The sequence below is a fragment of the Phycodurus eques genome, chromosome 6, assembly GCF_024500275.1.
Source record: "Phycodurus eques isolate BA_2022a chromosome 6, UOR_Pequ_1.1, whole genome shotgun sequence".
NCBI classification, from domain to species: domain Eukaryota; kingdom Metazoa; phylum Chordata; class Actinopteri; order Syngnathiformes; family Syngnathidae; genus Phycodurus; species Phycodurus eques.
In genome coordinates this window covers 28861988-29145828 of record NC_084530.1, presented here as the reverse complement: position 1 = coordinate 29145828, position 283841 = coordinate 28861988, and the positions used below count along the sequence as shown (strand labels likewise).

The 283841-nt window shown below is 43.7% G+C and overlaps 15 protein-coding genes and 1 long non-coding RNA gene across 31 annotated transcripts; 9 read left to right on the top strand and 7 right to left on the bottom strand.

The window, feature by feature from the left end:
- Positions 1 to 892: 892 nt before the first annotated feature.
- On the bottom strand, positions 893 to 40319 carry atf7ip (activating transcription factor 7 interacting protein). 4 transcript variants are annotated; one of them, XM_061679105.1, is made up of 13 exons: positions 39701 to 40319; positions 17793 to 18311; positions 17342 to 17714; positions 14295 to 14473; positions 12293 to 12430; positions 11286 to 11357; positions 11102 to 11187; positions 9515 to 9582; positions 5249 to 5890; positions 4375 to 4476; positions 4218 to 4292; positions 2724 to 2803; positions 893 to 1784 (listed from the first exon to the last, which is right to left on the bottom strand). In XM_061679105.1, exons 2-13 carry the CDS (start codon positions 18303 to 18305, stop codon positions 1326 to 1328), a joined length of 2787 nt encoding a protein of 928 aa, XP_061535089.1. In that variant the 5' UTR covers positions 18306 to 18311; positions 39701 to 40319; the 3' UTR covers positions 893 to 1325. The 4 variants fall into 4 exon arrangements, with proteins under 4 accessions (XP_061535089.1, XP_061535087.1, XP_061535090.1 ...); XM_061679103.1 differs by lacking the exon at positions 39701 to 40319 and adding an exon at positions 20790 to 21871; XM_061679106.1 differs by lacking the exon at positions 39701 to 40319 and adding an exon at positions 18772 to 20732.
- A 10152-nt stretch (positions 40320 to 50471) lies between these two features.
- On the bottom strand, positions 50472 to 62167 carry septin3 (septin 3). Of its 4 annotated transcripts, none has more exons than XM_061680337.1 (10): positions 62072 to 62167; positions 56203 to 56559; positions 55267 to 55395; positions 54253 to 54334; positions 53916 to 54053; positions 53558 to 53675; positions 53060 to 53155; positions 52874 to 52970; positions 52725 to 52776; positions 50472 to 51980 (listed from the first exon to the last, which is right to left on the bottom strand). In XM_061680337.1, exons 2-10 carry the CDS (start codon positions 56555 to 56557, stop codon positions 51860 to 51862), a joined length of 1188 nt encoding a protein of 395 aa, XP_061536321.1. In that variant the 5' UTR covers positions 56558 to 56559; positions 62072 to 62167; the 3' UTR covers positions 50472 to 51859. The 4 variants fall into 4 exon arrangements, with proteins under 4 accessions (XP_061536321.1, XP_061536323.1, XP_061536322.1 ...); XM_061680339.1 differs by lacking the exon at positions 62072 to 62167 and adding an exon at positions 61837 to 61983; XM_061680338.1 differs by lacking the exon at positions 62072 to 62167 and adding an exon at positions 57594 to 57696.
- An 11821-nt stretch (positions 62168 to 73988) lies between these two features.
- On the bottom strand, positions 73989 to 78796 carry serhl (serine hydrolase like). The gene is made up of 12 exons (XM_061679565.1): positions 78629 to 78796; positions 78147 to 78284; positions 77528 to 77641; positions 77244 to 77285; positions 77141 to 77160; positions 76963 to 77037; positions 76071 to 76177; positions 75897 to 75976; positions 75770 to 75804; positions 75621 to 75697; positions 75463 to 75550; positions 73989 to 74998 (listed from the first exon to the last, which is right to left on the bottom strand). The coding sequence occupies exons 1-12, from the start codon at positions 78684 to 78686 to the stop codon at positions 74858 to 74860; spliced, it is 975 nt and encodes a 324-aa protein (XP_061535549.1). The 5' UTR covers positions 78687 to 78796; the 3' UTR covers positions 73989 to 74857.
- A 3032-nt stretch (positions 78797 to 81828) lies between these two features.
- On the top strand, positions 81829 to 82705 carry mb (myoglobin). Its single transcript, XM_061679504.1, has 3 exons — positions 81829 to 81911; positions 81996 to 82215; positions 82565 to 82705. Exons 1-3 carry the CDS (start codon positions 81829 to 81831, stop codon positions 82703 to 82705), a joined length of 444 nt encoding a protein of 147 aa, XP_061535488.1.
- Positions 82706 to 84029: 1324 nt separating this feature from the next.
- pane1 (proliferation associated nuclear element) lies at positions 84030 to 95238 on the bottom strand. The gene is made up of 6 exons (XM_061679854.1): positions 95033 to 95238; positions 89819 to 89895; positions 89196 to 89294; positions 88699 to 88778; positions 87676 to 87767; positions 84030 to 85725 (listed from the first exon to the last, which is right to left on the bottom strand). The coding sequence occupies exons 1-6, from the start codon at positions 95087 to 95089 to the stop codon at positions 85576 to 85578; spliced, it is 555 nt and encodes a 184-aa protein (XP_061535838.1). The 5' UTR covers positions 95090 to 95238; the 3' UTR covers positions 84030 to 85575.
- Positions 95239 to 96289: 1051 nt separating this feature from the next.
- On the bottom strand, positions 96290 to 103878 carry zgc:158803 (LUC7 domain-containing protein). The gene is made up of 10 exons (XM_061680548.1): positions 102873 to 103878; positions 102031 to 102125; positions 101563 to 101661; positions 100160 to 100270; positions 99759 to 99902; positions 99483 to 99659; positions 98978 to 99138; positions 98869 to 98898; positions 98588 to 98746; positions 96290 to 97140 (listed from the first exon to the last, which is right to left on the bottom strand). Exons 1-10 carry the CDS (start codon positions 102931 to 102933, stop codon positions 96915 to 96917), a joined length of 1263 nt encoding a protein of 420 aa, XP_061536532.1. The 5' UTR covers positions 102934 to 103878; the 3' UTR covers positions 96290 to 96914.
- Positions 103772 to 105329, top strand: smdt1b (single-pass membrane protein with aspartate-rich tail 1b). Its single transcript, XM_061680549.1, has 3 exons — positions 103772 to 103978; positions 104868 to 105025; positions 105109 to 105329. Exons 1-2 carry the CDS (start codon positions 103817 to 103819, stop codon positions 105003 to 105005), a joined length of 300 nt encoding a protein of 99 aa, XP_061536533.1. The 5' UTR covers positions 103772 to 103816; the 3' UTR covers positions 105006 to 105025; positions 105109 to 105329.
- Positions 105330 to 105430: 101 nt separating this feature from the next.
- LOC133404256 (TRIO and F-actin-binding protein-like) lies at positions 105431 to 115177 on the bottom strand. The gene is made up of 14 exons (XM_061679985.1): positions 115023 to 115177; positions 114015 to 114154; positions 113368 to 113491; positions 113239 to 113295; positions 111958 to 112007; positions 111789 to 111857; positions 111236 to 111325; positions 110957 to 111051; positions 109347 to 109926; positions 108509 to 108743; positions 106609 to 106708; positions 106356 to 106515; positions 106109 to 106213; positions 105431 to 105606 (listed from the first exon to the last, which is right to left on the bottom strand). Exons 5-14 carry the CDS (start codon positions 111982 to 111984, stop codon positions 105451 to 105453), a joined length of 1617 nt encoding a protein of 538 aa, XP_061535969.1. The 5' UTR covers positions 111985 to 112007; positions 113239 to 113295; positions 113368 to 113491; positions 114015 to 114154; positions 115023 to 115177; the 3' UTR covers positions 105431 to 105450.
- A 620-nt stretch (positions 115178 to 115797) lies between these two features.
- Positions 115798 to 117331, bottom strand: LOC133403558 (uncharacterized). Its single transcript, XR_009768708.1, has 3 exons — positions 117262 to 117331; positions 116438 to 116583; positions 115798 to 116075 (listed from the first exon to the last, which is right to left on the bottom strand). It is a non-coding gene; the product is annotated as an uncharacterized LOC133403558 (long non-coding RNA).
- Positions 117332 to 125791: 8460 nt separating this feature from the next.
- Positions 125792 to 134615, top strand: LOC133404440 (inward rectifier potassium channel 4-like). Of its 2 annotated transcripts, none has more exons than XM_061680334.1 (3): positions 125792 to 126002; positions 129423 to 129599; positions 131708 to 134615. In XM_061680334.1, the coding sequence occupies exons 2-3, from the start codon at positions 129508 to 129510 to the stop codon at positions 133320 to 133322; spliced, it is 1707 nt and encodes a 568-aa protein (XP_061536318.1). In that variant the 5' UTR covers positions 125792 to 126002; positions 129423 to 129507; the 3' UTR covers positions 133323 to 134615. The 2 variants fall into 2 exon arrangements, with proteins under 2 accessions (XP_061536318.1, XP_061536319.1); XM_061680335.1 differs by lacking the exon at positions 125792 to 126002 and adding an exon at positions 127258 to 127298.
- A 21232-nt stretch (positions 134616 to 155847) lies between these two features.
- Positions 155848 to 159445, top strand: LOC133404258 (transcription factor Sox-10-like). The gene is made up of 4 exons (XM_061679987.1): positions 155848 to 155927; positions 156231 to 156932; positions 157090 to 157361; positions 158507 to 159445. Exons 2-4 carry the CDS (start codon positions 156496 to 156498, stop codon positions 159298 to 159300), a joined length of 1503 nt encoding a protein of 500 aa, XP_061535971.1. The 5' UTR covers positions 155848 to 155927; positions 156231 to 156495; the 3' UTR covers positions 159301 to 159445.
- Positions 159446 to 163848: 4403 nt separating this feature from the next.
- rnaseh2a (ribonuclease H2, subunit A) lies at positions 163849 to 171064 on the top strand. Of its 3 annotated transcripts, none has more exons than XM_061680253.1 (9): positions 163849 to 163931; positions 164111 to 164242; positions 165157 to 165228; positions 165965 to 166091; positions 166174 to 166261; positions 167086 to 167223; positions 168115 to 168202; positions 168793 to 168916; positions 170078 to 171064. In XM_061680253.1, exons 2-9 carry the CDS (start codon positions 164116 to 164118, stop codon positions 170232 to 170234), a joined length of 921 nt encoding a protein of 306 aa, XP_061536237.1. In that variant the 5' UTR covers positions 163849 to 163931; positions 164111 to 164115; the 3' UTR covers positions 170235 to 171064. The 3 variants fall into 3 exon arrangements, with proteins under 3 accessions (XP_061536237.1, XP_061536236.1, XP_061536235.1); XM_061680252.1 differs by having other exon boundaries at positions 163852 to 163931; positions 164044 to 164242; XM_061680251.1 differs by having other exon boundaries at positions 163858 to 164242.
- A 7439-nt stretch (positions 171065 to 178503) lies between these two features.
- mast1a (microtubule associated serine/threonine kinase 1a) lies at positions 178504 to 231662 on the top strand. Of its 4 annotated transcripts, XM_061679019.1 has the most exons (28): positions 178971 to 179006; positions 188310 to 188341; positions 192743 to 192851; positions 204397 to 204485; positions 205226 to 205301; positions 205551 to 205623; positions 208762 to 208922; positions 211154 to 211229; positions 213007 to 213216; positions 213298 to 213399; positions 215188 to 215320; positions 217124 to 217191; positions 217491 to 217567; positions 217969 to 218177; positions 218604 to 218742; positions 219649 to 219781; positions 220005 to 220170; positions 220807 to 220908; positions 221003 to 221125; positions 221217 to 221326; positions 222721 to 222884; positions 223951 to 224195; positions 224275 to 224523; positions 225624 to 225856; positions 226138 to 226260; positions 226426 to 226562; positions 227366 to 227553; positions 228389 to 231662. In XM_061679019.1, exons 3-28 carry the CDS (start codon positions 192832 to 192834, stop codon positions 230056 to 230058), a joined length of 5076 nt encoding a protein of 1691 aa, XP_061535003.1. In that variant the 5' UTR covers positions 178971 to 179006; positions 188310 to 188341; positions 192743 to 192831; the 3' UTR covers positions 230059 to 231662. The 4 variants fall into 4 exon arrangements, with proteins under 4 accessions (XP_061535002.1, XP_061535001.1, XP_061535003.1 ...); XM_061679018.1 differs by lacking the exon at positions 192743 to 192851 and having other exon boundaries at positions 178504 to 179006; positions 188313 to 188341; XM_061679017.1 differs by lacking the exon at positions 192743 to 192851 and having other exon boundaries at positions 178504 to 179006.
- A 2603-nt stretch (positions 231663 to 234265) lies between these two features.
- On the top strand, positions 234266 to 242004 carry atg4da (autophagy related 4D, cysteine peptidase a). Of its 2 annotated transcripts, none has more exons than XM_061680449.1 (11): positions 234266 to 234542; positions 235595 to 235865; positions 235983 to 236066; positions 236558 to 236731; positions 236987 to 237338; positions 237416 to 237480; positions 237584 to 237735; positions 237813 to 237891; positions 239100 to 239176; positions 239388 to 239507; positions 240745 to 242004. In XM_061680449.1, exons 2-11 carry the CDS (start codon positions 235649 to 235651, stop codon positions 240922 to 240924), a joined length of 1500 nt encoding a protein of 499 aa, XP_061536433.1. In that variant the 5' UTR covers positions 234266 to 234542; positions 235595 to 235648; the 3' UTR covers positions 240925 to 242004. The 2 variants fall into 2 exon arrangements, with proteins under 2 accessions (XP_061536433.1, XP_061536432.1); XM_061680448.1 differs by having other exon boundaries at positions 234266 to 234591.
- A 687-nt stretch (positions 242005 to 242691) lies between these two features.
- LOC133403817 (transcription activator BRG1) lies at positions 242692 to 260783 on the top strand. Of its 2 annotated transcripts, none has more exons than XM_061679117.1 (34): positions 242692 to 242844; positions 244145 to 244385; positions 244794 to 244926; positions 244984 to 245496; positions 245629 to 245727; positions 246373 to 246631; positions 246702 to 246828; positions 246923 to 247096; positions 247453 to 247626; positions 247708 to 247893; positions 248004 to 248051; positions 248170 to 248300; positions 248908 to 248965; positions 249042 to 249151; positions 249285 to 249432; positions 249772 to 249935; positions 250033 to 250099; positions 250614 to 250724; positions 250859 to 251101; positions 251601 to 251714; positions 251874 to 251981; positions 252088 to 252174; positions 252824 to 252870; positions 252983 to 253149; positions 253869 to 254032; positions 254374 to 254634; positions 254723 to 254800; positions 255928 to 256146; positions 256224 to 256489; positions 257363 to 257471; positions 257558 to 257659; positions 257730 to 257862; positions 257958 to 258097; positions 258780 to 260783. In XM_061679117.1, the coding sequence occupies exons 2-34, from the start codon at positions 244170 to 244172 to the stop codon at positions 258813 to 258815; spliced, it is 4992 nt and encodes a 1663-aa protein (XP_061535101.1). In that variant the 5' UTR covers positions 242692 to 242844; positions 244145 to 244169; the 3' UTR covers positions 258816 to 260783. The 2 variants fall into 2 exon arrangements, with proteins under 2 accessions (XP_061535101.1, XP_061535100.1); XM_061679116.1 differs by having other exon boundaries at positions 256221 to 256489.
- A 2364-nt stretch (positions 260784 to 263147) lies between these two features.
- Positions 263148 to 282189, top strand: ldlrb (low density lipoprotein receptor b). 2 transcript variants are annotated; one of them, XM_061678844.1, is made up of 18 exons: positions 263148 to 263319; positions 268226 to 268345; positions 269052 to 269174; positions 269805 to 270176; positions 270907 to 271029; positions 271555 to 271677; positions 271901 to 272023; positions 272140 to 272268; positions 272340 to 272511; positions 273354 to 273581; positions 273656 to 273774; positions 273853 to 273992; positions 276574 to 276715; positions 276799 to 276951; positions 277029 to 277163; positions 277709 to 277783; positions 277879 to 278036; positions 278671 to 282189. In XM_061678844.1, the coding sequence occupies exons 1-18, from the start codon at positions 263163 to 263165 to the stop codon at positions 278710 to 278712; spliced, it is 2634 nt and encodes an 877-aa protein (XP_061534828.1). In that variant the 5' UTR covers positions 263148 to 263162; the 3' UTR covers positions 278713 to 282189. The 2 variants fall into 2 exon arrangements, with proteins under 2 accessions (XP_061534828.1, XP_061534829.1); XM_061678845.1 differs by lacking the exon at positions 263148 to 263319 and adding an exon at positions 264363 to 264537.
- Positions 282190 to 283841: the final 1652 nt, after the last annotated feature.

Genomic DNA, 283841 nt, shown 5'->3' with positions numbered 1-283841 from the left:
TTTTGCGATGTGGAATTTGGATCTAAAAGGCAGGTAGATGGGTTTAAATCCTGACCAAGTATACTTGCATCAACCAAATCAAAACTCGGCAGCGTATCCTCAGACAAAAGCGATAGGTGTGTTAAAAATTACATTCTGAGATAAAAGACTGGATCTGATACCATCAATCTTGCTTCTGAGGTGGTTTGGAAATTCCTCGCAGATGGCCTCTGATGATGTCATCTGTCCATCCATCCATTTTCCGTACCGCTTATCCTCACGCGGGTCGCCAACTGAACTGGTCCCCAGCCAATCGCAGTGCACATAGAAACAAAACAACCATTCGCACTCACATTCACACCTACGGGCAATTTAGAATCTACAATCTTCATGTTTTTGGGGATGTGGGAGAAAACCGGAGTGCCCGGCAAAAACCCACACAAGCACGGGGAGAACATGCAAACTCCACACAGGCGAGGCTGGATTTGAACCCGCAACCACAGAACTGTGAGGCAGATGTGCTAACCAGTCGCCCACCGTGATGAGGTCATGGGACCTTTTATAAAGTTGTTGTTGGTTAAAAGGTCGATGAGTATTTTGGTTGTCTGTGATGAGTTTTGAAAAATGGGAAATTAAAACAATCAAATTTAAATAACATGCACAACAAACATAACTGTACATTTATCAGTAAAAGCATTCAATATACTTAATGACATCTGTCGACAACCACTATTATGTTACACAAATAAAAAAAATACCACAATCGGTGTGCACTGGCATTTGAAGAGGGATGTATAGGCTTTATAGCTATTGCATGGTCAAACGTGAATTAAAGTCATTATAAATTCAGTGTTAAACGGCAAACAAAACAATACCCATTTATAACATCCACAAATGAAGAAAGAAGCATCTTTAATAAAACGTTTTATTGTGTCTGTCACAAGTCTGGTTACCAGACAAAACTTACAAAAGTTATCATTCAATTTCTACCACATGTATACATTTTTGTGCAATTCTGTTGACATGATAGTCCTGGCATCGTGTCTCCAGTAAAGCAAACAACATCTGGGCGACTTACATGAGCCAATAACATTAATCATCCGACATGAATCATGAGGAGGTGAAGAAGTAGCTCACTTATATACAACCGTATCAATGATGAAAAATGAATAACGTACATAAACCACTGAACTACACCGTCTGCTGCTTCAACTTTGCAAGTCAGTCAGAAGTCGGCCGTATTTACAGATACTCTATGTCAACAATGCACAATATTGGAGCTCCTAAGACATACATTGCCTAAAAGAAGTAATAAACAGTCAAATGAAAATGATTTTTGTAAATGTTCAGTTTGAGCTGGGATTGATCACGTTTGTGCATTGGGGTTCGCAGAAGGAGCCAAAGCGCCCGTAAATGTCTTTGGCTCGAACTGCAAAATGATATGTGGAGCCAGACTGGAACTGGGTCAGGGTGCAGGCCATGGGCAGAGGAAGAGCTTTCACTTCCCCGATCTTCTTCCAGTGCTGCTGACCCGAGTTGCTGTTCGAGTTGTCTTGGTGGTAGGCATACAGGTGATAGCTTTCGACGGCCGCACACGACTGATCTGTTTCGGACACGCACCAGGACAGCACTATGCCACTTGCGCTTGGCACCAGCTTGAGCTGAGGTTGCTGGGGAGGCGAGGTCCGCTGAGCCTCCGGTGGTAGGCCCGTGGGCACGGGTGTGACGGGAAGCGGGGGCAAGGTCGTGCTGGAGCCCCGGGCTGGCGTAGTAGTTGAAGTAGTACGGGGTTTCACTGTAGAATCCTACAAGACACACCATTCTTACATAAGAACTTCTGACAAAAGACCATCTAGTTGGTCTTGAAGTAAAGTAGCGTTTCAGATGCCAATTAGAAATGGGGTGCCAGAGATCTGGCATGTATTGCCATAACATCAACCGACACCAGGGTTGCAAAATTACGGGAATTTCAAAGTTGGAAACATTTTATGGGAATAACGGGAATTTATAGGAATTAACAGCGATTTATTGGGGCGGGGGACACAGGATTTTTACAAAATGTCATAATAGGGAACCTAAATACAGTTGGGGAAAATATATTTTTTAATAATCCTGACTAAAAGTACCAGATTTACTGCAAGTACAGTTGAATGCATATGCTATTCACTGCTTACGCCCCCCAACACGTACAGTGCATGTAAGGCGCTCTTTCCATTTTTGAATGGGACTTTTTAGGCTTTTTTTTTTTTTTTTTTTTTTTAACGTGGGGCTGCATTTTTTACCATTTCTGAATAGGGGGTATTAGAATATATATATATATTCAACAACATTCATGTTTTTGTTCAAGGAAATAATTGATTCTACTTACAGAAATACCTGTTGAAATGTGCCGCAAAAGTCGATAGAGCACATTATACATAGGTATAAGGAAAATGGTGAACAAAAATTCATAATGTATAAGCAGTTGAGAAAAAGGTGTACTTCATTACAACATCACGTGTCTAATGTGATAAATTTATATTTAATATGGCACATTTTCGCTGCTCACCAAGAATGCTTTCAAAAATTCAATCTGACGCCTAAACTACTTTGCGAGTCGCACATTTCAGTCTTTTTTCAGATCGGTCGTTGAATAGCCGGGATAGGCTCCAGCACGCCCGCGACCCTAGTGAGGAGAAGCGGCTCGGAAATGGATGGATGGATGGATATACAAAACACGAAAGAATACAGTTCTGAATTCTCACCAGTTGGGGGCGGTTTTGCACCGACGGATTACTGTTGGATGTGTTCGTGCTGCTTTGTGGGGACGACCTGGCTCCTGAGCCTATGGAGAGAGAACACGTGAGCACAGTTATTTTTATTCAAAATAAAATAAATATCCTCATCCACACCAATGGTGTTAGCACATAGGAAAGCAGATCTGTAGGCTGTCAAGGGCATGTCAAAGCAGCAGGTGGCGCTACAACCACTTTAGCTTTGGAAAAGTGTTGACATCTCGAAGAAAGCTATTTCCGGAAGATAAATAACAATGACAAACTGAGGAAAAAAAGAGAGAATCTTTTATGAACTATAACTCAATTTAAGCACATACAGCGGGTTTCCAGGTTACGAATTGCTCACAATGAAATAGTATGAGCAGCGGCATAAAAATAATGTCATCACTCGGCACAAGAAGGCACGTGTCGCTCAGGTACCGCCGCACCTACTTGATTGTTTGATCTTTCTGTCCTACAAGTGTTTTTCATACAAATACTTACTTTAATTATGACTTTTTTACAATTATATGTGGCGCTGCTTCAGCTATGGTTGTTTTTTTAAAGTGCTCTGATACTAAAGTTGAGCTACTACTGTGTTAGCATTAGCATAGCGTTCCAACCACAAATATGGGTAACATCGCCGCTGTGGGAATAAAATTCTGTTGTACACCGGACACCCAGTTCGAACAAGTTAATAAAACAATAAAGGAAAATATGACAACAAATACGGCACGGTGAACCACTGGTTAGCACCTCCGCCTCACAGTTCTGGGGACCGGGGTTCAAATCCCGGCACCGCCTGTGTGTAGTTTGCATGTTCTCCCCGTGCCTGCGTGGCTTTTCTCTGGGCACTAGTTTCCTCCCACATCCCAAAAATATGCGTGGTAGGTTGATTGGAGACTCGAAATTGCCCGTAGGTGTGAATGTGAGTGCGAATGGCTGTTTGCTTCGTGTGCCCTGCAATTGGCTGGCGACCAGTTCAGGGTGTACCCCACCTCTCGCCCAAAGATATGGATGGATGACAACAAATGCACGCACAAACGCGTCAAACTGAGTTTAGAAAACCTTTTACTTAAACTGGGCGTTTCCAAAAACAAATTCTTCAGTGACGTTAATATGGAGTTTGTGAGTGAATAAAATTGATTGATTTGATTTTTTATTTGTTTTTAATAGGAATGGCACACAGCATTACATAGTCTTTAAAAGTGAATAAATGTGTGTAGATGGCACTTTTTTGTGCAGTCCTCTGTGGATCAGTTTTTTTGCAGAGATAAATGTGGATCCGGATCTACTAACTAGATCTACACCACAATGTATTGGTTTCTACCTTGACTGATGCCACACCTTTCCACGTTTTGCAAAAATCAAATAAGAGAAATATATCCTATTGTGTGCCTTGGGCGTCGTTGTTATGATTATCAAAATATCAGGTACAGGGAATACTAAAGAAAACTGGTGAAGATTATAAAGAGGCGCTCTTACTGTTTGGAACGCTGGCTGGATTTGGACGCTGGGTTACCGAGGGACTTGGAACTGTCGCCTCCTTCACTCCCGTTACTGATAAGCAGAAAATACATCTTTAGATACAAGGTCCCTGCATAGAAAATAACTTAATGACTGTAAAACATAAGACTCTTACCCTGCACATCATCATCATCCTCAGTAAGATCAATGACAGCGCCTTTGGGACGTGCTACTGGAGCAGCTCCTTTGGACGGAGTGATTCCTGTGGCTTGGTTGTCTACACAGACAGAACAAAAAATCTTAAGAAATTCATCCATTATCCATTCGAGACCCACCAAAAACACAATACTTTCTTTTGTTACATTTTTTAATAAGAGAAAAATAGTACTGCATTGTATTAAACCACAATAAAAGAGAATGTAAAGAAATATGGTTTTATTAAGTGTTATTACTGTACATTCTAAAGTATTCATATATTGGAGTGCGTGCCTTCAAGGGGGCGTGGCCTAGTGAGTGACATCAGGAGCTGGAGTCGGGTTGGCTTAGTTAGTTGGGTTAGTCTGCATGTGAGCATCTAGGTGTAAGATGTGGCCGTATAACAACAGCTCTGAGTCTTCTCATTTTCTATTTGTGCATTTTTGCCGTTCAATCCATCCATCCATTCTGAATACCACTTATCCTGTTCAGGGTCGCGGGGTGCTGGAGCCTATCCCGACTGACTTCGGGCGTAAGGTGGACGACACCCTGAATTGGCTGCCAGTCAGTCGCAGGGCACATGTAGACATGGACAACCATTGGCACTCAGATTCACACGGTCACTGAGTGGGAACTCAACCGAAACCACGCTCCCCTCCCACTACACCATCAGTGACTATTTTGTGGGGTTTAATCAACGTCGGAAAGTGCATCAGTGACCGTGGTTCTCCTTGCCCAGATGGTAGGGCATTACAATACTTTACGGTTTTACTCAAGAAAGCAAGGTACCACTGTATAAGCAAATAAGAACACTGCTAGTTGAGAAAAAATATTAACGGTCCCGAGTACTGCACCTGTTTTAGATGTCAAAGACGTCCCTTGTGGGGGTCCTGGAGCCGCTGAACCTGTTGCTGCTGGACCAGATGTCGCCGATGAGGAGGCGGTAGACATGGCTCCAGCGACAGATACAGACGGAACCAGGGTCCTGGCCGTGGTCACAGAAACTCCGGCATTGGGTGTAGTTATCCCCCCAGCGCCGCCTTGGTATACGGCTCGGGCAAGTGAGATCTGGCCTGAGGAAATCTGGCTAGGAGGAGCCTGAAGCGCTGGGACAGTGATAGGGGTTGGAATAGAACCTGCAGCAGTGGTCGTGACAGGTGCGGGTTTGATTATGAAGGTGGTAGTGGAAGCGGTGGTTTTGGGCTTATTGAGCGAGCCGGGCGCAGGCAGAGAGGACACGGGGAAGTTGACCAGTGTTCCCGCCTGGCCATTCGTCATCGATACAGGCAGCTGTATGATGAGTGGCTGTCCAGTCATCATACTACCCGCAGGTGCAGTCTTCAGCAACAAGGTGCCTGTCGAACTCTGAGTGGTGATGCCAGTAGCCAAGGTGGAGACGGCATTGGAGGAAGAGGTGATCAGTTTAATGATGGGAGCCTGTGAAACCATGGCTGTAGTGGTGGAGACAGGGGTTGGAATAAGTGGGCTGGACTTTGCTGAGAAAGAGAAGAAGACAACCCAACCATTACAGCGACTGCCAATAATGCGAATCCCCCCCCCCAGAAATTGTAAAATGTCAATAGTGCGCATTATACATAGGTAAATGGGGGGGGGAAACTGTCACATTTTATAAATGTATGCCGCCATCTAGAGGTTATGAAAAAGCTGTACACTTGAATTCCAGTATGCCACGGCCACCTAGAGGTTATGAGAAAGGTGTACACTTTCATTCTAACATACCAACGCCACCTAGAGGTTATGAGAAAGCTGTACACTTCTATTCAAATTTGCAAACCGCCACCTAGAGGTTATGAAAAAGTTGTACACTTTCATTCTAATATGCCACTACCCCCTAGAGTTTATGAAAAAGATGTAGCCTACACTTTCATTCCAATATGACACAGGTACGCATGACTGCATATATGTACAGTTGTGCTCATAAGTTTACATACCCTGGCAGAATTAGTGAAATGTTTTTTTTATTTTTTTTTTATAAATACGACTGTTGACTTAACACCCATCATTAATTTCTTTATGCTTATGTTTAGTTTAATGATAATGCTTTTCTGAAATGCTTGACAGTTTAATTTGAATCCTATTAAAACAAAATTAAATCTGTTTCGTCTTGCCCTTTTTTTCTCTTTAAAGAATTGTACCCTTCTTACAAATCGTGCCTGGGTAATCAAACATATGAGCACAACTGTGTTTTCTCATTTACTAAATAAAAGTAGGGCTGTGAATTTCAAAATAAGAGCAAGTAAATAAAAAGAAAGTAATATGTGTTCAAATAAATTGCTAAACTTCTAAACAATTCTTTGAAGAAAAACTAACAAAATACAGATAATACTTCATGTTTTGAGCATATGGGTAGAAGCAAAATCATGCATTGTAAAAATGCATTGTACATAATAGGTAGAAGGGTTTTCCAGAATTTTGAAGTCAACAATGAGGGGTGCGTATTATACACGAGAAATTACGGTATCACCCTTGACTTCGTGATACATTTGCTTTTGAAAACAAAGCTTCATCCCCTCATTTTATAAAAATACCTTCATATTGGGAACATTAAATGTATTTTACTTAATAAGGTCACCATTGGACATGACAGGACTTTGCAGCGGAAGTTAAATTGTCTGTTGTGTCATGGAAAACTCATTTCATTCATTCATTTATTTCAGTTGTTGAATTGAATTGCAATTGATGAATTGATGAATGAAAAATATATACAGTCAAGCCCGTATATTGGGACACAATTCTCATCTTTTTGGCTCTAACCACCACCACAACGGATTTGAAATGAAACGATCGAGATGTGCTTTAACTTCAGCTTTAATTTGAGGGTATTTACATCCAAATCAGGTGAATGGTGCAGGAATTACAATAGTTTGTGTATGTGCCGCCTACCTTGTAAGGGACCAAAAGAAATGTGACAGATTAAAAACTTTCATTTTTAATACTTGGCTGCAAATCCTTTGAAGTCAATTGCAGCCTGAAGTCTGGAATGCAAAGAGCTCAGCAGACACTCGATTTCATCCCTGGTAATGCTCTGTCAGGCCCCAACCGCAACCGTCTTCAGTTCCTGCTTGTTCTTGGGGTATTTTCCCTTCAGTTTTGTCTTCAGCAAGTGAAATGCATGCTCAATCGAATTCAGGTCAGGTGATTGACTTGGCCTTTCTGTTACATTCCATTTCTTTGCCTTAAAAAAAACTCTTTGGTTGCTTTCGCAGTATGCTTCTGGTCCATGTGCACTTTGAAGCACCATACCAAAGTATTATTTCCCTGGTGAAGAAAAAAACCCTTCACAACAGTTGGCCAGATCAAGATCAGTCTCCAGGAGGTAGGTGTATGTGTGTCAAAGACAACAGTCAAGGGAAGACTTCACCAGAGTGAATACAAAGGGTAGGACACAAGATTTAAATAAACTGATTGAGCATGAATTTCACTTGCTGGAGACAAGACGGAAGGGAAAGTACCCCAAGAACCAGCAGGAACTGAAGACAGTTGCAGTAGAGGCAAGGCAGTGCATCAGCAGAAATTAAATCCAGCGTCTGGTGATGTTTATGCGTTCCAGACTGTTAATGACTGTTAATTGACCGCAAAAGATTTGCAACCAAGTATTAAAAAGTGAAAGCTTGATTTATGGATGCTAATTTTGCCCATTAATTTGCTCCATTACGTTTGGTCCCTTAAAAAGTAGGAGGCATATACACAAACTGTTCTAATTCCTACACCGTCCAACTGATTTGGACGTAAATACCCTCAAATTAAAACTGAAAGTCTGCAGTCCACATCTTGATTTCAAATCCATTGTGGTGGTGGTTAGAGTCAAAAAGAAGAGAATTGTGTCAATGTCCCAATAATAATGAACCTGACTGTAGATTCACTACAAAAGAGTGTACCAGTGAATTGTTCGTCAAATCTTGATCGTACCTTACAACTAACGAAAACCCACAATTCACCATTTTAGGAAATTTGAAAATTACATTACAAAAAAATTCTTAATCTCAATATAGAAATTAGGTAGGCAGTCACTTTCTGAAATGTAATTAATCTGTATGAGTTGCACTTTTTGAATTGAACGACTAAATAAATGTAGTTAATCCTAAAATATTTTTTAAAATGTATGCGGAACCTGTTTGTATATCCATCCATCCGTTTTCTGAGCCACTTCTCCTCAGTAGGGTCGCGGGCGTGCTGGAGCCTATCCCACCTATCATCGGGCAGGAGGCGGGGTACAACCTGAACTGGTTGCCAGCCAATCGCAGGGCACATACAAACAAACAACCAGTCACACTCACATTCACACCTACGGGCAATTTAGAGTTGTCAATCAACCTACCACGCATGTTTTTGGGATGTGGGAGGAAACCGGAGTGCCCGGAGAAAACCCACGCAGGCACAGGGAGAACATGCAAACTCCACACAGGCGGGGCCGGGGATTGAACCCCGGGTCCTCAGAACTGTGAGGCAGACGCTCTAACCAGTCGTCCACCGTGCCGCCCTGTTTGTACATTGTTTTTCCATCCATCCATCCATCCATCCATTTTCTACCGCTTATCCGGGTCGGGTCGCGGGGGCAGTAGCTTTAGCAGGGACGCCCAGACTTCCCTCTCCCCATCCACTTCATCCAGCTCTTCCGGGGGCTCCCGAGGCGTTCCCAGGCCAGCCAAAGGACGTAGTCTCTCCAGCGTGTCCTGGGTCGTCCCCGGGCTCTCCTCCCGGTGGAACGTGCCCGGAACACCTCACCGGGGAGGCGTCCGGGAGGGATCCGAATCAGATGCCCCAGCCACCTCATCTGGCTCCTCTCAATGCGGAGGAGCAGCGGCTCTACTCTGAGATCCTCCCGGATGACCGAGCTTCTCACCCGATCTCTAAGGGAGAGCCCGGACACCCTAGGGAGGAAACTCATTTCGGCCGCTTGTATCCGCTTGTTTTTCAAAAATGTACAATTGTAAAACACGAAAGCTATGCTGTTAATTCCTGAACAACTTTGCAAAACCAAATTGCAAACAGAGCCACTGGACGGGTGTACTTGTTCTTTGTCTAACTTTGTCCTCTCTTTATTTTTCTGCGATACATTACTCAACCCTCAGTGAAAGAAGGGTGACGACGTGACTCACCAGCAGTGTGGGGTAAAGTAACAGCTGTTGCTGGGATCTGCTTCACCTCCACTGGTGTCCGGACTGGCCTGTTTAGAAAGATTCAAGGCTTAGAGTCGATAGGCCTCAAGCAGACCAAGCTGCCCTCATTGGGAACAACTGACCACGTTATGGTTCATTTTATTGGTCTTTATTGAGCCATCTTTGAACAACTTTATTCAGCAGCTTCATTCTCAAAACTAAAGCAGATACCTTAGTTCTCACTATTAGTCAGCATGTCACTTTGGCCTTTTCATGTGTGCTGACAATACCACAAACAATATATATGAATCATCAAGGATTGAAAATCCTTTTAATATGAAATGGTTTTAACGTACATTGATGAGAATCTAGTCCTATGACAACTATATACACCACAATGACAATTGTCCCAGTATGCTTCTGTTCCTTTACCACGGGGCTGTTAAAATAAAAAGCCATTTCTGTCGTCAATTTTTTGAAAGAATTCGGGTCTCCTCTTCACTCGCAGTATTTCATTGATAAGGTCACGAATCTCTCTCCAGCAGCCACTGGGCAGGTCCGGGAATCTACGCTCGATATATGTCCTCATAGTCCTCCTCAAGTTCTTGGGCAGTGCCTCCTTGCCCAATAAGCCCACATAGTTGACCGTTTTCACCCAGTTGCAATAGATTTCATAGGGGACTAAGTATCGAAATATGTAAGAGGCGTAACGGTCAGGCCGGTGACCGTCCATATTTCTCTTGGAGTTGTGGTACAAAACTTTCTCCAAGTGGGCAGGCAAAGGGCGGAGTTTAATGTCCGCTTTGCATTTTCCTTCATTGTATTCGGCCAGATCGTTTGCCAAGGTAGTGTTGCGTGCCTTTTTTTTCTCCTTTGCCTCCACCTTTTCTTCTTTTCCCTTCTCTTTCTTGCCATAGTGTGCAGAAGTCTTCCCGTCACTGAGCGCCAGTTGCTGTCCGGGCGACTTGGGCGGCGGCCCTACCGCCTGCCGACGGAGCACGCTGTTGGAAGGAGAGGTGCAGTTGTAACTACACTCTGCACGGCCCGCAGAAAGGCTCAGCTGTGATATTGTAGAACGTCACAAGACTCAGGACCAGGACCCAAGCAGGTGTGCAATACAGACCTGGGCATGTGTGTCCAAACCAGTCTGAAGAAATCAAGTTTTACGTTTAAGCTGATCCTGATAAACCGAAGATGTCGAACATGGAATGGTATGGATATGGTGGATGAAAGGATTCTTTAGTTTGTCCATTTGTGTACAATTCAGTAATTTACAGATAGCAACCCGGGACAATGTCAACTATTCACACTGTGAACAGCTCAGTCCAGTATTGTCACGTTCATACAAGGGACAATGTTTTCTTTTTTCTTTTTTTTTTTCCACACAAGCAAACACTGCAGTCTGCTGTACGATTTAAAGAGTGATTAAATATAGCTATGATTTCTTTTGTCATTTGATGTGAAGTTGATGGGAAAACAGCTTTCAAAACCTTATTGTTAAACCAATGACCAAAACCTTAAAAGGAAAATTTGAATCTCTAAATGGCTGGCAGGGATAAGCATTTATTCTCTGTATGGACACTTTACCGTTGAACTTGGGGGGTATTTCCAACAGATGATGTCTTGGCAGCAGCAGCAGCAGCAGAGGCAGCAGCCATAGCAGTGGAAGCAGCCTACAAACATTGAGACATCATACCCTGTGAATACTTCCACACCTCATCACTCGCTTAACCAATGCAAACATTTCAGCAAGATCAACCCTATTTCTCACCTCCTGTTTCCTTTTGTTCTCTGATGCCTGATTGGCCTCCCCAAACTTTTTTGATAGTCGGGCTATTTTGGCCTGAGAAGTAAGAAGAGAATCTTAAAATTTGCAAAAATTACATGTGTTCATGTTTCGAATTTCTGTTACGGTACAGAGGCGTACAGAGTTTGCAGAGGAAACATATAAGCTACTCCGTAAGCAAACACAGTGCAGCTCAGTCTCTGGCTTACAAACGTCAGTTGTGCCCTGGGGAATTATTCCGCTTTATCGGTCACCGTCGGGGACCTGGGTTCAAGACCCCGACCGGACCATGCGCCCACATCCCCCGGACTCACGGCTGTGGTGTCATTGAGCAAGACACCGATACACCGAACTGCTCCCCGGGCGCTTCAGCTGCCCCCTGCTCCAGGGTGTTCCACTAATAAGTGTGTGTGTTCACTGTGATGGGTAAAATGCAGAGAACAAATTTCGTGTGTATGCATGCATGTTCATGACAATAAAGGTGATTCTTCCTCCTCTTCTGTGCCAGTGACATATAGTGACAGGGAGAACAAATAAAGACTCTAGAAGATGGCAAAATGTACATGATTAACCTGCTATCCATCTGCTTTTTGAGACATTTTTGTTTGGTGGCGTGCCATTTTTTCATATTTAAAATACGTGCCTTGGCACAATAGAGGTTGTAAACACTGGCTTAATCATTCAGATTGATCAAACAGTCACTGTTGCGCGTCTACATTTTTCATTTCCTAAAAAGTAGGCAAAATATTGAGACAGTGGTGAGACATTCTGATATCATTTTATGTTGTTAATTGTATACACAGATTTTCTTAATATGCTCTGACTTGCCCTCTGAACATATAAAATATAACATGTTTTCAAAGGCTTTTTTTTTTTAATTATACATTTTCCCTCCTGTTCCCTCTATAAATGTGGGTTGCTACTTTGCAAAATTAGGGAAATGCAGCACCCCAGGTGACAACAGTTAAGAACCGCTTGTTTCTTGAACTTACTTGGAGAGTATTAATGGCCACTTGGTGTTTTGTGGCACAGTCAATCTTGTCAACTCTGCCCTTCAACTCTTGGAAATGTTTCTCAAAAATTGTCATCTCAAGGTCCCTCAGCCTTTCGCCCACTAACTGCTGCACGATCTAAGAACGTGTAAAACAGATACAATGGTTAGTTATTAGACGTAGCTTACATCTGAAGGTAAATACTGTAAGTTGTGATACTATGGAAAAAGCATGAAACTGGCACAACAGTTCAAATTTTTGATGCACTGAAATTAAAAACCTTGTCCGAAACCAAAAAACGAGGAACTCAGGGCCGTATGCTGAAATCCAAAAATCCAAAAGAAATTACTATGCCAACTTGCGTAAAATTGCATTTATGGCTATGACTGCAAAAGCTGCCAACAGAGAGGAATTTACGTCCGGAACAGTGTCTTAAATTTCCATATTGTTAAAATTATGTCACTGTAATAGGATGAAAATAATGCTGCATACTGCTCAACAATCATTACAATTGTAAGTGATAATAAATTATGGCTTCCCTATTTGTTATTTTAATGCATTTATTTCAGCAACCTTGTAATGGCAGACACATCTGCAGCCAAATGTCTTTTCTTGCATGCTCTTTTTGTATTTCCTGTATCCACTATTGCTGCTGAAATGATGCGAATTCCCCCACTGTGGGAATAATAAAGCTCATCCTATCATTATACATCATCAGGTTATCATAAACAGTTATTGGATTAATGTACCTTCAAATTTATAGGCCCCTTTTATTAAGTGACGTCGCGGACTAGTGATGACGTACTAATTCATTTCTGATTTCCGGTTCAGTCTTGTGCGGCTGTCGAGCGTTATTGTGGATTGCAGTATTTATTCTCTCTAGACACTTATTAATAGGCTTTACACGATCAGGATTTTTGGGGCCGATCACCGATCAGCAAGTTCAAAAAAACGATAACTGATCACCGATCCGATCACAAGATGGAGCAGTGTGTCCATTTACATGACTTGTTAATTTATTGTACATACTTGTGTACTGTATACTGAGTACTGTATCCATCCATCCATTTTCTGTACTGCTTATCCTCACAAGGGTTGCCGGGCGTGCTGGAGCCCATCCCAGCTCAAAATTATTCTCTAGCATTTTAGACAAAAGTGAAAACATCAATGACCTCTAGGGGGCATTCAAGGATTGGCCACTGACATAAGTTTAGGTCAGCGCAACATTACAACATGACAGAAATAATGTTTGTCTGAGACACCACAAAATAATCACACACCGATGACATATTTTTAAACGACAAAATTGAAAAAAACTTTATTGGTCGTCAGATAGTTACAGTACTGCGCCACAAGTCAAGGCTAAAAATAAACTAGCTTTTGGATTCATACGCAACGGCGACGCAGAGTTAAATGTTTTGTGTGTCGCCGATCGGTGACGTCATTGTACGGATCGGCGAATTATGACATGAAATCCGATCAGCATTAAATGCTAATTATCGGCCGATACTGATCACACTGACCAGATCGTAAAGTCTACTTATTAATCTGCCTGCTAGTTTGCTCTTCAAATTTGGTTACGCTACGCTATAACGCTATTCCAGCCAGACCTATTTGACATATTTACTATGTCACCCAATCGCTTATCTTGGTGTTTTGCAACTTCATGTCACGATAGCTTAGCAATTAGCATAGCTTCTCAGTCTTCTCCATTTAATTACTCCTTGTCCTCCCTTCGTGATAATGGTACTCCACAGAAGTGTAGCTTATTCGCTCCCATGGAGGACATGATTCGTGATTTATGCTGCATTGACACCGGACGTGAAGCGAACATTCATTCCTGCAGCTCTCCATCGTTTATTTGGCTAGCTGGAGCTCGTAGGCAGCAGGGGCGGTGCAAAATAGTGTGGAACAAGCACTGTCCAATACGAACAGCGGAAAGCAGGGAGGTTGGGCAACTGTTCAATGTGGACGCGCTGTTTTTTGTTTGTTCTACACTTACCTTCTCAAGTTTGTGATCACTCCCAGCTTTTGCAGTGATTTTGAGTTCCAGTTGAGCCTCCAATTCTCCTTGTTCCATCTTCTGTCTCTTCCCTTCCCGTTTTATAGAATGCCCTTCTTTGTCAAAGCCCTCTGATAAAGTGCGCTTGATTCCAGAGGTACAATTTCGCTCCTCTGACACTGTTTGAGGAACAAAGACATGGTGAAGATATGCTGTCACCTTGTATATGACATTTATTGTACTCAAATTTAATCACTCACATATTATTTTTCACACAAAGTCTACTAAAAGCAACCAGACAAAAACACCTGTTTTTATATGTGACGCTGCCTAATTTTCTAAGACATGATGATCTGAATTAAGGTCCAAGCAAAGAGGAAGAGAACATGGGCAACCCATTTATACAGTACAAAATAAATTCTACAGATTTAAAAAAAAAAACTTAACATACTGAACAAAATATAAATTGATCATAAAAACATTCCATTTCCATTTGATCAGTTACACGAAAAACCAAATCAGTCGAATACAAAAGTTGGTTATTGACAATAACTTTTTCATGAGATTTGCGCTGTTCATTTTTCATAAAATAATCTTGTAAAGTATTTGTTCATTCTAGTGATGCATGTGGAGGATGTCATTATTTGGTGTTGGAGATTAAGATTTAGGAAAAACATCACAGCATAAATCCAACGAGCCAAGTAAAAGCTATTTTATAGATATTTCTAACTTCCTACCAGTCTGGATGCAGCATTTATTTTGAAAGTGACATTTGAGACCTTGCAAATTGCAAATCTCATTTCTCTTAACTGCAACGTTTCTCACTCCTCGATGTTTCGACCGTGACCCGCAAGTTGTTCTCACGCCGCCATATTAAGACGCAGCTCAATTCTCTTAAATGCGCATCCTTGGAGCATGCATTGGGGTGGTTCGAGGAGCTGTAATCGAGGAACCATCAATGTTTCCTTCGCAGAACTCTTTTAGCTCCTTAACAGTTACGCATAAAATAGCCGCACACCAGCTGGATCGTACACGGAGCAGGACTTCAAGTTAAAAAGTGAATCTTTTGGTTTCGTCATTCCTTGCTGAGTCTGCTTTATTGTGGCCAGTATTTAATACTGAAATGACACTTAATTACAACTAGCAAGTAATTTTGTGAAAATAATTTATCATATCAAAAAACCTTTGATGGGTCTGCACTGTTTTTGAATTCTACGTAACACATAAGTAGCATACCAAATAATCAACATTGTATACATATTTACAAGTCACTATAAATATGCAGAGTTGCGAAAAGTAAAAGTGTTGTTCATATTTGAGTTTAATTTAATACCCTTTGAACAAAGCATCACGTGGACACGTGATGTCATAGTCATAATTCAGCCATTGAGACTATTGATTTGTGACACGTCAAACGTTTAATTAACTTTTCCATGAAATGACAACATTGAGGAGCGAATGTCTCACTTCTCCAAACGTTTGTCTCCGTTTGTTGCGCATAAAGAAATTAGATTTAGTCAGTGACAACTCAGCAGACCTGGCGAACTATGTAAAATTTTGTTTGTTTTTGGTCACCGTTTCCCCTTGCTGTCAGACATGAGTATTGCACATGCACAATTTGGATGACAGGCCTCACAAGCTTTGTCGCTCAGTCTAGAGTGACAAATCGTAGCAGCGTAGTTTCAGGGAAAAAATGCATACTTGCGATACTAAATGCATACATGTTGGCAGGTCTGGGTTTATATTTTTCACGGAAGCAAGAGCCTGCCTATCCCCAGCAGACCTTAGGCGAGAGGCAGATTACATCCTGGACTGATCAGAAGTCAATCAATAATTTGATCCTCATTACATTCGGTCACAATGATAAGTATAAAATAATAATGTTTAATATGCTTTGTACCTGTGAGTGCAAAACATGTCTTCAAAACCAACCTCTGCCATTCGCATATGACCTTAACTATTACAAGAGACAACCATTGGAACGCAATGCCGGCTCCCCTTATCCTTCAAGCAGATTTCAATAATTAGATCATAATGGGCCAAAGAAATTGCCACATTTTCCCACTGCAGATTAAATGCAAACATTCAAAGTAATTAAATCCTGTTGCAGCGTTCCTTGTCATCGGCCTTATATCAACCTCTGTGTAAGAATGAACTTGACACAAATGAATTAAGTGTAGTTTAAGGTAGATTTTGTTACTTTTTATTAGCTATGCAGTGGTGCCTTGAGATACAAGTTGAATTTGGGTTCTGACTCAAAACAAATCATCTTTCCACAATCGAAATGAACGGAAATGCCATTAGTCTGTTTTAGCCTGCCCCCCAAAAAGCAAATGTTGTGTTTGAGGTTTTTAGAAGGAAAAATACATCTCTGTAAAGTTGTACTTTAAAACGTGTATGTGTGTGTGTGTGTGTGTGTGTGTGTCTCCTGTTTTGCCGAACACGGAGGTTGGTTGCACATAAACTCTATTCATTGTGCTTCTCTTTCCGGTGTGCCGGCCTTGGCCACCAGGAGGCAGTACAATACCATACAGTCATGGAGATGCAAACGAAAAAGAATAGTACTACTACTACTACTGTGACTCAGTAAAACGCTTTAATATTGGTATTTTTTGTAGAGGATAAAGAATATGTGCCTGTGACTGAGTATTATTAAATTATCTGTCTAAATGCGTTTCTCTTCAAATATTCGTTACTTCTAAAATGACAACTACTGATGCTAACCGTGAGCATGTCAATGCCATTTTCATGGGGAAAAGCTGTTTAGTTTGAAGGAAACTTCAACTGGAATTAAACATCTTGAAGCCTCTTTTTTGATGAATTATTCGATATTTGCCAACCTACTGCTTATTGTGAACCGAGTTGAATTGAGTTCACTGCCACCATGCAACGCTCATATCTCAAGTTTGTGCTCACAAGTCAAACCTAAAAAGGACGAATGAGGGCTCGTATCTCGAAAAACTTATGTGTGGTCACTCCAGGCACCACTGCATACCTGTTATGAGATATTATACTAACAATATTAAGCAATTGCCAGCGCCTCTTACCTGTATTACATGGTGGAGTGGATGATGGGCGCGATGGCTTCGAAGTCTGACCAACGTCCATTTTCTCCTTTTTGGCCTCCATTTTAACAATGGTAACCTCTATCTTGTCTTGCTTTAGCAAGCCTTTCTTAGCTTGATCTTTGCCAGTCCCATCCTCTATGTCCTTCCCCCGTTTTACATCCACAGAGGAAGAGAGCGAAGGAACGGAATTATTGGAAGTAGAAGACTTTATTTGGGCTGTGTCCTTGGCCTGTGTAGTGTCTGTTTCCATTGGGACAGTGCCATCAGATACTGGATGCAAAGAAGAAACGGATTCTTTAGCAGAGTCCTGATCGGAATCGCTAGCTTTGTCTTCTGGTGTGGTTTGGTCCTCCTAAAAGAAGAGAAATTCAGTTATTCCTTTATAAACTTAAACCACTTTAACAAGCTCAACAGTGACTCAGGTCGTTACCTCGGTCTTTTCCAACTCCTTGGTGTACTCCTGCGGCTCTTTGGATTCCTTTGCTGCTGTTTCAGAGGTTTCCTTCACCGATGATGACGGCAAGCAAGTCTTTTCCTCCTCCTTTTTCTGTTCAAAGTTTATAGATTGGAATGGTGACGAAGGGCCTGAAAGGGATTCGTCCTTTTCTTTTGGACTTTGCGATGGTACGGGTGAGGGGGACAGATTGAGCGACAGAAACGGAGCGGGAGAGCTCAGAGAGGTCACAGAGGCAGGTGATGTAGCGATGGGGGAGTTTGAGTCCTGGTGGCTGTTTTGCTCCAGGTCCTTTTGTCCATCCTCTCTGTGCGAGCCGTTCATTAGAGGCGGCGGCGGAGACGGTTCAGGCGGAGACGGCTCAGATGAACTCGACGCTGCTGTCAACAGAGTGGTGTGAAGAGCTTCGAGTTGCTGCCGATCACTGATCTTCATGGTTTTCCTGGCACGGAATATCTTCTTCTTCTCCTCTGTCACAACAACTTCCATTGCTGCCTGTGGAATGACAAGGAGATATTAGAGGCCATGATGAGCCTTTAAGGGTTTAAAAAGCCCAACCGGTTAATTGGAGGGTCGCTGCATAATCTTTACACCTTCGGTCGGGGTCTGTGGGGATGACTACACTCTGCATAGGAAACTAAAGATTGTAGCTTTTGAGAAGAAACACTAGAGGGCACTCTAGAACCCTATGGATGTCATGGTTGTCCTTTTCCAGAAAGTTCTTTCCCAGATCTGCATACCAACCTGTGACCCGATGGATTTTTGTTTTAACAATTCTCTCAAAGATTCTTCGGTAAAGATCTCTCTCATAACACACACAACTCAATTTGTTTTGCGGTGGAACATGGCCACAGCTACGGTGGAGCTCAGTGAGCCAAAAACAGGATTTTAGTCAGGACAGCTTTACCTGCTCCACATCTAAATTTTAGTTCAATCTATAAAGTCTACGTTTTACCTTTGGCCTGCCATCTGACGAACACAAATGACACTGAAGCTAACAACAAGCTGCAGCAACCTAACCTTCCTCCCATCCCCCCACGCTCCTATTGGTTCAATCCTCAGCCAATCAGAGTGTATGAATTTAGGCCGTCTCGGCACCAGTACAGAGGTTATGCAAAACATGGAAGCTTTTCCGTAGTTTAGAGTGTTGTGCGCATTTTATCTTTGAAGCACCTTTTGAATTTTTAACATGATTCAACTATATGTGCCTTTAATTTGCACACAATGGCTCCATCAGAGATTTTGAAGTGATTTGTATGTATATAAGGGAATGCATAAACTGCAAATGCACAGATTTCTAAAATATTATACACATTTTAAGGCCATATAAATACAAAACATCACAAAAACAACAAAAATAATTTGTAATACAGTGACGATGGCAAGATGATTTCCAACCACATAATAATATGCCTGTGTCTATTTATGTAGGTTAGCCTCGCTGCATTGCTGACCTGCATGACTCGAGATGAAAAGGCTTTGTTTGTATTTTGGTGTGAGAAAAACAAAATTCTCGTTAAATATTACTGATTAGTTACTTCGTCAGATGAGATGCTTGTGCAGATACACAATAATGTCCATTCATGTCAAAAAGTCCTCTTCCTGTAGTGACTCAAAACCATAACATCAAGGTAAATCCCAGAAATTTATTCAATTTAGCATAAACAAGTAAGGAGGGTGTGATCTACAAGCATGATTACCGCAACATTCCAACATCAGCGCACACTGCGCAGAGCTCAATCTCCCCCTCCCCCACCCAGCGACTTCATTTTCTGCGCCAGGATTCAGTGCAGTAACTCAAAATGGCCGTTGGCTCTGCTGTTTGCTGCCAGGCACAACTCTCACTAGCTAGCTGAAAGAGGTTCTCTGTCGGAGGGATCCGGTTGCACTGCTCAGTAACAATGTAAGGCATTTAAGTAAACGTATTTGCTAGCATTAATTAAGCATAAACTGCAAGTATATTTTATTGCAAGTCTACTGGAAGCTTCAACAGGAAGATTGAACATTTACCAAACATTGAGACTTATACAAGTATACTCAGAATCGCTATTATGGATTCATCAGTTGACAATAGCTACCAAACAAGCAAACAAATCCATCCATCCATTTTCTGAGCCGCTTCTCCTCACTAGGGTCGCAGGCGTGCTGGAGCCAATCCCACCTATCATCGGGCAGGAGGCGGGGTACAACCTGAACTGGTTGCCAGCCAATAATCGCAGGGCACATACAAACAAACAACCATTCGCACTCACATTCACACCGACGGGCAATTTAGAGTCTTCAATTAACCTACCATGCATGTTTTTGGGATGTGGGAAGAAACCGGAGTGCCCGGAGAAAACCCACGCAGGCACGGGGAGAACACGCAAACACCACACAGGCGGGGTCGGGGATTGAACTCCGCTCGTCAGAACTGCGAGGCAGACGCTCTAACCAGTCGGTCACCGTGCCACCACAACCAAACAAAGATACACAGCTACCGTAAACCAGATATCTAGTGCATTAAGTCTAGGATATATAGCAGCCACCCACGCTGAAGTCAAAATTAGAAACCTTATCACACCACAAATGACTCAAACATGAGCATTTAAAACTTCTGCCACAAATCAAAATTGCTTCCTATGATATTTGGCAGAACCTGCTAACATCCGGGCAAATGTCAAAATTGTATCTAATGTTATCTAATTATACTACACTTTGGTCTTTAAAGTGTTGTGTTTTCGGGGAAGAATATTTTTCAAACAAAATGCGTATTTATTATAGTTGTGTTTCTACAATCAATTTTACTAGCTAAAATGCTACACAAACGCTATACTATATAGCTACAATGCTAATTCTTGGACTAGCTTAGCATCAAAGAATGACCTTGACAAAATATAAAGCTTCACTGAGAACAGTGTACAGATTGACTGACATATATGTATAAAAATATCTATGATCAGCTGCATGCTTTAAAATCAAAGAATTGTCAACCTTGAGCAGGAAGTTTAAGATTGCGGCTTTTGTTGCTTTGTAATTGTGGGGGAAGGGAAAGCCTAAGCAGGCCAGCAGGGGAACATATGAGGAAGGAGGAGGAGGAGCTCTTTTCGGACTAGTCCATTTCATTCTTACTGGTAGGGGTGAATCATGTGATAGGGTGTGTGTGCTATTTTGCTTTTGTTATTTACCCTAACCCATGACATCCAACAAATAGTCTCCTCACATTTATAGAGTGAATACTATAGGGCTCACACAACTGCATACTAATCTGATGTCTATATAATTTTACAGTGCGGTGCAGAGGTTCTAAAGAACAACTCGAACCAACAGTGCACGGATAGATGACACCTACACTTCTCACAAGAATGTGTCACGTGTAGTTGGTCACATGGTACTGGTAATGTTTCCATGAATATTTAAAAAGGCCATATTGAAGCCATACCGTTATGCTTTTAATACATTACTACTACAACACTAACTTCTTTGGTTAGCATAGCATAGCAAAATGACATCCGAGCAAATGACTTTGAACATAACCTATAGGGCAAGTGAAGCTACAATGAACTTCAATTCATATCAAAGGTGATATGTATATAAAATGTTAAATGTGCTTTAAAAACAAACAATGGTCTATCTGTATCAGGATACATGATCTCGACCCCTGATGATTGTGGGGGAAGGGAAAAGCTGTGCAGGCCTGCAGGAAAACAGACTGAAGAAGGAGGAGCTCTTCAAGACTAGTCCATCTTGTTCCAAGTCGGGGTGCATCCTGCGATAGGATGTGTGATCTGATCTACCTTGTAATATGTGCTAAAACTGAAAGAACTGTCAAGCTTTTCAAGATGTAGATATCTGATTTCTAAATTAAATAAACCCCAAGAAAATCATTATTACTTATTAAACAAATAGTTAATCCTTTGTGTGTATAATTCTGTAAAAATCTCATGTTGACACCATGCTAGGGTACAGCATAGTGATCGTCAATAATAAAAACTGTAGCTAGGAGCACAGACAGACAGAACGAGAGTAACTTGCACAAGCAGTTGCCAAGCAACACCCCTCCCCCAACTCTAGCACGGGCTAGTACACCGTATGGAAAACTACAGCCAGTATGGACTAAACCATTCAGAAAAAGGGCAGGGGAGAAAGGGAAATGTCCTTTGTCGAGGGCAAAATTAAATCAAGGTCAAAGACTATCCCAGATTACACATCAGGTTTATAAATGGATTAAGTTGCTATACCCAAAAAACTGACTAACGCTTGAGAAACTGTCCGAGATTCTGCTTTAGTGGTTTCAATTTGTACTGAGGAAAACAAGTTGTGGATGCTTACAGTGGAGTTTCTCGTGTTTTGGGAGGAGTGGGCTTTGATTGCTATTATATTTTTATACCCCCCCCCCCCCCCCCCCCCAGGTGCTCATAAAAACGACTCGACCAAAGGAAAGATAAAAGCATAAGGGGAGGAGCCTACTTCAGACCATACCATTAAGTTAAAGAAAAAATATTTTTCAAAGCCATTAATACCATGCCACAAAAACAAGAAAATTGGTGGAAAATGATTTTTTTTTTTCAATAAACCTAAAGAATTACATACAGAGGCACAGCACAGACAGCTCCAAATTCCACTCAACCCATTTGCGGCAGCAACCCTGCTCTGCGCCACACACAACTGCGTCCCCTTTCCCCCACCCCAGCCCCCCTTCCTTTTCTCACATGGACTGAACCACTGTGAAATGGTTGTGGTGAAATGGTAGCTTATTCAAAAAGGCAAAAGGGTCAAATATTCATGTAATTAAAAAAATCTCATTACCATTAAAGGCACCCAAATAGGGTAATAGGAAATTAAATGTTAGGGGCTTTACATTTTTTGCTTACGATACATGTATGAAAAGAAGCCGAACAAGCACTTCATGGAAAAACATGAACGGAGATGGAAAACGGAGCAAGACAATTACCACAAAGGTTAATTAACAAAAAAAAGGCATTTTGTCAACTATTAACACAAAGTCAAAAGATGAAAAATGTAGTCAAGCATGGTAGCCTTGCAGCGTATGAAAGCAGAGCACAGTCGGAAACACTGCAAAGCCTCCATCTGCCCTCTCGCTACCAGAGCAGACAAAGCGGTTGTTGAATGGACTGAACCATTCAGAAACGGCTGAGGGTATGAAAACAACGGGGGGTGGGGTAAAGAGAGAACTAATGCTTAAAATTGACTTGAAATATACTAATTACCTATTTTTTAAAGTTTGCTGTGTTGTTCACAGAATGGGTTTAATTTGTGATTTGATCTTTTCTTAGCTATAAAAATGAGGCATATTTTTTGTATATGAAGTATCAGATGAAGAAATGTTAAACGTGACATAAATGAACTTTAATTAGCAACTCCAATCAATCTTCTTTAAAAGCCCTGTTATAAGAAATAAACAAACAGCATGTAGGTTCTTTGCCCATCCCCCACCTCGTGATAGTGCAGAAACACAAAATGGCCACCAGTTCTCCTGCGAGCAGCATGCTCTGCTGAGACATGAGCAGATCCTTGAACAGACTCCGCCTACCACCCAGGAAGAAAAAACAAGGGAAATCTATGAGCAGAAAACTGCATTTTCATGTACGGAACTGGAAGGAAAAACAGCATGAACGCTTATAAACATAAAATGAAATTGGATTTCTCTTGTTTATGTTGTTGCTAAGAGACCACGTTATATGATGACTATTTAAGTATGAGTAAAGCGTTGAGACAAACATCAAGTGTAGATCTATTTTTTAAAATACTGTATTTACCTGTATTTATAGGAGCAGTCAAATTCAAGGCAAGTCAGTGAGAACTCAAGAGTCTGCATTCCAATAATACTGCGCAGGGTGCATATGGTTCCCCTCCCCCACCTTCACTGTGCTCATCTGGATTCACTGAAACTCAAAATGGCCACCAGGTCTGCTGGTGCTCTGATCCTACTGCCTTGGATACATCTTGTGTGACAGCACTTATTATTGTTATTATTATTATTATGATATTTTTTTCTTTGCATAGTTCTCAACAAGTTACTTAATGAATATCCAAACAGACAACGATGTTGAGTAGTGATGAACCAGATGCAAATTTCGCACAATACTGATAGTAGCGTTCGTAATTATAACCATGTTCTCTTTCTCCACTGGGTCAGCATGGTTTTTAAATGTTATCCGATAAATATCAAACTAGAGACTACCCTGCACCAGCTGATAAATTCAATAAGTTGAACAACTGTCATCTATTTCAACGATTTACTTCTTTCTTCACCTGATAACGCGAATACTGCAGGCACTGAACTGTAAATACAAATTCCGATGTTATTTCGAACTCAGTTGCTAAATTGTACAGCCAAAATTAAGACACAGTGAAGTGATCTCAAGTGGACAATAAAACTGATAAATAATTTGGGGGGAAAAAAATGAACAACAACAGCACAAATAATGTGAAAATTTGCAAATCAAAAAGCACCGCCTCCTGGCCTGCCAAACGGGAGTACGCATAATTTGCTCTTCTTTTTTCACAGGCTAACAACACAGGCTGAGTAGAAGGAAAAAAGGGAAGAAAAGGTGGGGGAGGGTAGAAGCGCCAGTTTTCACTCGGCGCATGTTGAGTATTCTTTAGCGTTATGCTACCGCGTAAGGTCTTTATGGGTGCATATAAAACAATAACAAAAAGGCATCTTGGTTCATAATGCAACAGAATTAACAAAACCAAAAATGTGCCAAATTACTGCAACCAAGCTCCCCAAAGAGGCTAAAATTATGATTTCCATTTAATACATGTTGCAGTGTTGTAAAACTTGCAATGATGTAATGAGCAGCTTTAAATTAACCATATTTGAAAGTTTTACAGTTGGACTACAGCTAGCACCAAACAGTCAGGTCTGAAATCAAGAGGCAGACACAGAGCGGCAACAACCCCTCCCCCACACCAGCAGTCTGCCTGCTCCAGTTGGAAGTTTTTAGAGCCCAACCCGGACTAGACCATTGCAGTAGAAAGGGGGTTTCAACAGACAGCCCTAAAGCAAGGACACGTTCAGCTTAAGCAAGTCTCAGCTTCACGTCTTTTATGTCATTTTATATCAATATTGTTTCTATTTCACTTAGCTTGACTGAGAGAGGGAGAGCGCTGTCTTTAGATAGCTGCTAGCGCTCATGTCTATTGAGCTATAAATGTGGCCGAGCTCCCCAAGTATTTTTTTGTATCAAAGGCAAACAGTTATTTTGTAGGGTAGAATCCACCATGTTCAGAGCTTATTCCTTTCCAAACATGGTCATGAGTAGAGAGCATGATCACTTTTACAAAAGGAGCACAACAAAATGCAAACAGTCCACGATCTTTAGGACTTACAACAGTACACCCGCTGGTACTCATGTGAGCAACGCGACACTTCCCCTCCCCCACTCCCTGCTTCCACTTTAAATCGATTGCAGTCAACGTTCCAAAATGGCTCCTATCGCTCTATGTAGTTACTGCAGAAAGCTCCTACACCGAGCTCCGCAGTTATTGTGTAGCAATGGCTCACGGTGTGTTTTCTTGAGAAACATGTAATAACATGTTCTTTTTAAAAATCAACGTTTGTAAGGTCGGTGTGAAATCTGAAATTCCATATTTTATTGATTGATTTGCTATAATTACCAATTTCAATTTGGTCCTAACTACTGTAATAGGATGGCACTTTTATTTCTGACTCTTCTAGAAATGTGGCAAGTACAGTGGGTATGGAAAGTAGTCAGAATATTTCACACTTTGTTATATAGCAGCCATTTGCTAAAATCATTTAAGTTCTTTTTTTTCCCTCATTAATGTACACACAACACCCCATATTGACAAAAAAATAGAATTGTTGAAATTTTTGCAGATTTATTAAAAAAGAAAAACGGAAATGTCACACAGCCATAAGTATTCACACCCTTTGCTCAGTATTTAGTAGAAGCACCCTTTTGAGCTAATACAGCCATGAGTCTTTTTGGGAATGATTCAACAAGTTTTTCACACCAGGATTTGGGGATCCTCTGCCATTCCCCCTTGCAGATCCTCTCCAGTTCTGTCAGGTTGGATGTTGAACGTTGGTGCACAGCCATTTTCAGGTCTCTCCAGCGATGCTCAATTGGGTTTAAGTCAGGGCTCTGGCTGGGCCAGTCAAGAACAGTCACGGAGTTGTTCTGAAGCCACTCCTCCGTTATTTTAGCTGTATGCTTCGGGTCATTGTCTTATTGCAAGGTGAACCTTCAGCCCACTCTGAGGTACTGAGCTCTCTGGAGAAGTTTTTCGTCCAGGATATCGTTGTACTTGGCCACATTCATCTTTCCTTCGATTGCAACCAGTCATCCTGTCCTTGCAGCTGAAAAACACCCCCACAGCATGATGCTGCCACCACCATGCTTCACTGTTGGGACTGTATTAGACAGGTGATGACCAGTGCCTGGTTTTCTCCACACATACCGCTTAGAATTAAGGCCAAAAAGTTCAATCTTGGTCTCATCAGACCAGAGAATCTTATCATCATCAGGTGTTTTTTTAGCAAACTCCATGCGGGCTTTCATGTGTCTTGCACTGAGGAGAGGCTTCCGTCTAGCCAATCTGCCATAAAGCCCCGACTGGTGGGAGGCCTGCAGTGATGGTTGCCTTTTTGGAACTTTCTCCCATCTCCCGACTGCATCTCTGGAGCTCAGCCACAGTGATCTTTGGGTTCTTCTTCACCTCTATGGTTACTATGTGATGTGCATTTCAGTATGAAAATTCAGTAAGTTCCACAAGAATGTACAGAATTTAAGATTCTAATCCCACAATCTTTAAATTTAGGCTACATATAGTATCGTACACACACACTGACGAAAAACAGCAGCCTATAACATTGCCAAACCACCACCACTTATGTTTAAACAATTAAATTAGCAGCTCAACCCTATTAACAGATTGCCAGTTCACCGTAATCTTCCCAGTTTACCACAATCTTGAAGAGAGAGGAAACTAATTTTGGCCACTTAAGTCCGGGATCTTATTCTTTCTGTCACGACCCACAGTTCGTGATCATAGGTGAGGGTATGAACGTAGATCGACCGGTAAATTGAGAGCTTCGCCTTTCGGCTTAGCTCCTTCTTCACCACAACAGACCGACAAAGTCCGCATCACTGCAGACGCTGCACTGATCCACCTGTCGATCTCCCATTCCATTCTTCTGTTCCAAGATACTTGAACTACTCCACTTGTGGCAGGATCTCATCTACGACCTGGCGAGGGCACGCCACCCTTTTCCGACTGAGGACCATGGTCTCAGATTTGGAGGTGCTGATTTTCATCCCACCCGCTTCACACTCTGCTGCGAACCGCTCCAGTGAGAGTTGGAGATCACGGCTTGATGAAGCCAACAAAACCACATCATCTGCCAAAAGCAGAGATCCAATACTGAAGTCACCAAACTGGACCCCCTCGACGCCTGACCAATTCAGTTCATGTTTTATACATGAGCCACTTTTTAAATAGCTATCAGCTATTTAAGATGACGAGTAATCCTTCAAGAAAACTGTATCAATTAAAGGATAGAGCAACAAAACACTGTAAATCTGCATTGCTACCAAAGAGTCAATCCATAACATTATACTTGGATCAGACTACAAGACAAATTTGGTCTTTCACGATTGCACTATGTCAGACTGCTGCCCTAAAATCTCACCGTATCTCGGACAGAAAGTGGAAAGACTACATGACATGTATTCCGATACCACGGTATCCAGTCTTTTATGATCACTGGGCTTTACCTTGTCAAATCAAAACAGTAGGGGAGGCGTGATCAGAAAATGTGTCATCTTTCACCGCCACCGAATAGAACAGTTAGCCTGGCAACAAGAAGTTGTTGTCAAACAATGGATTTCTGCAGGAATGTTGAAGAAAAAAAGGCCAAAAAGAGGAGAAAAACATGCAATGTCACCGGGTGCTCAGGAGATGACGTTTTGGGTTAGTCATTCAAGGAGGGTTTGAGGAATGTTCATGTACTTTTGATATGGCTCGCAAGCAGGCAATAAAACGTTATGTAGCATAGCAAGCTTGTGCTAGCAATAACTTTGTACAGAAATATGCCGGCATTCTGTCGAATCATGGACTAAACCTTCGGTAAACATTGCTTTGTGCGCGTGAATAAATGTTGACAACAGCGACCAAGTATGTTGACAACGGCAAGCACGGGAGGCGATACGCCGGTCACAAAACTCAATCCTATTGGTTGACATCTGTCGGAGAGTTGTCGTTGATATGTCACACTACACAGAAGATATCTCCCCCAAAAATAAGAAGAATCAAAAGAATTTTCACTTTGGCATCGTAGGGCTAAATCATTGGTCGTGGATTGTCACACTCCAAGACGTTTTGTCATTCTTGACAAAATATGTCAAATCCAATCTGGGAAATCGCATGCGATAGACTGGCTCGATTAGAGCCAATATTGGGGCTAAAATCCTGTAGTTTGTAGTCTAGTCTAGGCTGTAGACTGGCAGCCCTTGTCTCTTACTAAATTCGTTAAAAAAGAGAAGACAAATGTCTTCCAATTTAAGTTTTTAGCCATATCTTTTATTAATTTGTACACTCTGCCAAAAGTATTGGAACTGTGAGGCCAATTCCTATATTTTGGCTGTAGACCGAAAATATTTGAGTACATTGGCGTGAAAAAGTATTGGCCCCCTTCTCAAATTCTTATTATTTTTGCAATTCCCCGACTTTAATGTTTAAGATCATCAAACAAATGTAAATAACAGACAAATATAACCCACGTGAACTTAAAGTGCATATTTTAAATGGTGATACAATTTATTAAGGAAAAAAAACTATTCAACGTTACTTGACCCTGTGTGAAAAAGTAATGGCCTAAACGGCCATTCTCAGCAGCAACAACTGAAATCAAGCGTTTTCTATAACTGGCAATGAGTCTTTCACATCTCTGTGGAGATATTTTAGGCCACTCTTCTTTGCAGAATTGTTTGAATTCAGGTTTTTGAGCATGAACGGCCTTTATAAGGTCACGTCATTGCATTTCACTCTGATTTAAGTCTGGACTTTGAGAAGAGCCATAAACATTTGAGGTTTATGGCTCTTCCCTATGGTTGGCTGGAATCCGAAAGCTTTAGAAATGGCTTTCCAGACTGTTGTCCATTACGTTATTTCTCGACTGTTCTGGAATTTCTTTCCATCGTGTCATTTTGTTAGAGCTTTTTTAGATATTTTTTCCAATTAGATTTTGTCAGGACAGATTCTGTTTAAGTGTTTTCTTGATTTTGTTATATATATATTTTTTGACTTTGTTATATACCCTTTGTTGGCAATGACAGAGGTCAGACGTTTTCTCTAAGTCTTCACAAGCTTTTCACACACTGTTGCTGGTATTTTGGCCCATTCCTCCATGCAGATCTCCTCTAGAGCAGTGATGTTTTGGGGCTGTCGCTGGGCAACACAGACTTTCAACTCCCTCCAAAGGTTTTCTATGGGGTTGAGATATGAAGACTGGCTAGGCCACTCCAGGACCTTGAAATGCTTCTTATGAAGCCACTTCATCGTTACCTTCGCTGTTGAAAGACCCAGCCATGTTTCATCTTCAATGCCCTTGCTGATGGAAGGAGGTTTTCACTCAAAATCTCACGACAGTCGTCCTGGTTCCTTTGCAGAAAAACAGCCCCGAAGCATGATGTTTCCACCCCCATGCTTCACAGTAGGTATGGTGTTCTTTGGATGCAATTCAGCGTTCTTTCTCCTCCAAACATGAAAAATTGGGTTTTTACCAAAACGTTCTATTTTGGTTTCATCTGACCATATGACATTCTCCCAATCCTCTTATGGATCATCCAAATGCTCTCCAGCAAACTTCAGACGGGCCTGGACATGTACTGGCTTAAGCAGGGGGACACATCTGACACTGCAGAATTTGTGTCCCTGGCTGTGTAGTATGGTACTGATGGTAGCCTTTGTTACTTTGGTCCCAGCTCTCTGCAGGTCATTCAGTAGGTCCCCCTGTATGGTTCTGGAATTTTTGCTCACCGTTCTTGTTATTTTGACCTCACGGGGTGAGATTTTGCGTTGAGCCCCAGATTGAGTAAGATTATCAGTGGTCTTGTATGTCTTCAATTTTCTAATAATTGCTCCCACATTTGATTTCTTCACGCCAAGCTGCTTACCTATTGCAGACTTAGTATTCCCAGCATGGTGCAGGTCTAGAATTTTGTTTCTGGTGTCCTTTGACAGCTCTTTGGTCTTGGCCATAGTGGAGTTTGGAGCGTGACTGTTTGAGTTTGTGGACAGGTGTCTTTTATACTGATGAGTTCAAACAGGTGCCATTAATACAGGTAATGAGTGGAGGAGAGAGGAGCCTCTTAAAGAAGAAGTTACAGGTCTGTGTGAGCCAGACATCTTGCTTGTTTGTAGGTGACCAAATACTTATTTTCCACCATAATTGGCTAATAAATTGTTTAAAAGTCAGACAATGTGATTTTCTGGATTTGTTTCCCTCATATTGTCTCTCATCTATGAGATATACCTGTGATGAAAATTACAGAACTCTTTCATCTTTTAAGTGGGAGAACTTGCATAGTTGGTGGCTGACTAAATACTTTTTTACCCCACTGTATATTCAATTGAATCCACTACAAAGACAATATTTAATGTTCAAACTGATTAACTGGGTTTTCTTAGCAAATATTCCCTCATTTTGAATTTACATCACCTTTCCTTTTTAACAACACTCAATACGCATTTGGGAACTGAGGACAGTAATTGTTGAAGCTTTGTAGATGGAATTCCTTCCCATCCTTGCTTAATGTACAACTTCAGTTTCTCAACAGTCTGGGGTCTCTGCTGTCGTATTTTGCGCTACATAATGCGCCACGCATTTTCAGTGGGAGAACGGTCTGGACTGGTGACAGGCCAGTCTAGTAGTCGCACTCTTACTACAAAGCCACGCTGTTGTAACACGCACAAAATGTGACTTGGCAGTGTCTTGCTGAAATAAACACAGACATCCCTGAAAAAGACGTTGCTTGGATGGCAGCATGTTGCTCCAAAACCTGTATGTACCTTTTAGCATTAATGGCGCCTTCACAGATGTGCAAGTTGCCACAGGCACTAATACATAGCCATGCCATCACAGATTTGAGACACAACTTAAAAAGGCTGCCGCACACCAAGTGATGCGACCTTGCGGAGGACAGCGTCGCAATGTCGCAGACGACAGCCAATGCACATAAGCAGGACAAAAAAAAACATTCAAAGCTACTTGCCAAAAATAAAAAGTAACTGCCCCCTAAACCTAATAACTGGTTGACTCTTGAGTCTTTAAGATCCCTGTGGAGATATTTTGGCCCACTCTTCCTCGCAGAATTGTTGAAATACAGCAACACTGGAGGGTTTTCGAGCATGAACAACCTTTTTGATGTCATGCCACAGCATTTCAATTGGATTCAAGTCCGGATTTTGATTAGGTCCACTCAAGAAAATTTTTTAAGCCATTCAGACGTTGATTTGTTGGTCTGTTTTGGATCGTTGTCCTGCTGCAGAACCCAAGTGCGCTTCAGCTTGAGTTCACGAACTGATGGTATAACATTCTCCTTCAGGATTTTTTGGTAAAGAGCAGAATTGATGGTTTCAATTTCAGTCCATCGCAATACCACCACCATGTTTGACTGTTGGTCTGATGTTCCTTTTCTGAAATGCTGTGTTATATTTACACCAGATGTAATGAGACACATACTGTCCAAAATGCTAAACTTCTGTCTCGTCAATCCATAGAATATTCTCCAAAAGGTCTTGAGAATCTAGGGAAAGACCCCGAAATACTTGAACTCTTCCACCTGGGGCAAGATCTCCTCCCTAATACCAAGAGGGCACTCCACCCTTTTCCAACTGAGGACCATGGCCTCAGATTTGGAGGTGCTGATTTTCATCACAGTCGCTTCACACTTGGCTGCGAACTAGTCTAGTGAGAGATGGAGATCGCGGCTTGAGGAAGCCATCAGCGACGTGATACTGACATAATCAAACTGAACCCCCTTAACACACCAACTGCACCCAGTCATTCTGTCCATTAAGGTAATGAACAGAATTGGTGACAAAGGACAGTCTTGGCGGAGTCCAACTCTCACTGGAAACGAATCTGACTTACTGCCGGAAATGCGGACTAAACTCTGACACTGGTCGTACAGGGACCGAACAGCCCGTATCAGGGAGTCCGGCACCCCATACTCCCGGACCCACCCCCTAGGGGACTCCCCGACGGTCGAACGCCTTCTCCAAGTCCAGAAAACACATGTAGACTGGTTGGACAAACTCCCATGCACCCTTGAGAACCCTGCTGCGGGTGTAGAGCTGGTCCACTGTTCCAAGGTCAGGAGGAAAACCACACTACTCCTCCTGATATTCGACTTGTTGATGAACCTTCCTCTCCAGAACCCCTGAATAGACATTACCAGGGTGACTGGTAATGTCTATTCAACACCCATTTTGCATATCACACATCAGTTTCCAATATTGTGCAGCCCTATGGGAATCATTCTGGTTTGTTTTTTGCAAAGGTAAGATATGTCTATGTTATTTTTGGTCAGCAGTGGTTTTAGCCTAAGAACCCTGCCATGGATGCCATTTTTGTCCAGTCTCTTCCTTATTGTTGAGTCATGAACACTGACCCTAACTGTGGAATGGTCCTCCCATGCCTCAGTTCTTTAGATATTGTCCTGGGTTCCTTTGTGACCTCCTGGATGAGTCATCGACGTGTTCTTGAAGGTAATTTTCATAGGCTAGCCACTCCTGGGAAGGTTCCCCAACTGTTCAATTTTTCTCCATTTGTGGATAATGGCTCTCACCGTGGTTTGGTCAAGTACTAAAGCTTGAGAAATGGTAACCCTTTCCAGGCTGATAGCTGTCAATTTCTCTTCTGTTCTTCCATTTCTTTGGATCGTGGCATTTTGTTGGAGCTTTTTGAGATCTTTTGGCCGGCTTTATTTTGACAAGACAGGTTCTATTTAAGTGATTTCTTGATTGACCAGGTGGGGAGATAATCAGGCTCGGTGTGGTCAGTGAAAATGAACTCAAGTTTTCCAAAAACTGTCCTCTCCCATAGTTAATTCATTATTTAACAAGGGGGGTTACTTTTTCACACAGGGCCAGGTAACTTTGAATAGTGTTTTTCCTTTATAAATACAAACGCAAATTCCAGTGAAGTCTCTTTTGTATCTCTTTCAATGTCAAACCCAAATATTTTCAGTCTCCGGGAAAAATAAAGAAAATTGACTCACTGTGCCAATACTTTTGGAGGGAATTGTAGATGGTTGGATCCAAGGCAATCACTTCATTTGTTGGTAAGCTTCTCACTTTCAGCCCTTCTATACCATGCCGTGTCAAAGGACCATCAAGAAGGGTTCAATACCTATATTCTCCCTGACTGCCTCCCAAGATTTCCCTTTACACTGCTGAAGATTGTCTGTCAGTTCTTCCAAATTTCAATGCAGAAAAGAAAAATCAGCAACAAAATCAAATGAGGTCAGGACTTTGACTGAGCCACTCCAGAACACGCATTTTCTTCCAAAATCATTCTGTTGTTGGTTTGCTTCTGTGTTTTGGATCATTGTGTCCTGTTGCAACACCCATCTTCTATTGCGCTTCAACTGTTGGACAGACGGGCCTCCAGTTTTTCTTTTTCTTTCCCTTCTTTATTCACGTGGGATAAACCCCTTGAGATGCAATCTCGGTTGTGAGGGGGTCCCACACAAAAGATGGGGGGATCCAAAACACCACACTAAACAGAAAAGAAAGTTATTCTGCAAAACATTTCGATGAACTTGTGAATTACTATTTCCATTGCTGATAGCAAATTGTCCAGGCCCTGAAGAAGAAAAGCACGCTCATACCATGGTGCTCCCTCCACTATGCTTCGCAGTGTGGTTAAGGTTTTGATGTTGATGTGCTGTTCTGTTCTGTTTTTCCTCCCCACATGACGTTGTGTGTTCCGCCCAAACATTTCAACTTTGTTTCATCTGTCCATCTGGCCACAGAATATTTTGCCAGTAGTGCTGTGGAACATCCAATTGCTCTATAGCAAACATGCAGCAGTTTTTTTAGATGGCAACAGCTTCCTCCTTGGTGTTCTCCTATGAACCCAATTCTTGTTTAATGTTTTACATATGATAGATTTGTCAACAGAGATGTTAGCATGTGCCATTGATTTCTATAAGCCTTCATCTGTCACTCTCGGGTACTTTTTTTACTCCATTGAGTATTCTGCATTGTGCTGTTGCAGTCATCTTTCCAGGACGGCACGAGCAGCAACAGTGCTGAACTTTTTCCATTTATAGACAATTTGTCTAACTGTGGACTGATGAACATCAAGAGTTTTAGATATACTTTTGTTACCTTTTCCAGCTTTATACAAGTCAACAAACAGTTCGTAGGCCTTCTGAGAGCTCTTTTGAACGAGGCGTGGTAGCTATCAGGAAATAATCCTTCTTGACAAAAGGCAATCCTAAACCGGTGTGTTTTCTAGTGGCCAGAGCAGCTTTACACCACACCACCAATCTTGGGTCATTGATTGGACTCCATGTTGACTCACACCTTACTCTAATTAGCTCTTGAAGAATCCGTAGTCTAGAGGTTCACTTACATTATCCTCCCTGTCCTGTGAATGTTTACGTTACTTTCAATAAAAATACAAAAAACAGAATTGTTTGTGTGGTATTAGTTTAAGTAGACAGTTTATTCTTGTGATTTAAATGAAGATAAGAACACATTTTATCATCAATTTCTGATTAATTTAGGATTTAGGATTATTGCTGTGATGTGCTGTGACATACTAAACATGCCGTTTATGTTATCCATCCAGTCTTTCTATCGCTTATCCTCACTCGGGTCGTGGGTGTGCTGGAGCCTAACCTAAGTGACTTTGGGCGAGGGGCGGTTACACCCTGGACTGGTCATAAACAACCAGTCACACTCACATTCTCACCTATGGACAATTTAGAGTCTCCAGGTAAACTACCATCCATCTCTTTGGAATGTGGGAGGAGACCGAGGTACCCGGAGAAAACCCACACATGCCCAGATTTTAACCCACAATCTCCCGGTACCGCCCATGTACTCCAGAGTCCAAGTTTATTCATTTTTGGGGTATCTGACATACCAAAATACATTGGTGTTTCCTAACATTCATGTTGATTCCTAGCGTCCCCCACTAAGGACAAAGTTACGTTTTCATACGGTTTTGTTTATTTGCTACAAATGAGTTAACAAAACTGAACAACATTTTTAATACAAAAAAAGCTTTTTGAAGTGGGCCGAGGAAAAGGACTCAGATATAGATGTGATTCAAGGAAATAACATTTTAGTCCTCTTCCTGTGAGCCACCACATTCAGCAGATTATAGTGTTGAAAAAAGCATATTGTGTTTGGGTATTTTATTCGGAATTACCACCAGTACTGGATTGGAGTTGATTACTCAACATTGACAGTGGTCTGCAAGGAGTGCAATTGAAGTTATTATATTGTAATTCTGTTTTTAGCACGGTTAATTGCGGTGTCGTATTTAAATGGTTTGAAACGTCATCCAAAAGTGTTGCTCCTCAATACTCAAGAGTATCACTTTCAAAATTGTGACCTTTTTTTTTGCAAGGAGTTTGGGACGGAATGGAATATCATGGACACAAAGGCAATTGTACTCTCGTGATGCCATGGCATGCCATACTGAGCATCTAAAGTTATTGCTGTGTAGTATTCTTTGATGTCGTGGAACCTTGGTTTACGAACAACCCGGTTGACAAACAATTATATCGAACAAAGTTTTTGAAAAAGAAACATTTCTTCAGCTTACACAATTTCAGTTCACAAACAGTCTTTTTATAGCCGTGGAAGGCTCAGTCGTGCTTTTTCCCCAACGCTGTTTCCCAACGTTTGGTCTGGTCTGTCAGCTATACTATTGAATTCGTAATAAATCCAATTTGTATAGAGATTTTCTCAACATCCAAAAATGCTAACATGTGTGCACCCAAAGAGAAAAGGAAAAGAAAAACCTGAAGATTTGGTGGATGCAGCAGGGGCAACGAGGAAATCTTCCCTCCGCGGAAGAAGGAGACGCTAGCTAGTGACGGCTAGCTAGCAAGCTCAAGAAGGAGGCACTGGTCCCAGCCAGAGGGTGTTAACCGGACTGAGAGAGGTGAAAGTCTGCCCGGCTTCCACCTTTGGCCACAGTGCGAGAGCTCACTGGTGATAGTGTTAGAGATGCTTCTTAGTCTACTGTTTCTGAGTAAATCCTGTCCCCTTGCATTTGAATGTGCCGTCTTAAACTGAGCGACGACACAGCCTGGTTTATGGTAACCATGGATACCGCTAGCCTAAAATGGCCACCAGAGCCCACAGTGCAGCGAGGTTCCCAAAGCATACAATATTGTATGCGAAAAGGCTAACACGTGAAAGGCTAACACGTTGCACACCGATTTCCGAGTAAACTCACTGTTGTTATTGAACACACACTGATATTTCTTCACATTAGCTCTATCTTGTACTGTATTTCTAACTACACACTGATGAAAACAAGATAAGCATAATTTTGTTCTGGGCCATAAGTGGATTACTTGACTTACTATTAATTTCAATGGGAAACAAACATTGGCGAACCTCGTGACGGAACGAATACAATTCGTAAACTGAGATTCCACTGTATATTGTAAGATTTTTCCACGATGAGATGAAAAACTTGTGGTGATGTAAAAAATAATAATAATAATAATAAAATAAAAAAGTGTTCTTACCTGGGTTGAGTTGTGCTGCTTGTGAATTTGAAACCAGTGATAGAAATTCCACCAACAGAGTGATAATGGTTCAGCGATAATAGGGGATGGACATTAGTACAACGATTTGTTGATGGGCTGCAGAATAACTCAAACAGGATGGGTTCAGCCAAATTTTAATGATCTTGGTTATATGCAATATGCTGAATTATGAAAAAGCAGTTTGATGTGCAAAATAAGCATGTCAATGAATTCGGTTTCCTTTTGTATGTTACTTTAAAGTAAGTATTTGTATGTGCCCATTGTGTCTCCAAGAACTGCTTATTGGTAGAAAATGCACAATAAAATCATTTTCATTGCTTACTGACAGACTACAAGAGTTACGTTGTACTTAGTTTTCATTGTAGTTATTCTTTGCATTTCCTGACCTGAAAACCAAAGAATGTGACAACCCATGATTATTGAACACCATTACACCTTTTCAAGTATAGGGTATAAAGTATGGGATCTATTCTAAAATCAGCTTAGTTCTATGCTGTTCGTGTGGCAGACATCTTGCCTCACTCAATCTGATGTGTGTAACGTGAAATCGCTAGAGCGGCCATGATCTGCAGCCACGGGAGCTAGTCTTCGTCTGCCCCAATATAAACAGGCCAAATACATTCTCCCCAGATCGGATAACACATAACTAACATGTACACAAAAAAGGTCAATTCATTATGTGTTTTTGAGCGTATGAGATTAAATGGATTTAAAATCTTTGTGCTTTTGGTACCTTGCACATCGTTTCCTTGATGAATCTGATGGCAATATGAACATGCCATTTTAAAGGTCTCAAAAACTACACTTGTGAAGCCATAACATCTGCAACTATTTAAATGTTAGCTTTTTAGTTGCTAAGTTATGCAATTAAGGTGCCTCCCTGAAATGGGCTGATAAATGATAAATAGAACAGTATTTCACAAAGGCTTCGTTTCTGAAATTCTTCTCCTAGGAAATAGTGTACACTTAACACCACAAATGAATGTTATTATGAATGCGGGTAAACCCGACAGACTGATCAGTGCCAAATTAATCAGCTTTCTAAAACATAGTTGACTTTTGCACTGTGGGTTAAACAGAAAACACAGTCCTGGTCACTTATCTATAAATCACTACATCTACATCAAGTAGATTGGATACATTTGTAAAGAGCTGTTCAAAACTGCTCATGTCTACCCAGCCGCTGAAATTAAGCCACACCCACATTCAAGGCCAGTGTGGCGCATGGAAAATTACTGGCCTGTACCATTTCAAACCAACAGGGGGGTTGAATGTAGTATGACTACAAGGAATGCAGCGGCTAGACACTCACCTGTAACAAAATTCTGCTGCCAGAGGCCATAGGATGGTGTTTAACCTAAAACTAATGTAATCTAAGAAGTATTAACATGCCTTAGATCTTTTATTGACCAAGCTGTGGTATTTACAGAGTCCCAGTGAGTTTATTCTTTTTGCATTGACGTTCTTTCTTACACTCACAACCTCGACAACTTCTCAACAAACCCGTTCCCCTAAAACTCTCACCTCTGCAGTCCGCTGGGCATGGTGCTCGCTTTAGCTCTGACACATTCAGTTCAATCGAATGGTTGAAGCATCCATACGTGAGACACCCAGTACACACGGATCAACATTGAAAGCAGTGTGTTAAGTAGCAAGAAAATCGGTTTAAATCATAGCAAACTGCGGGAGTCCCAGTAGTGGGCAAGATCACGGACCAAAAAGCAATGGTGAGCATAGAAATTACAAAACACCCTGTCAGACAACACAAACTGCTGTATCGTAATCCCTTATTCTACTCTCAGCCTCCAGGGGGACGTACTGATGATGGTAACAAACCGCGTTCTTTTTCTCTTAGGCGTCAAGGCAGTTGGATGGCATTTCTTTATATTCACACAAATTATGGGCACTATCACAAACATTCCATCCTTAGTAAATGTAAGCAAAATCAGTAATATAAAAAGCATTTTTGTTTAGGCGTTGTTAGACAGTTATAAACTAAAAATATATATATAATTTCTGTAGAAAGTTTGTGTGAATGCTGAGGAGCTGAACGAGAATGCTGTAAAATGTATTGAAATGTAGGAAATGGCAAATCTAAGTTTTAAAAAAATCCTGTATTTTTTCCTAATGACAAGTGATTAAATGCTAACAGTATCCCAACATACATCGCGATAGCAACGCGAGTTGCTATCGCGATGTATGTTGGCACTAAGCACTAAGGCGGGTTGATAAGGCGTTTACATCCCTCTTTGTATTCTGCTGCTATTTCTAATGTCAACTGATAAATTGCCGACATGCTAGCAGTTGATATACTAACAATCATAAGATCGACAGACGAAGAAAAAGGCCTGACGCCAATTGAGAAGAGTTTTGCACCTCTCCGTGTATTTTGGTACTATCTCGAATGAGAATTTACGAAATGCTAACATGCTAACAGTTGGTATGGTAACATGGCAAAATAGCCTCCAAAATACATGAAGTGCTAACGTCCTCATGAATGAGCTTTACAGTTTGACGCTGGAATAATTGGGTCGAGAAATGTGGAAGGAAATAACGTATGAAAAATCCCAAGCCACCCTGAATGAACTGGACATTTCGACTTTTGAACGGTTTTAAACGGTTGAGAAACATGGAAGGATTTGAAAAATTTATCAAATTTCTCCAGCAGTTTGAGAATTTTGTTCAGGAAAATTTGTTATTTTTCTGCAAAAAGTGGGAATATTTGGAACGTGAAATAAGATTTTGTGAGTGAGTTGGAAATTTCAACGTCATTATGGTTTGGATTAATCGAGAAATGTGAACGTTTAAGGAAACAAAAAAGTAAGCCAAAACAAAAAACTAAATATCATGATTAGTGGTAAAAATAAATAAATAACTGCAGCAGTCATACAATTCCGAAAAGCAAAGGCTAACGAATCGCGTCAGCTTAAAAGTGCAAAATGTAAGAATCTCCAATTGAAATAAAACTGTACACATAGTGTAACAGGTAAAAAGGTGTCTTGATGAAGAGCCCACTGTGAAAAAAATGTTTATGTGTTGTAGAAATACGCAAAAAAAGAGCTTTTTCTCTTGTATGCTAGCTGTACCCGCAGTACCATCACTCACCGAGAGTGGCGTCGTCAAGCGATGTTCCCACGATTTTTCCCGATTCGCGTGAAATAAGTCCGTCCGCTCCTCTTCCACGCTTCGGGATGTACTTAACAACCCTACTTTCTATAGTATAGTCCGCTGGCCCGGAAAGCTGTGGAGGGGCGGGGGGAGCCGGCTAAATGTGCCACAACGGCGACCGACGGCTACGGTGCGGTGCTCGGTTCGCTTTGGCGCTCGCGAGCCGACTCCAGCAGTCCTCACTCAGTCGTCCAGTCGCCTGCAGTAGCTCCTCCTCTTTTCCAACACACGCGCGCACGCACACACGCACACAAATTTAAAAATAAAGAAAAAAAAAAAAAAGTCTGTGGCGCGGAGGCGGGAAGAGCGAAGAGCCAGTGGAGGAGGAAGAAGCCGAGTGGGAGGGGAGATGGTGGACTCTACCAGCCCTCGCGTCCCGGTCGTCGGTTGGCTCGTGTCTTTGACGGTGTGCGTGTGAGAGCTCTCTGCCACAGCCACAACCGGAAGGTAGGTAGGTAGCTAGGTAGGGCCTACGAAAGTCCACACTAGACTCACTCCTGTTGGGACTGGTGCCGAAGCTGCGCTGAAACAGTGGACGTCCAGACCGCACTGACACAAAACGTTAACATGGCGGATGGAAAACGGTAGGGGCCGGGCTTGGTTGACCTGAGGGGGAGGGGTTAAATGGCGGTGGGGGGGAGGAGTCAGATCGAACGACAACCCCCAAACAAGCAAGCACTGTTCACTTGAAACTGCTTTACGCTGGATCAGCAAGGTGCACTACATTTGTCTCACGGTTCTGTAGATTAAGGGTTCGGATCTCACACTGGCTGGCCGTGGATTTGGGAAGCGGGTCTTCAACGGGCACTCGCCCGACTTGATCCACCGCTTAATGCGTCATCGCAATTATAGAAACCGTCAATAAAAGTGCAATATGTCAGCATGCAACTGTTCCACGCACATCATCTGAAGCAGGTCAGAATCAATAATGATCTAAAATGACCACGAAAAAAAAAATCAGTAAAGAGAACTCACCGGAGATTAATAAATGTATTAACGTGCAAATTGTGACCGAAGGGTTTTTGCAAGTCAGAACTTGCTTCCTCTGACCAACCAATCAGAGTACAGAAGAAAAAGCTTCAGTTATTGTGGGCCAGCTGATGCAAATTTGAAACCTGATTGGTTAAAGAAACAGTCCCTATTGCCAATATGGTGAAAAGTACATCGGGCGGCGCAACACATTCTAAAGGTCATGGGCGGATAAGATTGACATAACAGCAGATAGAGGTTGAAATCTGGACCCCCCCCCCAAAAAAAAACTCTAACATTTCATGAGGACGCTAGTCTGTATGTCGCCACTTAGGAAAGACTTAAAAATACCAATTCCCACTTTCCTGTCAGGGATTTAAGTTTTTGTGATACATAGGCTAATTTTTTAAATACACACATATATGTATATTATATATATATATATATATGTATGTGTGTGTGTATATATATATGTATATTATATAGAAAGAGAGGTGTAACAATTCATCAATTACTCGACAGCTAAACGATTATCAAATGAACAACTATTTTGATAATTGATTAATGGTTTATGAATGGATCCATTTTTGTTTATTTTCTGACGTTATGGACCAAATCAGTAACTGCCTCAATCCATTTATGTCTGTCCATTTTCTGCACTTTCAATTGGAAATAATGTCCTGTTTTTGAATAAAGGGACGGAAATTAAAAAAGCACTGAATGTACGTTACGTTGAGCGGCCAGTCGTTACCAGATGATCAGCTGTTAACTTCCACCAATGGCATTACCTTTCTCTGCATCATCTTGAGAAGTTCACCACCCTGCTTTCTCTCCTGCCTGTCGAACCTCTGCTGGACACCGCTGTACGCTGTCAAGCCAGCCCGGCTATCAGCTGTTTACCAGCGCTCGGCCAAATGGCACCGTAGACGGAGCAAGGTATTTGGGCAGAAACTGAAGGTGTTACAGAAATCACAAATGGGTGAATTCAATTTGCGCGTAAGCGAGATCGTGGAAGGTGATTTGCGAATCGGAGGGGTTTACTGTAACAAAGAGAACAAAAGAACAGGGCTACACTACTTTTTTTCTTCCTAGAATTCAACTTCAACACGGGTCCAATTGACTTACAATGTAACACAAGTGTTATTCACTTAACCAGTTGTAGGAAGAGGCGGCTAACTGCATGCATGCAACCATTGTAAATGTTTTTACAGCTGTCTCGATATTGTACATGCTCGGCAGGCCGGATTAAAGAACAGAGGCCCGCGGGCCACACGTTGCCCACCACGCTGTTTGGTTCGAAGATGGATTGACACTGCAGTTCCCATTCCCATTTAGTTGCCAAATGGCTTTTTTCACCTCTATTTACGTGGACGTTCCAAACGATGCATTTCCGCTACCGCTGTGTTTACACTCACTGAAGACCCGACGCGAACCACAAGCGGTTCAAATGCTTAAAAGCAAAAACATTGTAATCGTATCACTTGTTGCCACTTGGTTTACTTTGAATTATCATACATCACATTGTAGGTGGCACCCAATTCACAATTGATATGGCAACAATAAAATAGTATTGTATCAACAACAACAACAAAACACTTCCATGCGTCAAACGTGTCAAGATCCTAACGTGGAGTGCCATGTTGCTGAGTTCCTCATTCTGCTGACATCATGCATGCAGTCAGCCATTTTGTTGACTTGCCCGAAACGTGCAGTTCCTCAGGCGGCCACAAGGAGGTAAGTCATGCTAATGTAGCAAAAGCAGCAAGACTTTTTTTTTTATTATGTTCCTGCTCCTGTGGTATACTGGCTAAATCCCTTTGTGGTGAGCCTGTTCCAGGTCCAAAATCCAAATGATGAGCAATAATTGCTAGCTGAATTGATAGATGTTCTCTCTGTTTCTCACACAATTGCACACCACACCTGACAGGCCTTTTAAAAGTTACGAGTTTACAGTCCTTATTCTACCCCTTGTTTACGATGTTATTCTACAATAACAATATAATTGTTTCAGAATGAATGATCTTACATTTCTAGTAACGTAAAAATTGGCAAAAAAAGTTTTTTCAGGAACACTGTTATACGATATAGAGGTCCTTTACCCACTCAGTGTTGCAAATTGGCGCAACGTCGTTGAAGAAAAACGTACAATAAAAAAGTAAAACTAGTATCGCAATGGTTATTACATTTACATTAAGTGGATATCTGCATTTTGTCTCTTGAGTTTTACTTACTACTTTTACTTTTCCGATTATCACACCAGTCGTAGACACACGTTGAACTTTTAATTTTCTGTTATTCTTTTTTGGGCGATTCTGATACTAATCAAACACCCATAATAAGCTACCAGTACATAGAGTTTTCAAGTGATTTTTTTCAAGTCACTTTATGTCTGAAATCCCCTCAGAACCGGACCCCCTTGGTTTCAAAGACTGTGTGTGTTTGTTCACATGAACGTTGCGTTATCAGAATTGTAGCTAACTGTCAAATTCTTGTGTTTCATTCCGTTCAAGACCCGAGTCTGTTGGACAACAACAAGGAAGCAGATGGCCTAGGTTTAGTGACATCTACTGGCATTTGGAAGGAAAATCCCTTTTGGTTTGTTTTTTGTGGGACTTTTCTGCAAGGATGATGATAATAGTCACATTAAAGTCTGCAACGCTAAATCTTGCTGTCTGCAAAGAAGAAGAAACCTCTGCATTTGGTGAGGATTTGGACGAAGGAGCTGGTACAGGAATTAGTGTCATGGTTGGAAGCCCCCCCCCCCCCCCCCCCCCCCACACACACCCACGCAGAATGCTAAGCGTCTGCTCACGATGATCTTCTGTGAACCAGGAAATAGCCTGCTAACGAACAAACCCGCACACAGCACTCCCATTTTGTTTTGGTTTTCATTTTCGTTAACTGCCCTCTATTGAGTATCATTGCAGTTATAGGCTCATTATGGCCTTGCTAAAATAACAATTGAGTAGTTGTGAGTAGTTGTGCTTAAAACCAAAATGAGTTTGCATTGAATTTGACCTCAGTGATCTCGACAATGCGACTGCTAGGTAGGGTTAAACCTTGTGCTTCCCCCCACCGAAGGACTTTGTTTGCTGCTTCGTCACATTCGTATTTGTATGAAAGTAGCAATTCATGTTACTATTTAGTTCATCAGTGAACAAGCTGAGGTGCGATGGAAGAGTTGCTGCCCATCAGTCGAGTCATTGCCGGCTTAGCCTCAGCCTTTCGTCAATGATTCCGAACCTTTAGTTCCTCTTTTTGGTCCATCCTGTAGGTGGCAGCCATATTGTACCGGCTAAGTTTGTACTTGCTCTGTCCCACATACGTGGTCCAGTTATTAAAGTCTCCACAGGTGACATTTTGGGGATTTAAGGGGAAGGACGGGAACGGCTCAAGCAGGAGGATTTTCTATTAATTTCTTTAGCGCTCTGCCAAACGAGATGAAAGGCTTTTATTTCAGCTTGAGGATGGCCGAGGACATCTTGAAACATGAAAGTGTAAAATCCACTGGGAGGCTTGAAGGTAACAAAAGCTCCTCATCTGATAATTCAGTCTCTTCTCATTTCTGTACCGTTATGAAAATGACTGGCATCGAGACACGACACATCTTTCATGTACGTTGCTAAGATCTGACGATCCTGCTCATCTTGCTTCAGCCTCGCCAAGACCAATGTTGTCGAGATGATAGAAGTACGACGGGTATGCCCTAACCCAGTTTCTGCTGGAACCATAGAAGACAACTGAACATTTGAAAAGCTCAGGAAATTGAACAATTGTCCTGTCCGCTATTTGATATGACGTGCTTGGTGTTGTAGTGGTCAGTCGGCATGGCTGCCTCAACAGTACTGGGCTTCTGCGTTTGAATCCTTCATGTTCTCCCAGCGCATTGTATGTTAGGGTTCATTGAAGACTGTAAACTGATGTGAATGCGAGTGTGAATGCTTGCTTATCCATGTGCCCTGGAATTGGCTGGCGTCCGGTCCAGGATCTACGCCACGTCGCACCTAAAGTCCGCTGGGATGAGTTCTATCAAGTTCACCCAATGTGGTCAAGGGCAAAAGAAAATGGATGGATGACATAACTGGAAGAAAAATCATCTGTCTGCATCAACCGCTCTTGACTTTCTCCGGTAGACGTATATCGCGAAATAGCGACAAAATGAACAGCATGTCTCGCGGCCTCATTAAACAAACAGGAGTTCACACATTCAGTTTTGGGCCTAATGGGGACGATCCACCAGAGTCACTCCCAAGGTGTTGAAACAGAAATTTGGGACTGATTGCTTTGGGTTGTCTTTCTCCCCAGTGCAAGCCTGACCTCTAGCGGTCACATATATATATATATATATATAGCACATTTTATATTTGAACGAAATTAGCGTTAAAGCCTAATTTGTGTGCAAAATTACATCCATCACTGGACAGTGCTAGAAAAAGTATGTCTGCATTTATAAAATGTCATGTATGGTAATTACAACCTTCTATAATATGTTTAGTGGGAGGACTCTCACTCTGATATTGTATGAACATTTTTCTGTCTGAGCCAAGCTTGGCAAGTTATCTTGGGGGAGGGACAGTTGCATGAGGCAGATGATAACTGCCTCGTCACGTGTGTATTTGTGACCTCACCTAAGGAATGGTGGACAGACACTTCTGAGAAAGCCGCCATCAGGTTCCTCTTAATATTGAATTGTATCTCTCGTTCTCAAAGCGATTGTCCTGTCGGCTGCCTGCTCAAGGGTTAACATTTTCCCCTTGACAGGCAGCAAAGCAAAGCAAATTGATTTACATAGCACATTTCATACACACGGTGGCTCGGCAAACATAGCAGCTCACCATTTCACCCAAAAATAGGTAACGACATTTCAACCGAAAGATAAGGGAAAAAAAAGAATAAAGCTACAGTACTGTAGTTGGTTATTGCGCCATCCTCGGAATAGTGATAAAATAGCAGATGGTGCTCAGACCATAAAACTTGGGACCTTATAATATAGTAGTTCGTTTAAGAATGTAAGTACTTGAGTGTCAAAAACAACATCAAATAATCCTACATAGCAAACGTGGGAAAGCACTAATATATTGCAAACAAAATTAACAAACTATATTTTATATATTCTGTTAAAAAAACATGGACCTCCACTGCCCCTCTCTCTCTCTCTCTATATATATATATATATATATATACACACAGGGTGATTGAAAAGTAACTCCCTATTTTTAAGTATTTTTAATCTATTTCTGAACTATAATTCTGACAAGAAATGAACATGAGAAGAAAGGGTATTGCATGGAGTTACATTTCAAATTCGATATGGGCGCCAGCATTAGCCACTGGTTTCTCAAGCCGCCTGGGAACCGCATTAACTGATTTCACAAGGGGGTCTTATGGGATGGAAGACATAACTTCTCGTATTCGCCCTTCAAGTTCTTTCAAAGTTGTTGGTTTGGTAGGATAGACTTGCTCCTTTAATCATGGAACAAAATAATTGAGAAAAATATTACAACATATGAATAAATTGTATTTTAAAATAAGGAGTTACTTTTCAATCCCCCTGTGTATATATATATATATATATATATATATATATATACAGCCCCAATTCAAATGAAGTTGGGACGTTGTGTTAAATACAATGATTTGCAAATCATGTTCAACCTATAGTTAATTGAATACACTACAAAGACAAGATATTTAATGTTCAAACTGATAATGATTTTTTGCTAAAAACAAAGTTTAACTTAGAATTTGATGGCTGCAACATGTTCCAAAAAAGCTGGAACAGGGTCATGTTTACCACTGTGTTACATCACCTTTTCTTTGAACAACATTCAATAAATGTTTGGGAACTGAGGACGCTAATTGTTGAAGGTTTGTAGGTGGAATTCTTTTCCATTCTTGCTCGATGTACAGCTTCAGCTGTTCAACAGTCCGGGGTCTCCGTTGTCGTGTTTTACGCTTCATAATGCACCACACATTTTCAATGGGAGACAGGTCTGGACTGCAGGCAGTCCAGTCTAGTACGCGCAACTCTTTTAATACGAAGCCACGCTGTTGTAACACGTGCAGAATGCGGTTTGGCATTGTCTTGCTGAAATAAGCAGGGCCATGAAAAAGACGTTGCTTGGATGGCAGCATAACCTGTATGTACCTTTCAGCATGAATGGTGCCTTCACAGATGTGCAAGTTACCCATGCCATTGGCACTAACACAGCCCCATACCATCACAGAGGCTGGCTTTTGAACTTTGCGTCCATAGCAGTCCGGATGGTTCTTTTCCTCTTTGGCCCGGAGGACGCGACATCCACAATTTCCAAGAACAATTTGGAATGTGGACTCGTCAGACCACAGAACATTTTTCCACTTTGCGTCAGTCCATCTTAGATGAGCTCGGGCCCAGAGAAGCCGGCGGAGTTTCTGGGTGTTGTTGATATATGGCTTCTGCTTTGCATAGTAGAGTTTCAAGTTACACTTACGGACGTAGCGCCGAACTGTATTTACAGACATTGGTTTTCTGAAGTGTTCCTGAGCCCACGTGGTGATATCCTTTACACATTGATGTCGGTTTTTGACGCAGTGCCGCCTGAGGGATCGAAGGTCACGGGCATTCAATGTTGGTTTTGGGCCTTGCCGCTTACATGCAGTGATTTCTCCAGATTCTCTGAACCTTTTGATGATATGATGATGAAATCCCTAAATTCCTTGCAATTGTACGTTGAGGAACATTGTCCTCAAACTGTTCGACACTTGTTCACAGTGAGCTGAACCTCGCCCCATCTTTGCTTGTGAATGACTGAGCAATTCAGGGAAGCTCCTTTTCTACCCAATCATGGCAGCCACCTGTTCCCAACGAGCCCGTTCACCTGTGGGATGTCCCGAACAGGTTTTTGATGAGCATTCCTCAACTTTCTCAGTCTTTTTTTGCCACCCGTCTCAGCTTTTTTGAAACGTGTTGCAGCCATAAAATTCCAAGTTAATGATTTGCTAAAAACAACAAAGTTGATCAGCTCGAACATTAAATATCTTGTCTTTGTAGTGTATTCAATTAAATATAGGTTGAACATGATTTGCAAATCATTGCATTCTGCCTTTATTTATGTTTAACACAACGTCCCAGCTATATATATATATATATATATACACACATATACACATACACACACACACGAAACATACCCAAAAAATATTTTGAACATAGCTTTTTATTCATCCTAAAATGTGGAGATATTGTAGATGTCACGTACGTGGTTAGGGCGAAGGTGAGGAACGCAAGGCAAGAACATGGTGGACCCAATTGCAGGGAGGCAAGGCAGGAGTCTCAAAATAATATTTAATCTTCAAGAAAGGAAAACAAGGATATTGGATAAAGCAAAACTGAACAAAGTCCCACAACAGATAACAACCAAACCAAAGTAACAAAGAAACACTTGAACATCTAAAACTGGAAACAAACTTTGACCTGTGAGTAAGACGTGGCACCTGACAATGACATACCACAATGATATAGACAACTTTATCATTGCCATATGACATGGCAAAGACATGTGGCAACGACAACGAACCGACAAGAACTGAACGAAACCAGGGAACTAAATGCAAACAAATTGACGAGACAACGAGGAACACCTGGACAAGACACGAGCGGCTGGAGAGAGCCGATAGGTCGACACAAAGTAGACACGACAACGGGTGGACACGACAACCTAATGAGCACACGACAAACGTGGAACACAGGAAAACATGGAACAAAACTAAACACAACCCAAACCAAAACACAGACCATGACAGTACAAGCTTTTTGTCGGCCGGCAACAAAGGAATGGAGTCTAGCTGGATTTCAGGTTTCCTGTGGAATATATTGGTGGGAACGTGCCATCGTCAACTGGAGCGGTGTTGCCCAATCGAATCATTAACTGTAAAATAATCTGCATTGCTACTGAATAACTGAAGATGAATTCAGAGTTTCTTCCCTCCACATGCTTGGCCATGCCTTCAATTGCTGCTTGCTTTTGGATCTTACCGTCTTCACAGATCACACTCGGCCAGAATATAAGAATATTCCAATGGCAAAATCATAAATCTTTCTTATTGGACGAAAACGTGTACCAGTCTACAGCATAATAAAACCTTCCATGAGTTACTAAATGATCAACTCGGTTTGAGCGACTATAATGCAATTGATTCAACGGTGATTTTATTGCGCCTTCTTCTGGGACAGGCTCGTTTGTCTTCACGTAACACATCAACATAGAAGTCTGCAGAAACATTTTGGCTCTCAATTTAAAGAAAAAAAGATCGCAACCAATGTAATTGTGAGGTACTTCGTCACGCTGCAAGATAGTGACACAAAAACACACTGCCCAAACCACAAACGAGTTCATTAGAAGAACGAAGTGGAAGGGTTTAGACTGGCCGAGTCGATCTCCAGGATTAAACGATTATCGAGGTAGAGCGTGCATTCTGCCCGCTAAAGAGGAGACTGGAGGGATAAACTGAGAGAAGCCGAAGTTCAAGACTGAACCGTTTCTTTGTATCACATCCAGATGTAAATGATAAATGTTCTTGTCTCATTCATTTGGCCTCACAGTTCCACAATTTCTGGTGGACAGCGTGCACAGCTGTCGTCGCCATTCTTCAAAGTAAAGCTGCTCCGAAAACGGCTGGCTGGTCGTGAGCTCATGAAATCAGTTGATCAAAGCGATGAGAGCACTTAACATGCGCACTTAACACTCGGCCTACACGCAGAGCAGAAACGGTTGGTTCACTGTACGGTGCCCAGTAATGAGTAAATGTAGCAGTTGTAGGATTAAGAGCTGGAAAAGCGCCATTAACTCCAAAATGATTTTCATGCGCCTTTTCAGATAAAAAGGGAAAACACAAAGTTTGGAGAGACGTGCTTTTGCATTGGACTTCAACGGTGGAAGTTCTGATGTAGCCTACTCGGAGTTAACCTTCAATTTGATATACAGCATCTGAAATAGGGCTGCAATTGAACAATTATTTGTAATCATGATTATTTTATCTATTAATCTGTCGATTCTTTTTTTTTTCAATTAATTGATGAAACTGAGTAACGAAAAACTATTTCCATTGTGGAGGTGCAGCAAATAACAAGACGAGGAGAGAAGAACCAGTCATGTCACTTTACTCGCCACAGGCCAAGTGAGTGTTTCCACATCAAACAGCCAACCACTCCCTTTGAAGCCAACAGCTCCCTTTGATTCTTTCATCTCCCGTCCCTCCCTTCACGATACACTCCCGTGGTGAATGTCTCCCTCTTGTGGGTCGCCACACCATCCCTTAACTTGAAAGTACAGAAAATGCAGAAACAAACCGATTACGATTCGGTTACTGGTTTGGTCTGTGACATCCGACTGAAAATGGGCTGTCGACTAATTTGATAATCGATTAGTTGTCAATGAATCGATGAATTGTTTTACCTCTAATCGGATCCCTTTTATCAGTGACGCACGCAAATGGTCATCCAAGAAATAATCTAATCAGTTTCCTTGAAGGAAATACAGTAGCTCATCCTCGAAACTTCAAGCTTGCAAATGTTTTGCGTTGCAATCCACTGGCACGTAACCAGCACGGAAATCCCGTCATGCTCTTTGTGCGCTTGTCCTCATGAGGGTCACGGTTGAGCTGGGGCACCCACGATGGCAAGATTGCATAAAGACAAACGATTCCGCGATTCAGCCAGGCTGTAAAGTTTCAATGAAAACACATTCGAATGAAAAGATTTCCATGGGAACGTACATTTATTCAATAAATTCCAATAAATGAGACAAATAAAAAATGAGATGCAATAGTGTTGTCAATTATATCTCAATGTTTCACAGAAAACCTTAAGAAGTTCTGCATAATTTCAAATCGAAAGGATGAGCAATCTGTCTATCGCGGGCTGCCAGGTTAATTGCAGAAAGCAGTGCTTCATTCCAGTTAGTGTATTTACCAAACTATAACATGCTCAGAAATGGTTGATGGAACAGTGCAGCGATTGGCTTTAGGCGCGCAGACATTTAGGATTCAAGCATGCACAAGTAAACAGACAAGAAAAAGAATTCATTTCACACCCTTTCTTTACATTTCTCCCGACTCCACTAAAATCCACAAACAACTACGTCTCAAATCAAAACAACACAAATGCTCACGTTTGTATCAAACAATGATTCATCTCTCTCAAAAAAGAACCTGATTGGTTTAACTGCCTGTAGTTTTGGCATGTTTGTGCACTACAGCAAAAAAAAAAAAAAAAAAAAATGATAATCACAAAAATAAACAAAGTCCAGTGCAGAACACTTTCGTCCCGACTGAGTAAACACTGAACATGTACATTGTTGGAATCTTGTAAACTCAGGATAGCTCAATCAGGATGAATTGTGACCTGATCGACATATTTTGAAACAATGACCATCGGCAAAAACAACAAATCTTATGGGAAACTTCAGAGCTATGGAAGAGTGCTGCCACCAAGTGGTCGAGAGGAATATGGCAATTGGATGACATCACTATCGGTCTTTTCTCAGGTTTGAAACTGAATGACGAGCCTGACACATCAGTTGGACACCAGTTAAATGTTATCTTATGTCATCTCATGTTAAGCATGCTGTTTGAAATGCATTCATCGGATTAATGATGTAATCCCGGCAAACGTTGGAGCTCTTCCTGTTGACTTGTTTGTATATTTTAAATATATTAAACTGCACAGTCGTGCAAATTGTGTTCGAGTAAAATAATCCTTACGATAAATGTGATGGAATGGCTATGCGAGGCAGAAATGATGAAAGTAATTCAGAGATCCTATACGTCCATCAGTCGCAAAACCTACAGTACGTACTAAACCAAGTATGATGGCAGACATTTTCTCTGAGACACCTGCAACCGACCAGCACTGTCAAGGCATTGGCAGTCTTTTGTATTATGGCACCAAACTCTGGGTGGCACACCCAAATATTGACTTACTTTGACAAGCAAGGTTTTTTAAATTTATTTTTTATAAATAACATGAAATGACACCGATTTGTACACATTTAAGCGTGTTTCAATCATGCCGCGATGCCAGTCATGATCATATAATGTCGGGCACATCTGTCAGCCTCACTGAACTTGCAGGACAAGACGGACTGCTTACAGGTTGCTTTCCTGGGCGTCAACGGGGTGCAGGCCTCCGTTCTCGTGGAGTCTCTTGGCACGGTACGTTTCATAGTGAATGCTATGAGTCACCTCCTTCAGATCCTGTAAGTGAGATCTGGGAAAACACAGGTGAGTTTGAGTTCAAACAAAGTGCACTAAAGTCAGCTCAACCTTACAAACGTAGCGTATCAAATCATATCGTGGCCGGAGTGCGCTTTATTGACTCAACTGCAGAGGGAGGAGGCATAGAGCGGTTTTAGAGCACAGCGCTGTCATGTCATTTAAAAGCTCCAAATGCCATTGTCAAATTAAGCGGTAGTGTTGCAGTAGAGCCATTTTGACAACGGACGAGTGCGGTCACGCCCATATCTCGGTTTGTGACGTCAGCAAAGATGACGGAGCGAAGGAACATTTAAGATGAGAGTTCGTAAGAACATTTCAGCTCGAACGTTGGATGGAGTTAGCAAGCGTGCGCGGAGTGACCGGGCGTGAACTCCAGCCGAAAGCACCTCTCTCGGGTGACTGCGCGCTTGAATGAACTCACGCGCACGTTCGCTATTCAGGTGCCCCCTACCGGCCTTGCTACAACTGAACGGAATAGTTAACGAGGGCGATGGCACCCAAACGACTGCCGTTGGCAGGCGAGAGGCCTCTTCGGTGCGTCGTTTTTGCCTCCCAGAAGCGTGAGAACATTCGCGGTTGGGGCCTGCCTCCAACTTTGGGGAGAAATAGTTCCCACAACAACACTCGTGCTACAGCTGTCCCAACTACTGTAGTCGTGTCCAAGAACCGATGAGGGCCAAAATGCAAAAGTCGCGATGAATTCAATGCATTGAGAATACAAATCAAGATATTTTACCTGATGATGAAGTCTCTCAGCTGGGCAAACTCGCAGTGATTCATATTTTCAACTGCGAGAAGAGCAAACAAAAAGAGAATCCAATGCCCTCAGCCGTCAAAACGTCCTCTGTGGCCGAGGCTGTAAAAGTGACAAGAAATAGCGCTCACCTTCGACAACGCCCCATGCGGTTTTCCTCCCCAAAACCCGCTTGCCGTTCACTTGATATTCTTTGTCGCTGCCCACCACAGCGAAGGGCATCGCCTCCTGTGGGCGCCAGACAATTCCACGAGATTGACTGGAGCGCCGCCAAGAGATGTTTGGCCGCTGTTGTGCGGAAACGCCAAATCACTTACTCTGATCTTGTCGTTGTCGCTCTTGTCCTCCATGTCCTCGTCAAACTCTTTCTGCGGGTAAAACTCAATGCCGTTCATCTCCAGCTCCTTCTTCAGCTGCATCACAAACGCAACGTTAAGGAGCCCCGCATTTGGCTTTAACTGTCAGCGCAACCGCTAAGCAAGTACTAGCGTGAATGGAGCGGGAATGCCGCCAACGTTGGCGTGCCCGCATCCCCTGCGGCTCTGCTGCCTTATTTTCAAGACCCGTTTACGCAAGCAAATATTGTACGCCTCCTGCGTCATGTAGCGCACGGACCCTTCCGAGCGACGTTTCTTCTTTATTTGTCTCCCAAAGCGTTAGGACCTTTGTTTCCCTTTTGATATTCTGCAGCAAGGTGTACGCTTGAAACTTGCATAGAATTTCACGCATTTATGACAATAAGCATCGTGAACGTAAAAGGTCACAACACGCGCACCATACGGAAAGGTTTTTGCTTTCAACGGCGCGCCGCTCACCCGCTGTTTGAACTCCTGTCTCTCTTCGGGGGTCACGGTGTCGGCCTTGGCGATCACAGGAATGATGTTGACGGAGTGACTCAAGCGCTTCATGAACTCCACGTCGAGCTGCCGCAGTCTGTCGCGTGACAGTCGAGAAAGGAAGGATGAGAACGCAGGCCGGGAGGGGAGCCGTCACTCTCCGTGAATGCACGAGCGCGAATCGTCCGAACGGCAGACGGAGGCGGGGGGAAATGAAGTCGCCCTGTCTCATCTGTGTCATTGACCTTCGCCGCTCTGAGAATTGGAGGTTCTCTCGGTCGCACTTTCGCGGGACGCGCAACAGCCGACCGTAATGTGGACCATTTCAGCCACTCACGTGTGTCCGGTCGGGGAGATGAAATAGAGACAGCAGTGCACTCTGGTGTCTGGGATGCGCTTCTTTCTGGTAATATTCACCTCCTCCTTGAGGAACTTCTCGTACTGCTCATTGATGTACTTGGAAATGGGCTCCCAGCTGTGGACACAAATGAAACAAGATGAGCAGATTAAAAACGACGACGACAATTTGTCGCCGTAGGTAAGAGAATTATTTCATGTGCGGTACTGAACAGTTGCCCCCGCCTTGGCTGAGCTACAATTCAGCGTTGTGACTTTAAAGTTTCAAAAAGTCAAAAGTGAGGCTGCACAGGAAGTGAGGAAGTACTTTCACCCACCAGTTGTCGTTGTTGATTAAATCCCCGAATCCCGGCGTGTCGACAACAGTCAGCTTCATTTTCACGCCGCCTTCCTCGATAACTGCGCATACAAAGAATCGACAAAAATCGTTTAAAAAAACAACAACAATTAAATCAAATAGGAAGCAGTGCACTGTAATTATTTGGGAGAGAGAAAAAAACAATTGCTATTTTATGGATAAATGTGGGCAGCATGGCCTCACAATCGTACGGAGGTTCTGGGTTTGTGTGTTGGTTGTCCAAATGTGCCCTGCGATTGGCTGGCAACCAATACAGAGTCTACCCCGCCTCCGGCCCAAAGTCCGCTGGGATAAAGTCCTAATTAGGGCAAGCGGTACAGAAAATGGATGGCTCATTGAGTGAACGTTGCCATTTAGCGCAAAAAATACGTGGCCATAAAAATGGACCGCCCAAGCGGCTTATCGCCGATTTATCACCTCTAACTCCCTGGTGCTCTAAATCACGAAGGATGCCGCACAGTGTCGCCTCACGCCGATCCAGCGGCTTGAGAGGAATGGCGAAAAGCATTGGGGTGGTGTATAGCTTCTGTAGGCCTGCAAGCAAATGTCATGAGTGTCCGCCTCCGCGTCACCGTCTGCTCGGGGGGGGGGGGGGGGGGGTCAAGGAAAGGGATCCAGTCGAGGACAATCCAAGATGGCTGATGACTATGAACCATTTGTTACATTGAAGCTTTAGTCATAAATAGGTCAAGCTTTTCATCACCGAATGGCAATGGAGATGCTTGACGCTAAACACCTGCATGGCGGGATGGTGGTTTCACGTTAATAGTCATCGTATTTGTTTGCTTGAAGGTCCGCGGCTATGAATTCAAATGTTCGAACAAATGTTTAAATATGGATCCTCCCAGTTCCCCAGATGGGATACATTGACGAAAGGCTGCCATATTAAGAACCTGCGTGAGCACGAGTTGGCAAACATATTCTTGCCTCGCTTATATAAGAAAAAAAGTGTGTGTCGCTCGCATGCACTCACCGTGAGACACTGATTTAATTTCCACAGTTTTGGGGATCTTGTCGTCACGGGACCAGCCGGCACTCCTCCTGCTCACCTGGGACTTAAACAAGGTGTTGACCAGAGTCGACTTCCCCAGACCGCTGTGACCTGAGCGCACACCAAATGGGGGAAAGGAAGCCTGACACAGACGACGTTGGTCCTACCTCGCAGTGCGCGAGTGCAGTGCAGCGAAACCTTTACACCCGTTCGGATATAGGATTGCGATTTCCCGGAGGAAACCGTGGACATTTAGTGACTACGACAAAACCGTTATCACAGTGGGGGTGGGGAAAGTTTGGAATTTTTTGAATATATTGGTCAGCAAATCTAGTCTGATCTTCTAAATAATAGAATAAACAAACAGAGTCTGCTTAATCTGCTCAAGGGTCACACGTATACATTTTGACGGACGGGGTGACAGAAAAAACATTTTTTTTTTTTTTTTTTTTTTTTTTTAAAACCTCATTTTAATAATAAAATAATGAAAATCCATGTTTTTATTTGTAACTAAATAAAAACCAACCAATTATTTGTATTATTTAAATGAATAATTATTCCTAAATCTTTTTTTTTTTTTTACTTTGAATTTTGTTATCTACAAATACTAAATGAGACTTATTTGGTTAAATAGTGTAAATGGATTCAAAATACACGAAAATGAAGAAATCCATTTTAAGGAACCAATTTTAAGAAGAATACGGCTAAACGAAGTCACGAAATATTCCACGACTCTCGATTAATAAATCCTCAGTGAGGCAGAATAAAGGGCAGAGTGGTCCGTACGTGGCCCGCGGGCCCCAGCTTGCCCACCCTTTGCGCGGGCTCCTCACTCGGCCGAAGTCTCGCAACCTTTGATGAGATTTCACGAGAGTCGGCGCTTGACACACACACACACACACACACACACACACTCACCGACGACCATGATGTTGAAGTCAAAGCCCGTCTTCATCGTCTTCTTCCTCATCTGCTCGATGATGGCGTCGATGCCGATGTACCCCAGCAGAGCGGACCCCCCGCCGGCGCCGTCGTGACCGTGACCCCCGGCGTGGGCCGCGCCGAGACCGAAGGCGTGAGAGCCCCCGTGGCTCGGGCCGTGGCTCCCGACGGGCACCGGGATGGCGCTGTGGGGCGGCGCGGATACACCCGCTCCCCCCGCGCCCGGCCCTTGAGGCGGGAAGGGGCCGGAGGGCGAGGGAGCGCCCACGTTGGGGGGCTTGGCCGGGACGGCCGGTTTGGGTCTCACTTCTGGAGGAACTATGTCCGACATGTCTGCAGAGGAGCGAGAGATGCCTTTTACGCCGCCGTGCAGGCTGTGTAAAAGGCAACGGATGGGGGAGATTCAAACCCCCGAAACGCAGAACGGTGAGGCAGACGTGCCGGCCGCTATTTCGCCGTCCTCCCGAATAATGAAGACGAACAAACTTCAAGTAGAACACATTCCACGTGCGGAATGTGGGAGGAAGCCGGCGTGATGTGATGCTAACCGCTAGCTAACCCCGCAGCGCTACTTTTACAATGTTGGAAATGATATCGGAGATGGAATTCATCCACATTCCAATTCAATCAAGTGCTGGTGAAAATGTCATTTCTTGAAAATATGCTCTTCTTTTTTCTTTTTCTTTTCGCCAGACTTTAGGGAAACCCTGGTTTAAAAAAAAAGAAGCAGAAATGCCATCAAAAGCGGATAATACACAATAATAGTCGTTCGACATTTAATATGGGCCCTGGTAGGAAAAAGGATGAAATTCCTCGCCACTGTACTACACCCAGACACGGGTATAAATATTTAAAGACGCAGACAAGCAAGACAGTGACACCACTTGAGGTGTGTAAATCAAACACATTTTTAAAAAAATCAACCAGTGCACAGATGGTAAATATGGTCAATAATAATAAGATCCGAGACAAGCCAAGTCCCAGCGTGCACGTTTGTTCTTCCCTCTCACGGCAACGCGATGGCGGCCCGTCACTGCACATTTCCCGCACGCGCAAGCACGCCAAAAAAACAAAACAAAAAGGCGGTGATGGGGAGGCTGCGCACGTGAAAATCGCGGCCTGTTTCTCTTCACAAAACACACCTTTCCGATCTGTGAGCGGCTACTGGAAAAGAAGGAAAGACGTTTAGCGCCTGTGCCTCTTCCGGTTCTATACAACACCACCACCACCACCATCATCATCATCATCATCGGCGGGCCTCTCTTCTTCTTCTTTTTTTTTTTTGTCTCAGGACAAAACCAGACGGCTCGCGGCTAACAGCCGCCGCATGCCGGTTGGCGAAGGCTCACAGCTGCTTCGCAACTAACCTGAGACGCGACGACGCCGCAAATTTCAACAATCCGACGCGGCGGCGGCGAGATGAGCAGATTGTTGGGGGTGCCTCTCCTCTCCTCTCCTCTCCTTCCCAGCCCCGACACCCCTCCCCTCTTTTCTTTTTCCTCCGTTACCAAGGCGACACGAGACGAAAGAGGGCGTGGGAAGATGCGGTGCGCATGCGCAATACAACCACGCCTCCAAGGCACGATTTCCCACATCGCGCGTCCTCATTCGAGGCTGGCGAGGAGATCGTGCAAAATGGGAATTTTCGATGAACCTAATTTGCATGTTTGGGAACTGGAGACCAACCTGGAATCACTCTATAATATGGCACTTTATTATTATTATTATTATTTTTTAAAAAGCATCCAGTTATGACATAATTAAATAGAATGTAAAAGAATGATTCCCATGGGCTCACCACCTGTGGGAGGGGCCACAGGGATCGGGTGCAGTGTGAGCTGGGCGGTGGCCGAAGGCGGGGACCTTGGCGATCCGATCCCCGGCTACAGAAGCTGGCTCTGGGGACGTGGAATGTCACCTCTCTGGCAGGGAAGGAGCCCGAGCTGGTGTGCGAGGTCGAGAAGTTCCGACTAGATATAGTCGGAATCGCCTCCACGCACAGCTTGGGCTCTGGTACCAGTCCTCTCGAGAGGGGTTGGACTCTCTTCCGCTCTGGAGTTGCCCACGGTGAGAGGCGCCGAGCAGGTGCAGGTATACTTATTGCCCCCCGGCTCGGCGCTTGTACGTTGGGGTTCAACCCGGTGGACGAGAGGGTAGCTTCCCTCCGCCTTCGGGTGGGGGGACGGGTCCTGACTGTTGTTTGTGCCTATGCACCAAACAGCAGTTCAGAGTACCCACCCTTTTTGGAGTCCTTGGAGGGGGTGCTGGAGAGCGCTCCCGCTGGGGACTCCATCGTTCTGTTGGGGGACTTCAATGCTCACGTGGGCAATGACAGTGAGACCTGGAAGGGCGTGATTGGGAGGAACGGCCCCCCCGATCAGAACCCGAGCGGTGTTCTGTTATTGGACTTCTGTGCTCATCACGGATTGTCCATAACGAACACCGTGTTCAAGCATAAGGGGTTCCACACGTTCACTTGGCACCAGGACACCCGAGGTCGCAGTTCGATGATCGACCGTGTCATCGGACTTGCGGCCGCATGTCTCGGACACTCGGGTGAAGAGAGGGGCGGAGCTGTCAACTGATCACCACCTGGCGGTGAGTGGGCTCCGATGGTGGGGGAAGATGCCGGTGCGACGTGGCGGGCCCAAACGTATTGTGAGGGTCTGCTGGGAACGTCTGTCAGAATCCCCTGTCAGAAGGAGTTTCAACTCCCACCTCCAACAGAACTTTGCTCATGTTCCGGGGGAGGCTGGGGACATCGAGTCCGAGTGGACCACGTTCCACGCCTCCATCGCTGAGGCGGCCGACCGGAGCTGTGGCCGTAAGGTGGTCGGTGCCTGTCGCAATCCCCGAACCCGTTGGTGGACACCAACGGTGAGGGATGCCGTCAAGCTGAAGAAGGAGTCCTATTGGGCCTTTTTGGCCTGTGGGACTCCTGAGGCAGCTGATGGGTACCGGCTGGCCAAGCGGAATGCAGCTCTGGTGGTCGCTGAAGCAAAAACTCGGGTATGGGAGGAGTTCGGCGAGGCCATGGAGAAAGACTTCCGGACGACTTCGAGGAAATTCTGGTCCACCATCCGACGTCTCAGGAGAGGAAAGCAGTGCACCACCAACACTGCGTATAGTGGGGATGGGGCGCCGCTGACCTCGACTCGGGACGTTGTGAGTCGGTGGGGAGAATACTTCGAAGACCTCCTCAATTTCACCGACACGCCTTCCCATGAGGAAGCAGAGTGTGGATTCTCTGAGGCGGGCTCTCCTATCTCTGGGTTTGAGGTCACCGAGGTAGTTAAAAAGCTCCTCGGTGGCAGGGCCCCGGGGGTGGATGAGCCCCTGGCGCCCGGAGTTCCTAAAGGCTCTGGATGTTGTGGGGCTGTCCTGGTTGACACGCCTCTGCAACGTCGTGTGGACATCGGGGACAGTGCCTCTGGATTGGCAGACTGGGGTGGTGGTCCCCCTTTTTAAGAAGGGGGACCGGAGGGTGTGTTCCAACTACAGGGGGATCACACTGCTCAGCCTCCCTGGTAAGGTCTATTCAGGGGTGCTGGAGAGGAGGGTCCGTCGGGAAGTCGAATCTCAGATTCAGGAGGAGCAGTGTGGTTTTCGTCCTGGCCGTGGAACAGTGGACCAGCTCTACACCCTCGGCAGGGTCCTCGAGGGTGCGTGGGAGTTCGCCCAACCGGTCTACATGTGTTTTGTGGACTTGGAGAAGGCGTTCGACCGTCGTCCCTCGGGGAGTCCTGTGTAGGGTGCTTCGGGAGTACGGGGTACCGAACCCCCTGATACGGGCTGTTCGGTCCCTGTACGACCGGAGTCAGAGTTTGGTCCGCATATCCGGCAGTAAGTCGGACTCGTTCCCGGTGAGGGTTGGACTCCGCCAAGGCTGCCCTCTGTCGCCGATTCTGTTCATAACTTTTATGGACAGAATTTCTAGGCGCAGCCGAGGCGTAGAGGGGGTCCGGTTTGGTGGCCTCAGTATTGCATCTCTGCTTTTTGCTGATGATGTGGTTCTGTTGGCTTCATCAAACCGTGAGCTCCAACTCTCACTGGAGTGGTTCGCAGCCGAGTGTGAAGCGGCTGGGATGAGAATCAGCACCTCCAAATCTGAGACCGTGGTCCTCAGTCGGAAAAGGGTGGCATGCCCTCTCCGGGTCGGGGATGATATCTTGGGGTCTTGTTCAAGGAACGGGAGATCGACAGGCGGATCGGTGCAGCGTCTGCAGTGATGCGGACTTTGTATCGGTCCGTTGTGGTAAAGAAGGAGCTAAGCCGAAAGGCGAAGCTCTCAATTTACCGGTCGATCTTCGTTCCTACCCTCACCTATGGTCACGAGCTGTGGGTCGCGACCGAAAGAACGAGATCCCGGATACGAGCGGCCGAAATGAGTTTCCTCCGCAGGGTGTCCGGGCTCTCCCTTCGAGATAGGGTGAGAAGCTCGGTCATCCGGGAGGATCTCAGAGTAGAGCCGCTGCTCCTCCGCATTGAGAGGAGCCAGATGAGGCGGCTGGGGCATCTGATTCGGATGCCTCCCGGACGCCTCCCCGGTGAGGCGTTCCGGGCACGTCCCACCGGGAGGAGACCCCGGGGACGACCCAGGACACGCCGGAGAGACTACGTCCTTCGGCTGGCCCGGGAACGCCTCGGGATCCCTCCGGAAGAGCTGGATGAAGTGGCTGGGGAGAGGGGACGTCTGGGCTTCCCTGCTAAAGCTACTGCCCCCGCGACCCGACCCGGATAAGCGGTAGAAAATGGATGGATGGATGGTAAAAGAATGACGCCGTTTTTGTCACGTTCTCCATTGTGCTGCTCATTCTGGTGTATGTGCCTTGGCCACCTGGGGGCGGTATAAGACCAACATACAAATATACTGTCCTCATCTCTGAGATTGTCAGTGCGGCAGGATTATTAGTCATTCTTCGCAGAGGATAAAGAACATGTGACTTGTGAGTATTGTTATTATCCGTCTACAAGCGTTGCTGCAACGTTTGTGTTTGGACATTCGGTAGTTAAAGGGGAAGAACACCGCCGCATAGATGCTAACTGTTAGCCCGTGTGCCTATAGTGTTTCCTATTGTATGCTAGTGGACGCTAATGTTTCAAATACATAACATGTACTGTACTTATCTTTGTTTTATGTTTAGTCGTGACATAACCTTTAGCTGAGAAAAAAACAATAAGAAGCTTGAACATTTTGTTTTCATGTATTATATATATTTTTGTTAGATATTTCCTAATTCTATCTACCAAACTGCAGCTTGTTGCGGAGTTGAGTCACCTGCCACCATACAGCACTCGTATCTCAAGTCTGTGCTCGTAAGTCAGAGCAAAACATAAATCATCCGGATGAGAGCTCATACCTCAAAAAACTTGTTAAGTCAAGTCACTCATATCTCAAAGCACCAGTATATTATTATTCTGTCCATGCAGACTTGATTCAGGATGAGTTTAGCAATTAGCAAAACAAACTTGAGAGGAAGCTCAAGTATGACAATGAAAGATGCGAGCTCTTTCATATGCATTTTTTTTTTTCCTTTTACCCCATTTACCGAGGACTATTTAAAAAATGTAGCCCACCCTATGTGGACTTGCTGCAATTGTGTACCTCACCTGTACGCACTTATCTCCTTCTCCTTCCATTCTTCCTCAGCTCTTCTCCGTCGCATATTTAGGAGCGCCACGTTGAAAACGTTCCGCTCACCAATGTTTTCCTTAATCAACGTGTCTGCTCGTCTACTGATAAGCAGCGACGTTTGAGTCTGATCACGCCCTCACGCCCCCCCCCCCCCCCCCCCCACCGCCCCTGTGACGAACTGCAGTGCTCTCTCCACCGCTCCGTACTCACCCTCATACACCGAATCTGCGTAAGAAATGCTGACGTAATAGGGATCTTCTAGTTCCCCCCCTGGAAGACGGGTCTTCTTTGAGCATTCGGCTGCAGACGGCCAATCAAAGAGCTCCGCGTCGAGGCTTAAGGGATGTTCTCGCACTTTGGCGGTCGCTCCATGACAGCGGGATCCTTTTAGAAACGCACTCACTTCATTGACATTTGGAGGTGCGATTCCAATGTGCGGTGCAGGAGATGCGTGCACAGGATGCACTAGACACGTCTTAAATTGCGTTGCCGTGCGCATCCGCCAGGGACCTTGCGTTGTTTGAGTCTTGCCTCTTGATTGACAGCTGCGGTCCTGCTCAACCTCCAAATCATTGACTGAGGTGTTGGATAATGTCCACAGGGTATCTTCTTCGGAATGTCTTCCGAGCTGATCTTCCCAGCTGGCCGCAGACTTTGCAGGAGTCATCCGTCCAGCTGCTTGGCTCTCCGGGTGCATTTGCTCATATCCACGCTCAGGATAACACTGCAAAAACTGGGCTTTCAAAAAAAAATATAATAATAAGTAATCAAATGAGGAATATATTAATTTAAGCGAGAATATCTGCTGAGCAAATAAGATGCCTTAAAAGTAGTGGATTTACACTAGATTCACCTAAAGAATTAGAATATTCCTTATTTTAAATCATAATAAAATCTTAACAAGTTATAATGCCATGTTTAATATTTTTTAGGGGGGGGGGGTCTCAATACGGTGAAATGCTCCTGCAGCAAAGCTGTCTGGTAGCAAGAAATATCTTGACAAAGAACAGCATATTTGGCCTTGATTTGTGATATTTCATCTTGATCAGAGTTGATTTATTTGTATTTTTGCTGCTCGAAGCTCCCTTCTCTTTTCGTCGCATTTCTTATCTAAAATAGAGGATTTTGCTCAGCACTTGTCCTTAGTCCTCGATTACCTCTATCGGTAAAGTCCACCCGTGCTTTCCGATCAAGACGATCCCGCCCGGCTCGGGGCTCAGTCTGGTCTGCTATTGCAGAAGGAACGCCGGGATGTAGAGAAAAGCTCGGCTTCGGTTGGAGACGGTCAGAAGGCGAGGCCTTCGCCTTTGGAGAAAAGATGCCGGAGGAGGGCTTCGGGGGACGGTTGAAAGTTATTTCTCCGTCGTTCCTCTGCAGGTGCTGATCGTGTTCGCTCCAAGGAGGACACGCGCGTGAACAAGCTGGTCCAACGCACGTGGAACTGCAGAGAGGGGGTGAAAATGTTGAAGCGGACATCTTACGGGATGAGCTTTTATACTGCTCACGAGTAGTGATGCGACGATGATACCTCAAGGAGTGTATTGACACACGACGCAAACCGTGTCGGCACTGTACTGACACTCTGTTGCTCACTCGATAGTGCTCAAGCACCTGCCTTTTTTTTGCCCCCCCCCCCCCCCCCAGCGGACCCCTTACACCAAGTTTTGCCGTCAATGACATGATCAGCAGGACTGGGTGAAGATCCAGAGCCGCTTTCCAACATCGGCCGTAGTTGGTGAGAAGTCCATGTGCCACACGATGACCCAGAATAGAAGCTCCATTGTTGCTTACCTGTCAGCGCCTGACTGCCTCTTGTGATTTCTTTCGTGGGTGACAACCTCGCGTCTAAACGAAGGGATGTCGAAGTCTTTGACGGGAGCAGACGATGGAGGATGAGGAAGACGAGGATGACCTTTGGCTTGTTTGGCGCACGGCGACAGCCGAGGGATTAAAGGTGACAGACGGTCAAATACGCTCATTCTTTCTTCGCCTGCTGCTTCTTACGTTGCGGAAATGAGATGAGAGTGCGACCTGGTGAAGAATGAAATAAAAGAAACATTTGTTGGAGGCTGACAATTCCTTCCGGAGAAGAGGCAATCGAACAGAACACGATTCAGGTGCACAAATACAAACCCATCCATCCATTTATTTTCTATAGCGCAAACCCTGCGCAGGATCTAGAGCACTGGTGCCCAATCAGTCATTAACGCTCAACTCAAATCAATTTGACTTCGATAGATGGCGTTTTACGAGCAACTGTAGCGGAAACGAAGCCGGACAAAAACACACATCAAACATAAAACTATTTAACATCATCTAGAAACAAGAAACAATAACCGAGTTTAAACAATCAAGTAAAGGGGAAAATAAGACACTAAAAATAAGGGCAGACTCTTAGGCCGTGCATAATTATGCATTATTCGTGTTTTACGTGATGTATATTTGTAAAAGTTACCGTCTATTGAGCGTTGTTAAATCACTTACTTCTGCTCCTGGAAGTGGCGTGCTTTGTCTTCCAAAATAAGAGCCTCATACAGGAAGTACCACCTTAACTGTGGAAATGGTGCCAACCTAACAGCATTTTTGATAGACATCATTTGTAAGTGTCCTCAGTTGATTTTTGTTATTCACTCTCTCTTTTGCATTCCCTCCCCTTTTTTTTTTCTTTAAAAAAAAAAAAAAAAGAAGAAAGAATACATACATTTGAAACAATGATAATGAACATTAAAAATGTAATAAGTGAGTCACTAACCTGCACATGGAAGCTGCTGTCTGGTTGTTGTCAGACTTGAGTGAATAAAGGGAGACAAACAGCGTGACTGGGAAAGACAGAGTGGGCGTCGCGGGCTGACCAGGGCCATTCTCGTGATTCCTGCACACTGAGGCCGCATTGTCGCTTGGCGCCCACGCTGCATCCTCGCTCGGAGCTCTGTCCTGCTCTTGACACCGAACCTACTCATCACCACGACTGTACCATACTTTCATTTGAGTGTGAGCAGAGAAGGAAGCATGGTGTAGTCAGAGTGACTCAGCCACAGTCAGTCCAAACAATGACAAAAGATCACTCTCGATATCATTTTCGGGCATCTACGCACGCACATCTGCTGCTTTTATTAGTCACACGTGGCGCTGTAGTCACTACTACACAAGTGGCACGAACCATCTACATGCGTCTCAGCATCTGTTGTTGTGCCAACACTGCCAGGGAGAGGAGGGACAGCTTCCACGCATTTACAGCAGGCGGGGGGGGCAAAACGTTTGGGTTCAAGAGCCACATTTGATTTTTAAAGCAGACTAGTGGGCCAAGTCGTTCGTGGATGAGGTTGAAACATTTTTTTTATTTTAATATTAAAATATTTATAATTCATACATGTATTTATTCTTTATTTTTTTACCAATTATGCAATTGTTAAATATTTTTGGAATGTAAATGTGTTTGATTTGCTAAAATTTAGGTTATCAGTAACAAAAAAAACCAGAAAATATTTCATGAGGTAAATAAAAATATTACAGTACTCTTGATCGTGTAACTTCTCGTGGGCCAGAATTGGCCCGCTGGCCATACTTTGCCCACCCCCTGGTTTACGGCACTAGCGGCCACAGCATTAGGTACACCTGCCAACATGATTCAATACAAAAAAAAGATAATCATACACTGTGTTGATTGGTTGTGGTTTGCAGTGGTTGTACATTTGCCCGCCATCATCTCAAGAGCCGTTTGTAACATTTGAAGAATATTAGCCGAAAAAGGTGAACAAAATATGAGCCACACTTTCCCGACGTGATGCGGTGCAGTTTGACACGACAGCAACCACCACGATGAACATACGGCGATGCCACACATAAAGTAGAAAACGCATGGTTGGAGACGACTGCAACGTATCACACTGGGCATCTTCCGATTGTTTTTGAGACATAGAAAAGTACACATTTATTCAGACCCTAATTTAGAGTTAATAGATTTCATCGAATTAACGGGTCGTGTTTTTGCTGAAAATGACACAAAGTGGCAAACAAACGTTGTTGTTACCAAGATGGTTGCAAAACATTGCATTTCCTCAAAATTGTCAGGGGGGAAAAAAAACAAAACTATTCAATTGGTGAATATTTTTATTTCTATCACTTAATACAACTTCTTGTGTCATTCCCAGCTAAAAGATACAAGGTATGAATAACTTTGGGGTTAATTGTGTACCGGTATGCACCATGAGAGTACAAATAACAAACTCAGATTGCATCTTAAATAAAAGTGTCAACAGTCTTTTGAATTATTTTAAATCTATAAGGGGGATAAACATTGAAGAAATAGATGAAAAATTTTTTTTAGGTAATGCTACAAACAATACAGGTGCATCTCAATCAATTCAAATATTGTGAAAATCTCAAATTTATTTCAATAGTTAATTAAAAAAGTGAAAGAAATATTCACAAATTCACAATCTCAAGGAATTGGAAATGAAATAAACCCTCTCGGGTCCCTTGAAAAGGCGTGCTCGAAGTTATTATTATTATAAAATGACTGTACATAAGAAAAAAAGATTTATTTTTAGTTAGGAAGTGGCCTCCTGAACAATATTTTGGGTGTTTAATGACTTTACGTATAAGTTTCACTGTTTTATTGAACTTCTGGAATAAATGAACTTTTCGACAATATTCCATTTTATTGAGATGTTTCTGTATTTGAATGTGCAATGCGGAGGGAAACGGGTGTAAAAAAAAATAAAATAAAAATAATAATAATCCTAATAATTATGCGGGGTTACCGAATGAATTGACTGAGATGATGTGTCACTTTAACAAAAGAACTACATACCGTACGGTAACACTACGATACGTGTGAAGTGGTACCCACGCGTGTAAACATTGGCACGGGTGGACAACGGCATGAAAGTTGACATCAAGCCCTCCCAGAGGCCATTATGCCCCACAAAAGAGGAATGATTGATGATGATTTCAAGAGGATTCCTCCTGAAAAAAAGGGAAAAAAATACAATATGCTCGGGATGAGAGAAAAGTTGCTGTGATGGGATAAGGCTCTTAACAGACCATCCCTCCTCTTCCCACTGTCAAAGCCCCCCTCCGCCCTCCCATGGGATCATATGAGAGCGTCTGTGTCGTCATCTCTGCAGTTCACGTTGGCCACCAGGGGGCGATGCCGGCCGCTTTTGTTGCTCCACGTGTGCGCGTCGTGCAGCCCGGGCTCCAGGAAGTACAAGCAGGCCCCGAAGCCCGCCAGCACCAGGACGGAAACCAGCAGGTAGAGCGGCACGAACCAGTCCAAGAACAGCCACGACATCGCTGGGGGTGGGCAGCGGGCTGGTTGCTGGGGGAGACGAGAGGAAGACGAGGGTTACGCCGTTGTACGTCACTGGACATCACGTGACCACGACCCCGCTCATTCCAAAACGGTACGGAAAAATATGCTAAGCTGTGCTATGTTTTATGTATCATTGCAATGTTTTACAGTGGTGCCTTGACCACGCATGTCATTTTTATTTTTTTTAATAATGTGATTTTAACAAGGAAAATGGCACTCTATAATATTATAATTCATAAAAAAAAAATGAGAGTAACAACATCATTCAATAACCTGTAAATGTATGTACGTGTATGCTGGCGCATCGATTTAATGCTTCAAATCAATTGAGTGTGCTGCTCCTTTGGGTCTGCCTGCGTTGGCCACCAGGGGGCAGTATAATACAGTCATGCAGACTATTGTCAGTGACAAGTCAGTTTTACGCAGGGGATACGGAATATATGCCTTTGAGTATTGTTATATTGTCTGTCTATTTGTGTTGCTTAAACTGGCTAATAACACTGTGACTAGCTTTGCTAATCGTCAGCATGTCAATGGAGTTTTCCATTATGTATTAGCATTAAGCTAGCAGGGGCATTCTTAAGGAAAAGTCGTTTCGTTGTTTTCAATAGACGGCATGTAACTGTCTTTGTTTTATGTTTGGCTTGACTGAACTTCAACCGGAAGTGCTGTTCTTATTTTGACGAATTGTTCCCTCGTTGCCAAATTGCGACTTACTTTCAAGTCAGTTGACTTCACTGCCACCATGTGATGCGCTCGTACAAGACGTTTGCATCACAATTTGGCCAGATGACGACTTGTATCTCAAAAAACCTAAGTCAAGTCGGATCTCTCGCATCTCAAGGCACCGCTGTACTTTAGTTGTATTTGACAGTGGCAGTTCAGAATAGAGTGAAGCGTGGCAAATTCGCAGCTCAGCATTCATGAATTAATTCCGAAAAAATTCCCCACCTAGTCGCTGTTTTTGTGCTCGAGCCAAAGCAATAAACATCTTGGTACCGAGGAACTATGTTTGAAGTGAAATGAGGCGCTTCACTTCCCCAAAAGCCTTGCTTTGCCACCATCTTGTTGCAGCTTGGTGGCGGGGAACTAAGTTGAGGTGAATTGAGGCGAGTCAATTATCTTTGGGCATCTTGATACCAAGGAACTACTTTTGAAGTGAATTGAGGAGCTTCGTTTCGCCAAAAGTTGAGAGTCAATAATACAAAAGCAGTGCTTTGTCACCACGCTGGTGGCAAGGAACTATGTGGAAGTGAGTTGATGAGTTTCAAATATACAAAACTAGTGCTTTGCCGTCATCTGTGGCATCCGTAGGCCACTCTAAAGCTTTTGAAGGGTGTCAAGTACTTCCCTACATATTTTGACTTGCCGCAGCGGGGCTCGGTCCTTATCTCCGTAAATAGCAGGGCAACGCTGTATCGAATTGTTCATTAAAATATTGATTGTTTGAGCTTGGAGAAAAAAAAAAAAGAATCCACGCTGCAAACACCTTGCTTCCTCACCATCATGCACAGGCTTAGGCTGCCAAGGCCGAGTGGTTTGACCTATTTTGTTTTATTTTACAATGGTTAACTAATCAATTCACAGCACGGCGAGCAAGTGTTTAAGCATGTCGGCCTCACAGTTCGAAGGTTCATGGTTCAAAGTCGGCATGTTCTCCCTGTGCGTTGTCTGCGGGTACGTCCGCCCACATTCCAAAAGCATGCAATTGAAGACCGAATTGTCCATAAATGTAGAGATGCAAAGAAAGGAAAAACATAAGATAGAAATAGATGGATGGAATGAATTCATTTGACATGATTTTCTAATGGGGAAATTGCTTTTAGAATGAGCACAACTTGGAAGTCAACCATCGACACGGAACAAATTGATTTCGTCTTCGGCGGTTCCACTGCATGCGTCGCCCAACATGTTTCCGCAAATGTCACCTCTGTAGGAGGAAGACCTGGAACACGCACGCACTCGTATCTGGTGCGCCTTCCGGCCCCAAATCAGTTTCCAGACCTACTTGAAACAATACTGAACACACAAGCGCTCACCTGTGCACGCAGCCGGATCAGCGCGTGAAGGTGCGCGACTCTCCAGTCGAGTCTCGTCGTCAATCGAATCCGTCCACACGGGGCGAAACGTTACGCCGCAGCTCTCAGAGTGTCATGCGAACAGAGAGAAAGTAGAAAAAGATGACAGGTGCTCTCCGAGAGGCACGAGAGAGAGACAGATGCTGCGCGCAGCTTCATCCTCCGAGCTCAAGCTCTGACGTTCGGAGGAGGGGTGCGGTTGCTATGACAACACCCCTGCTCGTGGCGGAGGGAGTGGGAGGGAAACTTATATAACTATCATCTTTTTTGTGCACGCGTGTGCGAGTGCGTGTGTGGGAGGAGACGGGTGCAAGCCCTTCAGATGTCTTCGGCTTGCTGCGTAAAATCAATTTCACTCGATTTAACACTCAGGGCCATCGCGCAGTTTGTGTGACACGGAGGTGGAGGACGGCGGCGCTGTCGTATCGACTTTGACGACATGAATGCTTGAGAGTAAAAGCTGATTGATTATTATTGCTCGCAAGTCAAAGACAAAAGCTCAGCATAAAGAAGTTTGGTGGCTATTTTTAGCCCAAGGAGGGGATTCATAAAAAGCAGCCGGATGACGCGAAGGTCATAACGATGACATTTACGAGCAGGAAATGATGATGTGACACTTTAAGAAAGGTTTGCTTCCTCCATCATCTTAATCATGAGGCAGTTGTTTTTTTTTTTGCCCCCAATTACTAATTCAGGTTAATGCTGATTTGATTTTTGATTTTTAGTTTGTTGTCCACTTGTAAAAACGCCAGCTTTACAGATGCCGCGCCCGCTCCACAGGTGGGGCGTGTTGTCGTAAAGGCACGTGGTCATTACAGCTGCCCATTCTTACTTTTCCTGGCTGTTTACAAATTGAAAATGATAAAGATGAGGTGACATTTTAAGGGTATGTGGACAACACAACACAAATGTTACTTTTCAGAATTTAAGGCGCAGTAAACAATCGAGGAAATGACATCCATCTTCAATTATACTGTCCTGGGTAAACAGATCCCACATATGCATATAGAAACTCTTTCTTCACTGAACTGGCACATCAAAAGGTAATAAAGGTCGAGTCTGCTTTTGTTCACCTGGCCGTTTCACACGGAACTCACCTAAGCGGGACGCTATTCTTGAGTTTTTTTGTCATTCCGATTCAAGATCTCTGGTCAACTGTTTACATGTGACGTGACTTTTGGATCAGTTTGACAAAAGCAATAATCAACCCCTGTGAAGCCAAATGTAATTCCATTCCCATTTTTTTCAATGTAGGTGTTTTTAATGGAGCATTTTCTTTCGGTTTGGACTTCTAACCCGATTCTAGTTGGAATACAAGGCTCCATATCAACCAGGCCGCTGCCGTGTCATACTGCACGATCGCACAGCCATTGCGGCTCGGCGCATTCAGATGATTACATCCCCATCACGTCTGGGGCCGCGACAATTGCTGGCACAAGTGGCTGTGAGCGGCAAGTCTCGGGTGTTAAGTTTTGGGGGTCGACTTCAACCCCCTAAATCGAGGAAAGCAAGCAGGCTGGCCAGTGTGAAAAGCTGCTATTGATTAACTTATATCATTCCTAACTTATTCAGAGTCTTCAAACATGTACCTGGAGAAAACATGCAACCTCCCCAAAGAAAGGCCTGCGCTACAGATTCAAACCCAGGACCTCTTGACCGGGAGGCAGACCTGCTGACGTCTTTTTATTTATTTTTAAAGTTCCATGTAATTGTAATGTTCTCAATTCCTGTCCCCATGAATAACGCTTCATGGATGCAGTTCAACTCCTCCATAGCTGATGTCATGTTGTCTTGAAACCAAAGCCAAAGAAAAAGTCTGGAAAATCTTTGAATTATCATCAATTATGCTGCCCCTCCCTCTTGAAGGCATTTGCAGCCACTCAATCTAACCGGTTTCATAGTACTGCACATCTGTAACAGTGGGTACCTATTCGAACATAACAGGAGTGCTTTTTGCTTTAGTTTGAAAACGTTGTACAGTATAATCAATTGAAAATAGGACACACACCAGTGACAGCTTTTTGTTCGGCGCTAATCCTCCAACCGAGAGAGGCTGTACCAATTAATTGTTCTGGCAAAGGCAGCTCATCTTGGGGACATAAAACAGGAGCAGACCTCCACAGTGTACTCCACTCACATTTGTGTCACAAAAGCCAGGGGGAATTGAGGAGATCACGTGATGTCCATTTGTTTCCGCTGACATATTATATTAGAGAATATGGCAATATACTGGATGCTATGTTTGAGTGCAATGCACATCCACATCCACGCTTGGATGCCATTAGCTAGTGTAACTAATGAAGTGCCCAGCGTAGTCGAACAAAACAACTGGAGTATAGAGAGGCTCGTGTGATTGAGGGTGTCTACAGCCTCCAAAGTGTTGTGGCTGACAACAAAAAGGGGCCCAAATGTTACGCTTCATTTTGAAAAAGGGATGAACGGCGACTCACAGAATGAAGCCGCCGGTCTCTGAGGAGGGGGAAACAAACCCCGCCAAAAGAGAAGCACAGCCAGCACACGCGGGCAAAGAGAACGAAGATTATTTCCTGTGAGAGGACGAGGGGAGATCAAAACAAATTCACCAGATTTCGCCTTTTGCGAGCCCCTCGATCAAGAGCGGCGTGAAACTCGAAGCCATCGACGGAAACCAAAAGACGCTTCTGAACAGAACGATGACACATCAGTGTGTCTGATTTTATTTTATTTTGACGACTTCAGCACCCTGCAATTTAGCCCAAAGTGTCCAACATAATAGGATGATTGTCTCCGCCAAACAGCTTCTTTTTATTTCACTGCACATTGCACAAATATTCATATTTATTACAAGTTCATCAAATAAACAAATTCACCAACCACTCCATCACTCATAAAAGCAATACATCCATCATATGCATCTATTTGCATAAATACAAATGTTTATCCAGAGTCTAGCTTTTACTGTAAATCAAATCTGGGAGGTAACTATATATAAATAAAAACAAACCTTAAAAATAAAGTGACACTCACACAAACAGAGTACCGGTAAGACCAAGGATACTCCACATAGGAAGGCGATTGCTGTGCTGTTTTATATTTTTTATTTTTATTTTTTTAGGGTTTTTCAAAGTCGCTACAATAGAATTGTGTGGGGGGGGGAAGTAACTTGCCAGTGAGGGAATGAAACAAAAATGTGACGCTGAAAGCTACAGAAACTAGTTAACATTTTTAGTAAGCATACAATGTTAATTCATTCAAAAGTTTCTTTCACTCAAATAAGCTCACATTGGAGAATTAGGTTAATGTACATACAGATGTAAAATGTGATCCGTTTAACCGTCTTGGGGCACATAGCTTTTAAAATCAATAGTGTTGATGCTTTAATTTGAAATATATATATATATATGTATGTATAATAATCACAGACTTTTTGAAGATGATCAGAGAATGTGCCGAACGATCAGAAATTTGACCAGAAGTTACTTTCACCATCTTAGGGCATATATATAGCTTTTCAACTCTTAAGCTTTGACACAAATTCCAATTTCTAGTTGGTTGAACTCTGAGGGCAAACTCGTATGGCCTTACCTGAAGCATTTGGTGTCCAATCAATGAAACTGAATAGTGCAGAATTAAAAGGAAAGTTCAGAGCGGTTGAGAATTCCAACCAGCAGGCTCCTGTCGCTGACATTTAAAGCGCTTCTTTTTTCCACGCGGCGAAGAGTCACGTTTAAACATGACACTCTTGCACTTCGTAGTGATTAAGGAGAGAAACGCTGCAATTAGGAGAGGAGCTCGACATCATGCTTTGTTTTCCAATGGATTGCAGCTGTAATGACTTCCCCAGTGGCTTACTACTGTCTGATTGGATGTGATGAGAACCTTGGGTTCCCTGAACACCCGAGGAGGCTGTGAACAAGCAGTGTGCGCACGAATCGGGCGGACTGGTTATATGTCATCAGTGTGCCGCGTGCGCAGTGTTTTGTCTCACCCAGGCTGTGACTCACGATGGAGACTCGCGTCCACCAGAGACCTGTTATGGGAGGTCATCTAGGGAACACATCGATTGTGAGACAAAGTATGACAAGTAACCTTTAAGTCTTACTGGTGCTTTTGTTCGTTCCAATATATTACGCAACGACAGTGTACTAGACTGCACACAATAAGCAGTCAACCTGCTTCATGATTAAACTTTGCAAGTGATATTATATTTTAGTGCAGCAACATGAATCAATTGCTTGCATATCTCTCCTTCTGGTTGCTTTATTTGGGGATGGCCACTTGTTGCTAGGCAGAATTTGCGGGGTACAATCATTTGCGACCTAAACCCAATCCTTCCACGTGTCCATTTTCCACACCGCTCGTCATCATCAGGACTGCGGCGGGTAAGCTGGAGTCTATCGCAGCTGCCTTTTAACGGGCACAAGCGGAGTAGACCCTTGACTGGTCTGCAGTCAATCGCAAGGCACAATAAACAAAACAAAAAAACATTCACACTTGCATTCACACCTTTGGTCAATATGGAGCCTTCGATGAACCTTCCACGCATGTTTTTAGAATGTGGAAGATGTCGTAACTCGCAGAAAAGAACATGCAACTCAACATAGCAGTTGAGAATCAAAAGCTGTTTCCTCGGCAACTTGGGACAGAGCGCTTCGCTGCCCGACAGCAGAGAAAGGACAGGGAGAGCCGGTATGTACGCTCTCAGACACACAAATACAAAGGAAATGACAGAACTCCAAAAAGAGCACAAGAAGAGGGCCATGACAGAATTTTATTTTAACCAATTAATTGCACAATTGCATCACTTTTTATTCTTTTTTGTTTAAGCACACCGCCATCTGCTGGATCTAATAGCGCACTCCACTACTACATTTCTTCTAAAATGCATTTTTATGGACCAACAAACATTCCAAGATCAAAAGTACTTGAGCATTGCCGACCGCTGGACTGATGTCACATTCACATTCGTGTTTTCAGGCATTATATAATCATACGTAGAAGATATTTCAATCAAATAGCACGCCGAGAGCAGAATAAAACCCTTCAAACGCTACGGGACATTTAACCAGCAGTTCTGAAAGCTGGTAAGGTTTGAGAAGCGGAATTCGAGGATGGAGAACGCTTGCGATGGAAATCCGAAATCCTCCACGGACCAGAGCAGCCGGACCACCTTACTAATATGCAGCCCCTGAGCCGCTGTGCTGCTGCTGCTGCTTTGCTCTGCTAGTTGCCTTTTGATTTATTCATGCGAGCTCTGAAATATTAATGGCAGGAGACTTCAAAGTCAGTGATTTAAAGGGTTGCTCAACGGCACCGGGGAGCAGGCGATATAGCGAGCGTCTGTCTGCTCATATATTGTCGACTGGCCGGTCAAAAATATAGAATGCAGGAGCCGAAAAGAAAAACAAACATCAGTAGAGATGTGAGGAGGCCGCTTCCCATATTGGCTGTAGATAAGAGAGTATCTACCACTGCTGCAGGGCCTGAGATATGAAACTACGAAGAGTATATGGAATTTTACCTTGAGGTCAGCAAAGATCACAAAATAAAAAAAAATTAAACAAAAGCCACATTTAGCAACACATTCAGATTGATGACAGAAGTGTAATTGATGTGTTCTTCCTACAGCTTAGTGGTGAGTCCGTCCGCTCTGACTGTCGACGATAAGACTTTGCTGTGGAGGAATTCAGACACCAACGGAGCAACCACCTCGGGGTTGTTTAAATGGACGTGATGGCCGCCGGGGACCGTCACCACCGAGTGCTGAGGGAGCGGAAACAAGAGACGAGTGAAGGAAATTTCACGCCGCCCCGCCAACGGGACTCCACCCTGAAGCGCGTTTAGCGGAGCTGCTCATTAGCAGGACTTGACCAGATTCCATTATGTAGGTCACTTTATGAAACGTTCTCTGCAGCTGCCCGTCTGTGTGCCAGTTCGCGAGGCTGTCCGAGTCTTTCGGCCCATCTTCATGCGTTCATGCTGATTTTTCTGGTGTTCTACCATTTTCTCTCTCTGTATTCCTGTCTGACTGTTAATCAGTCTGTCGGTCATTTAGACAGACAGTTGTTTGGTCTGTTTTCTCCATTAGTTGGCTGTTCTGTCCATTAGTTGGCTATTGGTCTGACCGGTCAGACTGCCTCATTTAGCCTCCACGATTACGTATTCAGGCACACCAATTATAAACAATTTGGAAGCTACGAGCACACCTGTCCTGCATGAACACTTACATTTTTGTGTCTGTAGCCCTGCAGAAGCTCGGATGTAAATTTCTTTTGGTCTGGTTCTGCAAATATTTTCTCAAAGCCTTCATCCGCACTGGGGGGGAAAAGAAAATGTTGGGATGTAGAGTACATTCATGATTGTATGTGGCTGATAAATAACTTACAGAACCACCAGAACGGCGGCTTGTATCCCGGAGAGCAGCTCCAGACTCTGCTCCAAGCTGATACGAGCTATGTTTTTCTTCACGCAAAAAAGACGACATAGTGAATCCCTTTGACATCTTAGAAATGAAGACGTACAACAGGCACCTACCAGATTAATACGGAAGTCGCGTGAGAAGACAACTCCTGCGTGAGAAGATCACAGTGAATTTGCAGAAGAAAAAAAACCAGGGCTTGTTCAGAGTGAGGGGCATGAGAACTAAGATGCTAAAACAAACCTCCTTCGACTTGAACCAGACCACGTTCTAAAAGGTTGCACGCTGATGTCTCAGACAGAGTTGGGTTTGCTGCCAAGAGCCTGAGACAAAAAAAAAAAAAAAAAAAAAAGACAATCAATAGGCAGATGCTAAATAAATACAACAACAAAACATGGAAACAAGTCTGTGCCATACCTCTCAACTGCTTTCTCATTGGTGTAAACTCGCTCACTCTTTTCAGGCTTCTTTTCAAACCGAAGCATGTCGTCCATCCCCTGCCGCATTATTTTGGACAAATATTTCTGTAAACAAAACCTTATGGTGAGATGCCAGGGTTCTGTGGGGGATTAGGCTGCGTTACACCACTCAAAATGTCATCCACAACGCCGTAGCCAACCTTAAAAATTCTTTTGTGGTAAATCATCATTCAATCAATCAACTATTTCATGCCACTGTCCTGATTGCTTCAATCTGCTGCCAGCCACCCTGAAATACTTTTGAACCTTACACACTCAGTAGTAACGTGGGTTTGCCAAAGGAAAGGCTGTGCCACATTTCTGGCAGAGTCATTAATACCTCTGAGATTGTACTCCTGAACCAACTGCAGTTTTTCTCTTTGAACGAGAATGCAGCTTTTCATGAATTATTTTGGAAGAGTGCTGACTTCCTAAACAGCAAGTACAGTGATAACAACTTCAAAATAAAGCTCATTGAGCAAAACCAGCGGCAGTGTAGGAGTTGGCAGATATGTGTTTTCGGGGTATGTATTCATTCAAAGACGATCCACTCAAATCTAATGTCATGTACATCTGTTTTTCCTGTACGTTGTTAGATGCAGTCAATAAGTTTAACAATGATTAACCAACCTCTCAAAGCCAGTTAAAAAAAAACACACCCGAATGTGCTGCACAACCACAAACACATTTGAAATTAATCGCGTTTTTCCTTGAATGTACTGTTTCACAATAAGCTTTGAAAGTGACACTGACAACATTGAACAACTGTGGCCACTACAGAGATGACAAAGAACTGTAATTCCAAACCGGTGGGGATCTTTGGGAGAGAAAAATCCTTCTTTTAAGTTTACCGGATCAGTGGGTAGGAATCCATAAGAGTCCAGCATTACACAAGCCTCCACCATCTCAGGGAAAAGCGCACTGAACTGCATCAAACAGAAGGCGGGTCAAAGGCAATACAGATCTGAACATGTCAAATGGCGGCTAAAAACAATAACAGAGGGGAAACAAAGCACTCGCGCAATTTACCATTCCAGCAATATTGCCTCCTGAAAAACAAAAAGACGGAGATGTTGACATTTACCAAGGAGCAATATTCAAACGGATGTGATTAAGGCAAGACTATGCTCACCCATACTGTGGCCCAAAATGGAGAATCTGCGCCAGCGGAGGGCTGTGGGAGTTAATTTCACAGATCATCAGGCAGCTACCGCATCTCATCACAATACCACATACAACATTGGTTTTACTTGCCGTGGAACAACAGGGCTTGTGAGTACGGCCGGACAATGTGATTGAAATCAATAAGAGGCTTTTGTTTTTCTTGTTGCGTTTTACTCATCAGCCTCGTTCCGATGACAGCAAACGTATGCAAATCAGATTAAGTCAACAAAATGCTAACAAAGCGTGACTTACTGTCAACGACTCTTTGAATATCGGCCACATATGAAGGAAAGGAGTAAAAGACGCCAGGGGGACGATGCGAGGACAGACCGTGACCCGCCAGGTCCACCGCCACATATCTGCACTCTGACAGGAGAAAGCCAAACAGAAAACTAACACAAACTATTGACACGGCACAATATCTTGTGGTATACTATCTTTTTTTATTTTTGGTCAAATATGCAGGTGTTTTAAATGAATTCCACCGTTAAGAAGTCCAGGTTGACAAAACTGAACAAAGATGTTGCACTATTTTTAAGTTAATACTTCGTGCATCCATTTTCTAGAGCATGTCTCCATTGGCCTCGCGGGTGAGCTGGAGCCTTTCCCAGCCGACTTTGCCCGAGAGACGGGGTTCATCCCGCACTGATCGCCAGGCAATCGGAGATGTTAAAACTCTTAAGTCTCAGAGTGTGTTTTTAACTGTTTTGCTTATTTTATAGTTATGTATTTTCTTAATTTCCATCTTTTTTGTTGTTGGTGATTTCATATGTATACTTCCAGTACACTTACACTAAATTGTATTATTATTGAAATGAAAACAACAGCAACATTTTATCGGTGTGTGTGTGCGTACGATATTTTCCTTTACCTTTAGGTAGAAGAGGAATAAGAGTGTTGAAGGTGCCACAGTTGTCAGCCCAGCCATGCAGGCACAGCACAGGGCGACCATGATCAGGACCCCAGGCTTTCCCTCTGATCTCTCCCCAGGGGACCGGCACAGACACTTCTGAACACAAACACGCGATGCTTTTCAATACCACAAACCGAACATGATACAGCTTACATAATATCAATGCCCATAAACTCCAAGTATATCTAGCTCTGATGTGCAGTGAGGTTTCAAGGTTACGTTACACCTACAATACGTTTTTGTCTAGCTTAACGTCCTTGTTAAAAGTTTATATTAGATAAAAGTCTTAGGCTTTTGTCTAGGATTTAGTATTTGTAGCAATAACAATCACTGAACACCCCTCTTTGTTTTTTTGTTTTTTTTGGTGTTTTTAGTTATTTATTTATAGAATTAGACAAATGGAAAGGTCATCTCAGAAAAAAGAAAGTAACAGATGTTACCCGTTTGTGTCATTGGAGCAGTGGACAGGCTTCTAACGTTCTTTAAGATTCGTGTCATTGAAGAAGGCGTGGAAATTTGCTTATCATGCAAAAAAAAACAAAAAAAAACCGAAGCGAGAAACTCGTCAACTTTGGAAAGGAATTCTGCTTAAACCGGCCGATGCTATGGTCTTCCGGGTTTGTTACACCACGTGAATAAAGCCGCCGACGCGATTTGACAAATACTGAGCTACAGCGTGACCAATCACCGTTAAGAGAAGGCGGGCCTTACCTTTAACCTAACGCCATGCCATCGATTGCAGTGGTTCTCAAACTTTTTCGCACCAAGTCTTCTTTTCCTTTGGTCTTGCCCTGTTAGGGTTCGCCACAGCGCGTCATCCTGTTCCATGTAAGCCTATCTCCTGCGTCCTCCTCTCGAACACCAACTGCCCTCATGTCTGCTCTGGACGGTTGACCCCAAGTATTTCAAGTCCTCCACCCTTGCTATCTCTTCTCCCTGTACCCTCACTCTTCCCCCACCACCCCTCTCATTCATGCACATATATTCTGTCTTACTTCGGCTAATCTTCATTCCTCTCCTTTCCAGTGCACGCCTCCATCTTTCTCACTGTTCCGCCACCTGCTCCCTGCTTTCACTGCAGATCACAATGTCTTCTGCAAACATCATGATCCACGGGGATTCCAGTCTAACCTCATCTGCCAGCCTATCCATCACCACTGCAAACAGGAAGGGGCCCAGGGCTGATCCCTGATGCAGTCCCACCTCCACCTTAAATTCTTCTGTCACACCTACAGCGCACCTCACCTCTGTTCTGCCGCCCTCGTACATGTCCTGTATTATTCTAACATACTTCTCTGCCACTCCAGACTTCCGCGTGCAGTACCACAGTTCCTCTCTGGGTACTCTGTCATAGGCTTTCTCTAGATCGACAAAGACACAATGGAGCTCCTTCTGACCTTCTCTGTACTTTTCCATGAACTTCCTCAAGGCAAACAATGCATCTGTGGTGCTCTTTCAGGTCATGAAACCATACTGTTGCTCGCAAATACTCACTTCGGTCCTGAGTCTAGCCTCCACTACTCTTTCCCATAACTTCATTGTGTGGCTCATCCACTTTATTCCTCTTTAGTTCCCACAGATCTGCAAATCACCCTTGATTTTGAAAATGGGCACCAGCACACTTTTCCTCCATTCCTCAGGGGTCTTCTCGCGCACTAGAACTCACAGAGTGAGGGAAGACGCAAAGTTTTACAACACATCTCAGCGAGTAGAACGTTCAAGAGCATTGAAAGAGTTGTTCTCAAACTATTTTCAACACAGTAAATTGGTTAATAATCCATCAAATAACAGATGACGTGGGGACAGAGCAATAGTATAGCACCTGCAAAATCCATCGCTCTCCGCATTCTGTCACCCGACACAGTTCGATGGAGCAGGCAACGCTCGACTTGGCGCTTGGTCGTCACTGCAGGTCTGCGGCTGATAACGAACACGGCCCAACACGGCCCACGTTTTACGTTGATTCATTAGTTTGTTGAATTCTTATTCCACAAACGCATTATTCATCAGCGCTTTTGACTTGTGCTATTGGCACATACAATGTTTTCTTCCTTTAAAATGTTCAGGGTTGAGATCCCCTTTAATATTATTGTAAGCCATTATAACATTATGCACAATTTGAACATTAAAACCGTGTTTAAATCTGGTCAAATAAAAATGTGACCTTATGTTAAAATGTATCACACATAAAAGTTAAATAAAACATTTACCAAAATAAAACAAATAAAAGAAATTGAAACAAACAGGTCTTAAATGTTACATGTAAATGTATTGAATTTATACATTAAATACTACTGAACCGTACTTAACAAATGTATTTTACTGGATTAAAAAAAAAATGTATCCACTGTATCCATGCACATTTTAAACATTTCATTCAGTGATTCTTTCAAGTACCAGTAGAGGGAGCCACACTTTGGTAATCACCGATTTATCGGATTCAAACTGCAGTACTTACAATAGTGTTATTGCACAGAACGGAAGTGTATAACTGCTATAAACAACAACAAAAACATTTTGTTATAAACAACAACAAAAACACAAATATATTTTACCATACAAATATGTGATAGACATCAAGTTAAAAAAAAATCACTATCTGGAGTTGCCTTTACAAAACATAATTTTGAATAACATTGTTATATGTAGTGCAATAGAATCACAATGATATGCATATTTTTTTTTAAAAAACGTATAGGTTGTGTCAGTCACAAGTGAGCGCTACAATTGTGCTATTTAAATGATTTATTATTTTATTTACTCTAGATTGAAGATGATGAAAACCTGCATACTTTGCTGCTGGGCTGCTTTTTCTTTTAAGTCAGCCAAGAGTATCTGAAATTACAGTTAAGGGCTGCAAGTTTAGGATCCAATTACGCGCAGCATTAGACTTTGTAAAAATCAATGCTGTATCCTGCTCTTTTTTTTTTTTTTTTTTTTTTATACATAAAAGTGTTACTTTTCCGAAGGCCCACCCAGGTTAGGGTAACAGTCTTGTACTACAACACACACACACACACACACTTGTTATATTATGTGAACATGTGCGTTTGACTTTGTTTATCATTGTGGTACATATCCTGCTTATCTAGATTCCTGAGTGGCTGTCTTATTTCATGGCTTCGAGGTGTTGCAGCCATTTGGAGAGACGGACACGAGTGGCTGGAATCATTTGGAGATGGGACAGAATATATAAAAGGTCAGGTTTGGTGTGAATGGAGAGGTCATGCCAAAAAGAATTGGTGAGAACGTAGCAGGATCATTTACATCTTTGCAGGTAGGTTTTTGCTATTTTGCCTGCTTCATCGTTTTAATATTATTAATATGTTATTAGGTAATTCATATAAAATGTGGTATGTAAATCTGACTGAGGATGAACAATTAAACATGCGTGTGTGTTTAAGAACGCGGCACACACTACGCAGCTGCGTTGAGCTCAGAGCCGAGGTAATGCAATCCTAATGACTTTCATGGAACGCTTCATGGCTGCTGGCCATTAAACGTATTACTGGAGCAAAAGGATAATAGTCTTTGTTTTTCCTCCTCCTTTCCCTTTGAATTTCCCTCCAATTAGTTTTGTATTCCCGGATGCTCTCTAATCATTTCCCCCATACAGTTTCTTCAAACGTACCCTGAAGTCATGGCTGACTTTGACACGATTCTGAAGTTTTGGGCTCCAGTAGAGGAGGACTTTAACACATACGGAGGTCTGGTTCTGACTCGGTCAGTTGCCTTTGGGATAAGACGCAGTCCAAGAAAAAAGGTTCATTAATAAAAGCCGACAAGCAGCGTGCTTTCTCTCCACAGTTTATTCGCTGAGCACCCTGAGACCCAGAAGCTGTTCCCCGAGTTTGCAGGAATCGCCCAAGCCGACCTTGCCGGAAACCCGGCCATTTCTGCCCACGGTGTCACAGTGCTGAAGAAACTGGGGGAGCTGCTGAAAGCTAAAGGCAATCACGCCGCCATCCTCAAACCTCTGTCCAAGACCCACGCCACGAAACACAAGATAGCCCTCGTCAACTTCAAGGTCAAATTGTAATTCCAGGTCAAATTAACTCCTGGAAGGATTCTTTCGGGATCCTTCGCAGCTCTGTCGTCACGGCCATCTTGATGGGCGACATCAAAACCTGTCCCTTTAAAGACCGTTTTTCTCAGCCAGGAACTGTCAGATGCTCGGGCGTTGTGAAGCAGCCACGCGTTGTCCCGCCTCTTCTCGTGCACTGAATGAAGCAAATGCCAAAGGATCTATTTGCAGACATGCCGTTTGATCATCTGGCCCACAATGAAGAGGAAAACCTTTCCGACACATCTCGTAGTCCTCTCGAATCACGTGGAAGTAATGGGTGGTCTTATTTTGCTGTTTGGCTCTTTTACAGCTGATCACAGAAGTCATCGTGAAGGTCTTGGAAGAGAAGGCCGGCCCGGACAGCGCCGGGAAGCAAGCGTTGAACAACGCAATGGACGTCGTCATTGCCGACATCGGCGCGGACTACCAAGAGCTGGGCTTCGCCGGCTGATGTTAGCTTGCGCAAAGGAATGCGGCCGTTTGGAAATTTGGCAACTTTTAGGGCTGCGATTTAACAATGAATATTATGCTCGAAATAGTATTACCAATATAAAGTATCTAGCGCATGTGAGATAATGGCTCTCGGTTGCACAAAAGTGTGATGAAATGTTTTGCTGTTCACGTCTGTAACTGCACAGTAATAAAAACGTGTTAATGAATCAAGACTGCATACATCGTGACTCGTAACATCATCATGACTGAATGGGGGATTGGCGGGTCGAATGAAGCAAAATTGAAGTTTTTTTTAAAGGCCACTAATCGAAATTTGAAGCCTCGGTCAATAAAGGAGTGGGCAGTAAATATGGGATGACTCAGCCTTTGGCTCGCATAGCAAAGTTAGTCTTAAGTTAGCTGATCAGTGAATAATTGGTGTGAAAAATCGCGATCACGCCGACACATTTTATTGACAACCAACGATTTGTTTTATGAAGTAGTTGAGGTGTGAAAGCAATACCGATCGTATAAACACACAAAACTTAAATATACTCACCATCCCACATCTTGTGGCTAAAGAAAGTGAAAGGTTGCGGGAAAATATGTTGGTCATATATATATATATATATATGTTGGTCATATACAGGTGCAGCTCAGTAAAGTCAAATACTGTATCATAGAACATTTATTTCAGTAGCTCAATTCAAAAAAGTGGAACTCATATTACATCATACAGATCAATGACATTTTTAGGAAAATACTTTTCGGAAGGCCAATCACAACCTCAATTCTCGGTATTAAAATCAATTTTGGATTGTTTCTTCTGTAATATTGTAACTTTTTGTGATGGTGAATTTGGGGTTTTCATTAGATAAATTATAATAATCCAAATGATACAAAAATAAAATAAACATTTCGCTCGGTCCACTAAATCTATACATTGAGTTTCACTTTTCCACAATAATTTATGGAGAAGCCCCTGTATAAAAAAAAAAACTGTCCACAGTGACACTTCTAATTGAGGTAAATCTATACCTCAATTAGAAGGGTTACGTTCATCAAGTCAAGATTTTTAGATCAATGGATGCTGGCTACTACTCCATTCATCGAAGATTTACTGGTGAAGACTACATTTTTGATGACAAGTAAAGCAAAACGTTTGATGAGCGCCATAATTCCAAACAAACAAACTCAAGGTGCAGTACAACCGATGTTAAACTTGTGCTTTTTTTGAGTCAACAATAAAAAGCCAAGTTGAGATTTTGTTGTTGGACGCAAGGTGACTCGCTTCAACGACTGGCATGTTTCGGATCGTTTCTCAAGAGCAACAATGCTGACACCATCAGCAACATTCCGCAGGCCCTCTTGTCCCTCCCCACCCCCAAATGTCTGGTTCCACGTACGTGAACTTGAATGACGGATAACTGCTATGACGATAACCTATGAATAGTGAAGCTGGATCAGTGCAGAACGCAGACGTGCACCCGTGGGTCCTCACTCACTCACTCACTCGCTGCGGTTAAATATCTGATGCCGTTCAAACGTTTGAAAAACGAAATCATTTTATTCGTGGCAATGTTATTCCTGACATTTTTTTGGACATGCTACAACTTCCAACATGGATATTCAGCTCATTCATTTTTCAATTTCACAGTTTTCCCACTTTTACCAGAATTCCCCATTTTCAACAAATATCTCCAACTGAAATCTTTATAAAGTGAATTCATCCGTCCACATTTGTTAATTGATTGAAACCATCCCAATTATTCAGCGTAATTTCCACATTACAAATATTCCCATGACACAGAATTCAATATTTGGCAAGAAAAATTGTTACAACAGAGAAAGAAACTCGACCAAACCCAAACTCTCTCTTTTGTTTCCTCCGCAGAAGCTTGGGCAGACTAACGATCGGTACCACAAAAAAGCCAACGGCGCTACTGCACGGTCAGTTCACATAAATACATTCATGTCAAGCAAAGGACAAAACTAATTTGAGCAAAAGGGCATTTAAATACTTTATGTTGACATTTACAAAAGGAGCTTAAACGGCACAGCGCAGCACTAATTTTATTGAGTCCGTTATTTTAAATGACTCAGAGATAAGTCCATCTACCTACTGATATTTGAATTTATTGATTCATTTTTATTTTCACCTTTCAGGACATTTCGGTTTTAATATTCCCGTTTGAAGCCAGGTGGATCTTTGAAAATCGGTTTGAAAAATGCCATTGAGTGATTTATTTTTTTCGCCGCCCCTTCAATCAGTCAAATTTTCACCGTAAGATTGAAGTGAAAGAAAGTTCAGAGCAAAGATTCCCCAGCCCTTCGTGTGCCTCCAGTCTCTTGCACCGTGCTGTAAAACCGTGAACATGGATGACGGATAATTGCCGTGATGATAACCTATTAATAGCAAGCGTGCGCGTGCTTCAGTGCAGGATGAAGACGTGACACAGGGCGCAAAGGCTGCCATCAACAAGTCCCCCCAGGGTCCTCAACCACTGCACTGCAGTTAAATATTTGATGACATTTAAAGCCTCTTTCACGGGAAGAAATCAGTTTATGTGGAAATGTTATCTTACACGTTCTATTTAACTGCTGGATACAGCTAGGCCAGAAATACATGCAGGCTAAACAAGCTTATCTCAGAACAGAACTGCATTATACCATGAGGTGTTTTTAATGGTTTGACATTTAGCTCAATTAGGTAACCAAGTAGAAACGCCTCACAGAATGATGCAGTGCAGTTTCGATCCAAAACTGAGAGGAGAGGAGAATACATAAATATAAAATATAAAATGACGAACTGAACACTGGTGGCAGAGTACAACTACAGAGAACATAATCATGTAAAAGTCAGAGAGCATGCCAGTCCGGTGGCGGTAGCTAATCAAAATCCGTTTCATTAGTGTCTGAGGGCACGGTGCACATCATCAGGTTAGACAGATAGAGTGCCGTCGTCATGGGAACGAGACCGGCCGCCACCTTCAGGATGGTCAGCAGTCTCTCCGAGGCGTTGGTCGCACCATCTGCCGTCTGCGGGGGACAAATATGAAGACTGCTGTCACGGCAGAGGAACTAAAATCAATTGAGCGGTAGATGTACTTTTTTTTTTTTGGGTAGCTCTCTTCCTTTTGGGAAAAATCTCTTTCTTCCTGCTTGGATGCTCCATCTTGAGCAATCCTCAAAGCTATTTCCCAATTCAGGGGCTGCACCTGGAAGCTTACATGCTCTAAGAAAGCGATGGCTTCTGGGGAAAAAAAAGTACAGTCGAGCCTTCGGAAGACTTTTTCCTGCCTATGTTACCCTAACGTCAAGAGACAAGGTGGCTACATGAATACATGCATTACGATTGTCTGCCAGTAGATGTTCAAAATAAGTAAGAATCCAATTCGGTGGAACCTCCAAAGTGGAGCAATTTGGAGTTCAACCAAAATTTCCAGAAAATATGCCTCACAAATCAAGCAAAACTTCATCATCGTCATCACCATCATTATGCGTGACATCAGCAAATTTTGTGACACTTCCTCTCAGTGACCTTCTACAGCAAAGGTGTCAACTCGAGGCCCGTGGCACACCTGAATAAACAGTTCTTCCTTATTGTCAATGGATTTCTGCTTTATATATATATATATATATATATATATATTGTCCATCCATCCATTTAACTGCCGCTTATCCGAGGTCGAGTCGCTGGGGTAGTAGCTTTAGCATGGACGCCCAGACTTCCCTCTCCCCAGCCACTTCGTCAAGCTCTTCCGAGGGGATTCCGAGGCGTTCCCAAGCCAGCCGGGAGACATAGTCTCTTCAGCGTGTCCTGGGTCATCCCCGGGGCTTCCTCTCGGTGGCACGTGCCCGAACACTTCACCGGGGAGGCGTCTAGGGGGCATCCTAAACAGATGCCGAAGTCACATCACCTGGCTCCTCCGATGCGGAAGAGCAGCAGCTCGACTCTGAGCCCGTCCCGGATGACCGAGCTTCTCACCCGTTCTTTAAGGGAGAGCCCGGACAGATTTGGAGGTGCTGATTCTCATCCCAGCCGCTTCACACTCGGCTGTGAACCGCTCCAGCGAGAGTTGAAGGTTACGGCTTCATCTACAAAAAGCAGGGACACGCCATGCAGAGGCTACCAAACCGGACCCCCTCAGCACCTCGGCTGCGCCTAAAAATTCTGTCTTTCGACTTCATGCCAGCAATGCGGACGAAACTCTGACACTGGTCATACAGGGACTGAACTCCTCTTATTAGGGGGTCCGGTACCTCATACTCCCGAAGCACCCCCCACAGGACTCCCCGAGGGAGACGGTCAAACACCTTTTCAAAGATCACAAAACACATGTAGACCGGTTGGGGCGGACTTCCATTCACCCTTGGAGGGTGTAGAGCTGGTCCACTGGTCCACGGACAGGACAAAAAACCACAATACTCCTCCTGAATCTGAGATTCGACTTCCTGATGGACCCTAGTCTCCAGAACCCCTGAATAGACCTCACCAGGGAGGCTAATATATCAATATCAATTACATATTGGATTCTTACTTATGCCTTGCCTCTTGTAAATGGACCATGGCTTCAAATCTTATATCTTCTTATGTTGCACTGCAGCACTGAGATCTTTCGTTTGATGTAAATTGCATTACAAATAAAATTACTATTAAAATTGGTGGTATTATTTTTTTATATTAACACAAATACATTCCACCAACAGATGCCATGTTGTACATCCAATTACTTATCCCAGCAATACCTACAAGAAACCGCTAATTGCAAGTAGGTAACACTTTCCTGTTCAGGGTGACTAGCTTGATTTTTATTTCATACTTTACTTAAGTATTAAATACTTACTTAAGTTACTTTCATAACTTATATTTACACTTTTATGGCAATTAGCAATTTAAGATTGTTATTTAAAACACTGCTTGTAGATGAATAAAGATTCTGAGTTTTTTAACAGTGTATGTACAGAATGAGTGAAGTTATCACCAACCTGATCCTCCGCAAAGAGCAGCGTGCAGTGTAGTGACGCAGCCAGTTCTCTGAGGGCGTCCAGGCGCTCTGGTGGAATGGCGGCGTTGCGTGCTACGAGTCACCAAAGAGACATAAAACATAAGGTTGAACTTCAGCTTTGTCCTTCACATATAATGACTCAGAAAAGTGAGGTACCATAATTTCTCGTGTATAAGGTGCATTTTTTATCCCCAAAAATTGTCAAAAGTCAATAGTGCGCATTATACATAGGTATAGGTGAAAATGAAAAAGACTTTCACATTTTACCAATGTATGCCGCCATCTAGAGGTTATGAAAAAGCTGTACACTTTTATTCCACTATGCCACTGCCGCCTAGAGGTTATGAAAAAGGTGTAGACTACACTTTCATTCCAATATGACAGGGGTACATATGACTGCCTTTATGTACAATTGTGCTCATAAGTTTACATACCCAGTGAGAAATATTGTTTTGTTCTTAATACGACTGAACAACAACAATCATTAATTTCTTTATGGTTATGTTTTGTTTAATGATAATGCTTTTCTGAAATGCTTGACAGTTGAATTTAAATCCCATTAAAATAAAATTAAATGTGTTTCGCCTGGTCCTTCATGTTTTCGTAAAAGAATTGTACACATCTTACAAATCCTGCCTGGGTAATCAAACATATGAGCACAACTGTGTTTTCTCATTTACTAAATAAAAGTAGGGCTGTGAATTTCAAAATAAGAGTAAGTAAATAAAAAGAAAGTATTGTGTGTTCAAATAAGGTGTTTAACTTCTTTGAATAATTCTTTGAAAAAACTAACAAAATGCATATACTAATGCTTCATGTTTTGATCATATGGGTAGAAGCAAAATCATGCATTGTAAAAATGCATTATACATAGGTAGAAGGGTTTTGCAGAATTTTGAGGTCAACTTTGGGGGTGCGTATTATACATGGGTGCGCATTATACACGAGAAATTACGGTAAATAGTGAAGCGCACAGACGAGCTCAATCCCCACTTTGACGTACCGTTGGTGGCCATGAAGCAGACTTTTCCAAGGAAATATTCAGGGTCCAAATACTTGAGGGAAGCTTCAGCAGACTGCAGACTGACCAAAAAAAAAAAAAAAAAAAACAGTGAAGGCCACCATTGCAAGCTCAGTTCACATAACATAATGGTCATATCAGTTTAAAACTAAGAGATACGTACCTAGCGATGATTTAATATACATTTCAGGAAATGTTGTGTTTGAATGTTTTGGAAATGCGACAATGTTTTTGGAATGTGAGAGGAAACTGGAGTACCCGGAGAAACTCCCACGTAAGCACCGGGAGAACATGAAAACGACAGAAAAGCCAGAGCAGACGTTCTTACCACTTGTTCCACCATGCTACGGGTATCAGACTCAACTAAACTAAAATATTGATAAAACTTTTTGTCATTGTAATTGATTAGTACGTCTGTAAATTATATATTCTGTAGGTTATTAGAGCACAAAGACATGGGACACGGTTTAAAGAGATACCTGAGGTCTGACGTGAGGTTGATGATAAAAACCACCAGGTCTATCCTGGGGCGACTCTGCTCGTGCGCGGCGGGCAAAGGCAGACTTTTTGCTAGTCTCCTGTTTAAAAAAAAAAACAACAACATTGATAAGAATCACTTCAAACTGGAAAATTCCAATAACATAACAAATAAGTCTAGTTGTACACCAATGGATGAGATTTAGATTTTTCCTCCACCTCCAACATTGACCAGTACAGACTCACTTGACAATTCATTAGGAATTACTAGGGCCACAGCTCAGGAGATGGATGAGGAGAGAGGTTCTTAATGTGTCCTTGAACAAGACATTGAGAACTCCTAATGACGCACAGCGGGGCACTTAGCAGTGTGTATTTGCAAGCCGCCATCATCCACGATCATATAAAGTGGCCCCACTGCTGCTAAAGAGCCATATAAATACAGCCCATTGGGCAGGATAGAACTAATGCAGCATAAAACAATTAGATCCTTTGTGAGGGCGATGATGGTTCATTTTATTGAATCGGGACACAGTCACAGCTCAGTTAGCCAGAGACTCCAAAATGACTATTAAAATGCATTTTCTAGTAATATCAGCAGTTTGGGGGATGAAGCACAACTCACACATTCAACGTGACTGCCGTCTCCTTCACCAGAACCTCAGCTAATCTCTGCTGAAACTCTTCTTCTCTCTCCACCAGCTGAATTTATAAAAAAAAAAAAAAAAAAAAAAAAAAAAAAGTCAGCAGGCAACAGCTTACTTGACTTACTGTAACAATGTCAAAAAACTAGGAAATCTAAAGACAGGGAAAAAACTAAATTGAACAAAAATATAAATGCAACACTTTTTTGGGGGGCTCAAGTTTTTTCATGAGCTGAACTGAAAGATCTACATTTTCTTTGTGCACAAAAGGCCTATATGTCTCAAATATTGTTCACAAATCTAAATCTGTGTTACTGATCACTTCTCCTTTACGGAGATGTGGCATATCAAAATGCTAATAAGACGGCATGATTATCGCACAGGTGTGGCTTTGGCTACAGTTTTATCACACAAATGTCCCAAGTTATGAGGGAGCATGCGGTTGGCGTGCAGACTCCAGGCATGTCCACCAGAGTTGGTGCCCGATAATTAGATGTTGTTCTCTCTACCGTAAGGCACATCCAAAGGCTTTTCAGAGAATTTGGCAGTGCATCCAACCGGCTTCACAACAACAGAACAAGTGCAGCTTCACCTCCCAACATCGTCTGAGACCAACCACCCGGACAGGTACTGCAACAATCACTTTGAAAGTTTGTCGTCGTTACTGACTCGACTGGGCTAATTCTCACATTCGATGGCATCTGGCACTGTGGAGAGGTGTTCTCGTCGCTGCTGAACCCCACCTTCTCTCGACAGGGCAGATGGCAGACAGCGTGCGGCGTCGTGTGGATGAGTATTTGCTGACTTAATGTTGTGGATCGAGTGGCCAATGGTGGCGCTGGGGTTATGGTATGTGCAGGCGTACATTAGAATGCACAGAGACACTGTGATGAGATCCTGAGGCCCATTCTTGTGCCATTCATCCACGATCACCTCATATTGCATTTATATTTTCGTTCAGTACTTAATACAGGGGATCCCAAGTTTATGACAGAGAAACCAAATTTGTACGTAGCTTTTAACAGCCTAGTCTATCACTAATGCAATAGAAAAATGTAATTGTGCGATGTAACGATATAACTCAGAGTGTGATATAAAATTGTCTACCGTACGATATAACTCTTTAATGTTTATATAATCGTTAGTTTGATGTGTTGTGCCCCCTGGTGGTCTTTCCTTTCCACTGCATGTGAATAGTAAAAAAAACCCTTATGATTACATTTAATTGTTCCATTTCAGTTCTCTGGTCCGTGCTTTACATTGAATTTTTCAATCCAATAATTTGAATGATTTCATCGTTAAAATAGCTGAATTTTCATATTTCCTGTTCAAATGCATAGGAAGCGCAGCTACGAGTCACGTTGAGTCATCGCTCCCATGATGCTTCAGGAGACCACGCACACATCCATTCAGGCAGGCTGTGATTGGTCCGTGGCTTCACACAAGAGACATTGGTGTTCCCTCATTACACCGTCAATAATATACGTTTTATCACACATGTACTGCACTCACTGACGTTTAACAGACTGTCTGTTGTGTGTGTGTGTGACATTTAGTCTTTCTTATCGACCAGAAAAGCCACTAAAAGTGCACGGTGGAGTCTGGTATGTACGGTGCCACAACCAGCATGTGGCAGTGTTGAGTTGAGCTTCATCGCGCTTCAGACGTCACGTGACTCGTCAGTGCCTCACCAATCATGAACCTCACCGCACGTCACTGACCTTTGGCACCCCACTACCATTGCGTAAACAATGAATGAAGGTTAATGTCACTGCAGCAACACTACTGCTGTGATGTAGCATGTTTACATCACCAGAAAATACATGTAAACAGCAATGCTGGAGGAGCATGGATGTAATCAACACTGTACATTACAATTTAAACAAAAACTTTGAACATTGTGTACATGCACAGTGCTCTTTATACTGTATTAGTATGAAATGCAGCTTTTAATGGAGCTCTATGGGGGGCACAAGCCAGTGCAAACTGTAGGCCGGTCCCAAGCCCAGATAAATGCAGAGGGTTGCGTCAGGAAGAGCATCCGGCTTAAAACTTTGCCAAACAAATATGAGCGTTCATGCAAAGAATTCCATACCGGAGCGGTTGTGGCCGGGTTAGCAACGTCCGCCACCGGCGCCGTCAACCGCCGGTGGAAACTCAGCTACTGTGGGTCGAAGTCGAAGAAAAAGAAGAGGTAGAAAGCGGGTTCTTCGGCAGAAAGAGAAGAGGAAAGCACAGAGCCTAGAACTGAATGTGGGGACTTTGAATGTTGGGACTATGACAGGAAAATCTCGGGAGTTGGTTGACATGATGATTAGGAGAAAGGTTGATATATTGTGTGTCCGGGAGACCAGGTGGAAAGGCAGTAAGGCTAGAAGTTTAGGAGCAGGGTTGAAATTATTTTACCATGGTGTAGATGGGAAAAGAAATGGAGTCGGGGTTATTTTAAAAGAAGAGTTGGCTAAGAATGTCTTGGAGGTGAAGGAGACTTGGTGGTGGAACCTCACATAACAAGAAATCATACAAGGAAAAAGATTAGCTAGGAAGAAGTGGGACACTGAGAGGACCGAGGAGAGGAGAAAGGAATACATTGAGATGCGACATAGGGCAAAGGTCGAGGTGGCAAAGGCCAAACAAGAGCCTTATGATGACATGTATCCCGGGTTGGACACTAAAGAAGGAGAAAAGGATCTATCCAGGCTGGCCAGACAGAGTGATAGAGATGGGAAGGATGTGCAGCAGGTTAGGGTGATTAAGGATAGAGATGGAACTATGTTGACTGGTGCCAGTAGTGTGCTAGCTAGATGCAAAGAATACTTCGAGGAGTTGATGAATGAGGAAAATGAGAGAGAAGAGGCAAGTGTGGTGGACCAGGAAGTGGCAATGATTAGAATCAGAATCATCTTTATTTGCCGAGTGTGTCCAAAACACACAAGGCATTTGTCTCCGGTAGTTGGAGCCGCTCTAGTACAACAGACAGTCAATTTACAGAACACTTTGGAGACATAAAGACATTGACAAAAACAATTGTGCAAAAAGATGCAGAGTCCTCTAGCACTTAGAGCAGTTCGAATGACTAATATTGCAATAGTCCGGTGCAATGACCATTGCGCAAAGGGCGCCGAGACTTCAAGGAGTGTATGCGGTTTAAAGTGACGAGTAGTGCGATCATCTGGGACAATGATGGTTGTGCAAATGTTACAGATACTCCTCAATCCATGTGCAAATGGAGCAGATGCTACTCTGGCATGAGTGGCCAGTATATGCAAATAGTGCAGCATGGCGAGACAACTACAGTGAGTGCACGAGTAATACATAATTGGCTCCACAGAAATGTGACAACGAACTCAAGTCAAAAAGAAAATAAAAATAAATTCCAGCTTGTTGGAATGGAATTATAAGTTAGGTGTTTAAGAAGTTGATCGCAAGAGGGAAGAAGCTGTTGGAATGTCTGCTAGTTCTAGTTTGCGTTGATCGGTAGCGCCGACCTGAGGGAAGGAGCTGGAAGAGCCGGTGACCGGGGTGCAGACGGTCCGAGAGGATTTTGCACGCCCTTGTCTTAGTTCTGGCAGCGTGCAAGTAAGGGGGAAGTTAGAAAGGCATTAAAGAGGAGGAAAAATGGAAAGGCAGTCGGCCCTGATGACATTCCTGTGGAGGTATGGAAGCATCTAGGAGAGGTGGCTGTGGGGTTTTTCACCAGCTTGTTCAATAGAATTCTAGCGCATGAGAAGATGCCTGAGAAATGGAGGAATGAAGTGTGCTGGTGGCCATTTTTAAGAATAAGGGTGATGTGCAGATCTGTGGGAACTATAGAGGAATAAAGTGGATGAGCAACACAATGAAGTTATGGGAAAGAGTAGTGGAGGCTAGACTCGACAGAAGTGAGTATTTGCGAGCAACAGTATGGTTTCATGCCCTGAAAGAGCACCACAGATGCATTGTTTGCCTTGAGGAAGTTCATGGAAAGGTACAGAGAAGGTCAGAAGGAGCTCCATTGTGTCTATGTAGATCTAGAGGAAGCCTATGACAGAGTACCCAGAGAGGAACTGTGGTACTGCATGCGGAGGTCTGGAGTGGTAGAGAAGTATGTTAGAATAATACAGGACATGTACGAGGGCGGCAGAACAGAGGTGAGGTGCGCTGTAGGTGTGACAGAAGAATTTAAGGTGGAGGTGGGACTGCATCAGGGATCAGCCCTGGGCCCCTTCCTGTTTGCAGTGGTGATGGATAGGCTGACCGATGAGGTTAGACTGGAATCCCCGTGGATCATGATGTTTGCAGAAGACATTGTGATCTGCAGTGAAAGCAGGGAGCAGGTGGCGGAACAGTGAGAAAGATGGAGGCGTGCACTGGAAAGGAGAGGAATGAAGATTAGCCGAAGTAAGACAGAATATATGTGCATGAATGAGAGGGGTGGTGGGGGAAGAGTGAGGGTACAGGTAGAAGAGATAGCAAGGGTGGAGGACTTGAAATACTTGGGGTCAACCGTCCAGAGCAGACATGAGGGCAGTTGGTGTTCGAGAGGAGGACGCAGGAGATAGGCTTACATGGAACAGGATGACGCGCTGTGGCGACCCCTAAAGGGCAACCCCAAAGAAAATGAAGACTTGGTGCAAAAAAGTTTGAGAACCACTGCAATCGATGGCATGGCGTTAGGTTAAAGGTAAGCCCCGCCTTCTCTTAACGGTGATTGGTCAGGCCGTAGCTCAGTGTTTGTCAAATCGGGTCAGCGGCTTTATTCACGTGGTGTAACAAACCCGGAAGACCATAGCATCGGTCGGTTTAAGCAGATAGGCTTACATCGAAAAGGATGACGCGCTGTGGCGACCCCTAAAGGGACAAGCCCAAAGGAAAATAAGTATGAAATGCAGCTTTTGATGCATTTTTCAGTTTCTACATGGTTTACAATCAAGCTAAACTTCATTATAATTAATCTGAATTAAATAACAGCATCTCAGTAGATGATAATAATGGATACTAAAAAGTGTAGACTTTTCAGAAGACCAATTCTTACCTAATTTCTGTTAGTTTTGTGCAATAGTTTTGCTTTAAATACTGCACTACGCAGGAGAACTGTTCACATTTAGATTTTGATTAAACTCGTTCCTGTGGACTCAATGCACTGAAAAACACTTTCGCGACATTGGCACACTAAATTCTGATAGCTGCAAATAAAGCTTTGAAGTAACACTTACCAATATACTCGCGGTGTTCAAAGCAGGCCGCCTACTAAACGGGTTCAGCAACGACATGGTTAGCCAAATGCGACCACGTTTTAAAGGTCTTCTTTCCTGAAGTATGAATTATTTTGCAGTACTAGTGACAACCCTGCGCCATTTTCTTCCGTGCCCGCTTCTTTTCCAAATACGCATGACGTCATTACGTTTCGTTTTTTTTTTTTTTTTTTTTAAACACTCACTGCCACCCAGAGGCCGAAAAGTGCACGACATCGTCCCCAATTTGTGGCCGCCGGTACGCAGTCATGTACAAACCCCCAATTCCAATGAAATTGGGACGTCGTATAAAACATAAAGACGGAATACAATGATTTGCAAATCCCTTTCAACCTATATTCAACTGAAACCACCACAAATACAAGATAATGTTCAAATTGATAAACGTGGGTCTTTTTGAAAATATTCACTCATTTCGAATTTGATGCTAAAAACGCTGAGATTCATGTTTACCACTGTGTAACACCACCTTTCCTTTTAACAACACTCAATAAGCATTTGGGAACGGAGGATACTAATTGTTGAACCTTTGTAGGTGGAATTCTTTTCCATTCTTGCTTGATGTACAACTTCAGTTGCTCAACGGTCCAGGGTCTCCTTTGTCATACTTTGCACTTCATAATGTGCTGCACATTTTAAATGGTAGACGGCTCTAAACTGCTGACACTACGAAGCCACAGTTGTAACATGCAAAATGTGGCTTGCCGTTGTCTTGCTGAAAAGAGCAGGGATGTCCCTGAAAAAGACATTGCTTGGATGGCAGCAGATGTTGCTCCAAAACCTGTTTTTAAAACTAATGTTCATCATTTTTAACATTAAAGATCTTGGCTTGTCAGGGTGAAAAGGATTTGCAAATCACTATTATTATTTACATTTTACACATCATCACAACGTAATTGGAATTGCAGTTTGTACTATACGGTACTTAATTCTGAATGCCAAAACGCACTTTATCCTTGACTGGGTAATAAATGTCAAAACCAGAGTTAAAAGCAGTCAATTTCAAATTCATCCAGTAAACATTTAGTTTTAGATCCATTCTAAATTCCCTACAATGCTGTAAAGGTACAAAGCACCAACCTGTTGACATTTTATTTAAAAGGGCAGCAAAAAGATGTCTATGTACCAACATTGCATATCAAGCAGAAAGTTTATTACACTTTTTTGGCAGCACAGCAAAGTAGAAGCCCCCCCCCCCCCCCCCCCCCTTTGCGACCCCCAGCAGTCATAGCACGCCTCTCTGCCTCATGTTAGGATGTAAACATGCATATCATGCCACTTCAGATACTGAGAATGGCAGTTTGATGACTCACTAAGTTGAATTTCAAAGCATTTTGTATCTGAAATTAAAGGCCAATTCAATGCCAGGACCAGATTTTCAAAATGGCTTGAAGGCGGTAAACAAAAGGACAAATAGAAGTGCCTTCTGTTGGTCTCGATCAAAACGTACTGTAGTGGTTATGCATCATTAATATTTCCAAACCCTGTAAGCCACACCTACTGAAACTTAATAGTTCTAATGGAAAAAGAGAGAATGATTGTTGAACTAATAACAAAATCAGCACTTGTTTGGTGCAAAGTTAAAACAGACCTCCTCGCAACGTCAAAATAACTGCTGGCGTAGACAAATAAAATGTACTTCAATGTACGCCACTCTTATTTGAATGTGGCATGAAAGTTGCTCTGTCTGTTAAATTGAGAACATCCCAACATTCCCATATTAACTTTCCACACTTCTAATGTACAAATGCCACTTTGAATATGAACTCATGTCTCCATTATCCTTGAACACAACAATGGATTGACACCAAGAGACGTGCCCCGTCCTGCTCCTTTGTCCTCGTCAAATCTCTCCCGACTCCCGCTCCTCGGAGCTGGAATGCCGGTCCCTCTCTAAAGACAGGGATCTCTCCCGCTCCCGCTCCCTCGCCATGTCTGGGGAGGTGGACCTCTCCCGGTCCTCCCAGTCTTTGTACTCCGCCCTGTTGTCACGCCATTCCTCCTGACTGCGCTCCTGAGGGAGTGAAGGCTCTACGTCGGTGGTGTGCGACGATCTTTCTCCGGAGGACCTGTTGCAAGACGAGCGCTCTTAGGGACACGTTCACACGGTGCACTCGTATTTTGTGACCCGCAAATCACAGAACCTGAAATTGTCTGCTGTCTCGTCTGCTGAGTACACGATGACTAAGTAGACAATGAGTCAAGTCTTAACATGAGAGGACTTGCCTTCCAAGCCATAGTCCTCCAACTGGTTGCATCAAAAATGCTTTTACATTGTACTATTAGCAGTAATTAACTTGTTTATACACTTGTCTGACAGTTAAGAATAAAACACACCTGTACACTCAAAAAATGTTTTATAATAGTGACAATATGTAGTATCTGGAACAGATTTGCATTTACAGGGTGTCCCCACGATGTCTCTTTACAATTTACTTCCCACTTTAAGTTTGGGAACTGTTGGGAACCATCCATCCCACCAATTTCTAGATGCTCACCAGGGTCAGAGGTGAGCTGGACCCTATCCCAACTGAAGTTGGCTGAGAGGCGGGGTAAACCCGTGACTGGCAGCAGCCAATCACAGGGCCTGTTGGGAGTAAATGATGCCCAAATCGAGGTGAATCAATATCGGCGCCAGGGGTGTCAAACTCATTGTCGCTCAGAAGAAACATTTGATGTCAAGCAGGCCAGACCAGTAAAATCATAGCATAATTAATAAATGTGTCCCCTTTGTTTTAATGCAAAGCTATACAAGTACAGTCATATATTTTTATGATTTAACAAAACAATTCCGATATCTTAAGATTATTTATGTTTTTTTGCATCAATTTTATCATCTATGTGTGTTTAATAACTGACCACACTGATTTTTTTTGAAGGCACAGGTATTTGGAACTGAAAAATATATTCTTCCACTGAAAATTAAATCAATTTATGAAGCTCTATAAATTTATTTCACTCCATTTTCTAGATGAGTGTAATAATCATCTCAATTATCCCGACGCTAAAGATATTTTTTTTCACTTTCAAATTCATCTTGTGGGCCAGATTATGTTTGACAGCCCTGATCTACACATTTTAAAAAAATATTATTATTTCCAGACATCATGTATATACAGTGGGTATTAAAGTTCTACACACCCCTGTTCAAATGCCAATTGTTTTTGCTATAAAATACGACTAGAATAGCTGCGCTTTATTGGTTAATCGGAGGCACTTGAAATGGTGGCAGGTGTAGGCAGTCCCTTTCAGCATGCCTGAATGTGATTGGGTAATTCTGAACGTAGCCACACCCCCAGTTGTAAAAGGGTGTCCGCACGTGTGCAACCCTATTATCCCAGTTGTTTATTCATCCCCTCTCACAAAAACCCTACTCTTTCAATTGGGATGTGTAGACTTTTTATATAAATTGTATTTGCCATCCCTTAATGGATTGTTTGACTGAGAAGTTCCACTGCTGAAGAGAGTGTGCCACTCTTCAAGGAAAGGTTTTCAATGTTCCAGCGGTCGTCTCACCTTTTTCTCTTGTGCCTGTGAGAGTGCGAGTGAGAGCGGTGTCTGTCCTTGTGTCGATGCCTCCTCTCTCGCTCCCGATCGCGGTCCCCGCCCTCCTCTCTAGAACGAGAGGAGCGGTGGCGTCTTGACCGGTGGGAGGACGAACTGCCCCCGCCGTCCCTACATTTTACCGTGGGGAAACGAGTCAAACATCACGCGGTGGTGTTTGTACTTGACTTAACAGAATTCTCCAAAAGGCGGTTTAATTCACAAGACAGATTACAAGAACGCAGCCGTTATACCTGTATCGGTCTGCGCTTCTGGATCGCGACCTGAATAGGAACACATGATAGCTAAGAGTGTATTGTAGCTGATGGCAGGACACGGTAATGGCGGCCGGGGACCTCTTACCTCCTTCGCTCCCGCTCTCGTTCTCGCTCCCACTCCCGCTCCTTCTCTCTCTCCTTTTCGCGTTCCCGATCCACGTCCCACTGCCTATCCCGCTCGTCGTCTCGTTCCCGTTCCTCTCTGCGTTTTGTTCGCATTTTTTCTTGTTTCTCCACAACTGCTTTCTACATTTAAAGCAGAAATGGGAGCAGAAATAGACCATCATTGTTCAGAAACACTGAACATTAGATAGATTCGATTTCAAGCAGGATTGGCAGAAAACAACAACAATAAATTGAGTGCTGCCGAAGCGCTCGGTCTTTCTTCAATTCCTATGAGTATATGAGTTTTGTGGGCAACTAAACAGGACAGATTTGTCTTAAATTCTTTCAGTCTATGTGCTTATTGTGTGCTGTGAGACTTTTCAAATGTTAAATATCTGACTTGCTCAATAAAGATTGGCCAACAGTGTTCTAGTGAACATCCAAAATGTGTCGGCTGCATGTGTGGTTCCAGCGAAGCTCCTTACCCTGAGCTTTTCAAGTTTCTCGCGGATTTCAATGAAGCCCAGGTGAAGTTTTCCCCCAAAGTGGTCAGCAAGACGCCGATCGTTGTCATGGAGGCCCAAGTAGGCGGAGCACACTTCACATACGCGCAGCTTTTGCTGCTGAAAACTGGAGGCTGGCATTGAGTTTCTGTAAATATCCTGGAATAAAACAAAGAGGAGATAACAGAACATTGTAATTGAGAAGCACTTTAATATTGCTGGCCATTAACAGTTAAAGCGGTCATCCTATCTTCTGACCTCTGCTTCTTTCTTCAAGATGCGGGTCTTCTCCACCTTTTCGAGCAACTGTTGGGCCTCGTCTACGTTGCCCTCGCCTCCGAGCTGCTCGGCGCTGGCAAGCAGCTTCCCGATCTCCTCGTTAAGCTCGTGGACACGTTCGGCCTAACCATGACACACAGACGAAATTCTGTGTTGCAATGAATGCAGCTCATTGGTTGGTTTTGATTAGAGAATCAGAATCATCTTTATTTGCCAAGTATGTCCAAAAAACACACAAGGAATTTGTCTCCGCTAATTAGAGCCGCTCTAGTACGACAACAGACAGTCAATTGACAGAGAACACCTTTGAGACAGAAAGACTGAGAAAAACAGTCACTGAGCAATAAAGGAGAAGCGTTAATTAAACCCGCAGTGGTCACCTTTGCGGTTACTTCAGCACTGATCTCGTCTTGCGTCTCTGCTAATCTCTTCTTGGCCAGTTCGGTCCGGCGGTCACAGTCGGCGATAAAAGACTGAAGGTGCTCAGCAGCCTGCAAACCAACATGCAGAATTGAATTTGTTACTTTGCCCATTATATAGCTGTAAAGTACAGTGGAACTTATAAAATCAAATATTAGTTCTTCTAGGACGCCGGTCACTCCAAGTTGTCCGGATTTCGAAGCAATGTTTACCACGGGAAACGATGGAAATATGAATATGCTGTCAGCATACTAAAATCGCCTTAGTTTCCTCATTTTGGTTTTTCAGTTTAAGCCAAGAATTTTCATTTTGGTGCATCACTAGTAAACACAAATCTTATCATTAATAACAATTGATGAAAGTGGAATGTGCTACTAATGTGGTGAAACTACAACTTTTTGACAGTCATCATTAAAAGAAGGGTAGAACAAAGTTAAAGACCCTGTAAAGTGAATTCAGAGATTTGTTTCCAAATACGTTATATACAGTATGCTTTAAGATAATTGCTAAAAACATGCAAACACCGGGAACTGTACAATGTATTACTAAATTGTTGAGCTGTAGTGTGAAAGGTAGAGTTTGTAGTTTTCAACTCAACAAACAAAAACTAACACTGTCATACTGACCTGACAGTGAGAATATTATCAAAAAATTATCTTCCCTGGGTGTCAGAATTTACAGAACAGCTCGGTGTCGTTATTTAAATTCTCAAGTTTTTGCCTTATACGGCTATCAAACGCAACGCATTGTGGCTTTCTAACTAGCAGGAAGTATGTGCTCAAATGTCTGCAGTGTGAGCCACAGGCTGAATAAAGTGTGCCGCTGTGTTTAATTAACGGTTAACTTTCCCTGAAGTGTCTGTTACGTCAAGCCACACGCAACTCCAAGCGAGGCGACGACGTATTGGACGACACGGTCGCCAGTCCAGAAGCCTGTTAGCCGACGAGCTAGCACCGGATTGTTACGCCATGGAAAAGCCCTACGATGACTCAGTGGGATATAGTCCAGGATATATTTTCCTGGCTCAAACACGCGGAGGCATATGCTAGATATGCTGTGTTTGAGTGACAAGTAAAAGTCGAGCGGAGCATGTTTTCAGCACATTTAGCCGAGAGAATGTCTCAATTCTTCACCATTTTGAAGCCTGATTTCATGCACTTGTCAATGTTTTTAATTTGGCAGGCTTGTTCACAATACTTTTCTTTGCTGTCTGTCGAATCTATAAGATATTTTCAGTTTCACTTTACATGGACTTTAACCACTGTTACTAGCGAAGCACAACAATGAAAAAGTTCACCGTAGCTTTGATAAGCGACAATGGATATGGCGGCACGATATTCCCATAGTAGACTTAATGACTCACGTCAAGCTCAAAGAAGTATTCCTGGTCCTTGGAGGCAATCTCGAAGTCTGCTCTGAGGGCCAGGTCATGGACTTTCACGCACTCCCCCAGGTCCATTCTCTACAGGGTCAGAACAAATGAGAAGTGTGTCAAAACCAGCATTCACACAAGCTCATTAGATACCGTATATGCGCAACAGAGTGATTTGTTAAGGCCAATACAACTTCTGAACTGAGTCTGGTGTGGTCAAAAGAGTTTTATCTTTAAAAATGAAATGTCTATGACATGCTAGTCTGCTAGGGAGTTTGATGTTCCGCTTAAAAAAAAAAAAAAAAAATTTAAAAAAAAAAAGAACGTCTCTTTGGGTGGAATGAATGCACAAGAATAAAGAGGCTTGCCAAACTGAACATGAAATACAAACATCTGGAAATCAAAGACGAGTACTGCTTTCAAACTTGACAAGACCATTAGTGCGTGCGTGATACTCACAGTGCCTGACAGAATGTCATGAGGACAGGAATCCAAAAGGTGACTCTTGCACACCCGGTCATCTGAGAATTTGATTCTTTGCCTCATAGTGTCTCCTATTAAAAGACAAAAAACGACACTTATGCGTGATCCGCTTCCCAGTGTACTGTAACTCACTACTGTACGACGTGTCATGATACAACACTGTCGGTATTATACTTTGCACTAATTGTACAAAAGAATATATACTAATTAGACTACATTACAACACACATCTACATCATTACATCACATTCAATATTATACTTTTCACTTTGCATTAATTATATAACTATTACTGTAGCATAAACAAATGTATATTTATTACTTGATCTATGCTCACATGCAACATCTAAACATTCAGTTTTTCTTTAGATTTTAAATGAGCTTATTCCATCCTCAATGTTACTGTTTGTTCTACATTAATACAAGGGCTTGTGTGAATTTACCACAGCATGGCTTTAGTATTTCGCAATCTATAATTTAGGTGCAGACTGTACAGTCACACAATGCAATTACCGTGCAGGAGCCTGCGAAAAATGAATGAAGCCCCAAGCGGAGCCGTCAACAAAATAACCCGCACAATGTTTCAGCGATATTTTAAAGCCAACTTTAATACTTGACATGCGAACAACAAGTAGCTAACTAGCCTCATGTCGGCTAGCTTGACTGGCAAAGCATGCGAGAGCTGCTTAGCATTCGAGCTAACGCTAGCGCCTACACAAACTCTATAGCACGCAGGCTAATGTTAGCACACAAAATAAACTCCTGCTATTTGATGATACACTGTAGCGACAAACCGACAACACGGCAGCCGCGCTTACCGTCTCTCCCCGTCCCCATGAGCTGGTCCAACATCGCTCGCATCTGAGCCTGGGCCGACATGTTTGGAGCGCCGAGTGAGTGCCTTGTCGGCCGCGGTCTTCACACTTGTAACCCTCCTCGCTCGCCTAGGCCTCGGGAGCCAACTTGCCCCCCCACACAAGGAGAAACTTTGCGCGAGGAAGCCAAGTAGTGTGCTGGTATTGTTTCAGTGCACTTGGAAGTCGTTTGAAAATGCCCCACTCACCCAAAAAAAAAAAAAAAAAAAAAAAAAAAAAAAAAAAAGTGACTTTGTGGCCGAGTTGAAGGAAGGCGAAGTGCCTGTTTGCAAACTGGCGGAGTCACCGGGTCGTGTGGAGAAATGATGGTGGGGGCGGCTATGGTTTGGCGCACTAATTCGATGGTCGAAATAAGTCACAATTTCCTTTGTAACATTGTGTATAATCATCGGCCGTCGGCTACAAGTTGGCAAGTTTAGCTTCGGCGTCCTTTCTTCCGTCTTTCGACTTCCCGTCTGCTCGGGTTCTCGCGGAGCCAGAAAGCGCGCACGCACTACTTCCGCTTCCAGGCAGCGCTACAGCTGTTTAGCTAACGTGTTTCCCCCCACCCCATATTTTGTCGAAAGGTTTGCTATATTACTACATAAATGCGACACATACACTCGCTATAAAATATTTAATTGCTGCTGGTGTCAAAAATGACAACAATGGTCAAACAGCTCATCTCCATGCGCCACGGGTAGAGCCTTAAATGTGTTGTTCATTAAATTGTGATGGGTGACGACACTCTGTATATTACTGATTTCGGAGGTCCTGGTTAGCATCATTTAAAAAGTCATTCAACTTGGACCTCGTGTATGATAAAGGTCGCCGTCAACCGACGTCATCAAACCGGAAACACGCCCAAATACGTCATTTTGTGCCACCCAGTTTTATCACTGGGAAAAATGGCGACCAATGTTTTACGGTTCTCCCTGCGACTCAACATCAGGAATGCTGAGTTACTGGGCCGTAACAACGCTTCGAAAACATCATATCTAAACAGGACGACGCAAACTCGAAGTGCGGTTTCGTCGTCGTCGGGGGCAATCCTACCGAAACCAGATAAAGTAAGTGTTTTTTTTCTTATCTTTTGGAGCTCGTCTTGTTAAGGTGAAGAAACTGACTAACCATGTGGGCGGAACTTAGCTTTGAATGACATCTGCTGCGGCCAATCGCTGTTGGTTGTAAGGGTCCGCACTAGTTTAATGAACCAATGAACGCGTGTTTACACAGATGACAGGCTATATCAAGAAGTATTTTTAAAAAAACCTCTAATAGAAATGTTATGCGTTTAATTAATGGGCTCACTTCTGAAGAATCACTAGTTAAAATGGATGTAATCTTAAGAAATCTAATTATTCTTATCCATTCTTGTCAATACTCCAGAACCAGATCCATTATTGTCTATTATCTCTTATTATCGATATCTATCGATCTATATGTTATCTATTGTCTATTATCTAATATTATCCAATGCAAAAAAATCCTGTTCCTAGGTAATAATAAATTAACAAATGCTCTTTTATCACTAAATGCAGTGTTTGTGAATTCCAACCTTTATTGGGCCAAGGCCATTATTTTATATTAGAAAAATCTCACGGCACATGCAGTTCCGAACAAAAACGTTACAAAAAGTGGATGAACAGGGTAATAATGTAGCTTCTTCTTCTTCTTCTTCTTCTTCTTCTTCTAGTGGAAGAGCATTTAATTGTTCTGCCTGTCACTGTATGCCGCTGGTTTCGATAGATGAAGAAAGAAAGATACATTATTTGTAGTACACAATAATTTGTGGGAGCAGTTAAGGGACATTGTATAAAATCACCCAATGGTTTCGCATGGCACATTGTGATTGGGAATGAATAGAGCAACGTAATGTCTGACTGAGGTGGAGTTTTGGATATTCACATCGTGTGCTCCACCTTTTAAATTGTAACTCCCATACTTCCTCCTTATTAGACGCCCTTCGGTCTCATCCGCATGACTGCAGTGGTGGTGCCGTTCCTCTATGTGGGAACTCTGATCAGCAAGAACTTTGCCGCCCTCTTGGAGGAGCACGACATATTCGTCCCCGAGGATGACGACGACGATGACTGAACTGACTTATGCGAAACCTTGTAAGCCAATTTGTGCTATTTCAGCTCATTGTGTTGTGTGTTACAACTTGCCCTAACTGTTTTTTTTTTTTAATTACGTACAGGCTGCATTGTTGAGTGGAAAAATATCATACAGCAGAAGGAAAATGAGGAAGATGAGGCACTTGTCCTTCCAGATACACCCATCTACCTCTGCCCATCTCCTTCCTTTGTCCTCTACTATTTATCTGTGTGTCAGCCAAACATATTTCAAGAATTCTCATATCATGTGAGGCTTGTATCATTAAAGGCATTCACTCTTGTTTGCATCTTGTGAACTCATTAAAGGGAGTCAAAAGAATATGAAAACAGATTTTGTTGCCGTGACACTTGTCTTGTGTAGAATTAGCTTTATTTTATTAAAAAAAAAAAAAAATCGGGGGGGGGGGGACTTCTACTAGTTATCTTCATTGGTCACAGGCTTCCGTTGCGCTCTCCTGTCGTGCAGCGTTGACCAATCGCAGGTGTTGATTGAGAGACACCATCTCCAACCCGCTTCGGCCCTTCAAGTCACTTAGCTCGCCATAAACCTCCTTGTAGCGATCATAGGCTGCCTCCTTCTCCTAAAACAAAGCATATTTGAACAATGGATGGGCCACTCTCGGCTCAGGAGACGGACTATAGCGTATGTTTGCATCCACGAGCCACGATATAAGGTACATCTGCAGACTATAAAGCACAACTGCTTTTATTCCTGAAGAGAATCTGACTACACAGCATCCCCCCCCCATTTTGAGGTGGGTTGCTGATCAACCAATAGATGGCAGTGTGTGCTCCACAATGGAACCAAACTTGGGAGTCTAACAAGGCTATGATGGCAAAAAGAGACGTATGATAACGATGCATCAGGGACTCGTTAGTGGGATGTGAGACAACACATTAAGCTAACCCGTTCGAACAATTTGTCTCATTAAATTGGGCCCAAAATCCCTCAGCAGGACACGTCTGCCAAATCCAATCTCAGCTACAATTAAAGCTACATAAATAACTGGGCCAGGGTGTGGCGAGCTGTTCATACTTCACCCACAGTATACTTATGAAATTGCATACCACTGCTGTCATTACCTCAACTTCTGATGCCACGTTGCCGAGGGAAAGCACGCCTGGCCTCTGTCCTGTGATGAAATAACGCATGCGGCTAATCTCTTGCGCCAGCTTGGCTTTAAGCTCCTGGAAAAGAAAAGAAAAGTAAATGAATTGCTTTGATTGATGAGGTACAGCTATCTTGGACAATGAAAAAGGGCAAATATAACTTTGATATTCTTTTTTTTTTTTTTATGATAGTGTACTATATACAGGTATGGCCACTGACCTGGTTCTCTCTCCAAAGCTGTCGCAAGTCGCTGTCTTTGCATTCAAGATCACTTTCTCTTCTTTGGCTGCTCTGCTCGCTGAGGCTCAACTGCAGACGTTTCTCAGAGGAACGTTCACGTAAGACATCCAAATCACGGTGCCACACGTCCACCGGCGGGCTGACAAACGCAAATACAGTATATCATTTGTGCGGTGAACTGTACTACGTGGGGTCATTTTTAGTGTCACGGAGAAATCTCATGATTTCTTACATGTGCCCTCGATGAGATGCTTCCATGTGCGCGTCCCCTCCAGGCGCTCTCCTGGCCTTCTCCAGCTCTTCTCTGTGGGAAGCTCTCAGAGCCTCCATGACTGTAATAATAACGTTTGCTTGTCAGGAAATTGTTTCTGCCTCATGCTAAAACATCACAAGACATGACAATACACAACTTATTACCACAAGATGTCTGTTACCACTCAAGCTGCTATTTCTTTTCATGACCAACTTCCTGTCCAGAGTTTTTGATATATTGACCAACATCCTATTTTACGATGCAAATGGTTTCCTTCAGATACAACAGAAGTTTTTCGAGATACGAGCTGTGAATCGGCTTTTTTTTTTTTTTTTTTGCTTTCGCTCCAGAGCACAAACTTGAGATACGAGCACTGTATGGTGCCAACGAGCTCAACTCAATTTCAAAATTTTCTGGTAGAAAGTGCATTTTTTTTCTTCGAGATGTTTCATGCTACTTCGAGTTGAAGTTTACTGTCAAACTAAACTTAAACAAAGAGAACTATACGTGTATTTGAAACAACCAACCAACTTTGCCTTAAGAATGCCCCCACTGGCTCAATGCTACCACATAATGGTAAACGTCAGAGACGGGCTAACGGCTGGCGTCAATAGTCATGGTGTTATAACCCTTTAGGCAATAGACATTTGAACACAAATGGCGGATTAACACATGTAGACAGACAATATCACACTATTCATAGGCATATATTCTTTATCTTCTGCGAAAAAAATGACTGAAATGATTGCAGCTTACTGAGTCACTAAGAGTAGTGGTGACTTTTATTCGCTGGTTTCTCTATGACTACATTATTCAATGGTTATGGTTGTCAATGCTGTATGCATTAATGTTGCAATTAAATCATCCATCCATTTTCAACACCGCTTATCCTGGTTAGGGTCGCGGGACGCTGGAGCCTATCCCAGCTGACTTCGGGCGAAAGGCGGACTACACCCTGAACTGGTCGCCAGTCAGTCGCAGGGCACATATAGACACGGACAACCATTCGCACTCACGTTCACAACGTCACTGAGTGGGAACTGAACCCACGCTGCCTGCACCAAAGTCAGACGAGTGTACCACTACACCATCAGTGACTGCAATTAAATCATTGCTCTGTATTAAGTATAAACGACACGACATATTTTTATGGCAGAGAAACAGCACCATCTGCTGTATTATGTATAGCAATGCACACCCCAATGCAGAATCTTCATTCGTTGGAAAAAAAAACAAAAAACATACATATGTACATCCGTACACAATGCACACATACTTTTTCTTGACACTTGTCCTCATTAGCGGTCACATTTTACATGTAGAAATTCTGAAATGAATTTAGACATTTTCAATTAAGCTAACGTGTACAAATATATGGGGGGGGGGGAACTCTGAAAAACTCAAGTAAGCACAGGGAGAACATGCGAACTCCACAAAGGAGGCCCTTAGCCGAGATTCAAACCCGGGACCTCTCGACTGGGAGGCAGATGTGCTAACCACGACATCACCTTGCTGCCATATTGAAAACATGATTTAAAAAAATAGGTTTAGGTTCAATATGTCAATAAAATTATATGCTAAATCTATTATGATTTGAAATAAATAGTGTTACATTCATCCTGCTGGACTGTAAATTTGCAGGCTGAAGACATACAGAATATATAACGGCTACTCAAAGGGAAAATATGTATCTCCAAGTTTGTTAAATTGGGATTTTATTTATTGAAAGATGTTTGTTTGAGAGTAGAAAAATGTAACTGGTGAATGGATAGAAGCCAGCTCGCTTCTGGTGCACCGCTGAGGTGCGCTTGAGCAAGGCCCCCAAGCCCTGACCAGGATAACAGCTATGGAAAATAAATAGCTGGTCTTTTGTGTCAACCTCTAGCAGAAGATTGCCGCTCCTCCTCCAGCATCCTGTCCCTTTGTCCCTCCGACTCGCTGATCTCCCTCTCGTGTTTCTCCCGCAGCTCCAGCACTTCTTTCCGATGGGCCGCTTCCACGGCCTCGAGCCGGGCCCCGCAGGGGGCCCCGGGTCCACACGGGCTGTCCACTTTTATCGCCATGGCTGCGCGCTCTCTCTTAACGCTCTCTGTTTGCTTTTCAAGGGACAGGGCCTGGAAGAAGAAAGCGGAGATGATGATTGGAAACGGTAATGCAACTACATACCTCATTGTTATTAGTACAGCGGTCGAGTTAAACACAATCTATTCGGCGTGTATAGCTTCTCAGTCATCCAGGTCATGTTATCCACAAAAGGTGGATAGAAGGCAACTTAACTTCTTTTCTTGTTTCGGTGAAGTCGTTTCATCTTTACTCCCAAAAATTAACTTGAGGGCGCCTTTCGGTTCCAAGACCAAGCAGGCAATTTGCGTCTGTGCATTTCAGGAAGACGTTTGGCCTTCGATACGCATACATTTCAATTTCCATCCATTCGAGCCGACCAGTCGAGGCAGACGGCCGCCCCACATTGAGTAGCAACCGTACTGGTTCTTCTCAAGACTTCGTCCAAGTAGAAGCAAGGTTTTTCTCACCACTGTCATCAGAGTGCCTGCTGTTCGGCTTGTTTAATGTATGGGAAGTGTGATCCTAAACTAGCTCCAAACTACAAAAACAAATGCGTGGAGTCAGCAACTGGAGCGACAGTAGATAAACTATTTGAGTTGAATTGTGTTTCACATCGAAATAAAAGTGTCTAAATGCACATTGTCTTCCCTCACCTCCTTTTGAAGGGCCTCGGCTGTGTTTGTGTGAGCGGTGGGCGACCCGTTTACAGTTGCGGGAGCCTCCTTTGCGCTGTCAGCTGGCGAAGCGGTGGCAAACGCTCCATCCTCGTCAGGGCTCGACTGACGGGTCTGGGTGCCAACGCGGGAATCGGAGGCCTGCCGCGTGCTCGTTAGATACGCCTGGGTTCCGATGAGCGACCGCGCGCTCATGTCCCTAAATGACAGGCGCTCGAATTCCGTCCACTTCCTGCTGACCTCTGACTCCGTGGTGTCAATGACAGGCACGGGGACACTCCCCCTCTTCAGCCGCATGCAGTCCCACCTGCTGCCCATCTCGCCGATGGGGACACCGTCCTCGAACCACCTGTTCCTCTCCTCCAGCCGCTGAGCCCAATCGCGGTCCCGGCCCTCCTCCCGTTCTTCTTTTCCGTCCAGGCCCGAGCTCACCTCCGCGTGCACGTCCACGTCCGCCGCTGGGTGTCGACCTTCGGCTCGAGGGGAGCGAGCGGCCGGTCGGCGTGACGACGGGCCGCGGGAGAGGGGGTTCTCTTTCTCGCTGGCGCTTTCTGATTGGCTGAGGGCAGAAGGAGGCAAAGAAAAAAAGGGGCTAATGTTACACATCAGAAGAAAGATAGAAGGGCTCGCTGCGGACAGACCACCCAAACACTCTCTGATGAACGCAGGGATTTCCGACTCCTTGCAACATTCCTTTTTACTTGGAATAGAGGAGAATTTTATTACAATAATCTGATAAACCCCTTGTGTGAAATTTAGTTGATAGTTGATGAGAAATCTGATAAAAGTAGCGATTGTAACTATAAGTAGTAATACATCCATCCGTCCATTTTCCGTACCGCTTCTCCTCACTCGGGTCGCGCGCGTGCCGGAGCCTAATACAATACAGCAAAAATCAATGTCGAATTGTGATTAATGTGACAGTAACTACCTTCAGTAAGATTTAACAGCAACTCATTTGACTTTCGTCTATTACATTCTTTCAACTCGTTTGGTTTTACTTATAAAAATAATAGCAGCGCTATGAGTGTGGATAATTAGCATGAGTATTAATGTTCTGTATTCATTGTATAGTACTTTCTATTTTGATTTTCACTAATCCTGGTCACTTAGTTAATTGTTTTTTTTTTGTATGTGTATACAATGATATTATTATTATTTTCAGTTTTTGGGCTGTAATGTACTGTATATATTTTTCTCATTTATTGCCCTTTTAATCAGTAAAATATTCTGACGTCAAATAAATTAAGTTCGGTATGCTTTTCCATACAGTTTGCTTTTTGTTGTTCTATCCGATTAGTTATTGTGACATATGACAGTATTCCTTCTATTCTTTCAAGTTTGGCATGCAGATTTTTGTTTTATTGTAACGTAAATTAGCTTTCTTCTTGTTTGCCATGATTTATGTGTTTCATGGCAAATTAGCAACCTATCTGCTTCAATCAAGCCCTGAGGGAAAGCGATGTATTTTGGGATTGGAATGTGATCTAAGCCATGTCAGAAAAAGCATTTTTAGACTTTGCAGGCTTTTCCCACAGGCAATTTTGTCTTTTGTTTACAGCCAGTCCCCGGGATAGAGGCACACTCACTGCATGTTGTTCTGAATGGCCTGCTTCAGCAACGTCACCCAGTTCCACCGCAATCCAGAGGTCACTGCAGAGAGAGTGAATACTGCCCTCTTTGTCTGGGGGTGATCAAAAGACCCAGCACACACACACACACACACACACACACACACACACACACATTGTTAAACAGGAAGCAGCCAAACATATAATAGATGTAAAAGTGAGCAGGTTAAGAAGTGATGCTGATACCCTGGGCACATTGTGGAAATCAATTCGCCAAGAAAAACAAAGCACAAGTACTTGAATTTGGAGGCCGAAGTTGTTTTCCACATCCCAGTCTGACACAGTGACACAAGCGGACAGGTCAAGCTCGCCGTCCGCATCATCTGACTGTTGCACAAGAAGAAGAACCAAACTGCCAATGAAATTCAGCGATAACTTGAACTGTGAAACTCAAAAGAATGGATTGGGCTTCGTAATGGGTGTAAAACCCTTCAAAATGTGATTGATGCGAAGCACGGTTCAGTAACAACCATAAGAAAGCATAACGTCACGTCACTGTCGGGCGTAAACCTCCGATATCCAAATTTGGTTCGTTTCAATATTTTTTTCACAAATCAATGCTATTGGTCAATCCCCACATGGGTCTGTTAGTCATATAAAATGATCAACAAATCAAAAGTGTTGAAAATGACTTGCTCTATTGGACGATGCAACGTTAGTAGCTCAAAAACGTGTTGTTTTTTGTTTGTTTGTTTTTTTGGGAGGGGGTTCCTTAAAAGTGCTGATTCTGGAGATGCGAGGATTCCGCCCGACGCCAGTGATAAGTGGCTGATTGTGCCTTTTCAAGTACCTCCTCAGCCTCGGCGTCTCTGTAATACTTCAGCGACGCGTCACTCAGAACAAACCAGTGGTTCCTCCACTGTGGAAAAACAACACGTTTGAATCCAGTACATTGGTGGCAATTGTACAGAATCGAGGCGACGCATTTCATAAAAACGGACCCGAAAAAGGATATTTACCTTGTTGTTTTCATCAAGTCGAGACATCCATCCCTTCAAAATGGCAGCATCTGCAAGTGGGGTCGTAAAAGGAAGCATGATAAAGCATTTTGTTGTGGTTTCTGTGTCAGACGTGACAGATAAAACGCAGGAAACAGAAGTTAAAAAAACAACTTGTGCATGTTAACATAACACTTTTAAGTGTAAGCAGAACAGAACTTCCAAGAATTTAAAATCCATATTTCTTCATATAGAGGCCAGAGGGGTTTGGTGACTCAACCGCAGAGAGTACCAGATGTCGATACGGGACAAGGTCTTTATTTGTCTTAGTTCAAATGCATTTTTAGAATAAAATGTTCTTTTTGTCAAATTGTTTCCACAAATAACTAAGGAGCCAATCCCATCCCTGCCGACTTTGGCCAAGAGCATATGATTAATATCATATAAACAAATGCGTAAACATGTATTTTATTCTATATTGTACTATTGATTGTGTCACTCAACGAAAGGACCACTGTCTTTAGTAAAAAAAAAAAAATTCTGGACACTCCTCGGTTGTGTTTGTCCCACGTCGAGGGTTCAGCTTTACAGACGCCACGTCTGTTCTGCAGGCTATGCGTGTTATGGTAAAGACGTGGTAAACGTAAGCACAGCGACCACCATTTTTTTTTTTTTTCGCGGGGGGGTGGTTCCATTTTGGGTGCAACGTTTATTTAACTTGTGTACCCTGGGCGTCTATTGGAACATAGGCCACGTTTTGAGGAAATATGGTATTGGAGCACGAAAGCATGCAAAGCAGAATGTACTGCAAAAGGGTGAATATGGAAAAAAACAAAAGGTGTAGTTTTATAAATGCAATCCTATCCTATTAAAAGTTGAACAAGAGAATGATGAAAGATGGAAAAAAAAGAGACACTCACAATGTAGATGTTATCCAACGTAAGAGTGGGAATTAATGAAATTGGAGGTGAAATGAGGACGTTTGTAATACCCATCTTCTTTTTAAAATGAATGGCTGTGTCACATGAATGATTCTGAACCACTTCAAACTTTTTATGTGGCTACATAAAACTTGACATGGCAATATTATTAACATGTCTGTTTGTTTCAGGCGTTCATCCATCACGCTGTGTGTGTTGCCTCGGCTGTTTCTGTCATGAGCCTACAGCATCTTCCAGTCTATTAATAAATAGAATAAGTCAACTTGCATGGCCTTAGAGCCAACTAATGGCTTTTTTTTCTTGCATGCCTAAGGTACTTTGGAATGAATTTCTTCCACATACACAGATGCAGGCGCTTCACCTTTGTCTGTGGACAGTCGGGAAGCCCTCGCTCCTTCACGTTTGCAGATCTATGCTCCTATAACAGAATGACCAAAGCGTTAAATAGTTGGAAGATTTTACTGGTCTACGTAAAGTAACTAAATGGCACCTGTTTATGTAGAGACGCGTTCGACGGTCTTCGTGATAACGGACCATTCTCGGAGTCCTTCTTCTCTCTCCTGTCTCTCCCTCGCTCTCCGCCTCGGCCTCTCTCGTCCAACTCAAACTTCCAACTGTAGAAGTCGACCTGAGGTCGATGGCTTCACAACAATCGCTAACTATACTAACTAGCTAATAGACACAATAGAGTTCAAAGGTCTAACATGAGCTACTCTTAGTAGCTCGCTAGCTAACTAGCCTGTCTAAGGTAATGTGTTTGTATAAACAATTTAGAGAACAATTACACATGGAAGCTAGATCGAGAAAGCAGGTAGACAAAAATATTATTTTCATTAAAACTAATTCAATGATGCGAGATGGTGTTAAATACTGATGCCAAGTGTTGATACTGTAGATATAAAAGATACATTTGTATGGTCTTCTTAGAAGTCAGTCTTAATATAAAAGTAAAAAACGTGATTATAACTACAATTACAATTGGAACTTTTAGCGGTATTAAGATGGCCTATAATCACTAATATTTCTGTTCAAGTTTTAATTTGCGAACAGATGCTTCTGTTATCTTCCATCCCAAACAAGCAATCGTTGTTTGTTTTAAGGGACAACTACGATGGATAGCCATCAAGTGCCACCAACCTTTGAGTCCGGAACCTTTGGTCTCTACAAGGACTGGGACTCTGGTTCCTCCTCCTCAGACCGGGAAAGTCTTCTTCTGACTCCACCTGGATTGTCGGAATGTCAGCAAGTACGATGTAGTCTTCCATAGTCATCCCCACCTCAGATTGAAAGAGTTCGAAAAGCAGGGACAATCAATTATGAGCGACTGCCGGCATCACTTATGATAAAGGTTTGAACTCCAAGTCCAGTTTGACTTTCGAGGAATATTTTTCAGACAGTTTTGGTTGAACTGCAAAAGTGTTGACCACTTTTGCGGTGTTCAGCTTAGGAGGTTACTTTGTACATTCACTTGCCACAATGAAGGTATTCCTGCACAGTCTAATGTGAGCCAAAATCAGAGTTGTAGCAATAGTTTAGTCTCGACAGTATTAAGTAGGTATTAATATAACTATGTTGATTATGGTGTGCTCCCAAAAGACTGCAATCTAAAACTACATTGACATCCAGTTCTGATACCGCTTGACCTCATTAGGGGTCGCATCTTAGCTGTTGCCCAACCCAGTTGACTTTGGGCGAGAGGTGGGGCACGCCCTGGACTGGTCGTCAGCCAATCGCAGGGCACATAAACAGACAACCATTCACTCACACCTATGAACCATTTAGAATCTTCAATGAACCTATTCTAAATGTTTTGGGGGGGATTGTGGGAGGAAGCTCTCGACGTAGAAACGCACGCAAGCATGCGGAGAACATGCAAACTCCACACAGGAAGGTCGGAGTGGCGAGTTGAACCCCGAACCTTACAACTGTGAGGCCAACGTGTTAACCACAAGGTCACTGTGTCGCCCGCCCAATAACTTGAATTCAATTGAAATCAAAACCTTTCCGACAATGTAAAACTGAGCAATATAAGCACTGTAAAAGCTGAATTTTCGATACAGCTCTTACATTGAAAACCCTTAGAGTGTGCAGGTGTGCCTAATTTTGTGGCAGGTGAGTCTTCTTTGTAAGATGTATGTGAGTCACCTCCTCTTGCTCTTGTGTAGCCCTGTTGGGTTCAGAAAGGAGCAAGGCCTCCATGCCTCTCCCCACGCAACTCCTGCTTCTGTCACCACTGATCTTAGTATTCTCCTCTTTGAACTCGTCCGATTCCGTGATTGCAACGTGCGGCGGTGACGCGGCGGCAGGCCCCCGGTGATCCGCGCCACATCTCGAAGCAGAAGACCCGCACGAGATGGGCATGCTGAGTACAGACCGTGAGGATCCCCGCCAGGAGCCCGGGGAGGCGCTCGGTCTGCTGTCTCTGGAGGTCTGGCTGTGTGAGCCATTTCTGGATGGAGACACTTCTCTGGTCCGAGAAGAGCTATGGGATCCCTCGTTTGGATTCTGTTGAAATGTTGAGGAGGAGGCGCGGCGGGAGATGTACTCCAGATTCCTATAGAGTCTTTCTGAATCTAAACTATGCTCGTTGGAAGCTTGCGATGGGCTTTTAGAATCTCGGCTGCATCCTCTCTGTGCTTCGTAGCTTCCAGTTTGTGAAAAGAAGGAGTCTGTGCGCTTGTGAGAAGGCGCTCGTCTAGATGGTGACACCGTCCGACAGGCGAAGGGAACCCCGTCTACGTGACGGACTGGACCTGCTAGATGTATGCTGAGAGTGCGCACGTGAGGGAAGGCGAGAAGAGCCGTGAGATCGAGCCTCACTTCTGGAGAGAGAGCGCATTCGGTGGTCCGACCTTTTGTGTCTGTCCGGGCTGACTGAGCTGTGGCGTGTTGGAGAGTTCCTCAATGACTCAGTCCCCCTTCTAAAATTGGAGTGGTAGGAATATCTCTGAGGGGATTCACTTCTCCAAGTGTCCTGCATGTAAGTTTCAGGGTTTCTCCTCTGGGAGGGAATACCGAGATTAACGTTCCTGTATGGAACCGTGGCTTTGGGCTCAGGAACATAGTTGTTGGGGAGCGGGTGACCCCTCTCGTAGTAACGATAAGACCTTTTGTTGGTGCCCTCCATCGGATGTTCACCATCATTTCTTCGGTTTGGAGAGAAGTAGCCACTCTCTTGTTCCCTGACATCTCTGGACTCTGAAATTCAAATCAAACGGAGCATCATGACAATCACATTACTGGAGTCAGAATGTGGTCAGATGCTGCAAATTGGCCTCCAAATTCTTGGGCAGATAGAAAAGTTCCATTGTGACTCAAACTAAATTTGCACCAAAATGTAACGGGTACACGTACCACCCCTCCACAAAGTTTGATTGAAATCGGCTATGTAGTTTGGGCCTCTTCTATGTAAATAGCCAACCAACAAACAGTTTAGAACAATACGACTCCCTCTTGGGCTTGGCTAAGGGGATAGATGTTCCTCTACAATATCAACTTTGGTACACATACACATTGTGTTATGGCTCTACTAAAGTGAGTTATGTCCAGCTGTGAGTGACCTGAAGTTCTGCGGGATCTGTCCCTGCCTGTCCTCTCGTCCATCCAGGGACTCCCAGCACTGCGAAGGGGCGAAGGGTCCATCCGGGTCATATCTCCGAGGGCCGCACAAGTCCTCTCTGAACTTGGGGAGCCGCTCCTCTGTGGACTGTCCGAATTATCGGTATTTGTAGAGCCGGCAAATGAGGGAGAAGGACATTTAAGCCAACCGCAAAAACTAAGCAGATTGCAAAATGAATCCCACTTAATCAAAATTAGGCATCATTATCAGTGTAAAGTTGTCCACATCCGTTGAATTGGATCTCGTCAGATTGTGCAGGTGAACATTACCGCATTCCTCGTACCGTTATGTTGCACAATGACTCTCTGTTCCTTTGCGCTTATGTGCTAAATGCATATTTTGTCATAGTGGCTTGTTTGCTGTAATACTGGAATGGCTCAAACTCTGAAGGAAAAGTTCCTACTCTTTTTTTTTTTTTTTTTTTGACATACTTGGCAATTACAGACGAATGTGATTCTAATTGTGAAATTTGTGCTAGGTGGCGGTTATGAAAATAAATATTAAGAATCTTGAAGTGCACAACGCAAAGACGTCCGATTTCTATCAAATGCAGTACATTGCTTTCTTTTCTTTTTTTTTCTACAAATGTATAAATCATCTAATGCCTTTCTCTGAAGTAGCACCTTAGTTAAGATCTGTCGTCTCGATGCTTTTGCACTGAGATAACATACAGTACCTTCTCCTACTCTACGAAGGTTTTGCTGCAGCGGTCAGCGGAAGTAAGAAAACAGGCTAAAGGACGTAGAGTACTGTACAACGTGTCACCTAGATTGTGTGTCAGTGTCACAGATATCGAGTTCCCACTCAGGACTCAAACTGCGGACAAGACTCCACTCGTAGGTCCAAGGATCTCTGATGTCATCGCCGCTGGCACTTGAGTTCACGTCAGACGAGACTTGCTCATCATCCAACTCCTGAAAATGAGACGAAAACAGGATGCGATCGGTAAAGCCAATCATCAACTTGCGTACATACGATCACGTTTTAGTTGTCCGATTGCAGAAAGAAGAAAAGGCTGATTGGATTCTTTTGTTATCACCTAAGTTGCCCATTATTTTATCCCACGCCGCACTTGCAGTTACCTAATTGGTCAACTTTCAGCAACTTAGCTCACGGCAATTACACCAATAGTGCCCCATAACGTGACTGTGGCACAACGAGAAAGACTGATCTTGGAAAGAATAAAGCGCAGCTTTACACTACCACATTCAAATAATATTTGTACAGTCCAATATGACAAGTTCCACTCACTGTCACCACTGACTATCTCTCATCCAAATCAGGTCGCGCCAACTATTAGCCTCTTCGTGCGTCTTGCAAAGCTAACACATGTCGACAGCACGCTGGACGTAACACAAGCTAGTCCCTGCTCGCCCTCATCATTATTTCATTGCGCTTTTGCGTTGCAAGAACCGCCCGCGTGGCTCTTTTCGCGGCCTTATCTTGATCCCTCCTTCGCTTCCACACTCATTATCAGACCTCAAAAGTGAACTGAAGTTTTTGATCGCCGCCTAAACTCTCTCCAGATTTCTAAGGGGATCCTGCCCGTTTTCTATTTGTTATTGACATTACGTCTCGGTCACACCTCAATGGTATTCCTAGTCTAATTTAAAAGTGTTAGCATGTGTCATATGGCTGTATCGCATTACAACGGATTCCCTGTGCTCCCTATGAGCTACCATGAATTAATCATACAGATTCAAACGGCACATTCTTGTTTCGCATGGTAATTGTTCTATAGGTTGATATCATGACCGCAATCAGACCCGCCCGCGTTGTGTTACTGCCAGTAGAGTAGTAGTTCATTGTGATGTTCGAATGATAAACACCTCAAGGCCATAAATATAAAACCATCAAACAGAAAAACAGTCAACATGGCAGCCATGTGACGATATTTCGTATGTTGGGAACATTGTAAGTAGAGGACCCCTTTATGACCAGACGACTTGAGGCATTTTGAAGATCAGTTCAAAATGTCAACATCGGATTTGAGATAATACAAGAGCTGCATCAAAATATAGCAAGTAATATCAAAGTCTGCAAGCCATGCACATGAAAGTCGTGGGAAGCTGAATGCCATGACTGTCCAAAAAGCCTTCAATATGTGACAAAATCGCCTGTGCAACGTCGTCTTCCAAAACTATGTTTTTTGAAGTGTTCAAGCCCGATAAAATGGTGCGAACATGTCGCTGGGCTGGTGGTTGTTCGCCGCGTCGACAGCCAGCAAGCGCCCATCAAAGTCTACGGTGACGTGACGACACCGATCGTGCAAAAAACTTCATAAAAGCAAACGCTTGTGGTAAATCATCTCCCAAAACAGTTTTTTCCAATGCAATCAAGCTCACAAAACGGTGGAGAGCACTTAGCTCAGGTGGCTGCTCTCTGCAAGGAGGCAATACAGCAATCTATTAAAGAAACCAAGCCTACACAAATGTATCTGACCTTACTATTTTCACTCGTTATTGTCTAAAAATAAAACATTCAGACTTTGAACATCGGCGACAATTACGCATCGGGCTTACTTGTGAGCTAACTATTGGGAAATCAACTGCCGTCATTGTAAAAACCATCAGAAAATACGTCTAAAATCAATAATGCCTCTTGTTTTTCTTTTCTTTTTTTACGGGGGAATGCCTTCTGCATGCATCATTTCTAAGTCCTGAACTATAAAATAAGTGCTAATGTTCACAGCATTAGATTTAAATTTGGTTGACAAAAAAATTAAGTTAACAGAAATACAGACAGAGGAAACACCGAGACAGGGTGCACCCAAGTAGTAAACAAAAGACCGTAAAATGGCCGATATGTCCATGATGCAATGCGACATGACAGCACATTCAAAAGCCTTACACGAAATTACTCAATAAACTCAACTCAACTCGATTAAATTTTGTGCATATGCATGGAATGCACAAGGAAATGAGTGGCTCAGTAATCCCGGCAGGTGGATGAGTTTGGTATGTACGCTGATTAAACCAACAAAATGAGCAAACCGGACCAGTGGAAAACCGAGACAAATTTTCCACAAGAAAAAAAATGGAGACGGAAACCAGATCTTCCGAAAATTGAGGTTCCACCTGTACAAAAATGTCCTCAGTATGATAAAGTTCAGTTCAACACCTCTGCAAACTACAAGCACAACGATGAACACGATGTTAATTTAATACTTAATTGAAAGTGTCAATCCAAACTTGAGCATGATTAACTCTGTCAAGCCCAGAGCACAACAGAAGTTCTTGCTGGTTTCCTGTCTCCAAAACCTAAAAGCTTTTTTTTTTTTTTAAATCTTTCATTCTTAATTTTCAAATTCCCAAGCCACAGAAAAAAATGTGGACATAACTGCCATCGACAGGAGACAAATGTTTGGAAGTCTGCGCTCTACTGGGTGCTCTTGTATGGATATGTATAATGTGCCAGTGCAACTACCCTCTCTATTGGGGGGGACTCACCCAAATCTCTCCAGATAAAGTGCCTTCCTTGAGAGAGCGCGCATTAAGACGGCAGACGATGTGAAACAAACGTGTCTTGTACGCACCCGCTCTTGCGACGCATCGACTGGCGCAGCGTCAAGGTGCGCGTGACGCGGCCGCAGGCGGGCGCCGCACCGAGACGGGTCAAACGCGTTGGGCGGGAAACGCCGGCAATAGCGGTCCTCAGACGGTAGAGACATGTCGCCAGTCATCGTCCTCCGTCATCTGCCATCATTCAAATGTGATTGACGGGCTTTCAGTGAATGTTAGGGCCTTCTTATTTCCCAGGAGACTCTTAGCATTAATGAGAATAGCAACCATTATTGAAACATTTTAATTAATTCTTCACTCTTGTTGATCATGCAGGCTATATGACATCAGTAGTTATTACGTTGAGGATCACACAGAAACATCTCAAACAAAGTCTACCTTATCAACATGTGCGATAGTCTTCTTCACCTTCTTCAAAGGGACGGAATCGAAGTTGTTCTGGTACGTCGATGCATTGTTCCCTGGTTGAGCTCTTTCAAACTAAACTTGATGGGCCCGCATGGTGACTGTGTTATATCCGACGCCATCATCTCTCACCTGACAGCTGTCTTACGGAGAAGGCGAGGTTGCTGCACAGATGGTTGCCATGACAGTGAATCAGCATGGAAGTGAAATAAAAGACCACAGCACCCTCTGATCCTCGAACAGAGCAGACCAGAATAAACAGTATACGTTTGGTAAGGCCTTTTATTGGAGACTACTGCAAAAGTAAGTAATTAAGCGCTGTAGCAAGCAGTGATAATAGGAATGTCAGTATAATCTACGCTACAGTAAGTAGCACTAAGAAACACCAATATGTTGTGAAAGTCTACTCAATGACATCTCCAATGTCTAAATACAGTCTATATACTGTAATGCTAATAATATTAATGCGATTGGCAATGGCTATATCCAGGAGCCCGCTTCAATAATTGTTTTGGTCGGATAACCTTGGATTACAAGAGAGTCAGCGCAACTGACTTGACCCAAAACCCGAAATAAAATTACATTTTGGGAGGATACGGGAAGAAATTGGTTTTGGACATTGCTGAATTGATTAACATGTTCAACCGAATCAATTAAAGGACGACAATGTTCAAATCATGAAGTGATGCCTTTATATGTGCCATCAAGTCAAAGTGTTCGAAGTGTTGAGGGATTTCAGCCACAGGGGGGCGTGTCTGTAGAGCTAACATAGCAAGTGTGTGTGTGTGTGTGTGTGTGTGTGTGTGTGTGTGTGTGTGTGTGTGCGTGTGCGTGTGTGTGTGTGTGCAGCACCATTTTTTTTTTTTAAACAAAGTTCTAACCCCCCAAGGCAAAGAACTATAATTAAACACGTTGGCAATAACAATTAACTTGTTACCTCATACTGGTTGTTACGCAATCTGAAGCTTAATTGCTAGTCTGTGTATGTTATGTTAACTGTATCCAGAAAAGCGTGTTTTCGTCGATGTTTTTTTCATTTATTTTTTTTTAATATATTGTGCTGAAATCAATTTCGTATTTTGGCAAAATTCCAATAAACTGAGGAGTGTAACACAGCGATAATACATCGCAGCCTATTTTAGCAGTCTGAGAACAGCGAATCCCAACGACTGTGCTGTGGCGCGTAAGTGTGGTGGAGAGGATCATCAATCAGGTGTGCCGCAGGAAATGAGCCTATTTCACTTATTTGGTCCGAAACTTATTGTATTCATTATTTACCACAACTCATGTGTCTTTGTTTACCTATATTTGAAATCAGATGTTTACATTCACTCTTTTTTTTTTTTTTCTCACTGTCTTCGGATTCCCATTTTAGGTACATTAGGATTACTAAAATCAGTTCGATTCGCTAAATGCCAGAATAATGAAAGGATTTTTTTTTTTTTAAAGACACATTTTCATGACTTTCTTCAAAGTCAGACGTTTCCATACATTTGATTAATATTTGGTACCACTGCCTTTTAACTGTATAACTTCAAACCTTTTGGATCTCCTTCCACAAGCTTCTCGTAATACTTTTGGCCCATTCCTCCCCGACAGAACTGGTTTAAATGTAGGCCGCCTTGCTCGCACATGCCTTTTCAGGTCTGCCCATCCGTTTTCAATATGATTGAGATCAGGGCTTTGTGATGGCCACTCCAAAACATCGACTTTGTCATCCTTAAGCCACTTTGTAACCAGTTTGGCGGTATGCTTTGGGTCATTTGGAAGACCCATCAGCGCTTACGGCTTAACGTCCTGGCTGATGTCTTGAGATGTTCCTTCAGTATTTCCACATAATATTCTTTCCTCATGATGCCGTCGCTTTTGTGAAGTGCACCAGTCCCTCCTGTAGCAAAACAGCCCCGCTACACGATGCTGCCACCCCCGTATTTCAAAATTTCAGACCAAAGCCTCTCAAACAAGGCTCTAGTCCAGTATGCGCCACGATAAGCGTGCTCTTAAGCGGATGAGATCTCCATCGAGTGTCACCTCAGCAGAGAGGTCAAACACCAACACAGCACTCCTAACCCTGATACAACCCTCAGCCTCGTCCCCCTAAGGCTGATATTGATCGGGACCAGCGCTCGTGCGTGGATCCAGAACTCAGTAACTTCGGCTCTCTTTTTTAGTCTCATACAAACCTGACTGCCATCCATCCAAGTGCATAAGTTAGATTCTTTTCACCTTGAATAAATATCTCCTGAATACTGTGAACAACTAGCCCGTTTGTACTTGTATCATCTTAAATATAGTAACTTCTGTAAAAAAAATAAGTGTAGCAGATTACATAAAAGCTGACATGAAAAAGTAGTGCAAGTTATTTTCATCCTCCTTATGGAAAATCAGCACACATAAGCGCAACAGAGTCTTGTAAGAGTTTCCGTACGGCACTGTCATATGAGCACGACTCGTAGAAATAAAAGTGGGCCAAATAACCGGACAGAAGTCGGTGTAACTGTTCTCATGTCAGAGCCTTTTTTGTCACAAAAGGAAGTCAACTGCCAAATGTTGAAAAGCGTGTTTGCGTCATTTCGAGTGAAGTTATCTCATAAACATCGCAATTTAGCCCAAACACAAACAAATACTGTCTTCTGGATTGCACGCCGAATGTGTTTTGCATGATTTGACTTCCTAACCACCACATTAGATGCAGCTGTACGGCAAGTACAAAACCTGTTTTGTTCCTGTTGAATGACGCGAACCTAGCTGCAGCATATGCGGAGGCAAAGTATGAGAAACAACTCCCAGTATGATGCAGCGCAGTCCCGCACTACTCCGAACGACAACCGCTATAATAAACACCCTGTTTGACAGAATGCTATCTTGGTAAAGGCAGGATTTATTCGATGCTGCATTGACAGATCCCCTTTTACTGACTGCTTTATTTCTTCCAGAACTGCTCTTATTTAGATAAATGTATTCATCCGTTGGGAGGGCCCCCCACCCCTCGCCCGCCCGCCTCGGCCTGCTTTTCTAAAAACATGTTGACCTGGATGACGTCTCAAAGTGAGAAATGAGGCGAGTGCGTGCTTCCAAGTAAATTGGCTCTCATGACATGCAAGCTCGGGAGTCATCGAGCAGGACCACAGAGACAGAAAAGACACCATCACCCCTTCTTCATCGGCACACGAAATCTAAAAATGGTCTAAAGAGAAGAGTTATCGTGATGCGAGTGAGGGTTTCTGGTGGTTAATTCCATTCCTGACCTTCTCTGTGAGCTTTGTGCCTGGGAAAAAAAATGGTGTTTCTACCGCATGTGTGCTTTTCTCAGTTTTCGATGCCCCCGGTGGAGACAGAAATGAAGCTAAATACTGTTTGTGACTTTCAAAAATTCATAACACGCTCATCTCTGTCGATCTATTGTCCGCTATCACGTTATGACATAACTTCACTCTGCTACAGATATGAAAAAACACCCTATTTTATCTTGGGTATTGATAGAATCCATTGAGCCTTTGTGCGTCTGTGACTCCACTGCGTGCTTCAGGATTGAACAACAAATGTCCCTCGTGGATTAATACGGAGAATCGATTCATTCGAAGCAATCAGCGAAACAACCAACCCTGTCTAATGTGGTCCATCCATCCACCCAGCTGGCCATCTCTCTATCCACCAATCAATAGATTTTGCACACTTGTGCAACCAGCCTATCGTTAACCTGCCCATCCACCATCTATCACCATCATCCAATCAAACCACCATCCCGTCTGCATGCCCGTTCACCCGGCACCCAGCCACCACCCTGTATAGTGCCATCTGTCTGTCCAACCTTGCCACCACAGCCTTTTTTGGGCAAGGTACATTTGGCTGGTGTTTTTTTTATTAGACACGGTCAACGTCCTTGCGATGTTGCTACCAGAACGGTGCGCTGAATAAACAATGAATGCGATGATAACGCGCAAGCCGCTTTCATTGCTCCTGTGCAAGCGCCGCACACGTTTGGGAATAACTGACCGTAAAACGACGGGTGCAACTTTGAACAACTAACAACTTGTTGCTTCGTTCACACGTGTTACTTGGACGGCGAGCGAATCTCGGCCCACTCGTTCCTTTTGTGAGCCCAGGCGGGCGAACCTCTGACCTCCGACCCTCAGCCCACACTTCTGGGCGCTGTAATACAGGATCCCCCTACGCACCTAAACACCCACCTGTTGTTTCACCAAACTAAAAAGAATGCAGTTTTAAAAATAAACTGCACAGTGGGAGAGTACGTGTATTTATATGCGGGAGAAAGGCAATGGTGCAGTTCCCATGGAAACTAAAAAGTTTGGTTGGATTTGCAAGAATGTTCGAAAACAAAACATAGCCTCAAACACGGATGTATACGCAGTAATGTTCGTGAGACGGTCTAATCAATTTATTTCCGAAAGCTTTGGTGTGATTTTGAGCACAGCCTAAGGACACCGAGTGCTATGAACACCTTCTGCACCTCGAAATCGCATGTCCCAAAGTGAGGTCGCCCCTTTTCCCGTCCTCTAATTACCAGCACGAAGAACCCTTATGTAACCTGGTCAAGCAGCGCATAACGACTGTCAACTAACTGAATCGCTCCTCTTGGCACAGGCCGGCATCTGAGGTCGGCTCGGGGAGGATCCCACCGGCGCCGACACCGCCGCCGGGTCACATCGCTGCCGCAAAACTTCAGCTTCTGTGCAGTTTTGTTATAGCAGAAAGGCACAATCGTGTCATCGGGAACGACGACTTAATGTGTTTTGAATTGAGGTTCGAAATGAATGGCTGACTTCGACACTCGCGTCCTTCATATATTGAAACTTCAAGAGCTCGCCGCTCTCAAACTCCACTTCAAAGCCCCGTGGCACCTTGAGATACAAGTTTAAATCATCTTTCCCCATTGAATGCCACTAATCCATTCCAGCAAAACAAAAACAAATGTTGTAAGGTGTTGCTTTTGTCTTTTTTAAATGAGAAAACCGGCGCTCCAGCAAAAGATGACTGTGCGTACTGTTATATTGTCTTATGTGTTGCTGCACCGTTTGTGTTCAAATATAAGTTGTTTAAGAATAGAAGTTATATATGTACGTTTGTATGAAAAAAAATGGATACAGTATGGATACGGTATTTTGTGTTTCCCATTATGTGTTAGCATTAACATGAAGCTGGCGTTGTTTGTGAGTTTTCCAACATTTTGGTGACATTCGCAAGTCTGAGTGGACTGCAGTCTAAATCACAGCGCATCGCCACATACTGGTGAAAACAATAGCGTATATACAGTAAATAGGAAGATAATCAGACCTCTCTCTCTTTCTCTCTCTCCCACAATCTCTCACACGCACACAGACAGACGCGCACACACCGAGGCAGATGCACCAGCGGGGCGGCAGCGAGACGCTTCACCGCTATGGACCAACGATGACCAAGCTCCCATTGGAGACATTTCTTTGGACAAGTTTGTGCAAGTCAAAGCACACAAGGAGAAGTTGTTCCGATATTCGAGGGAGGCGAGAGGTGAACAGTGGCCTGACTCGGGATGAAGACAACGACAGTCTTCCAACGATTCAATCTGCTGGAACACCAAAGGTGAGTGTCATATGTTAATTCGCGTGTGCTTCTCTTGAGAGATGACCAACACGCTCGCGATACGTTTGTAGCTGGAGCTTCATTTGCTACGGTTACGAGAACTTTAGCTCGCCTACTGGCTGCATTCATCTCACGCTTGATCCAAATACAGAAAATATGAAAGCATTTGGAATCTCTCCGTACAGTCAAATAATATAACATAACACGTGGGTCAACAGTTCAACAAAACGTTCATCTGGCTGAGTAAATCGACTGTAAAACATCTGGCCAATGTAAACAGAGAGAGAGAGAGAGAGAGAGAGAGAGAGAGAGGAAAATATCTGAATGAAGAAAATCATTTTCCGGTTTAGGGAAGAGTTGGCCCCCGCTTCCCCCCCTCCTCTTCCCGCCTGTCGATTGTTCCCGCGGGCCGCGCTTCGATTTTCAGCACCGGACAGCTCCTGTGGCCTCGTTCAGGCCCGCGTATTGTACGTCACTCATGGCGCTCGGTCTGCAAACTGCCCCATCGGAACTTGTGCCCGCTTACTTTCAAACATTGATTGCAGTCGACGGTGGAAACTTACAATTGGGCTGTGTTATATTCTTCCAGGCAAGGATTCATAACGAATGGCCCGTGTGAGAAAACGTATTTCAAAACATTTAGGGGGGGGGGGGGGGGGGGGGTGTTATCTTTATACAGTATTGAATACAAATATTGTTCTGTTCAGGCTTCACATGTTCACGTGGTATCTACATGCATCTTGGACCACAGCACAAAAATGATAATCATAACCACTTATGAAGTCACAATGCGGTGGCATATTTTTTATAGTAAATATAACGCAGCTGTACTATTCGTAGTGCAGTACAACTTTAAAGAAGTACACAATAAAGGAAGATAAGATTGTTAGTTTGGATTTGTTTCATTGTAGGTTGCATGGAAGTAGAGAGATACAGTCGCACGCAAAGGAAATCATATACGATTCTCTTTCGTTTTTTTTATTGTTTTTATAATTGTATCTATTGTTTGTGTCGTGGGAAATCATGAAGCAGTGTTGCGTAAAAGTATTCGGTATTTTCATCCTTCTTTTGATCACATTGTTCACACTTTCATTCTCTCTCTCTCTTTTTGTCTTTTTTTTAGTCAATACCATCAGATGCAGTAACATCCTCTGATGTCATAATCTCTTCATCTTAATCTCTGTTGTCTTGGTTTCCGCTGACACTTCGGACAATCCGCAAAGATCTCGCCTTTTTCTCACGAAGACACTTCGGCACTGACACTGTTTCTGTCTTCAAGCCTCCTTCTTCTCATTGGTGAGCCCTCTGCTCACATCATTAGAGCTCAGATTAGACTGAACGGTTCAGCGGCAACCACCTTTCAAATTGTTGTTTGGACTGAGAGATTAAGAGGCCTAGTAATCTGGTATTTGACCAGGCCTTTCTCCATCTTTTGCCTCGCATGAGATTACGTCGGAAATGTCCGTGTGCTTTCGCTGACATATCCGAATACGGCTGACGTCAAAGCGTGACGGATCTTCTTCCGACGACTCTTGATTAGATCACGTGGCTGCCGATTCATGCCGTGTGCTCCGATTTCATTTGTGTTGGTTCGCTCGTTCACCACTCTGCTTTATAATGTCAGAATTCACGAATGAATGATCAATACGAAGAGCTGTTTCTGATGTTTTACCCCGGGAATTTGAGTTCAGTTCTGCCAACTACACGATACGAAGCATGCTGCTAAATCGAACTGCGCTTTATCACGTTTGTCTGTAATGTTCTCATTAGCAATGTGAAGGCGTATCTAATGAAGTGTCCAGTGAGACTTTCTACTCTTCAAATGAGTAACACGAGTACACAAACACACCCACGGCACAGGGATTTTGCCTCGTCAAGGGAAGAGAAATGTTACTATGGCAACGCACAGTACAATGTAGCAACTATTCCCAACTGTTAATTACTGAGCGTCTCCCCCGGGGGATCAAGTCTCGAGAGATACCAGCCACAACATACTGAAGCTCGAGCACCAAATTTAGTTTGAGCGGAATATTTGAAAATATAAATAAACATACTCGGATACACAAAGCGTGAAGTGTCTTACCCTGACATCGAAACCGAAGGAATTTTAGATTCGTTGATAGCAGCACGTTCGAAAGTGTGAAAACATCAAAGTTCACGTGTGGCACAGTAGCTTGACAAAAAATCAAGAAAACCTGGTGAGCTAACTTCAGTTACGTGTTGAAGGCAAAAAAACATTTGAAGTTTCCACGGCGAGAGAGCGGAAAATAGTCTATATATACACATATCTATATACGTATATAAAACGATGTGAAAACCAACACTGTGAGCACCGTACAGAACTTTTCATTTCAGCGCTGGAATTAAAAGTATCCGAGTTACGTAAAATACAACAATTGATCAGAGGCGAACTGGCAACAACACAGCAGTTGACGCGTGCGTCTCTGAGCTCGACGACGCCGCCCCCCCAGGCACAGTCGCTGCTCGTCTTTAAGAACCTTGGGAGGAAAAGGTTGAGATTTCACGTAGAGGACATTTTCCTCCAGATGCCGGAGTCGTCGTGTTGACGTCATCCACCTTTTCCCGGGATTATCCAGTTGAAAATCACTCGGGATCCGGCCAAGTCAGCAGCCAGTTGGCGACATCTGTCCAACGGGGAAAGAAGTCTGGGAGCATCACACACATTACGTGACACTAAATCCCATCGAGATGTGTACTTTTGCGTGTGTCGGCGTCTGTTTATTGTTGATTCCGCACGGGTATCGAACAAAGGCTTTTGAACCTGCGTTTTGTCGGAAAGACTCCCGAGACCGTCCACTACTACCTTGCTTTAACCCAACACAGTCATGTCAAAGTGATTCACAAAGCGCCGATGCCCTTTCGGATTGCACGCGATTGACCCGCGATTGGTTATGCAACACGGTGCTTTTTGGTTCTGCTGCTTCTGACATAATAAGCAGAGCAAAATCGCCCCACAACCTTGTCACCGGGCCAACCCGCAGATCAATTGTTCCTCTAACAGTAGATTACCAGTGATTCATGTCTTTTTTAGACCTTTGTCCCCACTGGTTTTCCACCCCGAGTTGGCCTGGAGCTCCCGAAGGCAAACCACTAGAAAGAACCTAATCAATAAGCTTTCATTACGCAAAACTGTCTGCCCCGTGCATTAGGGCAAGGCCAAATGCTTGATTTTTGTCATTTGGATGGATGTTTGGATATTTCCGAAGCCATCTTCATGAAAACCTTGGGCACAAGCTGGACATTTTGCAGGTCCCTGCCCGAGATTTGTGTGCACGCAGCGCCTCAATCCATTGCCTTGAAAACACTTACAGTAAATGCAAAACAATTCCGATTCAATGAGCATGTTTCTCCGACTAAGGTCTCTCGTCTTACAAGTTTGTTTTTTTCCTTTGTTGACAGAAAATGTCATGAGAAGACGCTATTGGTCACAAATGCAAGACCGACCTGAGCTCACACTGCATCCCGGTCCGGCAACAATACTTTCATGGTTGGAACTGCCCGTCCCAACCTTCACTACTGCCCTTGCAGACATAGACTGATGATCACCATTGCCATGGGAGCGGTGCGAGTCAACAGGTAACACACAGGAAATGTGCTGTACTTACCGAGCTCGACAAGGTAGAACAGGGACCCGATAAACCTCTGATATGTTGTTTAACCTGATTGAAGCTGAGATGTCGAGCAGGGGCTACTATTAGATGGGATAGTCAATGTTTTAGGATCATTTTTGTGTGTGTTTGTTTTGCCTTTCTGTGCAGCGGTTTGGATGTGACGAACGGCGCGCGATACACAACACAATACTTGCACTGTTTTTCATGTGATTATTTTATATTTGCGGCCTCGAAACATTTTCCATCCAAATATTTACCGTACCACTGCTTTGAAATACGGGTACGGCACGGTCATATAGGAATGGAACGCTGTTGTAGATGTAGAAGGACGCGTGTGTCCCTCACCGGCGTGAATGTGCAGTACAGCTCAGACGTCCGTCACGGCCGAACTGAATTTCCGTCTTAATTGATTGACTGGAAAGTCGTGACGTGACGCTGTGCTACTCCGGTGTCGGTGGTGGTAAAGCACATGACAAAGTAGGCGTGACCGGCGGCGAACAGCAGGATTTCAGGCCCGGATCAATCTGACGAGTGTTGTGGTTCATTGGGCGCATTTGGCGCCAACGCAAGCCGACTGTAAAGCTGAAAAGACCAATTCAAGTCATTAACGCCCACCTTTTATCTGTGTCAGAAACCAAATGTTATGGATGCCGACGTTAAGCCCTTTTGGAGTGACGGCCCCACGGCGAGCCAAGTTGAACTTGTACTGTCCCCGTATATTCATTATATAACACGTTAAGTTTCATGATTATTTCGTATTTAACGTCTTTATACTGCATTATATAAGCCTCTTGAAGAAATTATTAGTACGAATGCATTCACGGGGATGACCCGGTACTAACCTCACTCAAATCAAGGCATTGCAATTGCACAAATGAATCATAATGCTTGAAATAATACATCAATTACAAAATTATTATGAATCGTAAGTCAGGAATAGTGTGTCTTTTTATACAGCCAATGACTGCATCTGCTGTTCCTGCTGTGCTCTTTGTGGCAGTGTGCTACGACGCATGCGTGGAGCTGCTCATTTTCTGAAAGCTAAAAAAAGAGTAGAAGAAGAACGTCGAGATGGAACATTAATAACCTTGTTTTTCACAGATTAGGAAGAATATATGCCCACGAGTATTGTTATATTACCTGTATGTATTTTTTACTACGATGTACGTGTGGGGAATATTCGTTATTTGAAGGTAAATCCCTCCCGTGACTAAATGCTAATACTAGCTAGCCCGTCAAAAGGACTTTCCATTGACCGTTAGCATTAATCTGGAGATTTCTAAAATAATGTGTGTCTTGTATTTAAATATAAAATGAGGGTAATAATTGTTTTCTTAAAACACGCCGAGGGAGAGCAGATTAACATTCTACAGCCTCAAAGTACGAGTTTCTGTACGAGGCTAGCGGCGTTAGCTCCGTTCATCGTCTTGAGGCTAACCCGAATGCGTGCGCAGTTTCTCCGTACGTCATCACACCACATGTCTTGGATGGGATGTTTCAGCGATAAAAGAATTTCAGGCACTGAAAATGTAGTTTTGGGCCATTTTCGGCGGCCGAAAATTTCAAGTGACTTAGAAATTTGTAGTGGGCCGAGCGAGCGGGCCAGTGTCAATGCGTACTTGGTGGGCCGACACAACGCCGTCGTGGCGCCGCGCCACCGTTAATGTCGGATGCTACACGTGACACCCTTCTACAAAGTGTTGTGTAAATGGATTTTGTAATAACCGAGCACCCAGCAAACCGCAATCGACACAATATCGCACCTTTGCACGATTTACACTTGGCACAAGTCGATGTTGCAGTGGGATGTACGAATCTGTAATTCAAAGGATATCAGAGTACAACATTTTTATTCATACTCTTCATTCCAGGCCAAGACATAATAGTTATGCTACGCTATAATGTCAAAGTAGCTTCGAGTTTAGGGATGGGGCATATGAGTTTATCACCTCCCAGTGACAGGATAGGCTGTTGGAAATGAATAGATGAGTCCTGTGTCACTTGTCGGGCTTGGCAACACGACAGAAACTTTGGGCCTCGTTCACAAGGATACGCTCTCCTTCTGTTTTCCAGATACAGCATTGTTTCCACAGACGAAGATGCCCTGAAGATCTCAGCCTTGGGCCTTCACAATGGCCACAGTCCTCTGACTCAGCAGACCCTGACGGGGTCGTGCGTGCAGGCCGAGGATGAAGGCGCAGGAAAATATCCCGCAGGCGATGAAGGACGAGGAGCTCTGTCTCTAAGAGCGACCGATGATTCCACGGTCCATAACAGCTGCCGGGCTTCGCCGTCATGTCGACACCTAGGCGTCGACCTGGGCACCGGTCGCCTCCGCAGTCGATTCGTGAAAAAGAACGGCCAGTGTAACGTAGTCTTTGATAACATGGAGGACAAGCAGCGGCGATACCTGGCTGACATTTTTACCACCTGCGTGGACATACGCTGGCGCTACCTACTGCTCATCTTCACCGCCACCTTCCTTTTGTCTTGGTTGTTTTTTGGTCTGGTCTTCTGGGGAGTGGCGCTGGCTCATGGAGACTTTGACCTTCACTTCCCTGTGAAGGAAGGAGACTCTCAGAGCAAGGCAGAGAACAGGCAGGGTAAATGGCGGCCGTGTATACTGCACATCCAGGGCTTTATCGGGGCATTCCTCTTCTCCATAGAAACCCAAACGACCATCGGATACGGTTTTCGCTGTGTCACCGAAGAGTGCCCCGTGGCTGTGGTGACCGTGGTGGTGCAGTCCATCGTGGGCTGTATTATTGACTCCTTTATGATAGGCACCATCATGGCCAAGATGGTGCGGCCCAAGAAACGGGCTCAGACCCTGCTATTCTCGCATCACGCCGTCATCGCCCTGCGAGACGGAAAGCTGTGCCTCATGTGGCGCCTGGGAAACATGCGGAAGAGCCACATCGTGGAGGCGCATGTGCGTGCCCAGCTCATTAAGCCCAAAGTGACGGCCGAGGGCGAGTACCTCCCTTTGGAGCAGACGGACATTGACGTCGGCTACGACGACGGGCTGGACCGGTTGTTTCTCGTGTCACCGCTCGTGGTGGTCCACGAGATCAACAAGACCAGTCCTCTGTATGACCTGAGCAGTGCCGACCTGCAGAAGGAAGACTTTGAGATCGTGGTCATCCTGGAGGGCATGGTGGAGGCCACGGCGATGACCACTCAGGCCCGTAGCTCCTATTTGGCCAAGGAGATTTTGTGGGGTCACCGCTTTGAACCGGTGGTCTTTGAGAAGGGAAACCGCTACCACGTGGACTACTCTCGCTTTCACAAGACATACGAAGTGCCAACGACACCTCACTGCAGTGCCCGGGAGCTCAGTCAAAGGGAAGGTCACGGGCGGCCGCCCTCGTCCTCCACTTCGAGTTTCTCAGCGTCTCCATCGCCGTTTGCTCCCAGGGCGGCCCGCCACCTCCTGGGCCTCCACTCCCCGAGCGCTTTCTGTTACGAGAACGAGGTCGCACTTTGTTGCGGCGACGATGACCAGGAAGAGGAGGCGGGCAGCCGAGGAGCAAATTTGCGAGATGAACTTCCCGTGGGCTTCAAGGAGGCATTTGGAAAGGAGCAGATGGTTGAGATGCTGTGCGCGCTGGACACCGAGAACCAGATCAGTCTGGACAAACTGCAGCCGGATCTACCTTTGTACATCAGTCGAGAGTCTGGCGTCTAAAGGCAAGGAAGGAAAAGGCTAACCTTCTCTCGGGTTGAACTCGCTTTTTGAACTGTACGTGTGATGACAAGGGATGCGTGGTTTTTGCAGCTGTGTCACAAGCTTGTGTCTCTGCTGGCTGTGGTTTTGGGAATTGTACATTTTCATAGGCATTGATTGTTTGAGGCATTCATTACCGTAATCTCCACCGTCAAGCTCATCTCACGGACTTCCTTGTTTTAGTCACTATAACCTGCGTATGATCTATGAAACAATCAAGCTTTTGTTCTTGATTGCACCATTTTTTTTTTTTTTTTGTAAATATAACGCGCTTTTATTTCCATACGGAACGGATCATTTTACTTCAGATTCATACATCAGATACAAATACTAGAAATATTACATTTTAGGGTGCTGTCACACCTCGAGTTAATTCTCTCCTGTGCGAATCAGTCGATCTGTTTGTAAACTTGGTCCTTGGTTTCCCTCAGTTTTGTTTTCCCACACGGTTGGTTAGAAAACAAACAAAAAAAAGAAAAAGAAAAAGAAAAGCTAAATCAGAGCAACCAGAAATAGGTCAAAACGAAGCAAGTGAGATTGCTATCTTCACATTTTCGTCGTTGGCGGGCACAGAGATCTAAACAGAAACAATGTTTGGGGTATGTGCTGAAGATATTATTCGGATTATTATGATTATTATTATTATTATGGAAATGATCCGTTAACAAGTTGCAGTTTTGCCACCATTACCAAATCACACGAGAGTTTGTATCGTCCGGTTGATTTGGTCCGCACAAGAGTTATTGCGTTCATACTCGAGGAAAGGAAGTGGAACAAACTCCAGGTTGTTGAAAACTGATAGCTGCAAAGCGCCCATGGTGAAGCGTTGCTTGAGTAGTAGTCCAAACTGTTTCGAGCACTCTCTGTCTGCTAGTTTGGCGTGCGTCAAAGTTTGGAATGGTAACATTAATACGCGATCAAACAAAATGTCACGTCGGGGGGGTTAATTTTTAACGCAACGAAATCCATTTTGTGTTCCTGTGAAAACTTTCTGAAAGGAAGCATGACAAAGTCTCAACTTTACTGTCATTTATGCTCTCTTTCAACACTTATTTACTTTTCAACATCCTTTTAACATCAGAAAAAGGAGATGTGTTTTGGATTTGCAACTACAAAAAAACAAACAAACCAAAAAAAGAGCCATGACACATAATTCAAATAACTAAAACATGTACTGTACAGAAGAGGAAAACGCACTTTATTCTTCTTACTTTTATCAGTAGATGCAAACACAGTGTTGTTTTGTATGCTAAAACACCTAATAAAAACAGTATTTACTGTTACAGTATAATTCTTTGCATTGTCCGGTCTTGCACAGCACACTTTCCTCCAGGCGGAAGGCTCCGCGCGCTCCGCCGTTTGTGTCCACATCTCGACTTTCAGTTGGGCTTTAAAGGATGATTTCATCAAGGTAAGCACAACGTTGTGCGAGAGCCCGTTTGATGGTGACAATGGCAAATATTGAAAATCAATCCGCAGTACACATTGACATCTTATTGTATAGGTAAAGTACTTTGGGCACACTAATGCTTTCTCCTGTTTATGGATCAAAGTGAAAAAAAATGTTCAACATTTTAAAAACTTTTTTTCTTTTTTTTTTTGTGCCATGCAAGTGAAACTGTTCTTTTTGTTCAGGGCAGTCAAGCAAAAAGATATATTTGCAAACCCTCATATTTACAGTTTGTCTACAAACACCAAGTCGTAAAGGGCTAATTTAGCCAGAAGCTCGCGAGATGTTACCAGGCGATATAGAAGGCGAACTTCAATAATTACACGCAGCTGTATTGTAAAAATAGATGGCGAAAAAGAGTAAGGAAACATTTGGATTGTACTTCTTGCCTACTCTAAAATACGAGGTTATTTCAAGAGGTGAAACTTTATTACATGCTTAGCACGTTAGCATTTGCAAGTAGCGTGTTGTCAACATGCTAAGAAAATATGCGGATGTGTAACTTGTACGCAAGAGAAACCAGGGCACTTTAGCTCCGGAGGCCCTTGAACCAGGTTAGCATGATCAGGACAAGAAGGTCAAAGAACCAAAATAACTTGTAATAATTCATATTCAAGTGATCCAAATTTGGGGTCGATATGAAGAACAGCCAAACATTTTCCCCCAGGTGGAAGATGAAAATGGAGCAAAATTGATTGATGGACTACATGGGCAAAGTGGGACAAGCGAGGTCACAGGAAGGACAGGTGACACGCTTTGGGAAAAATAAAAATGGCAAAACAGAAGTTATTAAGGTAATGACGGCAAGCCGGGGGTTTTAATGGCCGTTGTTGAAGCGCCCCCGTGTGGCTGAACCGTGACAGTGACCAGCAAAGTGCATACTATATCCATCCATCCATCCATTCATTATCCTCACGCGGGTCGCGGGCGTGCTGGAGCCTATCCCAGCCATGTTCGGGCGAGAGGCGGGGTGCACCCTGAACTGGTCGCCAGCCAATCGCAGGGCACATGCAAACAAACCATTCACACCTACGGGCAATTTAGAGCTCTAAAAAGTATTTTTGCTGTTGCCCAAATGCCCAAATTTATTTTTCTGGTGCGTTAAAAAAAAAAAAAAAAAAAAAAAAAAAACCACACATTACAATTCTAATTTCATGATACAGTATGTCTTTTCAAGAAGGATATAATATTTCCTGCCAATATTAAAAACACATGGAATATTTTCAAAGACTGATCATATGATGAAGGTTAATGATCCTGTTGTCCTTTGTTTGGACAATTGTTTAAAAATGGTATTTCCTCTCATTATTGCTTACAAACAAATACATCTGGAAATTGGACGACTGACCACAACCCAGATGAAAGTGGATGGATGGATGGCATATTTCCTGCTCCAGATAAGTATCCTTTTGTATGCAATTGGTTTTGGGGGTGTCAAAAAGATTAAAAGATTAAAGATTAAAATATATATTTGAAATCTTTTTTCATAATCGGTTTTAAGCCAGCACACAGGAGGAAAAAGAAATTGTTGTTCTAACAGTGTGTGACGTACTTGGGACGAGCACGCCGCGAGCTGAGTGACGTCTGCCGTAGTACCAAGACTGCCCTGTGAGAGGCAGCGTTATGCCACACGGCGTCAAGACTGCCAGCAAATACAAAGAAGAGGAAATACAAGAAGCTAGGCTAACCTTTAGCTCATCTGGTAACTACATTACATTGTCAAACTCTTGTCGTGATCATTTTTAATGCGGCGAATGACACGTTACGCAAATGCGCAACACAACCAGTTTGTCCGGCAAACCGGCTTAATGTGGCTTCCCGATTGGCTGTCGTTCTGCTTCACGTCACGATCGTTGAGTCAACACGATGTTGACCGAACGCATAAGGGTTTGTCCGCATAAGTATTGAACAGGTTTAAGTGTTTTCCGTCTCAACACACCCCAGAGCGCGGGATAATCGCTCAGAGACATCCGATAATCGGGCCTTTGCTGACTTCGATCGGAAGGGAAGGAAAATGCTGAACTTTGGCATGATTGTCGCTATGAGCGTACCCCACTTAAAGGTCCCGTGGCACACCATTTAAGAAGAAAAATCATCTTTGATGTCAAGATCATTTGTGTTGGAAATGCGCAGGATGGCCTTTTCCCAGCGATTCTAGTTGGTTAACATCGATGCCGGAAACTCTTGAGCTCATTTTTCTGCTTTTTGCCTTTCATTTGCTATTTCATACCATCAAGAAACCGCATAGATGTCAAACTTAAACCGGGTCACAGACTCATCTTTTTACCTACGTTATGCATAAAATAGTGGGGGGGAAAAGAGGAGATTTAAGTGAAGGGAAAAAGGTTGAAGCAGTTCCTGTACACCGCATGTCCAGATTCCTCCTTTTGTGCTCCTAACTAGCGTAGCTTGTTGCAGGCAGGCTTCCAGCTGAGCATAATTAAGATGCTCGAATTCACCTCCAGCGGCTTCTCAGTTCCACCTCGTTATGTCCTACGAGGCGATCGCCATCACCTTCCTCACGGCATCCTCGGTGGAAGACGCCCGCTTGCCCGGCGTCCCTTCGCTCTTCTGCCGTCTTCTGATGCAGATCGCTCAAGTGCAAGCAGCTGGCTGACCTCCGTGGCCTCCGCGAGGGCTGCTAATGGCTGACGAGAGGTCCACCTAATAAGGTGCTGTCTTCATCTATTTGTGCGCTTTCATGTGCGTGCGTGCGTGCGTGCGTGCGCCCGCCGGCCTTTGTGGCCTCACCGGCTGTTGGCGGCCCAGGGCTGTGCGACCAGAGCCGGCGACGGGGGTGCGTGCGCTCGGCGGGGGACACACTATTTAGGCGGCGGGAAGCGCGGGGGCGATGGCGCTGACGGTGCTGACGGCGGGGGCCGTCTTTGATTCCATAATGAGCTGTTGTGTGCTGTCGAGCCGCGACGGAGCTCGCCCGGAGGAACAGAAGAGCTTTTTGTGCGCGCGCGTGTTTGAGCGCGCGCGACTCGGCACAGCTCAGCACAGGCCCGACTTGCCTGGGAAGCACCACAGGGCAAACGTCTTCTGTCTCGCTGCCAGCCGGCCTTTCTGGACGTCTGTCTGCCCTCCTTTTTCTTTAATTTTTATGGAAACACTGTTACTAACACGAAGGAATCAATCAAAATATAAGGCAACCGTGAAATGATCTGTCTCATTGCAGATGTGTACAGTAAATCCCAAATCCCGTAGGCCACCATGAAACCTTTTTCACAGCATTCATTTTGACAGCGTCAGCAAAACAAAACAAACCCCCCAAAAAAGCATTAATCATACAGTAATAATAAATTCCAGTTATTCCATCGCGTGGACACAGCTAATCATCTATTATCCGCCTGCCTGCAAACAATGTAAGGTATTTATAGAACGTTCTATTGGCCAACACTAGTTTTGCTGTTTCATGGCTTCTTTATTTTAACAGCAGCTCTTTTGATTGAAAAGTCATTTAAATCATAAAAATAATAAAAAATACAGTTCTATATTATATTACGTTTCATAAAAAATAATTCATAAAAAATGACAAGCTACAGTTAGCAGAATTCCACATTAAACATTTTTTTTCCCACAAACGGGCGTCAGCACTGTCTCCCAAAAATGTGTTTGTTTGTTTGTTTTGTTTTTCAAAAGCAAGGCCTGACTAATTCTTAATCGTGACACATATCCGAAGCACCAATAACCATTCGATCATTTATAAGCCGTATGGGCTTTGCTAAAAAGTTATTTGTAATGTGGCCACGCGTGTGCCATTAAAAGAAAGTCTTACATTTGACTTTAAGCCCCCGGCTATCATTTTGGCGAAGATCTGGGTAAAGCTGCAAATATAGCAATTTATTTGCAGTTCCGGCTCCAGACCCTAACCGTACTAGAATGTGGTTCCTCCCCTCGACCAGACTTACAGTCGACATATACTGTACATAAATTAAATCATACAAATTTGTATTTGTTATAAAACATTTTAAAGGGTACTCAAAGACGCTTCATTTGATGTTAAATAATAACATAAGCGACATTAATTTATGACAACCAAACGAGCCCTTTGCCACTGTTCTGTGCCTGATTGATGTTCAGTAAAGTAGCTTACAGCGTTTTACTCTCGGCGACTCAATAAAAAGTGACCCGTGGCCAATTTTGGGTCCCGACCTCGAGTTTGGGAAAACCCTGGTCTACGCTATCAATGGAACCTTCAAGCAAATCCCCCCCCCCCGACCCCCCCAGCCCCCAGCCCCCACGGAATCGTCACGTCACCACCGGAGCGCCAGCCCCCGTCCACCAGGAAGTAGGAACAAACAGATGAACAAACAAACTAAATTTGTAGTTTACACAATTGTGGTTGGAGGTTATATACATGCAGTATATGGTTTTTATTGCATTATTAAAACAGCAAAGCACGAAAGGTGGGCCTTTTGCACTGTGTTACAAAATACAGTGGAATGCCCTTCAAAGAGTCATCATTTTGTTTTGTTTTCTTTGTTGAACCCTCACTGGATGTCCGGGTCAGAGGAGCCATTTTTTATTTTTTTAAATTTTTAATTGAGACGTGAACAAACAACACTGTCAAGGAATAAATAAGGACAGCAGAAGAATGGATGAAGGGACCAGTTGTGCTTTAATCTTCATTGAAAAATGACAACTAAAACAACAAATAAGTAAGCACATTCATGAAAAATAAAAATGTGCAATAATCCATTGTATTGACATAACAACACTTTAGATACTCCTAGATTTTCATCGTTGGTTTTGGAAGATCGCATGCAGTGTATTTTTTTTGGTTTTGTATATATAACTTAACTAATGACATTTCCTGCTCAAGATAAGCACGTCCTTCTTTATGCTTTTAATTAGCCTTGGAGGTCTCTTGGCTTTTTATAATATATATTTAAAGTATTAAATAAACTACAAATAATTCTGATGGCGGATGCGCTTGTTGTTTTTGGAACACGTTTACCCTAAATTGTCAAAAGTAAAATGTTCCTCAAAGTACATCAAAGTGTTAATCTGTCAATACAACACAAGACACGGAGCAGTTTAGACATTGTCATAAAATAAAATAAAAAGGGGAAATTAGGCCACACGGTCCCTTTGAGCTACACCCCTCATTTGCATATTGGGCTAAAACTCTATTAAATGTATTTCAAATAAATAAAAACAAATTACTTCACGCATAAAACATTACGGTATTTTTTTTTTGTATTTTTAAATTCTTAATGCAGCAGAAATGTCAAAGCAACATTACAAATTTGGGTTTGGCAGTTTGAGTCGATATCTCTCTTTTTTTTTTTTTGAAATCTAAGATTAGTGATTCGTAAACATCAAACTGCTAATCTTGCAAACGATTCCCATGAGAATCATGTCAGAAAAATTGGAAATTAGAGATTGTACTGTCATACCCCACTTCACGCTGGCAAATGTAAGAGTAGGATTTTTCATTTTCTTTTCTTTTTTTTTTTTTTTTTATGTGGGTGACATGAACACATGAGCCCTGAGTCCAATCCATTACTGCCAATTGGATTCTGGTCTCCCACGCTTGCCACTCGTCCATTTTGCTTGTGCGCTTGCGTATGCGCATGAGACCTGTCACTAACAAATCAATCTTATGAGGGCCCGTCAGGGACAGAAGTCACAATTACCACTCGCGCACACTACTGAAGTTACAAAAAAATGCACAAGTTAAACACTGTTACATATACTAGTGCATTGGTGTCAAACCCAAGGCCTGGGGGACAGATCCGGCCCGCCACATCATTTTATGTGGCCACCGAAAGCCAATCATGTGCCTCAACTTCCTTCATTCTTGCTAAAATCTGTACCAAAATTTCAAATTGTCCTATGTAATAAATAATAACATTGCCATAGTGCAAGCATTTTTTGTAACAAACCCCTTTGTACAGTCACTTGAACAGTAGTTGAACAAACTATTACCCTTGACCTCTGATTTCAAAACTGGTTATCCATCCATTTGTTGTGCATATGTACTAATATGTTGAGGCAATTATACATTGGTATGGGTTCACAGTCTTAACGGCCCTCTGAGGGAAAGCGGAACTATAATGTGGCCCACGACAAAAAAATGTCTTGACACCCCTGCACTTGTGAAAAGCAGACACACACCCTCCTGCAATGCTCTCATGTGCACGACTGATTTTTTATTTTTTTTTTGCACTCACATACACAAGTGAAACACATTTATATATAAAAAAAAAACCAAAACGTTTTTACAGCACGTTATCCAGGTCCTGAAGGAGCAAAGCAGCCCAAGACCATCACACTACCACCACCATGTTTGACTGTTGGTATGATGTTCTTTTTCTGAAATGCTTTTACTACATTTACGCCAGATGTAACGAGACACACACACCTTCCAAAAAGATCAACTTTCATCTGGTCACTCCATATAATCCTCTCCCAAAAGTCTTGGGAATCATTCAGATGTTTTTTTTTTGGTTTTTTTTGCAAAAGTAAGACGAGCCTTTATGTTCTTTTCAGTCAGCAGTGGTTAATTACTTTTTCGCACAAGGCCAGGTAACTTTGAATCATTTTTCCCCCCTCCTTAATAAATAAAATCACCATTTAAAAACATCATTTTAAATTCACTTGGGTTGTATTTGTCTGAAATTTACATTTTGTTTGATGATCTTAAACATTCAAGTGGGGAAACTATGCAAAAATGGAATAATTTGAGTAGGGGGCCAATAGTTTTTCACGACAATGTATGTCAGTGGGGGGGGGGGGAAAATCATATATATATATATATATATATATATATATATATATATATATATGTATGAGAGCATTTCAGAGTGCGTGTGTGTGAAAGCGCCGAGCTAATCCCGAATTCTAATCTCACCTTCTGTGACTGAAGCGCAGGCAAACATCATCGGACGGCTGCAGCGAGTGGCACAAAAAAAAGGTGCTCCTACGTATTTTTGACATACAAAGAAGCGACTTTATTGGAGAGACAATCGAGGACAAAGAGACAGACGTGAGGAGGGCAGTCACAAATTTGGCTGGCCCAAATATCTCATCCGTCTCTTTGTCGTGCTGCCTTTCATGTCGTCCGTCTGCTCAGACAACCGAGTCTTTCATGCGGATGTCTTTTCCTCGGCACCCTCTGGCCCTCTTTTTCCTCTTTCTTTCTCTCGATTTCGCTCAGACAGACTAATTAAATGTTCTCCTTCGAGTCTGCTCCAGTCGTCCCACTTTTAAGTTTCCTACTTATTTTTGTTTGTTTCTTAATTCTTCAGCGGCCAACGCGCACAGTAAGATGGCTGGCTCGCACGCTACATTCAAAAGATTGATGAATTAATAAATACATTACTCGTGAACTAAACCGGGAGTTCGCGCGTTCGAAAAAGATATTTGATCATTTGTTTCATATTTTGCATATTGTACTGAAATAGAGTGTAGAAATGAATTCTTCATCTTGTATCCCTCAATGATCAATATACAACGCCTGACTAGCGAGCTACATTGAAAAGGCCTACCGATTAATTAATCAAATAGTTCCGTATATGAATTACAGCAGTGACAAATGAATGGAAATTGATGGGGTCGAGTGAATAAATCAACCGATAAATAGAATGGCAATTACGTCACCAAAAAATAACAAATAAAACTTTGCTGAAAAGAAAAACAATCTCGTGGGATTATTGCATTCATCCATCTTTTAATAAAACAGTTAGTGTGCAGTGTTCTTAAAATAAAGACGCAAAAGTGTTCAAGTAAAATAAAACCAAACTTTCGACGGGACACTGTAGCGTTTAAAAATAAAATCGTCTCTCTTTGGTAGCACATGAGCTTGAATCGAGAAGAACAAGATTCAAACGTGGAATGATATCAAAATATAAATCATGTCTCCTGAGACCAACGGAAACACGCGTTGAATAAAAATGTCTCATTTGACAGCGCGATGTTACAGCTCCGATATTTAACAACTAATAATCGTGGAGTAGAATTGTGTTTTGAGTCCACGAGCGGCAACGGTGATGTTGACTAAAGCGCCTCAGACAGCGGTCGCATCAACGTGAGAGTCCTTTTAGTCGACTTTCTAGTCTTGCCAGCTCCTCGTATCTCTCGCGGTGTTATCTTACCTGTAGCAACATATTCACAGAAATTGACCATCTTAGTAAAAGTATGTGTTGTCTGTCTGCAGCCTCTCATATGCAGAAGCCAGCTAATTGCTTCACTGGATGCTGATTGAAGTATTTCAAAGAGGCTTCCACTTGGGGGGGCGAGGGGTCACCCGGGTTCATCGGCTCCTAAACATCTCTTTGATGTATTTATTTACAACAACAACAACAAAATGTACATTCATCGTGGATGCAATAACTATCGGGTTTATCTCCCATTATCACTATTTTAGATACGAAATCGAAAGAGGTTACTCAGTACATGTTGACCTCTTAGCAAATAATAAATGAACGACTGTGAATTCCACATTATATCATGAAATCTCATTGTAATGCAGCTAAAGTGGTAACCCATAAAAAAATATAGATACATTTTAAAGTCGCAAACCTCATGAGGCGTCTCCACAGTAAGCATCTGTAAGTCTAACTCCATTCTAGTGTTTAGCTTTTTCTTTGACTTTTTTTTCTTGCAACGTACATAAGGAAATAAGCGATGGCAAAGAGTAAGTGTGATGGTAATTATAAACCCAGAAATGGGACTGACTGCCACGTCGCAAAGTGGTACGCGCATCTCTTTCCTGCACGGCTGCTCAGAACAATAGGACGAAAGCAGCCATCTTTGATCAACATTAAGAAATGTGCATTGCATCATATGCTGTTTAGTCATATCACAACAAAATATTGCAATTGTCACAAATATCCCAATACCTAAACATTTCGAATTGATAAAGTAGAGAAGTGTGAGATCACTATTTGGCAAGTGGAGGGTGGGGGGGGGGGGGCATGCTTGCTATTACTAAGTCTTAATAAAGTGCTAATTAACAGCCAATGCACAAAGCCCGTTGAAACTCTCATTGTGACGCGATTCCTTGAGAAAATTTTACACGGAAAAGGTTGAAAACGAAGTGGACGTCCGTGCATGTTAAGCGTGCTGGCATGTGTGGCCGCAGGGCACAAAAAGTCATAAAGTTGCCATCAATAGCGCCATTGTGCGTTGCGTGTCGTTATCACGGCCATCTTCGTCACCACCATCGCATTCTGCTGCTCGCCGTCGCTCTTGCATGTGAGTCACTGCAAAGAAGGGCGAGCAAGTCTCTCTTTCGACGCTCTCGGTCGGTCTGCGTTTGCCGTTCATTCTTGCCACTTTCGATGCGGCGTCAAAAGGAAAAAAAGTGGCCAAAAAAAGCAAAAGTCCTGTGTTTGATTTTGAATATCTAATTTGTCACGTTTACGTGACCTGACATTTTAGTAAAGGGGCGTTCGCAGCCACAATCAGTCAACCGAGACACGCAAACGCAGTTTCTCACGTATCATTGGACAATGGTTGAAAGAAGAATGAAAATCAAGATTTGGGTGAAGAGATTTGCCCTCAAGTCCACATGCGGTGTTCTGTATCTTTCAGTGGCGGGCGTCATGGCCAGGAAGGCCTTCTCTGATGACACAAATACTATCAGAGGCACTGACTTACGTTTACAAACGAAATTCTACTATTTTGATTCAAGAAATTGTATTGGCTGCTACCAGGAAATTGTCCGATTTCACTTCATTCGTAGGATTGTCATTTTTCTATGAATTACAAATGTGTTTGTTTTTTTTTCCCCCCATGTGTCAATGCCAATGACGTATAGAATGTACAACAAACCTGAATGCACCTGTTGCCATTCACCCGACGGGCCCAGAATGCTCACTGAGGAAGCGCATTTGTGAGTGAATTGAGACGAGATCATCATTGTTTCAGGATTTCCTACTTTTTTTGCGGTATGCTGTGAGACTTTTCACATTTAAAATGGAAACGCTGACTTCAACGACACACTTTTGTCTATTTTTAACCAATCAGATTTCAAATGTATCCTCACAGGTGGCCATTGATGATGTCGCATTTTTTAATGTTTTCTGAACTCCTCCAGATAATGTATGTGGCACAGTTGCAGGCTATTATATAATAATTGCATTGATGCGGTATTAAGAGGTGGGTTAAGTCCGGGAAGTTCCCACTGAAGTCTAAAGTAGCAAATGTGTGGCCTCCCACTGTAAATAAGAAATAACAAAATAATAAATCACATTTTCAATTTTGGATTGGCAAATGAAAATGGAAAGGACATTGATTTGGAACCCCGCCTTCTCCTCTCCGATACTCCCAAAAGGTTTTCTGAATGTCCTCCTTCGTGCGCTTGTTGTTCTGTTCCCCGGTCAGAATGAAGTTAGTAGCAATTAAATGCCGGCCTTTCCAAACAATAGTCCATTCATGATGCCCTTGCAATGCAATGATGATCCCGCTCTGGCCTGCACCAGCCTCCACAGCTGCACTGGAATGTAATCCAACAAGTTCTACGCCGCACCCACCCCGACATCCACCCCTCCCTCCGGCTGCCTCCTCCATCGCTACCATGGCCACCACATCACCACTGCTAACGCCATTGCAACCCAAGTCCCTTTCTCAACCCTCCCCCCCTTCCCCCCTCAAAAAAAAAAAAAAAAAAAAAAAAAAAAGGAGGCAAGAAACCAGGAGGAGGGAGATGGGGGGGGGGGAGCACAAAGAGAGGATTCATACACTTGCAGGGGAAAAGAGCAGCACCCATTTAGAAGTGGTGCAGCTGCACTAATTCATTGGGTGAAACTGAGAGGGGGCAAAAAAAGGAGTGGCAGAGGTCAGAAAGCAGAATCATTTTTTATTCGTCTCCCTGCATCATCCTGGAACACCTGCAACACTCGCTTCCTTCGCAGGGGGGGGAAAAAGAAAAAAAAAAAAAAAAGAAGAAGCGACATCCCGGACATTTCTTTATCCACGTGTCACCATCTCATGACCCGTCCCCAATGTGACCTTTGTTTTTTCCCCCCCAGCGCTTTACAGCCCACACATCCAGATGACATCAGGCCCGCCGGCCACGCAGTCACGGCAACCCCACTGTGTCACCCTCAATCATACCACGGCCTCTAAAATCTCGAAAAGCTCTCGGTGCGCGCTCTTAATGGCGAGTACAGTAGCGTCTGCAATTGGAAGTATTTTATTTATAGTATTTTAATCACGTCACCGATGGTGTAGTGGTACACTCGCCCGACTTGGGGTGCGGGCCGCTTGGGTTCAGTTCCCACTCAGTGACGGCGCGAATGGTTGCCCGTGTCTACATAGGCCCCGCGACTGAGCGGCGACCAGTTCAGGGTGTAGTCCGCCGTTCGCCCAAAGTCAGCTGGGATAGGCTCCAACGCCCCGTGACCCTAACCAGGATAAGCGCTGTTGAAAATGGATGGATGGATGGTATTTGAATCACATGATTTTTTTTTTTTTTTTTTTTAATTGATAGCTGCAGTTTGGAATTCCCCCTGCACAGACTGACTTCATCTGGTTCCATACAAGCCCTGAGAGATTATTTTGTTTGTTTGCTTGTTTTTGCTATTCAACAAATTCTCCTCTTTGACATTTTACAAAATGGTTGCATCTGAGCCATAACAGTGAACTGGCATTTGTCTTTTACACAGATCCCAATGAGTCTGTGTACAATGTTGTTGTTGTTTTTTTTTTTTTTTTTTTTTTTTACAGTAGACCGGCAAGCCTGAATTTAGAGTCCTTCCGCGCCTTCGGTGTAGTACCACGTTGTGCCAAAACATGCCAGGCAGCACTGAGGTCTACTGGAAGAGATGTCATTGAGAAAGGGGAGAAGAGGCAGAGAAGGTGCCCAACTAAAGCGCAGTAAAAGCATTGTTCCCGTGCACAAAACAGAGATAATATACTTAATGCTTGTGAGCGTTCCTGCATGCCGTATTTGCATGTGTGCGGGGTCGCCTCTGAAATCATCGGTTCTTCGATTAACTGTCATTTGTTTCCCTCTGAACTTTCGGAACGCTCGCTTCCATGACGACGTCGTATTGAGTAAGGAGTTAATGTAGTTTGGATGTCGCTCAACATCCCCGAAATGACTTCATGTTGTTCCTCTTGTGACAGCAAATTAGTTGAGACTGAATCTAAAGCGCCTCAGCTGCTTGCAGCGAAGTAACGCGCTCCGTTTTGCTTCTGTCGCTTCAAGACATGATTTAAAAACCATCAATCCCACACAATCAAGAGAATTCTTGACAATCAGTTAATCAATGCATCAAACGCGACGCCGAGTGTGACTTCCGAGAGTTGCATATATGTCACGTCGAACTGCATTGCAAATGCTGGAAAATCTGTATCATTTCAGAGCCTTCTGTCACCGCTTGGAACAAATGTCGGCATTCTTTTCGCCGCAGTGACACGGGAAGGAGGAATGCCTCACCACCAATTATACGAGCATTTAATGCAGAATGTGACCCGGCATGTGAATATTTGACTTCCCCTATCGACATCCCTCGCTTGCCGTCTGCTATGGTCCTCTTTCTTTCTGTTTTTTTCTTTCCCCCGACCTTTTCTCTCCATCTTGTGCCACACATTTTTTTTTTTTTTTTTTTTTCTCGGAGCTTTCCGTCAAGGTTTTTCTCCCCAATCCTTTGTTTCTGATGGAGTTCCGTACCTACGACGGCAACGTAACCCAAATGTGCACCTGAGTCTGAACATGCCGTACAATGTCACTAACCTACGCTAACACAGTACGTACTCAGGTCATCATTAGAGTAATTGTTGTAACTGAGTGTGACTTGTTGTTGCGCCACGTGAGCACAGATTCTTATGCTGCTCGCCAGGCACGTGCACACACATTTTTGGGAGCAGGTGCTCAAGTCAAATAAAGGGCACCCATCGCCAAAATTATATATATGCACAGTTGGACTTCAAAGGACTTCAAATTTGAAAAGACTTTGAATTGATGACACAGAGGTTAACGTTTCATCCGCGCATCCATTTTCCGTACCGCTTCTCCTCAAGAGGGTCGCGGGCGTGCTGGAGCCCATCCCAGCGACCTTCGGGCGAGAGGCGGGGCACACCCTGAACTGGTCGTCAGCCAATCGCAGGGCACATATGAACAAACAACCATTCGCACTCACATTCACACCGAAAGGCAATTTAGAGTCTTCAATTAACCTAGCATGCATGTTTTGGGGATGTGGGAGAAAACCGGAACCAGATGTGCTAACCAGTCATGCGCCATGCCGACTTCATTTCTGTTTTCTTTTAAATGTTGATGAATGAAGAAAAGATTGGCTGCAGCAAAAAGGGTACTTTTTTTGGTCCAGGGAAAAAGGCCAAGTGCTTATGAACCACCTACTAGCTATGTGCGCACGTGCCTGCCACTCACTGCAGTTAACCTCGAAATGTCGCATGTACATGGGAACGTCATAAAACCCTAAATATCGATTATTAATGATCAATAAATACAATGTGATACTCTTATTATTGTCAAATGTTATGATAATATCATGCTCTAACTTTATAATTCCCACCATGACTATCTACTTTGTTACTGGGGGAAAAGAATGAATTGATCCATTGCGACTTCAATCAAACTATTGCATCGCATTCTATTCTAAAAATAAATTCCTGAATTGAAACGTTTATCCTAATCTGCACAGAAATCAATTCCTATGTTCTTTCTTGGCCCACAAGCAGCTCTCTACAAAATTCGAGGAAATCAGTTCAAAGATACATTTTCTGATAATAACGTACAATTGTAGTTGCTGCATCTCTGCATGTCTAATACTTTGGCCCATAGTAATGCTAAATAAGGAAAGTGGACAACCCCGTGATGCAGTACACTTTTACACAACTCCAAACCACATTAACAAACATGTCGTTAAATGAATCAATCCTTCTGACTGTGTCAATCCAAAGTGAGCATTTGTCGCTCTTGAAGAGCAACATTTTCGATACGGCACTTGTATTGAGTGGCGATCGATTGGGGCGGAGGTGTAACGTTGCCAAAGGTTTGTTGTGATTGAGGATTGACCTTTTCACCTCCCGACGGATCATGAGACCTTGTCCTCGTCCTCCACCCTCGCAGGAAGCGCTGTCTCAGGCTCTTGTGACACTGTGGTGCGTGCATGCGTGCGTGCGTGCGTGCGTGCGTGCATGTGCGCAGCTATGGAGAGGCCCATTACTGCAGTCACATGGCAGGTTAGCACAGGCACTGATGCACCATGTGAGCTCTATTTTCCTTTTTTTTTTTTTTTTTTTGCTTACAGTCACAAAATACATGTGGTTCCTTTTTAAAAATATATATATTATTACTATATATTTTTTTCTGCATTAAAGATAATTTCCACTTGTATGACAGGCCGGCAATATGCTTTGTGGTTGAGTGAGGTAGAAGACGGTTCAACTGGGTTTAGTTACATTGACTTTATTTTGTCACATTTATTTTTGCAAAGCAGCGACAAGCCACACTGCGTTACATTGGGTTACATTTAGTGACGCTCAGTTGAATTGTCTTTTTACATTTACGTCACGTTTCCTTCAGTTAAACCGTGTTGACCAAAGAGGACTCGAATGACATCACGTTTATGTTTCATTAAACTGAACTAAGATGAGTTGGGTTACTTTGTCGGGTTTAGTTTACTGTAATTTCTCATGTATAATGCGCACCCATTTATAAGACGCACCCCCAAAGTTGACCTCAAAATTCTGGAAAACCCTTCTACCTATGTATAATGCATTTTTACAATGCATGATTTTGCTTCTACCCCTATGATCAAAACATGAAATCCATCCATCCATCCATCCATTTTCAACACCGCTTATCCTGCTTAGGGTCGCGGGACGCTGGAGCCTATCCCAGCTGACTTCGGGCGAAAGGCGGACTACACCCCGAACTGGTCGCCAGTCAGTCGCAGGGTACATATAGACACGGACAACCATTCGCATTCGCATTCACACCGTCACTGAGTGGGACCTAAACCCACGCTGCCTGCACCAAAGTCAGGCGAGTGTACCACGACACCATCAGTGACCCAAAACATGAAATATTATCTGTATTTTGTTAGTTTTTTGAAAGAATGATTCTGAAGTTAAGCACCTTATTTGAACACTTAATACTTTCTTTTTATTTCCTTGCTCTTATTTAGAAATTCACAGCCCTATTTTTATTTCGTAAATGAGAAAACACACAGTTGTGCTCATATGTTTGATTACCCAGGCAGAATTTGTACGATGGGTACAATTCTTTAAAGAAAACATGAAGGACCAGGCAAAACACATTTAATTTTATTTGAATGGGATTCTAATTAAACTGTCAAGCATTTGAGAAAAGCCTTATCAGTCAACAAAACATAACCATAAAGACATTTATGATGATTGTTGTTCAGTCATCAGTCGTACTTAAAAAAAATAAAATAATAATAAATAAAATATTTCACAAATTCTGCGTGGGTATGTAAACTTATGAATACAACTGTACATGCAGTCATACGTAACCTTGTCATATTGGAATGAAAGTGGAGGCTACACCTTTTTCATAACCTCTAGGTGGTGTTGGCATACTAGAATGAAAGTGTACAGCTTTTTCATAACCACTAGATGGCGGCATACATTTATAGAATGTGAAGGCTCTTTTCCATTTTCCCCTGTACCATATATGTCAAACTCAGGCCCGAGGGCCAAATTTGGCCCACGATGTAATTATATTTGGCCCGCAAGACCATATTCAAATGTGTATTAGATCTGGCCCCCCAGTGTATAGCACATGCGCCACTAATATTCCAAATCCCAGAATGCTTTGCTAGTGTGTTGGCCCACCAGTCCAGACCGACGAGCGCCCCTTCCCGTTCTGTTGAAGTCATTAGCAACGATGCTACGAGTGTCCTCGAGCAAATTTACACGTCACCTTCCCAAAAATGGCCAAACGAAAGACGGAAAATGGTTAACTTCCAAGACAGGTGGGAGGCAGATTGTCTGTTCACGAAAGTAAAAGACAGACCTGCTTGTCGTGTGCGGAGCAACGTGGCTGTAACAAAGAATATAACATCATTGGATCGTTGTTTTTTTTAATACCCTTTATCAACTCCTAGACAGGGACTGTTAATAGTTTGAAGTTTGGATTTTTATTGAAGGACATTCTTATTTTTTTGGGGTTGTTTTGTTGTTGGCCGTTGATAAAAGATGTACATCAAAGAGAAAGGGAGTTGGACAAAGATAAATAGAAGATGGAGATACAGAAGGAATTCATGTTTTCTATTTAAATACAAAACAACAAACAAATACCACTGTTGTCTTTCATCACAAATTGTATTTCTCGTGTTTATAATATTAAAGTTTGTTTATTCCAGATTCAGTGTTTAAGCAAAATTTAAATTTGTTGTCATATGATAAACTTTAACGCTACATTTATGCAGAGAAGGGAAACATCCACATCGCTGTGATTTTCCATTAAATATTGCGTTTGGCCCGCGCGTTGTCCCAATTTTTTATTTTGGCCTACCGTGAATTTGAGTTTGACGCCCCTGGCGCCTATACCTATGTATAATCCGCACTATTGAGTTTTGACAATTTTGGGGGGGGGGGGGGGGGGGAATTGCACAGACCTGATTCAACTTAATTTAATTGGGTTGAGCTAGGATGAGTTGATTTACATCTACACATGTTAAATTGAGACGAGTTCCGTTATTTTACGTTACGCTACACTATGTTACCTTCAGCGCGGTTTAACTGGGTTGGACTGAGTTGAGTTTCATTATGCCGCGCTACATTACGTTTAGTTTGTCTCTATTTGCGTGAGCTGAGAGGAGTTGAGTTGCATGAAATTCGCTACGTCGAATTTATTTTTGTTTTGTTTTTGTTGGGCTTATGTTACCTTTAGTTCAACCGGATTGAGCTAAAATGACTTCAATGAGTTGGTTAGGTTTTGTGACATGAAGCTGTGATGAATTTACTTGAATCGTGCTGTTTCCATTATGTTGAATTTAATTGGGTTGAGCTAAGATGAATTGTGTTTGCGTTTGTTCCATTAGGCTACAATGAATTTGGTTGAGTTGAATCGCTTTTGTTTGCATTATGTTTAACTTAACCGGGTTTAGGAACAATTAGTCGAGTTACCGTAACTTACGTTACATTTAAGGGTTGAACTAATATGAGTTGAGTTGAGTTTTGTTATGTCACCTTACGCTATGCTTTAACATTTTATCCGATTGGGCTGAACTAAATTATGTTAAATTTAACCGGGTTGACATTTAGTTGAACTGGAATGAACTCGAATGAATTGAGTCAGATTTTGCTATGTTTCGTTTTGCATCACATTTTGTTTCATTCGCTTGAGTCGAATGACGACAATAAAACATCTGTAAAACAAATAAATAACGTGAAAACTAAAAATGAACCTCGGCTGCATGATCAGTTGCGTTAACTTACATGATGTCAAGTTACATACATGAGGATTAGTTGTTTAGCTAAGTCGAATTAAATCAAGTTTAGTTGGAGTTTCGCGACGTGCTTTTCATATATGCGATGTATACTTGAGTAACAATATCCGTTTTCATCCAACCCCCCAAAAATGGCCATTATTTACTCCGGCGCAATTATTAGTAGATCGATTGGGATATTTTGAGCATAAAAAAAGAAAGGCGTTCTTCAAAGCAGAACGCCCATCACATCATCGATAGCCGCTCGCCAGCCCATGTAACGGGCAATGGTGTGTTTTCCAAGTAGGCCGAAACCCCAACGATGAAGAAGGCCTGTGTTGCAGCCTGAGCATGAGAACAACCTGCAGGCGAGGAAAAAAACTCAACCACAAAACATTTGATCAACGTCATCTTCCGTGCATATCAATTTGCCGTCGACCAATTGCAATTAAAGGAGCTCAAACGCTTGAGGCCGATTGAAGAAATGCCGTCTGCATTCAGCTTTTTTTTTTTTTTTTTTCCTTCTTTGGCGTTTTGCGACCGATGTGCGCCGAGTACAGGAACACACACATTATCGCAAACATAAATGACAAGGTTCCTTAAATATTTTAAAGCTCGTGATGAATTTATTATACTTCGGGATTTTTTGTTTTTGTTTTTTTGGTTTTTTGATACGAATTGTCTGGATAATATGCAGTATGTAGAGGAATGTTTTCATTTTGTAAGGAGCATTAAAAAATGTATATCATTTTACCACACAACGCCGCGCGCGGAGGGGGGCGGGGGGGGGGAATAAAAAAACATCGAGAATGTCAAAATATCAATTAATACACGACGTTTCTCGTGATAACTATTTTTAAATTAAAATCTTTTCGCTTGTCTTGTACTTCTGAACGTCATATCACATCAATTCGAAATATAATTGGCGTTGCCGTATGTCGAAATAGATTCTATTTGCACTTTACCGCGAATGCTAAACATATGCATTAAATTAGTGTATCTAAAATGAAATGTCATTTAAATGCAAGGCAAAAAAAAAAAAAAAAAAAGTCAAACAGTTATTGGAAGTTGTTGCGGAGTTAAAAAAAATCAAAACAAAACAAAAAAAAAAAGAAGAAAAAGGAATTGCTGGATAAAATGCTTCCACTTGGCGGCGAGTGTAATTAGAGTGCGCTGCGCGACCCCCAGCTCGCTCCCTGGGGGTCCTGCACATCCAAGTGCATTAAGTCAACTTCTCTGCGCAAAACCGCAACTTCCTCCCTCGTGCACTGCGCCAACCTACAGCGCGCCCGCGCGCACGCACACACACACACACGACAAAAATAATGCAACACTCACTTCCAGGCCTGGTCCGGCGAGTTGATCAGCGGGGTGCAGCCTGTGGGTACCCCCACCCCACCCCCCCCACGCCACCAACCCCTCATTGCCCCACCGCCACCACCGCCACCCACCCCTTCCCCCTCCCTCACCTCCAACACCGAGCATCCTCCTTCATCCTCATCATCATAAATCCAGAAACGAGCCCCCCCCCCCCCCCAAAAAAAATAAAATAAAATAAAAAATAAAATAACCAAACGTCTTGCATGCAGAGAGCGGGCATGCGTCCTTTCTGCTGCTGCGGCGGAGGATTTTCTCCGTGTGCGCCACCAGCGTCGATGCTCGGACACAAGGGCAGAAAAAACACGCACACATCGCTCTCTGTTATCATTTTTTCCCCTCCTTTCCTCTCTTCATGTTTGCAGCACAAAACTGCTTTTTGTTCCCCTTTTTTCTCCCCCCCCCCCCAACCCCACCCTCCGCCCCACCACCACCATTTACGAGGGTTAATGGATAGAGAGGCTCGGGCGTTTGATCACATGGTTGCGATTCACCTGAGATGCAGACAAAGCGAGCAAAGAGAGACGAGCGAGAGCCACGAGGGACACAAGCCTCATTGTTGGTGCGTGCGTGTGCACGGGCGCGGGCGCGCGCGCGTCATGCTTGTCTGCGGCCTTCCAGCGTGCAGATCGTCCGCATCAGTGCCGCTGTGCGTGCAGGAAGAGGAACGCTCAAATTAAATCCCAAACGCATTTTAAAAAAAAAAAAAAAAGAAAGAAGAAATACAAAAATCCCCAGTTGACAAACATATGAATGTGGGTCTGTTCTTTCTTTTCAATGGTCGCTTCTTAACAGCGACTGTCCGCTTAAACAAGCGACGAGTCTGTTTTATGGTGAACAACTGAGTCAATAGTTTGGATTTTGTACACAACTTTGACCTGCGAGTTCATCAACGAGGTCGGAGTTCATTCGTATCTATCTGTACAATTCTTTGCATTTATTGATGTCATCGTTCATTTGCAAAATGCCAATGTGCTAAAAAGAAAGAAAAAGTTGCGTAGCTACTTTCTGAATGATATTCATTCTTAAAATCATATTATAATTGTTTTTTATATATATATAAAGCTGGCAAAATATATCATTATTGCTGCTTTGAAATGCCCTGTAGAGTTAACATCCCTGGGACATTATTTTTAAAAAAATCATAAATGAGGAAAAACCTGGGGGAAAAAACAACAACATTCGTTTTTTTCACGTCCTCATGTCTCACTTTGACTTTCGATGTATCGCCACGTAGTGTATAAAATGGGGATATTCATTCAATTAACATCCATTCATAATCGTCCCTCGGTTCAGAGAGCGAGAGAGAGAGAGCGAGAGAGCGAGAGAGAGAGAGAGAGAGAGAGAGTGATATTGCACCCCTGGCTGCGTGGAGCACCACAGGGATCCGTCATTGCTTGCTCTTTTGAAAGGTGACAGTTCTGCATAGCACACACGAGGTTGTTTCGATAATATATTAGGAATCATATCCGAGAACAATTTGTTTCGGTGCGACACGCAATCATTGGATAATGGGCGCTTCTAGAACCGTAGAATGGGGGCTAAATAGTACCCAAGGGCCAAAGAACTTAGGGACTATATTGTATACGAAGCACTTACACCTGCAATGCATAAATTGAATTAGCGACTTGATAATTTGTATGAGGAATGTCGATTGAAGTAACATTTCGCTGTCATAATCCCAATTTTCTCGCAACATTGCGGCTCGTTGCCGCCCTGCGGACACTTGCACACGTCTGCCTCGCTCCTCCTCCGTCATTTTTCACGGAGACATTTTGACTTGACAAAGAGCCGTAACTCGACGTTTCCCCGTATGCCAGCCAATCAAAGCGGAGGAGTCGGCCAATTTGGGGGTGATTTCGATTTCGCATTGAGTGTAATAAGTCAGCGGGCCGATTGTTTATTTGTTTGATGTGGCGTGTCAAGAGCGGCAACAAAGCTGTCTTTCTGCGCGCACTGAATGGCCTCAGTGTGGACTCGTTTCAAGCGACTCTCATGTCCCATCTCACCTCTTCCCCGTTGCAAACGGCGCAGCGAGGGCGCGGACGGGCCCGGCCCCGACGCCCGTCCGCGCCCTCGCCCAATCGGCTCCCGGCGGCCCGAGGCGACAGCCAATGGAAGCGCCGTGTTGCGCGCGGGTGGGCGTGGCCCAGTGCGTGCGCTGGAATGCTGCCTCTCTGGGAATGTTTTCCACTTTCAATCTCCCCCTTTTCTTTTTTTTCCTTTTTTTTCTCCCTCTCGCAGTCCTTCTCACAAGGCGCTCTTTAAGCTCCGGTGTCGCCACACAGAGCAGCCATTCATCGGCTCCACGGCCAGCCGCACACACTCCCGTGGAACCACTGCGCGTCTCCACTCACGGTAAGCTATGTATTTACAACAGTTGTTTTAAAATAAAAACCGAATATTAAAACCAATCAGACATGTGAGCGATATCGATTCGTTAGATGTAATTTCTTTCGGGTTTTTTTAGATTGGGTTTTAATTGCGATTTGATGAAATGCGGCTTATTTGTTCAATTCGTTGAGAGACACGATACGCCATTTATTTATTTATTTTTGCCCATTTTAACGTTTAGACTTTTTCCACCTCAAATTTACTGATCAGAGACAAATGTAGTAATTGATATAGTATAACTAATTTATCGTATGTGTTTCCCCGCAGGTGTAGCGGATTTCGATGCATAAGAAGAAAAGAAAAAAAAAAAAAAAGAAAAAAGGACCTGGACACATTTACGCATCATGACTTCGTATTAAAAGAGTCCACACTAACCGGGACCATCGCAAACTCCACATAGTCCCATAAAAAAAAAAAAAAAAAAAAAAAAAAATCAGTGAAATTAATTGAAAGTTCTCGTGAAACGAATTAAGCGGGTTTTTGTTTGTTTGTTTTTTTGTTTTTTTTTTCAAAACTATTTTTGATTTTGTAAATGTCCGGAGAGGAGCACAGCATGTCCGAAGCGGAGCTGAGCCCCGGAGGTTCGGACGACGCTCACTCGCTTTCCCCGGGCCGCGCCGGAGCTCCGCCCGGCCACGACTCACCTCTGACGGGGCCTCCGCCCCAGCTGACGTCGCTGTGCGCGGCGGACGGCTCCGGGGACGACCGCTCCGCCGTCAAGTCGGAGGAGGAGGACGAGCGCTTCCCCATCGGCATCCGGGAGGCGGTGAGCCAGGTTCTGGACGGCTACGACTGGACCCTGGTGCCCATGCCGGTGCGCGTCAACAACGGAAACAAAGCCAAGCCTCACGTCAAGCGGCCCATGAACGCCTTCATGGTGTGGGCGCAGGCGGCCAGGAGGAAGCTGGCCGACCAGTACCCCCACCTGCACAACGCCGAGCTCAGCAAGACGCTGGGCAAACTCTGGAGGTCTGTATGAAAAACCACGCAGCGCAGAGAAAGCAGAGAAATTAGGAGCGAGGCCGAAACAGCGACTGGAGCGGCCAATTACGCTCGCGTCTCCATTTACGCATAGTTTCACTTCCACGTTCGGAGTCAAAACCGCTCCTTGTTCTCCTTCCCGCAGGCTGCTCAACGAGAGCGACAAGAGGCCATTCATCGAGGAGGCGGAGAGGCTGAGGAAGCAGCACAAGAAGGACTACCCGGAGTACAAGTACCAGCCGCGGAGGCGCAAGAACGGCAAACTCGCGCCCGCCAACGAGTCGGACAGCCCCGGCGAGGGCGAGGCCGGCCACTCGCAGTCGCACTACAAGAGCCTGCATCTGGAGCACAATGGCGGCGCGGTATCACCTCTGGGCGACCTGCACCACCACCACCACCACCACCACCACCCTGCCAGTAGGTGGCGCAAGGGGGGCGAAAAAGACCAACGCCGAGTTGAAAGAGTACAGAGAAGTGCTCAGATCGCGATTGCCGACCGGTGTGCCGTTAATCCACTTTCACTTATTACGTACTTCCAAAGAAATAACGTAACGTTGTTCAACGAGCTACGCCAGCGATGTATCGCGACAGGCAGAACAACTGAAATTCTCTTCCGCTAGAGGGCAGCAGGGACAAAACAACTCACGATACTTCGCCGGCATAGACAGCTGAACGTTATTTCTAGTCCGTACCGTCAACAACGGTTTCCAGACCAGTTGGGCGACACCGGTTCATCACACCTGGCTCGGTGGTTGACGAGCACTCGTATCCGTCGGACTGAGATTGCGCGGAAACCGAGGCACCGAATCGTTCGGTCGAATGAATACGCCGCAGCAATGACCTGCTCCAATCGAATTAGGCATCGAGTTCGGCGAGCTTAGCCGAGTGCTTCCCAACTTTCGTTGAGGCGAGGCAGATAGTTCACATCCGCACCAAGCAGATGATTGCTAGCTAGACAGATTATGACGATGTACTTTTTTGCCATCTCCGTCAAAGAACATTCAATTGTTCTGCCTGTCGCGATATGTCGCTGGCGCAGATAGGCGGACAACGATGCGTTATTTGCACTCCAATTTTGCATACACTTTTGCATACAGTAACAGTTTCTGGGACTAATGACGTAATATTGGGTCATTTTCTGTGGCGCACCTGCTGACCTCGTGGGACAGTGGTTGAAAATATCTTAATTCGGTAGTACGTGTGGCACAAAAGATCAATGTAGTTCTATACCATCTTGAACTGGGAGAATCTAAAAGTCAAGATGTTTTTTTTTTTTTTTTTGGGGGGGGGGGGGGGTGATGTTTTGTAGTTATGTCCGGTATCATGCTGTTGATGTTCCTTTTCCCTCCATATTGTTTATTGCATCATCATTGTATCGTGATATTATTGTTAACAATGTTGCCGAGTATATTCCTTCTGAGTTTGTCACAACTGACGATACTTAATGGAGGATGTTCCGGTATCCAGTAGCAGCAGTAATAGTAAAAGAAAATGGCATCCGTTCTCACAGCGATGTATAATCCCGGTCGCGTCGCTAAACTAAGCATATCCGTCCGTTCCAGGTCAGGGTCACAGCCCCCCCACGCCCCCAACCACCCCAAAGACAGAGCTCCAGTCAAGCAAACTGTCAGACGGCAAGCGAGAGGGGGCAGCGGGAGGGGCCGGAGGATCCGGGGGCTCCAGGGGCCCCCTGGGCGTAGGCGGCGAAGGGGCATCCGGCGGCCCTTCGTCATCGGGCTCCAAGCCCCACATCGATTTCGGCACGATGGACATCGGCGAGATCAGCAACGAGGTGATGTCCAACATCGAGCCTTTCGACGTCAACGAGTTCGACCAGTACTTGCCCCCCAACGGGCACCCCCAGGGCGCCGCCGGAGGCCCCTCCGCGGGTACCTCGGCCTCGTCCTACGCCTACGCCCTGGCCGCGGCCAGCGGCCACTCGGCCTGGCTCTCCAAGCAGCAGCAGCAACAGCAGCCTCAGGGCTCGCCCACGTCCTCCGACCACTCCAAGGCCCAGATCAAAAGCGAGTCCGGGTCCGGGAGCCACTACGCCGAGGCCTCGTCGTCGCCCTCGTCGGGCGCGCACGTCACCTACGCCCCGCTCAGCCTCCCTCACTATGGCTCTGCTTTCCCCTCGCTGGCCTCCAGGGCTCAGTTTGACTACGGAGACCACCAGGCCCCCGGGGCGTACTACACCCACTCCAGTCAGGCCCCCGGGCTGTACTCAGCCTTCTCCTACATGGGCCCTACACAGAGGCCTCTGTACACCACCATAGGCGACCCCTCCAGCGTGGCCCCCTCCCACAGCCCCACGCACTGGGAGCAGCCTGTTTACACCACACTCACAAGACCCTGAGGGGGGAGTCCAGGAATATATGGGAAGCGTGTGAGAGCATCTGTGTGCGTGCGTTTGCTAATGGGAGTTCGCGTGATGTGAGCGTGCGTGCGATTGTATGTCTACGCCATATCGATGTAATATTAGAGGTTTTTTACTTTTTTTTTTTTTTTTAGCTGGTCAAATGCATCCAAGAGGGGGGGGGGGGGGGGGGCGGCAAGTTGTTCAGCGGGGGCATGCAGCCAATCAAAAAGATACATTCGAGAGCAACGCGCGCCATCAGGATTGTACGAGTGAAGGTGTACAGCAACTGGAGTGGAGACAATGGATTGTTTGAAATACGACAAACGATAACCCCGGAGAGATTCGCAGACTGACGTCATCCCATTTATTAACCAAACTAAAGGACACTTGTTTGTTTTTTGGGATCTTTTTGTGTTATTTTATATGAGTAGTATCGTTGATGTTGCTATACTAGAGTAACTTTATTGTGACTGACATGATAACACACTTACACAGCTTCACCACTGCTTCCGGAACACGTTTCGTTCAAAGTTGGCGCCCAATTTTCGGGTTGTTTTTGGTAACGGCGGCCTTTTTTCTTCGGCGATAACTCTCGTGTTTCTGCGTCTGTATCCTTTGCTACCTATTTGATCTGAAGCGTTTATGGGAACAATAGGAAAAAGAGAGGGAAAGAGAGCTCTTCGAAGATATTTCACATTTTTTTGCTCCGTCTTGGACACTTTACCTCAAGTCTCATTGTCATTTTGTGCCAATACACTTTCCAATGCCTGCCCACTTCGAGAAAACTTTGAACTATCTCACTTTTCCTTCTTACTTTGTAACGATTTGCTGAATCAAATCGGGTTGCTAACGTGTTGTAATAGAGTGTAGTGCAAAGTTCGATCCAATCCCTTGAGATAATTGGCCAGCTTTGGGTCCTGCTTAAGGATTACTTGGAATCACATGTACAATTGTTCTGCATGTTTTCGACTCCACCGTTGTTCCGAGCGAGCGGACCGAACAGGCTTCCATACTTCCTCTCTGGCAATGTGAATAATAGTCATTACCGCGGGCGTTACTTTACGATATGTGATGCATACCTTCCCATTTTATACTGACCCTCTTACCGTGCCGTTTTGTTTTTGCTATAAGTATGCCACACCTTTTGCTTCCTCCATTTTCCCAAAAATAATTCTCAATAGTTTTGCAAAGTGTTTGCCAAGTATTTTGCTTCCTTACAAGAAAAAGCAATGTTGAAATATTATTGTTGTCATCTATTAAATCAATTTATTTATAAAAAAAAAAAAAATCATAATAAACTTGTAAGATTTATTTGCTATTTACCTCAGTAATATGTGAAGAAAATTCCATTCTAATGTTATTTTATGCAGCACTCACATTTTGACTCTTAACACACGCTGCACTTAGCAAGCGAGGGCCGAGAAAAGTAAATTAAAAACACGCCGCTGACGTGTGAACTGTAATAATAACAATCGGTGCCCCGGCAGCATAAGCTGTTTAGTGTGTTTGTATGCACAGTAGGCTAAAATGGACTACTAATTCCTCGCATTTAATCGGCTGGGGACGGAGTTTTACTGCAAAAAGACAAAGAGAGCCATTGAGTGAGCGAGAGGGATAGAAAGTGAGAGAAGGGGAGGGCGTTAAGAACCGGAGAGCTGGCCAATTTCAGCCTCTCGGTATTGGCCTTCTCGCACGCTTGCCTTCTGCGCTTGCACCTGAATAAATGCATGTCTGACAAAATCAACTTCAAGACGGCGTGAGTGAGGCCTTCACGTTAGTTGTACCCCTGTGCCTTTAATGGGCCAAGCTTGTTTCAACCAGGCGATGGTGGTGGTTGTATTCATGATTATTATAATACATCATATCCAGACCAAAAAATAAATACAAAATAATAATAATCATCAAAAGCCTGGCACAGATCCTCTGCCAAATTGAAAAGAATGAATAAATTTAGCAAGAAACATGAAATAGACTCACTTTATTTTTGACACCTGCGTGCAACACCATTCGTGACCAAAATACATAACACTAACATTTCTTTAATACGGAACATTCGGCTCGACTCAATGACACCGTACAACGCGTACAACACAAAAGCAAGAAATGCAAAAGGTCAGTTAAAATGATGAACAAATATTTGTGAAAGGGAGAAAAAACGAACAGCAATAAACACATGAGATTAATTGGAATATGCTGATTTGAGAAGATGACTCTTGAGTCTTGATGAGAAACGAATGAATTTAGAACTAAGCAAAAATATTCGACTAAATACATTTCTAAACACCATACAGACAGCTTTTTATGTCATACTTAGTGACTCAATTGAATTAAAATATATCGAAGACTGTTTATGTGGGGCAGCATGCTGTGCTAGCGGTTGCCGCGTCTGCCCCACAGTCAAGACGTCCTGGGTTTGAACCTCGGCTAAGTCTTAGTGTGGAGTTTGCGCGTTCTTGCATGGTTCTCTCCGACTGCTCCGGCTTCCTCCCGCATCCCATGCATGTTAGCTTCGTTGAACACTAAATTGTCCAAAGGTGTGAATGCTTGTCTATATGTGCCCTGCGTTTGACTGCAGGCGACCAGCCCAGGTTCTACTCTGCCTCGCCCCCCAAGGCCGGCTGGGATGCACTCCAGTTTAACAGCGACCCAAATGCGGACAAGAGTTACTGAGTACAGATAACGGATGGATGAACTACAACCCCGATTCCAGTGAAGTTGGGACGTTGTGTTAAACATAAATAAAAACAGAATACAAAGATTTGCAAATCATGTTCAACCTATATTTAATTGAATACACTACAAAGACAAGATATCTAATGCTCAAACTGGTAAACCTTATTGTTTTTAGCAAATAATCATTCACTTTGAATTTTGAAATAGCAAATAATCATTAACTTTGAATTTTATGGCTGCAACACGTTCCAAAAAAGCTAGGGCACGGTCATGTTTACCACTGTGTTCCATCACCTTTTCTTTGAACAACATTCAATCAACGTTTGGGAACTGAGGAGACTAATTGTTGAAGCTTTGTAGGTGGAATTCTTTCCCATTCTTCCTCGATGTACAGCTTCAGCCGTTCAACAGTCCGGGGTCTCCGTTGTCCTATTTTACGCTTCACATTTTCAATGGGAGACAGGTCTGGACTGCAGGCAGGCCAGTCTCGTACCCGCACTCTTTTAATACGAAGCCACGCTGTTGTAACATGCGCAGAATGTGGTTTGGCATTGTCCTGCTGAAATAAGCAGGGGCGTCCATGAAAAAGACGGTGCTTGGATGGCAGCGTATGTTTCTCCAAAACCTGTATGTACCTTTAATGGTGCCTTCACAGACATGTAAGTTACCCATGTTTATTGGCACTAACACAGCCCCATACCATCACAGATGCTGGCTTTTGAACTTTGCGTCCATAACAGTCCGGATGGTTCTTTTCCTCTTTGGCCCGGAGGACACGACGTCCACAATTTCCAAAAACTATTTGAAATGCGGACTCGTCGGAGCACAGAACACTTTTCCACTTCCCGTCGGCCCATCTTAGATGAGCTCGGGCCCAAAGAAGCCGGCGGCGTTTCTGGGTGTTGTTGATAAATGGCTTTCGCTTTGCATAGTAGAGTTTAAAGTTGCACTTACGGACGTAGCGCCGAACTGTATTGACTGACTTTGGTTTTCTGAATTGTCCCTGAGCCCACGTGGTGATATCCTTTACACATTGATGTCGGTTTTTGACGCAGTGCCGCCTGAGGGCTCGAAGGTCACGGGCGTTCAATGTTGGTTTTCGGCCTTGCCGCTTACATGCGGTGATTTCTCCAGATTCTCTTGGACCCTTTGATGATATTATGGACCGTAGATGATGAAATCCCTAAATTCCTTGCAATTGTACGTTGAGGAACATTGTCCTTAAACTGTTGGACTATTTTATCACGCACTTGTTCACAAAGAGGTGAACCTCGCCCCATCTTTACTTGTGAATGACTGAGCAATTCAGGGAAGCTCCTTTCCCACCCGATCATGGCACCCACCTGTTCCCAATGAGCCTGTACACCTCTGGGATGTTCCGAACAGGTGTTTGATGAGCATTCCTCAACTTGCCACCTGTCCCAGATTTTTGGGGAACGTGTTGCAGCCATAAAAGTTAAAAGGTAATGATGATTTGCTAAAAACAATAAAGTTGATCAGTTTGAACATTAAATATCTTGGTCTTTGTAGTGTATTCAATTGAATATAGGTTGAACATGATTTGAAAATCATTGTATTCTGTTTTTATTTAGGTTTAACACAATGCCCCAACTTCATTGGAATTGGGGTTGTATAATGGGAGTTTTTATCACTTCACTCCATGGACAAATTAAATTGTATTGAATCCAAAACACGTTTTTTTGGTCTTAATTATGTTTCCTATTGTGGCTGTAGTTTGTAGCGATCTAAATCGGAATGATGTACAAACTACAACAATAAACGAATGTGAACTATACAGTCCTCACAGGGAGTTGTACTTTCAGGCTGCATGTTCCACTCCAGGCCATGATGTGGCAGTATAACACATTTGCTGTTGACGCGAGTGACGTCACTGCGAGGCGCGAATTCTCCGCAAAAATTATCAATATCCAAATTTGGAAAATCTGTCCCGTAAGGTAAGACTTCCTAAACTCGGGTGATAATAGACACGCCTGATGTCGTCTTACATTGACTGGAATCACCGTTGAAGTGCTAAACGTCGTTAACATGCTGAAACATGTTTGTTAGCAACATTAGCCGTCCAGCATAGCATTTTCGCTAACCCGTTGCTCATGGGAAATGGCCTCTCGGGCAGCCGTCATGGATACCAGCGCCTTCGACGCGGATAATTCTGTCAGCTGCCGGCTGGCCTCCATCATCCCCGACATCTGTAAGACTGAAGACTGCTGCCTGGGCATCGACGAAGCGGGCAGGGGACCCGTGCTGGGTATGCCTGGTTGCCTTTTATCTGCTCATTTTATTCACAGTATTTTGCATGATTACGCTTTCAACAGTTATTAGAATTGCTCCATTATGAAACCAATATCACATTATCTATCCATTCTCTATCGTGTTTGTCCTCATAGGTATGTGGTGAAAAAAAAAATCGAGTTGCTCCAATTTAAATGAAACTCTCGGAAAAGCCTTTGAAATAACATCAGAATTACTGAGATATCTTTATTCGCGAGGAAATTACTAACTTGTTATTAGCTAGATCTTGTGCTTTTTTTGTTTTTTGTTTTTGTTTTAATAAATACAAGTTTACAAGTTTAGGAGCCTTTGTGACTGTTCCGAGTTTGGCTGCCACCATGATGATGATTGGCAATATGTTTTGTCTTATTAAGACATTTTTTTCTGTAAACTTAGAATTCCCAGTTCTCAATTTGACATTTTTCCAAAATGTCTTTACTAAGTAAAAAAAAAAAAAAAACATCTAACTGGAAAAACAACAACTAGGTTTACATTGAAAAGCTAATTTTTTTGTTTTTTTGTTTTGCTTTTAGACCTCCCCACAGTTCAGCCAGCAAAGTCGTGGAACAGCTATCTGGCAGTAAATGGCCACCGCATCATCAGCGTTCTTCTCATAGCTACATTTAGGTTCCTTTTAGGGGGGAAAAAAAACAGGGTTTACCCTGTACTGGTGGCCGGGCTTCAATGAACCTATGTTTTCGGAATGTTTGTGGGAGCCGGAGTACACAGAAAACACACATTGGTAAACGCTAGTTTGAAACCATATACGTCTCACCTTTTTGCTCGTAGTAGAGCTGATGCTCATAATGCAAAACTGTATGGCATTGTTGCACACTTAAAAACAGTTAAATAATTGACTTTGTTTTTGTGCTTTTTTTGTTTTAAATCCAGGTCCAATGGTTTATGGAATATGCTTTTGTCCCATTTCCAAAAAGGAGGATCTTAAGAGCTTGAACGTGGCAGGTAATGTCTTCTGCTACTGATGCTGCCTTGAGAGCAATTGCACTTTATTTAGAATTTTTTTTTATTTGGCAAATAAAGTCAGTTTTATTCATATAGCATCAATTCACAACAGAGGTTGTCTCAAGGTACTTTTCATTTGGAGCAGGACTAAAACCATGCTCCTCACACATTAAGAACAATTCTGCCAACAGATGAATCTGCGGGTGCCAAACCGTGAATATGCAGGTGTCCACTGTATAAATGTTATTACTACTACTAAATTAATTTGAGCAGATGTGAGTATTGCTGTTGGTGGCTGCGTTTCTGGAAGCACCTTAGACAGTTGAAATTGCAAATTGGAACCCCCCCTCAGGGGCATACAAAACAAACGCATGTGAAGTATAGAGATTCAGATAGTTTCGGCTGCAAGTTAAACAATTGGATTCTTTGTCGACAAGTTAAGGGTTGTATTGCTTTAGTGTTAAAAGCGGGCATGTTTACACTTAAGGATGCTAAATTGTGACTTAAACTACTGCCTGTACAGCCTGACAGATTGACCCTAGCGCAGATTTGTATTTTTATTATGGTTATTATACTAAATAATATAATAATAATTCTTATTTATATTATTATTACAATTATTTCCTAGCATCATGGAACAGATTGTTTTCGACATTAGACTAGAGTCTCCGTTGCACTAATTCAGCTACTCATCGTACCTATAATTACATCATGTTTATTTCGTATCCCTCTCTAGATTCAAAAACTCTATCGGAGGCAGAAAGAGAGAATCTATTCCAACAATTGGACGATGCTAAAGGTTATGTGGGCTGGGCCCTGCGTATTCTCTCCCCCAACACAATCTCCACCAGTATGTTACAGAGGTGTGCTTGTCGAATGCAGTGCAATGCGTGTGTACTTGCTGTCTGTACGTCACTGTTCTGACAGCATGTCTGCTTTTGGCAGGACAAAATGCAACCTGAACACCTTGTCACATGACACAGCCATTGGTTTAGTTCAGTTTGCACTGGACAGCGGCGTACAGCTCAAAGAGGTATGTGAATGCAAATATGAGGTCTCGTATTGTGCAGTGGAACATCCCAAACGTGGTACAGGTATTGTTGTGTCTCAAAAGTCCAACAATACACGGAGTTCAAATTGTGAGTTGTGACATCAGACAATGTTGTGAGACTTCAGCTCAGTGAGCATCAAAAGGGCATGCCAAGTGTGTTTTTAATTTTCTTCGTCTTCGTCTTTTATGCAACCGCCACAGATGCGTACCTGTGATGGTTAAGTCAAAATGTTATTCCAAACATCGCCTGTACAGTTAATACAGTTTTATAAATGTAACAGTTTAAGCCTGGAACAAATGACAGTGAACGTGGGACACTGGGAAATAGGGACCGGGCCCTGCCGTGAATAGCAAAAAAAAATCTGCAAATATTTGACGCCCCCCAGCCCTAAAAGGGATTTGTAATTTTGTATTGATGCCACAGCATAGCATGTTATTTAAGCGACTGTATTTGGTAGTCCAATTTTTTGACACCAACAAACTCCCTTTACAGGAGGCTCATCAACAGTATTAGCTAGCATACTAGCCTAAGTAGCATGCTAGCACAAACTGATGTGACATCACAAATGGGCAAACAAATATGCACACTAGCACTTTACCCAAACAGTATTAAATCATTCAGCTCATCTTTTGGCATTAATCACAGTAATTAAAATGTATGTTATTTCCTACGGAAACGTTTGTTTTTAAATTAGAATAATGGAAGTCAATCAGCATCCTGGAACAGACTGTGTTTGACTTCAGAGGTTCCGCTGTACACCGAAAGGCAAAAATTCGAATTCGAACGTTGGCGTCCTTCTCTGCAGGTGTTTGTGGACACGGTCGGCCCTGCCGAGAAGTACGAGGAGAAGCTCTCCAAGCTGTTCCCGGGTATCGACGTCACAGTCAGGCCAAAAGCCGACTCCCTCTTCCCCATCGTCAGCGCAGCCAGTATCTGTGCAAAGGTCAGTCCCGCTGCAATAAGCTGTTACACCCTCGTGACCTTTTCTTGCGTTCTACTTGGGTGACTACAGGTCCCGTTCGCTGCTAATATTGTAATAACTCGACACTCTCTTGTCCTGTCAAATTTTCTCATCTCCCATTAAATGATTGTTAATTGCCTTTACGTCTTTTAATGCATACTACAAAACTTCACACATTTGTGTAATTGGCCATGCTGAATTCGATTTTGAACTTATTTCTTAGGAACCTGCTCATTTAAAGGACTTAATCAGCAAACACCATGCTAAAAAATGGTCAAGTAACAAAATGTCTTTACTTAACGGGATTTTTTTTCAATATGGAAAATAATGACGCTAAGCTATTCAAATTTTCACATAATAAATAAACCTATGATGTCATTTTAAAATATTAAAAATGTCAGCATCCGTTCCCCATTGGCAACAGGAAGTCTGTAATAGAATTAATATTTTTCATTAATTATTTGTGAGAAGAGTGGTGGTGCCAGTAAAATGGTCCTGTACTTCAGACATCTTTTTTTTCTCTCGAATTGATTTCTTATGGAGTTGTTTGAAGTGCTCGTTTTAAGTTTTTTAGAAAATTCCACAAAGATGGCGGCCACTTGTCACGTTGCTAATTGGAGTACAACAGTATATTATTTTTCAGTAATAATGACGATAATGTTTTTATTTGGCGGACTTTTATTATAATTTTTTTTTTTTTTACACTGCACCAAGCAGTGTTTGCGTTTTCCTCCATTGTTGTTGACCCAAGGTTAAAGTGTCTTTAGAGGAGCGTGGAACAAATTCCATTATGTGATAGTTTATTTGGTGGCCTTCTTTAGGAATGCAGGTTTAAATATTAATGTCTACATTTCATTTCATGTGGCTGGTCAGGTGGCCCGAGACCATGTTGTGAAAAACTGGAACTTTTCCGAGGACCTGGGAGACCTGGATCCCGAATACGGATCAGGATACCCGAATGGTAAAGAATGGCTGACTTGATGTATGGCCTCAATGGTTTCCTAATTAACTACTGATCAAGTGTTTGCAAAACGTTTTTCATGCTTATAAACCTAAATAGATTTGTGCGATATATCGTTGACACCCTTTTTCCCCCTGTGTTTTGTTTATGGAAAATGTATACGTGCATTAATCAAGAGATGCTAGCACCAGATTTAGCAGGAAGCTCATTTCCATTTGTAGCCCACTTAACCGTTAGATTTTCCTCGTAGCTACTGAGCGAATCCTGTAGTCTATTTTCCTCTGCTAAGTATAAAGCTTGCGCCGATCGGATTTCTTTTTTTCATTCACTTCATTTACAGCTCAGCACACAGAGCCAACATGGCATCCATCTATCGACTTGTAAACAGTGTCCATCCACGACTATATTCTTCAACATCTCTTGTCTACTTACTCCTTTTACATTTGGAGAGAAAAGATCACAGAAAATTGCCATTAGTTTCATGTCAGTTTAAGGAAAAACGGTGTACTATATTGGGATATATGTCATTATCGGGATACAAAATAACCTGTACGTGGATATACATTTTTGTCCGTATCGCACACCTCTAGACCCAAAGACCAAAGCGTGGCTCTTGAAGCACTTGGACCCAGTGTTTGGCTACCCCCAGTTTGTGCGCTTTAGCTGGAGCACAGCCCAAACCTTGATTGACAGCAAGGCTGTGACTGTCCACTGGTAAGTGTTTTAGACATTTTTGGACTTCAAGGAGACATGCATTTTTTTCCCCCCTAATTTGCAAAAATTCCCAGGTGTCTTAATAGCATGTCTGCTTTCATCAAAATACCCCAAGGATCAAGAATCACAGCACAGCCTTTTTATTTTATTTTTTTTATTTTTTTATTTTTTATTTTTTATTTGCATCACTGAAATGAGCCTGTTTTGAGAGGGCGGTCATGTCTCATGGAAATGAGCTCAGCTACAGTGGGTCCAATGCTGAGTACAGCTTTTTTGTTGCCATGGTGACAAGCGAGGGTTTGGCTACTTGTTAAGCCTAAAACTCTAAAGAAGAAAAGTGAGTGCAAACTGCAAAACAGCATCTGTATTTTCACTTGTGGTGGCAACATTTCATCGCAAAGACGCCACTTAGCTTTCAATTAGTATATGGCGCATGCACAAATTACCGCTTGACCACATTGACAACTTCACCAAACAGTCAATCGCTTATTTGAAACTATCGCTGTTAGCTAATGTTAATCTGGGCATCCAGCAAAACTCAATGCAGCTTTGCTTACCTTTTGGCTTTGACATGATAGTTTTTCAGACAGTGTTGTCCGGCTTGAAGGTGGTAGATCTTTGCCCAGCCTCGCTGCCAAGTATTGGGTGGAGAAACTGTGTAGATGCGGTGTTACGTGAAGTCGCCGCACTTCACAAACCGGCGAAATTCAGAACGGTTTGCTCGCAGACACACTGGGTCTTTTGTCGAGACTCTTTTCTTTATATACAAGCAATTAAAAAGTCAGTTTTTCTTAATATTTCTTTGACTGCGTAGGATCATTCAGAGATGTAAAGCACATGATTTATTTATCAGAATTAAAAGGAGATTTACTGTGTTCTTGCCCTTGGTGGTATACAGCAGCCCATAAAATGAGCAAAAATATGTATTAGCAGAGACTGATTAAAACCATAAAGACTAACTGGCAATTCCCATGTCTATGAAGATAAAAAGGAAGGCAAAAACGCTTTAAAAATTAGCTTTGGTTTGCTTTAAAGATTTACATCGCCTAATGTGTGAAAGCCACAATCTCTTTGATATCTGGCGCAAAACACTTGACCTGAGGAGATGAGCGCTTATCACAGTGTGAAAAGTCACACTCGTGTTCTTCAATCTCTCCTCAGGGACGATGACGAGGAGGACGGCGAGAAGGCGGCGCAGCGGCTGGCCAACAGGTCCGTGCTGTCCTACTTCGGCGCGCCAGGTGGCGTCAACAACCAAACGCAGCAGACGCACCGCTTCTTCACGGAGCGGAGGCTGAAGAGTATGGACGCGCTCTGAGGACTGGCATGTCCGTACTGTGAGTTGCTTGTACGCGCACACAAGCAGCAGTGCAAGGACGAATATCTTTTTGTTTGATACGTACCTGCTTCACTCATAAAATGTATTTTATCAAATGTATGCAGAGTCTTTGTTTGGACATGAGAGGGATAAAGAGATGTGGCGGGGTTGCAAAAGGTATTATTTTTTATCCGAATTGTGCTCTCTAGTGGCAGTATAGAAAACTACAATCGTGTGGTTAAGCCTTGTTTTACCTGGCTGAAGTCCACATTAGTTAACTGAATTAAAGACACACAAAAATTCCTCCTAACACGTATGGAAGGTTATAGTATATAAGGTTGGATGGTATTTGTTTGCCAACACATGCAAACAAAAAATGGATAAGAACACATGATTGGTAGAAACTTGCAGTCAACAACATTGCTTCAATTAAATAGGGCCTTAAAATTTGATTCAAATCATAAGATTCGGAAACAAGTTCCTCGTTAAATAAATTAAAAGAAGCATTTAAAGCCAGCTTTAGGCTGTCATATGTGTGACACAATTCACATAGTAAAGACATTTACATCTTTGACATCAGTTTTGCTTTTCTGTCCTCGCACAAGCACAAAAGTCACATCTATTGTGTTTGTGTATTTACACAAATTTAAAAGATGAGGCATGACGATATGATGACATACGGTTCGCTTCTTTGCAAGGTGTCAAGGCCTTGGCGCTGGTCTTGAGACGGATGGCAATTTTTGCAGCCATCCCATGCCGTCGCAGTTCTGAAGTGACACCTCGTGTCCACACCCGCCAACGAAGACAGCATCAGTAGGATAACACATCACGTCAGCGACTAAAAAGATGCAGCGTCCACCTGCAGGCTGTGGTCAGTTGTCATTGGGTTTGTGCCGAGACTCCTGGAACTTTTTCCCACAGTTCATAGCCAGAGTGGACACGGCGAAGGAGGACAGGATGATAATGGAGCTCCCCACAAAATGAGACGAAGCCCCTCTGGTGGTCGCTCTCAAGGCTTTCTTGGAGAATGTCTCCCGGTCGAAGGCTGCGGTGGCGGTCGGGGCAGTGGCTTCCATAGCTGCTTCACGTTCACAAGCTGTCCTGATGTGTGATGCGAGGCAGGAGGACAACACCTTGCTGACTTGAATGTGTCGAGCCCCGTCTGATTCATTCCCCTGATCCCTTCCTCTACGTCCGTTTATAACCTCCCCTGCTTGGAGTCTCATCCCTCTTAAGAGGTCAGTTCTTCTCCTGCGTCAATGGGATTAAAAATAGTTAGCACATCCGCTGAGGCCTAAGGTAGCGAATGCTTGCTGAGCCCAAGTTTCATGTAATGACAGCAGTTCCAACTTTCGTGCACTTTTAGAGGTATATTTTTCCAAGGAAATGTTAGTTTGGGGGCATTTAAATTTGGAGAAGTTATAGTTGTCCGAACACATGGACAGATTGCGCATTCTGTAGCCAAATAAAACATCTAAAATATAATCAAGGAGCTTGCTTTCTACAAATATTCAAGCAGGAAGACCAACAAGGGCCAAGTGTAAACAAGGTGAAGTCAACAGGTTTGAGCCGCAAGCTGCCAGCTTGTTTGCGTTGGCGCCAATTGGTCAGCATTAGGGAATGATTCACGTTGGAATATTGTTAGCGTTTGTCAACATGGAATGTTTGTTCATCCCAGGGAAGAGGTTGTTGGTACCCTTCTGTTAAAGAACGAAAAACCCACAATGCTTACTCAAGTAACTTGGAACTAATGAGAGTGGAATTTGACCAAATGCATATTGACACGCCACAAGGCTTCTTGGAGAATGTCCTTGGAACAGATGAGACAAAAATGGAGCTTTTGCCAAGTCGCATCAGCTGTATGTTTACGACAAAGAATAAAACGCGGTACTTGCTGTGCAATATTATGATATGATATATATTATGTTCTGACCTGGGGATGCTTCACAGCATCCAGCACTGCGCGTCTTGAATCTCCAGCTTACGACGAAATCTCAAAAGTCCATCAAGACATTCTGGAGAGAATTGTGCCCCATGCTGCCAGAAATCCCGGTCTCCTATTGGTAATCTGTCCTCCCAACAGCATCAAGACCCAAAACAAAGCTGAAGACCACCCACGAGTGGCTTACAACAAAACGTTGGACTATTCTGAAGTGGCCGTCTTTAAACATTGTTCTAAATCTCATTGAACATCTGTGGAAGGAGTTGAAACATGCAGTCGAGAGAAGACGCCCTTAAAACCTGAAACAGCTGGAGCAGTTTTCTCACAAATAGTGGGCCAAAATAGCTGTTGATAGCTACTCAAATATTATTGAGAGACCTGTTTGAGTGGCTGGAAAAGTTGCGTGATAACCATCGTACAGTATTTGTCCAGGAAACTGGTCATTGTTCACGCAATGTTCATTGAGCAATACATCATCTATTTTTGTTCTTTAAGATGCTGAGGTCACCGTTCTTTTAATAAATGTTTTTTTCCCATTTAAAAAGCCATGTTATTTATTTGCATAAAATATCTGCACTGTTCACAACGCCCTTTCAGTCAGTATTGTGCAAATAAAAATATTGTGGAAAGTCATCCTTAGTTCTGGATGTTTATTGTAAAACAGGAATGTACTGTACACAATGAGTTACACGATACATAGCCGCAACTGGAATACATTGTTCACATGTTTTTAATGACGCCACCTATTAAATGTCTTTGTGTAATTTCAATGTATGGTTTGGAATGATTTTTATCAAAGTAGCAAATACCAGTTCACGCAGTGTCAGCAGGTCTGTAATCCCTCAGCTTGTTACACACAGTCCTAGTTTCTTTTCAGGGCGTCTCTTTAACGACACTAATTGGATTGTGCTAGTTCTACTCCTACAATTGACACAGAAAGCCTCCATGAAAGACTGCGCGTGTGCTGGTGACTCACGCAATGCTGGGATAACCGCCCCTCCCCCCACCACCACCCTCAAGTTACATCATCATCATCAAAACATTTCTACCGTGCTTACCAGTAACCGTCATAATAAATAATCAACCACAACGTCTGACAGGAGGCCTTCAGCATGTTGGTGCGTTTTAACATTCGGCGCACGTTGTATCGTCTTGCCACATGGTGTCCCCATTCTCCCAAAATGAACTGACCAGGGGAGTTTATAAATTCAGTACATGACTGAAAGAGAGTAAAGCATGTTTTTGGAATGTGGGAGGGAGCTTTTAATGCCATGCTAGCACGGCGAGAACACCCAGGAAGGCGAGAGGAGAGTTCGGAACCCGAAACCCAGAACTGTGAGGCAGATGTACTAACCGCTGGGGTCCACTGTGCTGCCCTGAGACAAACCTCTCAATCAATCCGTTAATCAAGCCTTTATTTCTCCCTGAGTGTTAATTCATCTTATCAAGCCATTTAGGACAGTTGTATGCTTCCAACCGAAACATTTTCTCTTGCCAGTGGATAAAATAAGCCCCAGTTTGACCACAAACACCTTTTAATAAACTGAACGAGTCAACATGTCTCTGGTTCCAACATCGGTGACCTCTGAGTGAAAATTCCACAGGCCGCAAAGGGGAGAAGCGTTACATCTTCGTCTCAATTTTCCCCTTTCCTGCGTGTGTATGTGTCCAAATACTTTAGCTCTGCATAATTCATTTCCACTGACGGTCACTTCGCAGAGTCGTTCTGAACACGGTCAACTCGTTTGCAGTTGTGCGTCAACAGAAACGAGCTCCTTTCTCGAATGCTATCGCTTATTTCACCTAGGAATAAATAAGTCAAACGTTTGGGCATATGCAAGTGAAAATGTAATTCGCTAAGATGTTTCCATTTGTGCATAAAGCGGTGGAAAATAGCGGCAAAACACATGACTACATTATGTTGTTATGAGGCAGTTCGGTATAATGGCTGTCTGCGGTGGTGGTGGGGAGGAAATAGATGTTAATGATGCATCGGCCAACAAAGAACAACAGTACGCACACTAGAGCAACCATTTTTGTAATTAGGGATTGGCACCAAAAAGTTCTGTTTTTTGAATGTTGTGTCTACATTTGGAGAACTACTTGAGTCACATAGCAACAGCTTTATGATATGATGTTGACAGCGAACAGATATAAATTATGTAAGGAACAAATACATTTTTCAATCATTGTTTGAACCACGTACACTACCCTAAGAATGATTATTCAGTCCCAACTATCCCTCCATGTCAAGTCACTCCCACAGTTTAAAAGCCACTTAACCCTTCACGCCGCTTATAGATCACTCGGCCTGTTGAACTCACCTTACCTCACCTCTACTCTGCATCCCTGACAGCTCTATGCATGTATGACTGCTGATTGCGTGTTGTTTTATTTAGAGGCGTGTCTCTGCGGAGAGCAGGCTTTTAGCACTGCCGCAGTCTGACCCACTTGTACGCAGACAGAAAGGAGGAGGAGAGAAGGGAGGATGCAGAGGTTTCGATGACGGAGGCATTCAGAGATGGGGTGTGACAAAAGGGAGATGTTGAACTTGTTAAGTAATAGGTTTCTTGTCACAGCAGAACGTACTGTGGGTAAAGTGTGGAAGAATTTTGCCGATATCGGATCGGACCCATATCGGTATCGGCCAAAACTCAGAGCTGCAATATCGGCGTTGGATCGGAAGTGAACATTTGGATTGGGACAACCCGAGTGCTGATTGAGAGTTTTAGCAGACATTGTGGGCAATAATGATTGCATAGAAAATGCTTTGTTCCAACAATGCACAGCAAACGTATCTGCTGTTTTGTTAATACAATTTATACACGGGTCCAAGTCTCCTCCCACTGTGCAAAATTATTTTCATAGACGATTTTCAGACTGCACAGTCCTGATGGATGACTCGCATCTGAATGAGCCAACAGCATTCAGCATTCAAGGGCACTGAGAGTGAATTTGATTGTTTCTGTGCGATTTTCATATTTAACTGGGGATCTTATGAATAACGTCAACGTCTCATGATACAACAAAAACCCATTCCAGCCAAAACAGAACCCCACTGAAATGATTGACCGGTTTGCATTTGTATGTTCTTTTAACTGCCTACGCTAGCTAGCATTTAATGTACAAGAAAGGTGAACTCATGCAGCCTAAGTAGCCACTTTAATAAATCAGCAAAAGAAAATCCATCCATTTTCTGAGCCGCTTATCCTTACCAGTCGGTCACCGTGCCGCCGCAAAAGGATATATACGCATGCTATTGTTTTTTTTAAATTCATTTCTATAGTATTGACATGCTCACACAGCCAATTTGAAGGCCGGCTGAGGCACTTAGAGCACATGAAGAGATGTGAGCTGACGTAGCGTTTGTGAGACGGCCTCAGCCGCGTCGGGAAATGGGATCGTGCGAGCTGCAGACATATTCCGCTTGCCAGCCCACATGCCAGGCTTTTGCTTGCAAGCGCTGACCCCACGTGCCCCCCCTCAGGGTGTCTTTTCAAACAGGCTGACATCACTCCTGAAAGCTTTGGTCTGTGCCTGCTTTTGCCAACAGCTAGTGCCACGCTGCCCTACCCGAATCACACAATTAATGAATGAGGGAAGAAAAATGCAAAATTCATGCGCTTTCATCAATTATTTAATGCTAATAACAAAAAGCGGCATAATAGACGAGTCCGACAAGCTGCTAACTGGGTCATGCTCTCAAACAGAATATTTCACCTGCTGACACTGATTCTCACTCATACCTAGATGTATTTTTTTACCCAACAATCTCACATTGCCATGTGCGTGGCCTTTTCTCATTTGCAGCACGGACGACAAAGGGGATTCGAAATGAACTGCATGCAGACGATATACACGTCTTCTATTGTGTGTAACACGGTATGTTTAGGCATACTGCAAATATGACGACATCTGCAAATGTGGAGGAAAAAAAGATGTACTGTATAGTGTACTTATTTATGATTATTATTTTTTTTACTTTAAATGCAAACTACAAATAGCTGCTTTTACAAGTTGCCCATGATCCCGAGGATACGCGGTATAGAAAATGGACGGATGGTTTACCTTGTTCGTGAACATTTAACCATTTTTGCAATATTTTGCAGCAAATATTTAAATCAGGTGTCAAACGCAAGGCCCGGGGGGCCAGATGCGGTCCGCCACACCATTTTATGTGGCCCCTGAAAGTAAATCACGTGCGTCTACTTCATGTTTCTTGCAAAGTTGTCTTCACTTTGCATTACGTTGACAAATTGCAAGCATTTTCTGTTACCAAACCACATAAAAAACGAAAGAAAATGCACACCTTTGGATGGATTGAAAGTTCAAAGTGTATTTCCTTTCTTGTCCGGCATGCTCCAATTGGTCTTCAGGTGGATCATCTACTTAAGACAAATAAACACCTCCATCTAATAGACACCTCCCTCAGCCAGCAACCCCAAGAAAAAAAATGGGTTCTCACTGTAATCACCTCAGTTCATAGACGCAATTGTTTGCTGACTCGACTTGATCCTCTATGACAGAGGATGTGATGACAGCAAAGAGGGATTATTGTCTTCATCCTGGTTTATTCCGATTTTAAAAAAATGCTAATAATAAGATGGTATGTATGTACAGCGGATTTAAAAAACAGACCAGGATCAGTCATTTCAAAACTTTTTCCGAACATGAACATGACCTGCACAAGTCATTTCAACAGAAGGAAAGAAATTAGATAGGGGAAGTAAAAATAAACAACTGAGATAATGTGGTTGCAGAAATGTGCACATCCTCTTATAATGGGGATGTTGCTGTGTTCATCCAAGCCAGGCTACATTTTGCAGAAACACACTTGAAGTTTCCCAAATGCGTGTGTGTGTGTGTGTGGGGGGGGGGGGGGGGGAATGTGTTATGATCCCATGAAACCAAGGTTGAACTTTTTCCCCCCATAATTTGAAAAGATGTGTTTGGCGCCAACACAACAACACTGCTCTTCACCAAAAGAACACCAGCCCTCCAGTGAAGATGATTTATCTTGGTCTCATTTCTTACAAAAACAAACTGCCATTTGAAGAGGGGTGTGTAAACTTTGTATATCCACTGTAGTAACCAGACCAACCTGCAAGAATTAGGACCTCCGGAGTCCATGACCTGCTTCATGTCAGGGCGCCCTTGGTTTACAGCATGCAGTGAACTGGTGGCATCCGCCTGTGCCACTGGGCACGTCAAAGCGCTCGTCGTTATACGGTCGTAAAAAAAAGTCAACCCACAAGCCAGCAAAAAAAAAAAAACTCTTCGGAGCCGACAGCTTCCAGGAAAAAGGAATATTGTCTGCATTTCGGACGATATCAGCAGTCCTGTTTAAAATACGGGTTTACGGGCGCCACGGGTGATTCCCGTGCAACAGGTCGGCTCTGCGTGCGTAATTTGGCGACAGGCTCGCAAATGAGGCCGTGACGCCTTCAAAACCGATTTGGCGCATGAAGTTGTTTTGGATCAAAATCAATGCAGAATATCCAGAGACGCCAAAAACCCTTGCTTCCATTTTCATCAAGACAGGATGTTATCATAGCTTTCCGAAGAGCTATTTTCTGCAATTATCAAAGACGCAATTGCAGAGTACCGGCCTCTCCCACTAATCAGAATACCTCGTGGTGAGTCGTATTTGGAATCATCTGTTTCTAGGCCGGCGGCACGGTGGCCGACCGGTTAGAGCGTCAGCCTCATCGTTCTGAGGACCCGGGTTCGTTCCCCGGCCCCGCCTGTATGGAGTTTGCTTTTCTCCGGGCACTCCGGTTTCCTCCCACATCCCAAAAACATGTGCATACATTGGAGACTCTAGATTGCCCGCAGGTGTGACTGTGAGTGCGAATGGTTGTCTGTTTGTATGTGCCCTGCGATTGGCTGGCAGCCAGTTCAGGGTGTGCCCCGCCTCCTGCCCGATGACAGCTGGGATAGGCTCCGGCACGCCCGCGACCCGCGTGAGGAGAAGCGGCTCAGAAAATGGATGGATGGATGGATGGATGGATGTTTCTCGGCCGGTCCCCTCCAAATATCCGTGAATCCGGTCCGCGCCTGTGCAGGTTTTGTTGCGCTTCAGGCTCCATTAGACTTGAGTTCACTTCCTCGGATCGATGCCTCGTGCTGACAACTATTGCATCATATCGATCCATGCATTGAAATTCTTTGCTCAGCCACTTTGCTAGGAAGGGGTCCCATGTGTGTCCACCCCCTCCCCTTACGGGTCCTCAGTCTGGTCTCGGAGGGAGGGAGGGAGGGGGGGGGGTGTTAAACGTCACCGGCTAGTAGGAAGTGGGCGGTTGTGTCGGAGCTGAGGATGGAGTCGAGGAGGCAGTGGAAAGGGAGGAAGACAATGACACGCAGCCGCGCTGGGAGAGGGACGCGTCCGTTGTTCTGCCGCAGCGGCGTCGCCTCTGTGCTCCGTCGATCGGGCGTGATGATGATGATGATGATGATGATGAACTCTTGCACGGTGTCACTCGCGTGGATTTCTGGATGGACACGGGAGGTGCTCCCCCCCCCCCCCCCCCCCCTTCCCCCCCACGTCCACATCGCTTAACGTCAGACTTTTATTGAATTGATTCACGCCTGCGATACAAGATACTCTTTGTCACCGTGATTTATACTCCGTTGCCGGTAAACGATGTCCGCGCAGGCTCGGATTTTTTCGCCAAATTGACTCCACAAATTGCGTGCTGGGTGGGAGTCACGTGACATCGCGGCGTCGTCCTGCGAACTGGCTTCAGAAAAACTACAGGGGGCCGAGACACCCTCCGGGAGGTTTCACCATGGACGACTCTGGCATCATTCGAAGGCGAAGGCTCCAGGTAGGAAATCCTCCGCGATCCTTTGTGTCGTGTTCGCCCCTCACAGCGACGCGCTTCACAAAAGAAATAAAAACACAACGAGGAATTTGTCTGCGCTCGTTGGAGCCTCTCGACTCGTCGATTGACAGAGAACACTTTTGAGACGTAAAGACATTGAGAAAAACAGCCACTGAGCAATAAACAATTGCTCGATATCTGCTAATGCCGCTACAATTATGATGATTCTTATGATTATTATTTTTTTCATCAGTATAGATTTTGTGTACAATTTAGTACATGCGGTATAGTGTAAAACCGGGGTTCACGTACACCAATTTTTCACATCACCGTTGTTGATGAAAATGTCAGACACACCACAAACGAGTGTTTCGTGTGTTTACGCGATATGAATTCCTATTCACGCAATTCAGCACAGCACACCACAACGATATCTCCGTCGGCGTTGGCTGACTTTGGCGGGAAGTACAATGTTGACTCGTTTGTTTTACTATCAGTCAACGACTCGGTCTCGATGGCGGACTCGGTAAAAACGTATCATAGTATTTTGCGCGGAGGTTAGAATGTGATATAGTTATAGCTGACCACGTCGATGCACATTCAAAAAAATGACATCGTTTTCATAAAGCAGCTAAATTCGCTTGCCGGCCGCAATGCCCTCGGCGGACTACAACCTTTTGTTTTGTTCGTCAAATGACTTTAACCACAATGCTTGTTGATTACGCATTGACGTGCACGTCTAATTTGTTCGCAGTCACATTTGACAGTGCCAAGTCAAGTTTGTTTGTATGGCATTTCATCACAAAAGAGTCTCGAAGGTCTTCACCGGCCCACGGTTCACAAAAACGACACCTACCCAGTGTAGACCTCGAACCGGCGAGGAAAAACTCAGAAAACCCATTGTGAGGGAGATTATGCTATTCGGACAACGTTACCCTTCAAAATAACCCGCTTACAGATGATTTGGTTGAGAAAAAAATGCAAGCTAGGTACGCATGTGTATGCGGCGAAGACTCTCTGTAACCACCCAGGCTAATCTGAGCCCCCACCCCGATATGCGAAGCTTCTTTTAGTTGAGACCCGAGATGTATCACTTGAACATCTCCGTCCTCGGACCAACCGGACCGTTATGGTATTCAGACAAGGCTTTGGCACCGACTTGTGGTATTTGACGGCATTTCACGAAGAGCACAGAGCCACGAATCAGCGAATAACGGAGGGTAGGTTGAAAGAAAAAACGCACATGAGTGAATTCGTGACTAACGAAACCGCAAAACGCGGCGGTAAGTGAGCATGCCTTTTCGTACCACCATCTTACGCCTCTGCGGTAATTTATTGTGTGCTATTCGGAACCTCGGAACCTCGTACGCGGATAACGTCGTAAACCAAGGACCGCCTGTGATCACTTAATCGGTTGTTAATTTTCTCCGATGTCGGACGAGTACCCATCTGTGGAGACAAGAGTGCATCTTTGGCTAAACTGGGCAAATCCGCGGTTTAGCATGTCGCATTACCCGTTTACGGCGAAGCTCAATTTACGAACACATCCGTTTCCCACGTTGTGACTGAAGGCGGCGCCGTCGAGCAGAGCGGGCGACAACGCTCCGGTGCGAGTTTCAGACGCACGTTAAGCCGACTTGAGCCTTGAGCGCTAAAAGCAGCTTCGTCCGCATCTCGCGAACGAAGTAGGTTTGTATTGGCAGCGAACACCGCGGTGAGATTCCGTCAAGGTTTTCCTCCGGCGTGAATTTAATCGAGTGAAGCGGCAAAGGCCCACAGTGCACAACTACTGACTGCCACTTAGCTGCCTCGACGTGCATTAATTTACAATTAAAGCGCTCGGCCGCACGAGACCGCTCATCATTTATGAACTATAGACATGCCCGATTGGACGAAATGTTGTCCAGTTGGTTATTAGTGGCTCTCACTGCAGGTTTGATGAAAGAATACTAAATATAACATGTACTAATACATGAAGTTAGGTGTCAATGTGGGCCCCCCTGATTGAAAATCGCTTTATTTGCGTATTGCATCCAAAAAAGATACAGGAAGATGTTAGACAAACACCTTGAAGCCATCATACAACCAGAGAATTGTTATCGCAGCAACATAACAATCAGGTTTTTGTGTCTCAGGGATGTGGGCAGACGCATTAGGGCCACACTGAAAACAACAAAAGAATAATACTGTGAGGGTCAAGTTATAGGTTTAAAAATACGATGTTGAAATATGACAAAAATGATTTGTTCACAGTCATAATGTTGGTGAGAAAATGTACTTGTGGTCTGCATTTTGAACAGTCCTTGAAGTCTCGACGCCCTTAGCACAATGGTCATGGCACCGGACGATCGCTACGTCAGTCATTCGAAAATGCTCTCATTGCGAGAGTACGCTGCATCCTTTTGCACATTTGTCAAAAAAGAAAAACATTCAAAATAATACAATTGTACTGGCATTACCAGATTACTCGCAACCTTTCATTTATGGAGCGACTGTTTGTTTTTGTCAATGTCTTGATGTCTCAAAGGTGTTCTCTGTCAACTGACTTGTCTGTTGTCGCACTAGAGCGGCTCCAACTAGCGGAGACAAATTCCTTGTGTGGTTTTTTTTTTTAATTTTTTGGGGACATACTCGGCGAAATAAAGATGATTGGGATCCTGATTTAGTAAGAGTGATACGAAGTATAATGTATCGTATGAACCAACAGTATGAACAGTTTTTATGTGGTTGTGCAAAAAACATTGTGTTGTATTGTTAATAAAAATAATAAAAAGCCTTAATATTATGTGAAAAGGCAACATTTCACAAGAAAAACGTCTGAATTTATGAGAATAAAGCTGTAGTATTAAAAGCATCTGTCTCAAAAGGAGGACTGTTTACTGGATGTTATCAAGTTACACGGTTTGACAAATAATGAAATCAATCTTTTTTTTTTTTTTCCCCCACAGCAACTGTGTGAACAATGACGTAATGTTGGAAATTTCTTTTTTTTTAATTATTATTATGATTATAAATAGTTGCAAAATTACAACAAAAAAATCAATCATACAAAAATAAAGATGTAATAATGAGAATCATTTCTTGTCGAAATGAAATAAGTCACACTTTATGATTTTATTCTCTGTAATTGTCCCTTTCCCCTCTTTCGCGAGTCAAGCTATGCTTTTTTTTTTTTTTTTTTTTTTTTTTTGGTCTAACAACCTCGTGCACCTACTCACTCACCTTTACTGTACTTTGACTCGCGTGTGAGTGTGTTGATGCCCGTACGCGCGATATCCAATCGACTCACTAGCCCCGCCCCCGCCGCACTCTCCCTTTCCCGCTGAAGCGGTCGATATCGATGTCGAAGACGGAGGCGGTCTAAATGTTGAGGATGTGGCGCAGTTGTCAGGCCCATTAGCGGGACTAATGGCGGCATAAGAGCGCAGCGCGCCCTCGGGGAGGAAGCAGAAGGGCGGCCTAAAAAGCCCAGAGGCCTCGATGGAGGGGGTGGATGAGATGAAGGCAGTATCGCTGTGGGCTCCGGTAGACCCCATTTAAGTGGCTGTTACAATATCGGGGTCCCGACTGAGTGTGGGTCAATGTTAAAGTAAGGAAAAGGGGTTGGCAAACGGTGTCTACGGAGCATAGACTTCTCGCATAGCAGATGGGCTCAATATTGGTTTTGGATTATGTTTCTGATATGGCTTCCACCAAGTGGTCTCTATTACGCCCGGCCCTGCCCGTGGGGTCAGTACAGGGGCTTCTCGGGTTACGACGGTGCTAACGTAGCGTTTTCGAGGAACTGAAATAGAAGAATCCATAAGCGGGCAAGTCGGCAGGCTCAGCTACTGCCGTACTTTGTTTTTCATTTATCCGCCCGTGCATTCTTCGAACCGCTAACACTTTTATATTTATGGGCCGGAAGTGTTGTCCATACAAATATTGACTGTCATTACGATTTAACGCCTGCCTTAACAACAGGTTAATCTTGGGTTCGGTCAAACATTGACCAGGTTTAACATTTCCGATTGTCCACCGTGACCGTTTTCCGAGCAGATCGGTGAAGAATAATCACTGTTTGCACAGGATAATCCCTCAGGTTAAACCTTCAGAGACATCTGACAATCGGGCCTTTGCTGACTTTGATCGCAAGGCTGGGAAAATGCTCAAATTTGGCCGGATTGTCAGTACGCGAGTACCCCGCTTAAGACTAACGTCTTGTTTGCCCGGTTTAAGGCTTTGTCGTTGTATTCTCTTGCTTTTAAATTGATATTCGGGTTGTTTCGGTATTGAGATGAGACATTTCCATCTCAGCTCGTGAAGCGAAGGCTATTGTGCCATCAGTTACGGCAGGTGTCAGGAGCCGACTTTATGCTTGGCTCTCTCGCTCACACACGCAAATCGTTGCGTGTGCCTCATCGCTATCAGAGGTACGGCGGACGCCGTACGCACACACGCACACACACGCTGAGAATAACTTGGCCAATATTTTGTTCTGGGCAGTGTGCCCACTTCCAATATGCTAAACACATGGGGATAAGAGTCACTCCAGAAGAAGCAGCTCGCTTGTGTCACTCACCGCTTTGTTGCGCTTCATCAACGTGGACTGTAAACACAAGCCGGACATCATCCCCATGATTTGTGGTGTCACATACAGCTTCCTCGTGCACTCCAAAACATGGATGTTAGTTTTACTCCTACTGCTTTACCATTGCACTGTTGCAACTAGGGATGCGCCAAAATGAAAATTCATGGACGAAACCCAAAATGAGGAGCCCAAGACGGAACAATTAGTATGCCAATTATTAGTAAAATTGCATTTATGGCCATGACTGCGGAGGGGGGGGGGGGGGGGCAGTTATTGCAGTATATCATGTAATAGGCTCAACAATAATTCCGCATACTGTCCAATGGCACAACGTAATCATTACCGATAATTCTAATCGTTAATCAATCACGGCGTCGATATTTGTTATTTTAATGTATTTATTAGGCTTTACACAATCAGGATTTTTGGGGCCGATCGCCGATCAGCAAGATTGAAAAAAAACGATCACCGATCCGATCACAAGATGGAGCAATGTGTCTATTCACACGACTTGTTCATTTATTGATTGTATCCATCCATCCATTTTCTGTACTGCTTATCCTCACAAATAATGGGCGCTAACTTACTGTCATTAAATTGCTTCATTGCAATTAAGTTCCTCTCATAAATGCCGTTGATGACATGCCGACTCTAACTTTCTCACTGTCCCCGGCTTGGCGCGCGATCGAATTTGTTGCGTTGAAGCATTTCGATCACGTTCGCCACCACGTGCTTCAGTTGTGCACGGACTGCAAATAACATACGTGTTGTTTGTCAGAGACACCGCAAACTAGTCCCACACCGATGACGTACTTTTAACCGACCGGATTGAAAAAAAACTGGACTGGTCGTCAGATAGTTACAGCACTGCGCTACAAGACACTATCTATCTATGGAATAATTAGCCTTTACGGATTCTTTTTTTTTCTTTCAACCAATTGTAATACAGGTATATTCTATATTCCGCCTACACACTGTGTTGTACAAACACAAGCCAGTTTAGGCTTTACCTTTCCAAACTGTGCTTGGTCCCAATCGGAGAACAGCGCATATAATCCAGAAAATGCGAAGAAAACGTCCCGCGTTGGCTTTAAAGACTCATGCGACAGGGTGGTAATAAATGCGAAGGCCGAACATCCTCCGAAGGCTCTGAGAAGATTCAAAGCTGTAAAGTCAATGTTGAAGTCTGGTGGACCATTCAAGTGAAGAATAGACAGTGTGACATTTGCCTTGCAATCAGCTGTCACTTTTTTTGGGCAGCAGAAAAAGAACAGAAGCTTCGATTCTGCCCAGAGCGCCGCCACGAGAACCTTTTTTCTTCCCTCCAGATTCCAGTTAGTGTTCACTACTCCCTCCTCGGGTCAAGGAGAAAAACACGCTTCCGCCTTCCGTCATCTGTAAAGCAGAAAAAGTTGTCAAGTATTTGAACGTTTTCGAAGGGTCCTCTTGCAACGTCGCAAGGTGACTGAAGAGCAGATTCATTATTTGTAGTTGTTGCCCGGGCGCTCGACATAGTGCGTTCCTTTTCCCAACGATGTCCTTGCGTGCGTGTATCTCAAGATGATTTTGTCTTAACTGTAACACAGAGTCCCTTCTTCATGCTCAAACCAGATTTGTAACCAGATTTGTTGAAATTAAATTTACATTCAGAGCAGTGAAGCCTGAGGGAGATCTTCCATATTGCCTCAAATGGTGCCCCCCTCCCCCCACTCGAACGGTCTCCTTGTCTCAATTCATTGTGGGGTGCTTTGTCCACTGAAATAAAGACCTCCTCTTTTTTTTTTTTTTTTTTTTTAACCCCGGGGGGAAAAAAAAAAAAATACATTTCTGTCCACAACACCCAGGTTTGGTGAGCACACACACACAAACACACGCACGCACACAAACACGCACACACACACACACACACACACACGTAAGCACATGCTGTCTCAGTCACTCTGGCCAAGCTGACTTCCTCTTGATGATGTAACTCATTAGCCGTCCCAGGAAAAGCGCCCCGTGATGGGTGAAGTCATTCTCATCAAAAGGGAAATATCCAAGTGATGACAGTCCCACAAGAGCGCCATCGCACGGGCGCAGACATCCCATCTGTCGTCAGTAAAACTGACTATCAACTTTTCGTGATGTCAACGTCATCGTTATTTCCTGTAAAACTAAGGAAAAATGGCTTTTTATTTATTTTTTTTTTTTTTTATTAGTTTCAGCGCTTTCTCGAACATTGTTCAACAATGTTTTTTTTTTTTTTAAAAAAGGACTTTTAAGCTGCTGTGATGAATACAAAGAAAGTGAAGCGTGTTAATGTAACACCAGAGGTGTCCTGGCTTGTCCGCCATTGTTGCCGACCCGGGGTTGCCGTGGCAAGAGCAATAGATGCGAGTCTCCTAATTACAAATGATTTTGAAGCTGTAAGACTACGTGTTGTTGCTTTAAATGCCGTGTCAGATGTAAAAAAAAAAAAAAAAAAAATAATAATAATGCCACATCACAGTGTATCATTTGCTCATTTGAGCCTTCAAAGAAAGATTTGCGCTGTGTGTAAGTCTTTCTTTGGGAACTTGCTGACAGCGCTGCTCTTCTTATTGCAAGACTGAGCCATTCAAATGACGTTGGGGCAGTTATCTGAAGGTCAAATGTCAACATATTGATATGCTGACGTCAATATAATTGACGCTTTCAGTTTGCGTTGACAAGCCATCTGGCTGACAGACGGGCCTTCATTTGTTCTTGATCTGTTTGCGTTTTTTTCTTTTCTTTTTTTAATTTTCTGTTTCATCGAGCCGTGATTGTTTAATTGACGGAGGGGAAATCAGTATCACAATCGTATAACAAAAAACGGGTGTGCAGTTGTACTTTCAGATATTATGGATGTTTTGTTAAACTGAAGCGCATTTGTCGTCATACATAATCAAACAAATAATCTCAGACCACAACAGATGACTCTCTGCGTGTTACATTGCACTTCGCAAATTGTTTCCAAAGTCCAAACAAAGTGTTGAAATGTACCTACAACAGCAGGTTTTGTTGAACCGTAGAGGTTCTAATATACACTGGATGCAAGAAGTCTACACACCCCTGTTCAAATAGGAGGTTTCCATGAAATTAATTTATAATTTCCATTTTTTTCCCCCCATTAAAAAATGAATGAACGACCCATGAATCGGACTTTTTTTTGTGTGTGTGTGATCGGCTCCATCCTGGCGACGATCATCTGTTCGTCTTGCCGTCTTTAGCGTTGCAAAATGTTTCTGACTGATCCGAGGCCTTTCGGGCTGCAGTTGTTTGCGATGGAGGCGTGGGGGGGGGGGGGGGGGGTGTTGGGGTGGGGCGTGGATGCTGTCTCGTGGTGCCAAAGTCAAACTGGTTGAGTTTGGTTTTGCAGGCGCGTAGCGGGACTGTTTTGATGCGAGAGCTCCAGCTGTCAAGTCGTGTTTCATCAGCTCGCCTTTGTCGCTGCTTTTGGAACGCTTATGTTTGCATTACAAAGACAAAGCGTTTGATGCAGGGAAGGGAAATGAATTGAGGACAGCCCAAATGATTAGACTGAAGAGTATTCACTGTTGGGACGTCATTAGTTGTCTAATAGTTGTGTTGATTTCCCCACATCTGACCTTAATGTCGTTAGCGCGAGCAGATTTATCGGATAGTCCGACGAGAGATATTGTATGTAAGCCAATCTCTCCAGCACGGAGTCGAATAGAGTCAAATTGGCAACGGATGGCGCAACAAGCGCAGCGGAGTGGGTGCGTCCCACTTGATCTTAATCACATCAGTGCCCTCGCTGCTGTGTCCCGCCGTCATAAAGAAAAGCAGAAACCGTTTTAAAATGGACTTTTGCTCCACTCGACCTGCCGTTTCCTGTCACTCAGAAAGCCCCCCCCCGAGCATCGACGAGATCGCTTGTCGCGCCGCTCATCGGATTAGCGGCGTAATCGCAAACCCGCCCGCGGCTGATTCGCATCCGACATTACGGCTATCAACCGAGATGACTTTACTTCCATTTGATAACACGGGCATCTGTTTGGGGAGGTAATAGTTCTCGTCTGAAAGGAGTCGTCCGGGTTTATGAATAGATCTGATAAGAAGAAAAAGCAAAATATAGCATTGTCCTTAACTCGTGATCAGAATCACAAGGACAATCGGAAGAAATGGACAATCCGATTGCCATGTGATATTTCAGTTTTTTTTAATAAATCTGCGGGAAAAAAGAAAGAATAATTGACTCTCAATATCAGGTGCTGTACTGTACGTATTCCACGCCGCATATGCGCTACGCTTGTGCAACGTGTTCGATGACGACTTCATTCTCTTTCCGAAACCTTTTGCGTTGTTGCATTCTAAATGTATTGTGAGTTGGCGTGTTTTCATTCGCTCATTTGTGAAAGTTTCGTCTCCATGCAAACGTGAGCGGGTGAACACTTTCATGTAAAACTAGTTCAAATTAGATCGCCCCTCCCCCCCCCACAACCTTCAAAAAGTTAAATATTGGACTATAAGGTATGGTAATTATTTCGGTATAATTGCTTGACTCCACTTCGGTCTTTAAACGAGCTGCTGCTCTATTTGAATAAATGAATGCAGTCATTTTTATGAGCTCATTAACACACTTCAATCATGCCTCTGTCGCTATTAGCGTTTTATATACGGTAACACTAACTGTGTTTAGAAATAGAACTAAATCATCTCATTTGGATCTTTTTTTCTCTCTCTCTCTCTCTCTCTCTCTTTGTCACCAGAAGGACCTTCCACTGCCTCGGAAAAGTAGCAGGTATGTTCTTTTGTTATGATTTGCACACTCAAATGAGTATTTTCGTTGATTATTATTCTTTCTTTTTTACATGGCACAAGATGGACATGTTGCTTATTATTATATTTGATTTTCCGTTTTTTTTTAATCATCGCATGGGTCGATTTGCAAATGCAGCTGTGGATATTCAAGCGCAAACGAACTGGAGGAGGCATGGTCGGTTCTTATTTAGATATCGTCGGCTGGAGGACCACAGGGACCCTTAGTTAGCCACTTGGCGATCTGTAATTTCAGTTTTAAAACGTGTTCATTATTCGATGGGTTGGTCATTTTGTGCACTTGTGATTGTTGAATTCACAAGTATCTCCTTGCAATTTAATATCTGAGTGGATATACCTGATAAAATAGTAGCACAGAGGTAGGATAAATATGAATAATCCTTTTGGTTTTGCTTCAGAATCAGCATACCTGACATTTTTGCGGTTTCCATTTCCCAATTACTTCAACTCTAAGCACCTTTAATTATTATAAGTGTTCTTCTCAGAAACTATTACTTTCAAGAGCCAACAAGTTGAAATTTGGAAAGTCGTTAGGCAGCCGTGTTATATTGTGGTGCGCACTTGTTTTTTGTTGTTGTTTTTTTTTCAATGAAAGGATTAAGGAACGCTGCCTCAAAATGTCACATTTAAAGCCAGAGATTAACTTTCTACGACAGCTTCGCAAAGCAGGATTACGGTGATAGAGATGTCGTCCCCGCACAGGCGGATTTCATCATGTGAATTCCAAATACCTGGAATCCGTTTCCGCACCATTTCCGAATGAAAATGATGAGATGATCCCGACCGAGCTGAATAAAGCGCCTCCGACAGACGCGTGGGAAAACCGGAGATGAGAGCGGTGAAGTTGAACCTACCGAGTTTGAATGCTTCAAAAATTGTGCAATTTGGAGATGAAGTCCAAGTTTCTTGAAACACGCAACACACAGGATTAACTGCGTGTGTGTTTGCTTTTTCTTTTTCTATTTTTGTGTTGCCAACACAGTAAGGCACCAGTGACGGCAAAGCAGAAAAACGTGTTGATAACCATAACATCAGAAATGTAACTTATTGGAATGTAGGAAAGTGGCACATGCGCCTTTGCCCTTTTCCATTATTTCCAATGGGGTGGGGGGGGGGGGGGGGGTTGGATTCTAAATTCCACCAAATCAGAAGTCGACCAGCATTCCGTAACAGATCATGTTCGACTTCAGAAATTCCAAATGTCATGTTCTCCATGTGCGTGTGTCTCTGTCCACGGTGCTGAAATTCTTCGCGTAGCCGTCGCGCCTCTTTCTACGTCTCGCTGAGAGATGCATTTAAGTTCCCTGTTGCTGGATCGCAGCCTCAAAAATTCCAAGTCAAATTGAGCGCATGTCTTTTGTCTGCTAAAAAAAAAAAAAAAAAAAAAAAGCTGACTTGAAAAACAAAGCCAATTTATGTGTGTGTGTGTGTGTGTGTGTGGCTAAATCCCCTGAATCATTTGGCGTGTGGAAATCAATTAAATCTTTCTGGAAATTGTTGTAACTCACAGCCATGAATACATTGTATTGCTACTGCCTTGTTATCTGTCTGCTTTTCATATAAACTGGAGAGGCAATTGAGGATGTGTGACCAGAATGCATGGCTAAATACATTGTGTTTGTGCGCGTGTTATTTAATTGACTTAGTATTCTGCATACAGCTTGAGGGCAGAGGTGGTGTCTGGCAACAAGAGAGCCCGTCCACGCACACACTGTGCATCTCAATGCCCGAGTATTTAATTAGTACCGCACTTCACTTTTTACCGGCTGATTGTTGAGCGTGCGCGCGCGCGCGTGTCCTTGGCACTTTGACTGCCAGCATATGTCGCAGCGGGAGATAAGGGAGAAGAAGCGTATACGGGTCGTCCGATGGGTGGAGCTCAAGTGTCACTTTATTGCCGAGTGAGCCACAGACATGCAAATATTGATCTTAAAAAAATAAATAAAAATAAAAATCCTGAATGTTATCAGTGCACGTATGCCTTCTTCATCATATGCGCCGTCCGCCTCCATCTCTTTTCCACCATGTACATTTCTTCCATTCCGACTCCAACGTTAGAGACGGCAGCCATTATTCAATTAGCGCACCCGGTGCCACTGTGTACCTGTCGCAGCGTGTAAGTGTCGCAGCTCCTGTGACATCTCCGACAGATCGGCGACAGCAGAGCTCATCCAGTCTGACATTTTACTGGGCAGGGGCAGGTAGTGGTAGCAAAAGATTGTTTTCTTTCAGGCAGTCGCGGGAAATAATTGTTTTTCTGCTCCTGGGCTGCCCCCATTTGTTGTGCTGTCTAATTGACGTACTTCGACATCAACAACGGTGATAAACACACTGCATTTGTTGCAAAAATGTTGAAAACATCGAAAGGTACAAGAAAAAGCAGAAGGCCAATGGCAGGATGGGAAGTGTCCTGACTGGTCCACCAATACTAGAGACTCAAGATTCTACCACAATTTATTACAAGCCACTGAACGACTGATATATTATTGAGGCTGTTGTTTTAAGTTGATAGGACAACATAATGTTGATTCAAAGCAAAAGTCTGTCGGTCTTATATGTTTCAAGCTAAAATGATTCATACTGAGAAAACGAAATGACATTTTTGACATTTGAATCTCCTGGTGTGAAATGGCACCATAAAAAAAAAAAAAATCTTATGATGAACTTCATGAGCCAATGAACCCAAAGTTGAACGTTTTGGCCGTATTTCCTAATCTAACCCAAAACCGCTCATCACCAAAAGAACGCCGTACCTGCCGTTAGGCACGGTGCTGCCGGCTGCGCCGTGCTTTTTCGCACTGTTCTTCTCAAACGGGAACGAGGGCTGAAGTCAACGTGGAGCGAACTCCAAGTAGCAGCCAGTGATGGCGAAAGAAAGCTTCGGGTTTCTGCTGAAAAGGAAAAAAAAAAAAAAGTAAATAAAAGCTTTGTTAGAGTTAACGTCTGAACTTTATTTCGGGTTAATAACAGTCCCGTTAATTGGTGGCAGTCGTGTGCTGACTCCCCTTTTTGAGTTTGAGTGTGGTGATGATGATGATGATGATGATGTCCTACATCCTTGGTTATGAGAGGGTGTGCACACAAAAAGCTTTGGAATGATTTATCTTGCTCTCATTTTTCAATATAAGAAAACCCCAGGATTTGAACACGGGTGTGTAAACAACCGTTTCCACTCACATTCACACCTACGGACAATTTAGTCTTCAATTGACCCGTGCGAACGCGGGGAAACGTGCCAACTCCCCACGGGGCCGGAGCCGAGATTCAAACCCCAAACCAGATCTTTGAGACAGATAAATATTTACTGTACATGAGAATACTTTTCTTTTTTTTCGTATGCCTTAAAATTCTGGGCATGTCTCCAAATGTTTTTAGTTTTATATTATTTTCTTTTCATTCATTTTACAAAAAGGCTTTCTTTGTTATAACTGATATTTCATGTGATGATAATTATAATACTTTCCTGGCGCACTCAAAGACGCTTTACAATTGAAGGCATTATTCATTCAGTCCACAGTCGCACCCTGGTGACGGTAAGCTACCTGCGTAGCCACAGCCGCCCCGGAAGGGTGGCTGCCATTCTGCGCCCGCGGCCCCTCCGACCTCCGCCGAGCATCAAACCGCGTGCGACGACATGCGCTCGAGCGACTCTGCGGTTGCGGGGCGTACGTCCCGGAAATGGCTTCAAATGAAATGTCAGATTCATAAGATCTGTTCATTCACAAATATGACTATAATCACATTGTGATAGTAGAAGACGTCAGGCTACTCGAGCAATTTGTCTTATTAATTCGTGTTCAATTCATCTTGTTGCTAATGAGTAAAATATTGACGCCCACCAGGCGTTTCATTCATTAAAAAAAAAGTGCCACCCTGCTTTTCCCGTGCCAGCAAGTCAAATTGTACAAAATAACACATGCGCCCCCGCTGAACCCCCTCCCCCCCACCCGCCCCGCCCGCCCCGCGCTGTCTGTCCTCAAATTAGTCTCCGCTCGGCTGCTCCGTCATGTCTCCACCGCCTCCCTCTCTCTCTCTCTCTCTCTCTCTCTCTCTCTCTCTCTCTCTCTCTCGCATCCTCACGTCTCACTCTCTCATCTCGTCGATGATGGTGTTTGGACCCCCCTCCCTTACTCCCTTGCCGCCCTCTCCCTTCGCCGTCTGTCGATCTGCCCCCCCCCCCCCCCCCCCCCCCCCCACACACACTCCCTTTGCTCATCTCCTCCTGGCTTAGCACACACAATCCTTCTCTGGTCCTAAGAGGGGATGCAGCCCTCGCGCTCTTAACTCTTGTCTCTTGCCCGACTCACATCTCTGCATCTCCCACTTGCGATGTGTGTGTGTTGAATTGTCTTGTGGGTTCTAGCGGGGACCTCTTGGCGGCCTGTGTGCGTGTGTGTTTGGAGGCTGACCTGCGCTCATGTTCACCTGCCGACAGCCTCTGCTGCTAGCGACATGTTTCGACGCACAAAAAGGTAACGAACGACGTGTCTGTTCTTTGCCTCCCTCTTGTTAGCATTTAGCTTGCTGTATGAACTGTGTGTGTGTGTGTGGGAGCGTGTGTGTGTGTGTGGGGGGGGGGGTATTTTCGGGCGATATTTCCATTGTCCCTGCCAGCTATCGTGCTGTCTCACAGTTGTCTCCATATAGCTCCAGCAATATGCTGTGTGTGTGTGTTTGTTTTGACATGCCCAGTTGCACATGTCTCTGCGTGATAAATATATTACAGTACATATATAATAATGTCCGTACAGTACCTATACAATAATGACAATTTGAATGCATCATGGACAAGGTGTCCTCATGGTTCTATGCGTGTAGGTTTTAAATAAAGGACCGCATATGACCGATGATCCTTTTAGACGTCAAAGCCCACCACACTGATAGAACTCGGTTTCCAAAAACAAGGAGAACGTCATGAAATGAGGAACGTGTGACTTAATTGTAGTAAAATTATCTGCCAATAGAACAGGAACATTTGACTAAAACAAGGAAACATACAGTAGCTAGCCTTACGAATGTCTTCAATTAACCTACCCTGCATGTTTTTGGGGATGTGGGAGGAAACCCGAGTGCCCGGAGAAAACACACCCAGGCACGGGGAGAACATGCAAACTCCACACAGGCGGGGCCGGGGATTGAACACTGGTCCTCAGAACTGTGAGGCAGATGTGCTAACCAGTCATCCGCCGTGCCGGCAGTTCTAACTCTGAAATTCTCTTCTGAAATATGTTAGCTAACAATTTTACCTCGATCAAGCAATATTTCATCTTGGTTCGATTTTAGTTTTTGCAGTGATAGGGATGGGGTTTAGGTTCAAGGTCAAAGTTCACATCTTGCTTGCGGTTGTGCTGGTCAAGGGGCGCGGCCAAGATGGGTAACTTGGTCAAGAAAGTGCACCCACCCAAACGGGAAGGCGTGTTCGCTTTGGGTATTGCTCGTCGGCACATGAGCGCCATGGCCAAAGCTATGCTCGCGTTTGTGCGAGTGCGAGAGCGCGAGTTAGCTTCATGAAGTGAAGGCATTCTTGGCAGCGTCCTGGGAGTGCCTGTGTCGCCGAGAGCCAACGGTGTGCAGTGCAGCGCCGAGAGTGCCGTCTGCCTGGCACCATTCCTGGCTTTTTTTTCCCCCTCTCCCTCGACGCCACTCGCTATTTTCTTCCTCCTTCTCCCCGTGTCTCTATTGTTGTTGTTATCTTTCATTTCTGTCCCTCAAGTCCACCGTCTGTCACCTATCTTTGCGTTTCCTCGCCTCTCTTTTGGATGATGCGTTTGCTAGAGAAGGTCTACTTTGTGTGTTCCTTGTGGAGTGCTAACCATCTCAAAAGGGATATTATTCTTTATTACACAAAGCATCCAGTTCATTGGGAACGGCTGCACAACATAAAGCGGGGTACACACATGCTGCTTTTTTGTTGTTGTTGTTGTTTTTTTTTTATCTTCTTAACCCATTTTTAAAATGCGAGAGGCCTCACACATGACAAGGATAAAATGGGCACATGGATGACCAACACAGCACACTGCATGCATAAAATACAGTAACACATATGCTAATTGTTAGCCCGTCCGACTATGGAGCTTCCCATTGGATTTCAGCATCAAGGTAGCAGACGCTTTGTGGTGGCTCGGTGGTCTGACTCAAAGAGTAAATCGGCCTTTATAAAGACAAGACGATTTGATTTTCATTCATGCTATCAGAGCGGTATTTGTTTTACTTCTACTTACTTCTCTTCTCGTTACTACTTCTTCGTACTTCTTATTCTGGTTACAGTTAACGGTGGTGTAGAACTGATTTTTCAATTGTAAAATATGTTCCTTGGCTCCATAAAGTGACTTTATTTTTAATTAAATGACTTCACCCTCACCGAAACTTTAGAGCATGATTCGACAGAATTCTGTTCTTAGAAACGCACGGCGCGATCCATTATTGTTGTCGTCGCCATGGTAACGATTGTATCCGGTCACATTTGCATTGACACGATGAAGCCCAGTGATCGTAAAAAAAAAAGAAAAGAGATGCGTTGGTATCGGAATACAAGATTTTATTGCAGTCGTCTGACGTAGTGCAATCGTGAAAGAGAAGATTTGTCTTGTAGTCTGATCGGGCATTACGTGTTGCCTGTCTCTGACGTGTCGTCTGTTCCACACCGCTGACGTGTTTTTTTTTTTTTTTTTGGGGGGGTAATACCTTTATTGGCCGTCAGATATTTACAGGACTACACTAAAAGAAACGCGGCAAGGCTAAAAATAAACTAGCTTTTGGATTCAAATATACTGCGCACGATGGCGACGCGGAGTAAATGTCTTTTTGGGGAGACGATCAATGACGTCATTGATCGGATCGGCGAATTATGACATTAAAGCCGATCGACCGATCAGCTAATTATTGGCCGATACCGATAAGGCCGATAAAATCGGTGTAAATTCTAATTATTACATTTGTAAAATTGTTTTTAAAAATTGTATGTCATAAGATTGTTCAGGTGTACCTAATGGTGTGGCTAGTGACTGTCTATGCAAGAAGAAAGTAAATCAATCAATCAAAAGGTCACTCAAATGAACAAGTATTATTGGAACCTGATTATTTTGTTGAAAAACTTAAAATTTGAGGAAGTTGTGAGCTACATTATTTTCCCTATGATGGTATGATATTCAAAAGACTCTTGGAACATATACAATATGATACTTTATGTACAGATTTTCAGTGGGTCACATTGTGGGTTTTTTGTTCCCTTGCATTTGAGTCCAAGTGCATTTGAGTGTTTTTTTTGTTTCTTTTAAATGCAGCGCTTAGGTGTACCTAAAGTTGTGGCCACGGAGTGTGTAAAAGAATAATGTTCCTGTTGAGCTGCTTACGCTCCTCAAGTGAACACATCACGGAGAAGAGATGAGAGGTAATGGAAAGACGGCCGACAGATGGTGGACTTCAGGGGCAGAAATGTCGAGGAGAGGAAACAACAATGCGAGCGCTAGGGAGTAGAAAGAGGCTAAAGTAGAAAGATTGGGGTTTGGGGAATGAGTCGCCATGTGGAGGGAAAATGAGGAACGCAGCCCTCTGCCCATCTTACGCTGCTAAATAAGGGCTTTTATTGGCAAATTCAAATATGCACTTGCCGACAATAATGGAAGAGATGAAAGGATGATTCAGTGCATGAAATTCCACGCTAGTCTCGTAGCTGCCAAGACATTGCGAAGCTAGACCAAATTGCCTCGTCACCCTGCCTGAAAGGGGATTAACACAGTCAATAGGGTTCACCACCGGACCACCGCCAATGTCTGCACAAAATAAAATCTCCTCTGATTCCGCTTTACGGCTGCTCACATATTTTAGTTTGGGCCGACATTGCCGTCCCTAAAGAGCCTCATAAGGACGTTTTCCTGGCTGCTGCTGGGATAATGTGGCGTGCACACTGCCAAACACGCTTTAGCTAAAAGGAAGACCGTAAAAAAGAGCGAACAACAGAGAGGGAGAGAGAGCACGAGAGGTAGCAAAAGACAAGAGTGAGGCGGGATGAGAGGCGCTGCCCGAGGTTAACTGCACCCGGGACGATAGCCTTCAAGTCTTTCAGTCTGTCTGCTCGTTTGGCTGAATCCTAACCACGTCCATCATCTTATTCTCGTCCATTTCGAAGGCGCTTTACATGCTGAGCCAATATCATAAGGGGATGTGGATCACGTGGCGTACAAAGACATCTGTGATCACAATTGGCGCACACCAATGCTCAGGTTGTGTGTGAAAGGACATTTTTTGTTATCATGGGGGAGCAGTGTTGGGAAGTAACAAAGTACAAATATGCACATTGCTATTGTGATTTTTCAGGAATCTCTACTTGGGTATTTATTTTTGGGACATTTTTTACTGATACGCCCGATATTTGAAACCCAGTGGTGCCTTGAGATACGACTAATTTGTTCCAGTTTTTGTCACGCTTACTCATTCAATTCAAGGTACATTGTGCCGGTTCTTCTGGTGTGTGCGCCTTGGCCACTTGGGGGCGGTGTAAAGGCCAATTCATACTTCAGATTTACTTTGCTGCCTGAATGCATCAGTTGTCTTCTGAACTTCAACTGAAGTACTGAGTGCGAGTACTCTTCCCCCCTCTGCAGTGCAACATACAGTACATTATGGTGTTGTTTATCGTGGTGGTTCCCAACCACTGTTAAATGTGCCGCGAGAGATCATCAGGTCTGGATTTGCACTTCATGGTTCCAACGTTTGCGATTTTGCTCTCAAGTGGCACAACTGGGATACACGTCATGGTAGTGATAAGAGGGGGGGGAAACAAAACAAAAACACATGGATATCTTAAGTGGCAAATGTGGCTCATAATCGAATCCGTATCGGATATCTGCCACGGATCGGCTATACCGTCAATCGAATGAAAGTTATCGATGCCCAAACAACATAAATAAACACATTAAAAACCACCCGCTATAAATCTAAACTACAGCATCGGCATAGCCATAAACCATTGATTTTTAAACATTTGACCAACTCCAAAAATACTCGGGCCTCCAAGTGCCACCGTAATGCCAAGGTTACCCCCCCCCCCCCCCCCCCCCCCCCCATTTGAATCAGTCGGGGTCAGCGTTTTATATTTTTATTATTATGTATTATTGTTTGCATGTGCTAAACGCTGTTGACGCTTGTGGAGTTACTTACATGCATGCGGAAATAGACATCGGATATCGGCATTAAATCGGAATTGGGCACTTGGGCCTACGTTGTAATTCTCATTAGCTGCAATTAAAAACCTGTAGCTCTCGGCTTCCATCCCCAAGTTTTTTGTCGCAAATTTGATCTTTGCTCCAGTTAGGATTAGTTCAGTGGAAGTATGTTTGTATTTTTTTTTGGGGGGGGGGGGCGTTGCTGTCTAGTTTAAGCCCGTTGTCATGCAATTACTAGGATTGACTTTGCTCGATCGTCCGAATTTGAACGATGGAGTACCTGGAGGTTTTTTTTTTTTTTGTCTGCAAAATGACCCCGCACGTGCGTATATACCGTACATCTCTTCTGTTTGTAATGCAAAACTAACGCATACGCCGTATGTCATTGGCACGCAAATTACAGTCGGTTGTGTGCACAAAAAAAAAGAAGCCGCAGTGATGCAGCCAAGCGCAGCATTAAACATGGAAACTTCTTTCCGTCTTCCGCTCGTGTTGTTTGTACCTTGACAGCACCATCTGTTGTTGACTGGTGTTCCGGCTGACCCCAACCATCACGCGCCGCTGTTTCTCTTTGATAGTTTCACGCCGAGGCACGTGCCACGCAGATGCCGCTTTCAGCCGGTACGCTGAATTATTCATTCATGTGGAATTTGGGCAACTTGATACTTGTCATGTTCTGTGTTTTTATAGTGTGTAAGGTTTTTATTTATTTATTTATTTTTAATTTATTTATTTTAGCTGAACATCCACTTGACCAAATCGACTGCAGTGGAAATTGTGTACAACTGCAGCCGCAGCTGTGGCTGTTGCATATTCGCGAGAGGAGAGACTGATTGGGGACCAGCGCGATGGTCGAGAGAGCCTCTGAAGGGGTACCGTTCCAGGATTTTTATATTTCCGCCCCACTTCCCAAACCCGTAAACATGCACTCACCTTTAAGAGGGCCCTAAGGGACTGACAGGCAGAGAGCGAGGCAAAAAAAAGTGACGTCACCTGACAGGAAGTGTGCTTGGATGGATCGATGGCGTAACCGTCAGCAAGTGTGTGTTGCCCTCTGCGCCCTGTGAGTCAGCAGACCACCGGCTTAGTGGCGCGACTCTTTCCATTTCCTTTCAGGGTCTTATTTTAATCCACTTGAATTTGCCGGTAATGTCCAGTCCTAATTTTCATTGTAGTTCCTCATTTTCTCTTCTGAAAGTGACAAACATAGTCTCTAATGACTCGCACGTGGAATGATAATGTCCATGAGGGCTTGGCGATATGGCTGTAAAATAAGAATTACATTTAAACTGTTCAACAATTTAGCGTCATAAAAAGCTGTCAACTTGCGTGGCAGATACAGACAGACAAGCTTTTGTACGTCTGCAGAATGAGGAACGTGCCAAGGAGATTTTACGCAACATGAAGGTATCGATTGATTAGTCGATCAAACGATTATAAAGAATTCTATTCGTTTGTGTGGAATTGATTGCTAACAAATTAGCCGCAACAAGCAGAGGTGCTAATGATTCAGTCTCAGGTCGTGCCGAGCGAATATGAATTGGTGTAAAGGAGGTACGTGGAAGACCAGCTTTGTTTCTCAGGGAGGAACGACATTTAGCCTGGGTTGTTAGCGGAAGTTACAGGGAGTCTTGTGCTTTCAGGCATATTTTTTGTTACTCTCACGCCCGACGATGGCGCAGAAGGGATAGTAATTGGTGTCAAAGAAGTATGTTGAAGTGATACATTTTTTGTCAGGGAGCAGCTAAGTTTAGCCTGGGTTGTTAGTGGAAGTTTCAGAGTTTTCACCGTGCATATGTTTTTGCTCTGCTAAAACCAAATCATCTGTAAGGCATTTATTTTAAGGGTCATGTAAGATGAGTTTGAACTGATACTTAATTGGTTTTGGATCACAGTTTGTCGTAAATTAGGGTTTAAACTATTCGTAGAGGCAATTTTCAAAAATGTACTATGTAGGGAGGTGTGTCAATTACTCGCAGTTTTTCGCTATCCGCAGGGCTTGGTCCCTATCCCCCGCGATTACTGTGAAGGTAAATAGAGCAATCGAGTATCATCCTTTATTTTAGCGGAGGAATAAATATATTTTGTATTTCAGCCGAGGCATTTAAAATGTTGCATATCACGCTGGCGGCAAAATTCGGGCACGGTGTCTATTCGCGGGCAGTCCGCTATTTGAGAAAATCCGGTATACTGGAATTATTTTGGGTCAATATAACACAGTTAATGTGGGTGTGTGTGTGTGTTTTTTTTCTTTTTTTACCGCCCATTGTACATTGGCGGTCACGTCTGTCGGAGACACCAGTGCCCCTGCGCCAGCGCGGTGCCCGCGGGGAGGTAATTGGTCGTCAACGCTTCTGCACGAATCATGAGCGCAGACTTAATCGCTGACCTTCCTACCGCACGTTAGCCGCAGCATTAACCTGGCCGCTGGATTGGGTGCAGTGAGTCGCAATTAAGGCTGTCACATTATTACGTATTTGTTTGTGTTGCTGTTGCCTTTGTTGTCGTTTTTGTTTACTCACGGTTACTGTTGGAAAAAACAACAACAACATTAATTTACACCCATGTCCCTGGTTACCGGGTACCCAGTCTTGGGGGAAAAAAAATGAAATACATAAATATATCTCATCTGTTTGGCAGTTAGGCAATCATAGCCAGTTTTTCAATGGAACTCACTCATTCGTTATTTTTGGCTTTTACTGATTGAGTCATCTCATTGGCTCAATTTCATACAAGTGCAGCTCAATAAATTAGAATATCACAGAAATGTTCATTTATTTCATATTTTACATAGAGCCATTACACAGGAAAGCACACTACTCAAGGCCAATCCGACCGAATTTCGTTTAAGTTTATTCAGTAATATTCTGGAGTTTGTGAATTTTGGGTTTTCCTCTATTTGAGGCTATAATCATCAAATTCATATAAAAAAATAACATTTTGAAATGTTTCACTCTGCCGTGAATCTTTTTTTTCCTTTTTTTTAAAGTTACTATTGAAATAAATGAAAGTTTTGAGCTGCACTTATCGGTTATTCACTTACCCCTCATTACACAATCGCAATCACGATGTCTTCATTTTTATTGTTTATTTTTACAGGCACGATACGCAATTAAAACAAATTGGAACAAAGTTAGCAAAAAGCTAATTTGCATCTGCTGTCTCTGGACAGGACGACAAAATACAAACAAACAAAATCAATCCACCAAATGGAATAAATTACACCACCGCATCATGATAAGTAAAGTACAACCCCAATTCCGATGAAGTTGGGACGTTGTGTTAAACATAAATAAAAACAGAATACAATGATTTGCAAATCATGTCCGACCTATATTTAATTGAATACCCTACAAAGACATTTAAGATATTTAAACTCATAAACTTGATTGTTTTTAGCAAATACTCATTCACTTAGAATTTTATGGCTGCAACACGTTCCAAAAAAGCTGGGACAGGTGGAAAAAAAGACAAAGACAAAAGAGAAAGTTGAGGAATGCTCATCAAACACCTGTTCGGAACATCCCGCAGGTGAACGGGCTCATTGGGAACAGGTGGGTGCCATGATCGGGGGGGAAAGGAGCTTCCCTGAATTGCTCGGTCATTCACAAGCAAAGATGGGGCGAGGTTCACCTCTTTGTCAACAAGTGCGTGAGAAAATAGTCCAAAAGGTTCAGAGAATCTGGAGAAATCACTGCATGGAAGCGGCGAGGCCGAAAACCAACATTGGATTCCCGCGACCTTCGATCCCGCAGGCGGCACTGCGTCAAAACCAACATCAATGTGTCAAGGATATCACCACGTGGGCTCAAGAACACTTCAGATAACCAATGTCAGTCAATACAGTTCGGCGGTACATCCGTAAGTCCAACTTGAAACTCTACTATGCAAAGCAAAAGCCATTCAGCAACAACACCAAGAAACTCCGCCGGCTTCTCTGGGCCCGAGCTCATCTAAGATGGACCGACGCAAAGTGGAAAAGCGTTCTGTGGTCCGACGAGTCCAGATTTCAAATTGTTTTTGGAAATTGTGGACGTCGTGTCCTCCGGGCCAAAGAGGAAAAGAACCATCCGGACTGTTATGGACGCAAAGTTCAAAAGCCAGCATCTGTGATGGTATGGGGCTGTGTTAGTGCCAATAAACATGGGTAACTTGCACGTCTGTGAAGGCACCATTCATGCTGAAAGGTACATACAGGTTTCGGAGAAACATATGCTGCCATCCAAGCGACGTCTTTTTCACGGACGCCCCTGCTTATTTCAGCAAGACAATGCCAAACCACATTCTGCACGTGTTACAACAGCGTGGCTTCGTAGAAAAAGAGTGCGGGTACTAGACTGGCCTGCCTGCAGTCCACACCTGTCTCCCATTGAAAATGTGGGACGCATTATGAAGCGTAAAATATGACAACGGAGACCCCGGACTGTTGAACGGCTGAAGCTGTACATCGAGCAAGAATGGGAAAGAATTCCACCTACAAAGCTTCAACAATTAGCGTCCTCAGTTCCCAAACGTTGATTGAATGTTGTTCAAAGAAAAGGTGATGGAACACAGTGCAATCGGAACGTGTGGCAGCCATAAAATTCGAAGTGAATGATTATTTGCTAAAAACAATCAAGTTTATCAGTTTGAACATGAAATATCTTGTCTTTGTAGTGTTATTCAATTAAATATAGGCCGAACATGATTTGCAAATCATTGTATTCTTTTTTTTATTTATGTTTAACACAACGTCCCAACTTCACCGAAATTGGGCTTGTAAGTAATGTTTCGAGAATTGTACAAAATACACATTGATGACTAACATTACCAAAGTTTGGGGTTGGTTGAAACACTACAAAGCTCCCCTATGTACTTACTTATTTTTTATTACTCGCATATATTTAAATTACTTCATGACCTTACTCACTTTAATTACACATTTCCATATTTCCAAGATAACTCAATTACTTCTCTTCCTCATTCTGTAAATTGCTTAGGTTGTATCTTAATCACTTATTGCATCGCTAATAATGACTTAGTCATGTAGCAACCTATCATTAAAATATGAACTTCCATACATGGCGGCCATGCCATAACACCGCCTCCGCCGTGTGTGACACATGATGTGGTATGCTTTGGATCATGAGCTGTTGCATTACGTGCCTTTTCTCTTCCTATCGCTCTGATACACATAGACCTTCTATTGTTGTTTTTTTGTTTGTTTTTTTTCCAAATTGTATCGCTCGTGTGTGTGAGGAGCGGGTACAGTGCTGCGCCACGGGACTGGACACGTGACAAGGCTAAAAATAAACTAGCTTTTGGATTCATACGCAACGGCGACACGGAGTTAAACGTCGATCGATGACGTCATCGATCGGATCGGCGAATTGTGACATGAAAGCCGATCAGGCGATCAGCATAAAATGCAAATTATCGGCCGATACCGATCACACCGATCAGATCGGCGTAAAGTCTGATTTAAACACACTAACAATAACTGTTTTGTTGTCGAGTTTTGAACGTGTACGTAGTTCCCAACGTTTTAAATGGATGTTTTGATCGCACACAAAAGGTATATACTGCACCTGATATTAAAGTAATGATGATATGGTCTCACTTTACTATATGTAAACCTCGTGACATCAACCTGTCCACGTTGTAATGAGTCACAGCCACTTGTTGATTCCTGTGTGGGCCTCCTGTAGACAAGATGATTGATGAATCAGCAGTAAAGAATACACAGGAGACTCAAGCCTGACTTGTGCGCGCTCCAGTGGTTCGGCCTTTCAATGTCAGCGAATGTAAATGCGCATTTATGAGTTGTGAAGGTGAAGTACGGAGTGGAATGAAAAATAATTGGCATTTTATTTATTTTTTTGTCTTCGTCTAGCTCCCCATCCTCCGCTTCCGCCGGCATCCTCTGGAGCCAGCGACAGCGCATCCAGCTCGCCCATCTCGAGCTAATGCATTCCCCCTAAATATTTCAATATGCCGCTCCTCCGTTCTGCAAGTCTGAACACGTGCTCCCTTGCCCAGAGCCGCAGAGGCGTACCGCCGCCAAGATCAAATCCCGTTTGGGGTTTTGGGGTTTTGATGTCTCGCTGCGCTACAGCAAACCAGACTGAGAAAGAAGGAGCGATAAAGGAGGAGAAAGTGTGGGAGGGCTTCCAGACAGTGGGATACACATCACAAAGATACAGACTTTGGGTCTTGTTTGAGACAGATTAAGAAATGTGTGGTTTATTGCTCTTCCCAAAACAGCCAAGGAGCAGGAGTCATTGAAAGAATGAGTACTTCAAACTTTCCCTGTTACGTGTATTTATAACATATAATGTATGTAATATAATGGCCGAGCCACCAAGCATATCTTACTGAAAAATTGCGTCAGACAATCAGGAGCAGCAAGTCTTTATTTCCTCACCACAACATGTCAACGTTTATCATACACGATAATGGATTCATCCATAAAGGGTCGGATTAGTCGCGGCGGTACGGAGTAAATATTCATCCGCAGGACCCAAAATGTATTCAAGAAAAATTGCTTGGCAGAAGGAAGTAGCCAAGGACAAGTGCTATGGAAAATGGATGGATAGGTTGGATTATTACCCTCCTTAAACTGTGGTTTCGGTGTGGAAGGACTCGAAATGAATGGTCAGACACGCGCCCACGCCGAGAAAGTCTTCTGCTGTTGGATTATTTTCTTCCATTCTCACCTCCCGTGACAGCCACGTTTGCCGATACTCTCATTACAAAATGTGCTTTACTTGCCGATAACATCGCGTTATGTTTTCACCTGAGCGCACGTGTAAGTATTCTCATGACAATGGATTTGAACACAGCAATTACCGATGGCTCGCGATTTGTGTTCCAGCTGCAGAACGAGCAACAGGAAAAGTCTCATCCTGACCAGCACGTCCCCCACCCTGCCCAGGCCTCACTCCCCACTGCCCGGACACATTGGTCAGTTTCCAAAAGGAGAACAACGTCGTGTGTATTGTTGAGGTTTCATGGTGCCACTAAAGTAGGCGACCGTATTAGGTCACCACGGCAACATCAGTGATACTGTTGTCCTGTTTACGAGCCGTTTTTTTTTTTTTTTTGGGGGGGGGGGGGGGGGGGGGTAACTACAATTACAGAATACGGCAATCGATCGCATTTACAAATTAGCACAAAAACGTTTGATATTTGCAAAAGACGTTCTTTGGGATCACACAGTAGTTTGCCACAGGTCGTTGACTCTTTTGACTACCTCTGACCTCTTTTGACTACATGCAGTTAGACAAATTGTGTAACAAGCAATTTGTTTGGGGTCTTCAGAGATTCAGTTCGCACTTCACTCTGTCAAATTGAGCGTTCCTCGTGGAAGCTGTCAACATATTCGCAGTCAGGCTTTACCTCAGCTTCTACCTGATAGATTCATGCACTTGGAATAAGACTTTTATATTTGCCGAGAGAGTGCCAGGCGGCTCCCTCGGGTGCTGCAGGGTGGATCGAACTTGGTGAAAGTAAGAAAGTCAGGTCAGGCCAATTCTTGAAATCATTTTCTGCTTTTTTTTTTTTTAATAGAAATACCAAACGTGACTGGCTAAATGCACAAACTGCCTTCAAATTAGATGCGTATTTCTGTTTTGCATTATTTGTTTTTTATCCCCTCCAGAAATGGTCAAATCCTCAATTTCAGTTTTTGTGCATGTCACCAGGAAGCAGCCCATTGGACAGTCCACGCAACTTCTCGCCAAGTGGGCCCGCCCACTTCTCTTTCGCCTCTTCAAGAAGGTTTGCATCCCTTTTTCTTTTTTTTTTTTTTTCATGTGAAGGGTGAACAGTGTGAAATTGTTGATGGGATTAATTTCACATGCACAGTGAAACAGGAGGCAATAATACACGCTCACATGCAAAATGAAAAATCTTTCATCTAATGTGTGCGCATTAGTAGAATGTTATGCTCTTTAAACTGATAAGAAAAAGAGTTTTCGGCACATGGTGCGATTTTTGCCGCTGCTTGTTTTTTTTTGTCTCCCTCAGGCCCGACGGTCGTAGATGGTCCCTGGCTTCGCTGCCGTCCTCGGGATATGGCACCAATACACCAAGTTCTACGGTAAGAGTTACTCAAAGGGCTTCAAAAGGGCATTTTTGGACATTTACATTTCAAATGATTTGAAGCGGGCGGCACTGTGTTTTGAGCGGTTAGCGTGGCTGCCTCACAGTTCTGGGGTTCTGGGTCCGAATCTCAGCTCTGGCCTCCCTTTGCGGACTTCCTTTAATGAAGACTAAATTGTCCATAGGTGTGAATGTGAGTGTAAATCAGCTGGGGTTGGCTCCAGCTCAGCCGTGACGCTAGTGAGGATAAGCAGTATAGAAAATGGATGCACGGATCACAACTGCATCACATTTTGTTATGATGTGTCCCATTATTATGAGTGAAATCCATCAAATGCAAAAGTTAAGCAGCTAATTTTTGCTGCGGGCCACATCGTAGTTATGGTTTCCCTCGGAGGGCCGTCGTGAGCGCGAACACATCTTCAGTAAATGTACAATTGCCTCATGTTATTACATATGCACAAAAAATGGATGAAGAACTAGATTTGAAACCGGAAGCCAGTAAAAAGTTGTTAATTCCGTTTATTTTGAAATGGGGATTGGTCACAAAAATGTTTGGAATCGACGTTATATAAAAGGGAAGACGATTTGCAAAGTTGTTACTTGAGCAAGAAACATGAAGTCGATGCACTTGATTTGCTTTCGCGGGCCACGTGAATTGATGTGGCGGGCCGGATGTGGCCCCCGGGCCTTGAGTTTGACACCAGTGCCTTATTTAATCAAATGTTAAAGGTATTTGGGCAAAAAACCCAAAAAAATGGTTACTATATTTAATGAACCCATTATTTAATGACATGAATGAACAAATAGATAAAAATGAATAAATCCATTTCAATTCAGCTGTTTTAGGGACAATTGGCTCAATGAATGCAACAAATGACTCTTGCTAATGTTCATGCTCGTGGGCCGGATTAAAGAACGGAGCGGGCCATGTCTGGCGTGCGGACCGTACTTTGCCCATCCCTGCTTTCCCTTTCCTTCTGCCAAACTGTATTTTTTTAAATATTTTTTTTTTCCTGATCTGGTAAACATAGTTTGCGTCCTGTGCATGAATATTTATCTCCTCCTCGAAGTTTGTGTGCATACACTTCCATGCTTGAAATCAGTTGGTGCGTTCACGCTCTGAAGTTGCCTGTTCCGCTTGTGTTTCTTCTCGCTTTCGAAAGGATTTCGCGGCCCACGAGCATCCGAGCGGCGCGCTCACAGACAACGACGAAAAAAAGAACACAGAAGAGCGTGCAAAACTTAAAAATACCTCATCAGTTGCCAGGGAAATGATTGATCTGATTTTCGCCTTGGAAAAGAAAAAAAAAAAAAAAAAAAAAAAAAGAAAAGTGGAGCAGTGATAATTGAAATGAATTGTGCCTCGCAGTCACAACGTGTTCCAATAAATGTTTCCGTACACCTCGCTGTGTTCCCACTGCCGCGGATCGTTAATGAGGAGGGGCGGGCGGCACAGAGGTGATTACAAAACAACTTAGGCAGAAACGTCTTGAAATCTCCTGTTTTTTTTGTTGGGCGTTTGTCATTTCTTCAGAGTGGCAACACTGTCTAAACAGCTACTCCTACCGTAAATCCCGTTTCTCTAATCGTGCAGTCTACACGTGTTCCTCTCCACCTCGAGCTTCGTTCCTTCTGGCCGAGCGGAGCCGTTACTTCGCCTGGTCAGCTGCGGCCTTAGCCGTGCATATTGATCAGAGCAGATGAAAGGCGTGCGCGTGCTCGCGTGTGGACAACTCTTGCGTCCTCTTTAAATGCCTGCGTGCAATCTCCAGAAACGGGAAATCGCAGTGCGTAGCACAAATAAGTTCCCCCTTTGAAAATGGCCACTTTTAAAACTTCCTTGTTTCCCAAGGAAAGTTCTACTCGATATTTTGCACATTTAGCATATTGACATTCACTCCTAGCAGGGTAGCACGGTGGCATTGCAATCTTATTCTTTTTAACTACAGTTTGTTACAAAATTAATAATAATCATTTTTTTTTAATGTAAATCATTTAATTTAAAAAATTAAATGACGAATAATCATCAAGATAATACTTTATTTACATGATTCATTTATATATTGTGATTGACTGAAACGTCCTTATCGACTTCTGTCAACAGCTCAAAGCTTTCGGGACGTCGTGTATATTGCCGTAAAACGTGATTGGATAGTAAACAGCAAATCAGAATTGGACCTGCTGTCCGGCTCCTGATTGGTTGACAACTGGGGCTCATTTGAAAAACGCTTCGAGCGAGCGTGTGGAAAAAAAACGGAGGGAAAATATTACTTTTACACACAACAGAATTGTGAGCGCTTACGAAAAAAACCACATTTTCTGTGCACACCAAACATACAAACGCAGCACAGGGGGGAGACTTGAACCCAGCGTCTCTCGACCGTGAGGTAGACGTGCTAACCACGACGCCGCCACGCTGCCTCGTTTTGATTTGAAGTGACCAAATATGCATCGAGCCAGATTTGCATGATTTCCGAGTATTCATTATTGTTTCTGTTAAAAGTGCTCTGATGTAGGCTGTGCACATTATAAGCGAGAGAAGATGAAGGTAATGGCGAGGGTGCGAGGATGAAAGCGACGGAGGCCCATATGAGACGGCTCCTGCGGTGTTTTCCCCGGCGCGGCTCTCCGAACGGACTGCCTGCATTCCCCGTCATTATTTCACTCTTCAACTTCCAAGTGACCGAGACCGGCTTCCTCGCTGCAGAAATCATTGTGCGCTCAATGCCAAGCGCGACATCCCGCCGGGAGGTGTGGTTCATTCAGTCTCCTATCGATCCAGGTTGCCGTTTTACCCGCTGAGCTGGCAAAAAAGCTGCTATCAACCCCCTAAAGGCAGCAGGCCACTTTTATTGCGCGAGACCGTTTCATTCCTTGCAGAGTTGAACCTTTTTTCGTTCCTCTGATCGTTCTCGGTGTTCTCTCTGTTGCGTCACCTCCCTCTTTGCTACCTCGCGTTGTTCACGTTTTTCGCGCCCACTCACATGATGGTACGCTGTGTACTTTAGTTTCCTCCTCCTCGCTTGCCCGCTCTCTCGTTCGCATCAATTATTAGCCGCTTCGCAGGCATCAAAAGGCCAAAGATAAACCGAAGCGATTCGCTCTCTTCTCGGTGCCGCTGGTTCCTTCGCAGTCGTCCAGCTCGTCCCAGGAACGTCTGCACCAGCTGCCCTTCCAGCCCACCGTGGACGAGCTGCACTTCCTGTCCAAGCACTTTGGCAGCACCGAGAGCATCACGGACGACGACGGGGGCCGCCGCTCGCCGCACGTCCGTCCTCGCTCTCGGAGCCTCAGGTGAGACCTCGGCCAAGGATAAACCATCCCCAAAATGTCCGTCTGACAGGTTTCATTGAAAAAACGCACTTGATGATGGTGTTTCACTTCACAGGTTTTTTGTTTTCCAGGCGCCAAGCGTAACGGCAAAAAGTACACATACAGAAGAGCCTCGTTTTAACGGACCCCGATTTTACGGATATCGGAAATAAGGGACCGTCTGGAAAGTACTTAGTTGCAGAACTGGCCGCCGTTGCTTACTGGCGCAATACGGGTAGAGACTGTGACGTGTATGTTTCCAGGTCACAGATATACAATATGAATAGATTCAAACAACAGATGTGCCCGTGCCAATGTGGTGGCCATGTTGAATGTGGCAACATTTCCAGGCATTGCAGTGATGTGGCGGCCATGTTGCATCTTTTGTCACATAGAGCTCGGCGCAGACAGAGCGCACATGGCGGCGGTGTTAACTTTAAGAGGAATACGACACACAAGAGGTTCCACTGTACATGCCTCCGCGCCCACAATTCATGGAGGCCTCCATGGCCCCTCGAGAGAATTGCGTATTGTTTTGAGATACTGTTGATCGTAGATGTTGCGATCGCAGCAGGAGGTGCGTTGCGAGGGTAAATAACAGAAAGCGCACAAATACAGTACGTGGCATACGAGAGTCCAAAAATGCAAAGAAAAAACAAAACAAAACACAAAAAAAAAACAGCGATGGCGGCCAGCAGTTGAATAATCTGGTCGACTCCTCTCTGACACAGTAAGAGCTTTTATTGATCCACGATGCCTGCCGGCGTGTGACAGGGGGAACCGCCCACCGGCAACTGAAAAACAGAACGCGCAACTGAACACGAACGTGACGACCGTACTGTACAAATACATTCTGTGAATGCTGAGAGGAGCTTTTGTCCAAACAAAAGATCGCAAATAAAGAATTGACAATATATATTCACTGTGCAATGCAAAATCGCGTTTTTAAAAGTATAAATTCAAATGATTCATACAATATGTACATACATATTGTTTTGCAAATGTGGGATGTGTGCTAATATAGAAACAATTACTTTACACTATGTATTAGTTCATGATATGAGCTGCACCAACACTGAGTGGCAGACTGTAATTTGGGATTAATGAAAGTATAATAATCAGGGAGGTGAAATTACCGCAGAACGTCAACGTGTCCATGCCAATAAACCGAAATTGATCCTGATGCCTATGCCAGCCTCATACGGTATGGTATATCCTACGGGTGGACGGCCACATTAATACGCACTAAATTTGATGAGATTGTGCACATAATCTGTTAAATACAGATAAATAAGATCCACTTCAAAATGTCACACCGAGGCCAACAATTTCCTGTCTGTTGATCTGCCGACAGATTCGTTTTACGACCCTGTCGAGAGGCAAAGAGGAAGCTCTATATATATTTAAGGGCAGTTGCGAGTAACAGTAAAAGCGCAGGTTTATTGCAACGGAAGGATACAGTCTGCGGGTGCTGTCAAAAGGAGCCCTGCAAAACTACCGGGCCTATTGTATGACGCACAATTGAGGAAAAAGCTTGGTATGCTTCCCGTAAGGCGTGTACCCTTGCCCCCCCCCCCCGTGGTGTTGGGTGCCTCCAGAGAGCAGCAGCACTTCTTTGTCCCAAAAAATACGGGGCGCACACTCCAGCATCCCCTGGATACCTAAACGACATACGACACATCACGACTTACCAGCTCTCGGCTGGCGTATTCATCTGCTCAGCAGATCCTCCTAGATAATACTCCAGCAGGTGTCCTGGCTCTTTGCACAGCGGCCCCATTGTGTACCTTGACGTGGCTCGTTGTTACTATTCACGTCACGTCAGACTTTAGCGTATTTGCCCACATCCTCGTCGACATCATCATGTGCGCTCTTGTGCCATCGCAGTGTGCGTATAAAAAAGGCGGATTATATTATTTCGAACACCCTCTAAGTGCATATGTTTCTGGAAGCCAGTGATGGAGGCGAAAGTGTTTTCTGCAAGAAGGCTCCGTTAATTAAAGACATTGTAGTGAATTTGTGAAGCTCATTAGCAGAATATGTGGACAGAAAAGACATTTCGGGAACCTATGAATGTTTTGGTGTTTTTTTTTGAAAGGGTAAAAAAAAACAGTTCCATTCTGCTCTCGCCCGCCTGTTTTACTCGTCTTTTGATTTTGTCATTGGGCGATGTGTCTCACGCCCTCGCACGTCGTGCGTTTGTCTCTCCTCAGCCCGGGGCGCTCGCCGTCCTGCTACGACAATGAAATCGTGATGATGAACCACGTGTACAAGGAGCGCTTCCCCAAGGTCAGACGCACACTAACAAGCGGCGGCACCGTATAAAAACACTTCGCGTTGACTGTTATTTGCCGTGGCGTGAATGTAGGAAATCAACTACTGTATACAACGGATAAAGAAAGTCTGCACACTTTTTGTGAGATCACAAATGAGGCCAAGGTAAATCGTTTCAAAACTTTATACACATTAATGTGACCTAATGTGGATTATTATTATTATTATTTTTTTTTTATATCCACTGTATGCTGTACCCTGACTGGCCGCCTGAACAGTCTTATGACAGCCAAAACAAGAGCTTGATCTAAAAGTCTGCCTTTCGAAAGATGACAATGCTCCGTTTTGATTGCCGCTGCCGGAGACATCGGTAGCATCGATGATATTGTTATTGTGATCTGCAGTGTTGTACAGCTGTAATATTTTTGCCCCTGTCGTAAGGCAGCATTAATCGAATGCGTGAGTTGCACAAGTGTACCTATTTGTTCTTACCGGAAAATCTTACAAAAGTATATATTTGTATAGAAATGCTGCTTTTCAAACAAGTACAAATGCCAAATGGTTTATTTTTCACTCACACGCAATCGTTGGTGTATTTAATGTGACATTTAAATGTGATTCTACTGTTAACAGGTACCGATGGCAAATACAATTTATTTTGGAAATAGACACACTGTCATGTGACTTCTTTCAATGAATAATACTGTAATTTACATTTAATTTTTTTATTTATTTTTTCCTGTGGGATGGCATTAGTAGGGGCGCATCGCTACTGTCGGCCAACGCGAATCAGTATTCCGGATCCAGCAAGTTCTGACTTGCTGTTTTGTGGACAAACAAATCTACTGTGTCATGTTGATGTCCTCAGGGGTGAAGCTGCAGAGAACAAAACAAATCAAATCTGCGGCGGGAACAGAAGCGCAAATGGCTTTGAGACGCAAACCATACAAAAAACTCTGAACTGAACGTTGAGTTCAATCGCTCCGTTTTTACAAAGAAATGTGTCAAAGTGGGGTGAAGGGCATTGCGGGTGCCATTGCTCGTATCCAACTCAGCAAAGTTTCACGCTTAATCATCTGAAATTGCTTGAAAATGCTTACATTTTCAATTGTTGCTTTGGAGATAGTGCTTGACAAAGCAGCTAAATGTGGATGCATCTGAATAAATCCGCATATCATAGCAAGGTTCATTTATTTCAGTCGGCTCAGTTAAGAAAGTGAAAATCTTTCACAAAATTAGTTACGAGCAATATTCATCAAAATATGGGTAAGTTTCTTATCATTCGATTAATAATGGTAAAAACGTATTTTTTTCCCACATTTTTTATGCCGCTTCAGTTTTATATGTGTCAATCTAAATGAGTATATGTCTGTCTCCCGTGTTGAGTCCTATTTCCAAAAAGTTGTTGGAAAGACAATTGTGATAAATACGCTCATTTCTTGGCAGTCTCATGCAAGTGTAATGTAGAGAAGATTTCTTCAACTTTTGTGGGAAAAAAAGATCATAAAGAATGATAACGACTTAGATTTTTGCCACAGCTTTGTTGCTAGAACCCACTGACGAAGCAAATAAATGGTGCTGCCCCATCGCAACGCACTTCTTGCGTCACGGTAAAGACGAAAGTGTACTCAGTTTCAACCATGTTGGTGAATCCCTGCTTTAGATGTTTTGAATGGAACCAGTTGAAAGTAGGAATATTGCAGGCAGTTATTATAGTCACTTTTTGAAATTTCTCATCGTCTATCTATCTGGCCAATGATAGATCAATCAGCTGTGTGCTGTCCTCCATTAGGCCACAGCGCAGATGGAGGAGAGGCTAGCAGAGTTCATCCACAACTACTCCCCGGAGAACGTTCTGCCTCTGGCCGACGGCGTCCTCAGCTTCATCCATCACCAGATCGCCGAGCTGTCCCGAGACTGCCTGACCAAATCGCGAGAGGGCCTCATTACCAGTGTTTACTTCTGCGAACTTCAGGAAAACTTGGAGAAGCTCCTGCACGACGTGAGTCTCGAAGCCTCGCGTCTCCCTTCGGCTACTTGGCCCCACGCTGACAGACTCGATTTGATCTCGATTTGCCTTCAGGCGTACGAACGCTCGGAGAGCTCGGAGCTCACCTTTGTCATCGAGCTGGTCAAGAAGCTCTTTATCATCATATCTCGACCGGCCAGGCTGCTGGAGTGCTTGGTGAGACTTTCCGAGATGTTTTTTTCAAGTTTCAGAGAACGCTTCAGTCGATAATCAATCGGAGGCTCGGAGTAATGAACATCGGCGTATCACGGCCGGAAGCCAGGAAGTTGCTATTTGAAGACTCGGTCATATTCATAGACGCAACTAAATCAATATGCTTTCTCGGCTTTCGCACCTGGAGACTGTACAAGGGTGCTACTTAACGCACAAACCTTTCTTCCAAATTCTAAATCATTCTCGGAATGATTAGCACACAATACAGAATATGTAAACAGGTGGTGTCAAACTCATTGTAGTTCAGTAAATTGATAAAGGCGCGCAACATTTTAAGTCGCAGGTATTTGGAACTGAACAACGTTGGCTTGCACTGTCAATGAAATCAACCAGCAACGGCCATTTCAAATGGGAAAACATTCAACCAGTCGCTTAAAAATCAATATTATAACTCAATGCAAAAAAAACGGACACATACAACATAGATTTAAAAAAAAAACAGGAGAAATAGAGCAAATCTCAGAAGGGGAAAAAACAAAGCAAAACTTGTTTTGAGTACTGTCATTGTCATTCCGGATCAAATGGGATTTTTTTGCGGAAAACATTTTTTATGAAGATTTTATTCGAAGGCCATATTTCGCAGCCGCGCGTGCAGGGCTCCAAGATGCTTTTTACAAGACAGCCGTAATATATTCCGACACCGCTCATTTCCTCACAGTGCAGCAAAGGTGGCGGGTCGCACGTCACGACCTTGGCGTGTTGCACACAGTCAATGAGCGTGTGAATACACGCTCGACACGATACACGCTCGGACGGCCTCGCACGTTTGCCGCTAAACCCCTTCCGCCCACCTTTAGCTCATCACGGCGTCGCCACGACGACCGTCGGGAAGGGGTCGATGGGGTCGGACAAGATGCGAATGGGATTTATTTTTTCTTCGCCGTGGCCCTTAAGGTTAGCTAGAAAAAGACAACGATCAAATGTTCCTCTAGCATTTATGTCAGTGTTGACGTCCGCTGCGGCGGAAATGTCAGCGTAGCTGCAAAAAAAAAAAAAAAAAAAAAGAGACCCTTGAGGGGAGCGAGCAGTCAGAGAGGGAGGTTAATCCTTCCTCTGCTCGTTCGCTTCGCTTTGGTCAAGAAGAGGTGGGGGGTTGTCGCATAGATGAGAACACTGGAGGAAATGATCTGCCTTCTAATCAAAACCACAATGTGATCCCACAGGACACCACAACAGGAAAAAGGGACATTTAAAGTTTGCCTGTTTTGTTTCTGTTGTGACCGTAATTTGTGTGGCACTTTTGGAATCGCTTGTTCCGCTGCATTAAATGACAAAAGACGCAATAGTCACGCATTTGGCAATTATATACAGTACATATCGTATTATATTGTTAATACTGTCAAAGTGACTTCTTTGCATTGCTGGAAGCCATATATCTGTGTCTCATGTTAATGGGGCTGACACAAGACGTGAACTCGATGAATATCTATTATTTCTCCTGTCTGTTCGTATTTGGTCGTGCATAATATCTTCAAATCGTCTTTTCGTTTTTCTTATGGAATCTTTTAGGGGATCTTACACTTGGGCTATGTGTGAGTTGTGTCTTTCACACTTATATAAATGTGTTAGAAGACATTATTAGGACTTGATCACACACAAGGTAGCAAGCAAGGTAGAGTTTTAACACTTAACAGATGAACCCAATCTGTTTTTTATTTCTGTGCATGCGTTTTTTTTTTTTTTTTTTTTTTTTTTTTTTTAAGCTTGTCGGTCTGTGTGCCGACGTAACAGGAATTTAATCCGGAAGAGTTCTACCATCTGTTGGAGGCCGCGGAGGACCACGCCAAGGAGGGCCAGTTGATGAAGGCGGACATCCCTCGATACATCATCAGCCAGCTCGGGCTCACTCGGGACCCCCTGGAAGGTGAGCGGGAGGAAATAGAAAAGGAAAAAAAAACAACAACAACAAAACGTTTTGTTCCCACCAAAAAGATTTAGTTTTAATTATGGCCTGTAGACATTGGCCAGTTCCAAAAGATTAACTTGCATACTACGAGCTTACTTTCTGAACGTATGAGAAGAATTTATAATCAGTAAGGTGGAGGCTAATAAATAACACTGGGGAACAATTTGAAAACAAATTCTGTTGAGTTCGATTTTTATGCTGAGTAAAACTAAAATTGGCATGCTGATTCCAAAATTGCAGTCAGCTCCCCATAGCTCAGTACTATCAATATCCGCAAACAGAAAGCTAGCATAGTAGGAATGAAGAGCATTTGTGCTGGCTTGTCTCTTAACCTTGTAACCAAGGGCATACCGTTGTAAGTTCAATTTCTTTTCTGCTGTTTCTTTAGTTTTCACAGCTTGTAACTATTGCGTCTTTGTGCTTTATTTTGCATAGATACATACATTTTTCATATTTTTTAAGAAAACGGGGATCTATAGTTAAAAAAACAGTTTTGGATTCTGCAACCAAAAAAGCTGTCAGACGTAGCTCAACAGAAATTGTGTTCCCCAGTGTAATTACTGCAGCAAATACTGGCAATAACCCGACTAGCAAAATAAAAGCAACTGTGGTGCTGACTTGACGGCGTCCATCCGCTTTCTGGCTGTCTCGTGATATATTATACAGCGCTATGAAAAGGTTTCGGCCGCCTTCTCAAATTCTTATGTTTTTGCAACGTTTCCCCGCTTTAATGTTTAATTAATCATCAAACAAATGTAAATATCCTACAAAGACAAAAGGCGGTTTTTAAATGCTGATTCTATTCATTTACCGAAAAAGCGTTCAAAGCCACCTGGCCCTTGTGTAAAAAAAGTAACGGACACCAATTCCCTGCGACACATGACTGCAACATCTCATAGAAAGCTATTATAACTGCATTCCATTTCATCTCCTGCGCGTGCACCAACGTTTTTGTCCACGTGGCGTACTAATGAGATGTTTTTCGCCGCTCTAGATGAGACAATATGTGACAATTGGAATCTAAGCTGCTGGAAGCGCCGTGCCGGGTAGATGTGTGGCGGCATCGGCGTCTCTAAATAATCATCGCGACTCTAGTGACACCATCGCCGCCCCCAAACCTTTAATTAACACCTGTCAGACGGGCCCGGTCTACTCGAAGGCAGGCTGTTGATGGGCTGAATGGCCTGAAAGGACTCCTTTGTAAATCTATGAGAAATATTTGGTTGTGCTCAAGACAAGATGATTTTTTGTTTTTGCATCTTCACGCGTCGGCACGTGTTCGCCAACCACTTCTCCCGCTTAGTTTTTCCTGGCGCACAGCAGAGGCTGTGGGCGCCAGCCACATCGAACCCAAATTGACACAATTGAGTGTCCTCTGTTCTGTCAAATGCTTTGTGGCCTCCTTCGTGTGTTTTTTTGTGCTTTAACGAAGCATTACAATAATAATCAGTGTGTTCCAGCAGCTGTCAGGCACGGTACATGTGGTACATGAACAACGGAAATTAGCATCTTTCTGCTGGCAGGGAGCACGAATGAGTGGGAGGCAGCGCTGAAGGAAATGTGGGAAATTAATAGGAGCTTTCTTCTCCCTGCTGTATTTTCTCATGCGACACGTTTGTCCGTGGTGCTCCGAAACGGAATCACGTTTCGTCCGGGACGTTTGCATTGCGATGTGAGACACCTGGCGCTGCAGCTAAACTCAGCATTCCTTTTTGTTTTGACACTCAGTTTGCTTCGTTAACTATCGCGTTCTACCCCCAGACATCGTGAGCCTGGACAGCTACGACAGCGAAGGTCCGCACACGCCAGAGACGGATGACTCGGCAGAGGTACAGCATTAAATAGAGTCACACGCATTCAAGCTGGCAAAGCATGAGCTATGACACATGAACAAACTCCTCCACAAAGGCTACACAATCTTCATTTTGGGCACCATCAAATTGTAAAAGGTAGGGTGCAAATACTTTTTCACTGCACTGTAGCTGCAGATTGCCACCAAAATGTAAAGCGTTCCCTTTTGACACAATCCAAAGCAACAGCGATGTAAACATCCTCTCCTTAAACTGTCCTAAGCCGTCAATGGCAGGGAATGTGTTTCAAGTGCATCATGTCTTGTCTCTGCCGCCAGGGTAAAGGGAGAGCCATCAAACCACCGAGTGAGGAGGACTTTCAGAACATCAAACTAATCAGCAACGGCGCTTACGGGTAAAGCACTCGACTACAGTAGACGAATCGGTCGTAATCCTGCATTATAACTGTTCACACGACGCTTGTATTAGCTTTACAAAATGAACATACTGTGTAGAGCAGGGGTCGCCTACATGGTGATCACAGGCACCAGGTGGCCCCTTAGGACCACATGAAGAGCCTTCGGGCCTGTCCTAAAAATAGCTTACCAGTGATGGGACATTGTGATTTCCTTGGAATGTTGTAGAAGATCATTTGAGCACCTGCAGAGATGTATCAAAATAAAGTGTTGCATATTGATATTTGTCTGTTTTCTAGCTTGTTAAATCACTGGATCATCATAAGATTTGAAATCTGCCCCTCGGGTTGAAAGATATACTGTCCTAAGTTTGCTGTTGTCAATCTCACCGTCCTTCCAGGGCCGTGTACCTGGTGCGCCACAGGGAGACCCGACAGCGCTTTGCCATGAAGAAGATCAACAAGCAGAATCTGATCCTGAGGAACCAGATCCAGCAGGCCTTTGTCGAGAGAGACATCCTCACCTTTGCCGAGAACCCCTTTGTGGTTTCCATGTTTTGTTCCTTTGAAACACGCAGACACTTGTGCATGGTGCTGGAGTACGTCGAGGGTAAGATTAAGACGATTGTGACTTCCATTTCACACTGCATTTACCCCAAACAGATGTGTTGGAGGTGGCCCGGTAGGGGAGAGGTTATCACACACACTTCACACTTCTGAGGTTGCTGGTTCAAATCTGGGCTCCGGCCTTCCTATGTGGAGTTGTTCTCACTGTGCTTTCTTGAGGGGATCAACGGTTTCTATTTTTTTAAAATATATATATACATTTTGAACATTTATTTTACATTTGAAAAATGTTTTTTTTACTTCTAAAAGTCTTCCTCATTTGTTTCCTGACATCTGGACTGCACATTGAATTGTTTCCACTCAGTTCAGCGCCTTAGAACTTGGACTACTTTGCTCCTCGAGTGTTTGTGGTGTCAAACCGAGCAATGAGGTACAATTCGGCGCATGGCATTCCTACTTATGTGCGCAGGTGGCGACTGTGCCACCTTGTTGAAGAACATCGGGGCGCTCCCTGTGGAGCTGGCCAGGATGTACTTTGCTGAGACCGTTCTGGCCCTGGAGTACCTGCACAACTACGGCATCGTTCACCGAGACCTGAAGCCAGACAAGTCAGTCTTCGGTCATCTTCCATGTTTACAATTTGTTAAATGTGCGAATGAAACACTCGAATTAAAGTGACCAAGATTACATAATGTGAGTTTTTATCCAGTGGTTCTTCAATGGTTGGTGGGGATAGCAAAGCTAAATGTTCACAGTGTAGTTTTATGTCAGAAAAACGTTAATTTGATTAGCGTTCTATGTGTTTTCAATTTTAAATCGTAGACAATCTGCAGTAGTAGCAATGATCGTGTAATTGACTACAATTTTGTGTTGCTTCGCAGGGCAGCTAGTGAAGCATTGACATATACATTTTTGTATTTTGTTTAATATGCAGTGTTAGGTGAAAACATGAGTTGGTTTTTTTTGGTCACATATTGTGCTCTGAAATGGAATTTGTACATGAAAATATGTTTTGAAAACAAGCTTTTATTTTTGCCAAATTAACGTGCTTCCGTTAAATAGGGTTGTGACTTCATGAACACAGGAATATACTGGTCCTGCGGTGAGTTCATTTGGTTTAATCCAAATCAAGGTCACCGGGAAACATCTTCATTGACAAAAATAGCACAACGGGTAGCCAATAGCTAAAAGACATCGATGGCCAAACAAACAAAACAAAAAAAAAGCAGCAACTGGACAAGATTGAATACTTGACAAATGCGAATGGCCTTCAGTCGAGCCAAGGCCAAAGAATCTGATTTGGATCAGCCACAATCCATCTCCTGCATGAAATGTCAGAAGAATATTAACAAGTGAAAAATGCTCTCTCTCTCTCTCTCTCTCTCTCTCTCTCTCTCTCTCGCTCTTTCTCTCTCTCATATATTTATACTGTATCGGGTGTGGGCAAAGTCTAGTATGAATCACAGCAATATATGGATGCCGTATAACAATAGCTATTGTCTCTTCTATTGTAGTCTATTGATCACCTCCATGGGCCACATCAAGCTGACTGACTTTGGCTTGTCCAAAATGGGCCTGATGAGCCTCACCACCAATTTGTACGAAGGACACATTGAGAAAGACGCCAGGGAGTTCCTGGATAAGCAGGTAAGCAGGTACTTTTGTCCGGGTCTCCTTCGCGAGCAGGGCGACGAGATGAAATGAGTTCAAATCGTTCACCGGGATGTTCGACGGATGCGGTGAAACGTTGACGCTTTCCGTCTTTGCGGCAATCCCATTATAGCCATTGTTTATGCGCTTTATAAATGCGACTTGTCGTAATCAGTCAGCGTGATGCATGAGTCCTGCTTTTTTTTTTTTCGTCCCCGAGGTGTGCGGTACCCCGGAGTACATCGCACCCGAGGTGATTCTCCGTCAGGGCTACGGGAAGCCGGTGGATTGGTGGGCGATGGGCATCATCCTCTATGAGTTCCTTGTGGGCTGCGTGCCCTTCTTTGGAGACACTCCCGAGGAGCTGTTCGGACAGGTCATCACTGGTGAGCACCATTTCACTTAACTGATGGCAAAATGATTTTGTGACTTCAAATGATGTACCTTTGTTCATCTATCCATGCCAGCAGCTGTATTTGCGCTATTTGCGCCGGATAGGGACTGGTACGAACCGCGAATAGCGAAACACGGCGGATAATTAAGTTCCCGTTATAATTGCATGGGAACATTTTTTGGTATCTTTTTTAAACCCCCCAAATTATTGAATAAGCCACCAGTAAGTGTTTTCGGGGTCTCCAGTGTGTGCTCGCAAGTCAAAGCAAAAAATGGTAAGTCGGAACACTCATATCTCAAGGCAGCGCTGTATTTTATGCTTGCAATTGTTTGTGTTCAAATTTGTTTAGAATATGTATAAAAAGCGTGTTTTGATGAGTTTAAATTTGGTTAAAGCCTGCGGGAGGGCAATAGTTTTAAAACAACATTCTTTCTGTATCGCAGATTTTCCCCTCTTGCAGGTGGATCTGGAACTTATCCGCCACCATAAACGAGGGTTCACTGACATTGAAAAAAAAAAAAACAGATTCCCAGCAAAAATCTCAGCAGGTGTTTGACACGTGGGCCTTTTTTTTTACATTGGTGTTTCTATTTAATCGAGTATCTGTTGTACTTTGTTGTTCCGTCAGATGATATGGTTTGGCCCGGCGGTGACGACGCCTTACCCGAGGAGGCACAAGCCCTCATCTCCGCCCTGCTGCAGACCAACCCTCTCGTGAGGCTGGGCACAGGTGCTGACACTTGCAGCAGCTCTGCCACCTGTTGCCATTTTCCAAGAGCACAATTACTCACGGGTGTGCGTGTGCGTGTGTGCGCGTGTGTTAGGCGGAGCGTTTGAGGTGAAGGAGCACCCGTTCTTCACGGAGCTCGACTGGAACAGTTTGCTGCGACAGAAAGCCGAGTTCGTCCCTCACCTGGAGTCGGAGGAGGACACCAGCTACTTTGATAGTGCGCTACATCTCCATTAGGTCGTGCAGTGATTCTGTCACACGTTACGCGTTCAAGTGACACCTCGTATATTTTTTACCACCTCCGCCAGCGCGCTCCGATCGTTACCACCACATCAACACGTACGACGGGGACGACACCAACGATGACGAGCCGGTGGAGATCAGACAGTTTTCCTCCTGCTCCCCTCGCTTCAGCAAGGTTGGAATCTCCTGTCAACTTCTCCCATTTCTCTCGCCGAGCTCGTCCTCTGTGCCGTTTTCTGATCATGATCCTCCTTCCCGCTGGGCTGCTGCCACCTTGTCACACTCGCTCAGGCCTCTGCGCGGTTACATGAAAACCGAAACACAAATGACCACATCGTTGCAATCTCCAGCTTCGTTTCCTCTTGTAGCGATCATTTTACAATTCGCATCATGACTGCAATTTCAATCATCTAAAGTTTTCCTTTTTAGATAGAAAGCTAAGAGCTAAGAAACTCGACTCAATGCAGCAGTTGTCCTCACAGCACCTCAGGAGTTCCAAATGAAAACGTGAGCGGCTTCCATACGCAGTCTGTTGACGGATTCTGCCCCCAATGTATGCCGGCTGTCAACATCGTCTTCGGCTGTTCTTTCTTGTTACCATGGTGAACAGATGAAGTCCCTTCCAGCTCTTCCTCTCATTGTCCTCCCCCACACGCGTTTCTGTGGCAGGTAATAAGCTGAATGCGTCCTTCAGATGCTTGTTCAGCACCGGCTTTATTAGTCTTACTCTTTGGGTGACATGCTTTTTGCGTGGTGGAAGGCACGTATCTCCCTTTTGCGGCCGCCTCCATTTTTGACTTATTGTGCAGTTAATGTTCTTATAGTGACATTTTAGTATCGTCGGTAACGCAAGTGGCAAATGTTGTACTGTATGTACAAGTAGCTGTTATTAATAGTCAAACTTGAAAACAATCATATGTGTTAACATCTGTTGCATGTTCCTCATTGGACCGCATTTTCATTGGGATCTTACTGTAGGTCCAACGTGTTTAACGATGAATTTGTGTTCTACGGGCCTGTCTGGGTTGGGTGCTTCTTGTTTCAATCAAACAATATATTCAGAACATTAGGATATACATGGATTGAGAAAAGTGTGAATCTTTTTTTGACTTGGAAACCTTTGTCAAGCTAAATGTATAAAAAAGAATAATACTGAAAAATAGCAGACATTTAGCGGGCAAGGGAATGTATCGAAACCCCCGTTTTTTGTGTTTTTTTTTTTTTGTTGTCTTCTGCCATGCCGTGGTATAATTTCCCCGAAATAATAACCATTCAACAAGTTTCAACATCCCTTGATCGAAGTTGACGAACATAGGAAACAATTTGGGCTCAACTGCTTATGCCTATTCTAGCCTAAAGTGTTCTTCATGAAATCCCCATATACGGTATCACGTGATCTTGGAACGACTTTACATTGTAGCTGACCCGAGTAGTTATTGGCTCTTAAGATTGAAATTTACAGAAGCCCCACAAGCGTCTCCTTTTTTGCTGTCTGTTCTGACCTCTGGCCTCCCAATAACCCGGAGGTGACATTATAATGCAAACAGGTGTTGTCCATGTCTCCCTCAGGTCTACAGCAGCATGGAGCATCTCTCTCAACTGGAGCAGAAAGTTTCCACCTCCGTGTCCCGTCGGGAGCACAAGGGCTCAAGGGAGGACAAGGTGACCAAGAGAGAGAGTCTGGGAAGCTTCAGCATGAGGGACAAGAGTTGGAGGACTGGATCTCCTGAAATGTAAGCCAAAGCTACGGACACTTGTCAACATATCCCAGTCTGTCTCTCTCGCGACTTTCGACTTCACTGGCACGCCTTTTGAGACCTTCTTTTGTTCAAGTCGTGAGTGAGGTAACACAAAGCCTGCATTCGAAAGCCAATGCATCCCTGAAGTGGTCATTTCTTTTCTGGAATGTGCTCAATAACCCAAATCTTTGCTCTTGTCTTACTAAAAATCCACAATACGCCTCTTGAAAAGGACGATTACGGGTAGATTTTATCCACAGAACTACAAGTGCTTCAATCAAACTTGATAATAGGCAGACGTGGCTCCTTCGCCCCTCATCTATCATAATGGCGTCGAATGGAAAATCTGAGAGACTTCTCCCCGCCGCGGGGTTTCCATTTTTAGGCCGACCACATAAAAAATGCAAGCTGATCCTGGGAGTTATTAAACATAATTGTGCAGCGCCGCTATATCTCAGCTTGTCGCGCTGCAGCTACCCGCTGGTTTTAAGCGGTACAGATAAGAGTACACATGCAACACAATGAGTTGCCAATTAGATCCCACGACTCCGTCGCAGTCCTTCAAGCAAAAATCAGCCGACTACATTCGAATGAAATGAATCATTCATACATTCTGAATGAAACCAAGATTGAGCACATTGATAAGATGCCTTATTTATTACCTTACATATTGGATTTTCTTTTTACATGCCAGGTATCTGCTTCATCTCTCCAGTTATGGGTCATTTTTAACCACAGCTCTTATATTGGAGGAAAATACAGGTATTTTTAGTGCACGTTTTGCCTGAATGGTTACCAGGGGCAGGAATGATTGTAATTTGAACAATATGGAGTGAGAATGATACAACCGCCAGTCACAGTGTAATGACGAGTTACATACAGCATTTTATTTGACCCGCCAAAAAAAAATAAAAAATAATTCCACGGTTGCGTGGTAGTACTCTTGGAAAAAATATGTGAAGTCAAGTAAAACTGTCTGTTTCACGACTAATAACAAAGACCTCATTTCCATAACAATCATTGTTTTTATCATTTTTTCTTTCTGCTGCGTTCTGCGCAGGAAGCGCCTTTCCTGCTCTGAGTCGCTCTACGTGGAGGGTGACGCCAGCCCTCCTCTCGGCGCGCGGCGACGCTTCTCGGCGCTGATGGACACGCATCGCTTTGCCTCCCCCATCGAGGGCGAACCTGAATTTCTGTCCAGGCCAACCCCCATCAGGGTGCGGGGAACCTCCCTGGACGGGACCGGCGTTCCCTCAACACCCCACGGGGAGCCGAGGAACAGTTTGAAAGAGCACAACGGAGCAGGTGCGTGTTTGAAAGACTCCATTACCAACTTGTAAGCACATTTTCCAAACCCGTCAACGTGCTTCTTTGTTCGATACAGACAAGCCGCCTAAGCAAGGAGAGGCACCTGGAGTCGTGAGCGTTAACACGTTAGCTCCCGCAGCAGCGGGTCGCGATGTGATGACGCCTCTGTACGACCCTCTCGGGGCTCGGGCCACCAATGACCTGGTCCTCAGGAGGGCGCGTCACCCGCATTTGTCTGGGGACGGGGACAAACGGAACTCCAGGGCTGGCAACAAGGTCATCAAATCCGCCTCGGCCACAGCCCTGTCTGTCATCATACCGTCTGGTGAGGATGATGGGAAGACACAAGTGTCTATTTTATTTCTTGCACCTGAAAGCTACCGTAAAATTGGGTCTCTTGAGCGCAACGGCATTGACGAGGCACCCGCTAAATAATGGAAAAAAATCTGCATTTATTTCACGCGTAATCTGCTGCAGTGGTTTATAGAATGCAATTGACTACAACAACAACACAATAATAGAGAAAACAAACTTACTGTAGGACGGTTCCTAAACTTTTGACACCAGGTTCCACCTAAAAAAAAAAAGTATATAAAAAATACTTTCCAACTATCACCATCATTACTTACATTGAAATAAATTGTAGTAGTAGTAGTAGTAGTAGTGTAGTAGCCCCAAGTGTTCATCAGAAACGAGGCAGAGATTTTATTCATAAAAGTATTCTTGTAATCCACTGTAACATTTTGCACTGTTTGAAAATGATCACTGCGCTTATAGAAAAATAAGTGATTCCATTCAAATGTATTGCACGTAAAAGTAAAATAAAAAAAATGTACCCAAAATAAATCTTTGAAAACAGTTTCAAAAGATTAAATGCTAATATATTGTACATAAAGTTGTACCGAAGTCATTCACTGCCAGCGCTCCCATTTAAAATGGATGTTTGACTTCTGTTCGTGCTCCGTAGTGGATTCAAAAAATGCGGAAGCCATTGTAGCATGAGGCCGAGTTTGAACATTGAATTCAGTGATTCTTTTCGTGCACCTGTAGTGTGAGCCCGTCCGCCACCGGTGGTATTCTTGGAGAGTCACTGCTGTGGGAATTCAACAACACAAAATAACATAGCAACAAAACTACTGCGTCACCGCAAAATAGGCGCAACCTTTAACTCGATAGAAGCGCGGCAGGTGTTGCAATGGAATTTTAGCCATGATGAGTGCGTGCGCTTGAGCAGAGAAGATCCAAATGGTTCAACGTGTGCAGATTTGATTTGATTTGGGGGGGGGGGGGGGGAATTGTAGCTCTATGAACTTTACGGTAATTGGCGTCTATCTCGGACGACCGCTATGAGAGGAAATACGGTATATATGTCCAGAGAAGCCTTTGCAAGCTAATGCGGTGTCTCTTCCTCTTTGCCTCTTCCAGTGGAGCAGCACGGTGGTTTCTCTCCATTGGCGAGTCCCATGTCCCCCCACTCGTTCTCCTCCAATCCGTCATCCCGCGACTCTTCGCCCAGTCGAGACTTCTTTCCGGCAGTCAGTGTGCTGCGCTCGCCCATCACCATCCATCGCTCTGGAAAGAAATACGGCTTCACCCTGAGGGCCATCAGGGTCTATATTGGAGACAGCGATATCTATAGCGTGCATCATATAGTCTGGGTAAGAAACCTGTGCTCACTGCTCTCAGTAGTACACAAACTCCCTGCCTAGGCCAAAAATATCATTCTACTGCTTTCATTATGTCATTCATATTCAGTCATCCAATTATTTTGGTATAATATTGTTATGTCATTAGCCCTGGAGCACCAAAGTTTGCCCACCCTTGTTTTACATCATTCAATCCTGTGAAAGATGCTATCAATACAGATAATCCTGAGAATGTCTTCAAAGTGAGTATTTCAGCAATTGAGGATTCCTTCATCTCATTGACGTGTTGTCAGCATGTGGAGGACGGCGGCCCAGCCCAGGAAGCCGGTCTGTGTGCGGGCGACCTCATCACTCATGTGAACGGTGAGCCGGTCCACGGTCTGGTCCACACTGAGGTGGTCGAGCTTATCCTCAAGGTAGGAACGAATTTGTCTGCGTAGGTTTATGTTGATGATATTTGCTGAACGCGCTTATGTTTATAGCGCGTGTCATTTTAAGGTCGGTCGTGTTTGGTTCATTTCCCGACTCGGGGGTTTTAAAGCGTGGGCGCGTCAATCATTTATTGGCCGTAACCCACACAGAGCGGCAACAAGGTGACAGTGACGACCACGCCGTTCGAGAACACCTCCATTAAAGTGGGTCCTGCCCGCAAGGCCAGTTCTAAGTGTAAGATGGCCCGGAGACACAAGAGGACCGTGGGCAAGGACGCCCAGGACAGGTACGAGCCACCGTGTCGTTGAGTATTTGGACACACGCGGATAGTGTATTTGAGCTTTTTCCATGGTTGAGTCAATGTATAAAATACGACATTAAGTGACCATTTCAGCTACCGCATGGATCCAGTACAAGAGCTGTATAGATAATGAGGCTTACTTTTAATGCCTGAAAAAAGAAATCAATGATATGTTTCTATTTGGCAACACGACTCGATACGATACACAGTATAGCGATTCGGCACCACTGTGAACTACCATAATAGTCAAAGCGGAGTCACAAAGGCACATTTTTGTCATACGGGCATTTTATTTAAAAAAAAAACAAAAACAAAGCATACGTACTTAATCAAGTGTTATCTGTGTGCCAATGTTCATGTGTGTGTCATTTAGATTTATACTTTAACTCTTCTTATTATGATTATTTAACCCACAGTCATTCAGTCAAACAATGTAAACAATTATTGTTATAAAAATACAATGCAGTAATATAACGATACTGCTGACGAGATGAAATGTCTGCGTTTCAAACATGCAAATTTGACTTGTAATAAACAGCGGAGTGCACATGATTGATTGCTTATGTGTCGCTCTGTGCGTGTTGCTGCTTGCGGCCAGAAGATTCCTGAATCTTGAGTGTTAAGTTATGAGTTTTCGGTCTCATAATTGATTGTGACGGTCGCGCGAGTGAATGTCTGACAACAGCGAAATGACTGAACATACTTTGTGTCAAATTTCTTTGTTGTCCTTCACAAATTTGATGGGTGTTTTTTGTTTTGTTTTGTTTTTTTCTACGTTCATGGCGCAGTAAGAAGCGAAGCTCGCTGTTCCGCAAGATCACCAAGCAGTCCAATCTCCTCCACACCAGCCGCAGTTTGTCCTCTTTGAATCGCTCGCTCTCCTCCAGCGAGAGTCTTCCCGGCTCGCCCACGCACAGCCTCTCTGCCCGGTCCCCAACTCAAGGGTACCGTTCCTCTGCTGAGACATCGTACCTGGGTACGTTATTACAACGAAGGTCCAGTCAACCCCTGCCCGTTCGCAGTTCACCATTTGCAGATTTTTGGGGGTTTTCTGTGAAACGTAACCTCAGCTTTTCACAGAAATATTCTTTGCTGACAAACTCACCCAAACTCGAAGCGAACTTTTTTTTTTTTTTTTCTTTTCCACTTTGACTTCAGACATGAGCACTGTACGGCGGCAATAAACGCCATTCACTTCAAAAGAAGCAGCGGCTTGGAAATACTGAACAATTTTTCACAAAAGAGACTTCAAGCTTTTTAATGCCAACTCCAGTTGAGGTTTACTGTCAAACTAAACAAAACAAAGAGAAGTACACATGGCACACACATTGGCTTAGGACAATGCAACAATGCAAAACGCTATTGACATGCTAACGGTTAGCATTGCGTGTCGCGGTTTGAGAAGCAATGGATATTTGAACAAAATGGTGGAACAACACGTGTAGACAGATAATATACCAATACTCACAGGCATATACAGGTGTTCTTTATCCTTTACAAAAAATGACAAATATTACAGCATCTTACTGAGTCACTTGCAGCAGTAGTAGAAAAAGAAGTACTAGCTTTCATTTGGATCTGGGATCTTATGATTTAAACTATTATATTGTATTTAGGGAATTATAAAGATTGGGGATGCGCCAATTACTGGATTTTTGCTATTCGTGGGAGGGGTGGGTGGGGGGGGGGGGGGGGGGGGGGCTTTGTCCCTTACCTTCGAGAATTGCAGGGGTTCACTGCATCCAGTTTATCCACAGACCGTTTGTATAAATCTGGACTTCTTCTGCATCCTGATGATTTTCTCTTAATAGGTGCTTCATCTCAAAGCAGCTCTCCAGCCTCCAGCACTCCAAACTCCCCCGCTCCCTCGCAGCACATGAGGCCCAGTTCCCTCCACGGGCTTTCCCCCAAACTGCACCGCCAGTACCGCTCTGCCCGTTGCAAGTCTGCCGGCAACATCCCCTTGTCCCCACTGGCCCACACCCCATCTCCCACCCAGTCCTCGCCTCCTCCCTTACCGGGCCACACTGTGGGAAGTTCCAACACCACTCAGTCCTTCCCTGTCAAGCTCCACTCGTCACCCCCGGTGGTCCGTCCCAGGCCGAAGAGCGCGGAGCCCCCGCGCTCGCCCCTTCTGAAGCGCGTGCAGTCGGCAGAGAAGCTCGGCTCGCCTTTGACGCAGTCCGGCGCGACGGGAGGACTCGGGGGTCCGTTGAGGAAGCACAGCCTCGAAGTGCAGCATTCTGAGTACCGCAAGGACGCCTTCCTGTGTGAACTGGGCCTCCAGAGTCTGCTCGAGACAGACGGGGAGAGTTTGCCCCCGAATCCTCCGCCACTGCCGTGCTCCTCGTCCTCCGCGGGCTCGGAGACCCGTGCGCTGAAGCCCGTGAGGAGATTAGGCAGGCAAGAGTCGCCGCTCAGCAGGGAGACGCTGCTGGCTGGCAGAGAAAGGGAAGAGAAGGAGCGGGGAAGGGAGAGAGAAAGGGAGACCGCAAGCGAGTCGGTCCTGGAGAGATTGAGCCGCGTTGAAGCGGCGGCGCTCCAGACATCCTTGACGAGGAGACGTCACGCGGAGCCCTCGAGTTCAAGACCGAGTGGAGAAACCGCAACCACAGCTCCAAGCAACGCCGGCAAAACAGTAGAAGGTCTCGATGGGCACAAGGGGTCTGAGAAGATCATCCAGCGCCCAAACCCCAAGCAACTCGACCTCAAGGCGGCCAAAGGTATGCTATTCGGTTGTAAATCGCCTCAAGACAACCTTATAGGAGGTGGAAGGGAACCAAAGCAGGAGGGCGACACTAATAACGGTCCGTGTTTAAGGAAGAACTCCGCCGCTACTCCTGACAAAGTCATCAACACTTCACTCATCGGTAGTCCACTGGCTTTGCGTAAAGCCTTTAAACCCTCAGCTATGGGGGACAGCTTGAGAAAAGCTGAGAGCAGTGACTCAAGGACTTCAGACCTGAACTCCAAGAGCCCCAAACTGCCTGTTCGGATCCTCGCTCCCGCAGTCCCCCCGCACGGGCCGCAACTGAGTCTGGGCAAAGTCAGACAGGGTCTGGGGCCCGTCAATTGCTATCGGGGAACCCTGGACTGGGAGGACAAATGTCGGCTGGAGGTTCTCGAGGAGCATTCGCCCTCTCCTTCGCCTTCCCCGACCGCGGTCATCCCCTCCCTCTGCGGACCGTCGCTGTGTAAGTCGCGGCCCGTCTCCCCCGGCGACAAGACGAGTTTCGTCAGCCAGCTGACTACCGTGGCCAAGAATGTGCTCGGCCCGATCAAGCTGGGCTCCCAGGAAGGCTCCAGGAGCAAAGCAGAGCAGCAGACCAGAACGGCGGACGAGAAGCAGTCCGCCGCGGCTGGAAGATGTGACCCTGCGGGAGGTAGTCGGGGGCTTGTGGCTGTGGTGACGCAAAGCCCCGCAGGTCCGTCCCAAGAGAAGGCAGCCCAACCAAAATGCGCAACTGAAACCACAAACTAAAATGCCTTCATTGGATGAACGATGCAACAAAAGTCAAGCACTTCAAACGTTGTACATTCCAATTTTAGAGCTTATCAAATCTTATTTATTGATTCCAATCATGGACTGATTCTACCTTCAACCAGGATGAGAACAGTCCACTATAAAGGTGCATTAACTTTTGATTATTTTAATAAGAAGATTCTTAAAGTATTGTGGAACACTTTATCAGATGTCTATATGTGTGAGTCCACGTGGATGCATGTCCTGTGGTATGTACTGTACATGTAAACTAGGTATAAGAAGGTCGAAAAAGTGCTTTAGTCATCGAAACTGTGAAGACCAAATGGCGTGGCTCCGTTTTGTCGTAAACTGTATCACAGTCACGCCGTAACGTTTGCTTTAAACAACACACACAGGACCAGCGATGAGACCATTGCGCTGGTTTATTCTCCATGCGGCGGTTATTTTGGCCCACGGGCGGCGCCGTCACAGGGCGTCACATCTCGCGCGCGTGCGGCTCCACTACTGGTGGTTCTGGTGCTGACAGAGCTCAAGCTCAGCGCTTATCTCCTCCTCACAGGAGGGCCACCGCCGCCCTTCACACACACGCATTGCCACCGGAGGCGGCCGTGTCAGCAGCTGATGTTGGCGCGTTTGAATGCATAGCCCCCCGTGCTCTGTGAAACGTGTTTGCCCGAAAGCGAGCCAAGCGGTGCGGCAATGACAAACAACTGGAAATAAAACAATAAGTCACCCATTATATGAACTTGCTTTAGTTGTTCCTGCTGACTGAAAACAAATTGCTTATGATTGTGTTTGAGGGCGTGCTCGTAATACTGCAGGCAATCTGTGCCACACTCAAGCACGCTTGACATCTAAACTCTCGATTGCTTGACTCAGTGCCGTGCTTGAGCACGATATACAGTCAGGCCCAGAACAAAATTTGCATCGTTTTGGATCTAGACACCGCCAAATATGATTTGAAATGAAACGAACGAGATGTGCTTTAACTCCAGACTATAATTTCATCCAAATCAGGAGAACAGTGTAGAAATGACAACAGTTCGGAAATATATTCCTCCTACTTTTGAAGGGACCAGGTGGAATGGGACAATTGGCTGCTCGGTTGTTACATGCCATTTACAAGGAGCACGTAAAAGGTCTGGTGATTCATTTCAAGTGTGCCATTTGCATTTGGAATCTGTTGCCGTCAACTCTCAGTGGGTTCCAAAGAGTTGTCGCTATCAGTGACAATCTAAACAAGCCCATTAGAGAGATCACTTTCTGATCCGTTGTGTTGGTTTTGAGGCAAAAAGGTGAGAATTGTTTCCAAGTCCCGATATTCATTGTCCTGACTGTATTTCCCCCGGGCCGAACCGTGGCAAATGTGCCGGAGCCTGGAAGAGTTCAGCGGCGTTTGAGTGCAGGCCAGCTTGGGGGCAAACGGACGATAGAAGTGGCCCAGCGCTGATAGGCACGGTACAGTTGATCATGCTCCCAATGTACACGTTCTTCCTCCAGCCAGTTCTCACCTTCAATCATCATATAAAACCATATTAGGACAACACTGAACAAAATTATGGAACTACGTGAGTCCAAATTTGATAAGAACAAACTTGTAATTTTACTCTTTTTTTTTTTTTTTTTTTACTCTAAAAAAGTATGAATTTTTACAAAAATAAGGATTTTCATTTTATTTGATCATTGAACCAGACGTGTTTTTAACAAATATTACATGACATATGATATTACCAATATATATAACTGGCTGCTCAGACTGTTCCATTTATGTTTGTATGGGAATATTGACATATCCTCGCTAAAATACAAAATGTGCTCCCCTTGCTTCATCCTCGTTACCTCACACGTAACTCTTCATTTTACTGTTTGTTTCTTCTCAGTGTGGCCCTTTGAAATAACCCTAACGACGCAAGATAAGCCGAAAAATCCACAAAGTTGCATTAGTGCAGTGTGGTATCACGAAATGATGACATCATACTGGACATGCTTGACGGCGAGGGTTAAGTGCTTCGCCATACAGTTAGGGACATCTGATCCAGTATTCGTGCGCCTTCATAGATACACATACAACGGACACGAGCGTGTGCACAAAAATGTGTTGATTTGAGCCCAAACGGGGAGAAAAGCAGGCAGTTGTGGATGCCGCATCAAGAAATGGTTTTGCAAAAAGGGCTCAATGGATAACAAATGGAGGGATACGTATCAAATGAGAGCTTTATTATATATCATACAATATATTGTGGTTTAAGGTAACCAAAATCAGATGGTTTCATGTTGCTATATCGTGTTTAATGTCAATCAGAACAATGATCGCATCCATCTCCGTGTAAGTCATAACAGTAGCTAGCCGGTGTACTTTATGCAAACTGTGCGTGTGACAGTAGGACTAAATGATCTCACTTCAGTTGTGTCGTGCATCGTTTATTGCCACTCAACTGCTGATATCAGTTCAGCGTCAGTTTAATTTGAAAACGTGCAAACACGTGATAGACACACGTTCAAATGTTTGACTTAAAAAAAAAAAAATACAACATTTCCCAACAACAACATTTGCAGTCAGTTTATGAAAGGGAAGTTGCATTTGTGTAGAAAAGCAAAATGTGGAGGGCACATGAAGGTTACACATCACTGGGCCAGCATACAAAAACATTTGATGTGTCTTTGTTGATTTTGATCCAATGATTAATTTTGTGATCCACAAATCATGGTATAATTCTATTTTTATTCCCTCTGGTAAAAAAACAAAAAAAAAACAAATCATAACAATAATGCAGTACAGCCAGGGTTCAAGCAGTTCATGCAGTTTGTGGTTGATTGGTACTGTACTGACCCCCAGTGGTTCCAACATGAGTCACACAAATGTGCAATAACGAACTGCAAATGAAACAAATCGAAGGATCGCTTACGTGGTGGAGAACAGACATTGGTAGCTGCAGCCTGGTTTACTTAATATGCATTTATACGTGTCAAATGACCAACTATTAGCAGTATTGAAAGTTTTCTGTGTTTATGTGGTCATTTTCCTTGGGGTGATGGGCAAACAAACTAAATACAGTGTAAAGGTCAGGATAGGATCATTTTTATAAGTTGACATCATTTGAGTCCCTGAGTAAAATAATTGTCATGTTTTACTGCTCATTCCCATTTTCAGGCCTTTTACAGCGTTGACACTCGTGTTACACATTCGAGACTGCAGAGTTATTTGAATGCACTTTATTGAAAAATATAATGTATGTGCGTTACTCTGAGGAAAAATGACATGTCTGAGTTTGATGATTTAATGAAAACATTCCACTTTTATATGTTCACTGATAATGTATTTATTTGTACCTTGATTTTAATTTTTGTTTGTGCTAGAGACCTCAAGTGCAGTGAGTGGAATAAAATGTGGAGAGTTGTTCCCTAACTTGCAATCGTGTTTTGTTGTGTTCAGCACACTTATCACATTTTGATAAGTTGGATGGCGTTCGCGCCGCATTCTAACATTGACTCCGACCAAAAGTTTTATTTTTGTTTTTGTGGGGTGTTTCATCTGTCCCTATTGTGGGAAGATTCATTGTAACTTATTCAGTGTAAATACACTCATTAAACAAAAACATTAAGCTCAAGTTATTCATGCAGTATAATACAGTGATTCTCAAAGTGTGGCACAAGTACCACTGCAGATGTGAAAGAATCACTGAATTAAAATTTTAAAGTATGCATAATGTTCCACTGGCTTTAGTTTTTATTTTTGTAATCAAGTACAGTACATAGAAGCGCAAAATGTATATAGGTAACATTTTTATTTAACATGTATGTGTAATACATTCTAATAGAATAATGATTGATGTTACTTTTATTATATTTATTATATATAAGTACAGTGTTCAAATTGCATAGTGTTCCCGTGGCTAACGAGAATATGAAATATACTTCCTAGGAATAAGACCAGCTGCCTCGTTTTTGATGAACACTTGGGGCTTTAAATTTACACCACTTTTGTTCATTATGTTGAGCTTTAAAAAAATAATCATTTAAATACATTTAAAAAAAAAAAAAAAAAAACTATAATGCAGCCAGTAGGCCCACCATGCTGCCACAGCACTCTTTGGAGGTTATTGCAAATGTTTATGTCACGTGACTCCCGGAGGCCAATAGGAGACGAGTGTGACACTCCAATCACCTTACACGAAGTCTACATCAACCAATCGCATTGCGTCGAGGAGAGCCATCAGGAAGGGAATGTCTCAGGGAAGAAAATCTAAACCGTCTATCGGCATGTTTCCGTTGCACTGTTTCTAAAGTCACTTGTTTTTACATTAGACAAACACGTATCATGTTGATAGAAGCTATTTTTTGAGGGGGGGGGGGCATACGGCGAGTCCGGCTTGACCGCTAGCTGGCTTACACCGGGTACGCTAATGCTAATGTGGGCTAGCTTTAGCAAGCTGATAGTACAGCAAATTAAGATAAGAACAGTACTGAAATGAGCGAGAAAGGTGAGTCACCAAAATGAGCCTACATTCTTCTGATCGCCGAGTTTAACAGGTATGTGCAGAGCTATGTTCAAGCGAGCAAGCTGTGGAATCACAAAAAAGTGAAATCTGCAAAAGTCTGAACGTGTCGGCTGACAGCATAATTGCTTGGCTGAATTATGTCCGTGTTAAAATGTTCCCCGACTGTTAAATTGTTGATTCAAATGTACATCCACGTCGCTGTGAACTGATTCGTCAAGAGAAAACTTGATCTTTCTTTCCAGATTAGTGGGAAACGCGTAGGTCTGAAATCAAATGACGGTCTCGTGATGCTTTCAGATAGTTACTGAGTCTCATCTTTTCTTACTTTTTTTTTTTTTTTTTTTTTTTTAATGTTGCTTTTTGGGTTGGGAAAGTCACAGCTTCTTTACTGCGAGTCCCCATTGTTGTGCAATGTCGTGGTCGTAGACAGATGACTTGAGTTTGCATTGAAACTGTTGAGGTTGCACCCATTCATGGTTTTTCCTGGAAGTGACAATAATAGCGAGGACAACAATAGTACGCTTGCGCAAGTATGTAATAAATCCTTGCGTCTCACTTGTTCTATTGTACATGGTCGCAGCGATAAAAATCATTTGTTATTAACGTATAGCTCTTTAGCGGTGTATTGGAGCAAATCCCCTGTTGTAAGAGGGTGTGGAAACTTGTGCAACCACATTATTTCAAGTGTTTATTTTTACTATCTGTCCTGAAGGATTTTGCCACTTTTTTTTTTTAATTGAGTTTCACAGTTGATACACGTCACATGAATGGTGGAAAACGTTTTTTATATATTGCTAAAACCTGGCATTTGAACAGGGTTGTATGGCCTTCGGCTGCAATGGTAGAATGATCCATTGGGATTTATTTTTATGTGTGTGCATTTTTCTTCTCGTGTTTGAAGTAGTTTTCCTCCGGACGTTACTTTAAACAATATCGCTTCATGTTCAAAAGCCTCTCGACTTATGAATCTCTTGCACAAGGGTTCAATAGTTAACACTTCCTCTCACGCTCGTGGTCTTCTATTCCCTCCTTAGTTGTTCGGTGTTGCAATGAGGCGCTCCGGAGTTCAGCTCTGACCGCTCCGGGCCATGAACTCCGTTTCCCCCAACGCGGTGCAGTACACGGGCGGAGCGATGCACAGTGAACTGGCGGAGGGCCGCAGGCAGCCGGCCCCGGCGCAGCTGGGCGGTTTTGGACTCAGACCTCCGCAGAGTCCGGATCCCAGCAGAGAAACAAGCGAAGAGCCCGAGGAGCTGGATAAACTCAAAGCCAAATTAATGTCAGCATGGAACAACGTCAAATATGGTTTGTGGAAAATTGGCTCTGCTATAAATATACTTTATGTCTGTGTGACATCCAAGATGATGAATAGTGTTAAGTCAGCTCATCTCCAACTTTATGCTACTGTTTGTGTTTGTTCAGGTTGGACTGTGAAATCAAAGACGTCCTTTAACAAGATCTCACCAGTCACGGTCCTGGGACACTCCTATCTGCTCAACAGTGAAGGTAATTGAGCATGTTTCAGATAGCCATCAACCATTCGTCCATTTTCTACACCACTGATCCTGTTCAGGGTCGCAGGGTAACAAGGGGAAAGTACAAACCTTAGACTGATACATTCAGGTTAGCTATCCCAGCTGACTTTGGGCGAGAGGCGCGTCTGGTTGCCAGCCAATTGCGGGGAACACAATCATCAACACTCAAACAACACTGATTTATATAGAACCTTTTACTTTAAAAAAAAAAAAAAAAAAAGGCAAGCTGAAAATAGACACACCCACTGGGCTTTCGAGGCAATGAAAGACAAACCTGTCAGGAGTATCAGGACCACGCCATCATTAGTCACCAAGGCTTAAACACTAGAGGCTTGGTCGCCAGATCAAAGGCATTCCACAGATGTAAAAACATGTTTTCTTCCATCATGATAAACATCACATCACCACGGAGGTGTCACATGAGGAAAGTTTTGACTCCGACGCGCTTCCCCCTCCTTTCAGAGCAAGTGGAGCGCTTCCGCCTGGCTTTCGTGTCCAGGCTGTGGCTGACCTACAGACGGGAGTTCCCTCAGTTGGAGGGCTCCAGCTGGACCACCGACTGCGGCTGGGGCTGCATGCTGCGCAGCGGCCAGATGCTGCTGGCTCAGGGCCTGCTGGCTCATCTGATGCCCCGAGGTTGGTGTCCCAGTGTATTTTGCAGCATTAGGTACACCTGTTCCATATCATGAGCTGTGTGAAATATTATGCCTTGATCAATATTATTGATAATAATCAATCACACAGTGAAATGAATACATCTTCTCAAATTGGATCTCATTAGATGTACAGGTGTACCAGATGTTCTGACCGGCGATTATACATTTGCTCTTCAACGTTAAAGATGAAAGACTCCAGTTTGTTGCTAAGACGAGAATTATTTGTGTTGCGTAGAGTGGACTTGGCCAGACGCTCAGCAGTTGACGGACGTGGACTTTGAAGTGTTGCGAATACGCTCGCCGGTGCGTGTCGGCGGGGTGCCCATCCCGTCTTTCGGCTCCCCACGGGGGTCCGGCGCCCCTGAGAAGACGCCGCCAAGCCATCTGACGCCTAATAGTAGCCAGAAGAAGAGGTTTGAGTCTTCACGGGATCGACAAGCCGAACCCGTCCACCAAAAACTGCTCACCTGGTTCGGCGATCAACCGCCAACACCTTTTGGGGTGCACCAGCTGGTGGCAATTGGCAGGAGTTCTGGAAAAAAGGCTGGGGACTGGTACGGCCCGTCCGTAGTGGCACACATACTGCGGTAAATAATTCTCAGGTGTGAATTGAAACTGTACTGAAAACTCGATTTGACATTGGATTTGATGATGTCATTTTTAGGAAAGCTGTGGCTAAAAGTACTCTTGTGCACAACCTGGCTGTTTATGTAGCTCAGGATTGCACAGGTGACGCCTTTACTTCTCTACGTGTATTCATTCAATCTCATGTGAACGAGTGTCTTGAGTGATTCAAATTCTTAACCCTCGTCAAGTTTGCATTCTATTCCAGTGTACAAGGAGGACGTTGCCCGTCTGTGTGAGCTGTCACTCAGCCACACTCCGCCAGAACCTGACAACCAAGCCTGTAAGTCAGTCATCATCCTGGTGCCCGTCAGGCTGGGCGGGGAGGCCCTCAACCCGTCTTACATTGAATGTGTCAAGGTGTGATTCTTTGTGTGTTCTTCTTGGGGTGGTAGTCATTGAACAGCTTTACATTAAAAGTTTGTTCTGATTTCCAGAACATCCTCAAGCTGGAATGTTGTATTGGGATCATTGGAGGCAAACCTAAGCACTCACTCTACTTCGTTGGCTTCCAAGGTGAGATGCGACTTCTTCTTGTTTTGCGGCTACAAACTTTTCATATGCTTAAGGACACACAAGTTGAGGAAAAAAGAAACGTTTTTGGTTTTTTTTTTAAGCTCGGCTGGTTTTCATAGGCTTTTATGTCATGTAGAACACAATAATGTACGCTGTGCACAGCAATAAATTATTTTGGTGTCAGACTTAGTTTGCTATTGATTGCAATGACCTTTTGAAATTGTAGTTTAAGTGAGATTATTTTACTTTTATTTTTCCCTTAAAATATTAAACAAGCTTATAAGTACTGCACGATTTAAGTATGAATGTTTGAAAATGTTGTGTTGGGTGTAATAGTATGTTTATCTCTTTTTTTTTTTTTTAATGACTACAATTTGGTCTGATCATTATTAAGGTGGGCTCCAATTCACCCTTGGCCCTAATTGAGACCAACGCTTTCAAAAGTGGATGAAATCTGCACCCCTCATGAGTTCTCTGCTTTTGTTGTTGTTGTTGCTTTTGCTGTCAAAATAATAGTTTAATACCAGAACTTGACATGGCGCATTCCTTCTTGCCTTCTTTTTTCTGCATGCTAAACTTGCTTGTTTAGTTTTGTTTTGTTGGCAATCTAAAAGTGTAGTCAAATTAAACATTTGTCAAAGAAGACACTGTAAGCACTACTTAAACGTCTGCAGGGACATTAGCCAAACTATTGCTGTTTAACTGCTTTCATTGACATGCTAACTTTGCTACTTTGAACCTCCGTGTAATTACTTTCCCGCATTTAGGGGATCACAAATGGAGGGATTTACAGTAAGAGTTCATCAGAAAGTTTTGAACTTCTGTTTCAGTGTTCCAGTTGAAAGCAGTAATGCTCCCTCAGGAAAAGTGGCTTGGCAAATGATTGCAATCTCCTCTTTTTACGCCAGCAAACCAGCTGGAGTCGACTGAATCAACCGCAAACTCGGTTGGCTGCTGCCAACAATTGGCCGCAACTTTAATGTTACTTGGGCGTAATCATGAACATTTGCACCGTGTCCTGTCATCAACAGCAGTGTGTGTGTCTGTTTCTCTCAATTCATTAAACATATTTTGGAACCACACAACAATAGTATTAGTATTACGAGAACGGTGTGTAATGGAATGAATTCGTCAAGGTCTCTGAAATGTTCTTGATGTGTCACCGCTATCCACGGTAATTCCGCGCGTCCTCTCTCGCCATTTGCCAGACGAGCATCTGCTGTATTTGGACCCTCACTACTGCCAACCTGTGGTGGACGTCACTCAAGTCAACTTCCCACTTGAGGTCCGTTTCACGCAGCCTCGGACATCGCCGTGCGGTTTGTGTGTCCGTCACGCTGCTTTGTCTGTCTGTCTGGATTTGTATTTCCTCTCTTCTGATCCCATCAGAGTGAGACCAATGTGACTTTCACACTTGTTAAAAGTGTGACCAATAAAGATAACATGTTTAATTGTGGACTGTGGGATGCATTTTGATCTTTTTGTTCTTTATTTAGTCCTTCCACTGTAGTTCTCCCAAAAAGATGCCCTTCACTCGAATGGATCCCAGCTGCACCATCGGCTTTTATGCCAGGAACAAGAAAGACTTTGAATCATTATGTTCTGCTGTCAGTTTGGTAAGTTTCATACCCTCCAACTGCTACTTAGTTCCTTAACAGACTCAATCTATCGCAACCTTCACACTGCCTTTCTGCCAAATTGGTACCACCGGCATTTACTGTAATCACCTGTCCGATAAAACTCTCCCAAAGTGGGACATTGCCGTGTCCGTAGTGCGAGTTCACACAATTGTTGTGGCTTCACGAATTAAGATAATTAGAAGCCTGAGAGAGCCACGTTTACTTTCAAAAGAAAGCGTTGTGGGCAGCTAGTCTTGTGCGTTAAACTTCACTGGTCGAGGCTTCCCACGATCCTCTTCGACACAGGCGGCGTTCCCACTCCGAGGCGCTCGTCTGAAGCCTGCAAATTCGCGGGTCTTCAATTCCCCGTTCCCATCTTGGTACCAACGCAGGACGTGCAGCCAGGGAAAGGGTGGAGTAGGTGGGATGCGGTGGATATAAAAAGTCTACACACCCCTGTTCAAATGCCAGGCTTTTGTCATAGGAAAAAGAAAATGACAACATGGTAAATCCTTTCAAAACTTTTAACTCAACCTGTACAACCACATAAAAAATGAAGGTGCAAACAAATAAGGTAAGGTGGATGTGATATATACGTTGTTGAATTGTTGATAGAGCGTTACATCTGGGATGTTGCGGCGCCGTTCTCCGCCGAGTCAAATTTTGGATCGGTCGGCCACTCGTGAAAATCAGTTGCCGAAGCCCACAGCCCACACGCTCCGTCGCACCGTATGCGCTGAGCCCTACTGGTATCGGTCAAAGAGGTGCGACTGGGTGCGAGAAAATATATTTATTTTACTTCATTTAATCAGGCATACTAGAGGGCACTATTTGAGAACATTTGACAGTTGTGCGCACATTGTAATAATTAAACAAAACGCTATAATCCTTTATTTGTGAAGTTGATTTCCAATGACAAAGCCGGTAGTAAAACCAACAATCTTCCAGTTATTGTCTCTTCGAAATAATGATTACCTTAACTGTAGCATGGCACCACGTCGTCATTTCTGTGTTCATGTAATTGGATGTTCACATTCCAGCCTGGCTGACCTCGCACTATTTGTGATGTCCTCCTCTAAGATCAGCGTCTGCAATCTTTTCACCCTCCAGTACAAAAAATCGCAAAATGACCTGCACATGTCCAACTCTGCATGTAGTCTTTGTCTCCACTACAGAACAAAAATGACCACCACACTCGTTGATTGCGCTCAACCGGTGTTTGTTGTCCTCGCAGGCCCTGTCGTCCTCTGTGGAGAAGTACCCCATCTTCACCTTCGTGGAGGGCCAGAGTCAGGACTATGGACTTGAGGCGCATAGCAGTAACCACACTGGCCCCGCGCCACACATCATGCCTCCGGGCAAGCCCGCCCGGGTTAATAACAGACGACACAGTGACGAGTTTGTTTTCCTGTGAGACCGGTGGTGGGGAAGACAGTGGGTCTGTTTTTCTGGCGCAGCCTGACCTGCAAGCAAAAACCTACTTCCCAACATGGGTTTTATAAGCTAACATCAATCGTATTTGTCCTTCACAACAGACACCACTGGATGATAAGTTTAAAACGAACCCTAACGGGCCTCAAAATCTCATAGTCTGTCACATTTCCTTGGTGAGGGACAAGAAGTGTTGTCTCTGTGTGTGCTTGTGTGTGTCTCCTTTAAATTTGTAATTTTGTTGACTATTTATCAGGTGTGTGAGTGTGCATGTATATTTTGGCTGACGTGAGTGCCACCCGTTGTCACACTTGAAGGTAAGACGTCTCGAACTGCTGTACAGTCACGTTAGTCGTGTCGTTGCTCGTCAAAAAAAGCGCACCCGTGATCGCATTCCTCATCTGCCGCTCTTTATTTCACATGAGGGTCGCACGTGATTACACTGCGACTGATGATGGAACACCCGATTTGACTTTCCAATTCTGGCTTCCAGTTGTACTCGTGTCACGCTTTGTTGACGGGGACTGCTCATGATCATGTCATCTCGTCTTTGTTCATATGTGAAGTCGAGCTACTGCTGCAGGTTGCACCGCTACTGCTATTTGTTGTCCTCATGGAGCCGAACACACTGGAATCACTTCCTCTGTATGTTTCCCGTTTCTGCTGATTCTCACTTGGCAACGCTGACTGACAAAAAAATACTGCGACACGTTGGTAGTTATGTTTCAGAAGATTCCATGTTCAAACTGAAATGAAAGGTAATGGATAAGATAATACATGACAAATGATTGTACATTAAAAGTTGTCTCAGTTTAGACGTAAAACGTATTTTGCTGTCATTACATTTGACCTGCATTGCATTTATTGCTCGAGTTTGCGTTACTGCTTTACTTTTCATCTTGTGTATGATCTTTTTGTACGCGACTGCCACTAGTATACACTATACACCGAATGGCCGCAACACTGACCACTCATCAGCGCACATGCGAAAAAATGCCTTTTTTATAGACTCATATCAATTCAACTATTTCTTTGATTGTGGTTGAAGTTAAATCACGTAAGTGCGATGTTAGAAACAGCCCACCGTATAACTCAGTGGAGTTCTCCACTACTGAAACCGCACTAATAAACATAAATAAATTAGGATTTAAAAAAAAAAAAAACTAATAATAATAATTTAATCCTTGTATTGGATCTCTATAGATTTTGTGTGGTCGTGATGTGTTTTATTGCCAGATAATAAGGTAAATAAAAGCCCTCCATAACACAGGGTGTTCGGAAAGTCACTGTGCTCTTATATATTTTTTTATTAACATGTTTGAGTATAGAACACAGGTACCACCTTTATTTGAATACATATGCAGTACCTCTTATTCTTCTATATTAAAATCATGTCTGTTAATACAAATATAAGCATAGTGACTTTCTTAGGTCGCATAATGACACTTATCTACAGGATATCAATAAATAATAATAATAGACGATCATTAACGCAGCAGTGCACAATTACACTGAATAGTAGTGTAAATATAATAGTGTAAATAGACAAATGAAAAAAGTACGGCGGTAAATGAGCGTCTCCTCGTGCCGTGTCGCGTAACGACGTCTTCTTACGCATTCTGCGTAAAGTAGTAAATTGTTCGTGACCTCGGAATGTCGTACGTCGATACCGAGTCGCACCTGTACGCTCTCCATTGTGCGGCGCTGTGACTCCGCGCATGCGCACTTGCTTGCAGCCCTGACTAGACATTCGGTCATAGGAGCTGCAGCGGCGGCCGCACCGGAGCAGGAGGAGGAGGCGCCGCAAGTGGAGTCGTTCTGTGGCGGGGGTCGGGGGGAGTGGGGGGCTGTCGCTCGAGCCGCGTCGGTTAAATAAAATCATCATCGCTCGACTGCGAACACGGTGAGTGGATTCATTTGCTGCGCGTCAAATGTCCTGTGCGCCCCCCGCCTCACATTCCGAGCACAAGTCCATCACGGATTGCCAGTTGCGTCGGTGCAGGTAGATGAGTCGTACGTGCACAGTCCGCCATCATTGACCCCCCCCCCCCCCCCCGCTCCTTTCTTGTTGAATATCCAACGCGGCCTCTTGTGGAAATGATCCACAGCGCGCGTACTTTATGCAGCTGCGGATGGAAGGTGCAGCCGGCCGCAAGTGCTAATGCTCACCACGGGGATGGTTCAGTGCTGCAGGGTCATTGATGGGCGTTAGGACTGAATGGACCGGTCTCATTGCTTCATGTCGTTTTCAATATCATGGGCCATCTTAATATATATATTATATATACATATACATACGTATATATATATATACATACATATATATATATGTGTGTGTGTGTGTGTATATGTATAAATATATGTGTATATGTATATATATATGTATATATATATATATATATATATATGTATGTATATATATGTATATATATATATGTGTGTATATGTGTGTGTGTGGTGTGGGCAAAGTATATTATTTTATTTTATTTCGAGGATTAATTTAGCTTTTTTTTTATCTCATTAAATAACTGTTTCATGTATGTATTGTAAATAATGAAATTGGAATTCATGATTTTATTATGAAAGTCAACCTTTTTTTTTTTTTCTTTTTTTTTTTTCTTTTAACTTAAGCAACGACTCATCTTGGCCGATAAGTTGAAAAAAGAAAATATTCAAATGTAGCCTTTCACTGCAAAATTTTGCCCATCCCTCTTATAGTATATGATTCCCAGTTCGAAGTTTCATTTTTCGAGGGCGCGGGAGTGTGCCGACTGAGTTTGCCCGCATATATACGATTAAAAAAAAAATGGACACCCTGTAAATTACACCTTCTGACTCTGATTGGTTGTTTTTCCTCTTGTGCAGTGGTTTCTTGCAAATCTAATTAAGAGGCACAAGCATTTTTTTTTCGTTCACAGATCATATCACATTCTACTGTCAGTTTCAAAAAATAATTGTCAAAAAGTGTTGGATTTTTTTTAAATTGCAAACTTTCCCTTTAATTGATGTGAAAATGATGATTTATTTACTACAAATAATAGATCTTTGTACATCTCTATATATTGTATCGATATTTCATATGTAAAATGTGTGCCTTGGCGCAGTAACGGTTGGGACACACTGGATGTTTTTTTTTTTTTTTTTTTTTTTTTTTTTTTTTTTTTCCCCCAAAGATTGCACTCCTAGTGTAGCTTTCCTCACAGGTCCTTGCTGCAGGAGACGACAGCCATGTCCACCCCAGATCCCCCCATGGGTGGCAACCCCCGCCCGGGTCCGTCTCCCGGTCCGGGCCCCTCCCCTGGGGCGATGCTGGGCCCCGGCGCCGGTCCTTCCCCAGGCTCCGCTCACAGCATGATGGGACCCAGTCCCGGTCCTCCATCCTCCGGACTCTCCCAGCCGGGCCCGTCTGGCTACAGCCAGGACGGCATGCACCCCCTCCACAAAGTAAGGACATTCCAACTACTACGAACCAGCCAATTACTCTTAACTTGGATATCCACTATATCGTGTCGTTAATTACTATCTTTTTTTAAACAAACACGTAACAGGGATAAGTCCATGCCAGAAGAATCTTAAGTGAGCAGGATAAAATTAAGATAAAATAAAATCTACAGTACCGCAGGTATTGTTTTCTTTGCAAAATAAAGCAAAATTGGAATTGATAAAACAAGGTAGCACACTAGTGGATTAAATGCACATAATATTTGCGGTGTCTTATAATTCAGCTAGTAGTTTTTGCATGAATACAATCTCCCTGGTGAAGGTAACAACAACAAGAGTGCTGCATTGTACTTAGCATGTTTTGAAGGGTTCGCACTAACATCACCCCCCCGCACCCCATTGTCTTTTCAGCCTCTGGAGGGCATGCACGACAAGAGCATGAGCGAGGAGAGTCGCTTCAGTCAAATAAAAGGACTGTCAGTGCGGCCGGGCGGGCACGCTGGTATGGGTCCCCCGCCCAGTCCTCTGGACCAACACTCACAAGGTACTGACAGATAACAAAATACTGATGTGGCTGAGCTGACTCCCTGATGTCTTCCAGGTTACCACTCTCCATTAGGTGGTTCCGACCATTCTAGTCCAGTCCCTTCCAACGGCCCTCCCTCTGGACCTCTACTTCCATCTTCCTCCTCATCCTCCTCTTCACTTGGCCCCGGCTCCGCCTCCGCACCGTTAGAAGGTCCCGGTGGAGACCAGCACTCTTTGGGCCCCAGCAGCCGCCCGGGACCGCTCGGCGTTTCAGGGCCAGGACCCAGCCCCGGGCCCAGCCTAAGCTCCACCGTCCCCACCCTCGTGTCAGGCCTCGAATCCGGTGGGCTTTCTGGACCCGGTGGTCCCGGGGGTCCCACTCCTTTCAACCAGAGCCAACTGCACCAACTCAGAGCTCAGATCATGGCCTATAAGATGCTGGCCCGGGGTCAGCCCCTGCCGGACCACCTCCAGATGGCCGTCCAAGGGAAAAGGCCAATGCCTGGCATGCAGCAGCCCATGACCAGCTTGACTCCGGGAGCTGGACCGCCAGGACCGATGAGTTCAGGCTACAGTCGCGCTCACGGTGAGGACTTAATGTTGACTTTGTCAACCTTTCCCGGGATGCAACAATCAGTCTTTGCTTCAAGCTGCTGATTTTTGTAACGGTAAACAAAAAGATACATTTTAACACAGAAAGCATATTTTTCCCGTCTAGGAATGATGGGTCCCAATATGCCTCCACCAGGTCCATCGGGTACAGCAGTGGGGATGCAAGGACAAAACCACAACGGACCTCCCAAATCCTGGCCGGACGGTTTGTGGCTTCTATTGTGTTACATTCTCTTCATGTGTATTTGACACCTAAAATCCAATTTGTTCCATATCTATCCATATCGTCCTCAAGTACACTTCGCTTCCCTCGCTTCAGCATGATTGAAGGAGTTAGGCATGTTGTATTATGAAGCGATTACTTCGTACCTGTGCTGAAACATGCGTCGGTGCAGTGCAGTGTCCGTCAACCGTGCAGAATTAAAATTCTTAGAACGGCCCGAAATAAGCAACAAAGTCAAGAAAGTTGCGGTAGTCCAGTGTTGTGCAATGAATTGATCAAAACGCTGAAGCGGGGATGGGTGCAGCACAATGTCCATCACCTAACATTAAAGGTGAACTACCCCAAATAAGCCACGAAGGTTGCAGTAATGCCGTGTTTTGTCATGAACGGTTGCCTTCTGTAATCATATGAAACAGAATTATCCAACAACAAAATGGTGGCTCGTGAAAATGCTGAGTGGCTAGGAACTCTGGGAAACCGCTAGCCTCAGTGACTGGTGAGCAACAAAGTTCATGTCAAGCCCTGGTTACTTCATATACACCACAAACTCTAATGGAAGATTTTGGACGCCAATAAACTGTTTTAATAGTCTGGGGGCCTCTTCTTGATTCTCTCACGTGTTTCCAGGCCCGATGATAAATGCAGCGGCACCGTCCAACGCTCCCCAAAAGCTGATCCCGCCCCAGCCGACGGGACGCCCCTCTCCCGCTCCGCCCTCGGTGCCCCCGGCGGCGTCACCCGTCGTGCCTCCGCAGACGCAGTCCACCGGGCAGCCGGCGCAGCCTCCTCCCATGATGCCTTACCACAGCAAGCAGAGCCGCATCACCCCCATCCAGAAGCCCTGCGGCCTGGACCCCGTGGAGATCCTGCAGGAGAGGGAGTACAGGTACCAGGAACAAGTTATTATGGAACACAACAACGTTCTACAGTCACGGTCACGTGTTTGTGCGCCGCAGGTTGCAGGCCCGCATCACACATCGTATCGCCGAGCTGGAGAACTTGCCGGGCTCTCTGGCTGGAGATTTACGCACCAAAGCCACCATAGAACTCAAAGCGCTACGGCTGCTTAACTTCCAGAGACAGGTGAGCACCGCCGCAGGCGGAAACAAAACCCCTTGCGCTAACTGAAAGATTTGACGTGTTTTTTTTTTTTTTTATGGTCCGCGGCCGCGTCCAGCTGCGACAGGAGGTGGTGGTGTGCATGCGTCGCGACACGGCTCTAGAAACGGCGCTGGATGCCAAGGCCTACAAACGCAGCAAACGGCAAAGCCTGCGAGAGGCTCGCATCACAGAGAAACTGGAGAAACAGCAGAAGATCGAGCAAGAGCGCAAGCGCAGGCAGAAGCATCAGGTAGGCAACACTTCAACGTGAGCATTTCCTGGCCAAAACATGAGGAACATCTACGCCGTCTAATAAGATCCAATATACTGTAAGTTATGAAATAATACGAAATTCTGCCTTTATAAAGGTAATAAGGTTCACTTCTGATTGACATTGTCAACGAGGTTTTCATTTAACAATGTTGTGTTTATGATAAAGTCACCAAAATATCCGAAGTTGTTCTCAGTATAAAGTAGTATCGTGAACCAATACACAACCTTAATATTAATCGTATGTTTACAGTAAACTGGCAATCTAACAGCCACATTAAAAAAAAAAAAAAAAAAGACATTCTCAAGAAAATATTTCTCGCCACGCCACTGCAGGAGTATCTCAACAGCATCCTTCAACACGCCAAAGACTTCAAGGAGTACCATCGCTCCATCACGGGTAAAATGCAAAAGCTGACCAAAGCTGTGGCCACCTACCACGCCAACACCGAGCGGGAGCAGAAGAAAGAGAACGAGCGCATCGAGAAAGAGCGAATGAGGAGACTCATGGTAAGCTGCGGCCGCCGCGTATCGCGGGCGTATTCGCCTCCCCGCCGATAATCCCGCCTTCGCACGTGTCCGTCCGCTCAGGCAGAAGACGAGGAGGGCTACCGAAAACTGATCGACCAGAAGAAGGACAAGCGTCTGGCCTACCTTCTGCAGCAGACTGACGAGTACGTGGCCAACCTCACCGAGCTGGTTCGCGCGCACAAGGCTGCGCAAGCCCTTAAGGAGAAGAAGAAGAAGAAGAAGAAGAAGAAAAAGAAGAAGAAGAAGGTATGGAGGACAGGAAAAAATGAGGGTTACCCAGCGACCACAGTACTTGCTACACCTAAGGTGAGAACTTCTCAAAATTGCAACCTACCGCTCGGGTTCTTCTCTTCCAGGTGGAGAGTCCAGAGGGACAGACTCCGGCTTTGGGGCCTGATGGAGAGGTGAGCAGTCACAAGCATGGCAGACCTTCAGAGAAGGGAGATCTTCTATATCTTCTATCTTTTATTGTGGCAGTGACTTCTATTTAGGATGTCAAACCTGATCTCGCTCCCTCTGCAGCCTTTGGATGAGACCAGTCAGATGAGTGACCTTCCTGTGAAGGTCATCCACGTGGACAGTGGCAACATCTTGACCGGGGTGGACGCGCCGAAGGTGGGACAGCTGGAGACGTGGCTGGAGATGAACCCCGGGTGACGAGAAGATTTGATTTTTCTTTAAAGGCGTGCTAGTGGTGGACGTTAGCCATTGAACGGATGTCATAAATCAGCAGTCGTCATCATATTTGGTGCTTCAACCATCATTTATATTTGCTGGCTTGCATAATTATATAGCGGTCTATTTATTGGGCATTGGTGTTTATTGGTTCTGCTTGTGTAAAATGCATGTAACTAATGAAAAGATAAATAAATATATTTAAAAAAAAATATATATATATATATATATATATATATAAATTGTATATACATGTATAGATGTACATTATATATATTTCTTTATTGTAGTTAGACAATGTTGGTTTGCATACATTATAGTGCAAGAAGAGCAAATTTGGGGGAAAACTATTTAAATAATGTAACTAAGAAAACGTACTAATTAAATAGACAGACAGTGATTTAATTTTTTTTTAAATACAATGTGAGATACAGTACACATGCTTTTCATTGGGCCTTCCCAATATACTGTAACTACTGGGATTTACAACTTTGAGTTATTGAACTTGTTTGATATTTATCTTTACATTTTTGGAATGGATTTACGTTGAATTTTGTTGTTGTTGCTTGCTTGTTTGTTTTCAAGTTATGAGGTGGCCCCACGCTCTGACAGTGAAGACAGCGAGGATGAAGAGGAGGAAGAGGTGGGTGTTTTCCACTATACACCTGGTTAAAAAAAACAAAGAAAAAAAAACGTTTACTGTACCTGCTCTGTGGTAGGAGGAAGAGGAGGAGCATCAGCCTTCCAGTGCACTAACAGAAGAAAAGAAGAAGATAAGTGACCCCGACAGCGAGGACGTGTCAGAGGTGGACGTGCAACACATCATCGAGTGAGTACACCGGCAGGCGGCCCTGCTGCTGACTCTAATGCATTTCCTGACGCGCGACAAAACCTGAGATACGCTTTCCCGTGCCGTTCAACTGTCATGACTTCATGAAAAGCAGTCAGCGTTTCCTGTGTAGGAACGCCAAGCAGGATGTGGATGACGAGTACAGCGGCGCGGCGTTCGCTCGGGGACTCCAGTCTTACTACGCCGTGGCTCACGCCGTCACAGAGAAGGTGGAAAAGCAGTCCACTTTCTTGATAAACGGACAACTCAAACAGTATCAGGTAAGTACACATGCTATGTACTAAGCTAGCTCGCGCAAAACACGTGTGTATAATAATCATGGGTTGTGTGTAAGGATGGGAATTGATAAGAATCTAGCTTATTTTTTAGCACGTGGTTTTCTCCAAAATTCTATTATGATCATTTCAACCAGTGACTATGTGAACACTGAGTGAAAACCTAGCCGGCAGTAATCCGCGCAATCTAACGAATGAAATGTCCGATTTTCTAATGGCGGGCAGCCGATGCGTCACGTGATGTGAAACCTCGTTCCCCTTGACGTGTCGCGTGCCATCTTGCCGTGCGCGTGCAATGAGGACCGCTTGCGGTTTGGGTGTCAGATTAAAGGCCTGGAGTGGCTGGTGTCGCTGTACAACAACAACCTGAACGGCATCCTGGCTGACGAAATGGGTCTGGGCAAAACCATCCAGACCATCGCGCTCATCACGTACCTCATGGAGCACAAGCGGCTCAACGGACCTTACCTCATCATCGTGCCCCTCTCGTGAGCCCACGAGTCTCCTTGTTTTAAGTGCAAATTCATTTGTTTGTTTTTTTCATTTTGTTTTTTATTATTGTTAACGACTCTTTCTGACGAGCAGGACTCTTTCAAACTGGGTGTACGAGTTTGACAAGTGGGGACCCACAGTTGTGAAAGTGTCCTATAAGGTAGGTTTCACCACTTTCTTATCCAGTGTACATCAAACATCGAGAACGGTTTTATTCCTAAACATTGTGTAAGCGTTTTCTAATTGAAGCCACTGGAACGCTGCTTAATTATAGGAAAATGTATGTTTCTATTAAAAAGAAATACTTAAATGGTTCAATTAAAATTGTATTGAACATAAAAGGTAAATAAAAAAAGTACTAAAATACATTTGAAAAACAAACAGTTAAAGATTAAATGCAAAAATGCATTGTACTTAAAAGTAAACAAATATATATTTACCCTCATGTTCTTGAAAAGTGAAAAATGTGCTGTAAATGAAAAGAAAAGAAAAAAATGCACAGTACTGGACTAGATTTTGAAAACCCAAATTTAAACTGACTGTATGCGTTCCATTGTATTTCATGTTTAAATAAAAGGTCCATTTTATTTGTATTGAATTCACTGATTCGTTTGCATACCGCCAGGGGGAGCCTGCCTACCACTCATGGTATATGTGTTTTTTCCTCCTTTCAGGGTTCTCCTGCCGCCAGAAGAGCTTTTGTCCCTCAGTTGCGCAGTGGCAAGTTTAATGTTCTCCTCACCACCTACGAGTACATCATCAAGGACAAGCAAGTCCTGGCTAAGGTGGGCTTTAGTATCAAACACACAGTGCTCCCTTCTCTCTCCCCAAATACAGTTAGTGTCATTATTATTGTTATTATTGTTATTTGAATGAAGTCTTTTTTTCCATTTGCTTTTATTTTCTCAACCGCCCGCAGATCCGCTGGAAGTACATGATCGTGGACGAGGGCCACCGCATGAAGAACCACCACTGTAAGCTGACCCAGGTGCTGAACACGCACTACCTGGCGCCGAGGCGGGTGCTGCTGACGGGCACGCCGCTGCAGAACAAGCTCCCCGAGCTGTGGGCGCTGCTCAACTTCCTCCTGCCCACCATCTTCAAGAGCTGCAGCACCTTCGAGCAGTGGTTCAATGCGCCGTTTGCAATGACAGGCGAGAAGGCGAGTCGCTCGCACTGCTCATCTGTCAGATTGTCAGTACGGCAGTAATATTAGACGTCATTCGCAGAGGATAAAGAATTTATGCTTCTGAGTCTCGTTCTGTGTTCAGATATGTCTTGCTTATAGCAACACCGCAACAACACCGCCCACATAAGACACTAGTTGCTCGCAGCAATACTGATTGCTAACACCTGACCTCCGAAGCAAACCCATTGCATTTCCCATATTATTGGACCTTTTAATTGTCGTTTTCTTTTCGATTCTTTTTTTATTGTATTTCCTTGAGCTTTGTTTGTACGGTGCCCTCGAGCGACTTGAAAGGCGCCTAGAAATGCATGAAATGATTATTGTTCGTCAACTGCTGCTTTTTGTGAATGGACTTTCAGTCATTCAAGCGTCTTCGAATATTCTGACATACGATGCGCTGTTACTGCTGCTATTTTGTCAGTCGCGGGTCGACTCTCTCCATCCGCTCCAATGTGTCCGTCCCGCCCTGCAGGTGGATCTCAACGAAGAGGAGACCATCTTGATCATCCGCCGTCTTCACAAAGTGCTCCGTCCCTTCTTGCTGCGCAGGTTGAAGAAAGAAGTGGAGGCCCAGCTACCAGAGAAGGCATTACTGACCTCTTTCATAGCAAACAGACAGATATAACAAGAGCCGTGGTTTAGGATGTGAATCTCGGTGGTGGTGATTTCTGATTGACTGCCTTACTGTGAAGAAGGCTTACTTTCATCCCAGCCCTCCTCTCATGCACGTCGCGTGTCCCTGCAGGTGGAATACGTGATCAAATGTGACATGTCGTCTCTCCAGCGAGTGCTCTACAGACACATGCAGGCCAAGGGCGTTCTGCTGACCGACGGCTCGGAGAAAGACAAGAAGGTCGAGTATATACTCAAGGTTTTAGGGTCTCATAAAAGCGAGGGGCCTCGTTTCCACGTGTTTTCCATGTATAACTTAAATGTTGTTTTCTGATGTGTTTGATCAGGGCAAAGGAGGCACCAAGACTTTGATGAACACCATCATGCAGCTGAGGAAGATCTGTAACCATCCATACATGTTCCAGCAGATTGAGGTACCGCTGAATGGAGGAATATCTCCTCTTTGTTTACTCATGACATTAGAAAGGAGTGTTCGGGAATGGAGTCAAATTGTAATACAGTGCTCGCCCGTTCCTTGCAGGAGTTAGGTTCCACACCCAAGAGCGATAGACTGGCGCAGGGGTGTCCAACTCATCATAGTTATATTTTCCCTCGACAGGCTATTGTGACTGTAAGCCCATATAAATTGTACGATTGCCTCATATTATAACGCATGCACGACAAGATAATGCATAAGTCATTTTGAAATTAGAAGCGGAGAAGGCAAACGTTATTGAGCTTTCGGCGACTCGTAATCGCTTCTTCTTCGCCCCTTCGCTCTCTCTTCCTTCTGATTTCTGATCACAAGGCAAACTGTGTGTTCAGTTGCTCATTGAGCCTTCCCGAATCTTTATAGGGATAGAACTCATCTGCCTCCTAGAAACCTACTTTCTCACTCTCTGCCCCAGACATGGCAAATACAGAAGGATAACATAAGGATCAAATTGTTGAAACAAGTTGAAAATGTTCGAGAACTTTGTGTACAGTATGAGTGCTTCTTTGTCTATTTTGTGCTCTGCGATTTTCACGAAATGAAAACAATCTGACTAACTTTGACGATTTTTTTTTTTTTTTTTTTTGCAGGAATCTTTCTCTGAACATTTAGGTTTCTCTGGTGGAATAGTTCAAGGGTAAGTGCTAATTACAGCTCACATAAAAAAAAATGTAAAAAATGCATGCATTTAATATAATGCTATCTCCAGCTCATATTTTGATTTAGATTTTTTTTTGTCTCTATGTCAGCCCTGACTTGTATCGAGCGTCGGGAAAATTTGAGGTGTTGGATCGTATCCTCCCCAAGCTGCAAGTGACCAACCATAAAGTGCTGCTCTTCTGTCAGATGACCTCACTCATGACCATCATGGAGGACTACTTTGCCTACCGCAGCTTCAAGTATCTCCGTCTGGATGGTAAAACCCAAATTCTCTCAAAATACTTTGGCAGTACTTGTATTGGTTTTGGTTTGTTTTTCCTGCTGGCCTCCCCCCCGACAGTCGTGAAGTTGCATTCACTTCAGAGACGCTCCGGTAAACGTGAGAAGACGTGTAGACTAAAGGAATTGCGTCAATGATTTATTTATTTATTTATTGATTTATTTTTTAGGTGCTAAACAGTAAACTACATCAAGCATATTTGCAAAGGGGTGCAACGTTTGCTGTAGATTTGAGGGATTTTCATAAAAGAGTACTTTCCATGCAAATTAATGGGAATTATCTTGAAATGTGGGGTCATCTTTAAATAGTGTAAAATATAAATCCACACAATAATGAATTTTTTTTTTTTTTTTTTATATATAAGTGAATATGCATGCAAATTTACATTATTACAAAAATGTCTAAGTCCCTGTTGGTGATGTAAATCTGCATATCCACTTCATTCCTATTGAGTCCTGTAAATGTTCCTGAAAATGGACAAGTTTTGGAATTTTGCATATAGCTTGAGTGTGCACCAAATTGGAAGCGCTCCACACAACAAAACACGAGCACGAACACAGCACGAAAGGTGTCCCGGCTGGTCCGCCAATCTTTTAGAGTAGACAATGGTGAGCGTCACCGTGGTAATGACAGATTTTTCACTCCATCGTCAATATGATGTCGAACATGTGCTTGTTAATGCGTCGTCCTGCCAGGCACCACCAAGGCCGACGACCGAGGAATGTTACTGAAGACCTTCAACGATGCCGAGTCGGAATATTTCATCTTCCTCCTGAGCACTCGAGCGGGAGGCCTCGGCCTCAACCTGCAGTCTGCCGACACTGTCATCATCTTTGACTCGGATTGGAACCCGCACCAGGTTTCACTCTATTCTCTCCTGCGTTTTTTTTTTGTGTTAACTTCCAATATGTTTGGATTTAGAATAAATCAAACCACAAGAAATAATGCTGATGGAAAAATGTTTATTGTCTACACTTTTTGGGGAGAGAAACCAAACTCCAAAAATGCTCAATGGCAGTTTATACCCCCCCCCTTATTTAAAAAAAAAATGTCAGGGTTTAAAAAAATAAAACATTTCACTGCAGTTAGAATGCCCATCAATTATCCGCGGATTTTCACTATTCGAAGCGGTGGTCCACTGTATTCATGTGAGGTTCGTATAAATCCAATATTTCAGCTCTTAGTTTTGTGTCGTTTCAGGACCTGCAGGCCCAGGACCGAGCTCACCGCATCGGCCAACAAAACGAGGTGCGTGTGCTGCGCCTGTGCACGGTCAACAGCGTGGAGGAGAAGATTTTGGCCGCCGCCAAGTACAAACTGAACGTAGACCAAAAGGTGATCCAGGCCGGCATGTTCGACCAGAAGTCGTCCAGCCACGAGCGCAGGGCCTTCCTGCAGGCCATCCTGGAGCACGAGGAGCAAGACGAGGTCTGGGGACAAGACGTGTGTCTTCGGATAAATGTGTGTGCGTGCGCCGGCAACACAGCACTTTTGGGGTGTTTTTGCCAAAGGGTTTCCTCACTTGCCAATGTCGGTCTGCTTTATTCAGGAAGAGGACGAGGTCCCTGACGACGAGACGGTCAACCAGATGATCGCCAGGAGCGAGGAGGAGTTTGATCAGTTCATGGTCAGTGATGATCTGCTTAGGACAAACGCCAGCCGTATTTCCTCCGGGGAAGGAAACGACAAAGAAACACTAGACGAGATAACTGTCAATTGCCGGTATAACAGAATTGTTGTTGTTGGTTTTTTTTATTTTTGTTTTTCACATTATTTTAGGTCGCAAAAACGTTTTACTGTTTTTCAACCCAAACAATCTCTTTGTTCTATGAAATATTCCGAGAATTCTCTTCACAAATGCGCACGCAATGAACAAAAGTGTCGGTGGAACCCAAGTCAACGAGCTCGATCACGTGACTGCAGCTTACTGATTCTGATGAAGAAATGAGAGAACGATAAGTTGTCTAAACGGAGAAGCGGACTAGTAACGAGGATGACCACCTGTTTCAAAACAAATAGAGAAAATATGATTAAAGGAGACATTATTTCAACAACAACAACAAAATCACAATTTAAAACAGTTCCCAGGAGTCTTAATAACATGTTTGTGACACACTTTTGTCAAAATATCTCAAGTATCAAGAATTGTAGCACACTTGACACACCTTTTCTTGTCTTGCTGAGATCAAACCATTGGAGAGAGTGGCCCTGTCTTATTTTTTAATATTGTTGTAATGTGTTAATGAGGAAAAAAATAGTCCTCCATAATCTTTGTATTTTGTAAAAAAAAAAAAAAAAAAACATACAGTAATGTCATAATTCAATAGAATTCAAAAGAATGAATGCATCAATTGAATGCTGCTCCTTTTGATGAACCCACCTTGGCCACCATAAGACAGACAGACATTAACTGTTCATTAAGGTGTTCTTATGAATCCCACTTAAGCTCTATCAAGGGGGTCCTTACCTTTTTGCAGCAGCCAATCATGTTGCAGTGGGGCGTATCCTGCCCCTGTACTCAATTGAGATCCATAACAACATGTCAAATCTTCTCCGAACTCATCGGTACGGCACTAATATAACCGCACAAATGGCCTGACCTGTCTGTGTTCATTCGTAGCAATCAAACGCGGCACAAATGTTTGCCCACTACTGCGTTAGCGCCTGTGCAAGGAAGACCTCAAGAGAAATGCGGGTCACAGTGCGACGGAAGAATCCATGCTGACTGAGCGTTGCGGTTTTGCTCTGTGGCAGCGCATGGACTTGGACCGGCGGCGCGAGGACGCCCGCAACCCGCGGCGTAAACCGCGTCTGATGGAGGAGGACGAGCTGCCCACTTGGATCATGAAGGACGACGCCGAGGTGGAGCGGCTCACCTGCGAGGAGGAGGAGGAGAAAATGTTCGGACGAGGCTCTCGCCAGCGCAAGGAGGTGGACTACAGCGATTCGCTGACCGAGAAGCAGTGGCTCAAGGTAATTGGAGGAAAAGGGGGCGGGGAGAAAGACGGGGAAACCGGGTCGACTGACTCTCGGTTTTCCCTCCCGAGCAGGCCATCGAGGAAGGCACGCTGGAGGAGGTGGAGGAGGAGGTGCGGCACAAGAAGACCACCACTCGGAAGAGGAAGCGGGATCGGGACCCGGATCTCCCCGTGCCCTCCTGCTCCTCGGGAGGAAGAGGACGAGGGGACAAAGATGAAGATGCAAAGAGGCAGCGAAAAAGGGGGAGACCCCCCGTCGAGAAGATCTCCGCCAATCCTCCTGCCCTCACCAAGAAGATGAAGAAGATCATCGATGCCGTCATCAGATACAAAGACGGGTGAGAAAAGCTTACTGATTTTGTTCCAAACGCAACACCTGCACAATGTCATGAGATGCGAGACATAATCTGCATCCAAAATTCTGCATTTACAGATCAGGCCCCTACCATAATTGTAGGCGTGTTCTGAACGGACCACATATGCAAAATGTCAGTCCGTTTTTTTTCAATTATCCTGCTAACCAACGAGCGCTGATGAAAATGCACTTTCTTTGGTAGCGGTAGTAAGGTTTCCGTTTTCCTTTTTTAAATAAGCCCCTGATCGAAAAAGAAACCATATCATGCTGACTAAAAATGAATGCAGCATTAATAATGGATACAGCATTAATAATGTTATTCAAATTACTTTTTAAATAGTTCTGAAGTTAAAAAAAAAAAAAAAAAAAAATACATGTCTAAAAACATGTATATCATTTTATTCCATTATATACATTATAATTATTATAGTTCCAGGTATTTATTTTATTTGAGGTATTTTGTTTTTTTATTACTATTATTTTAAAGGCTTTATAGTTTGTCATTTGTTTTGGGTGGTTTTAGTTTGCAGTGGTGTAGAGCATTGTTTCAAATATTTTGCCCCTCATTTGCAGTGTCTACAAGAAAGAGATCTTGTCATCAGTTCTTGGCGTGTCGAGACACACCACTGTTAAAATGCTAAGTTTTTGTGTGGTGAAGATAAATCATTTCCATCATTCTTGAGGCATGAGAACCTGTAGAACTACATTTGAGAGGGGAAGTTCATTTAATGTTTGTTCGCGATGGCATTCTCTGCTCTTGCATCCTCAAGTGCGATTCTGTTCATCTGTAGTCTGTTCCCCAGCACTGATGAGTCGGACCGTTCTTGTCTCATCTTGATGATGTCACCTCCTGCAGCACGAGTGGACGTCAGCTCAGCGAAGTGTTCATCCAGCTGCCGTCTCGCAAAGAGCTGCCCGAATACTACGAGCTGATCCGCAAGCCAGTGGACTTCAGGAAGATCAAGGTAACGTCACAGTGGCGCTTTCACTTTTTTTTTACATGTTTTTGATGAAAACATTTTTTTAAATTATCATCCTTCACCAACACCAGGAGAGGATTCGAGGTCACCGGTACCGCAGTCTCGGCGACCTGGAGAGAGACGTCATGCTGCTTTTCCAGAACGCGCAAACCTTCAACCTGGAGGGATCCCTGGTAAGGGCCATTGCGCAACCTCTTCATTGGATGATGATGATAATGGTGATGATGATGATGACGCGCGCAGATCTACGAGGACTCCATCGTGCTGCAGTCGGTCTTCACCAGTCTGAGGCAGAAGATCGAGAAGGAGGAGGAGAGCGAGGGCGAGGACAGCGAGGAAGACGACGAGGAACAGGACGACGGATCCGAGTCGGAAAGTACAGTACTCTACTTCGCATTCTTCCCTGCTTTGCGAAAGCTCTCGTCCTCTCGTTTAACCCTTGATTTTGCGCGTGCGCGCGCGACCCTTCAGCCCGTTCCGTCAAGGTCAAGATTCGACTGGGCAGGAAGGAGCGAGGCGGAGATCGCGGAAAGGGACGCAGCAGACGATCGGGACGCACCAGAGCCAAACCTGTTGTTAGTGACGATGACTCTGACGAAGAACAAGAAGAGGTAATTCACTGGGGGTGCGTGCGTGGACTGTAGATACTCACCAGATACTTCATTGGATACACTTACCCAATCTCACAAGGCTGCCTTGAACAGGATATTAATGTTGAGTTTTTGTGTATCGTAGTGTACATTCTGTCTCATTTGTGTTACGTGCACACTTTTATAAAGTCATCATTAGTGAGTCAACTGCTGTAAACCTTTTATTATTATTATTAGTCATTATGCAGGCACATCATTTCTTGGAAAATGGGCTTTTTGCTTGAATTTTGTTGGGCTAAATGAACATTTCATTTCATGTATTTTCGTAAGTCTTGGTCTTGAGGAGAAACCATGTTTCTAATTTGGAAACTAATACAAATGGCAATTGCACGAGATAAGTTCATCATTTTGCACGATCTTGTCTTTGTCGTGTATTCAATTGAATATAGGTTGAAAAGGACTTGCAAATCATTGTATTGCATTTTTATATATACATACACACGTTTTACACAATGTCCCAACTTCATTGGAATTGGGTTTTGTCAGGAGTTGAATTGAAAACGAGACTTTTAAGACGTTTATTGCCACTCTCAGCTGAAGGTTCATGTCAAACCTAAACCTCAAACTAAGAGAATTGCACATGTATTTAAAAAAAAAAAAAAAAAAGAGTTGTTGTAATTGTCTGTATGTGTGACTTCGGCAGGAGCGCTCCCTCAGTGCCACTGATGAAGAGTCCTGAAGCGCACGGCGATGACAGAATGTTAGCCAGGTGCGCTATGAAGGGATATTCCCGCCTGCTCACGTCGATACGCTAAGCCTCCATCCGCCCATTAACATAAAAGCGGATCAAACAGAAGGCTTTCGCGACGCATCGGGCAAATGCACACAGTCGGTCAAGGACTTTTATTATGGGCGTCCCTTTCTTTGCATTTATTTCTATGGCAGTTCAGTAATAAGATGTGTGTATTTACTAGCGGTGGGACTGTGTTAAAAACTAATTAGAGACTTTGTAATTGATGAATTGCAATCAATCGCATTTTGATCAAATACAAATATTTGATCAAATAAGCTATGCTTTTCCAATCCTAGTACATTTTGATTGGTCGAATAAACGCACATTTAAAACAACTGCTTCGTTGCTGTTGCACTCAAGTCCTGTCGAGAGGAAAACATCTGAGATTGGCAAATTCATTTGAACGCGAACTTGAGCTGTGCTGACCAAATTTCTCTTTTAGCCAGTTACGGAGCCAAATGTTGCTCCGACTAAAGCGGCCAACGCTAACCGAAACCCCTGACGGCCGTTCTGGCTGCAGCGTGTTTTGCTCCTCAAAATGAACATAATAAAGTCCCAGTCCAAGTATTTATAGTTGTTAAAATCACAAGACGTGAAGCCTTCCAGTTGACTCTGCTTTTCAATATGAAGATCACATCATGAAGATCACATGGCCACTTTACTATATAAATTGCTTTATGACCACTGAACAAAACCTTCCTTGAACTGTGTCATAGTCTTTTTTTTTTTTTTTTTTTTTTTACAAAAACAGTGAGGAATCAAACTCCTCTGCTTTGCTCTTGATAGCTTTGAACTTGCCAAATAGTGAGACGAGTGCAACTAGTTTATTTTCAGCCTGCTGACGTCCAAGCGTATTTACGAACGTACAACATCAGTGCTCAAAATGGTGTTTTTATATTGTTGAATGTTTTCATTTTGGAGTAGTTCTGTTTCTATTTATTGTTTTCTTTGGTTATTAAAAAAAACAAGTTCTGATTGAGATTCAAAATCATTTTTACAAGTGTGACCCTGACCAAAAAGCAGTTTAGACATTAACACTTGAGCGCGATTACAAATGAAAACACATTGCAGCATGCTATTAAAGGCTGTCAAAAAAGATGGATGAGCGTGAATAAGGCACAAGATGAAACAATTCCATTGTATATTTGGATACAATTACTACTCTGTGAAGGGACAAGATGTGACTAGATTTAAGTAAAAAAACAAAGTGAGCTTATCTGGCCCGTGGAGTTCTGAGAGCCACTAAATCCAGTAAACAACGCTGAATGTATACAGAAAATATTTTCAAAGCGCCAAAACTTCCTCACCTTGTGTACACGACAGAACGTGGGTCAGACATTCAGAACCCAACATGTCTGTTTGCATACATTGGTGTGTTCGGGTCTGATGTCGAGCCTGAAAACACTTCGTGACGTGAGCGACTTCAGTGATGTGATCACGTGACTGAGGGTTCACGGAGGTCGCGCTTGACGCTTGTGTACGTTTGCATCAGAACAGCCCGGATGCCGCCGCTCGCACGTCTCGTTGCACTTCGGACTTCTTGGATCTCAGCGAATGTGTACTGTATTTTGAATTGCTTCCTAATGTTTTCTGTATGTGGTGACCTGGTGACCTTAGGTTGTCAAAACTCTTCAGTGTACTTTTTAGTTCTTAATTTCAAGACAAAGGACCAGAGGGACGGCGGCTCCTCTCTGCTTGTGAACGCCTCACGGCCGGACGGTGTTGGATGTTCTGTAAATGTCACGATTTGTTTTGGTGACTCTTCTCTTGAAGACTGTACTTTATTGTACTTTCATTATTATTATGGTAGTTAGTCAAGAACATGCAACCAAAGCATCAACACTTCTGTCTGTGCTGTGTTGTGTCGTTGTCACTGGAAAGAACCTTGTAACAATAAATGAAAGTGGTTATTGATATCGTGTTGTGGATGTCCGTCATTAGGGTCGCCGACTTTGGGCGAGAGGTTATAAGTACACCTGCGACCCCAAAAAGTGGATTTGACAAATGTATTCAAGTAATGAAATGTTATTTAAAGGCGGCAACGATGCGGCACTCGGAGCGGTAGTGAAGGGTTATAAATCGTCAGTGTAAAGTTATACCAGGACCAGATCGACCGTTGATTTGGACAGGATAACAACAGGTTACATTTTCCGCTAGTTGCTAGTACGAGCAAAACTAGTTATCCTTCAAGTATGTCATACTGCAAGGAGGCGATAAAACATGGATGGTTTCGGTCACAATGGAAGCGGAACTACAATGGCAGTCGTTTGGCGTGCCTGCCGTTCAACGTCGGCGGTCAAACCATCCGTTCCAGAATGCTGGCTGAGATGTTCACATTTGGACGTCATTTCCCCATATGAAATATTATAATAATAATAATAACAATAAAATGTTGCATAGTCAAACTGCCGCCATCATAATACCTTTGTTTTAACGGCACACAATTATATTATTTTAAAGTACAATTGTAGCGTTTTTAACTGGCATACAAGGGTAAAAATAAGCACCAGAAATCTTAATAAAGTGTGTTTCGACATTCTTCTGTCAAATTACACACTGGTTTAAATATGTTTTAAAGCGACAAGCAACGGATTTGGAAACTTTTTGTGATGATATTGGGGACTCTGAGACTCCGCCCGGAGCAGAAGTCCAGCTGTATCCATCCTGCAAATGACTGGTGCTCGTGCACACACACACACTGCTGACTAATTTAACCATAAGCCGAGCGCCAATAAACATTTGATTGCATTTTCACTCGTGAAGGCAGCACTTCATTACCAACCTAACTATTTAGACATCCTTTTGAACACTCCCTGTTGCGGCTGATCTTGATCGGTTTTAGGCAGTTGGAATGAGACTACTAGAATTTGGGCATGATCACATACAACCACATAATTTGGGGGGGGGGGGTTTAAGAAGATTTTAGGGTGACTTCGATGCGGCTTTTGATGCAGTAGATCATAACATACTGCTGAACAGGTTGGAAATGTGGGTAAGACTGATGTGGAGCAGTCCTTAAATGGCTCAGGTCCTACCTGGAGGAAAGGCGTTATTTTGTAATCATTGGAAGTGTTCAATCTCATCGAATGGCAATGACCTACGGGGTCCCTCAAGGGTCAGTTCTTGGACCCCTTCTGTTCAGTCTGTATACGCTCCCCTTGGGTCAAATCCTTCAGAACCTCGAGATTGACTATCATAGCTATACAGATGACACAGTGTCTCCAGATGACTACAGTTCAATTGAGGTGTCGTGTCTCTGTCTCAAACAGATAAATAACTGGATGACCCAAAACGTTCTTCAGTTAAACCACAACAAAACTGAGATCATTGTTTTTGACAGGAAAGAAAACAGGATTGCTGCTCGTAAATTCCTGGAGTCACTCTCTTTAAAGATCACAGACCAAGTCCGCAACCTTGGTGTGTTGATCGACTCCGACCTGACTTTCAGCAGTCATATCAAATCAGTCACTTAAACAGCCTTGTACGAGCTGAAGAACATATCCGGAGTGAAGGCTTGCCTGTGTCAAGCAGACCGGGAGAAGCTCATCCGTGCTTTTATCTCAAGTAGACTTGACTATTGTAATGGTCTTCTGACTGGACGCCCTAAAAAGAGCATTAAACAGCTGCAGCTCATTCAAAATGCAAGAGCTCGGTTTCTGACCAGAACAAAGAGATCAGAACATATTACTCCAATTCTAAAGTCTCGACACTGGCTCCCAGTCAGCTTTAGAATAGACTTTGAAGTTCTGCTGCTGGTCTATAAATCACTAAATGCTTTAGGTCCTGAATACATTCAAGACATGCCAATGGGATATAAGCCCAGTAGCGCTCCCTCTGAGATCGACAGACTCAGATGAGATAACGAAGCAGAGAGTCCAAAGCAAACGTGGTGCAGCAACTTTTAGCTGCTAGGCTGCAGGCAAATGGAATCAATTGCCAATCGAACTGAAGTCCGCCCAAGTGTCAATGTCTTTCGGTCCAGGTTAAAAAGGCCTTTTTTTGAAAAAAACATTTGTCCCCTCGTGCTTTTTAGAACCTTTTCACTTTTAAATGATCTTTTCTGCACTGCATGTTGTTTTTCAATTTCTTGGTTCTCTTTGTTGTTAAGCTGCTTTTTTTTTTTTTTTTTTTGGTCCTCTTTTGTTTTCAGAATGCTTTTGATCATGGAAAGCACATGGCCACTTTACTATAAAAGAGAGGAATTTGCTTTGCTTTTGATGCGTGACGTGAGCGCGCCCACGTCAAGGTGCCTCCTCCATCACGCCACTGCCGTCGCGCCGCTTCATTCAAAGAATGACGACAAGTCCTTTTCTTCTGCCACCTCCACGCAAGCGACGTGAGCTCTCCTCAATATTTCGTCTGGCGCAAGTGGAGGGCAAAGCAGCAATTGACATGCGGCGACTGAGGACGTTGTTCGTGCTCGCGCTTCTTCATTGCGCGGCTGCAGCAGGTGAGGCGCTTGTTGGCGAGAGAAGAAAGTTTCCGATTATATCACATGCGGAGTGTGTGAAAAAAATATATAATAATAGTATTTTTTTTTTTTTAATGTAGGCAGCACTTCATCGTCAAGCAAACTATTGAGACATCCTTTTCAACACGCCTTGTTCAGGTTGCGTTGTCAATTTAAAGTCAGCGTTGCAATCGTTTTGATTCTCGCAGAACTTGAGGTCCAGCTCTTCCGGGGAGGATTCTGAGATGCTGTAGGGGTTAGGGTTCAGGTAGTAGGTAAGGTGGGTGGTTGCGGTAGTGTGGAAATATGTAATCCGGCAGGTATTTCCCCATTCCAGGAATACTTCCCACCTGCCCCCCTCCGTAAAAGTTAACTCGTTGCGCGCGTCCGCAACCGAGCCAACATTACGCCCACTTCCCAGCTCGCTCACCAAAAGTATTCGCCACCGCGCGTCACTTAGGAGTTGCTAAATAAATTGCAGACCGACTCCCAATTATTTTGCTGAGCTGGCGGAGGTCATGCCGTGTCAATGTCGTCATGGCCCGAAATTTTGCCGATGACTCAAATTCCACTTTTTCAACAACGTTTCTTACGCAATATCAATGATTATCCAAAAGATGGAAATACATTGTGCACTGGCAAACAAGCTCTCCGTCGTGTACAGTATATTCAACCCATAGTTTTCCATGTTGATGACTTGTTGGGGTTGTACTTTGCAAATGAAACTGATCATGCCTGGCGGGGAGCGCGCAACCCTTTCAACCCCTGGCCCTAGAATCGCCCCTGGTGCCAAATGTGTGCGCGATGACGGATGTACTCGTTTTTTTTATCGTAAACGTCTTCACAACTTCGTTGCGCTTGTTCCAAAGGCAATCAAGGCATTTCTTTTTTTCTTATTGAGCGCTGTCGGGAAAGCACGTTCGCCGACGCCGACACGCCCACCCGGTGCGGCGGCTCCGCCCCCCCACGCGAGGCGTTCCATTTCAAAGATCACGCCACTGCTGTAGCCCCGCCCCCGCCCGTCTCGCCGATATGACGGGCAAAAGGCTCCGCTCGCCCGCCGTCGCTTCTTACCACGTTTGGGTCGCGCTCGTCATCCTCCGTCGGTCGTCGCGGTGCTCTTTTCTGTCGCGGAAGTGGGGCAAAGTAACGAAGTGCGGGACATGTGGCGACTGACGACGTGGCTCGTGCTTCTTCTTCGTTGCTCGGCTCTGGCAGGTGAGGCTGGCATCATCATCATCATCACTGCCGTAGCACGATTGATGACCGAGGCGTGAAAATAACGAGAACGTCTTGCATTTGTCTGCGGGTCAAGTGTGTGCGCACCACACACGCGGCTCCACGAGGGGGCGCAAATTCTCGCGGTCCAACGCCATGTTAGGAATCTCACTGCCATTTTCAAAATAACCCGTATATCAAAAAAGATGATATCGTTGGATAGAATACACGCACGAAATATCTCGATAGAAAGAATCGTAAGAAGTTTCAAATCGATGTAAAGCATTTGGAAATGTGTGATCGAAACTCTTGGATTCTTTTGATTCTTTGGTCGGGAAATGCCCGGATGTGAGTCTTATTAGTAGAAATGTGATGTTTAAAATGTTTCCAATTTTTCAGTGGCGCCGTCCACTCGAGCCATCTCATTTTCCGGGTCGAACTGAGAGAAAGTTCATTGCCAAAATTACTTCAAGCAAAACAACAATAATAATAGTGAACCACAGACTGTTTTCTATTGTGTACGAATCTTCCGAACGTGTGATTTATTTATTTATTTTATTTATTATTATTTTTTTTCCCCCATGCCGAAATCGAGGAACATTTTCCTCTTTTTCAGAACCACAGAAAATCTCAACCGAATTGAAAAATTCAAAAATGAGGTTTGCATTCCCCAACAAGGTAATCTGAAAAAAATATTACTTTGCACGAAACAATGAGAAAACACGATTATCGTGGACATCTGCTAAATTGCCGTATCCAAAATCTTGCACAGCGAAATGGAAAGAAAATGACCGCCATTTTTCTGATTTATTAACATACCTAACATGGTGTCCTTTTTAATTTAGTTTAAGTTACTAAATGTTTGCTTTCCTTTATAAAGGGCTTTGCTCAGATAGCAAATGTAGTATTCAAAGTTTCTAGGGAAGCACTACCTATGAGACGGAACGCACTTCGATACTATTTCTTATTTGTGTCCAACATGTAATGCAACAACAGTAAGACTGGGTTGAAACACAATGAAAGGCAAAAGAAAACATGAATGTTGAAGCAGTGAACTTAAAACACTTGAAGGCCAACAAAGTACCGAGAATTTATTTTAGCTTCCTTCAATAATCTGAAAAGTCTTCGCCTCTCAGCCCCTCCGGTGAGCAACGCAACGCCGTGTGACTGGAGCCCCCCCCCCCCCCTTGTGCTCCATTTTCATTTCATTTATATTCTCTTGGAAATGTTATCGGCTAAATACTGAATCGTCTGAGTCATGCCACTGAGCCACCTCCCCATCCTGTGGTTTCACCCACCAGTTGTGGAGCAATCCTACTATGTACTTGCGCCACGCAGGATGTTGAGGGGTGATGTCACTCCAGGAAGTTGGACGGATGTCGGAAAAAGCCGATGACACAGCCACAAAGTCGATCAACCGACTGCGACCTAGGGTGTCCTGGTGCCAAGTGCACGTGTGGACACCCTTATGCTTGAACATGGTGTTCGTTATGGACAATCCGTGACAAGCACAGAAGTCCAATAACAACACCGCTCGGGTTCTGATCGGGGGGGCCCGTTCCTCCCAATCACGCCCTTCCAGGTCTCACTGTCATTGCCCACGTGAGCATTGACGTCCCCCAACAGAACGATGGAGTCCCCAGCGGGAGCGCTCTCCAGCACCCCCTCCAAGGACTCCAAAAAGGGTGGGTACTCTGAACTGCTGTTTGGTGCATAGGCACAAACAACAGTCAGGACCCGTCTTCCCACCCGAAGGCGGAGGGAGGCTACCCTCTCGTCCACCGGGGTTAACCCCAACGTACAGGCAATAAGTATACCCACACCTTCTCGGCGCCTCTCACCGTGGGCAACTCCAGAGTGGAAGAGTCCAACCCCTCTCGAGAGGTGACATTCCACGTCCCTAGAGCCAGCTTCTGTAGCCGGGGATCGGATCGCCAAGGTCCCCGCCTTCGGCCACCGCCCAGCTCTCACTGCACCCGACCCCTATGGCCCCTCAACAGGTGGTGAGCCCATGGGAAGGGGGACCCACCACCAGGCCTGGCTCCAGCGGGGGGCCCCGGTGACCCGCGTCCGGGCAGTGGAAAACGAAGTCCATTGTTTATCGTCATCATTAGGGGTCTTTGAGCCGTGCTTTGTCTGGTCTCTCACCTCGGACCCGTTTGTCATGGGTGACCCTGCCAGGGGCATAAAGCCCCAGACAACTTAGCTCCTAGGATCATTGGGACACACAAACCCCTCCACCACGACAAGGTGACGGCTCAAAGAGGGGCCTAACTTAACTCCTCAGTAGATATTGTGCGTCATTTTCTGCCTCTTGACTCGGGGCAGGATAAGCGATAGGAAATGGGGAAAAAAATGGCCTTGGGTGTTAGTTTCGGTTTTGTGAAACAAGGACTCAGTCGAGACTTTTTGGAGGGAGGCGGGGGTGGGTTTCAGAGCGCTTGCAATTGCAAATGTTGTGGTCTCTTTGCCGTGGTACGTTAACACAACAGCTGCACTCACTTGGGAAACTATTCCTGTAAATGGTTTTTGAAAAAAAAAAAAAAAAAGAAAACTTCCCATTTGGCTGGGTGGGTGGGATTATGGTTTGGGTTAAAGCAGAGGGAGGGGGGGTTTGTTGCAGGTTTTTGACTCAAAACTGTTCCACAAAGCAGGTGGTGGGTTGTTTCCAGCTAATGAACGGAAGACATTTAAGTATCAAGTCAGTCTGCACTTCTTGCCTTCTGGTTACCTTGGTGACGCTGTTGCGGGACCAATCAGCAGCCAGTGGTGTGATAGCGTGACTCCTCCCGTGCTGTTGTCTTCATGGGCTATTCTGATTCAGAAGTGAATCATCACAAGCCCAGCGCTCGATGGACGAATCTCAATGAATGCTGCACGTGGATGATGTTGCTGTTTACGCACCTTAGGTTGTGACTATCTGAGGGCATGACCTCAAAATAAGCCAACGTCATTTCTAACGTTGGCCGAACATTATGTGGAGCTGTGAGGTCATTGTTACGCCGATGGCAAACGTTTGTCTTTATTGTCCCAACTACGGCGAACCGTTACAACACAGTTGTTTGTCCATCCACCATCATAAAACTGTTTTAACGTTTTAACTTTACAGGTAGTGTTTTAAGTAACATTTTAACATCTTGAACTGTCACACAAGTAAATCACGTTTACCACTGCTATTATTAAAGCAACAAAATACGCTCTTAATGTTAAAATTGATTGGCAAGGTTGTAACACGCAGGTGAGTCGGATGGCAGATCTTCAGCAGTCTCTCAACTCAACTCAAGTGTTAGAAAAAACGTAGAACTCAAGTGTTAGAAAAAACGTAGGACCCCCACCCCAAAAATAACAAATTCACTCCACTGGTATTAAGTTTCATCAATCAAAAATGCTTGTTGAAGGTTTTTGTTTGTCTTGGAAGCTATTGAGATCAATGAAAGTTGAAGCAAACCCTGCAAGAGTAGAGCCAATAGTAAGTGTTGTTTTCACACTTTCCTGTTACCTGACATTCAGTGGCCGTTTGATTGTAACTTGTCTCCTGTTGGCAAAGTTAAACAGCATGAAAAAGGTTGTCAGTCTTTTTTTGTGTGTGTTGACACAAGCTCCCATTTACAACTGCATGCTCCTGAGTATCAATTATATTGTCATCGTTTGACTGTCAGTTGTTCTTGTTTTTCATTCACATGTGCAGCATACGAATGCAACTCGAATCAGTTCCAGTGCGGCAACGGCCACTGCGTCACCCGCAGATGGATTTGCGACGGCTGGGACGACTGCGGCGACAGAACCGATGAACTCACTGAAAACTGCTGTATGTTTTTACTTCCTTGACTTTGGAATTTTTATCAACCTGGACTTTGCATGATGAGAGGGGATTTCTACCATGAAGAAAATTACGTGCGAATCCCGTCATCGATGATACCGCAAACGATTATCGAGCATTTGTCGTCGCTAGGGTTGCGTATAACTGGAGCTTACCACACCTGACTCTGGGCGAGAGCCAAGGTATAGCTTGCGCTGGTCGCTAGCCAATCGCAGGGCACATTCACACCTATAGATATTTTGAGTAGCGGTGCAACGATTAATCGCCAACTAGCCGATGATCAATTTAATCAATAACTATTTTGATAATCGCTTTAATCATTTAGAGACTTTGTTTCACCAAAAATTGTCCAAATCTTTGGAATTTCAGCCTTTCTTTGATAAATATTCTCCAATTTCAGTGCTCCTCCATGAAAGCAGACTGATTGTCTGTTTTTAATCAAAATAAGACATTAGCAGACATTAGCAATCACCAGATTCATTGATTATTCGAATAATTTATGCAACATTTTTATGTCCGGATGTGCACTCAAACTTAATTGAGCCACGGCACTTATTTTTACATGAGGAAAATCTCACGTCACAAATCCAAAAAGATTCTCTGAGCTCAATTTGCAGTGTAAATGGTTTATCTTACTTCTCTACGCTATGTTCGAAGGAGTCGAGTCCTATGAGTCGCGTTTTTGTCTCCTCAGTGGACAAACGGTGTCTGGAGTCCGAGATGAACTGCGGTCCCCCCCAGCAGCAGTGTGTGCCGCTGAGCTGGCACTGCGACGGCGACCTCGACTGTCAAAATGGCGCTGACGAGCAAAACTGCTGTAAGCTTGGAATTGTATAGATGGCAGATGGTGAACGCACAAATTACACACAGTTGACTGTAATAGCTAGCTTTCTTCTCACCATGTGTAAAACATCTTCCCATCTATTGAGGATTATTGGTCTGTCAGAGTCAAACTATTAATTTTTATTTCTTCTTCGACCTCCACCTGATTCTGATACAGCGCTGCCTGTTGGTGTTATACCATAATTGCAGTTAAAAATGACACCCAACTGGTGCAAAGCTGGTCAAATAACAGTTCATGATGTCAGATTTTGGCGCTAGAGGCAGCCCAAAGTTCCTTTTTTTTCATCATTTTATAGTCAAGAACATTATATTATATTCTTAGCCAAACAGTTAATGCGAGAGAGGAAAATCCTGCTTTGGTTTGTGTTGATTGTATTATACTACAAACAACCTGTATTTTTCTGTATATTATATGGAAGGTAGGCCAACCACAGTAATAAACATTGTCAAATGAATACCTCTCTGACAGTGTCGCTCAAATTTGGGCATAATTATTTTAATAGATTGCCCCCAGTATCCTGTAACTATAACAATGGCCAGATTAGCAACCTGTGTTAGCATAGTGTTGGCATTCACCCCTTTCTTCCTCCCTCCTCAACCACAGCGGCAAAGCAGTGCACAGCCCAGCAGTTCCGCTGTGACAGCGGTCAATGCATCTACGGCAGCTTCAAGTGCGACAACGACAGGGACTGCCTCGACGGCTCAGACGAGGCCTCCTGCCCAAAAACCACCTGTAACCCGCAATACTTCCAGTGTAACAACTCGAGGTGCGTGCCCGGTAGCTGGCGCTGCGACGGCGATGCGGACTGCAGTGACTCCTCTGACGAGTGGCCCCAGAACTGTGCGAGCGAGCCCCCCCCCGTGGTGACTTGTGGGGACCACGAGTTACACTGCGCTGATGGCCAGTGCATCAACTGGATGTGGAGCTGTGATGGAGACAAAGATTGCGATGATGGGTCGGATGAAGTCAACTGCAGTGAGTTGGTTTTCTCTTTTCGAGGATTTTTAGTCCAGTCCAGTCCAGTCTGGTCCCCTGAGGTCCATCCTAAATTTTTGCACACGCAAATATCAAACAATTATCAAGGTGTTTCCTGGCTAAAATGGAAGCAACATCCTGATCATTTGCTTTTTTCTTTTTATTAAATTATATACTGAAAAAAATAAATATACAGGTGTTGGACATTGAATCTGTCGAAGTAAGCCCCACGCCAAGTGCTCTCATAAGCAAATGACGGTTTCATAATTTATGTGGTGTAGCCACTCGATTTATTATTTTGGAACAGCCTACCACTATGCAGTTATGGCACACTACAATGTTCTTCTGAAAAAGAGATGAGATGTAAATATCAGGGGTGTTAAGTTTCTGGGTAACTTTAACAGGGAAGTGTTTTTATGTGCTATTTTTAATGCGCGTTTTTGTGTTGCTGACTCGTGGAAAGCGTGAAGGTGTCGAGCTTGGAGCAAGCGACTGCTGCATGGGGGCAAAATGCATCGGGCGTAAAGTAATAAATCTGAGACAGCTAAACTTGTAGAAGATATGGAAGGATTTGGAAAATGGGATGCTAAAAATTTTTTTTAGCATTGCGTGGCAAACCATCAAATGCTGTCATGTAGCTCACAGACCAGGATTTTCCCATCATTTGTTGTTTAAACCAACTTCCGCTTTAGTCTCCCCTGTCGTTTCATCCATTTTCTTCTTTTTCCAGCTGTCCCTAGCTGTCGCCCCGATCAGTTTCCGTGTAGTGACGGCACGTGTATCCACGGCAGCAGTCAGTGCGACAACGTGCGCGACTGCCCGGACTCCAGCGATGAGATCGGCTGCCAAGCAGGTGACTTGATTATTGGAACCTGATTGTTTCCTTGAAAAGCTTCTGTGGTCTGAGGTTCTAGAAACTCTCTGGAAATGTTCCATGGGAAAATTAGCTAATGGATTGTGAATATGTAAAGCTCTACGCTTTGTATGGGCTCGGCAACACAGTAAGTTATGTGCTCTGTGCGTCGGACTAAGACTCAACTGAATTTGCATAAAATGGGATTGTTTTTAACAAAGGATAACATTGAAAGATAAGTTAGTTCCTAAGTGTAGTTGAACCTGTGATTTAACGACGGAAACAAAAGTTTTGCACTATTGTATTTTTGAGATGCATCTGTAAATTTCATAAATCCCTGGAATTTGCAACCCTACATAAATACAGAATCAGAGACAACTGGAGATATTGTGATTGTGCACAACCATGTATTTGGAGATAGATTTGATGCCTTTTTGTCGTCCCCCCCCCCCACCACATGTACAATTACCATTGGTAATTCCTCGTAAATGACTGTTGCTTTTAAACGTATGGTCTTCTCCCTAGAAATCGCATGCGACGCCCCCACTCAATTCAAGTGCGGCAGCGGGGAGTGCGTCGGCACGGCCAAGGTGTGCGACAAGCAGCAAGACTGTGTAGACAATTCGGATGAACCAGTCGGACAGTGTGGCAAGTGCTCGTTCCCATTTCTGTATACTGTTATAGCTCATAGGCTGGAAAATGTTGACTGGCTTGTGTATTTTGTTGTTTGAAAGAGTATCGAAGTAGCTTTGGAAAGTGGTTGTCGTGACTGAGCTCTTTATTCATTCAACTTAAGAACTTTGCCAAAAAGTCTTGCCTTTGAAAAAGAATGTTCTGTTTATTGTTGCGGTTGTGCGGGTCTCCACGACAGACAGGAACGAGTGCTTGATTGCAAATGGCGGCTGCTCCCACGGTTGCATTGATCACAAACTCGGCTACAGCTGCTCCTGCCCTCCTGGATACGGACTCAAAGCGGACGAAAGAAGCTGTGAAGGTGAGTGCTACGAAACGTGGGTGTAGCCTTGAAGGATGAAGAAAGTTAAGACAAAGAGCATTCTTTTCAATGAGAGCCGACCACAGACCTTTGACCTTGTCACCTACCACCTGCAGACGTCGACGAATGTGCGGACCCGGACATTTGCAGTCAGATTTGCATCAATGAGCCTGGAGGCTACAAGTGCGATTGTCACGAAGGCTATCAGATGGACCCTGCCAGCAAGACTTGCAAAGCCGTGTTAGGTAATGCTTGAAACATGCAATCACCAAAATGAAGATGGCGTTGTCACCTTTGGCCTCGGTGTCTCCTCCAGGAGCCAGGCCCACACTTTACTTCACCAACAAGCACGACGTGAGGATGGTGACGGTGGATCGCCAAGAGTACGAGCCTGTGATGAGCGAGCTGAAGAACGCGGTTGCTCTGGACATTGACATGCCCAACAAGATCATCTTCTGGTCGGACCATTCAGACAAGAAAATCTACAGGTGAAAAGCCCACTGATGAATCCGCCTTTGGTCAGAAAGTGTTGGGCAGCAGTTTTATTTGGTTAATGTGCAAATTTTGTACACTGGCAATTAATGATTTCAAAAATTGGATTTCAGTGAAGTGTTTTCTTTCTCTAGATTCAATGACCTTCAAAAGACAATTGACACTGGGAAGAAAACTCCTTTACATTTACCCAACTTGAACAAGTACATTGGTTGCACGTAATTAAAATGTGGTAAAGCGACGTAATTTTCGACAAGGAAAAATTGCAAAATAAATATATCAGTTTACCATATTTTAATAAATTTGCAACCGATGTAGAAAATAAGTAAATTCAAAGGACTGTATTTTTTACTGTGGATTTGGGCTGATTGTTTTGTTGATTAACCTTTATAATCCATTATCAGTATCATAAATGGATCAGAATGCAGGTGTGATACATCGTAGCCATTTCTAGTTTTTAATGCTTGCTGTTATCCCTAAAATGAGATGTTTAATAATAACTTTTTTTATTCACTTTTTATTATGTGCATATGTTAACTTTATGGTCACACGAAACACTACCTCAAAATCACTGCACATTTATTTTTTCCCGTTTTCCTTTATTCAACATTGATGTTTTTGTACTTTTTCCTCTCGAAATTATAACTTCAGGCTTCTGATAGGCTGAAATGGCCACGTTAGGATTAGTGCAGCCACCTGTTGCTTTTTCAAAAGTCAAATGATGCAGACTTAAATTTCATTTTTACATCTCTGTGGGTTTAGTGTGGTTTTTAAATCCGCTTACGTATATGTGCGCTCGACGTGAGCGATAATTGAATACGACGCTTCCCCCTGGCAGCTGCAGGATCGACGTGGCCGCCAACACGTCCCGGCACAAAGTGGTGATCGGCGATGGGATCGAGGCCCCGGAAGGCCTCGCCGTGGACTGGATCCACGGCAACATCTACTGGACCGACGGTTCTTTGCAGACCATCTCCGTGGCGACGACAGACGGCCGCAAGAGGAAGACGCTGATCGCTGACAATATTCAAAGGCCGAAAGCCATAACGGTGGATCCCGTCAACAAGTGAGTGAGCTTTAAGAGCTTCATTGATGATTGATGCTGAACACGATTCCAACCGTCTTGTGTCTTTCTGTCAGCTTCATGTACTGGAGCGACTGGGGCGACGAGGCGAAGATAGAAAAGAGCGGTTTGAACGGAGCCGACCGCGTCGCCTTGGTAACTGACAACATAGTGTGGCCCAATGGAATCGCCTTCGGTAAGCTCACATCCGTCACTTAGACAAGGCAAACAGCCGTAATAATCGCCCAATGAAATGTTTGTTGGGGGCGAGCAGACGTGGCCAACCAGCGCCTCTACTGGGTGGACTCCAAGTTGCACACGCTGTCCAGTGTGGACGTGAACGGAGGGAGCAGACACACCCTCATTTTCAGCGAAGAGAACCTCTCACATCCCTGCTCTCTGACTCTGTTTGAGGTTAGTGATGAAGTCATGACATGACATGAAGAACATTGTTTCGGTGAAAGGTTGTTTTTTTTTTTTCTTTTTCATAGAAATATTATTAATCAGTTGCTGAATCAGATGTTTTCCATCACGAAGGCTGTATTAACTGTGGAAATTGTGTTTACGTAGCATTTTAATATTCTTAATTGTGAGTTTAGAACATTCATATGTAAAAACAGTCAATTATGTATAGTCGCCATAAATGGACGTGGTTATGTGAAAGTGTTATAGTGGTTTTGGATTTTCCATTATAGTTAGTTTTGACTTTGTTTTGAGTGCCGTGCCTTTTTTTTTTTAAATTAGTTTTTTTAAATTAGTTTTTAGAGCACGTTTGTTAAGTTTTTATTTTTTTCAAAAATGCTTCATTTTAGTTTAGGTTGTATTACACTGTAAAAAAAAAAAGATTTTGGAGAATGGTAAATATAATCCACGCGAATCATCTAAAATGTACATTATTATTTTAGATGGGTAAAGTACCCTAAAGATTAGGGTAAATTTAGAGATGAATCGCTACCTATCTGACAACAGTAAAAATTGAGTAAAATCCACCTAAAAGCCATTGGTACTACAATATGCATCACGTGACGCATGCATGGCGGACTAATTGACGTGTCATCAGCTCGTCGCCACAAAATGGCATCGGCCATCGGTGACAATTGATCACACTGATCGGTTGTTAGCTAGCGAATCAGCACAAAAGCAAACAAACGACAAAGAAAAATGCACTATATAGTAAGACAAGCTTAGGTAAACGTTGATTCGTTCCTGCGTGTATTATGAGTGTGTCAGGTAAAGTTAGCAGGCTATTATGTGCAGTTCATTTGATACAACAGTGTTCGAGAGTGTGCCAATCTCGCTAAAATGTGGGAGATGTATGTGTTGGCATCTCACTGACTGGCAAGTTTGAGTCTTTCTATACGTCAATTGGCACTACACTTGATGAGACTAACACAAAAGTATACTAGCCCCTACCGACGCTGTGGTTGAAATGCAATCAGAAATCTGTGGCAAGTTTTGTAAGTATTTGATCGCTATTGAATCTATTCTTCGCTCAAAATATGTGGTTTAAATTTACCCAAATTAAAGTGGCTGCAAATTGTTACCCTGCATTTATTGGGGACATTCTATAGGTTGTTTTTTACAGTGTAGTTTTTTAATACAGGTTGAGTGTGTGATATTAAAGCTATATCACATCGATATGACGTAGGCTAAATGCTTGACCGCTCTCCTCTTTCCAACCCCGCATGCTTTCTCCTTTCGCTGTGGGCTCAGTCAACCTGCGCGCTGTCCATATATGGCCCTAATACGTCATTTTGCGTTACGTCATTTTAGAGCACCACCAAGTGATCCGGCGTGGGAATGTATAGGATAGTCACTGAATATAAAAAAATAAATATTGAAAAATATAGCGTGATGTTTCAGAAGATTAATCAGCATTCTGTCATGTACTCTTGTAGTGGCTTGGGTGAAATTGTTTTAATTTTTATTTTATTATTTTTTTTTTAAACAAAAAAATAGTTGTGGATTATGACTTTAAAAAAAGAAAACTGTATGTATTACCTTAGTAACAGATGAACATCCACAATTCAAATACAGGTACGATACAACAGTCCACAGAATTTGAAGAAGCGCCTTTTTATTGGCTGGTACCGAGTGACGTCATTTCTAGGCGACACACAGTAAAAGAACTACGATTCCCAAACGACTGTTTGACCTTCCTTGTTTCCTTACAGCCGTACCGAAATAAATACATTTTCAAATCAACCCCGGAAGCTCACGTATGGAATTGACAAAAACGAAAACTAAGGACATTTTTGCTATAATTATAGTTCGCTTAAGTTAGCTTCCTTGTGCCTCGGCGGTGAGTCTCTTCATAATAAGAATAAAGGCATCTTTTCTGCCGTGTGCGTTCCATTTTTCTTGAAAAAAATGTTTTTTTTGTTGACTCAGTTTTGAGTTGGCCACATTGAACTGAGCAGCCTGGACTGCCATCATTGCTTATTATTGCAACGTAGGAAAACGTTTGCCCCCAAATATGGTCGAATTCTGAATTTTATGACCTCAGGGATGATTGATTTCAGCCGTTCCTATGTATATATAAAAATGATTGCATATTTAGTTTATTCTAGCTACAACTTTTCTTTTTCTTTGCATTTTTTTGGTCTTTATATGACATGACATTTCTCCTCACGTGAGACATTTCCTCGTTTTGTTAACTTGGTATTCAAGTGACATGGACACCAGCTCCTGCAATAAATGCTAAACCCCTTTTTGTAGTCTGGTTGTATATTCACGTTGTCGACAGTTGCTCAATTGGATTTTCTTGGCAGCGTGTGTGACACGCGCACCTCTGTGGTGTTGTCAAGCACGGGTGTGTGCGCAATTAGCTTACTTCCGAGTTGAATTATTTCAAAGGTCAAAGTGAGTAATTTAGGTCACGTGTGTTGACGCTGTTTGGTTGATACCGAGCCTGGGCAATGCTGTGTGCACTTTTGATCAATTAGGGTCAGTTACTGTAGGTAGATACATTAGTTGTGTTTTTGCTGTTGTGCAGGATGAAGTGTTTTGGACGGACGCGGGCCACGGCGCCGTTTTCAGTGCTGACCGGAAGACTGGAGAAAACATCACGGCGCTCGCCGACGACCTGGACCACCCAGAGGACATCGTGCTCTACCACGACCTCAAGCAACCCAACGGTACACCCAAGTCACCGCAATTCAGATCGCAACAAAAGAAAAAGGTTTATGCCATTCTTTTAACCTTTTCCCTCTGCTTTCAGGTTCCAACTGGTGCACAGAGGGCGACGGTATGAACGGAGGCTGTGAGTTCCTGTGCCTTCCTGCGCCTGTCATCAACCAACGCTCGCCCAAATACACCTGCGCCTGCCCTGATAACATGAGCATGGCGCCCGACATGAGGAAATGTGCGGCAGGTACGAGTCTCACTGGACCACCGTGGTGGACATTGATATCGATAGACACGAACTCTTAATTTGGGTTTGTGCACTAGCGCCTCCTGCCGTAAGCGACGAGAGTGAGCCACACGAAAGCGCAGTTCCGACAAATACCACCACCGCGACCTCCACCATTCGGTCGCAGAAGCCCGACATCTCCCCCAGACTTCAGCCTTCTGCTCCCGCTCAAGGTACATCACACGCCTACACTAGTGCCGGCTTTCCTCAGAATTGAGGTCATTACCTAAATGCTTAAATACTTACAGTACTTTTTGTCTTCGTATTAGCAGTAATAGTAAACCCGCTATATCATGGTGCATTGTTCGTGCCCCCGCTATATTCACTCTCTCACAATCTGCTGTCGGCCACGGCCTACACCCAGACACTCACACGCAGTCCCAACGACGCCACGCACATATCTTAACACTACAATGCTTACAGTATTTTCTATATATTTTTTCGCTTACCAACTTTGCATTCTAATGTTGAAAGTATTTGGCACTACTGCAGATTTTCTCCTCGAGCAGGTGGGTCTGGAACATCTCCCCCACGATGAGGCTATTTTTAATCGTGAAAGATCTAAAAATCCTGACTGGACATGTTGTTATTTGAGCGTAGTCCTTGTCAATAAGTTACTTTGCAATTGTTGCTGTTTCTGAGCATGAAAAGTGTATTCGAAGCGATTCTCTAGATTGTGAAGGAATACCATTGGAAAAAATTCTCTCTACTTTTTCAGCAAACAGACATGCAGACGAGCCCGCAGAGGCGCAGTCGTCCCACACTGCTGCTCTCTACATCACAATTCCAATTGGTATTTTTTGACATCCTACAAGTCATCTTACTCTTCTTTGCGCTGCCTCACAGTTAAACCTCACCCCTTCACCCTTTCTTCCTCCTTCACCCCAGTGGCCGTGATCCCCTTAGTGATTGGAGCCTTGTTGCTATGGAGACACTGGCGACTGAGGAACACTAACACCATCCGCTTTGTCAACCCCGTGTACCAGAAGACCACCGAGGACGAGGAGCAAAGCTTCAGGAACTCTGAAGGCTACGTCCATCTACAGGTAATCCTCACTTTCACTTCAGCTCAACTCGGGATGGGCCGTATTATTTCTATGATTCTCGATTGGCCAAATGGAGTGCACGACTTGGCTGCAACCAGCAGAGGTTAAACAAGAAACTAGTTTGCTGTCTAAAGGAGGATACAGTCAGAACCTTGCATTTCACCGAAAAGAAAAAATCCAAAGAACAAAGTAGACTTAGTAGGAGAAGTAATAGAAGATGCGAGGTTAACTGTTAGCTTATTTGGTAGCTACATTACGGTTGCAAACTGTTTTTCTCATTTTTATTGTGGTAAATGATTTGTGAGACACTCAACACAACTAGTTGCTGTCTGGCAACAGCGCACGCTTCCTAATCGGCAGTGTTGACTCAGTGTTGACCACACACGTAATGATTTGTTATGGAAAATATTGGAACAGGTTTATTAACATTTACTATTGTCAGCTCCGAACGTTTCCCTATCAGATCCGGAAGGAAAAAAACACCCTTAACACAGTCGGGCCTTGACTGACTATTATCGCAATGTGGGAAATAGGCTGAACTTTGTCGCGATGTGCTCCACTTTAGATGCGGTCTGCATTTCGTTGTGATGTGTTCACTGACACGAAAGTTGAATGTAATTTTTCTTCTTTGCAGAGGCAAATGCTGAGTGTGGAGGAGGACATAGACACTGCATGACCACAACATGCCGAAGATATTCAGTTTGATTGTTTGTTTGTTTTCCAGAACAATAATGAAGCCTTTTTTTCTTTTACTTTTTTTTTTTTTTTAAATAACGTCATTTTTGTGACTTTGTTTTTGACCGCGGCACCATCCAAAGAAGCACCGGACACTACGTCTGGATTATTGCACAGCTTGTCGTTTGTGACCGTCTGAATGTAACCAAAGCTTTTTGCAACATTTCTTCTTCTTCGCTGGTGCCTTGAGCTACTGTAAACGAGGACCCATTGGGATGCCGCCCAATGATTCAGGAACAGTGATTCAAAAGCCAATCCAATCAGTGACGTCTTACAAGTGTGCCTTTCAGACACTTGCTGGATGTTGTAGGTCATTTCCATTAACTACCTTTTTGATGCTCACGCCTGTAACTCTACTGTATGGTCTGTAAGCTTTTATTTATTTTTATTTCTAGTCATGACAACCGTAAAGGATGTGAAGGTTTCAATGACTTGGTCAAAAGTGTGTCTGTCTTCTCCAGAGAGTCGCACTGCTCTACTTAGTGAGGCGTTACGCTCTCGTTGAATGAAGGGAACTCAATATTAGGGCTGGGCGATTATGTGGGGGGGGGGAGAATTATCACGATTATTTTGATCTAGAAATCACGAGGAATAAACACCATTATTATTTAACTACCAATACTCAACTTTATAAATATAGCTTAAAAGAACCAGAAAATAAATTGGTAACAAAATATACAACCCTAATTCCAATGAAGTTGGAACACATAAAAACAGAATACAATAATTTGCAAATCATGTTCAACCATTTAATACACACAGACAAGATATTTAATGTTCTAACAACTTTGTTTTTAGTCATTAACTTATAATTTGATGGCTGCAACACATTCTAAAAAAGCTGGGACCGGGTCATGTTGTTACATCACCTTTAACAACATAAACGTTTGGGAACTGACACACTTTCTTGAAGCTTTCCAGGTGGAATTATTTCCTGTTCTTGCTCGATGTACAGCTTCAGCAACAGTCCGGGGTCTCCGTTGTCGTATTTTACGCTTCATAATGCACCACACACTTTCAATGGGAGACAGGTCTGGACTGCAGGCAGGCCAGTACGAAGCCACGCTGTTGTAACACGTGCCGAATGTGGTTTTGGCATTGTCTTGCTGAAATAAGCAGGTGCATCCATGAAAAAGAGGTTGCTTGGATGGCAGCATGTGGTTCTCCAAAACCTGTATGTACCTTTCAGCATTAATGATGCCTGCACAAATGTGGTGTTACCCATGCCACTGGCACTAACAGCCCCATACCATCACACATGCTGGCGTTTGAACTTTGCGGTCATAACGGTCCGGTCATAACTGTCCAGATGGTTTTCCCCCCTCTGGCCCGGTCTGAAGGTTTTTTGGTGATGTAGTGCTGACTGTTTACTGACATTGGTTTTCTGAAGGCGGCACGGTGGCCACATGCTGAATGCATCAGAAAATGGATGGATGGAGGGTTTACTGAAGTGTTCCTGAGCCCACGTGGTGATATGTCGTCGTTTGATGCAGTCCCGCCTGGGGGATCGAAGGTCACGGGCATTCAATGTTGGTTTCCGGCCTTGCCGCTTACATGCAGTGAATTCTCCAGATTCTCAACCTTTTGATAATAATATGGACCGTAGATGATGAAATCCCCAAATTCCTTGCAATTGTACGTTGAACATTGTCTTTAAAACTGTTGGACTGGACTATTTTCTCACGCACTTGTGCTTGTAAATGACTGAGCAATTCAGGGAAGGTCCTTTCCCACCCGATCATGGCGCCCACCTGTACCCAATTAGCCTGTTCACCTGTGGGATGTGTTTGATGAGCATTCCTCAACTTGCCACCTGTGCCAGCTTTTTTGGAATGTGTTTCAGCCATCTAAGTTAATCAGTTTTGAACAAATATCTTGTCTTTGTAGTGTATTCAATTAAATGGTTAAACATGATTTGCAAATTATTGTAATCTGTTTTTGTTTTAACACAACGTCCCAACTTCATTGGAATTGGGGTCGTAGTAATATATTACAAAATACAAATAAAAATAAATAGTCATGGCTAAAACCATTGGCTAAAAAAAATACTTCTCTCAGTATTATATCAACAGAAATAATGTTGGTAATCCTAATTGACCTAAAACAAGATTTATTTATTTTTGTCATATTTTTCGTCTTTTTATACAAAGCGCCGTTCCTGCTCTCCACTCCTTGGCCTCTTCGGGGCAGCGTGGTGCGATGTATGCATGGAGCTGCATATTTATAGTCAGCTAACGAGTAGAAGAAGAGAGTTGCAATAATACTTTTTTTCAAGATTTGGAAGACTATGACAGTGAATATTGTTACATCGATGGCCGTATATGTTGCTACGCCGTTTGTGTGAATATTCGTTATTTGAAGGTGAATCTCGCCCGTGATCCAATGCCACTGTTAGCTAACCCTTCAAGTGTTAGCATAAGTTGGCGATGTCTTGTATTTAAATATACAATGTGTGCATTTTTGTTTTATTGTTGTTCTGGGCTTAGTTTTACAGTAAACTCCAACTGGGGTGTCAATAAATAGCTTAAAGCACGCTCAGGGAGGGCAGAAGCAACACATGGTGCATTCAGGGTGCGTTTACAACGCAGGAACTTGCATGCACGTTTTTGTGATCGTGAGAAGGCAAAATTGGAATCACGATTACATTTCGATTAATCGCCCAGCCCTAATAAATAGTATGGAGGCGGTTTACGTTCTAAATGCTCAAGCTGCTAAATTTCCTGTTCACCAAAAATGAATCAGTTTCAAATGAAGACGTTGAATGTAAACAATTTTGTAACTGTTGTCTTTCTGTGTGTGTTGAATCAGGAAATATTCTAAATTCCCAAGGTTATTTATTCATGGGGTGGATATTGGAGAGGTTTTTGATTGGTGTGGTATTGCAGTAAAATCCCAATCTGATTCATATCCCGGACATATTTTGAGTTAGTACTTTTTATTTGTTGAATGAGTTTTTTTTGTGTAAACAATAAGTGAAAAGTAGGAGAAAATATTGATCCGTTGTGTATTAAAATTCGTCATTTCCACTGTTTTGTACGTTGAAAATTTGGAGGGTGTGCCGTATTTTGCATCAGAATCAACATACCAACTACAAAATCTTTACTCCTGCATCACGAAAGTAGTTATTTTGGCCAAAGACTGTTGTTCAAATTAAAAGCAAAAATGTGTTGATGATATTTTAAAACCACCACTTAAAAGTTAGTCTATTCACTGTTTCGGTTCATTTTCAGGCAGGAGCTACACGTTTAACAAACAAAACGTCAGCTCAAAATGTGTCCGACATCCTAGCTTACCTAAACATCTTGGCTACTCTGGTCAAACTGTGCAGCCTATTATTTAATGTGTTCATAACTGTGTGCTCGTATGTAGAGACTGCAATTAAACTTTTGTCGTCGTCGGTGATGGCAATAGCATGGTTCATTTTGGATCTTTTGTTTTTTGTACGACTTTTTCTTTTCCACTGTGAAAAGTAGGGCACGTGCTAAGGTGTAAAGCAGAAGGTTTTTCAGCTCCTTCCCGGTAGCGCACACTGCTTGTTCATTCCTAGTGTCCCTTGTTGTCAGCTCGGTGGTATTTTTTGGAATAAAAAAAAAAAAAATGCCAAATGTATTTTTGTCCGAGATGTAAATATTCCGGATGTGATTTGGCCATTTAAATACATTTTGAACACGTTGTAGAGCGATAACGAGATTCTGCAGTCACTGGTAATCTCGTGTCATCCGTGGCCCCAAAAGGACACCGAACAAAAGTCAGTAACGTGGGGAGTAAGTGGTTTGGCAAGGCAAGGCAAATTTATTTATGCCATACGCTCAATGCGCTTTACATGATTAAAAGTGAGTCGTGTGAATTGCTCAATCATAAGCATGAAGGGAAAAAACAAAATACTTTTTAGGCCTGGGCTTCAAAACATTCAAACGTTGAGCTGACTTGACTTCTGTTGGCAACTTCGTCCATTTGTGTGTGGGTGAAAGCAAAGGAGGAGGTTGTCACGGCAACGGTCGCTGTCCGCACTGGAGTGAGATGTGTGACATGGCGGAGGTCAGGTTTCGAATGTCAGAGAGCGAGGGAACACTCGGTTGTGCAAACGCATGCGGACACGCGTCGCACGTTCTACAAGTTAGGATTGCCACATGCGTGTGTGCTATGTCGCCTGTCCGGATCTGGCATCCACATTCCACAACTGATTGTTACTCCCAATAGCTTTGATTGACACTTTTTTTTTTTTTTTTTTAAATTATTAATCCAATTTATTTGACTATCCAAGGATGGCGCCATGTGCAATTTTATTCCACTGTCAAGTTTTTGCATCATGCAAAGTGTGTGCGTTTTGACACCTCCTAATGAGGTCGCAATGCTGTTCCTGTGAGACAATGGGCTTGCTTCACCTGCTCCACCCGCCCTCATCCTCAGTCACCTCATGCCGTCGCCGCCTCCCCATTGGTCAGCTGTCTGACGGAGAGGGAGGAGCGGCATCTCACGCCACTGCTTCATCAACGTGAGCGGGGAGTGTCCGAAAACCGAAAAGAGGGAAGAATGGAGGGTTGGGATGTAAATGAGAGAAGAGTGTCCCGTGTTGGCTTCCTAACAATGGCACAAACTGTTCCAATGAGAAGCTCACAGGAGATGTCTGCTTGGCAACCAATCGAGTGCAATCACATGCACGAGGGTGAAAATAGGCCGTTTATTATGACCAGCAATATAGTCAAAGGAGTATGTAATCTATCCGTGGCAGGTGGTGAATGTTATCGCTGAACGTTTATCAGAAATAGAGTGTGATTCTCAAAGTCTGCCTCCTTTTAGTGGTACGCGGTACAGTTCGGTTGTATTTAACTTTTTAGTCCAATGAATTGACGTTTAATCTTCAGGAATCGTTTGTTTTCAAACTTGTATTTACTTTTGTGTGGAAACTAAACGAGTCGTTAAGTGCAGTTTTTTTTTTTTTTTTGTTCTCTTATATTTAAGTGTAGTGTTAATGTTCAAACTGCGCCTCATGTTACAGTGGCTTACAATCATATTAAATATACATTGTAGGAATAGAAACTGTGTCGTTAGTATCGGTTTCACAATGAC

Coding starts and splice junctions, on each gene's coding strand:
- zgc:158803 (XM_061680548.1), bottom strand. CDS start 102,933: ATGTCGGCCCAGGCTCAGATGCGAGCGATGTTGGACCAGCTCATGGGG. Junction 101,662..102,030: donor ATGACATTCTGTCAGGCACT/GTGAGTATCACG, acceptor CTGACCCTGTAG/AGAATGGACCTGGGGGAGTG. Junction 98,747..98,868: donor AGAAGCGCAGACCGATACAG/GTATAACGGCTG, acceptor GGTAAAATGTAG/GGACGGCGGGGGCAGTTCGT.
- pane1 (XM_061679854.1), bottom strand. CDS start 95,089: ATGTCGTTGCTGAACCCGTTTAGTAGGCGGCCTGCTTTGAACACCGCG. Junction 89,896..95,032: donor TGAACACCGCGAGTATATTG/GTAAGTGTTACT, acceptor TTATAAATTCAG/CTGGTGGAGAGAGAAGAAGA. Junction 87,768..88,698: donor CTGCTTCATGGCCACCAACG/GTACGTCAAAGT, acceptor GGTGACTCGTAG/CACGCAACGCCGCCATTCCA.
- ldlrb (XM_061678844.1), top strand. CDS start 263,163: ATGACGACAAGTCCTTTTCTTCTGCCACCTCCACGCAAGCGACGTGAG. Junction 271,030..271,554: donor TGAGATCGGCTGCCAAGCAG/GTGACTTGATTA, acceptor TCTTCTCCCTAG/AAATCGCATGCGACGCCCCC. Junction 273,582..273,655: donor ACGGTGGATCCCGTCAACAA/GTGAGTGAGCTT, acceptor TCTTTCTGTCAG/CTTCATGTACTGGAGCGACT.
- rnaseh2a (XM_061680252.1), top strand. CDS start 164,095: ATGGCCTCTCGGGCAGCCGTCATGGATACCAGCGCCTTCGACGCGGAT. Junction 165,229..165,964: donor TAAGAGCTTGAACGTGGCAG/GTAATGTCTTCT, acceptor ATCCCTCTCTAG/ATTCAAAAACTCTATCGGAG. Junction 166,262..167,085: donor GCGGCGTACAGCTCAAAGAG/GTATGTGAATGC, acceptor CCTTCTCTGCAG/GTGTTTGTGGACACGGTCGG.
- smdt1b (XM_061680549.1), top strand. CDS start 103,817: ATGGCGACCAATGTTTTACGGTTCTCCCTGCGACTCAACATCAGGAAT. Junction 103,979..104,867: donor TCCTACCGAAACCAGATAAA/GTAAGTGTTTTT, acceptor CCTCCTTATTAG/ACGCCCTTCGGTCTCATCCG.
- mb (XM_061679504.1), top strand. CDS start 81,829: ATGGCTGACTTTGACACGATTCTGAAGTTTTGGGCTCCAGTAGAGGAG. Junction 81,912..81,995: donor GGAGGTCTGGTTCTGACTCG/GTCAGTTGCCTT, acceptor TTCTCTCCACAG/TTTATTCGCTGAGCACCCTG. Junction 82,216..82,564: donor TAGCCCTCGTCAACTTCAAG/GTCAAATTGTAA, acceptor GCTCTTTTACAG/CTGATCACAGAAGTCATCGT.
- atg4da (XM_061680449.1), top strand. CDS start 235,649: ATGAACTCCGTTTCCCCCAACGCGGTGCAGTACACGGGCGGAGCGATG. Junction 236,732..236,986: donor GGCTCATCTGATGCCCCGAG/GTTGGTGTCCCA, acceptor TGTGTTGCGTAG/AGTGGACTTGGCCAGACGCT. Junction 237,481..237,583: donor TGTAGCTCAGGATTGCACAG/GTGACGCCTTTA, acceptor ATTCTATTCCAG/TGTACAAGGAGGACGTTGCC.
- mast1a (XM_061679017.1), top strand. CDS start 178,968: ATGGACGACTCTGGCATCATTCGAAGGCGAAGGCTCCAG. Junction 217,568..217,968: donor ATCAGCAACGGCGCTTACGG/GTAAAGCACTCG, acceptor CCGTCCTTCCAG/GGCCGTGTACCTGGTGCGCC. Junction 221,327..222,720: donor GCTCCCCTCGCTTCAGCAAG/GTTGGAATCTCC, acceptor TGTCTCCCTCAG/GTCTACAGCAGCATGGAGCA.
- LOC133403817 (XM_061679116.1), top strand. CDS start 244,170: ATGTCCACCCCAGATCCCCCCATGGGTGGCAACCCCCGCCCGGGTCCG. Junction 244,386..244,793: donor GCATGCACCCCCTCCACAAA/GTAAGGACATTC, acceptor TTGTCTTTTCAG/CCTCTGGAGGGCATGCACGA. Junction 249,433..249,771: donor GACAACTCAAACAGTATCAG/GTAAGTACACAT, acceptor TTTGGGTGTCAG/ATTAAAGGCCTGGAGTGGCT.
- atf7ip (XM_061679103.1), bottom strand. CDS start 20,921: ATGAAATGGACTAGTCCGAAAAGAGCTCCTCCTCCTCCTTCCTCATAT. Junction 18,312..20,789: donor TCTTAAACTTCCTGCTCAAG/GTTGACAATTCT, acceptor GTCATTCCACAG/GCAGCAATGGAAGTTGTTGT. Junction 2,804..4,217: donor TCCAGCCAGCGTTCCAAACA/GTAAGAGCGCCT, acceptor CTCTCTCCATAG/GCTCAGGAGCCAGGTCGTCC.
- LOC133404258 (XM_061679987.1), top strand. CDS start 156,496: ATGTCCGGAGAGGAGCACAGCATGTCCGAAGCGGAGCTGAGCCCCGGA. Junction 156,933..157,089: donor ACGCTGGGCAAACTCTGGAG/GTCTGTATGAAA, acceptor TCCTTCCCGCAG/GCTGCTCAACGAGAGCGACA. Junction 157,362..158,506: donor CCACCACCACCACCCTGCCA/GTAGGTGGCGCA, acceptor CGTCCGTTCCAG/GTCAGGGTCACAGCCCCCCC.
- LOC133404256 (XM_061679985.1), bottom strand. CDS start 111,984: ATGTCTCGACTTGATGAAAACAACAAG. Junction 111,326..111,788: donor GAGACGCCGAGGCTGAGGAG/GTACTTGAAAAG, acceptor CTTGTGCAACAG/TCAGATGATGCGGACGGCGA. Junction 105,607..106,108: donor ACGTGGCATCAGAAGTTGAG/GTAATGACAGCA, acceptor GCTTTGTTTTAG/GAGAAGGAGGCAGCCTATGA.
- LOC133404440 (XM_061680334.1), top strand. CDS start 129,508: ATGGTTGGAACTGCCCGTCCCAACCTTCACTACTGCCCTTGCAGACAT. Junction 129,600..131,707: donor GGAGCGGTGCGAGTCAACAG/GTAACACACAGG, acceptor TCTGTTTTCCAG/ATACAGCATTGTTTCCACAG.
- serhl (XM_061679565.1), bottom strand. CDS start 78,686: ATGACACGAATCTTAAAGAACGTTAGAAGCCTGTCCACTGCTCCAATG. Junction 78,285..78,628: donor TGCTCCAATGACACAAACGG/GTAACATCTGTT, acceptor GTTTGTGTTCAG/AAGTGTCTGTGCCGGTCCCC. Junction 77,286..77,527: donor TATTCAAAGAGTCGTTGACA/GTAAGTCACGCT, acceptor TAACTCCCACAG/CCCTCCGCTGGCGCAGATTC.
- septin3 (XM_061680337.1), bottom strand. CDS start 56,557: ATGTCGGACATAGTTCCTCCAGAAGTGAGACCCAAACCGGCCGTCCCG. Junction 55,396..56,202: donor CTTCAACATCATGGTCGTCG/GTGAGTGTGTGT, acceptor GTGTGCGCTCAG/GTCACAGCGGTCTGGGGAAG. Junction 53,156..53,557: donor GACAGGAGTTCAAACAGCGG/GTGAGCGGCGCG, acceptor TTTGTGATGCAG/CTGAAGAAGGAGCTGGAGAT.